We start from the raw sequence: 269,039 nt of genomic DNA, 5'->3' as shown, positions 1-269,039 counted from the left end.
GCCGCCGCGGTGTCACCCTTTGCCCGCAGGTCGCTGCGGGGGCCAGTTCCGCGGCGTGGCCGCACCGTGGTCACGGCTCCGGTGCAGCCGGCGGCCACGGGATGGAGGGTCGCTGGCAGGAGGAGGGTTGCTTGATGCTTCCGCAGCGGCCGGCGGCTCCTGGCCCCCCCACCCTGTGGGTGCAGCCCCCCGCCGCCCTGCTCAGGGGGCCCAGCCAGGGCCGAGCCCCCCACGGGGCCGCTGGCAGCCAGGCCTCCGCAGCCCCCTCCCCGCGCAGGCGTTGCCGACCGCCTGCCGCAGTGGTGCTGGGCACGTCAGACAGGTTTTATGGCTTCTCGGGAGAAACTGCTCGGCAAGAGGCTGAGCAAAAGCATCGACCGTGCCGTGCCCCTCCCCCCTGCGCCGCTGCCTGCCCTTCCCCCGCCGCACCCCGCGCCCCATCCTCGCACGGGCGGGGGCACCCCGGCCCCATGGGCGGCAGCGGGGCCTGGCCCCACCGCCGATGCCCGGGGTAGGGGGGTCCGTGCCCTGTGGGACCCCCATGTGGGGATCGGGGGGGGGGGGGGCTGTGCTTTGTGGGACCCCCGCGTGTGGGGGTGATGGCATCTGGGGGGGGGACCGTACCCAAGGGACCCCCACACGGGGATGCTGGGGGTGATGGTGCCCATGGGACCCCCACGCAGGGATACTGGGGGAGGGGGCCGTGCCCTGCGGGACCCCCGTGCAGGGCTGTCAGGGGTGACGGCGCCCACGGGACCCCCACGCAGGGATGTTGGGGGTGATGGCGCCCACGGGACCCCCACGCAGGGATGTCGGGGGTGATGGTGCCCTAGAGACCCCCATGCAGGGATTCTGGGGGGGCTGCCCCCACCCCAGCCCCCCAGGGCTCTCCCAGGTAAGGCCAAGGGGTCCCGGCGGGGACCCACGGGTGGGTGCTGGGTCCCAGAGCAGCCCTGTCCTTGAGCGGGGGTTGCTTGGTATGCGGGAGCCGCTGCCGGCTTCAAATCCCATCGACTTCCAATGAGCAATGCCATCAATAAAAGCTAATTGATGGCACGGCCGCTCCAAATCAGATTCCCCATCCCCTGAATCGAATTGATGGCTCCGCGCCCCGCAGCCAGCCGCGGCAGAAATTGAATCTATTAAAGGAATAGGCTCCATTAGCCCGTCCCTTCTGTCTCGCAAGCTCCCCGCCTCGGGGCTCCCCCCCACCCGATGCCAGCTCCCCCACTGCCACCCACGCCAGCCGGGACGCTCGGGTGCCAGGACACCCGGCTCCCACCGGGCAAGGGCGTGGGGTGAGGGTGCTGGGTGCCCTCAGCCACGGGTCCGTGGCCCACGGGGCGGCCCCGGGCGCAGTGGGTGGGTGGGAGTTAAACCTTCAGAAATTGGGAAGGAAAAATTTATCACCGGGAAGGGAAAATGATGTGAAACGGTAATAGGCAGCCCTGAGATGAAGAGGGGGATAAAGAGGCGGCGGGTTGTGCCGACAGCCTGGGAGACACCGGCGGCATGGCGGGAGGTGAGGTGGAGGCACGGCGTGGCCGTGTCCGGCCCTGTGCGCCGGCTCGCTGCCAGGACGGGGGACCGTGGGTGCACCGTGGCACCGGGATGAGCCTGGGCGCAGGCCCCCGGCCCCGCGGTGCTTCCGGCAGCGTGTGAGGAAGCTCCTGGCACCGGGTCCCCCAGCCGGCCACGCTGCTGGGGTCCCCTCACCCAGCCGTGCCGGGAGCCGGCACTCCCCGACACCCCTCGCCGCCCCGGGGTGCGGATGAGGTCAGGCACTGCGGCCGTCCTGGGCGCAGCCCCAGGGCACACAGGGTGGGACGTGGGGCCCGGCAGCCCCCCAAGAGGCTGGAAGGGAGGAGCACGGCCCCCCCCAGGGCAGGGGGGCCCGTCCCTGCCCGTCTCCCGTGGGTGCAGGGCAGTGGCTGCAGCCCCCACCCGAGAGCTGCCGAGAGCATCCCGGAGATGGGAAATGGCTCCGTGTCACCATGGAAACGGGGCCACCCGCTCGCCATGCCGAGGGGACACGCCGAGCCGAGGGGACACGCGTGCCGAGCCCCGAGGAGCGCAGCACCGGGCGAGCTGGGCACCGGGTACCACGCACCGGGCAATGGCCACAGGCTCGCAGGCACCCTGGAGCCGCACCACAGAGCCCATCACCCGCCTCGGGCCTGCTCTCGCCTCACCCGGCGGTTGCGGGCACTTGGTGCAATGCCACCCCAGCGCGATGCCACCCCGGTGTGTTGCCACCCCGGTTCGTTGCCCGGCTCTGCGCCGCTGCGCCGGTGCTCAGCGCTGGGTGCGTGGGGCCGGAGCCGGCTGTTCCCCGAGCAGCCGCCTGATGATGCGCATCGTCAAGGTTATAATTTAGCAAAACGCTCAGCAGGGGCTTTGGAGGGAGCCGGCCCGCGCCGGCTAATTAGCCAGAGCCGCACGCACCGAGCCCGCGCCTGCCATAGCAATGAGGGTGCGTGCACCGGGTGTGCCGGCTCACACCGGCGCGGAGCACGCGTGCAGGGGCCGTCGCATCCCGCAGGGCCAGGGCAAGGTGCCGGGTGGGCAACCGCATCTCTGCTGGCCAATTCCCGCTGCCGGGGTCGGAGCAGAGGGCACCGCTGCTTATCTCTGCTGGCCCGGGGCCAGGAGCAGCAGCCGGCGCGGTGGGGAGAGCGCGCGGGAGCGCGGGGCACGCGCTCGCCAGCGCGGGCACCGGTGGGTTTGCGCACCCCGGGGCTACGGGCGGAGGCAGATGCTGCGTGCAGGCATCCCCGCTCCGCGTTGGGGTGTCTGTCCATCCCTGCCGGCGTCCGTCTGCCCGTGCCCCCCGCGCGTGCCGGGGTGCCGGCAGCGGCTCGGCAGGGCTGCTCCCCCCAGCCTGCTGTAATCCTGACGGACAATAATCCGGCTGTGCCGGAGCTGGGATGGGCAGGAGCTGCCCTTGCAGCGGCAGCGCGATTCAGCTGCCGGCTCTGTCGGTGCTGCCTGCACCGGCTGCATACTAAGGGCCTTCGGTGCCGGCTCAGCCGCGCCCCGGGGTCCCTGCGCTGGGACCCTTCCTGGATCCCTGGGGATGGGGCTGGTGGCCCACGGGACACCCAGCCCGCAGCGTGGGATCTGCCCCAGGGCACGTGGGCAGGGTGCGGGCAGGGTGCAGGCAGGGCTCCCACCTGGGTTTTAAGCCTCCTGTCCTCTTGCCCCTCATTAGTTTTAACCGGAGCTGGGTCCGTCCCAGGACTCACAGGCTGGCACCGGCCCCGCTGGGGGAGGAGAGCGGAGCAGTGGCTGGGAGGACTGGGACAGGACTGGGTTGGTGCAAAGGACACGGCGTCACCCCGCAGCGCGCGGCGTCCCCAGGGCAGCCAGACAGTGAGGCTGGGGTGGGTGCCCACCCAGGGCAGCACCTTAAAGGGTGCCCGGAGCAGGTGCTGCGAGGGTCGGCAGCGGGGCTGGATGCCAGGGTTTCACCGCAGCCCTGGCGAGCGGTAGCCATGGGCCTCTGTCCCCTCCGGGCGCAGGTAGGGCTGGGAGGATGCTGGGGGAGGACGGAGGGGTCCCGGCACCGAGGGCTGGAGCTGCAGGCGCGATGCCCGGGCACGGGGCCGATGCGGGTCCCCGGGGGGCTGCAGGGCAGCGGGGACCCCGTGGGCTCCTGCATGGGGGTCCCTCCCCGTGGCCTGGTGCGGGAGCCCTGCCGTGCCTCTGTGCCCGCTCCCCCCGTTCATGGAGCCGCCCCAAGCTCCTTTGATCGTCAGGCTGCTAACGAGCTTCCCTGGCAAAGACCTCGTTTGCCACGCAAGAGCCCCACGCTGCCTGGCCAGCATCTGGCTTCGGTGGGCGCAGGGCTGGTGTGCTCGGCTCCACCGTGGGCAACCTCCTGGGTCCCCGCTGGCCCCAGCCTGGGGACGGGGACAGGGACGGGGACGGGCAGGTGCCAGCGGCTGGCAGGAGCGCGGCGCGGCCGGCCCACGGCCAGAAGCAGGAGCAGCAGGAGGCGGATCGATGCGCTGAATTATTTAGCGAGGGAGCGTGAAGCAGCTGCGACGGCAACACCCTGTGTGGGGGGCACGGGGCCACGCTCACCCCCGGGCACGGGACCCCCCCCACCCAGCCCAGATGGGGCGGCCGGGCACCCGCTGCCGGGCTGCAGGTTCGGTGCACCCACCCCGGGTCCTCTGCCACCCCCTTGGGCGGTGGGTGCCAGCGGCACGGGGCACCCCACTCCCCCCAGCACCTCTCCATGCCCCGCTGGCCGTGCCACGCTGTCCCCGGGCGGTGCCGCCGGCACGGCCTGCTCTGTCCCCAGCCGCGCACCGCTGCAGCAGCATCTAGCCGGCACCACGGGGTTGGCACAGGCCCCACCGGAGCCCGGCGGCTGCGGCCGGCCGAGGGGCCACCCGTTTCACCAGGACCCCCACATCTCAGGGAAGCGCTGAGCCCCGGCCGCCCTCACCCCGCGTCCCCAGCCCCTCTCGCAAGCCTTTTATAAGCGATGCATTATTAAAACTACCCCGCGCCATCGCTCACGGCCGGCGTGACGGCGGGTGCCGCATCAAACCTGATGAATATTTCAGGCCCTGAAATCTCCCGCGCCTGCATGCTTTATCCTGAGCCCCCCCGCCACCCCCGCAATTTATTAGCTCATTTGCTTCCCCGCGCTTCTGTCCGGCACCAAGGGCGCGGCAGAGCAGGGGCACCGCGCGCACCGGCCACCGTGGCTCCAGCCCAGGATGGACGGGGACGGGCTGACGCCGAGAGGCGGGTGGGCAACGCCGGCGCTGGTTGCCCATTCCCAGGGCAGAGCCAGAGCAGCCCCGCGCTGCCAAGCTCGGTGCCAGGCAGGGTGGCTCCCATGGCCCCCGGGACCCCTGCACCCAGCCCTCATTTGGCACCAAGGGCCTGCAGTTCCCCTGGCATCATCACCTGCGGGGTCAGGGCAGGAGCACAGGGACAGCCCTGGGCAGGTCACAGCGTGGACCTGTCCCCATCACCCCCAGCCTGCCCCCCCCCGTGTCACCCCTTCCACCTCTGCCAGCGCTCCCGGTCCCGGCAGCCACGGATGCTCATTGCGGCGGGAGCTACGTACGGCGGGAGCGGGATATTCATGCTGCCTGTCACCCCTCGATCAGATTAACGTCACTTAGGCACCGGTAACGGGCGGCTCGGAGATCTGCCACCGGGGCTGGCAGGGGCTCCGGCACCACCGTCTTGTGCCGGCGCAGCTGCTGGGTCCGACCTGCCACCGCGGGCCAGGTCCCTGCCCAGTCCCACGGGTGCTTCGCCAGCTCCATCACCCCTCGCGCCTCTCCCAGCACCCCCGGGGAGCCACCCCGTGCTCAGACCCCCCCCGGGGCCACGGCACCACGTGCACAGCCGCCGGCGCGGTGACGCACCGGGGAGCCCCTGCGCACACCGACAGCCCCGGCACACGCGCTCCTGCACACACCCGTGGGCGCTCGCTCCCGGGCTGCACGCGGAGCCCCCGGTGCGGGCAGCAACGGCAGAGCCAGCGCGGCCCAGGCGCAGGCAGCGTTCCAGGACGGAACGATGCCGCTGGGGCTGAGCAGGGCTGAGCCCCGGGGATGCTGCGAGGGCGAGTCTGGGGTGCGGGGTCCCTCGGGGGGGCTGGGGTGTGCTTGGGTGCTCCTGCGGCTGCTGGCAGCAGCGGGGCTCAGGTGGGGGTGGTTACGGCTCCTCGTGGCCCAGCCACGCGTGCCATCAGCCCCGTGTTCGGCTCTCTGTCGCTGCTCTGCCCACCGCCGCCGCTGCCTGCCTGGCTCTGACGGGTGCTGGGGGAGCAGCGGGCCGTAGCCCCCACCCCAGCTGGTGCCTGCTGCAGCCCCCGGCCACTGTGCAGGGGACACCAGGGTGGAACGGCCGAGGTGAGCGGAGCGCCAGGCTCCAGGGCCAGCAGGGACGAGGCCAGCAGGGAGCCGAACGCCGGGGCCGGCGGCTGCAGACCCAGCTCCGTGTCCTTGTCCCTTCCCCGGGGAGCTGTGGCTGCCGTGCTGCAGCGGGGCCAGGTGCCAGCGCCTGCTACGCTCACCGTGCCCACGCCGGACGGCTCCATCCCGGCACGGCCCTCGCACCCACTGGTGCATCCTTGCCGTGGCCATGCCGGAGGGGCTGGACCGGGGCCAGCGGGGCTGGGGTTGCCACTGGTGGATGATATTGGAGTGATCTTGAGGCTGGGAGGGAGGAGAGGAGAGGAGAGGAGAGGAGAGGAGAGGAGAGGAGAGGAGAGGAGAGGAGAGGAGAGGAGAGGAGAGGAGAGGAGAGGAGAGGAGAGGAGAGGAGAGGAGAGGAGAGGAGAGGAGCCGGCTGAGTCACCCAGTGCCGGCTGCTGACTCAGGCAGTTCCTGCCAGGTAGCCCCCGCCGCCGGCGCGTGGGCTGCCGGGCCGCGGGACGTGGTGGAGGGGGCAGCTGGGACCCTGGCACCACCTGGCACCCCAGTCCGGCACCCGCGGTGCCACAGGGGTGGTGCAGGGTGACAGCGGCACGCGCGTGGGTGCTGGTCTGTGCCTTGGTGACCTGTTTCTACCTGGGCTCACCCGCCAGCGGCGCAGCCGCATGCCAGGGTGGCGTGGGGGGACCATGGATGCCGGGCCGTGGGAACCATGAGGAGCTGGCTGCCTTCACCTCCCGCCTGGCACCTCTGGGTGCCCACACACCCAGGACTGGTGGGATTTGGCACGGCGGAGCCCGCTGGAGCCAGGTTTCCGGCAAGCAGGCGCCCGGCGCCCAGGGCAGGGACCCTGTGGCTTCCTCCCCGCCGGGCAGCGGGAGCAGCCCCAGCGCCGTGAGCCAGCCCGGGGCTGGCAGACGGAGAGGCCGGGAGCCACGCACGGCTTCATCCGGCAGCTCCGCGAGGAAACTGATTTCCTCCGACAGCCCGGCTCTGCGCCGCCGCCGCCGCCGCCGCCACCCGGCGCAGCTGCCTGCTCGTGGCCGCGGCCCGGCTGCTGGCGGCCGGCTTTGCGTTGGCAATTAACCCTCCTCTGCGATCCCACGGCATCAAGCTCCGCATCAATTAACTCAAGCTGCCGAGGTGCTAATTAACGAATCACCCCCATGTCCATCTGCATAGCGGGGCTCACCTCCAGCCCTCCCCGGTATGAGGCCGCTCTGGCTGGACCTATGGCTTGCCGGGGAGGTGGGCCGGTAGCCGGTGGCATTGCCACCCATCTCCACCTCCCCTGTGCCACATCCCCACCCTGGGTCACGCCGCCGTCACCCCAAGCCCAGCCCCAATCAGCCCCAGGAGGTTCCATGGGACGCTTCCAGCGCTGGAGGTCCCCCCTCTCCCCGGGCGTGGGGAGGTCGGCACCCCGCGCCCTCACCGGGGCGGCGCTCGCCCGGCGCTCCCCAAGACGCTGACGCGGCGCGACCATCCGTGAGGCCTTCATTCAAATTTAAAGACCGACACGGGGATAAAAAAGGAAAAGGGCAGTGAGGAGCAGGGCGGCTGCGAGCCCGCGGGCGTGCGGCGAGCCTCCCCGAGGCGTGCCGGCCGGGCGCGCTCCCCGGCAGGACGGCGGCATGCCCAAGCGCCGGCGCAGGGCTGCACGGGGCTGCCCGATTTGTACGGCTAAGCGCTGCCAGGAGGAGCCGGCAGGAGCCGGGGGCCACTTGGCTCCGTGCAGACATGCCAGCACCGCCGGCTACCAGCTCCCCAACCCGGGTGCCGTGTCCCTGTGGCTTCGACCGCCCACTCTACGTGCCATTAGCATGTTCTTGCCGTGTCCGGCTGGACACATGCCGGCACCTGGCTCCTCCCGGCAGGTCGGGAACCCTGAGCTCAGCGTGTTCGGGGCCGTGTAGGTGTGGCTGGTGAATATTTCATGCCCGCATTCACCGAGCCCTTTCTTGGTTACACTCCTGCCTCCTCCCCGCGCTCTCGCCATGTTTATTTATTTAATGAATTATTTATCGGCTCCCCCTCGCGCTCGGCTGGGCACTGCTCCGCCGCTGCCCCCCCGCTCGCCCCCCCGGCTCCCAGCCCAGCGCGATGATTTATTGAATGCCGGCTCTGCTCTGCGGTTGCGACATGCTGTCACAGGAAGCCGCGGTTAAATATTAACCAGGGCGGGTGAAGCGGGTCCCCTGCCCTGCCGGGCACGCGCGGCCAGCCGGACCCCGAGCCCACCCCGCTCTGGGCACGGTGGCCACCATGGCTAGTGGCCATGGCTGCCCGCTCTGGGTGGCGGGTGAGGGGTTTTGCTCTGGTCCCCCCCTGCTTTGAAGCAGAAACCTGCTGGATCGCGGTGCGATGGGCGGAGAGAGGGTGCGAGGGTGGAGGAGATGGGGGGCGTGGGATTGGGGGGGACCGGGGCTGCTTCGTGGCCCGGCTCTCCTGGCGAGCTCGAGGCCTCTCGTGTCCTCCTGAGAGCGAAGCCACCCGGCTGGCGGTGACCCCGGCTGTCCCCACTGCAGATGCCATCTCCTGCTGTGGTCGGCAAAACCCAGCCAAGCCCCCTCCGCGTGCCGGCTGCCGCAGCCAGGCTCCGTCCCCGAGCCCCGGGGGTGACGCCCGGTGGGTGCCCGCGCCTGGGTGCACACCGTGATGCTCAGGGCCGGTTCGGCCGCCCGCGTCCCTCCGTCCCCGCAGGAGCGCTCGGTGCATCCCGCCGCGGCCCCGCGCATCGGGGTCCCCCCCAGCGAGCACGGCCGCGTGCGGGTGCCGGCGGCGGCGTGCGCGTTGCCACGAGCGGGGGGGTTTCCATGTGGAGGTGTGTGTTGCCATGGGTTTGCCGAGCCAAGGCGTTTCCATGGCGGCAGCGCGGTGCTGCTGGGCCCTTCCAGAGGTGCGCAGCCCCCCGGGATGCCCCAGCACCGGGGTGCACGGGGAGGGAGCAGCCGCCGCTGCCACCGCGCCCCGGCGCCCGGGTGCCCTGGCCCCCTGCGGCCCCTCCTGCCCCCCCAGCACCCCTCCGCCTCCGCCCCCCCGGGCCAGCCAGAGCCCTTTTCCACATCTTGTGTTTTCTTCACTTCACTTCTCCGGATGAATAATTAATAAAGGCTTTTTTGGTCCTCCGGGCCCTTCCGCCGGCCCCCTCCCCCTTCCCGGCAAGGCTTTGGCAGGGGCTTGGCCCCCCCAGTGCCGCCAGCGCGGATGGGGGCTGCGGCACAGCCCTGCCACGGGCACTGCCGGTGCTGGGCCCCCCACGGCGCTGAGTGGGAGCGGGGTGGCCTCGGCAAGACCCTGGCCACCACCGTCCTCATCCCCCTCCGTGGGCCGGGGCAGCACCCGCACGTCCGTAGGGGTTCTGGGGAGCCCGAAACAGGGCCCCAAGGGGGGAGCGGCTCCGCTCCCGCGCCGAGCTCCCCCGGCAGCTTTGGGGAGCCAGGAATCCCTCTTAACCTTGGCATTGGGCAGCAGATGCCCTGAGCCCAGGGCTACGCCGCATCACCTGCCCGGGCCTGGGAGCCACTGTGCCCGGGCAGTGGGGACGCGGGGACACGGCGTTCGGCCCCGCACCGCCCCGGCCACGCTCGCCACTCCGGTGAGATGGCTCCCGGCGGGAGCAGCCAGGGCTGGCTCAGCAAGCCCAGCCGCGGTTTCGATATCCTCCTGGTTTCGTTTGCAAGCTCTTCGGGCTGCCAATTCTCCGGGTCATGTGCGAAGCCGGAGCAGGGGCCGTCGGGACGGTGCCAGCGGCGTGCGCGGGCTCGGGCGCGCTCCCGCGTGGGAGCTCACGGTGAGCTGCGCGTCCCCGCGCCGGCGCGAGCGTGCACACGCGTGTTGGGGCGTGGATCACCTGGCACACGGGACCACCGGGCGGTGCCGCATGGCAGTTGCTAAGGGATCTTGCCAAGGACGGACGGCTGGAGCTGGCGCCCAGCTCAATCCCTTCCCGCGTGGCCGGCGGGGACCGGCACCCGGGGAGCACCCACCGTCCCCGTGGCTGCCGCCGGCACGCTGGGTGCCCCTGCCGCACGGACCCTTGGCAGGGAATGGGGCAGGGGTGTGGGAGGAGGGATTGGGCCCGCGGGTGGGTGCTCGGCCACGTGCAGGCTCCCGGGGCAGGACCGGGCAGGCGGGAGAGCCTGGCACCATGGCTCTGCTCCTCCGGCAACCGGGCTGCCCTGGCACGCTGGCCCCAGCCCGCCTGTGCCGGTGGCAAGTGGCTGGGTGCCCACCCTTCCGAGCGGCTGGGTGCCCACCCTTCCGTGTCCCCGGGGCGGCCAAACCCCTCTGCGAACACGTGTGACCCCCATGGTGCCACCAGCAGCACCGCGAGGACCCTCTGGGGCCCCGAGCCCCCACCCACGGCTCTGCCAGCCACAGGGACCCACGGGGGCCGGTGCCCCAAGCCCCAGTGCTCCCACCCGGGGAGACCCCAATGCCGGTGGGACCCCATCCCAGTGTCCCCACCCGTGGGGGTCCTGGTGAGACCCCGAGCCCGGTGGCACCTGATCCTGGTGGGACCTGGCCCCGGTGCCCCCACCCACGGGGGTCCCGGTGAGACCCCAATGCCAGTGGGACCCGGCCTTGGTGCCCCCACCCATGGGGGTCCCGGTGAGACCCCAATGTCAGTGGGACCCCGTCCCGGTGCCCCCACCCACGGGGGTCCCGGTGAGACCCCGAGCCCGGTGGCACCTGATCCCGGTGGGATCCGATCCCGGTGGGACCCGGCCCCGGCGCCCCCACCCTCAGCCCAAGCCCGGCGCGGCCCCGCTCCCCGCCGCCCGGTGCCGGTACCGGTGCAGGCGGACCCGGAACGGCGGCGGGGGCGCGCGCGGGGGCGCGGCGGCGGCGGGCGCGCGCGGGGCGGAGCTGGGCGGCGGGGGCGCGGGGCGCGGGCGGCTCCGGCTCCGTTCTCCATTCATTGGGATCGCGGCGGGCTCGGCGGCGGCGGCGGCAGGGATGGCTGCTCGGTTACCCGTGCTCCTGCCCCTGCTCCCGTTCCTGCTGCTGTTACCGGGCCGGGGGCTACCGGGGGCCCTGGGCAACCGGCACGCCGTGCACTGGAACAGCTCCAACCTGCAGTGAGTGCGGGGCGGGCGCCGGGCCGCGCGGGGGAGGCCACCGGTACCGGGCACCGGGAGGCGGCGGGGGTGGCCCCGGGGCCGGGGGGGGGGGGGGGGGGGAGCCGGCGGGAAGGACGCGGCGGGGACGCGGCGGGGATCGCGGCGAAGGATGCGCGCGGCGGCGGCGGGGGGGGGGGGGGGGGCGGCACCGGGCCGGGGGCGCGCGCGCGCCGGGACTGCGGGACCCCCCCCGGTACCGGTGTCGGCGCGGCGCCCCCGTGCGGGCGGGGCTGCGGGACCCCCCCCGGTACCGGTGCGCTGCCCCTGGCGGCCCCGCGCACCCCGGGGCCGCGCTGCCGGGCGGGGCGCGGGCACCGGTACCGGCGGGGTCGGGTTCGCCGCTGGAGCGGGGCTCGGCGGCTCCCGCTGCGGGTGGGTCGGGGGCTCCCGGGGGTCGAGCCCTCCCCGCCGGCGCTGACCACCGGGGTGCTGCGGGAAGGGCACGGCCGCGCCTCCCCCCCCCGCCCCCGGTGCGGCGGCCCCGCCGCCAGCCGCGCCCCCCGCCTGTCTGGGTGCGGGAGCGGCACCGGCGGCGCGGCGGGGAGCGGCGGGGGGGGCCCGAGGGGTGCCCGCCGCCCCCCCCCCCCCCCTCCGGTGGCAGCGGGGCCACCCCGGGGCAGCAACCGGGGGCGGCGGGGCCGGGGGGTGCGCGGGGGCGATGGGGGGGCTGCGAGCTGGAGGGGTGGAAGCTGCCGTCACGCCCACGGCCACCGGGAACGGAGCCACCGGTCGCCCCGGGCGATCGGTGGCCACGGCCCCGCGGCACCTCCCTGACACCCTGTGCCGGGCGCTGCGCCCAGCCCTCGCCCAGCCGAGGGGCTGCGTGGGGCGCGTGGCTCCCGCACCCGCGCCTTGGTGGCCACGCCGGAGGGGCGCGGGCCCCCTCCGATGCCGGGCCCCTCCCGGGTCGGGGGGCTACGAGCCCACGGCGGCTCCGTGGACCCCCTCCACGAGGATCGGGGAGCTGCACCCACCGCCATCGCCCGTCTCCCCTTCCCTCGCCGGTGCGAGCGCGCAGGGGTGTGGCGGGGATGGGCGCCCAGCCGGAGCGTCCCCCCCGGGACCCCTCGGTGCCGGGGGTCCCCTGGGCTCCCCCCGCCCTGCGCCCCTTTGTGCGGGGAGGGAGCGTCCCCCCCGCAGCTCCTTCCCCTCCCATTGAGATTGTGTCGCCAGGCGGAAGCCCGGGCCCCATAAATTGTGCGTGTGTGCGACGTGCCGAGGCGCAGCACAATGGCGAGGCGCTCGGTTCGCCTCGCCGCGCTCGGGCATCCCCACTGCACCCCGCTCCTCCGGTCGGACCCCGCTTTCCCGCCGGCCTCGTCCCCACGCCGTGTGACATTGCCGGGCCCTCGGCGGGTGGGACGCTCCCTCGCCCCGCCGTGACCGAGGGGTCGCCTCTCCCCACCCCATCGCCCGCAGCCGTGTGCCGTGACCCGGCGCTGCCCTGACACCTCCCGAGGGACGGGGCGGAGGGGGTGCCGGCGGTGCCCGCGCTGTGCCGAACCGGGGGTGTCGCAGCCAGACACCCGCGCCCGCTGCGCACGCGTCTCTGGCACGGCTGCGAGCGTCCGGCTCAGGGCACGGGTGGCGCGGTGGGGGCGGCTGCGGCAGAGACGTGTCCCAGGGACTCCGGAGCGCGGATATTTATTGTTAGGCAGTGCGGCAGCTCGGCCGCAATTATAGCCGCGCGGCAAAATGTCTGGATTAGATAAATTATGGGGGGAATTAGGCTCCCTGGGCCGCAGCCTGCAAATCCCAGCAACCCCGCTGCAATCAGAGCAATAAACAAGCCCTGCGCGGCCCCGCGGGGCTCTCCGGGGAGGGGGGAGCGCCGGCAGGCTCGGCTGCGGGCCGCTCCTCGGGGGCTGCGCCAGGCCCCCCCGAAATTTATTGCGTCTCTCGCCCCAGGCTCCCCTGCGGCTCCCCTCGGCGGGAGGACGGGGCAAGGGGTGGCCCCGCGGAGCCCACCCGCAGCACCCAGGGTGCCGCCGGTGCCTTGGGGAGCAGGGGGCTGGTGGCAGCTTGTCACCTTTGGGCACGTGGCCGGGGTCCTCCGGTCCCCTGGCCACCGTGGGGGACGGCTGGTGGTGCCGGGGGGCCAGGGAGGGCTACCGAGGGGCAGGGCACCCCTCCTGCAGCGGGTTCGGGGGGCTGATGGCAAAGCCCGTGGGAGGCGCGAAGGTGGGATCCGAGGCTCGGAGCAGCGCCGGGATCGGCTCCTGCTCAGCCAGGCTGTTGGTCTGGCTGCGCTTTCCGTCTGTCCCGATGTCTGTGCAGGTGGCGGCCAGCGAGCCCTTGGGGCGTGGGACGATCCTTGTCCGGTCGCTGCCCTCCGCTCCCGAGTCCTGCCGGGAACAGGCATGGTGCCATGGGGCAAAGGTGCGAGGCGGCCGCGTCCCACCCAGCGCTGGCCTTCGGGGGGGCTGCGTCCCTGGGGTGCCCCACGGTGGGGGCTGGGGGCTCCTAGGGGTGTCCCCAGCCGAGCCGGGCCCTGGCGCGCCGGTGCGTGCGGGATGCCACCTCCCTGCTGGGTGTCCCGGATGCCGAGACGGGGACAGACCCCGTGCATGGGCACCGGCATTGCTACCTCCCCCCCGCCGCCGCTGCAGCCCCCAGGAGCCCCCCAGCGCGGGTCAGGGTGAGCCACGCTGCGCCCCTGGCTCCAGGGTGCTGGTGCCTGAGGCCTCGGGGTGCCCGGTGCCGTGGAGGGGGCAGAGCGGGGTGGCCGTCAGATGGGGGCACACAGGGTGCCGGTGCCCGGCCGAGGCAGGCGGGTCGGAGCCCACCTGTGCGTGGGGAGCATCGCGCGCGGCCCCCCCAGCCGCCGGCGCTGCCGCCACGCTCGCCTCTTCAAGGCGGCTTTTATCTGCCTGACTTTGTGTTCCAGGCGGCGAGAGCTGGAGCTCTCGAGAGCCCTTGTGTGGAGCAGCCGCTCCCGGGGGAGCGTCTCGCGCGGGAGAGGAGCTGCGTCCCCGCTCTGTGCCCGCCGGCGGGGCCTGGGGGTCCCCGGACTCCTGGGTCCTCCGCAGCGGCTGGACCCTGACCCCGGGGCTGTGCCCGGCCGCATCCCTCCATCGCTCCCGCTGGCACCCGTGGGGCTGGGGGTGGTGTCGGCTGCGGTGGAAGGGACCCCCGCACCCCGGCGCGTCCCGGGGGCACCCATCAGGAGGTGCTGCGGGGCGCAGTGCAGTTGTGGCCGATGAGGGGCAGGTCCCCGCTGCGGCGTGTGCCCGGCTGCGGGGCCGGAGGTGGCGAAGGTGATTACACCTCTCGGTGACCCAGCCCCACCAGCTGCGGCATCCCCAGGCGGGCTGGGGGCTCTGCTGCCCCCCACCCCACGGCTGTGCCCCCCAGGCTGGTCCCTGTGGGGCACAGCCCCCCCCCCAGCCACCCATGGGTGCTGGCTGTGGCGCTGGCGGGAGCTGCTGCCCGGGGGCAGAGGGTGCCGTGCCCCGTGAGTCACCGCGCCGGGCGGCACCGAGCCCCGGCAGCGCGGCCGGGGCCTGTGGTGTTCCCGTGGGAGAAGGGGCCGCGGTGTTGGGGTGCGGAGGCCGTCCCGGGGTGCAACAGGGCCGGGGCCACCCGATCCTGCCCAGGCTGGTAATTGAGTCACTGCTTGCAGATTGATGGTTTAATTAAAACCCAATTAGAAACCTCATTGATCTTGTTAGCAAAGCGGGAAGGTACGGGCTTTAGCGGGGATTAAAGGGATCGCCTGGCTGTCGATAGGGACGGGGGGGGTGCGGGGGCACCTGTAGGGTGGTGCTGGGGGTCCCAGGGTGCTCGGGGAGGGCCGTGCCCGTCACCCCGGCATGGGCGTTGCCCCGTGGCATCACGGTCCCTTCGCCCCCCGCCGCGTCCCCGGGGAGCAGCCCCCCGTCTCCCCAGGAGCCCCGATTCCCCGAGCGGGGAGGTTGGCCCCGGGGACGCCATGTGCCGGCGATGCCTTTTACGCCCATACCTCGCGGCTGCGCCAGGCGTGGCGGGGGGGAGAACGGGGTGGGCCGTGCCGTGGCGCCGTGCCACCCGTGCGCGTGGGCTGCGTCGCAGGCGCTGTCTGCCGAGCCAGCGCGCGTGTGCGCGGCCGTCTGGGCGCCGTGACTGTGCAGCGCTGCCTGCGTGGGGAAGGGCTGGCACGGGGGGAGGGGGGGGCATCTCCCCGGCGGCTGAGCGATGGGCACGGGCGGTCGGTCTGTCTATCCATCTGTCCGTCCGTCGGGGTGGATCGGCTGCGGCGATCGATGCGCCTTCACCTCTCGCTGTCGCGTGGGGTGACTGGAAGGGGACCGCGTAAATCAATGGCACTTTTTTTGTTTCCCCGGCTGATCGATGGGCCCCGGACGTGCCGAAAGGGCGAAGCTGCCGGCGCCAAACAAGGGGTCCGGCTGGTCCGGGGTGGGGGGGCCGCCCTGGCCCCCAGCACCGGGGGCACCACGCTGTCACCCGCATCAGGGGATGCCCCGTGTCGCCCCAGTCCTCACCACTCTCACCACCACCACGGGATGCTGAGCCCAGCTCTGGCCCCGCCGCGCTCCAGGCCTTTCCCGCACCGTGGGGATGAGCCTCCACACCACGGGGGTCCGGCCAGGGGTCTGGTCCCCACCATGCCGCCGCCGCCGGGGCCGGGACGTGCTGCAGTGCACCAGGCGTTCCCTAGCAGTACATGAGCGAGCGTGCGGCGCTCAGCCCAGATTTATCGCAGCAGATGGGAGCGGAGCGGCCGCCCAGCTCACCAGTGGCTGCGGCTTGCCAGGTAGCCGGGGTCCCGCCGGTGCGGGGCCGGTGGGCGCCGAGCCCAGCCTGCGCTCGGGACGATTCTGCCAGGGGACATCCATCTGCCCAGCGCCGACAGGCTGCTGGAAGGTACCACTGCCTTGCAAAGCCCTGCTCTAAAAATGCAGTCGTGCAGAAGTGATGCTGCCCGTTCTGCTCCTGTGCTTAACCCTTCGGGCACTGCCGGAGCCCGCCGTGCCCTGCCGGCCGCACCACGGCTGCCGGAGCCCGGGAGGGTCCGTCCTGACCCAGGTCGCCTGTTGCTGGAGCTTCCCGATGGCCGCGGGGTCTGGCAGGGACTGGGCAGCCCGTGCCCGCTCCGGGGTGGGTGTCAGTGAGAAAGGAGGCTCAGGCTCTCGCTCTGGGTGTCTGTTCCCATCCTCCTGCCTGAAAACAGGGCCCGTGGGCTCCCTGCCAGCTCTGCCTGCCCTGGGCTGCCGGATGGTGCCGCAGGCAGAGCTCAGGGTGCTCCGGCGATGGCACTGGGGCTGCCGGGGTTCGGGGGCATCCAGCTGTGTGGGATGTTGCTCTGTGCCCGCGGGGCTGGCGGTCACGGTGCAGGAGCCGAGTGCGGTGGGGACGCAGCATGGTAGCCAAAGCTGCTGCCAGAGTCCCCTGGATGTGGCCTGGGCCATGGTGGCCCCGTGTCTCTGCCCGTTTGGGCCTGGCTCCAGCCCCTCCTGGCTGGCAACGATGCTCTGATACCTGCAAGCTCCCAGCACACGATGGCCAGCGATGCCCATGGGGCTCACCGCCGCGGGGAGCAGGGCTGCCAGCCCCCGCCGCACCGGCTGGGGTCCCCTCTACCTCCCCATTGCGGTGCTGGTGCGGCCCAGTCCAGGGGAGACCTCGGTGCCGCGGGGGGCAGCGCTCATTAGCGAGGCTGTTTACCAGGAGCCACGCTTCCTAACGAGCCGCAGAGCGGGGTCCCGGGGGGCAGGCGCTGTGCCTCGGCACTGGGTGCCGCAGGGGAATGGGGTGGTTACGGCTCCCCGGCACCCCAGGACAGGGTTTCACCCGGCACGGAGGGAGATGGAGCCGGGTGTCGCTCCCGTGGGGTGCAGAGACCCAGGGCCGATCCTGGGGTCTGTGCTTCCTCCGGCCCCTCGCTCCCCCGGCACGGCCACGGCCCGGCCGCAGCGAGCACCGGCTGCCGGTGCCCAGCCCGGTGTGGGGCAGCCGGCTCGGGGTGCGCTGGCGTCCCGGCCCTGCGTCCCGCACGGAGTTAATTGCAATTTTCTCCTCGGGGCCATTTCTTTAATAACAATTCTTCCCCCCCCCCCCCCTTCCCACCACATCAAAGCGGGAAGATGAAAGGTCCCGGCGCCCTGCGGAGCAAGGGTGGCTGCCTCAGCACCTTGCTGGCGGAGGAGTTGCCCGGCGGCTGACGGGTGCCGGGCTGGGCTGGGGAATAGCGGCTGCACGGCGAGGGAGGTGCCGCGTGGGGCTGCGCTCCCTGCCCCACGGGTGACGAGCTCCGCCGTGGGCCCCCCACAGCCCCCGGTGCTGGCGGCAGCCCCGGACGAGGAGGCGGCGGCACTGCTTGGGGTCCCCCCTTTGCTGGTGGATGCCGGGTTCCCCCCCTTTGGTTCTCTCTCCAGCACCCGGCTTCTGGGGTGCTGCGTGCCAGGGTGCCGCGGGCCCTGGCAGGGTGCCGGGGCTCCCCAAACAGCGCCGGGGGCGGTTGGGCAGGGTGGGGCGTCTGCACGCGCGGCCCTGCCCGCTGCCTGCCCGGCCCTGCCAGGGAGACCCGGGAAGCCGGCTGCGCTGCGGGCAGGGCCCCGGGGCGGGGGGGGCTGCTGGGACCCCCCATGGGGCGAGGGGACCCCGAGTGCAGGGGCTCGGGGACACGGGTTTGCCGTGACGGGGACCCCGAGCCGGAGCGACGCAGCGCGGGGGAGCCCGGCCACGCGTGCCAACGCGGTCGACGTCCCCTGGGGAGCCCAACCAGGGTCCCCCTCCCCAATGCAGAAGGGTGCAGGGGCTGCACCGGCGCGGTGCAGGGGGCTGCCACCGCCGCTGCTGAGCCGGCTGGTGGAGCCAGGTCCGGTTGGGGTCTGGTACTGCCGCGGCAGCTCGGTGCAGAGCCAGCGCCTCGCAGCGCCAGCGCGTAATTAATTGGCAGGAGCAGTGGGTCAGCGCGGCGGCGAGGATTACCGCGGCCGGGATTTCCATCGGGCGCGGATTAGGAGCCAGCGGAGCCTCTCCTGAGTGGATCTGAGGGGATTGCTGCTCCTAATCAATGTAAATGAGGCTCCCCCAGGGCCACCCTTTACGGCATTAACGAACTAACGGGATTAGCCGGAGCAGGGTGAGAAATCCTCTCTCTGAGCTGCGGCGCGTGGCGGGGCCGGAGCCATGGTGGGCGACCGCGGTGGGTCGGCCGCAGGCTGCCGGGGCCGGGGAGCGCCGGGACCCTTCCTGCGTCCCGCAGGGTCCTCGGTGCCTTTGGGACCCTGGTGTCCGTCAGCCCCGTGGCCGGGTCAATCTGTCTGTCCTGCTACGTCTATCCCTTCCTCGAGGCTGCCGGCGCGTTGCCGGCAGGACCCAGCAGCGCCGTCTCGTGCACCCACGCTCTCGCAGGCGCCCCACCCGTGCGCGCGGCTTGGCGCCCGTAGCCTCCATCCCCAGCCGCGTCCCCCCTGCCCCAGACCGGCCCGCGCCTCCCGAGACGGTGACGCCGCACCGCGGGTCCCTGGCGCCGATGTTGCGCAGGGCTCCCGGTGCGTTGGGGGGCTCGAGCAGGGGGGAGACCGCTGCCCCCCGGGATCCCTGCTCTGGGCCCTGCCCGTTCTCCAACCTCCAGGTCCCTTTCGAGGAGGGGCCGGCGTTTGGGAAGGCGCAGGGGGTGTCCCTGACCCCCCTTTTTCCCCTTACAGCCTGCGGCGGGAGGGCTACACGGTGCAGGTGAACGTCAACGACTACTTGGACATCTACTGCCCGCACTACAACGCCTCGGTGCCCGAGCACCGGTTGGAGCAGTACGTCCTCTACATGGTGAACGCGGAGGGCTACCGCACCTGCAACACCAGCCAGGGCTTCAAGCGCTGGGAGTGCAACCGGCCCCACGCGCCCCACAGCCCCATCAAGTTCTCGGAGAAGTTCCAGCGCTACAGCGCCTTCTCGTTGGGCTACGAGTTCCGCGCGGGGCAGGAGTACTACTACATCTGTACGTGGGGTGCTGGGGAGGGACCCCCCCAGCCCGGCGGGTCCCCCTGCGCCCCCCAAGTTGGGTGGCTGCAGCCAACCCCCCTCCCCCCCCGGCAAGAGCGGGCACCCTGACCTCGGGGATGGGGGTGTGGGGTGCAAAGGGGGCGTGGGGAGGGTTGGGGGTGCAGGGGGGGTCGTGGTGCAGGGGGGAGGTGGGGGCGTGGGGAAAGGGGGGGTGCGGGGGAGCAGGGTGGGGATGCGGGGGGCGGTGCTGGTGCAGGACGGGGATGCAGGGGTGATGCAGGTGCAAAAGTCAGGGTGCTGATGCAGGATTGGGGTGCTGGTGCAGAATTGGGGTGCTGGGGGTGCTGATGCAGATGTAAAAATTAGGGTGCTGATGCAGTATTGGGGTGCTGGGGGGTGCTGATGCAGGATTGGGGTGCTGGGGGTGCTGATGCAGATGTAAAAATCAGGGTGATGATGCAGGATTGGGGTGCTGGGGGGTACTGATGCAGAATTGGGGTGCTGGTGCAGGAGAGGGGCGCAGGGGAGCAGGGTGGGGATGCGGGGGGCAGTGCTGGTGCAGGATGGGGATGCAGGGGTTGCTGGTGCAGGATTGGGGTGCTGGGGGGTGCTGATGCAGGATTGGGGTGCTGGTGCAGGAGAGGGGTGCAGGGGAGCAGGGTGGGGATGCGGGGGGGCAGTGCTGGTGCAGGATGGGGATGCAGGGGGTGCTGGTGCAGGATTGCGGTGCTGGGGGGTGCTGATGCAGGATTGGGGTGCTGGTGCAGGAGAGGGGTGCAGGGGAGCAGGGTGGGGATGCGGGGGGCAGTGCTGGTGCAGGATGGGGATGCAGGGGGTGCTGGTGCAGGATGGGGATGCAGAGGGTGCTGACACAGATGCAAAAATCAGGGTGCTGCTGCAGGGTGCTGCTGCAGGTGCAGCTTCAGGGTGCGGGATGAGGGTGCTGCTGCATCCCCCCACCCCAGAGCGCACCCAGACCCCAACATGCCCGCACCCACTGAGCAGCCGCTCACCGTGCCTCGGGGTGCCCGGGGCTGGGGTCACCGGCTCCGGAGCCACCCCAGCCCGCTCTTGCCTTGCAGCCACGCCGACGCACAACCACCGCCGGGCCTGCCTGAAGATGAAGGTCTTCGTGTGCTGCGCCTCCAGTAAGTACCCCCCGTGCCCGCCCGGGGGCTGCGGGCGAGCAGGGGGCGGCGTGGCCTGCCGGCGGGTCCCCTGTCCCTCCCGGCTGGGGTTGGGGGGCTGCGGCGCGAGGCGGCCAGGGAGCGTGACCCCCGTCGTCCCCCCCCGTCCCCTCTCTCCCTCTTGCAGCGTCGCACTCCGGGGAGAAGCTGGCGCCCACCCTGCCGCAGTTCACCCTGCGGCCCGAGGTGAAGATCGAGGACCTGGGTGAGTCGGGCAGAGCCCCCGGCCCCGCAACGCCGCGTCCCCCCCGCCGCCGCCCGCGGGGCAGCCCCGGCCGTGGGGTGGGGGTTCGGGGCCACCCCCGGGCCACCCTCACCCTCTCACTTTTCCCCGTAGAAAATTTCAACCCCGAGATGCCCAAGCTGGAGAAGAGCATCAGCGGCACCAGCCCCAAGCGGGAACACTTGCCCTTGGCCGTGGCCGCCGCGCTCTTCCTCATGACGCTGTTGGCCTCCTAGCTCCCGGCGCCGGTGGGGGCCCGGCCGGCGCGGCTCTGCCGAGTGGGGACCCCCCGACCTGCCGCAAGAGCCGTCAGGGAACCGCCGCGGGACCACCCGGCCCCTCCGCGCCGCCACCCCCTTGCCCGGAGAGCCGCCCCGCGGGGCAAGGGGCCGCGGCACGCACCGATCCCGGCTGGGACTCGTCCCCCACCCCGCCGATGGCTGCGGCCACGTCTGCGAGGATGCGGCTCGGCGCTGCCGCGTGCACCGCGCCTTCCGCCGACGCCGTCCCACAGCGCCGAGTCCTGCCCGTAGCCCGCCCAGCGCCCCGTGGCTGGGGGCCGGTGCTGGACTGGGGAGCCCGGTGAGGGCAGGGACCCCCAGGGCCGGGCAGCCTGTACATACCTATATAGAGATCTATACATACTGTACAGAGAGCGACTATATAGATATATCTATACTGTACCATAGGCAGCGGCGCCGGCCCCGGGCTGGCTTGTACATAGTTGAACGTGTTGGATTTTCCTCGTCTTCCGTGAAGACCCGACCTATGCAAACGCACAGACACTTTTTGGGGAAAAAACAAAACAAAACAAAAAAAAACTCGACCTTTTTTTCAAGTGCTTTGGCTGGTGGTTTTCATATTCTGCTCTTAGTCTATAAAAAAAAAAAAAATAATAAAAGGATAAAAAAACCTGACCCCTGTCACAGCAGCGTCCAGTGCTCCCAGTCAGCCGTCGGCCAGCCCTGCCCACCGGCACGGTGGGCTCCGGCCGGGGCGGAGGTGCCCACCTTCACCGTGCCGCCAGCCCCGGGCACGACGGCTCCGGTCGCTTCCGGCGAGGGCACCCCGGGGGGACGCGGGGTGCTCCCCCACCGGCTCTGCTCCCCATTGACCCCCAGGCACGGAGCATCCGGCAGGCACCCGGTGCTGCCCGCAGGACGGCGCGGTGTGGATGGCAGACGGCACCCGCAGGTAAGGGCAGTGCGGGGCCGCGTCCCCGGGGTCCCCGGGGGGGCTGGGGTGCAGCGGCTGGGAGCACCCCCGGGAGCAGTGGGTGCAGGAGAGCCCTCGCCATCCTCACCGGCTGCACGGGGCGAGCGGCCGCCGGCGGGCACCCCCATGTGCTAGGGGGCCCTGGGGAATCCCCATGTCACCCCCACCGGTGCGTCTGGCTCCGCCGGGCATGCCGGCTCCTGCCGGCACGGGGGGGATCTGGCACAGGCCTGTCTGCGCGGCAGCTCCGGCAAGATGGGGGGACGCCCTCGGCTCCCCCCCGGTGCCTCCAGCGAGGCAAGGGGATGCGTGGGGAGGGGGCTGAGCCCAGGGACCCGCTGCCGCTGGGGTCACACCTGGGGGGTGTTGCTGGGGCTGTGGAGGAGTGGGGTGCATCCAGCCCCACGGCTGGCACCCCACAGCCCCGGCGGGTGCAGGGGAGCAGGCTTGCGGGTGCTGACCCTGCACCCCGCTGGGCTGGGGGGGGCCGGGGCCCCCAGGAGGGGGGCAGCCGCTCTCCCCGCGAGGCAGCGTGGGACCGGGTGGGGCTGCGGCCCCTCTCCTGGTGGGGACGGACCTGCTGCGGGTGCAGCCTCGGATGGGGGGTCCCCGCGGCCATGGCAGCGGGGCGGCCACGCTCCCCCCACCCCAGCAGGCGCTGCTGGGCGGTGGCTCGGCGTCCCGCCGGCCCGGGCTTGTCCAGGTGCAGGTAGAGCTGGCGAACCTGTCAGACGGGTCCTCCGAGCGCTCCCGGCAGGCACCGGGCTCCCCGTCTTCCCCCCGCGCTCCCGCAGGCCTGGCCCGCTGTGGGCCCTGCCCTGGACCCCCTTCCCCAGGGACTCGGGGTGCCAACCCCAGGCCGGAGCTGCGTGGCATGGCCAGGGTCCAGCCGGGGCGGCATCACCCAGCGGTGCCGAGGGCCGTATCCTCCCGGACGCTGGCTGACGGGAACCAGCCGCAGCCCCCGTCCTGGTGCATGGCTGTGCCGGCGGCACATGGCGGGGTGGGCTGGGGAGCCTGGTGCAGCCCTGTTGGCCGATGCATTGCAGGGGGGAGCAGGGGACTGAGTCAGCCGCCCTGGCACAGCGTGGCACGGCGAGCACCGCTTGCAAAATCCCTCCTGCTGCTTGCCTCCACCTTGGCACAGCTCCCCGGCGGGTGTGCGGCACCGCCGCCAGCTCGGTGGGAACCGGCCACCCAGCCCTGCTCCGCTCCGTGCCCTCGGGCAGGGCGCAGCTTGGCACACCGGGGCAGCCTGGACCAGCTGGGAGACTCCTGGGGTGCTGGTCCGGGGGATCCCTGCTGCCCCAAGGCGGGGGGAGCCCTTGTTGGGACCCCAGCGCTGGGTCTTGGGTGCCATGAAGGCTTCCACAGCCCGAACAGCAGCTCCGGCGTGCGCCTGGACCGGCCGTGCGGCACGAGACTCGGCATCGCCCCGCAGCAGCATCCGTCCTCCGCGGGCAGGGCTGGGTGCATCCCGCTGTCCGGCCAAACGCGTAAGGGCCTGGCGTGGCCAGCCAGCCTCGGGGACGCGGCTCTGCCCCTGCCACGCGCAGCCTGGCGTCGGGCCGTGCCTACCTGCCGGGCTGCACGCAGCCGGCGCGGAACGTCACCGTGGCCTTTGCTCCCGGCCGCGGAGTGGACGGCTCCTCTTCCTTCTCCGGCCTCGCCGCCGGTGACGTCAGCCCAGGCAGGGGCTGGGGCGCACCTGGGTGTCCTGAGCTGAGAAACCATAAATAGTTTGTCACGAGCTCTGTGGCCTCTGGCCGGCTCCACCTGCCCCGTGCCGCTCTGCCGCGAGTGTTTATGGTGCAAAATGGCTTCACCTTTGTCCTGCTAACCGCAGCCGGCGCAGCAGGAGCCCTGCCTACGCGGGCATCGACCCCGTCCCACAGTCACCCGGGGCGGCCCCAGCGCCGCACGCACGAGGCGGCGTGGCCGTGACCGTGCGCACGTGCGCACCACCGCTGCCGTCCCCGGTGCCGCTGCGGGCGGGTGGGTGCCCATCCTGCGTGGGGCATTGCCCACCCTGATGGCCACCCCGTCCCTGCCATGGCTGGTCCCCCAGTGTCGAGCCCCACGGGGGGGTAACGGGGCACCCTCCAGCCCCAGCTTGTCCCTCGGGCTGTCCCCAGCAGGGGACATGTGCTTGTCCTTCGGGTCCAGCCCCCGGTGGCCGCGGGCCAGGCAGGGCAGTGACGCTGGGACCCGGCCGGGTCCCCGTGGCCTCGCTCCCAGCCCTGTCCCTGCGTGCTGGTGGCCCTGCGCCGGGGCTGGGGACCGCAGCGGAGGGGACGGGGGAGCCCCTCAGCCAGCGGCGCTGGGTACCACATCCCAGTCCCATGGGACGGATCCAGCGTGGTGCTCCAGGGGTCTCGTTGGCTTGCACCGGGCTTTGCCAGGGGCTGCACCCCCCATCGCTGCTCCCTGCCTCGGTTTCCCCAAGGACCCGGCATAGGCGCGCCCCGTCTCTGCCACGGTGGGGGCAATACCGGGGCGATGCCAGGACCCCGGGGAGGGAAGCAGCTGCGGTGCTGACCGGCTTCCACCACCGTCCGGCTGCGCCCGTCCCCGCGGCTCGCACATGCCACGCTCTGGCTCTCTGACCCCGGCGGGCCGTGGCCCCGGGGGGGTTCCCGGGCGGTGCTCCCCTGTACAAGCCACGGCAGCGCCGGCTTCCCGGGAGCAGGAGGCCTCGCACCGTCATTACGGTGCAGGGGATGATGTCAGGCCTGGCCGCAAGGAGGGAGGATGGAAGGGAAGAAGCGGGTCCCCCTCCCGCGGGAGCCGAGGGTGGGGAGAGAGGCTGGGACGCGGGGGGATGCGGGTGGGACGTGGGGCACCCCAACCCCGCGGCCTCGGCCCGGTGGGAGCCCTCGGCTGCCGGAGCCAAGAGCCGCTCTCCGGTTACAGCCGCGGTGCCGGCGCCTGCCCGAGTCCCTCCAGCGTGCCAGGGGAGCGCTCCTCGCACGGCTGCAGCGGCGGGCATGCAACATTACCCACAATCAATGGATCATTATGTAATAAACAAGAGGAAAGTTGTTTTGCAAATGCGGCTGAGTTATCACTTCACAACACGGCGGCGAAGCATCTCTCCGCCGAGCTTAACAAGGATGGATCGGTGTCGGGGGCAGATGGGAGCAGATAGCGAACCGCCGCCGCGTTTCCCCGCCAGGCAGCCGGCAACGCGCCCGCTGCGCCCGCAGCCCCCCGCGCTGGGGGGTGACGGAGGGGGAATTTCACAATACGGAGCAAACGGTGGGGTGGGGGACGCGTGCGGGGTTCGAGCGGTGCTGGCGCCTTGGGAGAGCGGAGCTGATAAGGGCAGGGGGAGGAGGAGGAGGTGGGGGGCTGCCCCTGCCCCCCCCGGCACTGCGGGGGCTGCGGCTCCCCAGGCCCCGCTCGCCCGGGGGCTCCTGATGCCCCCCAGCAGCTCAGGGGTTCCCACGCTGACGGCGGGGCCGGGGCCAGGCCTGCAGGGTGTGTCCCCCCCCCCCAGCCAGACCCCCCCCCCCGCTGCCCGTTGCCCCCCGGCCGGGAGGGGACGGGGACAGCTCGGCCCCTTTACCCCCAGCCCCGGGGGCGGGGGTCACCCCACCTCCCGCGGGGAACAGCCCCCCCCGTGGGTGACCCCTGCCCACGCACCCGCAGGACCACCGCCCTCGCATCCCGCCCCCCCCGCAGGTGGGGACGGGGGGGGGGGAGGAGGCGGCCCCTGCCCGGTCGCGATCGCGCGTGGGGCCCGGCGCTGCCCGGTGTTGTTGTTGTGGCGCGGCCCCGGTGCGCGGGGCGGGGCGGGGGCGGGCGGGGCGGCGGCGGCGGGGCCGTACTTAAGGCGGGGGCCGGGCGCGGGGCCCGCCCGGCGGAGCGCGCCCCGCGGAGCGCATGGAGCGGCGCTGGGGGCCGCTGGCCCTGCTGGGGCTGGGGCTGTGCTGGGCGGCGGCGGCCGAGCGCCACACCGTTTTCTGGAACAGCTCCAACCCCCGGTAGGTGCCCCCCGGGATCCCCCCCCCCCCACCGGGAGCCGGTGGCCCCGAGGGCGCGGACGGTGCCGGGGCTGGGCGCTCCCCGGCGGCCTTTGTCCGGGGCGGGCGGCGGGGAGGGAGCCTCGGCGGGGCTGGGGGGGGGGGGATCCGAGGCCGGGGCTGGGGAAGGAGGCGGCGGGGGGGGGGGGGTTTAACCCCGGCGGGGCCGGTGCCGAGCCCCGGCGGGGCGGTCCCGGGGCGCAGGCGGGGAGCGGCGCGGCCGGTCCAGGTGCGGGCCGGGGGGGGAACCGGGGGGGCCTTTCCGTTCCCAGGGCCGAGCAGGAGCGAGGCCTCTTCCTTCCCCGCGGGGGTGGCGCGGCGCCAGCCCCGGCGCCGGGGCAGAGGGAAGCGTGTTGACAAACACGGGGCTGGCCCCGGCCCCGGCCCCCGCCGCCCGGGCAGGATGTGTCCCGGGGAGGGGGGGGGGTGACCGGGACCGACCCCCCCAACCCCCCGGCTGGGCCCCGGCACCGGCCCCCGGGACGGGCTGGGGCTGGGGGGTGCCCCCATCCCAGGCATCAGCCCCCCCAGGCTGTGACCCCCCCCCAGGCTGCAGGGGTGCCCCCCCGCAAGGCACCAGCCCCCCCAGACCGTAGGGCTGTCCCTCTCGGCTTTAGGGGAGCTCTTCCAGTAGCTATTGGCCCCCCCAGGCTGTAGGGGTGCCCCCCCCGGGCTGTGACCCTCCTGGTTGTAGGGGTGTCCCCCCAAGGCACCAGCCCCCCTTGGCTTTAGGGGTGCCCCCCCAGTAGGCACCAGCCCCCCCAGTAGGTACTAGCTGCCCCAGACTTTAGGGGTGTCCCCCTTGGCTTTAGGGGTGCCCCCCCCCAAGGCACCAGTCCCCCTAGACTGTAGGGGTGCCCCCCAGTACGTACCAGTCCCCCCAGGTTCTAGGGGTGCCCCGTGCCCTGGCTGATCCCCCCCTTGGCTTTAGGGGTGCCCCCCCACCCAGGCACCAAGCCCCCCTGGGCTGTAGAGGTGCCCCATGCCCTGGGCCAAGCTCCCTCTTCACTTTAGGGGTGCCCCCCACTCGGTACCAGCCCCCCAGGCTGTCAGGGTGCCCCTCTTGGCTTTAGGGGTGCCCCCCACTCGGTACCAGCCCCCCAGGCTGTCAGGGTGCCCCTCTTGGCTTTAGGGGTGCCCCCCACTCGGTACCAGCCCCCCAGGCTGTCAGGGTGCCCCTCTTGGCTTTAGGGGTGCCCCCCACTCGGTACCAGCCCCCCAGGCTGTCGGGGTGCCCCAGGCAATGCCCCTCCCGGTTGTAGGGGTGCCCCCCACCCAGGCACCAGGCTGTGGGGGTGTGTGTCCCCCCCAGGAGGGCCGGGTCCCGTGGGGTTTCGAGACCCAGGGCTGACGCCGGTGGGTGGCCGTGCCTTCCCCGGGCCACCGCAGCCCGCGGGGTGAGGGGACCCCATGGAGGCCCCCGGCCGCCTGCCAGGCCGTGTCCCCCCCCCCCCCCGGGTGAGGTGTGGGGAGCAGCAGGCGCTGGAGCCGGGCCGGCTGCCCCACGGGCGAGAGCCGCCGCCGCCGCCTGGCTCCCGGAGCTTTGGGACGGGCAGGGCGCGCGTCCCAGCGGGTCCCCTCCCCGCTCCCTGGCTGCTGGGGTGCGCTCGCCAGCCGGCTGCGGGGGGGCCGATCTGGGGGGGCTTTGCCGCCCGAAGCACTGCTCTTTGCCCGGGGAAGGGGGGACCAAAGGTTGCCTGGCTCGGGCTCCGCGGAGCTGCTGCGGGCAGGAGGCCGCTCTCCCTTGGCCGCCTTAATGGGTGCAGGGGAAGGGGGACCCCCCCAGGCCTCTCCCCGCCGGAGGTGACCCTGCTTCCCCCCTGCCGCAGGCTGCTGTGGAGCGACTACACGGTGGAGGTGCGCCTGAACGACTACCTGGACATCATCTGCCCGCACTACGAGGAGGGGAGCGTGGACCCCCGCGCCATGGAGCGCTACACCCTCTACCTGGTGGAGCCCGAGGAATACCAGGCCTGCAAGCCCCGCTCCAAGGAGCAGATCCGTTGGGAATGCGACAAACCCAGCGCCCTCCACGGCCCCGAGAAGTTTTCGGAGAAATTCCAGCGCTTCACCCCTTTCACGTTGGGGAAGGAGTTCAAGGAGGGGCACAGCTACTACTACATCTGTGAGTGCCCGGGGGTCCCGCTGTGGGGCTGGGGTCCCTGCCGGGCTCCCCCCACCCTAACCTCCATCTTCCCTTGCAGCCAAGCCCATTCACCACCACGGCGAAGCGTGCCTGAAGCTGAAGGTGACGGTGGCTGGCAAAGGCAGTGAGTATCGCCCAGACCCCCCGCGTCCCCCCCGTGCTTCCCGCTTACGGCGTCGGTGCCCGACTCGGCCTTTCCTGAGCTGAGTCACGGCCGGGCCGTGGCCCCCTGCCAGCTCCGGGTGTGGGTGCCTGCGGCTCGGCCGGGAAGGTGCTGGCGGCGGCGGGGGGACGGTTCCTGGTGAAATCTGGCTGCGGGGGGGTCGGGGAGCTGCCCTTTGCCCGCCTGACCCTGCCTTTGCTTTGCAGCCCAGGCACCGCCAGTCCCTGCCTCTACCCAGAAGGGGGGCATCCAGGCAGGTAGGTTGGTGGCCGCAGGCAGGCGGACGGGTCCGGGTGGCCGTGGGGCCGGCGGGAGAGCCGGGCCGAGCCCGGCCGCTCCCCCGGGGGGAATTGGGCAGGAGGGTGGGTGGCAGCCCCTGCGTGGGTGACGCGGTGCCGGCTTGGGGCACGGCACCTCCCTCGGGGATGCTGACGGCTTCTCTCTTTCCCCGCAGACGACGCGGCTGCGCACGTGCTGAGGAGCGTGGGGCAGAACTCGGCGATGAGGGGCAGCAGCCCCTTCACCTTCATCAGCCTCCTCACCTTCATCAGCCTCCTTCTGCCCCTCCTGGTGCCGCAGGGGCTGTGAGCCGCGCCCCCCTGCCCGGACGGACCGAGGCTGGGGACGGAGCCGGGATGCTCGGGACCCCCGCGGTCATCGCGCACACCCCGGAGCGGCCTCCCCCCGCACGCGTCCGGGCGAGGAAAGGATTTGTCAGTATTACAGGGCCGGAGGGCCCGAAGCCGAGCTGAGCAGCCGAAGCCCTCGGGCCACCCCGGCTCCCGGGATGCTCTGGGCAGCCGGAGCCCAGGGCCGGAGGGGCTGCGTGCCCTGGACTGGAGGGGAGCGGGGGGCTGGCACCCCCGCCCCAGGAGCTGAGCTCGCCCACGGACGGCCCTCGGGTCTCTCGCTCTGCTGTGGGCTTGGACTGGGACGCGTCCCGCAGGCAGGGACGCGGCGCTGGCCCCCGTGGCCGGCCGAATGCCACCGGCACTGGCTGCGGCAGCACCCTGGAGCCACGGTCCCTCGGCTCTGGGAGCCTGGACGTGCCGGAGATGCCTGGCGGAGCGGAGCTGTGGGAAACCCCCCCCTCCCCACCGTGCTGCGCCCCTTCCCCATCCTCCATCCCACCCCCCCGGCCCTTCCCCTCCCCTCTGCCCGGTGCCGGAGGGGCACCCCCCAGCAGCACCCGCCGCAGGGTGCCCACCCTGATTTGTACAGCTTTCTAACACGGGACTTTTTATACGTTTGTCTTGAATAAATAACCAAGACCATGGTGAGCGGCTGGGGCTGGGGCGGGGGGTCCCCCACGTCGGGGGGGCTGGGCTCTCCTGGCCTTGGAAGGGGGCTTGGGCCACGCGGGGCGTTTGTGCTGGTTAATTAATTAATTGGCTGGTGTTTGCAGAGGGCTTTGAAGTGGAGAAGTGCCCCAGCGGGGGCTGGCGCTATCGCTTGTTCTTATCTGGGGACACAAAGCCCTCCTGGGGCTGGGGGTTTTCCCCCCCTTTTCCCCCATTCCCTGAACTGGGATGAGTGGGAGCTGGGGAGGGGAGGGGGCCTGGCTGGAGGCTGGGACCCCCGGGGGAGTGGGGGGTCCCTGGGGATTGGGGGGGGGGGATATAGGGATGGGGGAGGTCAGGGTGTTGGGATCACAGGGATGGGGGGGCCCTGAGGTGTGAGACACCCCCACCCCAGGGCTGCAGGGTCCTGGGGAGGGGGGTCCCAGGGAATCGGGATCACAGGGATGGGGGACCCTGGGGATGGGGGATCTGGGGGTGGGGGACCCCGGGGCTGCAGGGTCCTGGGGAGTGGGGGTCCCAAGGAATCAGGATCACAGGGATGTGGGACCCCCAGGGGTGTGGGGTCCTGGGGGGGGGGGGGGGGGTCCTAGGGACATGAGGCCCCTGGAATCTGGGGTTGCAGGGATGGGGGACCCCAGGGGTGCAGGGTCCCAGGGGTGGGGGATCCCGGGGTGCAGAGTCCCGGGGATGGGGTCCCAGGAGTGCAGGGTACCGGGGGTGGGGGATCCCGAGGGTGCAGGGTCTCAGGGGTGCAGGGTCCCGGGGGGGGGGGGATCCCGGGGGTGCAGGGTCCCAGGGGTGCAGGGTCCCGGGGGGGGGATCCCGGGGGTGCAGGGTCTGGGGGTGTGGGACCCCAGGGGTGCAGGGTCCTGGGGCAGGGGTGTCCCAGGGCATTGGGATCACAGGGATATGGGATCTGGGGGTGGGGGACCCCAGGGGTGCAGGGTCCCAGGGGTGGGGGGTCCCGGGGTGCAGGGTCCCGGGGGGGGCGGTCCCGGGGATGGGGGATCCCGGGGGTGCAGGGTCCCGGGGTGCAGGGTCCCGGGGATGGGGGGTCCCGGGGGTGCAGGGTCCCGGGGTGCAGGGTTCTGGGGGGGGCGGTCCCGGGGATGGGGGATCCCGGGGGTGCAGGGTTCCGGGGGGGGCGGTCCCGGGGATGGGGGATCCCGGGGTGCAGGGTCCCGGGGGGGGCGGTCCCGGGGATGGGGGATCCCGGGGGTGCAGGGTCCGGGGGGTGCAGGGTCCCGGGGGGGGCGGTCCCGGGGATGGGGGATCCCGGGGTGCAGGGTCCCGGGGGTGGGCGCTCCCCTGCCCTGCGCACACCGGGCCCGGGTCCCGGCCCGCGGTGCCGGGCGGCTCGGCAGGCTGCCGGTGCCCCCCGGCCCGGTCCCTCCCCGGTAGTGCGTCCCGCCCCGCCCCGCCGCGGGCAGCCCCGCCCCCGGTGCCCGGTGCCGCGGCCCGGCATGGCCCCGCCGCCGCTGCTCGCCGCCGCCTGCCTGGCCTGCACCCTCGCCATGTTCGGGACCGGCCTGTGAGCGGGGGGCGGCGGTGCAGGGGGGCCGGGGGGGGAGGTTTGGGGGCCATGGGGGGTCTGGGGGTGCAGGGGGGGCCGGGGGGGAGGGGTTGGGGGCCATGGGGGGGTCTGGGGGTGCAGGGGGGGCCGGGGGGGAGGTTTGGGGGCCATGGGGGGGTCTGGGGGTGCAGGGGGGGCCATGGGGGGAGGTTTGGGGGTCATGGACGGGTCTGGGGGTGCAATGGGGGCCATGGGGGCTTTGGGGGTGCAGTGGAGGCCATGGGGGGAGGTTTGGGGGTCATGGACGGGTCTGGGGGTGCAATGGGGGCCATGGGGTGTCTGGGGGTGCAGTGGGGGCCATGGGGGGGTCTGGGGGTGCAGTGGGGGCCGTGGGGGGAGGTTTGGGGGCCATGGGGGGTTTAGGGGTGCAGTGGAGGCCATGGGGGGTCTGGGGGTGCAATGGGGGCCATGGGGGGGTCTGAGGGTGCAGTGGGGGCCATGGGGGAGGTTTGGGGGTCATGGAGGGGACTGGGGGTGCCGTGGGGGCCATGGGGGGGTCTGGAGGTGCAGGGGAAGCCATGGGGGGGTTTGGGGTCCATGGGGGGTGTCTGGGGGTGCAATGGGGGCCATAGGGAAGATTTGGGGGTGCAATGGGGGCCATGGGGGGTTTGGGGGTGCAGGGGGGGCCATAGGGAAGGTTTGGGGGTGCAATGAGGGCTGTGGGGCAGGGGGACTGGGGGTGCAGTGGAGGCTATGGGGGGTTTGGGGGTGCAGTGGGGGCCATAGGGGAGGTTTGGGGGTCATGGGAGGGTCTGGGGGGGTGCAATGGGGCAGCTCGGGGGGTGCAATGGGGTCCATTGGGGGCTGGGGGGGGGGGTTGGGTGGCCAAGGGGGAGCAGCCTGGGCCCAGTTCAGGGGGTGCAATGGGAGAGGAATTGAGGGGCACTGGGGGCGGTTTGGGGGGGCTCGGATTGGGGGGTGACGAGGCTGAAGGCAAGGGACGCCGGGGAAGGGGGGGCCTGGGGGTGCGGGGGGCACCGAGGGCCCTGGAGGGGGGTGGGGGGGTGGGAGTATTTCAGGGTGCACATTTTGGGGGGTGCCTGCTGGCTGCAGAGACCGCAGGCCCCCCACCCCGCCGCCCGCTCCCCGCCGCTCTCCTAGGTCCGACCTGCGCCAGATGTTGGTGACCAAGAGCGTGGAGAACATCCAGTTCCTGCCCTTCCTCACCACCGACGTCAAGTACGGCGGGGCCGAGCCCTGGGCGGGAACAGGGGGGTCACAAGCAGTTGGGGGGGGGGTTACATGGCAGGGGGGGAGGGCAGAAGCCCCCCCAGGCCATGGCAGCAAGCGCCGGTGCCGTTTGCCTTGCAGCAACCTGAGCTGGCTGGGCTACGGCTGCCTGAAGCAGGACTGGACGCTGATCGCCGTCAACACCGTCGGGGCGGCCCTGCAGACCCTCTACATCCTGGCGTACCTCTACTACAGCCCCGCAAAGGTGGGGGGCCAGCCTGGGTCGATGGGGGAGACGGGGGGACCCTCGCCCTGACCGTCCCCCTCCTCTCCGCCCCAGCGCCCCGTGCTGCTGCGGAGCCTGCTGCTTCTGGCTGTGCTGGTCGCCGGCTACAGCTACTTCACCCTCCTGATTGCCGACCCGCAGACGCGCCTGGGGCGCCTGGGGCTCTTCTGCAGCGTCTTCACCATCAGCATGTACCTCTCACCACTGGCCGACCTGGTGCGTGGGGCTGGGGGGGGCCGCGGTGGCGGCGCCGGGGCTGCCCAGCCCGGGACCGGCCTGACGCACGTTTCTGCAGGCCAAGATTGTCCGGACCAAGTCGACGCGCTGCCTGTCCTTCCCCCTGACCGTCGCCACCTTCCTGGCCTCCACCAGCTGGACGCTGTACGGCCTGCAGCTCCGCGACCCCTACATCACGGTGGGTTGGGGCGGCGGGTGGCTGAGGGATGCTCTCCTGTCCTGGCTGATCCATCCCATCCCATCCTATCCCATCCCATCCTGTCCCATCCCGTCCCATCCCATCCCATCCCATCCCATCCCATCCCATCCCATCCTATTCTGTTCCATCCCATCCCATCCCATCCCATCCCATTTCCCATCCTGTATGGTCCCGTCCCATCCCATCCCATCCCGTCCCGTCCCGTCCCGTCCCATCCCATCCTATTCCGTTCCATCCCATCCCATCCCATCCCATCCCATTTCCTGTCCTGTCTGGTCCCATCCCATCCCATCCTGTCCCATCTTGTCCTATCCCATCCTTTCCCATCCCATCTCATCTGGTCCCATCCCATCCCATCTCGTCCTATCCCATCCTTTCCTGTCCCATCCCATCCCATCCCATCCCATCCCATCCCATCCCATCTGTCCTGTCCCATCCCATCCTATCCTTTCCCATCCCGTCTGGTCCCATCCCGTTCCATCCCATCCTTTCCTGTCCCATCTCATCCTTTCCCGTCCCATCCCATCCCATCCCATCCCATCCCATCCCATCCCATCCCATCCTGTCCCATCCCATGCCATCCTTTCCTGTCCCATCTGGTCCCATCTGGTCCCATCCCATCCCATCCCATCCCATCCCGTCCCATCCCATCCCATCTGGTCCCATCCCATCCCATCCCACCCCGTCCCATCCCACCCCGCCCCTGCCCCGCGCTGTTCGGCTGAGCGGTTGGCACCGGGCCGGCCCCTGGCCGGCGTCACGCGTGTCACACAGCGGAGCCCGTGACTGGGCTCAGCAAGCCGAGTATCGATTGTAATTAATTAGCTGGTATAAGGCCAATAAATCTCCCCCGGCAACGCGGGGCTGGCGCGGCGGCAGTGGGGGAGGGTAGCTCCGCTCTCCTCCCGCAGGTCCCGAACGTGCCGGGCATCGTCACCAGCGTCGTGCGGTTCTGGCTCTTTTGGCGCTACCCGCCGGGCCAGGACAAGCCCTACAGACCCCTGCACGCCTGAGGGGGCCCCGCCGGCCCCCGGCGCTCGCGGACCCATGAAGGATCCCCCCCATCGCCAGCGCGGGCCTGGGTGACGCCGCAGCGCTGCCGTCCCCCTCGGCCAAGGGCCGCCCGCTCCCGGCAGGACCAGGGCCCCGGGATGGCACCTCCTGCCTCCGCCGCTGTGGCTCGCCCGCGCCGGCGCCCCTCCGGCCCTCGGTCCTTTGGTGACGGTTGGTTTGGTCTCAGCGATGCCTTCGGGGTGCCGGGAGCCCCCCACCCCACCCCCAGGGCACCCCGCCTGTCCCTGGGGACCCCCGGACGGTCTTCCGCGCCCACGGCTCCATCCCAGCGCCGGGCCGGGGCTGCCGGGCAGCCCCGCGGCTCTTTTGTACGCATTGAAGTGCCTTTAATAAATCAGAGACTCTTCCCAGCGCCCGGTTGTTGTCCCCTCCCTCCCGGTGTCCTGGCGGCGGAGGCCAGGGTGGCTCTTGTCCCCACAGCCGCTTTGTCCCCAGGATGCAGCGGGGGGGGTGGGGCTCGTTCTGGCACCCCCTGGGCTCCGGCAAACCGGCCCCCAGCAGCACCCACATTCCGGCAGCGAGGAGGGTGCTGGGCTGGGGGCACCGAAGGCGGCAGCGCTGCCCCGGGGAGGCCGCGCCGACCCCTCGCAGCGGCCTGGGGACGCCGGTCACAGCGGGGAAAAGAAAAAAATCCGTTCTGCAGCCTGGACACGGGGCTTGCTACCCCCCCCCCAGCAGACCAGGAAACTTATAATCGATTAAAATCCTCATTAAACCCACAAGAATCGAGCGTGCGCAAATCAGGCGGCCGTTGGCATCGCCCCAAACCCGATGACCAAATTAACAGTGATCCGGAATGAAGTTCTCAGGCATCAGCAGAGGGAGGGGAGCGCGGTATTCGGGTGAGCAAATGACACCAGAGAGGCTGGAGCCTTGCGAAAAACGACCCCCTCCCAGGATGAGGAGCCCCGGCCCCGCAGCTCCGGCGGCGCGGGCAGGTCCTGCATCCCAGCTGACGCAGGCCGGATTAAGGAAGCGGTGACGAGGACTTTGGCAGAGCCCGTGCTCCGGCTCAGACGCTCGTTTACACCTTGCAACGTGGCCTGGGGAAAAAAAAAAAGAAAAATCAATACGGAGGCGAGCAGCCGGAACGGGGCCGAGACGAGAGCGGTGGCTGGGGGTGAACCGAGCTCCCGCTGCGGCGCGCAGCCCCAGCCGGCGCGGCTGCAGGGCTCGCCCGGCGTGCTCCGTCTTGCTGCCGCGGAGCCGAGGCTCCGCTCGTTCGCACCGGCTGCGCTTGCAGGTGGCTCTGCCCCGGGGGCTCGCCCCGCGGCCGCGCTCACTCCCCCAGCAGCCCCGCTCCCCGCCGCAGCACCGGGGTGCAGCTCCCAGCGCCGGCGAAGGCGCTGCGGGAGGATCGGCCGCCTCGGGAAAGGGCAGCTTTCCCCGCTGACGCACCAGGCAGAAACTTGGCTGCCGAGCGGTCGCGAGCGGCTGGCATGTGCCGCGAGCGGCTGGCGGGAGCGGCCGTGACGTGGCCCCCACGCGCGAGGCCGGAGGCGAGCGGAGCGTCTCCCCGGGGACGCGAGTGCCCGCAGCGGGCACGTGGCCATGCAGGGAGGCTCTGCCGCCATGCTGCTGCCTGCCGAGCTGCCGGAGGGCTGTGAGTAGCCCCTGGATGGCTGTCAGTAGCCCACAGAGCGCTGCTGTCCTTGCCCTGTGCCAAGGCTGCCGGCCCTGCCCCAGAAAGGAGCCGCTTTGCCGAAGCCGGGGTGGTGCCACCCCACAAACAGCCGCGCGCAGGCGAGACCGCGGGAGCTGCCCACCCTGCTCTGAGCTGCCATTGTTGCTCAGGAAACAGCTAATTAGTCGCTCCTGCTAATTAGCCCGAGTCCTCCCTCATGATACCAACTGCTCCTTTTTGCAGAAGGATGCGCAGCCGATAATTAAAAACAAGAAAGTCCTTTGGCTGGTATGCAAAGAAGCTGGGGTGGCTGCCAGGACGGCAGGCCCCGGCATGCGTCACCACCAGCCGCGCAGCTCTTCCAGCCGGGCCGGCAGCGCCGGGTCTCGGGCACCCCCGGACAGAGGGACACCCCCGGACGGGGGCCAGCCAGGACCCACCCCGCCCGCAGCGGGGACGCCTCCGCCGCAGGGCACCCGTTGCCCTTCCTGGAGAAGCCCGGCGCGGTGTTGCCAGCGAAGGTGGGGGCAGAGGAGCGGCAGCTGCAGCCGCCGCGCCGGCAGGAGCGGGGAGCAGCCCCCCGGCGTGGGCTGAGCCGCCCCGGCAGGTCCGGGGGAGACCACAGGCTCTTGGCACTCTGCATTTTAAAGGCTGCGCCGCCTGCTCCACCCAGGCAGCCTCTCTCCTCCTTCCCCTGGAAAGCGGCCAGCGGGGCTGGGATGAGTCTTCTCCAGCTCCCAACCTGACGGCGCCAACCACATCTGAAGGGGCAGCCGGGAACGCGCTCTGCCCGCAGTGCTACCCAGCGCCGCGGGCCTGCGGGGCGAGGCCCCATCCTGTCCTCCCCACCTTGCATCCCTGCCTCTGGAGCCAAGCTCCGAGAAGCTCAGAGAGGGAGAGGCCGGGCTGGGACGGCCCCTGCGGGGTGGCGGGAGCGCTGAGGGGGGACCTGGGCCTGCATGGAGACCCCTCCTCTGCGCAGAGCTCCCCAAACCCCCGCCTCACGCTGGGGAGAGACGAGCGATTTCCCTCCCGGCAGCGCCCCAGGGTCCTCGGCTGCCCCCGGGCAGGGCAGCACCGGCCGGGGGAGCCCCGGCTGGCGGCCCCCTGTCCCCCCGTGCCGCCGGCAACACCGCATGCCTCAGGCAGCCGCCGTCCCTCAGCTTTATTGGCCTCAGAAGCGCAGCCCTCGTCGGCGCAGGTCCGCCCGCGCCGCGCTGATGTCCTCCTGCAGCTCGGCGGCCGCCTCCTCGCAGTCGTTAAAGGTGGCCAAGCGGTAGCCCACGGTGGCCAGGGAGTAGCAGCCGAAGGCCACCAGCAGGTAGACGGGCAGGGGGAGCAGGGCCTGCCGGTACGGGGCCGGCAGCCGCAGCCCCGGCGGCGCCAGCGCCAGCGCGGCCCAGGCCGAGCCCAGCAGGGCGAATCCGCACAGCCACTGCCCCAGCTTGGTCATGGCGGCCTGCGGAGAAAGGAGCCGTGAGAACCGGACCGAACCGGACCGGACCGGACCGGACCGGACCAGACCAGACCGGACCGGACCAGACCGGGCCGACCCGCGCCCCGCACCGGCCGCCCCAACCGGGCCGGGCCCGGCCCCCTCCGGGCCCTCCCGAGCAGGGCCCGGCCCTGAGCCCCTCCGGGCCTTCGCCAACCGGCCCCGGGCCCCGACCCCGACCCCGGCCCCCCCTCGAAGAACCGGTACCGGCCCCCGCCCCCCACCTGGATCGGTCCCGGGCCCAGCGCCCGCTCTGCCCCCCCGTCGCCGGGATGACGTCACAGCAGCGCGCCGCAGCGCGGGGGCCGCTGGGAGCTGTAGTGCGGAGCCGCCTTCTCCCCCGGGCGCATGGCGCATGCGCGGCGGCGGGGCGCCCCCTGCAGGCAGGGCGGAATCCCCGGGCCGGGCCCGGTGCCGCGGGCAGCGCCGGGCTCTGGCGGCCGCCGGGGCCGGGGCCGGGGCCGCAGGAAGCATCTGGTTTCCTCCGCGTCCGGCCGCGCCGGGGGGCCAGCGTGGGAGCAGGCCTGGCCAGCCCTCCCACGGCTCACCGGGCCCGGGCCCTTCCCACGGGCACCCCCCGCCCCGGGGCAGCCCCTGCCCATAGCGGGGAGGGCACGGATGCGCCTTTGTTCCCCTGCCAAGGGCCGGCAGCCTCAGCTGTGCCAGCGCAGGGACTCAGCGGCGACGGAGCTTCGCCCGCGGCGGCTCCCCCACCGGAGCCGCGGGTGCCGGTGCCGCCCCCGCCAGCCACGGGGACCCCCGCAGCCCCCGCCGGCTCGGCCAAGCCCCTGCAGCACCGGAGCCTGCTCCGACCTGCCTGGCTCCACTGGGATTTTCCTCTCTTGCAGGTCCGGGCAGACGAGGCACCGTCAGCACATTTTCCCTGCGAGGCGGCGGGGGTGTCGGCGGCCGCCTCCCGCCCCGGCTGCGCTCCGCCAGCCTGCGCCGAGCCTCCGCTGGCACCGGCGAGGCGGAGAACCCACCCCAGGCTCCGCGGCAGCCCAGCCGAGCGAGCGGGGTCACTCTCAGCCACGCCGGAACGCCACGGTGCGAGGAAACCAGGCCGAGAGCCAGCGGAGGAACCAAACCCGAGGCAGCTGCGGACAAGGAGCTACAAAGAAACGGCTTTATTGGGCGGCTGAGAGCCCCAGTCCGGCCCGGCGGGGACGGGGCTGCCCTGGGACATCAATTCCTCTTCCTGCCTTTGCCGACAGCCTTGGCGGGAGCAGCGACGGGCGCTGCGGACTGGTAGAGGGTGGAGGAGATCTTGTTGATGTAGTAGAGGCCAACCATGGAAAAGATGAGGCTGTGAAGAAAGAAGAGGCTGCTGAGCCGCTGGCAGGCAGGAACACGCCAGGGCTGAACCAACACCTTCCCCTTTGATCCCGCCGCGCTGCGGTGCCTAACGCTGGCCACCCTGGGCGTCCGTGGCCAGCACTGGCACTGCCTGGTGCTCCATTCCCCTCCCAATGGCAAGCATGAGCCACCAGGGTCCCTGGCAGCAACCGCAGCCTGGCTGCGCCAGGGCAGGCTCTGGACTCACCAGGTGGTCACACAGACTCGGTGAATGAGGCCAGAGGCGAAGAGAGCCAGCAAGAGGCAGGTGAGGACTGCAGGGGAAAAACGGGAGAGAGAAAAGATGCAGCCGTGCTGCCCCAACGCATAACCTCAGAGGAGCCGGGGCCAGGGTCCCAGCAGGACAAAGCGGGAAAAGCTCAGGGTGGGCCCTTCCTCTGGGATGAGGCTGGGACCCTTCGGTCCCACGGGCAGCGCACACGGGGCAGGGCCACGCCGCAGCCCCTTCGCAAACCCAGCCCTGCCGCGAGCCGGCGCCCTCGACGCCTTCGCACGAGGCCGTGCTCCCCGTCCTCCCCGCCCCGCGCCCCGCCGCAGCACTTACTCTCGGGGAATATCTTGGCCTGGAAGCCTTTACCAAAGACGAGGTTCTCCAGGTTGTTGAAGGCCTGGTCGGAGGGTTAAGGGACAGAACAGGGACGCCGCAGCCCCGGCCCCGCTCCCCGCGGCCCCAAAGGATACGGTGAGGGAGCAGACGAAGAGCGCGGAGCCCAGCAGCCCGCCCTGGATGGTCAGCCACTCGGTGGAGGCCAGCTGCCGGCTGTACATCTGCATCCCGGCGAAGAGCAGCAGCGACAGCAGCGAGGAGAGAGCCAGGGAGGTGCCCGTGCCTACGGCTGGGGAGGTGGCCTCACCTCAGCACGGGCACCGGGGGGACGGCGAGGCCAAGGCCGCATCCCGGGCCTCGGGCCTGTCCTGCCGCGCCCAGGCCGCGGCCTGCCCCCGGGCCGGGCCCAGGCCTTCCCGCAGGCCCCGGCCTTCCCGCAGGCCCCGGCGCCCCCCCAGGCCCGCCCGGCGCCCCCCCACCGTCCCCGTTACCCATGGTGGCCCCGGGCCGGTCCCGGTGCCGCCGCTCCGCGCAGGCGCACTGCGGCCGCGCCGGGCGCGACACGGCATCAATCGGGGGGGGGGAGAGCAGCGCGCATGCGCGGGCGCCCCCGCCCCTCCCGGCGGACTCGGGCGCCCCCTGGCGGCCGGGCGCGGCGCTGCGGGCCCCGGCGGCTCGGGCGCCCCCTGGCGGCGGGGAGAGGCGCAGCGGGGACGCCGCCGCAGCCCCGGTCCCGGTCCCGGTTCCCCGCTCCCGCCCGCCCGGGCTCCGCCCCGGGCGCCGCTCGCCGAGCCGCGCTGCCGTCCTCAAGGACCCGCCGGGGGGTACCCGGGGGTGCGGCGGGAGCCTCCCGGTGCCGCCACCCCGCCGCCGCCGGGGCGGGTCCCGCCGAGCATGCGCGCCGCCGCCCCCCGCCCTCCCCCCGGCTCCGCCGCTCCCTGCAACAGACCGGGGCGTCCGCGGCCGCCGCTGCTGCTGCCGCCGCGGGGACCGGCGCCGGGAGCGGGCGCGGAGCCATGGCCGAAGGCGAGGACCTGCAGACCTTCACCTCCATCATGGACGCGCTCGTCCGCATCAGCGTGAGCGGCGGCGGCGGCGGCGGCGGCGGCGGGAGGGGGGGGGCACCGCGGGGCGGCCGGGCCGGGCCGGGCTCTCCCGGGACCGGCGTTGCCATGGCAACGCGGCGGGGCCCGGTGGCGGAGGCGGGCGGGATGGCGGGGGTGCCCTTGAGGCCCCGGCGAGGCCTCGGATCCGCGCCCCGACCCACCGGGCCCGGGGCCGCCGGGCGGCGATCACCGGGGAAGGCCGACAGCGGCCCCCCCGCCCCGCCCCGGGTCAGCGCCGGGCCCCGAGCACCGGGAGCAGCGGGAGCTGCCTGCACGCCCCGGGGCGGGGGTCCCGGGCCCCATCCTGGTGCCCAGCCTGGTCCTGGCCCTGGCCCTGGCCCTGGTCCCAGGCCTGGCGCTGGTCCTGGCTCTGGTCCCAGTGCCGGCCCCATCCTGAGCCCAGCCCTGGTCCCCATCCTGGTGCTGGTCCTGGTCCTGATCCTGATCCTGGCCCTGGCCCTGGCCCTGGTGCCGGTCCTGATCCTGGTCCTGGTGCTGGTCTCAGGCCTGATCATGGACTTGGTGCTGATTCTGGCTCTGATCCCAGTGCTGGTCCCAGTCCTGGCCCTGGTGCCAGCCCCGGCCCCAATCCCCATCCCAGTCCCAGCTCTGGTTCCCATCCTGGTGCTGGTCCCAGTGCTGGCCCTGGCCCTGGTGCTGGTCCCAGACCTGATCCTGGTCCTGGTGCTGGTCCTAATCCTGACCCTGATGCTGGTCCTCATCCTGGCCCCAGTCCTGGTCCCCATTCCAGCCCTGGTCCCAGTGTCAGTCGCAATCCCAGCCCTGGTGCCACCCCCAGCCCCAGCCCTGGTCCCCATCCTGGTGCTGGTCCTGTCGTTGGTCCCACTGCCAGTCCCAATCCTGGCCCTGGTGCCAGTCCCAGCCCCAGTCCCCATCCCAGCCCCAGCTCTGGTCCCCATCCTGGTCCTGGTCCTGGCTCTGGTCCCATTACTGGTCCCCATCCTGGCCCTGGTGCTGGTCCCAAGCCTGATCCTGATCCTGGCCCTGGTGCTGGTCCCACTGCTGGTCCCAGTGCTGGTGCTGGTCTTGGCATTGATGCTAGTCCTCATCCTGGCCCCACTCCTGGTCCCCATTCCAGCCCTGGTCCCAGTGCCGCCCCAATCCCCATCCCAGTCCCAGTTCTGGTCCCCAGTGCTGGCCCTGATCCTGGTCCTCGTGCTGGTCCCAGCCCTGATCCGGTCCCGATCCCGGCCCCGGTCCCATCCGCGGCGGTGACGCTCCCCGCTGTCTCCCCAGACCAGCATGAAGAACATGGAGCGGGAGCTGGTCTGCCCGGTGTGCAAGGAGATGTACAAGCAGCCGCTGGCCCTGCCCTGCGCGCACAACGTCTGCCACGTCTGCGCCAGCGAGGTGCTGCTGCAGCACGGCTACCTCTGCTGCGACCCCACCTCCGAGCCCTCCTCGCCCGCCGCCACCCCTGCCACCCGCAGCCCCCGCCTGGGACGCCGGGCCGTCCCCAAGCCCGACCGCCTCGACCGCCTCCTGAAGTCAGGTGGGACGGCCGGAGGGGACGGGGTCCCCCGCGGGAGGGCCGAGCGGCTCTGGGGCGTCGAGCCCCTCCTGACACCCTCCCCGCCTCCCTCCCGCAGGCTTCGGCACCTACCCGGGGCGCAAGCGCGGCACCGTGCACCCCCAGACCGTCAGCTTCCCCTGCCCGGCCTGCCAGCGGGACGTGGACCTGGGCGAGCGGGGCCTGGGCAGCCTCTTCCGCAACCTGACGCTGGAGCGGGTGGTGGAGCGCTACCGCCAGACCATCAACATCAGCGCCGCCATCATGTGCCAGTTCTGCAAGCCCCCGCAGCTGGAGGCCACCAAGGGCTGCACCGAGTGCAAGTCCAGCTTCTGCAACGAGTGTTTCAAGCTCTACCACCCCTGGGGCACCCAGAAAGCCCAGCACGAGCCCACGCCCCCCACCCTCACCTTCCGCCCCAAGGTACGGCCTCCCCGTCGGGGTCTTCCTTCCCCACGCGGGGTTTTGCGGGTGCTGGGGGGGAGCCCCTGGAGGGGGGCAGGCGCGGAGCCCCGCTGAGCTCCCCCGTGCTCTGCGCAGGGGCTGATGTGCCCGGAGCACAAGGAGGAGGTGACTCACTACTGCAAGACCTGCCAGCGGCTGGTGTGCCAGCTCTGCCGCGTGCGACGCACTCACACCAGCCACAAGATCACCCCGGTGCTCAGCGCCTACCAGGCCCTCAGGGTAAGCGCCGCGGGGGCCGCGCTTGGGGCTCAGCGGGGAGGAATCGGGGGCACCGGCGGAGCCCCGGCGCAGATGGGCTGTGCAGGTTGGGGGGCGCGGGGGTTGCCGGCACCTCACCTCACCTCCTTCCCTGCAGGAGAAGCTGACGAAGAGCCTCGCCTACATCCTGAGTAGCCAGGACACGGTGCAGACCCAGATTGCCGAGCTGGAGGAGACGGTGAAGCACACGGAGGTGAGGGCGGAAGGCGCCTGCCTGTCCCCGAGCTGTCCCTAGGCAGGGGTGGCACTGCCAGGCAGGTCCCCTCTCCGCCCCGGGGTGTGCGGCGCGCTGACCCTGCCGTCCTCGGCAGGTGAACGGCTCGCAGGCCAAGGAGGAGGTGTCGCAGCTGATCCAGGGGCTGTGTGCCATGCTGGAGGAGAAGCGGGCGACCCTGCTGCAGGCGATCGAGGAGTGCCAGCAGGAGCGGCTGGCCAGCCTGCACTGCCAGATCCAGGAGCACCAGGCCATGCTGGAGAATTCGGGCATGGTGGGCTACGCCCAGGAGGTGCTGAAGGAGACCGACCACCCCTGCTTCGTCCAGGCTGCCAAGCAGCTGCACAACAGGTACCGGGGCTGCGGGGACCCTGGCGGGCAGGGGGCTGACCCTCGGGTGCCCAAGGACCACCCTGACGTCCCCGCTCTCCTGTGCCGCAGGATCCTCAGGGCCACCGACTCGCTGCAGAGCTTCCGTCCCGCCGCCACGGCCTCTTTCAGCCATTTCCAGCTGGACGTCAGCAGGGAGCTGAAGCTGCTCACCGACCTGGCCTTCATCCGAGGTAAAGGCAGCAGGACCCGGGCACCGGCTGTGCCCCGTGCGGAGGTACAGCCCCTGCGGGCAGAGCGGCTCCCTGCCTGCCTCGGAGCCGGAGCTCAGCCGCGGCCGCGGAGGGCTGCGCTCGGGCGGGTGCTCGCGGATCTGCCGGTCCCCCCCGTCCCCGTCAGGGCCACCCCGGCAGCCCCCAAAGCCATCCCTGCCCCTGCCCTGTGCCGGGGGCAGGACAGGCAGGGCCGCGGTGCCAGGTAAGGGCAGCAGGAGCGCCGGAGGGTGAGTACGGAGCGGAGGCTGCCCCGCTGCAGGGCAGGAGCCGCGTGGCCCTGCCGGACCCGCTGCCAACACTTTTCAGACCTGCTTCTACCTCTCTTTGTTTATAGGCTGCGGCCGCTGCTGAGTCGTCACCGAAGTAACTGAGGCAAGTCACATCCCTGCCCCAGAGCCGGCCCCGCTCTCTCTGTCCCATCCCTCCATCCCCGCTCCCGCCCCGTCCCCACTCCGCTGCCATCCTCCATCCCCGTCCTGCCCGCGGGCGGTGGCTCCGCGCCCCTCTCCATCTGCTGCCGCTCCTCCCGCCCTCTCCTCGCCCCATCTCCGTCCCCTTTGTCACCCCATCTCCGTCCCCTTCCTTGCCCCGTCTCCGTCCCCTTCCTCACCCCATCTCCATCCCCTTCCTTGCCCCATTTCTGTCCCCTTCCTCACCCCGTTTCCATCCCCCTTCTTTGCCCCGTTTCCATCCCCCTTCTTCACCCTGTTTCCATCCCCCTCCTCACCCCATTTCTGTCCCTTCCTTGCCCCATTTCTGTCCCCTTCCTCGCCCCATCTCCGTCCCCTTCTTCACCCCGTTTCCATCCCCCTCCTCGCCCCATCTCCATCCCCTTCCTCGCCCCATTTCCATCCCCCTCCTCACCCCGTTTACATCCCCCTCCTCACCCCGTTTACATCCCCCTCCTTGCCCCATCTCCATTGCCCTCCTCGCCCTATTTCCATCCCCCTCCTCACCCCGTTTCCATCCCCTTCCTCGCCCCATTTCCATCCCCCTCCTCACCCCGTTTACATCCCCCTCCTCGCCCCATCTCCATTGCCCTCCTCGCCCTATTTCCATCCCCCTCCTCACCCCGTTTCCATCCCCCTCCTCGCCCCATCTCCATCCCCTTCCTCGCCCCATTTCCATCCCCCTCCTCACCCCGTTTACATCCCCCTCCTCACCCCGTTTCCATCCCCCTCCTCACCCCGTTTCCATCCCCCTCCTCGCCCCATCTCCATCCCCCTCCTCGCCCTATTTCCATCCCCCTCCTCGCCCCATCTCCATCCCCCTCCTCACCCCATCTCCATCCCCCTCCTCACCCCGTTTCCATCCCCCTCCTCGCCCCATCTCCATCCCCCTCCTCACCCCATCTCCATCCCCCTCCTCACCCCGTTTCCATCCCCCTCCTCGCCCCATCTCCATCCCCCTCCTCGCCCCATCTCCATCCCCCTCCTCGCCCCACTTCCACCCGCCATCCCCTCATCTCTCCGCCCCCGCCTTCCCACCCTGCCTCCCTGCTCTCGCCGTGCTGCCGGCATCTTCACACCACCCCGCCATCCCCATCTCCTCCCCTCCTCCTCTCCTGCTGCCTCCATCCTCTCTCTTTCTCTCTCTCTCTCTCTCTCCTCCCTCCCCGACTTGCACTCAGCCTGTCTGGTCCCTGGAGCCCCACAGCAGCGAGCTCCTCTGTCTCCCCGACTCTTGCTCTCCTCTGGTGCCTACACACGGTCTCCGCAGTCAGATTCCCCTAGACTCCTGCTGGTTGTGCGTCCGTGCGTCCGTCCGGAATGCCCCTTCCCTGCGTCTGGCCGCCTCCCCGCCTGCCGGGGGGGGGGATGCTGCCTGATGCCCGCCGGTGCCTCTCCCCGCAGCGCCCGAGGCCCCCGTCATCGACACGCAGCGCACCTACGCCTACGACCAGATCTTCCTGTGCTGGCGGCTGCCGCAGCACTCGCCGCCCGCCTGGCACTACACGGTGGAGTACCGCAAGACGGACACCAAGGCCAAGGGGCTGAAGCTGTGGCAGCGGCGGGAGGAGGTGCGCGGCACCAGCGCCCTCGTGGAGTACTTGGACACCGACAGCGTCTACGTGCTCCGGGTGAAAGGCTGCAACAAGGCGGGCTTCGGGGAGTACAGCGAGGACATCTACCTGCACACGCCGCCCGCCCCAGGTGAGGGGTGCCGGGGGCTCGGAGCACCGATCCGGAGCACCCTGCCGGCCGTTGGCGCCATCCTTCTCACCTGCTCTCCTCTTTTCCTCCCTGCAGTCCTCAACTTCTTCCTGGACAACCGCTGGGGCTTCAACCGGGACCGGCTGGCCATCAGCAAGGACCAACGCGCCGTGCGCAGCGTCCCCGGCATCCCCATGCTCTTCGCCGCCGAGCGCTTGATGACCAGCTGCCACCTCTCCATCGACCTGGTCATCGGCGACGTGGCCATCACGCAGGGCAAGAGCTACTGGGCCTGCTGCGTGGATCCCAGCTCCTACCTGGTCAAGGTGGGCGTGGGGCTGGAGAGCAAGCTGCAGGAGTGGTTCCAGGTGCCGCAGGACGTGGTGAGCCCCAGGTGAGCGGGGGTTCAGTGGGTTGCGGGGGTTCCTCCGCCTGTTCCTGCCTCCCCGCCGAGCACCGGCTCTGGGGCGCGGAGGGAAGCCCCAGCCTGTCCCCGGCGTGTCCGCACCGGGACTCACCCGTCCCCCCGCCGCAGGTACGACCCCGACAGCGGCCACGACAGCGGGGCGGAGGACACGACGGTGGAGGCGCCCCCGCCCTACGCCTTCCTCACCATCGGCATGGGCAAGATCTTGCTCTCGCACGGGTCGGCGCTCACCTCTCGCGACCCCAATGGCTGCACCGTGCCCTTGCCCCCGCGCATCGGCATCTGCCTGGACTACGAGCAGGGCAAGGTGAGCTTCTACGACGCCGTCTCCTTCCGCGAGCTCTGGGAGTGCGGCGTGGACTGCTCGGGGCCCGTCTGCCCTGCCTTCTGCTTCATCGGAGGGGGTGCCCTGCATCTCCAGGAGCTGGTGGCCAACAAGCAGGAGCGTAAAGTGACCATCGGGGGCTTTGCCAAGCTGGACTGAGCCGTGCCCGTGCTCCCCGCACGCGCGCCGGCTGCGACCCCCGATTGCCCAGCGAGCTCCAGGGCCTGGGGGGCACGCGAGCGAGCGGGGAGCAGAGCACAGCGAGGGCAGCCCCGGCCCTGCTGCCAGCTGGGAGCAGGCCAGGCGTTTGTTTTGTGGGATGGGGGGGGGGATGGGGACAGCTCTGCCGTCCCCTCCTCTCCCCATCCGCCTGCCGCTTTCCCCAGCGTGGCTCGAGGCCGCGGGCAGGGCTGGGCAGAGGGCGCGCGCCGGGTCCTGGCAGAGGGTCAGCCCTAGAGATGGACCGGGGAGGGGGGTGCGAGCGGGACGCGGGGCTGCGCGGGGCGGGGGGCGGCAGGCGGCGGCGGGGGTGACAGCGGGGGGGAGAGGCTGGGTGCTGGCTGGGGTGGGGGAGGCAGCTGGGCTTGGGGAGAGAGGGCGGGGGGAGGCTGGGCTGGAACGAGGTGTGAAGAGTTTTTTAAATACGGCTCATTTTCAATGCGGCTCACCCGGCTGCAGCGCCACGGCCGGGCAAGGCCACCGCGGCCGGGTACGGCCGCCACCGGGTCCATCCCGCGGGCTGCCGGGCTGTGGTCCCGCTCTCCCCTGGGGCCGCAGGGCGCCGCTGGCTGCTCTGCCCTGTCCCCAGGGGAGCCATGTGCTCGGCCAGCCCTGCCTGTGCCCCTGCCTGCACCGGGCACCGGCCCACTTGCTGCCTGCACGTGCTCCGGCAGGACACGCTCGGCCCCCGTTACACCGCTTGGTGCCAAACCGCATGCAGCCAGGGCAGGCTGGAACTGAGGGGTCACGATCCGACCCGGGGCCGCCATCCACCGCGGGGGCCCGTGCCGGCGGTCGCGTGCCGGGATCTGTCCGAGCTGCTGTAGTTTCTCCTGGGTTGTTACATTTGCTGTATTTTCATGGTTTCCTACAATAAACTGCGATGCCAGACTCCTTCAGAGCCGCCCCGCGGCAGAGGGCAGCTGCCCCGCGGGGAGCACCGGCACCGGGGGCTGCGGGGTTCTGGCTGCTCGCCGGGGTGCGGCACCCATGGCCAAGGCCGTGGTGCTGGCCCTGGCGGCGAGGCCACGGGGCAGGGCTGTCCTTCGGGCCATGGCCAGCAGGGGCCAATCCTGCCCAGGGAAGGGCCTGGGGCAGCCGGGGCAGTGCTGACGTGGCCGGTCCCTGCCCACGCTCTGCCCAGCCACGTGGCTGCTGCCGCCGCGTCCCTGGGTGTCGGGGTGCTCCTGGACCGGCTGCCAGCGGGGACCATCTCCCTGCTGGGCCTGGAGAAAAACCCCGATAGCATGAGTGTGGGGGTCCCACGGGGGGGCCGGGCCAGCTCAGGGGGCTGCTGGGTGCTGGGGCATCCCCTTGGGGGGGCTGGACCCCCCCACCCGGGTACCCACGTCCCATGGGGCCCCGGGGAGCGGCATGGCAGGTGGAGGAGCCACGTATGGGGCTGGGCCCCCCCCCCGCGCTGGCTCCCGTCCCCGGGGAACACCAGTCCCTTCCGCTCAGAGCCATTGGGGCTGCGGCGGCTGGGCTGGGCTCCCTGCAAACAGGCGGCTCTTTGTAGGGCCCAGGCGCCTGTTTCGATTCCTGCGGGCCCTGCCCAGGGCTGGCGGGGCGCGGACGCGGACATGGACGCGGACGCGGCCTTGCCCAGCCCCAGGCGGCCGCGGCAGCCCCACGCAGGCACCCCACGGGCCCCTGCCCCTGCCGTGCCGCCGTGCCGCCCCTCAGGCCTGGTTTTAGCTTTGCCCCTTCCTTCTGGCACGCCAAGGTGGGATCCGGCGGAGACCCCCGAAGCCCTCCCTGCGCCGAACCCCCCAGCTCCTGCCCTCATCCCCCCGGGGCGCGCCCCGGCCCAGTGCCTGCCGGGCTGGAAACCCGCTGGGTTTGGCTCTTGCTGTTGGCAGCTCTGGCTATCGGCAAGGCACGCGGAAAACCAAAAGCAGTGGAGACAGCCCCCCCACCCCAGCTGCACCCCCCCACCCCACTGCCAGCCTCGGGCCTTGTGTCCCCTCCTCTCGCCGGGCAGCCCCTCGCCCGCACCCCGCCACGGCCCAGGCACCTCCTGGGGTCCCCGGGCACCCGGTGCGGCCGCGTCCCCCACCCGCAGCGCACGTGCCATGGCCGAGGCGCCCACCAGCCACATGCCGCCGGGCCAGTCGCGGGGCTGGTACCCGGCGAAGCAGCTGGCTCCGTGCCGGAGCTCACAAGGGATTTCTTTGGGGAAGATTTGTTTCCTTGTTCTTCTGCCTTTTCAGTGGTTGCCAAAGCCCTCCCAGCCTCCAGTGCGGGCCCAGCCCAAACTGGGACTGCCGGGGGGCCGCCCCTCGGCTCAGGGCACGGCCGTCCCGAAGGCTCGTGGCCCGGCACGGCCCAGCACATGGCTCCAGGCCAGGCGGGCCAGTCCCGCTTCGGTCCCCGGGGCCACCCCGCTGCCCCTCGGCACGTCCCGCAGCCCTGCCGCTCTCCCCTTCCTCCCGGCAGCCCCCGAAGCCGTTTCGGAGCTCACTTGGGGTTTGGAGGATCCCGAGCCCGGAGCAGGCAGGTGAGGGGAGCGGGACCGGCCGGGCTCGGACACGGCTGCGAGCACACCCGTGATGCACGTCCACCCGTGATGCTCGCCGCGCCGCTTTATGGCCCCGTCGTCACCTTTAAGTTCCGCTTGTGCAGCTGCGGGAAAACCGGTTGTGGCAAATGAGATGATGTTTGCTCACGAGATAGAAACCGAGAGTGCGGGACGGGCGGGCGGGATGTGAGCAAGAGGGATGGCTTCCCGGCAGGACACGGTCACACCCGGGGGGACGCAGGGGACAGGGGCACCGCCCGTGCCCGGCCGACTGTACGTACAATGACAGCAAGTGAGAAACAACCCCAGCGCGAACCCCAGCTCTGCTCGGCCCGAGAAATGAGAGCGGCCCCCCCGCCCCGAGCCGATGCCACCCAGGTGGGTGACGGCCATGCCAGGGATGTCCCGCCACGGAGGCACCCAGCCCCATGGGACATCGGCACCCGGCTGCATCCATCCTTTTATTGGGAAATGCGATAAATATACCACAGCCACAGACCCCGCCACCCCGCTTCCCTGACGAGCCCAGTGCCAACACCCCGTATATATATTTATATAAAATAACACCATAAAAAGAGCAATGGAACCCCCAGGGGCGAGCGAGCCCGGCCCCCCACCCACAGCACAGAGCCGAGCGAGCGCGGGGGCCAGGGGTGCAGGGGACCCTCCCTCCCGCCCCAAATCTTTCTCCAGTTCTGTCATGTGCGTGAATCCAGCCGCTCCAGAACCATCCGGCTCCCGCTGCCCGCGGCGAGGGGCCCGGCAGCACCGGGGGACACGGCCGGGGCTGGTGCTTCTCCCCCGGGAGCGGGGGGCTGCGGCCACCCCATCCCCTCGGCGGCCGCCCTGCGTCCCAGCGCGTCCCTCAGAGGTTGTCGGAGCTGGCGGCAGGGTTGGTGTAGGTGAAGGTGCCGGACCCCGTGCCCTTGCTGTCGGCCACCTGGGGAGGGAGCGGTGGGGGGACGTCAGAGCCGGGCTGGCGAGGGGCCGGGCTGAGCCCCCCTCCTCAGCCCCCACCCGGGGACTGCGGGGGAACCCCCCCACCCTCACCATGGGCACCCCGGTGCTGGGCTCGGCCAAAAAATGCATCCCCCTCTGCACGGTGGGCAGCTGCCCAAGGCCCCCACGAGCACCCCGAGCCCCCACGGGCACCCCGAGCCCCCACGGGCACCCCGCGGTGGCCCAGCTGCTGGCAGAGGAGCCGAAGCAGCCCCGGACGTGTTCTCCTCCTGTGCAACAACTCTGCCCGCCAAGAGCAAAGGTAAATATTTACCCAGGCCCCTGGTATTTGAACAGGGTGAGCTGCTCCCATGGAGCCCAGCAGCTGGATACGGCCCCTGACGGCAGCAGGGGAGCGCAGCGCAGCAGGGGGACGGGGCTGGCCCCCCAAACCCCACGTCACTTGGGGGGAACCGTGCCCTTTGCGTGTGTGGGCAGCTCCCGACGCTGCAGCTCCCGATTCAGAGCTGCTGGTGCAGGATACGGGGTGCGGGATACAGGGATCAGCCCCCCCCCACCCCCGCGCTGCCCCGGCGTCAGCCCCAACCCTGCTCCCCGTCCACGGCAGAAGGATGCCCCGACTCCGGCAGACGCGAGGGTCCGGCTGGGACGCGGCCGAGCCTGGGAAGGGGCAGCACGGGCAGGCAGCGAGTCCCCTGCCCGCTGCCCAGGGCTGGGCAGGGGAAACAGGCGCCCAAGGTCGCAGGGAGCTCCCCGGAGCCGGGCTGGGTCTGCCAGCACCGGCCGCGCACCCAGCGCCGCTGCTCCATCCAGGCATGAAAGTTACGCTCACCTCCAGCCGGGAGGGGACCGGCGTGGGGCGGGCTCCCAGGGCCACCCGTCCCCTGCCCCACCAGCTCCGTTAGCCATTAACCCAGCGGTCAAGGGATCTGCACCGAAGAGCGACGCCGGGCGCGAGCAGCCCCGGGGACGGTGGCACTCGGCTCTCACCTGGCTGTAGGGGTTGGGCTTGCTGTTGGGTGACATGTAGCGCCCGTGGCTCTGGTACGGGGAGTACTCGGCCATGGGGTGGTAGGAGTCCTTCGTGCTGAACAGGTCCAGCTTCCCTTGGCTTCTCCGGCTGCAGGTGGTCTGGGGGGCAGAGGGAAGGGGTCAGGGGCCTGACGGCACGGGGTCGGGGACGGGGACACACCAGCAGAAGGCAGGCGAGGACAGGGATGGGGATGGGGGACTCACCATCAGAAGGCAGTTGAGGATGCTCAGCAGCAGCAGGATACAGACCAGGACCAGCAGAGCAATGGCCCAGTCCGGGACCACAGGCACCGGTGCCGGGGACGTCACCTCCACAGTACCTGAAAGAGGACCAGAGCCGTGTCCGCGCCGTGGGGCAGAGCCGTGGGGCCGACCGGGACAAACAGCCCCGAGAGACCCCCAGGACGGGGCGTGAGGGGATGAGCCCCCCTCTACGGGGTCCAATCAGTCTTCCCAGCGCTGTCCGCCACGGGCACTGGGAAACTCCATCGGCTCTGCTGGCTGCAAGCCCTGAACCTGTCCCACCGCCGCGGCCAGGATGCAGCGACGCTTGCGGAGCCCCCCGGAGCACCCCCACCCTCGCGTCCCCGGCCCGAAGCTCCCGCTCACTCTGGATGCTGGCCAGCTGCAGGTCCATGACGAAGCCGTTCTTATCCAGGCTTTTCCTCAGCTGCTGCTCAGCGGCGTCGCCGGTGACGGTGTCATTGCCATGCTCAAACACGAGGGTGGACTGCACCACCACCGAGCCTTGGCTGCCCGCGAGAGGAGGCGTTAGCGCCCGGATCACCGCGCCCCGCGAGGGGCTCTGTGCCACGCAGCCGGGACATGCCGGCCGCTGGCCCACTCACCTGAAACGGAGCTCACTGCACCCCTTGTAGGTCTGCTGGCCCATGCAGCTCGCGCAGCCAAAGACGGATTGGAACTGGAACAAAGCGTGGGGGTGACGGCCACCTCCCCGGCAGCCACCCCCTCCCTCCCGTCCCCTCCTGCTCCCCCTCACGGGGCCGGCCGCGGCTGCCGAAGCGGCTGGTGGAGCCGATGCTCGGGGCGCTTTCACGGGGAGCCCCGAGGGGAGGCAGCTCCTTCCCAGCACAGACTGGGGCGGCTTCGCTTGCCCGGGGCAACCCGCGGGCAGGGCTGGGACTCACCATGGTCAAGACAGTGTGGCTCAGGCTCCTGTAGTCCTTCGACATGGGGTCACGCAGGCTCTCGTTGAAGCTCCTGTTGAGGATGCGGAAGGACAGCAGGACGCGGAGGAGCAACTGGGCCGTGGCTTTGCTGTGGTTGGGACCACCAGTGCTGCCCAGCGCAGCCGTGGGGGTCTGCCTGGGAGCCGTGCTGCCCTGGGCGGTGACAGAGGTTTTCCACGTGGGGATGACCTGAGCGCTGCTGCTCCCGTTGCCTTTGGTGCCGGTGACGGGGAGCACCACCCCACCACCCGCGGGGGAGGTGGGAACCGCCGAGCTGCCGGCGGTTGTGTTGGTGCCGACGGGGGGGACCCAGTCGCTGCTGTTCGTGGTGGCGTTGGCGCGGGAGACGGCAGTGCTGCTAGGGACGGGCGCTGCGGTGCTGTTGGCTGCGGCGTTGTCTGCGGAGGTGTTGCTGGATTGGACTTTTGTAGTGTTGCCTGCGGTGAGGAAGACTGTGGTGTGGGAGGTTTGAGTGCCGTTGACTCTTGTGTTTTTGGAGATCGTGACGTTTGGAGCGGCGGTCGTAGGGGTGGTGGTTGTCTTGGTGGTTGTCTTGGTGGTTGTCTCTGTGGTGGTCGTCTCCGTGGTGGTTGTGTCAGTCGTGGTTGTCTCCATGGTGGTCGTGTCGGTCGTGGTTGTCTCCATGGTCGTCTCCATGGTGACTCTGTCAGCTGCGGTTGTGTCCGTGATGGTCTCGTTGGCGTCCGTGGCACGTGTACCTAGAGGAAGCACCAGGAGTCGGTGGCTGAGACTGCAGTGGTGCTTTGGGAAGGTTTTTCACATCACGGCTCCTCGGTTGGACACCCCCCGCGCCACAAGGCACCGAGAAGCACCGTGATGTCCAGGCGCCGACCGCTGCCGGCTCCCGCTGCCCACGAGGCCAAGACCTTCGGGAACGCCCCACAACTGGGCCTTGTGCTGGGCACACGCGGCACCACGGAGGGTCCAGGTGGTGCCTCCTGGGTGGCTGGCACCAGCTCCGTGCCCAGCCCTGCGGATCCCCCCTGCTCCTGAGGGGACCCTGCCACGCTGGGGGGCTTGGGGACAGCCCCCCCCCCCCCAGTAAAACCTCCCTTGCTGCATGTCGCTGGGCTGGGAGGGTGGGGTGCCACCCCGGACCCGCACGGCCTGGCTACCGGCCAGCACAGGTGGCTCCTGGGCGGTTTCCCAGTGGGTGCCGCGGGAGCTGGTGGCACTGGAGGAGAGCCCGGGGTCCGGACGGCTCACCGAGACACACCTGCATACCAGCCTGCGAGCCCCGGGCGCAGCCTGCTCCGGCTGGCCCCGGCAGAGCCCGGCTGCCCGATCCTTTCAGACCCGGCTAAGAGGGGTCATGGCCACAGCGAGGTCCCCAGGTCCCGGCTTTGCCGGGGACAACCAGCCCTGGGGTGCTGCACGCCAGGGACCAGACCAGGAGAGATGGCAATGTCTCTGCCGCCGGGGTGCCGAGGGCCACCGGCGCTGGTGTCCCCCGCTCCCCGCTCAGAAAGTAGCCCAGGGGACCCCGCTCCCGTCCCCCTGCCCTGTTACCTCCCCACTCGCCCGGCTCCCAGCCCGGCTCCCTTCGGCTCGGGGTCCCACCGGCCCCAACCCCTCACCTGCGCCCAGCACCAGCAGCAGCAGAAGGGCAGTGAACGCCATGGGGCTCGTCCCGGGGGGTCCCAGCGCCTCTCGGGGCTCTGTGGCGGCTGCTCTCCCGTTAGCCGGCGGCACGCTCTGCGATCCCGGGATCAGGAACTGGCGGCTCGGCAGCGGCGGGAGCTTTATAGAGCACCTGGAGCAGGTGGCGAGGCCCCACCCCGCCGCTCGCCCCGGGGAGGGGGGGTCCCTCCACCCTGCTTGACGCAGGGCACGGGGGTGCCGCCTCGCTGATGGGGCCCCCATGGCATCCTCCCCCCGCGCCGTGGGGGGACGCAGCCTCAGGCGGGGGCACGGGGAAGGGGCAGCGGCTGGGCGTCCCTGGGGAGGGGTGGGGGGGAGCCATGGCCCCCAGGACCTGGTGGGGAGCACGGGGGGACGGAGCCCCCCAGCCCCTCGCTTGGGGGGAGCCTCATCCTCTGGCTCAGCCTGAGGTTAATCATTACCGGCCAGCCACTGCCTCGCCCTACACTCAAATAAACACCGGTGATCCCCCCCCGAAATGCTTACGCAGGTGGGGCCCAGGGCCCCATAAAATCCCAGTACCTCCCAGTAACCTCCCTGCCAGGTCCCAGGGCCCCCCCCGGGCACGAGAGCCCCAGCGGGCGTAAGACCCCCTTCCCACTCAGGACGTGGCCCCTGGCCCAGGCCGATGGCCAGTGCCAAGCCGGATGCCGATGCTCCAGCCCCGAGGTACCCGGTGCCACCCGTGCCAGGGCGCAGAGCCCCCGTCCTCCCCGGTGACACGGGCTCCTGGCACGGCCGGACCACACCGGCCTTTCTGGTCCCTCCCTGCCCCTGCCCTGCGGGAGAGCCCCGATTCCCAGGCAGGGCCCTGGTCCCGGCGAGGGCTTGGCGGGGCCCCCCGGGGCCGGTACCCTGCCCAGCCCTGCGTGGAGCTGAACCGCCAGCCCAGCCACGCCGGGGGGCCCGAGGTGTGGGTGCAAAGGGGGGCGGAGAGGAGGGGACCCCCCTTGTGCTGCAGCAACAGCGGGGCAGGGACGGGCGGCCTGGGCGTCAGCGCTGGTGCGATGGGACCCAGCTGCGCCCCGTCCCCCGATGAGGTCCGCAGCCTTGGTGCCTGCAAGGGGAACGCGGGCAGGGGACGGGCAGGGGACGGGCAGGGGACGGGCAGCCAGGCTCTGGGGGAACACGACCTCCCCGAAGCCCCTCAGCCGTGGGGAAGGGCAGCTCCCGCACAGCGATGCTGCCTCCCACCGCCCTCGCCCGGGTGGCCGCGCCCTCCCGCACCACCGCCGCCTCCTTCTGCCCCCCCGCGGCACGGGACACGCTGCGTGGGGGGCGGCTGAGGGGAAGGAAGGCACCGGGCACGCAGAGCGCCGTCCCCTCGGGGCACCCCCGCTCCCGCGGCCCCCGGGCAGCAGCCCCGGGCCCCACGCGTGTCCGAGGGGGGAGCGGGGGACCCGGGGGGGCCCCGTTCCCGCCACGCCCGGCGGCGCTGGAACTGCGGCGCCCCCTGGCGGCGCGGCGCGACGCAACCCTCGCCCCGCGCCCCAGCTCCGCCGAGCGGCACCGGTACCGGTACCGGGGTCCCGCGGACGCCCCGCGGGGGCGGCAGGAGCCCCACGCCGCCGTGCACACCCCCTCCCCCCCCCCCCCCCCGGAGAGCGGGCGGGACGGGAAGCGCTCGGTACCGATTTCACCTGCCCCGGCCCCGCACAGGTGCGCGCAGCGGCCGCCGTGATGCCCCGCCACCCCCCGCCCCGCTCCCGCTGCGGCCCCGGGGCGGGAACGGGCAGCGGACACCGCTCGCACCGGTACCGGCGGGGCTGCCCCGCGGCCGCCGCGTTGCCCTTTTAAGAGGGGGGCCCGGGGCCGCCGCGCCCATTGTCGCCGCCGCCGCCGCGGGGCGGGGGGGGCCGGGCCGGTGCCGGTGCCGGGCGCTCCGGGGCGGGGCGGGAGGAGGGGGGGGTGCACATTCCGCCGCGTTGCCGGGACAGCCGTCGCCATGGCGACCGGGCACTGCCGCCGGGGCTCGGCGCGCGCCGCGCAGTTCCCACGGAGCGGCCCGAGCGGCGGCGGCTCCGCTCCCTCCGGGGCGGCGGGAGGGACGGGATGCGGTGCAGTGTTGTGCTCTCGCCTACCAATATTGCACTCGTCCCGGCCTCCCGCCGCCACGGGCTCCGCCGGTGGGACCGGCCGAGCACCGGGCTCACCCCCGCGACGAGCACCGGGAGGACGGCGAGGGACGGGACCGGGAGCACCGGGGGAGGGGGGGGGCGCGGGGGGGGGGGGGGCAGCGGGACCCCCCCAGGAACCGGGCGCGCAGGCTAGAAAACACTCAAAACTTTATGGCCAGACTTCGGGCAGGGACCGCAGCAGGCAGCGCGCGGGGCAGGCAGCGCCCGGGGCGGGGCGGGGGGGGGGGCAGCCCCGCCACCCGCGGGGCCCCGCTCGCCCCGCTGCCGGCCGCCCCCGCCGGTACCGGCAGTGCAAAGTCCGGGGGGGGCCGGGAGCGGGGCCCGGCCGGGAGGGGCTGCGGGGCCCGGGGCGCCCCTGGGTGCCGCTGGCGGGGGGGGCCCGGCCCGGGCGCGGCCGCTCACTCGCGTCCCTCCAGCAGGAACCGGCGGAAGGGCTCGAAGTCGGCGGGGATGGTGTCTGCGGGGCGGGAGCGGCGGGGGGGCGTCAGGAACCGGGGGTAGGGGGCAAGCCCCGGTAAAGCGGGAGCCCCCCCAGCCCCCGGGCCGACCCCCGCAGCAGGGCCGAGGGAGGAGATGCTCTGCGAGCTCTCGGTCCCCGCCCCGGTGCGGCGGGGCCCCGGGGGGGGGGGGGGGGGGGGGGGCCGGTGCTCACCGTTGCAGCGGTACTGCAGGTTGGACCAGATGATGTTCTCCTGGGAGAAGCAGAAGACCCCCAGCCGCCCCCCGCGCATGGTGGTGTCGATGATCACCCCGGAGTCGGCCACCAGCTGCGGGCCCTCGTACAGCCGCACCCTGCGGGGGGAAGGGCCCGGGCCGGCCGGTCAGCGGGGCACCGGGACCCACCGGGACCCCACCGGGACCCCACCGGGCATCCCGACCCGGGGCTGGGGTGGGGAGCGGGGGGAGCGGGGGCGCCGGGCCGGGGCAGCCCAGGCTGGGACCGGGGGCATCCCGCCCCGGGGTGGGATGGAGGCACCGGGCCGGGGCCCCCCGCCGGGGCCGGGATGGAGCCCCCCGCGCCGCCCCCGCCCCGGCCCCGCCGCCTTTGTCGGGCGCTTTGCATGTGAAAGGCGCCGGCGGCCGGCGGGGTCGCCATGGCGACGGGACAATGGCCGCGGGGGCCCGGCGGGGCGAACGGGCCCGGCCCGCGGAGCCCCCCCCCGCGGCGGCCGCCCCGACGGGATCCTTAAAGGGGAAACGCGCCCGCGGGCCCACCGGGACAGGACCCCTCCCCACAGCTGGAGCACACCGGGGCTGGAGCCCCCTCCCCACGGCCGGCATCCCCTCCCCGGTGTGGTCCCACCGGGACAGGACCCTCCCCGGGGCCGGTACCCCCTCATTGGTGTGGTCCCACCGGGACAGGACCCCTCCCCACAGCTGGAGCACACCGGGGCTGGAGCCCCCTCCCCACAGCCGGCATCCCCTCCCCAGTGTGGTCCCACCAGGACAGGACCCCTCACCAGGACAGGACCCCTCACCGGGACAGGACCCCTCCCCGGGGCCGGTACCCCCTCGCCGGTGTGGTCCCACTGGGACAGGACCCCTCCCCACAGCTGGAGCACACCGGGGCTGGAGCCCCCTCCCCACAGCCGGCATCCCCTCCCCAGTGTGGTCCCACCAGGACAGGACCCCTCACCGGGACAGGACCCCTCCCCGGGACAGGACCCCTCCCCGGGGCTGGTACCCCCTCACCGGTGTGGTCCCACCGGGACAGGACCCCTCCCCAGGGCTGGACCACACCAGGGCTGGACCCCCTCCCAACGGCCAGCATCCTCCTCACCGTGGTGGCCCCACCGAGGGTGGCCACACCAAGGGGGGCCCCAGTCCCAATGGCCACCCCACCGGTGTGGTCCCACCGGGGCTGGACCCCACCCAACGGCCGCCATCCTCCCCACCAGGGTGGCCCCATCAAAGGGGACCCCCTCCCAGTGGCCAGCATCCTCCCCACCAGGGTAGCCCCATCGAAGGGGACCCCCTCCCAACGGCCAGTATACCCCACCGGTGTCCCACCGGGGCTGGACCTCTCCCCACAGCCGACATCCCTTCACCGCTGTGGTCTCACCGCTGTGGTCCCACCGGGGCTGGACCACCTCCCACCGGCCAGCATCCTCCCCCTACGCCATGGCCAGAGCAGCCCCCAGCCCAGCAGCCCCCGTGGCCACCCTGCGGCCGGCCCCTGCTCACCTGATGTAGCCCACCTGGGGCCTGTGCGCCAGCTGCCAGCGGTAGGACGTCTTGTCCCGCCAGCCCACGTTGCGTGGGTCCTTCCAGAGCAGGCGGACGTGGTCGGGCGTGTGGCCCGTGTGCCACAGCGCGTTGCGCAGGTGCTCGCCAGGGCCCGTCGAGGACTTCACTGCCTGCAGGTGCACGGGGCGTCAGGGGGGACGCGGCCGGGGCGCCCGACCCAGCCCGCGGGGTGGCCAGCACCCACCTTGAGCTGCAGCCCTGGCTCTGCCACGGCGCGGAAGGGGGTGGCCTGCCAGTACGTCTGCTCCGTTTGCTTCCACATCACCACGTAGAAGCTGGCGCTGTCCTGATAGCTGAAGATGAAGCCGGCGTAGTCGTCGTCGGTGACAGTGTTGACGTGGAAGGTACCCTCGAAGTCCACCCCGTTGAAGGCCGTGTAGCCTATGGGCAGGCAAACGCTGCAAGGAGCCCTCTCCCCCGGCGCGGGACCCTGCACCCCGGCTCCCTCAGCCCACCCTTCACCCCTCCGCGGGGCAAAGACCCAGCCCTCACCCCCCAGCGCAGGGGGGCAGGAGCGGGGGGGCTGCCCCACGGGGTCTGCAGGTGGGAGAAGATCCCTTACCAACAGCCAAGCCCGGGTCACTGTTCATGGTCTGCACGATCTCCATGCCCTGGGGGGGGACAGCGGGGTGAGGGGCGTCCCCAGCAGCCCCGGGGACCTCCCGGTCCCCCCTCTGCTCCCACCCCGGCAGCGCAGTCCCCAGAAACACGGGGGGCAGCACCCACACCTGGTTGAGGACAACCCAGTTGGGATCGATCTGGGCGTCCCCCTCGGGGTCGAGGATGACGGTCTGGTAGGCGCGGAAGTCGGTCAGCGTCACCTCGGCGCTTTCGGGACACACGTCCAGCTGGTCCACCACCGTGTCGTTGTCGAAGTCCTCCTCGCACACGTCGCCCACGCCGTTCCCTGCGGACGCGCACGTCGGTCAGGGCCGGGCTGAGCCCGGGCGGCTCTGCCTCCTCCCGCCCGCCCCGCGCTCACCGTCCGAGTCCTTCTGGTTGGGGTTGGGGATGAGGCGGCAGTTGTCTGGGCCAGGCGCCACGTAGTCAGGGATGCCATCGTTGTCGTCGTCGTTGTCACAGTCATCCCCCAGCCCGTCGTTGTCCGAGTCCAGCTGGGAGCTGTTGGGGATCTCGGCGCAGTTGTCCTTGGTGTCCTGATGCCCGTCCCCATCGCTGGGAGCAAGAACGGGGTCAGAGCAGCGCCACAAACCGGGGATCCGGCACCGCATCCCAGCACCCTTGCCAGCCCCCAAAGCCCCATCGTCCCCTCTCCCGGAGCCCCGAGCCGGGCACTCAGCTCTGCCCCCAGGGATGGGATGGGATGGGACGGGGAGGTGACCCCGCAGCAGTGCAGTCCCTACCTGTCCTCGTTGGTGTCACAGATGTCTCCTACCAGGTCGCTGTCCATATCTGTCTGGAGGAGACCGGAGCCCTAGTTCAGCGGACCCCCCGGGGCTGCAGGAGGACCCCCCAACGCCCGCTGGGCAGGGTCCTGCACGCCCCGGGCCCCCCGCGCTGCCTGGCCCCGGCCATACCTGAGTGGGGTTGCTCATTTCAGGACAACTGTCACAAGCGTCCCCGACGCCGTCCTCGTCCCGGTCCGTCTGCAGAGGGTTGGGCACCTTGGGGCAGTTATCCAGCATGTTGGGAATCCCTGCAAGGACAGCGCGGGGTGGATGCCCTTGTCCCCCCAGCCTGGCGTGACAGCAGCCCCACTCTGCGAGCGGCCCCCGGCCCCGGCCCCGTGCGGGCAGGCCGGCCCCGAGAGCCGCTCACCGTCCCCATCGATGTCATTATCGCAAGCGTCCCCCTCGCCGTTGCTGTCCGTGTCCCGCTGGTCGTTATTGGGCACGTTGGGGCAGTTGTCGCAGGCATCCCCGAAGGAGTCGGTGTCCGAGTTCTGCTGGTCCTTGTTGGGGAAAAGCCGGCAGTTGTCCTGCGGGGAAGAGGGCAGGGATGGCCACAGTCCCACACGGGCCAGGGCAGGAGGCCATCTCCTCCAGCACACCGACTGGGACCACCCCAGAGCCTGCTGGTCCCCAGAAGCAGCATCTTGAGGACGTCGGCACCAAGCCAAAGGGAGAAGCCCTTTGCCAAGCACGGCCCCCAGAGCCACAGGCACGTCCCGCCCGCTCAGCACAGCCACCTCCACGTTCTTGATGCCATCGCCGTCGGCATCATCGTCACACTGGTCCCCAATGCCATCGTTGTCGGCATCCTCTTGCCCCGAATTCGGCGTCAGGCGGCAGTTGTCCTGCGGGCACAGGCAGCGTTAACGACGGGGAGGAGACGAGGTCTGAAGCACAGCCCTGCCACGGGCTCCCCGAGCCCCATCCCCCCGTCCCCGAGGACGCTGCCCTCCCTCCGCGGGACACCCACCTGCCTGCAGTGCTTGTTATTGTCGATGCAGGGCAGGGGCTCGTCCGGGTAGCCGTCGAGGTCCGTGTCTTGCCCGCATACGTTGCCGTTACCAGCCCAGCCCACGTTGCACTGAAGAAAGAAGAAATCAGGGGCTGGGAAGCGGGGAAGGGCCCTGGCAGAACCCAGGGCTGCCCGTGCCGATACCCCCTGCGCCCCTCCGCTTCATCATCCCCCGCTCACCGCACAGGATATTTCACCGTTCCTCTCGAACACGCAGAAGCCGTTGATGTCGCAGGGGTTGGAGGTGGGAATGCTGCAGGACCTCTGCAGGACGCAGCCAGACGTTTGATTCCCCACAAAGCCGGACTTGCAGGGACCGCACTTGTAGGAGCCCTGGGAGAGAGAGGGCAGGGGCAGGATTAGGGGAGCAGAGCGGCCCTGGGGGCCAGGCAGGGGAGCGGGGCAGCTCTGCTCACCAGCGTGTTGGTGCAGATGGAGTTGGGGTCGCAGCCCCCGTTGTTCCCATCGTTGCATTCATCAATATCCGTGCAAACCTGCGAGCAGCGCGGGAGAAACCGTCGCAGGCTTTTCCCTGCCCGCATCCCCGCAGCCCGGAGTGCCCACGGGGACCCGGCCGAGTCCTGCGGCACCGCGCTCACCTGCTTGCTGGCCCTGGCGTAGTCAGCCCCCACGCCAGAGACGGTGTTGCCCCGATAACCGCGGGGACAGGGCTCGCAGCGAAAGCCGGGGGCCGTGTTGATGCACTTGGAGCCGGGGAAGCAGGGATTGGCATGAGCGCACTGCAGCACGGGGAGAGAGAAAGGCTTCACCCTCGGGCACGGCATCCCGCACGCCCCAGGGCATCCCGGCGTTCCCGGCTTGAGGATGCACCCGGAGAGGGGAAGCATTGTCCGCCCACGCTGCTGTGGCGGTGCTGGGGCTCAGGCGTCGCCCGCTGACCCGCCCCAGGCGCGTGCCCACCTCGTCGATGTCGGCGCAGTGCGTGCCGTTGCCCTCCAGCCCCGGCGGGCAGGGCCCGCAGCGGTACCCGGGGTACTCGTATGTCTCCATGCAGTCCACGCCGCTGAAGCAGGGGTTGGGGTTGCAACGGGACCGGTGCTCGTGGAAGCCTGAGAAAAGGAGGGCCGGGCAGGGGGTGAGACGGGGCGGCCCTTCGCCCGCTGCGGTGGGAGCAGAGCCCGGCCAGCACTCACCGCAGACCTGGCACTCCATGATGGTGTTGCGGATCAGAGACATCTCCTTCACCTGCGAGGCAGCAGAGCGCGGAGCGTCAGAGGGATGCAGCGGACGGGCTGGCACCCTCCTCTTGGGCAAACCCGGCCCGGGGAGAGCCGATACCACCCCGCCGCCTCACCTGGTCCCTAATGTCTTCCCGCAGGTCGGTCAGGACCTGGTTGAAGAGGGTGAGCTGCGTGACCAGCGCCTTGGTCTGCTCGCCTGCCAGGAGCAGAAAGGACAAGGTCAGCCCCAGGACAGACTGGGGACTGCTTTGCTCCCCGGCACTGAACCAGGAGGCCAAGACAGCCGACGGCCCTTCCTCCTCCTCCTCCCTGGTCCACACAGGACCCCTTCCCACGTAGCATGGCCCGTGCCCTCTGATCCGCCCCATCCTGGGGCCCTGCAGGCTCTCGGGGCACTGGGACAGGCTGCGGGGGGGTTTCTGCCTCCGTGGAGCCCCAAACGTCGCCGTCGCCCTCACGCCAGGGAACGGGGGAAGCAGAGCGGGGACTTACCCAGGATGGACGCCAGCACGCTTGTCACTGCAAGGAGAGAGACGAGCTATTACCCAATGCCGCCATCAAAGCCCCGCGGCGTCACCTTGTGCGGTCGCTCCCGGTCAGCGCGTGCCCGGCGCAGGAGCTCCCACCTGCGCGGGGACGCCTGGACCGGGAGAGGCAGGAGCACCCCTCTGTGCGGCGCGCCGTCACCTCCCGCCCCCGCGTGCCACAGTGCGTAGCACGCGTGGGTGACCCCGTAAGCCCTCCGCGCTGCCCCTGCTCGGCGCGGGGCGTGGACGTGCCGTTACCTGCACTGTGAATGGACTCGTCTCCCTGGAAAGGGCACTCGCTCAGGGCTCCGACGCGGCTCATGGACCCTCCCAGGATCAGCTTCATCGACTCCACGAACCCCTGACGCACGAGGGGAGACGCGGTCAGCCGCGGGAGGCTCTGCCTGTCCCCGAAGGCGCGGAGGGGGAAGGTCTCGGCCCCCCGGGGGGTCCCGGCACTCACCTGCATCCTCTGGTAGGCCTTCTGCCCTGTGCGCACCTCGATGGACTCCACCTCCGCCAGCGGGATCTCCGACAGCTCGGGCAGCCCCACGCTGGAGTCCATCTGCTTGCAGTCGACGTAGAGCTCGACGCTCAGCATGTCCCCGCGCAGCCCGCTCAGGCGCACGATGACGGTGTGGCTCTGCCCGTCCGCCACGTGCGCGTGCTGCAGGTTGACCGAGTGCAGCTTGTTGTCTTCCCGCAGGTAACGCACCAGGACTGCGGGGGAGCGGGAAGGGGCCGTCAGCTCTCGCCCCCCAACACCGGCAGCCCCCAGACCCGCGTCCATCCCGCCGCTCTCCCCAGCGGGCCCCGCGGACGGCAGGAACGCAGTCTCCGTTTCTCGCTGAGCATCACGGCGAGAGCGGGGCCAGCACGGCCCCGCGCAGCGGGCACCCACCTTTGTTGATTTTCCCCACCACGGAGACCTCCAGCCACCTCGTGTTGTCCTTCTTGGAGTAGAGGCCGAAGAGGGTCCCCCCCTGCTTGGGGGGCAGGCGGAAGGTGGAGAGGAGGTAAACGTCGTTAACGGTCAGGAGCTCCATCCGGATCTTGTGCGTTATGCTGGCCATCTGCCGGGCCTCGCTCACCATCAGCAGGTCGATGACTGCGGGAGCCGAGCACCGGGGTCGCATCCTGCCCGACAGCCGTAGCTCCGGCCGCAGGAGCGCGGGGATGCCCGGTGCTGGGCACCGCGGCCCGGCCCGCTGCAAGCCCGGTCAGACCGAGGGGACGGGGCCCGGGGGGGTCCCGGGGAAGCCCCGGGGGCTCCGGGCCCCGCCCAGCCCCGGCCCCGCGCGGTGGCGCTCCAGGACCGGCAGCGCCGCGGCCGCAACCGCCGAGAGCGACCCGCGGAGCCCCCGCCACCGGCGGGACCGGCGGCCCGGGGGGGGTCCGCGGCCCGGAGCCCGTCCGTTTCCCCCGCTCCGCAACCGGGGCTTCCCCGCGGGGGCGACCGAGCAGCCGGGGCGGGCAGGGCCGGGCCAGGCGGCGCGGGGGATGGCGAGCGGAGCGGGGACGCCGCTCGCCTGGGGCTGCGGGGGCAGCGCGGAGCCCCCCCCGGGCCCGGCCCCGGCGGAGCAGCGACCGCGGCCGCCCCGCCAAGGCGCAGCGGGACCGGGAGCCCCTGGAGGGACCCCCCGGCCCCGGGGGCTCCGGGGAAGCACGGAGAGCCCGGTCCCGCCGCCGCTCGGCTGCCCGCCCGCTCCGTGCAGCCGCACCGGGCAGACCGGGAGCAGCCCCGGCTGCGGGGCGAGCCCCAGCCGCGCACCGCGGCCCCGGGAGCCCCCGCTGCCCCGAGCCGGCCCCGGGACCGGCGGCTCCCTGCCCCGAGCTGCCCCGAGCCGGCCCCGGGACCGGCGGCTCCTTGCCCCGAGCTGCCCCGAGCCGGCCCCGGGACCGGCGGCTCCCTGCCCCGAGCTGCCCCCGGGCAGAGCCGGTCCCGGGGAGGTACCGGCGGCCGCGCCGCGCTCCGGGGATGAATGTCCCTCTGTCCCCCGCTGCCAGACCTCCCAGGGCGAGCAGAGCCGCTGTCAGCCGCCCCGGGCCGCGGAGCGGAGCCGGGGAGCGGCACCGAGGAGCGGGACCGGGGAGCGGGACCGGGGGGGTCCAGCCGCCGCCCCCCGGGCTGGCAGCGGGCCGGGCGCCCCGTCGGGGCCGCCGCCCCGGGGCCCGGTCCGGCAGCAGCCTTACCTTGCAAGCCGTGGCGAACGGCGCCGGCGGCGCCCAGCAGGAGCAGCGCCAGCAGCGCGGCCAGCGCCGGGCCCCCCGCGGCCGCCGGTGCCCCCATGCCGCCGGTACCGCCGGTGCGGAGCGGAGCGCGGCGGGGCGGGGTGGTGCGAACGGGGAGGGGCCGGAGCTGCCGGCGAGGAGGAAACAAAGAGCCGTCAATCACGGGAGCGCATCCCGGGGACCCCGGCGGGCGCTCGGGCCACGGCGGCCCGGCCGCAGCCCCACCGGCGGAGCGGGAGCGGGGCGGGCCCGGGGCTGCGGGAGCCCCCCCCAACCCCCGGCCTGGCGCTGCCCGCCCCCGGCGCAGCTCCCGCTGACCAAAATTGAGTCTGGCAGGCACCGGTTCACCGGGAGGTCAGGCAGTCTGGGGCCGCCTCGTTGCCAGCCGCCCCAGCAGCACCGGAGCATCCCAAGCCCCGGGAGAGCCGGGGACCGCCACCGGCAGCCGAGGGCGCGGGGCCGGGCGTGGGGCACCCCCGGGAAAGCGGCCCCGGGGCCGGGCGGTGCTCCCCGGGCAGGCGGAGCCCCCGGGCCGGGCGGGAGCGGAGCCAGCCCGCCTGGAGAGCGCTCATCAGCGCCGGGCCCCGGCCCAAGCCCCGGAGCAGCACGGCGGGCTCAGCCCGGGAGCTCCCTCCCCTCCGCCCCGGGCCGGGGGGGGCCCCACCGGGGCCTCGGGGCGGCGGCCGGCGGGGACCGGTCGGGGATGCGCGGCCGGGCCGCTCCCCGCTGAGCGCCGGCCAAGGCGGGCGGGCGCCGGGGCCCTGTTTACTCCTGTTTCCCCCGGCTCCATAACAACGGGCCCGGCCCCAGCGGCTCGGCGGCCGCCAGCGGCCCCGGGTAACGGCGGGGGGGCCCCGAGCCGCGCACCGGCAGCGCTCCCTCCCCCCGCTGTCAGCGGGCTCCCGGCCCCGGTTTCTTTCCATGGAACCGTGCGGGGCGGAGCGCGGGTCCCGGCCGCAGGGACCCGACCGGTGCCGGCAAGCCCCGGCCCGGGGGCTCGGCTCTGCTCCGCCCGGGCACGGAGCGGCCCCGGGCCGGTGCCGCGGTCGCCGGTGCCCCGCGGGGGGGGGGGGGGGGGGGGGGCGGGCGGAGCCGTCCCGGGTGGTTCCGGGTCGGGCGGGAAGATGGCGGCGCCCATGGAGCTGTTCTGCTGGGCCGGGGGCTGGGGGCTGCCCTCGGTGGACCCCGACTGCTTGGCCGTGCTGGTGAGCGGCGGGGCCGGCGGCGGGAGCGGGACCGGGAGCGGGACCGGTGCGTCCCCCCCGGCCGAGCCCCCGCTGCCGCCGCCGCTCTCCTCCCTTGCAGACCTACGCGCGGTTCACGGGGGCGCCGCTGAAGGTTCACCGGGTCAGCAGCCCCTGGAGGAGCCCCTCCGGTAAGGGCCCCCCCCGGGGCTACCGGCACCGCCCGGCACCCGGGACCCCCCCCCTCCGCACCGGCACCGCCTGCTGCCCCCCGCCCCGCCGCACCCCCGCACCCCGCGGCACCCTTCTGGCCCCACGGCACCCCCCAACCCCACTGCACCCCCCCACGCCACTGCAACCCCCCACCCCATTGCAACCCCCCACCCCATTGCAACCCCCCACCCCATTGCAACCCCCCACCCCATGGCACCCCCAACCCCACGGCACCCCCCGCAACCCCACTGCACCCCCCCACCCCACTGCACCCCCCCCAACCCCACTGCACCCCCCACAACCCCACTGCACCCCCCCACCCCACTGCACCCCCCAACCCCACGGCACCCCCCACCCCACTGCACCCCTCCCCTCACCCCATTGCACCCCACTGCACCCCCCCTCACCCCACTGCACACCCTCCCCCCACCCCCCCCCAGTGCACCCCCCCCAGCCCATGGCACCCCCTGCCCCATTGCACCCCCTTGCCCCGTTGCACCCCTCCCCTCGCCCCATTGTAGCCCATTGCACACGCCCCTGCCCCATTGCACCCCTTCCTTTGCCCCATTGCACCCCATTGCACTCCTTGCCCCATTGCACCCCCCCTCAGCCCACTGCACCCTCCTGCCCCATTGCACCCTCCATCCAATCGCACCCCCACCTCCTTGCATCCCCCAATCCCTCAGCCCATTGCAGCCCTCCCCTCACCGCACTGCACCCCATTGCATCTCTCTTGCCCCATTGCACCCCCTGCCCCATTGCACCCCTCCACCCAATTGCACCCCCACCTCCTTGCATCCCCCCCATTGCACCACTCTCCTCACTGCACTGCACCCTATTGCATCTCTCTTGCCCCATTGCACCCCCTGCCACATTGCACCCTGCCACCCCATTGCACCCCTTCCCTCCACCCCATTGCACCTGCAACCCCCACCCCATTGCACCCCCCCGCCCTATTGCACTCCTTCTCTCCACCCCGTTGCACCCCTCACCATGTTGCACCCCCTGCCCCATTGCACCCCCTGCCCCATTGCACCCCTTCCCTCGCCCCATCGCACCCCCCTGGTCCCGGCACGCTCCCCGTGTCCCATCGCACGCAGCTTTCATCCCCTCACCCACGTCACCGTGCCCCCCCGCCCCACCTTACGCACCCCCCACCCCGCCACGTGCCCCTCTGCCTCCCCCCCCTCACCCCGGCGTGGGGGCCCCTCGCCCCGCCACAGCCCCCCCGCACCCCTCGCCCGCGGCAGGGCGGCACCCCGGGCGCCGCTGCCTGCAGCCGCCCCTCTCCCTGCCCTCAGGCCGCCTGCCTGCGCTGAAGACGTGGGACGAGGGCACCATCTCCAAAACGCAGCAGATCATAACTCACCTCAGGAAGCAGGTAGTGGGGGGCGAGGGGCACCCCCTGACCCGGGCCGGGGGGCACCGGAGCCCCCCTGGGAAGGAGGGGGCTTTGTCACGGTCGCCCAAGAGGCGCGAGCAGGATTTGCCGCTTCCCCGCCGGATCACGCCCGTCGCGTTTGCTCTGCAGAAGTATAACGCCGACTACGACCTCTCGGCTACGCAAGGGGCGGACACGCTGGCCTTCGTGTCCCTGCTGGAGGAGAAACTGCTGCCGGTGCTGGTGAGTCTCCCTCTGGCAACGTCTCGGGGGGAAGGCGGTCTCGCCGAGGACTGGATCGGCTCCGTGGAGCGATGCCGGTGGGCTCGGGTGTGCGCCCGTCTGCCGGGAGAGCGTTGCAGGCAGCGAAATCCCAGGAGCGTGGAGCATCAGGCACAGGGATCGGGGTGCTGGGGGTCTTGCGTGGCAGCGGTGGGTCGTGCAGCCAGGGCTGGGGCCTGGCCTTGACCCTGATGCTCTCTCAGCCCCTCGTGGTCCGTGCCGGACACGCGGTGCCTGCGTGAGCAGCGCCAGGCCCGGGCTCCGCGGCGCCCGCCACGGCGAAAGGCTGCGCCGGCTCCAGCCCCGCCGTGGCCTGGGCACGGACTGTTCCCCGCTGCAGATCCACACCTTCTGGGTGGACGCGAAGAACTACGTGGAGCTCACGCGGAAGTGGTACGCGGAAACCATTCCCTTCCCCCTCAACTTCTTCCTGCCCAACTGCATGCACAAGCAGCACCTGGAGCGGCTGCAGCTTCTGTGGGGAGACGGCTACATGGAGGATGAGGAGAAGCTGGAGAAGGAGGTGAGGGGACGTGGTCTGGGCATGGCAGGTCCTCGGCGGGTGCCCAGAGGGACCCACGCGAGGCCAAAGTCTTAATTGGGGTCCGGGGTTCGCCCTTTCCCGCTCCCCTTAGCGCCGTGGCAGTCAGCCGGGTGGGTGACAACCCTCTCTCCTCCTTCTCCAGCTCTACCGGGATGCTCGGGAATGCCTGACTCTCCTGTCCCAGCGCCTCGGATCCCAGAAGTTTTTCTTCGGAGACTCGTAGGTGGCCGTAAGGGGGAAGGTGCTCTGGGGCCGGAGAGCCCCCCGCACCCAGGCAGGACCGAGACCCCGTGGTCTGCGGGGAAGCCGCAGCCCGCGCACGTCGCCCTGGGGCTTGGACAGGCTGGCAGGGGACAGCGCTGTCCCTGACAGCACGGAGCGATGCGGGCGGCAGGAATTAAGGCTGCGGGAGCTGCCACCAACCCCGGCATCTCTGTCCCCCGTCTGAGGCCTCCCGAGGAGGAGGAGGAGGAGCCGCTTGCCATCCCCTGGGGCGCAGGGTGGCTTCGGGTGGGGACGGCGGGAGGAGGCAGGAGGGACCGTGACCCAGTCGCTGGTCTCTGTGCCCCAGGCCGGCCTCCCTCGACGCCTTCGTCTTCAGCCGCCTGGCGCCGCTCCTGAAGGCGAAGCTGCCCAACGGGAAACTGCAGCAGCACCTGAAGTCCCTGCAGAACCTGTGCAACTATTGCACCTCCATCCTCAGCCTCTACTTCCCCTGGGACGGAGGTGAGATGCATCCCCCCGCCTCGCCCCACGGGCTCAGGGTGCCCTGTCCCCCCTCCACCCCCCGGCTTTGCCCCCCCAGGTGAGCCCCCGGCCAGCGCCCCGCGAGCTGCGGGCACCGACGGCGGCGAGGCCGAGGAGGACCCTCACAAACGGCGCAACCAGCTGCTGTCGGTGCTGGTGGGGCTGGCGGCCATGCTGGGCTACGCCTTCCTGAGCGGCATCGTCTCCATCCAGCGCGGCGGCGCGGGGCCGGCTGGCCGCCAGCCCATCGCTCTGGAGGAGGAGGAAGAGGAGGAGGAGGAGTGAGGAAGAGCTGTGCGACTGTTCCTCCTCTGGTCCCTGGAAGTGACTTTTTTTACGCCGGGAGCCTGGCAGCGGTGCTCCCTGCGGGTGCTCCGCTCTGTGTCCCGCCAGGAATCGCAGCCCTCTCCGCGGGGAGCGCGCCTGCCACGCCAATAAACCTCCCTTCCTCCACCTGCACCTTCTCATCCTCCCAGCAAGCTCAGGGCCCTTCCCAGTTTCCCCAGTTGCGCAGGCTGGAGCGCTGCAGCGGGCACCGATGCGCTGCCCCGTTGCCTGTCCTGCTCTGCCCTGGTACCGCACTCCGCGTCCTCCCCGCGGTTCTGCCCCTCGTCCCCGGCCTCGGGGCTCTCGGGGGATGGGTGCAGGGGAGACCTGTGGGGTTTTTAGGTTCCTCAAAGCCTCTGTGAGCGTCTCGGCCGCATCCCCCATCCTTCCTCCGGCAGCTATGGGGTTGAGCCCTCCATCTGCGGCATCCCTGCCCTCCGGCTGCCAGGCAAAGCGGGTTCTGGGGGGCCGGTATGCCCAGCACCACGCCGCTGCCAGCCCAGCTTCCCCGAGAGCCTGGGCCGGTCCCCAGCCAGCCGCCTGCCGCAGCAGAAACCAGCGGCAAGGGAGGCCCGGGCTCCTCGGCGGGATGCGTCCGCGGCCCGGGAGGGCACAGGCGCTCCCCGCTGCTGGAGGGACACCCGGAGCCCAGCTCCCCGCAGCGGCGCGAGCGGGGCGGCGAGCGGCTGCGCCTGCAGCAGGAATCCCTCCGGCACTGACAGCTCTGTTTGCATTCCTCCGCGCCCGCCAGCAACGGGGAGTTCCTCGCAGCTGGCACTGCCAAAAGCACGTCGCGCGGTGAGCGCGGCTCCGCGAGCGGTGGCCGAGGGCGCGGGGGCTGCGGAGCAGGGCCCGGGGCCGGGGGGGGCTGCCCAGGCACCGTGTACCCCAGCCGCACCACGGTGCTCCCTTGGGACACCCGGAGTGGGGCTCAGCCCCGGGGCTGGCCGCGCGGCCGCGGTTTCCTCTGGCCGCTGCCGGTTTACGAGCGCGCAAATGGAAAAGCGGCGTCTGGCCAGGCTGGCCTGTGTGCCGGCTGCCGGGCGGCACACAGCCCTCGCTTGTTAGGCCGCCGGCTGCCGCTGCCACCGGCATCCTGACACCGCCGCTGCGGGCACCCTCGGGGACCGGTTGTGCCTGGCGTCGCCGGGCTGAGCTCCACGGACACGCGCCCTACGTGTCCCCCCGACACGGCTGCCATGGCCCCCGCATTGTGCCGGGAGCGCGGCCGCGGTGCTGTGCCGGGGCCGGCTGTGGAGCCTCCCCCGCGCTGGCCCAGTTCGAGGGGCCCCACCGGGAGGGCGATGACTCAATGCAGCCCCCCCGTGCCCGCTCCCCCATAACGTCACTCGGGAAGTATGTACCCGACGCTCCCGATTCCCATTAGCTGGGGGGGGGGCTGATGGCTGCTCCGGCAGGAGAAACCGCAGCACGCGGCCGGGAGGAGAAGCCGCGGCTGCTGACGTCTGGGCCCTGCGCTAAATCCCGGCTGTGGGTCCTGGCTGCTGCCGGCCCCGGGTCCCTGCCAGCTTCTGGCCCCTGCCCTGCTCGGGGGATGCTGCAGCGGGCAGAGGGGAGGGAGATGCCGCCCCTGGGGGTGCCAGCTCCCTGCGGCACGGACCCATCCCTGGCAGGGTGCCCCCAGGAGCCTGGGCAGAGGCGGGGTGGGACCCCCTGCCCCAAACCTGCCCCCTCCTCTGGCTCCCGGCGCAGTCCTGCCCGCTGAGCAGGCAGCAAGGGAGGGCAGGGAGGCGCAGGCGAGGTCGTAGAAAACCTGTTTATTTTATGAAAACATCTAGAAAAGAGCAGGCGTTGCAGCCCTCAGATCAAACAGGTCCCCTGGGGGGTCACGGGGCGGCGGGGGCTGTGCCGCAGCCCCAGCCCCGTGCGGGGGCCCCGTCCTCAAGCCCTCTGCCAGCACCGCGCTCCCGGTGCCGGCACCTCCCTCCCCTGCCAGCCGCGGCCGCGCTAGGCTGGCTGCTTCCACAGGAACGTCTGGATGGAGTCACTGGGAGCCGTGGCCTCAATGAAGCCAACCTGTGGGTCGGAGATCCCGAAGGGCACGTCCACGGGGGAGCTGTGGGGATGCGAGAGGGGACGCAGGTCAGAGGGGGCAGCCGGGCTTCGAGCCGGGGTGCAGAGCTGAGCCACTCACCGGTTCAGGACCACCAGGACGACGGCGCCGTCGGGACGCAGGAAAGCCGAGTGCTCGAGGTCACACCGGCGGCACTTCTTGGAGACAGCCAGCCCCACGCGCTGCGAGCCCTCGGGGATGAACTTGCTGCAGGGACAAGCAGGGCCTGAGCCTGGTTGCCCACGATGGCGGCTGGAGCCGGCAGCGGGAGCCGGCCACCCCCGGCCCCCACCCACCTGAAGTGCCCCAGGTGGTAGAACATGGGCTGCTTGTAGAAGACGTCCTTGCTGCTGTCCACGATGACGGGGCTGTCCACGTAGTTCTTGCTCCAGTTGGGGCCCCCCTCCAGGTCCAAGGCCAGGTTCCAGTCGGTCCAGCCCGTCACGTAGTTGTTGAGGTTCTGCGGGGCAGGTGATGGCGCTGAGCCGCGGGCGGGCGTAGGGGGTGGCGGGCGCGTCAGCAGCCCCCACTGAGCCCTACCGTCAGGATGCTGTGGCTGTACTTGCTCCCGCGGTCCCAGCCGCCCAGCACCACCCTGGGCTCCCAGAAGTAGGAGCCGGCGGAGGCCTCCGTGGAGAGAAGGAAATAATCCGGGAAGAGCTGATGGGTGATGGAGAGCGTGAGGTCGATGGGCGCCAGGAAGTCCAGGTACCAGTGGATGCCGATGCCGCTGATGTAGCTGGCGGCCACAGGGTCTTTGAGAACCTGGCAGGAGAAAGGAGTCACCAGTGCCCAGGGCTGGGAGAGCCGCTGTGGGGCCAGGAAAGCTGCCGTGGGGCTGGGAAAGCCGCCGTGGGGCCGGGAGAGCCACCGTGGGGCCGGGAGAGCCGCCGTGGGGGACTCACCACCTGGGCCCAGTAGGGCAGCATCACCCTCTGGTCGTCCAGGATGATGAGCCGGACATGGCGGTGGGAGCTGTTGGCCAGCGCGGGGCCCAGGTCCTGTGCGATGAAGTCCCGCTGGTGCTCGGGGGAGAAGCCCAGGCACTGGAAGGGGTAGAAGACGATCTCGCCGGCTGTGGGCTCGTTCCCTGCCGTCACCGCCCAGAAGGTCAGGTTGTGCTTGGCGTATTCGTCCAGGAACCTGGGCGCGGGGGCAGATGGTGAACGGCCCCATCGCAGCAGCGCCAGCCGCAGCCCCGGGCACGGCGACCCCAGCGCCCACTGCGCTCCCGCAGCCCCTCACCGGATGAAGTACTTGGCCCAGGCCCGGTGGTACTTGTCCCCGGGGCTGCCCTTCAGTGTCCCCCTCCCCGTCATCGCGCCGTTCGTCTTCATCCAGGTCGGGGAGGTCCAGGGGCTGGCGTACAGCGACAGCGGCCGCTTGGCCACTGCCTGGGCTGCCCGGAGGATGGGGATCTGCAGAGAACCAGGATGGCAGTGAGCTCTCTGCGTCTGCCCCAGCACCGGCACGGCAGGCAGCAGGATGAGTCCTCTCCCTCCCCATCCGCAGGAAGGTGCTCCCCTTCCCCGTCCCGTCCCGTCCACGCTGCAGCCCTGGCGCCTCGGGCTCGCCCTGCGGGACTCACCTTCATCCGCGTGTCCTCCTCCGTCAGGTTGAAGTGCTTCAGCCCGAAGTCGCCCTCCACGTCAGCATAGGTGTACAGGCGGACGGAGAAGTCGGTGCTGGCCATGGGGACGCGCACGAGGTTGTACTCGATGCCTGGGGACAGGGTGGGCAGTGATGAGGGGTATTTGGGGGGGTGCAGCCCCTCGGCATGAGTCTCAGCAGCCAGACCCCGAACAGGGGAGGCCGGACAGACCGGCCCCGTCACCCAGCAGCATCGCCATGCTCCGGGCTCACCTTCCTCGGAGAAATAGGAGCGGAGCAGGTGGTTCTGGGCATCCTTGGACAGGGACTGGATGTTGATGGCAGCCGCATCAGTCATGGAGCCACCAAAACCCTTCACCTTCTGGTACCGCTGCGCCGTGTCCAGGGTGAGATGGAAATCTGGGGGGAACAAACATCGTCGCAGCCGCCGCGCAGGGATGGACTCTGCTTGCCGGTGCGCAGGCAGGCGTCCGGCCGCGGCGGGTACCTGGAGTCTTGGCATTGCGCTGGAAGCTCCCCTCGCTGCGCTCCAGCCGCTTGCCGGCCTTGCTGCTCTCGTACTTGATGTAGGTGCCCGGGGCCGGCAGGACCACGGGGTCCAGCGTGTCGCAGTACGTGGCGCTGCAGGCGCACACCAGCGAGCCGTGACCGAAGTCCCTGGCATCGCAGGGACGGCCGCCTGCGGCAGGAGAGACTGGGCAGGCACCGAGGGCTGCGGCAGGAGCCCAGCTCACCCCTTCCACCCACCACGGACACCGAACCCACGGCTTTGCCGCCCCAAACTGCTGACCTCCGCAGCCCTCGGCTCGGGGACACGGTGCCAGCACTTACCTGCTGCCTGCAACGCTGCCTGCGCCAGCAGGAGCCAGCCCAGGACACCGGCGCACCCAGGCCCCATGGCACCTCTGCTGCAGCGCGGCTCCGACAGATGCTGATGGCAAGCACCAGGGCTGGGAGCAGGGCAGCAGATGTCAGCAATCAGCTCCTCCCGCCCCGTCCCAGCCCCGCACGGGGACGGAGACCCAGGCCAGAGACAGCCCCAGCATCCCCCTGCCCGGGAGCCTTGGGGGGCACCAGGACCCCCTGCCAGGGCTAAGCCCCCACTGTCCTGCCCGCTCCCCGCAGCCCCAGCCCAGCCTTCACCTTCCCTCCTGCCCCACCGGTGCCCATGGACGGCTCCGGCCGCATCCCGGCTGCGGGTGCAGCCCCCCGGGCGTGTGCCGCCCCGCGCCCACCGGCCCGGCATTCCCAGCCACCCACGCCAGCTGTACCCGGCAGCTCAGTTCACTCCCATTGCCTCCCTCCCACTCCTTCTCCGTCCTTGCTTGTCCCACAGCTGTGCCATGCCACACCATGCCCCTCCACGCGTCCCCCGAGCCACGGCCGGGAGCTTGACGCTCCCAACCCCATGAGCGTGGCAGCCAGGGCTTGCCCAGCCACAGCAGTTTGGGGCTCGATCCCCCGGCGCAGAGGGGTCCCGCATCTCCCTGCTCTCTGCGGGTGCTCCCACCCTGCCCCGTCCTTCCCGTGATGCCAGGCAAGGAGCTTCTCGACGAGGGCACGGGAGGAGCCACCTCCGCACCTCGGGACCCCGGTGCCAGGCTGCTGCCCCTGGGCAGGGGGAGGCGAGGGTCGGACAGTGCCAGCTCGCTGCTGCAAGACTGTGCGGGATGGGGACCGGGGCCAGGCAGGCTCTCCCGCACGCATCTCTCCCGCAAGCATCACCTCCCGCTCCCTGCCCGGGGGGCGATGCCCAGCGCCACGGGCACGGCCTCAGCATGGTCCTGCTCCCCGGGGCCATCCCCATCCCCACCGGCTGATAAAGCGGCTCCGGACCCGGGGTACTCACCTGCTGCCAGAAAACCCTCTCGCTGCGTCTCTGCGGGGCAGCGGGGCGGCAGGACCTGCTTTCCGGCTGCGCGTGGTAGGAGGTGACGGCGTCTGGCGGAGCAGGAAAGGTGAGTCTGGGAGAGGACAGCTCATGGGACTCTGTGCATGTGAAGAGGAGCCTGGGGAAAATTTTGCAACCTCAACCCCGATGAGAGCTTTCAACACTCACCGCAGCATTTGCAAAGCTCCCCCGAAACCCGGCCCAGTGGCCAGAGGGAAGGCGGGGGTGGGGGGGGAGCGGGATGGCCGCCAGCCCCCCAGGTGCCTCCGTCGCCCCAGACAGGACCCCCTGCAGCCCCCGCACAGCGCTCCCCTTGCAAAGCGCCCCACGAAAGCAGCCCTGTCTCCCCAGTTCACCCCCGGTGAAGGGGCAGGGCCGCCCGTGCCCACCCAGGCGTCCCCACTGGGGTCGCGCGGCTGCTCGGCCTCGAGTCCCACCCGGCAGCGGCTCGGCTTTGCCGCGGGCACGGGCGAGAGCTGTCTGCAGCCAGTGCCGCAGCCACGACCCGTGCCCCACTTGTGGCTGCACCGGCAACTTTCCCGGCGTGGGCAGAGGCGCTGCCGGGGCCACGGGCGACGCCGTGAGCAGTCGGCCGCGGCAGGGACGGCTGCACCTCGCTCCTCGCCGCCCGGCTGAGAAGGCGATGGGCGCAGCGGGGGGCTGCAGGTGCTGCCCGCCGGGGCCCCGCTCACCCCACGGCCGTGCCCCCCACGCCTGAGCCCCACGCCCGCAGCCGGGCTGGGTGGAGCAGGCTGCAGCAGTTTATCATCCGCAAAACAAGTCTGGGCTCCGCGCCTTCTCATTTGGGATCCTTCCTAATTGCAGGCACCTGCCCATCAGGAGAAACAGGAGCAGGGCAGAGCCACGGGAGAGGCGGCATCGGCCCAGCCTGGCCCTGGTGTCCCCCTGATGCCACTCGTGGGTGGCCAGGGAGGCAGCCCCTCGCCCGGGGACCGCTCCTCCCGCTGCGGCCGGAGCAAAGACCCCCCCGGCCCAGGACGCTGGGGGCGATTCCTCCAGCCTCCCCCCGGCCCCTCACGCCCACCGCCGGGGACGTTGCATCCCTCGCTTTCCCCGACAGCTTTTTGGCACGGAGGGAAGGTACCAGCCCTGCGGCAGATGCGTTTCCAGATGGCCGGGGAGCAGGGAGCCCGCCCGGAGGGGCTGTGCCGAAGCATTTCCCTGCACGCGCGTCCCTGAGCACCGCTGAACATCTGGGGCTGTGGGGCTCCGTCCGCGCCCTCCCCGCACGGCAGAGCTTGGAGGGACCTTGAGAAGCGCAGGCAGCCCTGTGGGCCCGCGCTACCCAGGAGCATCGGCAAAAACGCAGGACGGGCAGATGTTCTCCGTGAACAGGGCCGAGATGGAGCCTGGTGCCATCTTCATGCCGCACTCCAAGAAAACAGCTGTTAAATCTCTTTTTTTTTTCCTTTTTCCCCAACATCAGCAACTCCGCAGCTCACACACAAGGGGAGTTTGCCAAGGAGCGCTCTGGCTTTCTCATTCCAGGACTTCAAAGATGCTGGTAACGTTCCCAAAGGCTGGAGCAAGCAAATACTGTAACTGGTATTTAAGGAGAGCAAACAGGACGGCCAGGTAATTGCGGGCTGTCAGCTCGATGTCGGCCACGGCCAGAATAGAGAGGAGTCTGTCCGGAGGCCACACCAGCGGAGGGTGGCTGGGTGCGGCCAGCGGCGTGAGCTCTGGAAGAGATGGCATCGAGCTAATTTGGCTTGCGAGGTTTGGTGGATGGGGACGCCGATATAATTTACGCGGCCTTTTCTACAGTGTCTGCCCTGGTGCAAGAGGACATTTTGATTTAAAACAACAACAACAACAACAAAAAAAGCAGGCTGGGGAAAACCAACGGCACATATGAAATGAATCAAGAGCTGGCGAGCGGCTGAGGCTCCAGCTGCAGCGATAAACAAGGCAGCCACACGCGGGCCACGGGGATGGAGCCCTCCGGGGCACCCCTCGGCCTTCGCCGCCTCTCTGAGGAAAACCGAGCCATTTCCGAGAGCGTAGAGGAAAGACTGACGGGGACGGCACATACCGGAGGGAGCACGTCACGGCTTTACTTGGCGCCCAAGACACACGCGAAGGTTTCAAGGGAGCCACGTGTGGAAGCGTGGTCCAGGAGACGGCGCAGCAGGAGCTTTCGGGGGCTGGGGGGTGCCGGGGAGGGAGGGGGAGGCTGGGAAGCGCCAGCAGCAGCAGCCCGGGCGAGACCCCAGTGTTGGGAGCACACGCAGCCCCTCGTGTCAGGGCAGGACCCCCGGTCCCTGCCGCACCCCCAGCGGCGGGTCAGCACCCGCTTCCACCATTGAAGGATGCTGGAAGGGGTGGGGGAAGAGCTGAGCCCCGGAGACCCCCAGCCACTCAGCGCCGTCCCCAGCACTGCCCTGGCCATCACTGCTGGTGCCACAGGTAGGTCTGGATGGAGTTGGCCGGAGCCACCGTCTCGATGAACCCAACGGCGGGGTCCTGGATCCCGAACGGCACGTCCCAGCCAAACCTGGGGGGCGAGAGGGGCTGAGCAGGTCGGCACGGCCGAGGCCGAGCATCCCCCCGTGTCCCCCCACCCCGACGGCCCCGCTGACCTGTTGAGGACCACCAGGACGAGGGCCCCATCGGGGCGCAGGACGGACACGTGCTCCAGCCGACACGTGAGGCATCTGTGTCTGCTGTGCAGCCCCACGCGCCGGGAGCCCTCGGGGATGAACTTGCTGCAGGGAGAGGAGCGGGAGAGCGATCGTGCCCCTGGTCTCGGGCTGGCGGCAGCACCTGAGCCCCCCCGGCCCCCACCCACCTGAAGTGCCCCAGGTGGTAGAACATGGGCTGCTTGTAGAAGACGTCCTTGCTGCTGTCCACGATGACGGGGCTGTCCACGTAGTTCTTGACCCAGTTGGGGCCCCCCTCCAGGTCCAGGGCCAGGTTCCAGTCGGTCCAGCCGGCCACAAAGTGGTTCAGGACCTGGGCAGGCGGGGAAGGGGCTGAGCGGGGCTGAGCCGGGCCCCCAGCCCCGGGCGGGCAGTGCCGGGGGGCCGTACCGTCAGGATGCTGTGGCTGTAGCGTTCCCCTCGCTCCCAGCAGCCCAGGGACACGGAAAAGAGGGCGAGGAAGCCGCTGCAGGCCTCCGTGTAGAGGAGAAAATGGTCAGGGAAGAGCTTGTGGGTGGCCTCCAGGCTGCAGCTGGCCGGGACGATGCCGTCCAGGTACCAGTGAACCCCCACGCCGGCGACGTAGCGGGCAGCGGTGGCATTGCCCAGGACCTGGGGGGGGCAGAGGAGGTGCCTCACACCAGGGCCGCCAGCGCCCTGAGCCCCGTGGGGATGGACACACGGACCCCACGCGCCAGCGGGGTCTCCGAGGGCCTCCTGCCTCCCCTCTTGTCCCTTCCTCCCTGCAGCCCCCCCCTTCAGCACCTGCACCCCAAGCAGCAAGCCATGAGCAGCACCCCGACTGTCACGGATGAGCGGTTACATCGCTTCAGGAATGCTCATCGGTGATGCCGACGCGGGTCTGGCACCCCGCTGGGTACGGAGCAATGGGTGTGTGGGGGCAGACGTGCCCCTCGGTGGGCTCCTCGCCCCCCGCACGGCCCCCGCCGCTGCCCGGTCCTCCCTCCGCGTCCCCCCCGGGTGCTCCTGCACCACGGCCCTGCCTGGTCCCCGGGTGCTGCCCGTTTGAGGCGAGGGAGGGACGCGCCGCGTCCTCCCCTGCAGCTCCAGCCTCGCTCGAGGCAGGGGCAGGAGCGCGTTTTATTTTCTTTCCTTTTAGTTTCAGGTAATGCCCACAAACAGCTCTTCAGCAGCGCGAAGGGTAAGCCGAAGCAGACAGAACTCTGCCGGGAGAAGGTGCCAGCAGGGCCTCTGCGTGCCGCGCTGCGGGAATCCGGGACACGGATGCCACCTCCTGTCCCTGCTTCAGCCAGGCACACGCGGAGGCGGTTGCTACTGAATTAGCTGGCTCCGGCTCCCTCTCCGGCAGGCTCTGTCTGGGGCTGGGAGCGGCTGCTGGCTTAATTTTCAGCTAAAACCCAAGGCTTGGGTGGGACACGGAGCGGAGGGAGAGGAAGGAGCTGGGCAGGGCGGTGGGCTTTGCTCTTCACCGCTTTGGCCCAGTGCGGGAGGTGGATGCGCTGGTCGTCCAGGACGATGAGGTGGGTGCGGTGGGGGCTGCGGGCCAGCGCGGGGCCCAGGTCACGGATGATGAAGTCCCGCTGCTGCGCGGCGGTGAAGACAACGGTGGGGAACTGGGGGTGCGCAAAGAGCGCCGTGAGGGGCTCGTTCTGCGCCGTCACCGCCCAGAAGGTCACGTTGTTTTTGGCGTATTCGTCCAGGAACCTGGCACAGGGAACGGGGGGCAGCGTCAGCCGCGCCTGCCCGCCCTCTGCCCGCCCCGGCCCCCTGCGGTCCTGGAGCATCCCGGCCCCGGGGGACGGTACTTGATGAAGTAGTTGGCCCAGGTCTTGTGGTACTTGTCCCCCGCCTGCCCCTTCAGCGTGCCCTTCCCGCGGACGTCCCCGTTACTCTTCATCCAGGCTGGGGAGGTCCAGGGGCTGGCGTACAGCGACAGCGGCCGCCTGCTCATGGCCGAGGCTCGGTGCAGGAGGGGGATCTGCGGGAGGGGGCAGAGGGACCGGCTCAGCTCCAGCTGCAGCCCCCCAAAACCACACGGCCCAGCGCGGGAGGAAGAGGAGCACTCGAGGGACCTCCGTGGGGAACGGCAGCCTGCGAGCACCACCCCATGGCATGGCGCCGCGGCTCCGCACCCTGCCAGTGCCAGCCGGGATGCGCCAGGACGTGCAGCAGAGGAGGTGCCAGCTCCCACGGGCGGTCCCCACGCACCCTGCCGCCATGCGTGGGGGGCCTGGTCACGGGGGTGCCGGCACGCGCAGGAGCTCCGGCGGGAGAGGGGTTGCTGTGGGTGCCGATGGCAGTGGCTTCAGCCTCCCACCTTCATCTTCACGTCCTCCTCCGCCAGCCTGAAGTGCTTCAGCTTGTAGTCGTGGGGGATGTCGTCGTAGCTGTAGGGGCGCACGGAGAAGTCGCTGCAAGCCATGGGGAGCCGGATGAGGTTGTACTCAATCCCTGCGGAGCAGGAAAGGCATCAAGCAGCACCGGAGCAGGTGCCCGGGTGATGGGTGTCCCTGCAGCGGGGACGGGCACAGCCCCCTCCGGGGACCCCACGAGCCGCCCCACACTACCGGTGCCCTCATTGCTCACCGCTCTCGGAGAAGTAGGAGCACAGCAGGTTGTCCTGGGCCGGCCGCGACAGCCCCAGGATGTTCAGGGCAGCAGCATCGGAGAGGGACCCGCCGAAGCCCTTCACGTGCTGGTACAGCGCGGAGACGTTGAGCGTCAGCAGCAGCCCTGCGAGGGAGACCCCGGCTCAGCTCGCGGTGCCCGGGGGTCCTGTGCTGGCACCCACTGCCCGCCCAGCCACAGCGGGTACCTGGGGCACGCAGGCTGCGCTGGAAGCTCCCCTCGCTGCGCTCCAGCCGCTTGCCGGCCTTGCTGCTCTCGTACTTGACGTAGGTGCCCGGGGCCGGCAGGACCACGGGGTCCAGCGTGTCGCAGTACGTGGCGTTGCAGACGCACACCATGGCATCGCGGCCGAAGTACTTGGGGCTGCAGGGCCGGGCGCCTGGGGGGGGGGGGGGGGGGGCAGCTGCCGGCTGGGGGCCGCGTCCCTGCCCGACCTCTCCTGCTGCCGCTGCCCCCGCACCCCGTCACCTCCCTGGGCGCCCCCGCTCCGGTGCTGCCCTGGGCTCCCGGCCCTGTCCCCGGGCACCCCGGCGCCCAAGCCACGCTGTCCCATTGCCACCCCTGCCACGACCCCGCGCTCACCTGCAGCCTGGGGCACCGCCTGCAGCAGCAGCGGCAGCAGCCAGCCCAGGACACCGACAGCCCCCATGGCCCCTCTGCGTCCCCCCGGCTCCGGCGCGTCCTGGGGAGCAGAGCCTGCGAGCGGGGGCACCCTCAGCCATGGCAGGCGCAGGAGGGGGTGGAGGGGCAGGCTGTGGTCCCCGGCTGGATCAGCACCGTCTCCTCTGCCCATGCTCCTCCTTTTGCTGCTGGGGAGCTCCTGCCGCACAGTCCGTCCTCCCCCCTGCAAAGACCCTCGCCTTGCAGGAAGGTGAGATGGGTCCATTGCTCCCAGGAGCCCGCAGTCCACCTGCCTCCACTCTGGCTGCTCCCCGACCTGCGCTGCCGCCAGCCCTCCTCCTCCTCCTCCTCCTCCAGCCTCCCCACCTCACCTTTACGGGGAGCTGCTTCGAGACCTCCCTCCGCAGCACACCCTCTCCCACCCCCACAGCTCCTCCTTGCTCTCCTCCCGGCCCGTACCTACCGCTGGTCTTGGACCCGGACCATCGTACGTCTGCTCGCCATGGGGCCAGAGCCGGGGAACAGCCTTCTGCTGCCGTGCAAGGGCATCAGCCCCCGGGGAGGAGAGACGGGGACATTGTGCTGGCAGCTCCGGCTGCGCGAAAGGCCCCACCAGCACAGGGAGATGCGGCTCCGAGAACCCACTGCAATGCCCTGAAAGAAGAGCTGATTTCTTTCTTTCGTCAGGCGGGGTGTGGATGAACCCCTGGAAGCACAGCAGAGCCCGTGGGCAGGCTCATGGCTGCCGTAGGCTCTAACAGCGCCTCGGGTGATTGACCCCTGCCCATCACCCCAGTTCCCCCACTCCCCCCAGGAGCTGCTGTGGCTGCGCACCCAGCGCGGGGAGGGTCCGGGACCCCCAGGCGAGGATGGCAAACCTGGCTGCACACCCCGGCGCAGCCACGCAGGAGCCGGGGCTGCTGCCGTGCCTTGCCCAAGCCTTCTGCATTGCTTGCCCCATGGAAGGCAGCAGCAGTAGCAGCAAGCTGGCGACTGCCCCAGCTCCTGCACGGGCAGGGTTGCGCTCCAGCCCCCAGCGACGGCAGCCAGGGCTGCGCCGTCACATCAGACCCGCGGAGGGGAACCCGCTGACACCAGCCGTGCCAGGAGCAGAGCTCTGCTCCTCTGTCCCTGGTGACGAACCGCTCCGGGAGCGCTCCCTGCTCCTCCGAGCGCAACCCTCCCAGTCCAAAGAGCCAGGGCCGAACCGGGCCGGCTCACCCAGGCACGCAGACACCGCCTGGTCCTGGTCGCGTCGTCCAGGAGGTGCCCGCTGCCGTGGACACACACGCAGGCACCCATCACTGCGGGGATGCCCTCGGCATCTCTCAGCAGGGCTGGTCCAGGGGGACGGAGAGCGGCCAGCTCCCAGCCGCTGCTCCGCCTGCCCAAGAGCCTCGAACGCAGGGGCTCAGAGTTTCCCTCCACAGAGTTAAACGGCTCCGCTCTCCCCCTCTGGCTGGAACCAGGCTTCATGATTAATTTTCTCCTTTTCTGGCATATCAGATGCAGCTGTGGGGCAATTCAATTCCTCAAAGTTCCTCCTACCCTCCAGCGCTGCCCTGCCACGGTCCCACACCTCCGCCTGCCACGTGGGGCCAAGCCACGGGGCGCCCGGGCCAGCTGCCGCCGGGGAAGGGGCAACCGGGGCTGGGCAGCCCCCGGTTACCACTCACGGGGCAAACAGGCACCCGGGGAAGGAAGCTCCTGGCCCCGTGGGTCTCCCACCCCCAGCTGTGACTAACGTGTCAGCCGGCTGCTACACCCAGGCTAATAAGCCCCAATTTTGGGGAGGCGTTAATAGGCCCATCCCTGCTGCCCCACGGTGATCAGCTGCCCCCGGCCCGCTGCCGGCCGCCCGGGATGCCCCGTACACCCTTTCCCTCCCCGTTTCGGGGTCCGGCTCTGCCTGCCCCCCGCCCGGCCGCAGCCCCGCAGCCCCCACAGCTCCTTGGGAGCAAAAACACTGCGGAAGCTGCCGCAGCTCAGCCCTATCAACACCGGCTGATAAGAGCTTCTTGCTGAGCAGGAAGAGTGAGACCCAGGGGAAGGGCAACGCCCCGGCACGGAGCGGCTGGCACGGGAGATGCTGGGCAGCCCCACCAAATCCTCTCAAATCCGCTGCTCCCAGCAGCCGGGGCTTTCTGACGGTGTTCCCAGAGCTGCCCCGCAGCAGGTGGAGGAACCTGGGGGTGAATTTTGTCCCTTAGCCAGGCCAGTGGGGATGGGGACACTGGGAACACGGAGCTGGGGCTGAGCTGCTTTTATGGGGAATCGCGACTCCGAAAACGGTGGTGCCAAAGTGGGAGCTGGGTGCGCAGGGCCTTGATGCGGCATCGCAGCCCTGAGCGTGGGGAGAGCCGGCCCTTGCTGGTGGTCACTGGTTCCAGGCCAGCTGCTGGGGGGGTCCCCATCTTCCCAGCCCCAGCAGCCACCCGCCGGCATGCACCCCAAAATGAGCCAACGCTTTGCACAAGAATTAATGAGCCAAGCCCAACGATGTTGGAGGATTCACCCCCTTTCCCTTTAACCCAGAGCTCGTCGGTCCTTCCAAGCTGAGCAGAGCGCAGGGACGAGGGCAGGGGTCCCGGGATGATTCACTCTCCAGACATCAGCTTTTATTACCAGGGCTGGCAAAATGTTGAAGGCAGCTGGTAAGTAAGAACCTGGGAATGAAGCAGCAGGTGGAGGAGCGATCCTGCACCCGGGCACAGGGGTGCTGGGAGTGGGGCTCGCTATCGCTGTGATCCTGGAGAAATATTTCCCTCTTGTGGACAAACACCAGGAGCGGGACACTCGTGCCCCTCCGCAGAGCCAGCTCTCCCCAGGCCTCGGGCACCCCTGGGTGTTGCGGGGTCCCGGGGCTCCTGCCCCAGCGCAGCGTCTCGGTAGCACGGTGGCACAAGGACGCGCCAGCTTCCCTGCGTGACCCTGTCACCCGCTTACCCACTGCCCTGCGCGCTGCCGGAGCCGGCGCTGGGCCGTGCCCAGCCCACGCAGCGTCGCTGCTGTCAGCCCTGGTGACATCCCCGCGCCCCATCCCGCCTGCTTCAACCCGGCTGACCCGGATCGGCCCAGCGGTCCCAGCCTGCAACCCTGCCCTCCCTGCCCTAAGCCTCCGCTCCACACACCCCTCCGAGCTCCCTCCCTCCGTCCTGGGTGCGCCCGCGCTCCGCACGCGCTCCTGGCCCCGCGCCCGCTTGCTCAAGCTGCCTCGGCTCCGCGGTGGGTGCTGAGTCCTCGGTGCACCCCGAGCCTCCTCGTCGCAGCGGGGACCGCTCTGCCCCGGCCCCGTGGGGGACAGCACCCCCCCTCCCTGCAGAGCCCCAGGAGAAGCTGACCCCCTCCAGAGCTGGCTCGCGCCCCGAGCCCACCACGCTGCGATGCTCCTGGAGCTGGTTCTGCCTCCAGCCCCGACCGCGGGGAGCACCCTGCACCCTGGGCTGGGCCAGACGTGAGCCACGCACCCCCCAGCCCAGCATCGGGCCGCGAGCAGCTCCAGCTTGGCAGGAAAAGCACGGAAAGCTGAAGCTTGGTCACAATCCCTGCCCAGGGCTTCCACCAAGGCGGGGGGGGGGTCCAGGCGCTTCGCCCCCACTCCTGCTCCAGGACCCAGAGCATCTGCGTGCAGGATAAATCCTGAGCTGCCTGCCAGTTCCTAACCCTGCCTGCAAAGGCAGCGGGAGAGCACCTGGGCTCGGCTCAACCCCTGCCAGGCAGCACACGCTTGAAACTGGGAGCGGACTGGTGCCTGGAGCACCTCCCGAGTAGGGTAAGCCCCACTGGGAGCTGGGGGGGAGCGGCAGGGGTGGGCAGGGCGAGCGGCCGCCCCGCGGGGCTCAGGCGCCCTGCGCTGCTCTTGGGACTCCCGTGGGCGCCGCGCCCGGGCGGCACCCAGCCACAATGCCCAGGAGCAGGGGAGGGACCTGGACGTTTCTCTTCCAGCCACAGACACAGAGGCAGCATCAGCATTTAATGTCGGAGCAGCAGAAAACAGCGTTCACAGCCTGTGGGATCTCCACCCTGAGGGGCACCAGTGGCTCCAGTGCTCCTGGCCCTCCTGCGTGTGCGCGGTGCTCCCCGGCCGGGCTTGCTCCTCCAGCTCGCCTGAGCGCTCGGCTTTGCCGTGGCAGAGACAGTGGTGAGCTGCCTCCTCCGTGCTCCCAGCCCCGAGCCTGCGGGCAGCGTGGGGCGGCTCTCCTGGCCCAGTTGGTCCAGCCCCTGGCCAGCTATGGGCATCCCACCCCCGTCACTGCCGCTGCCAGAGGTAGGTCTGGATGGAGCTGGCTGGAGCCACGGCTGCGATGAGGCCGACCGTATCAGCCAGCCCGAAGGTGATGTTCTGCAGGGACCTGGAGGGCAAGGAGCAGCGGGGTCAGACCTGCAGCAGCTCCCAAGCACCAGCGGTGCACAAGGCCCAGCAGGATGAACCACACACGCAGGGTCCCGCGCTCGTGGGCCGGGCTGCATCGCTCACCGGTTCAGAACCACCACCACCACGGCGCCGTCGGGGCGCAGGAAAGCCGTGTACTCCAGGTCCGTCTTCTTGGACTCTTTGGAGGCGACGAGCCCCACACGCTGGGAGCCCTCAGGGATGAACTTACTGCAAGAAGCAACCCCAGGAAGTGAGTCAGACCCCAGAAGAGTGCCTCTCCCGACAAACCTGCCCTGCTCCCCTCCCGACAAGCCGCTACTGCAACCATGGAGCTGGAGCCCGGGCAGCCGAGAGCGTGGCGGGGGGCCCTGACCCACCTGAAGTGCCCCAGGTGGTAGAACATGGGCTGCTTGTAGAAGATGCCTTCGCTGCTGTCCACGATGACGGGGCTGTCCACGTAGTTCTTGACCCAGTTGGGGCCCCCCTCCAGGTTCAGGGCCAGGTTCCAGTCGGTCCAGCCGGCCACAAAGTGGTTCAGGTTCTGCAACGGGACAGCCCAGACGTCTGCCCAAGGAACAGGGTGCCGACGGGAGAGGGAGCGTGCTGGGAGCCCTCTCCAGAGCCCACTGCACAGGGCGACGCGGGGGCCTCACCGTCAAGATGCTGTGGCTGTACTGGTTCCCCCGCTCCCAGCAGCCCAGGATCACGTCCCTCTCCCAGAAACCAGAGCCGGTGCACGCCTCTGTGCCCAGGATGAAGTAGTCGGGGAAAAGCTCATGAGTGGGCACTACCGTGTCCTGTATGGGACCGATGAAGTCCAGGTACCAGTGGATGCCGATGCCATGGACGTAGCGAGCTGCCTCTTCATCCTCCAGGACCTGGCAGGGAGAAAAGTTGGCCACCACCGGGTCCCGTGGGGCAGCGAGCCAGCGCTGCGGGACAGAGCGGCCGTGCCCTCCGCAGGGATGTGCTGCACCAAGCGGGACTGGGGCTCTGCCCCTGCTCGCCGTGCTGGCGGACCACACGCCGCACTCACCACTTTGGCCCAGTGCGGGAGGTGGAGCCGGTTGTCATCCAGGATGATGAGCTGGACATGGCGGTGGGAGCTGTTGGCCAGCGCGGGGCCCAGGTCCCGTGCGATGAAGTCCCGCTGCTGCTCGGCCGTGAAGCCCAGGCACTGGAAGGGGTAGTTGTTGATCAGCCCGGCCATGGGCTCGTTCTCCGCCGTCACTGCCCAAAAGGTCAGGTTGTGCTTGGCGTATTCGTCCAGGAACCTGGGCGCAGGGAAGAGGGGTGAGCCATGGGGTCCCCCCAGTGCCACCGCTGAGGATCCCCTGGGTATCTCCCCCGTCCCCTCGCCCCAGGCGCTCCTTACCGTACAAAATAGTTGGCCCAGGTCTTGTGGTACTTGTCCCCCGCCTGCCCCTTCAGCGTGCCCTTCCCCACGAAGGACTCGCTGGTCTTCATCCAGGCTGGGGAGGTCCAGGGGCTGGCGTACAGCGACAGCGGCCGCTTGGTCATGGCCAAGGCTTGGTGCAGGAGAGGAATCTGCAGGAGGGGGCAGAGGGACGACCTGAGCCGAGCCCCTGCGCCCTCCCCACATCCCGCTCCGCTCCCTCCCACCGCTCGCCTTCAGCTTCGTGTCCTCGTCCGACAGGCTGAAGTGGGTGAGCTCGTAGTCGAAGGGAACGTCGTCGTAGGTGTAGGCGTAGAGGGAGAAGTCGCAGCTGGCCATAGGGAGCCGGACAAGGTTGTACTCCAGCCCTGCCGGGGACAGCGGGGTGGGACGGGCAGAGGTGGGCAGTGGCACAGGAGGTCTCCAAGCCCTGCTGGCGCCGAGGCAGAGGCCCGCAGGGTCCCCGTCGCCCTCCCTCCCGCCTCCCCTGACGTTCTTACCTTCCTCAGAGAAGTAGGAGCGCAGCAGGTGATCCCGGGCCGTTTCTGGCAGGGAAAGGATGTTGATGGCAGCCGCGTCGGTCATGGCCCCACCAAAACCCTTCACCTTCTGGTACCGCTGCGTCGTGTCCACGGTCAGGACGAGATCTGCAGGGAGGGAAGCCGGCGTGACGGCGGGTCGCAGGCAGGGTCCGGCCCGTCTCCGCCGGCCGCGGTGGGTACCTGGGGCACGCAGGCTGCGCTGGAAGCTCCCCTCGCTGCGCTCCAGCCGCTTGCCGGCCTTGCTGCTCTCGTACTTGACGTAGGTGCCCGAGGCCGGCAGGACCACGGGGTCCAGCGTGTCGCAGTACGTGGCGTTGCAGACGCACACCATGGCATCGCGGCCGAAGTACTTGGGGCTGCAGGGCCGGGCGCCTGGGGGGCGGGGGGGGCAGCTGCCGGCTGGGGGCCGCGTCCCTGCCCCAGCTCTCCTGCGCGCCCCGGGGTGCTGCCGCTGCCCCCGCACCCCGTCACCTCCCCGGGCGCCCCGGCTCCGGTGCTGCCCCCGGTTCCCCCCCGCTCACCTGCGGCCCGGGGCAGGGCCGGCAGCAGCAGCAGCAGCGGCGGCAGCAGCCAGCCCAGGGCAGCGGCGGCCCCCATGGCCGCTCCGCCTCCCCCGGGGCACGGGGCCTGCGAGCAGCGGCACCCTCGAAGCCTCCCGTCCCGGTGGCTCCCCGAGCCGGTCCCGGCCGCGCCGCCTGCCCCGGGCCTCCGGTCTCGGCCTTTAAGGGCGCCCGGGCTTCCCGGCCCGCCCACGCCCGGGGCGCCGGTGCAGGCGGGCCCCGGTTGGGCAAGGCAGCAGGCACGGCCCTACCCCCGCGACGGTAACGGAGCCGCTCGGGCACCGGGGGGGCCCCGCACGGGCACCGGGGGGACCCCGCTCGGGCCCCGGTCGCCCCGGGCTGCGGAGCCGCCACCGGGGAGGCAGGCGGCCGGTGTCCCGCCCCGCCGCTCACGTGACCGCTCAGCTGATCCGTTCGCCCCGCCCCTTCCCGCCACCGGGCGAGCACCGAGCACCGAGCACCGAGCACCTTTATTCGGTCTCTAGCGAGGGGCAGCGCGGCTGCGGGCGCTGCGGGACCGGCCCCGCAACGCGTCCCCGGGCGCAGCCGGGCGGGGGGAACCGGGCACGGCCAGCGCGGGGGCCCAGGGACCGGGCACGGCCGGTGCGGGGACAGGCACAGCTGGCATGGGGGACAGGCACGGCCGGCGCAGGGCACAGGCATGGCCGGGGTCGGGGAGAGGCATGGCCGGCGCAGGGCACAGGCATGGCCGTCCTGGGGGACAGGCACAGCTGGCACAGGGGACAGGGCAGGGGACAAGGTATGGCCGTCCCAGGGTACAGGCACAGCCGGTGCAGGGGACAGGCATGGCCAGGGTTGGGGAGAGGTATGGCCAGCGCAGGGGACAGGGCAGGGGACAGGCATGTCCGTCCTGGGGGACAGGCACAGCTGGCTCAGGGGACAGGGTGGGGGACAAGGTATGGCCGTCCCAGGGTACAGGCACAGCCGGTGCAGGGGACAGGCATGGCCAGGGTTGGGGAGAGGTATGGCCAGCGCAGGGGACAGGGCAGGGGACAGGGCAGGGGACAGGCATGTCTGTCCTGGGGGACAGGCACAGCTGGCACAGGGGACAGGGCAGGGGACAGGCATGGCAGTCCCAGGGTGCAGGCATGGCCAGCGCAGGGGACAGGGCAAGGGACAGGCATGGCTGTCCCGGGGGACAGGCACAGCTGGCTCAGGGGACAGGGCAGGGGACAGGCACGGCCAGCGCGGGGAGGAGGATGGGACAGGGCAGGGGACAGGCACGGCCACCCCAGGGTAGAGGCATGGCTGGCACGGGGGCAGGCAGAGCCAGCACTGGGGACGGGGCAGGGGACAGGCACAGCCGTCTCGGCCCCACAGCAGCCACCCCAGGGGACCAGCCCCTCGCCCCGGCCCCGCCTGGGGAGGGGGCCCAGGAGAGGCCCCAGGGCAGCGGCGCAGGGCCCAGCCCCGCCGGGGCAGCAGCAATGTCCGAGCAATGTCCGAGGGCCCTGGCCCGGAGCGGGACCCCCCTCTCCGCAGCGGGGCACCGGGAGGGTCCCCGCAGAGGCCGCGCCGCGGGTGGGGGTGCGTGGTCAGAGGACGCTCTCCTTGCAGGTCCCGCTGAGGCTCCGCGGGCGGCTGCGCTCCAGCCGGCGGGCGGACAGGAGCCGGCGCAGGGACGAGGTAGAGCTCAGGTCCCCGCAGCTCTGCAGGTGGATGCCTTCGTGGGGCCGCTCTGCTCCCGGCCAGGCGCTCCAGGGAACCTGCAACCCCGCGGGGACAGGCTGCAGGCAGGCGGCCGGCGCCCCTGCCCGCGGCACCCCGCGCTCGCCCGCCCTGCGGGACAGCCTGCGTTCCAGGGGCAGCCGGGCGAGCGCGCGGGGCAGGGCAGCAGGGGTGGCAAGGGATGGTGGAGGCGTGCGTCCCACGCATACGCTGTCATTAAGGACGGGCTCATTCCCGTCAGGGCCTCCTGGGCTGCGCAAGGCCTCCAGCGTCCCGTAAGCCGAGGCCGGGACATCCCAGGAACTGCCTCCGGGCTGCAGTGACTCAGGGGCAAAGCCAAAGCCGTTGCGACACACGCCATTTCCCCACTCGCAGCTACGGCGGGGGCCAAAGGGAAGGGGCTGCCGCGCCAAGACGGGCTGGGCGAGGACGGTGCCGCGGGACGGAGGCTCTGCCTGCAGCCCCTGCCTGCAGCCGGAGTGCTGACGCCATGGGGGGCACGGCAGGGGAACGGAGACCCCAGAAGGGCCAGCGTGAAGGTGCTGGTGGGGACTGGAGGGTGGGAGAGGGTGTGGATGGGGCTCCCTCAGAAAGGGGAGCAGCACCGTGGCTGCCGGAGCTCACCTGCTTGTGCCCCTGGGAGCTGTGCCCGGGCACCTCCACGCCGGCTGCCGGGCTGCGCTTGGGTCTCTGCAGGAACCTGGCCACCAGCCCGCGGGTGCCCCGGCAGACCTTGAGGTCCCCCAGGGAGCGGGTCGTCGTCTTCGATAGCTGCTGCGTCACCTTCTTGGAGGGCAGCAGCTTGCTCTTCCCCGCCGAGCCGGCCCGGAGCAGCGGGGGGGAGTCACAGTGCGAACGGCGGAGCAGGCAGGCCTCGGAGCACAGCCCTGCGGAGATGCCACTGTCAGACGCCAGGATGCTGCTCCTGACGGGACCCGTCCCCACGGGGGTCCTGCCTCCCCTCCCCAGGCAGTGGGAACGGTACCACTGTGGGTCTGCATCATCCCAGCCCCAGTGGGGTGAGTCCGATCCCCAAAGGGCCGCAGAAGCACGCCCCCACCCTCCCCACGTCTCTGCATATCCCCGTACGTCCCAGGGCTCTGACCTGTATCCGCAGAGGAGTTGGACATGGTGTCCTCCAGTGCTTTGGTATAAAGTACTTCCCTGAAATCTGCTGGGAGCAGAAAGCGCGTGCTCAGGCTTTGGCAGCACCCCGCGCCGCTGTGCGGCCCCCCCAGCACCAGCCCCGGCAGCACGACCCACCCAGCACCCCCCTTCTCCCAGCCCGGCAGCCCCCGCCGGCTCCCCCCATTCCCCTGGGACAACCGCCCGCCTCGGACCGGCTCCAACCCCGCCAGGCCACGGAGGAACACAGCCAAAACCCGCGGCACCGATCAGACACAGCCGCGCGTCCCCGTGCCGTTGCCACCTACCAGCATCACCGGCCGTCAGGACACCGGGGTCGCTGTGCGACCTCACGAGCAGGCGCTGGCTCAGCCCCGGGGCTGGGGACGAGGGGCAGGAGGTCTCGCTGTTGCGCCGTGGGTGGCAAAGGCGGCCGGCGCCGGGCCCCGTGGGGCAGCCGCCCCCGCGCCCCTGCAGCGAGCTCTTCTCCTTGAGCCGCACCTCGGGGAAGCAGGGCCCGACGCAGCGGGCCAGCCCCTCCAGGCGATTGCAGCTGTGGGTGACGGCTCCCCCCACCAAGATGCCGTCGTGGCTGGGCTCCGCCGTGGAGCAGGAGTAGGAGCGCTCCCCCCGCACCCGGGGCTGGGGCGTCTCCTCGAAGGGCCCCTGCAAGCCCAGCGTGGGGCTGCGCGCGTGGTGGCTGCACTGCACGCAGTCCACGCTCAGGCAGTAGTCCGCGCGGCTGCGCTGGATGGAGCGGAAGAGGACGTAGTCCACGGAGCGCATGGAGCCCTGCAGCTCCAGCAGGCACGAGTCCTCTGAGGGGCTGCTGTCCCCGGGGATGTCCATGATCTCGGACATGATCAGGGACCCGCTGTCCATGGACACTGCAAGGAGCGGAGCGGGCGTGGGTGAAGAGCTGCCGGGAAGGGCTGGTCCCCCCGCAGGCCCTCTCCCGTCCCACCGATGCTGCCAGCCCGAGGCGTGCCGACGGGGCACGCTCACCTTCTCCGCTGAGCACGATGGAGGGGACGCGGTCGCAGGTGCAGGCGTGTGAGCCGTCCGTCAGCTGCGAGTCAAACAGGGTGGCCTGCGGGACGGCGCGGTCAGGGCACAGGCAGAGCAGGGCACAGGCAGAGCCGGGCCCTCCCCTGCCCGCAGCCCCCCGTCTCCCACCTGGCTGTCGCCCCGCAGCCCCATCACGGTCTCGTAGGAGGGGGGGAAGTCGGTCGGGTAGAGGGGCACGGGGCTGTCCATGGAGCCGTTGTAGGTGATACTGCAGAGGCAAGAGCAGAAAAACCACGTTGGGTGGGATGAGCCCTGCTCGGGGGCAAACGGGCCCCCCGCTCCGGCAGCACGGCGGCCCCGCTCCCAGCCAGGCACCTCTGAGCATCGGTCTCGGAGCTGCAGGTGTACTCGGGCGGGTAGTAGGGGGGTGGCGGCACCGGGGGCACGAACTCCTCGAAGTCCATCATACTCTGCAGAAAGGTGTCGGGCGGGGACGTGCATTCCAGCGTCACGGAGCTTGAGCGCTGGGGGACCAGCTGCAGGGAGAGGAGGGAGAGCTGGGACCCCCCTGGGCCCCAGGTGCTGCCCTGGCCCCCTGAGGCCCCCCCAGCTTGGGAGCGCTGCTCCCCAGCCCCCCCAGGGCTGGGACTCACCACATGGACGATGTCAAGGGAGAAGATCTGGATGCAGCACACAACAGCAGAGAGCGTGCAGATGATGGTGGAGAAGACGGTCAAGCCGCAGACGCTGAAGAGGAGATCCTGGGGAGGAGCGGGGTGAGGCGCGGCCGCCCGCAGAGCACGGCAGGGTGCATGGCCGCTCCCCAGGGAGCCCCTTCTCCTCCCGGTCCCCTCGGTCCCCCACCTTGAGTGCCACGCGGATGCTCCGGCAGTCGGGGTTGGGGAACATGGTCAGCATCTCGCTCTCCTGGCTGCAGGAGGCGGGCAGAGGCTCCGAGCGGGCCTGGCAGCAGACACACGAGTCCCTCTCCTGGGGACAAGGAACACCCTGAGGGACCTCGGACACCGTGCTCTCCCCTCGAGAGCCACCGGCGCGTCCTACCACCAGACCCCCGCTCCGCAGCTCCCCGTGTCCCCAGAGCCCCGCGGCCAGGGACGAGCTGCGCTCAGCTGCCGGGGCGCGCGGGGGCACTGCGGCAGCCCCCGGCCAGCCTCACCCTCTCGCAGGCCTCCAGGGACTTCACCAGCTGTGCGTTCTGGCAGGACAGGATGGACCCGGCGAGGCTCAGCATGACGCCCAGCACCGACAGCAACGTGAAGAAGGTGACCTGCAGCGGGGAGGAGAGGGGCTGCCAGGCAGGCAGGGCTGCGGGGCAGGGAGCCGACGCACGCGGCTGCGCGGCCGGCGGCCCGTGGGGCCGCTTGGTGGCCCCGCGCTGCCCTCCCCAGCCTGGCCCCCTCTCTGCGGAGGCGTCCCCTCCCAACACCTACCACCAGCGTGAGCGGCCGCTTCCAGGAGATGATGCCGACGAGCCCAGACAGCGCCAGCTGCGGACGCACAAGCCCGGGGGTGAGGATGGGGAGGGGTCTCTAGCAGGCAGCGGGGCCCAGAGCAGCTCCTGCCCTCGGGCAGAGCCCCCCCGAGCCCCGCGGGCCCCGAGCCGGCCCAGGAGCAGCAGGGCCGGAGGGGCAGCCTCGGTGCCGCAAGCCTGGAGAAACTGCTGATTCAGGGCACTGGGGACTGCGGGCAGCTCCATGGCGGGCAGCGAACCCGGGCCAGGACCTGTGCCACGGGGTCGCTGCGGGGGACCCCGGGCCTGCCAGGCTCCTGCCCTCGCCCCACGCAGGCGGCAGGCAGAGCATCCCGCCGCTGGGCCCGGGAGCGGGGCAGGGCTGCCCGCTCCCCCGCCCTGTCGCCACTGCGGCACCCCACGCACCCTCCCTGCCCGCGGCTGCACAAACCAGCTCAGGGTTTGTCCCGAAGCGTGTCACCTCAACGCGTCCCCCGGGTAGCCCCCCGCACCGCTCCAGGGGTCCCCAACCCTCGCACGGTCACCCCGGGGGAACCCCTGGGATTCTCCCACAATGCACCGCGGCGGCCACAGGCAGAGGGTGGGGGAGCAGCGGGGCTACGCTCCCCTGGGACCGGTGGCAAATTCAGCATCCTGGGAGCCGTAGGGACCCGGCAGAGCAGGCCCGGGCCAGACCCCTCCACGCGCTGCCCCGGCCCCGGACTCACCGAGAAGCCGGCCCAAGACGGGCAGGAGTGCCGGATCTTGGCAGAGGGCGTGATGGTGGCCGCCACCAGGCTGAAGGTGACGATCAGGACGCCCAGGATGACTTGGATGAAGCCCAGCACCAGCAGGATCTGCAGCCAGGTCCGCTGGACGCGGAGGTGGGTGAGGCTGCGAGAGGTCCGGCCGGTCAGCGAGCGGCTGGAGTCGCTGGGGGAGGGCATGGCTGCCCCGGGCGGCGAGCGGGGCCGGCCGGCCCCGGAGCCCCGGCGGCACCGAGCCAGGACGGGGCCGGCCCGGGGGAAGCAGGAACGGAGGCTCTGCGGGAACGGGCCGGGCTCCACCTTTCGCCTCCCGGAGGATGCTGGCGGCGGCTCTTCCCTGCCCCCCGGGACGGGGAGCCCCCCCAGGGACCCCCGGCAGCTCCGCGGGGCGTCCTGGGAGCAGAACCCGCCTCACCGGTACCTCGGCATCGCGGCCGGCGAGCCGGCCTACAGCTCCCGGCCGGGGGCAGAGCGCGGCCCCGGGGCGTCCTCCTCTCTCGCCGTGCCTGGAGCGCCGGGCCGCCGCCGGGCGTTCATGCCGCCCTGCGCAGGCCGAGAGCCGCCGCCCGGGCCGCCGGCCCCCGGGGCAGCGCCGGGAGGCGGGAGCCGCGGGCGGGGGCCCGGCCGCCGCCCAGGAGCATCGTCCGCGGGCGGCGGGCGCAGGGGCCGGGGCGGTCCCGCTGCCGCAGGCGCCCCCGGGGCGGGCCGGCTACCGGCGGCTACCGCTTACTCGCCGCCCCGCGCCCCCCAGCCCCGGCCCCGGGCGGGGACGCCCGGCCGGGGGGGACGCCGAGCATCGCCCCCGGCGGCGGCCTCCGGGATCCCCGGCTCCGCCCGGGGGCCGGTGCGGCGGGGCCGCAGCCCGGGGGCCGCGGTTGCGGCAGGAGGCGGGCGGCGGAGCGGGCGCGGCCGAGGCGCAGGGCGGCTCCGGGGAGGCTCCCGCCGCCGCCGCCCGCAGCCCGGGGCCGGCCCCGGGGCCGCCCCTACGCGGCACGCCGGGAGCTGTAGTCCGGCCCGCCCCACCGGGAGGCCCCGGCCCCGCCGCTCCCTCCCGCTCCCGTCTGCAAGGCACGGAGGCGGCGGAGGCACGGAGTGAAACTTCATTTATTCCTTAAATAAAACCTGGAGGCGGCTCGGCAACGCAGGAGGGGCCGCGGCCGGTGCACGGAGCACCGCCGGCATCGGCCCCGCGGGACCGGGGAGAGCCGCGGCCGCTGGCCCCCGCAGATGAAGGCACGAACCCTCTCGGCAGCCCAGGAGCAGCAGGGACAAACCCGGGAGCGTGGGAGAGGAGATGGGGCAAAGCAGAAGTTATGAGACCCCGTCCCAGTGACGCCGGGCCCGGGGGTGGCCGAGGACACTGGCCCGCGGGAGGGGGGGACAGCAGGGGCTAGGGGGGACGCAGGGCAGGCGCTGGGCTCAGTCCCCGAGAGCTGGCACTGGCCCCAGGGCAGCAGAGAACAAGCAGGGAGAAGCTGCTCACCCGCTTGCCGGAGGTGAGGAGGGAGCCACGGAGGGACCAGGAGCCCTGCTGGGCGCCTGCCCCGGCCCCACTCTCCTCCTCCCTGCGCCTGGAGCGGGCTCAGCCCAGGAAAGGAGAGCGGGAGAGGACGGGGAAGGGAGCGGAGGGGGGGCTGCTCCGAGCACAGGGCCCTGGGGCCAGAGCCAGCCTCAGCCCACAGGAGCGAGCCGGCGACCGTTTTCTTGGCAGAGAATCGGGCCCTGCATCAAAGGGAAGGTGGGCAAAAACGTGCGGGGAAGAGCTGGCCCCTGCCTGCCCTGGGGCTGGGCGCAGGGGGAGCCCCCCTCCGCGCCCCCAGGGCACATAAGTGGCATCACCAGGTGGGGAAAGTGGAGAGCCCTGGTCAGGACGGGGAGGGCGAGCGGCCGCTTGAGTCCCCATCACGCGTCTGGAGGAGGCTCCTGGTGCTGGAAGGGAGGGCGATGACGGGCGCAGGGCTTGGCCACAGCACCTCCCATCCCGCTCCTGCCCCAGTCCGCTGAGGGAAGGGGGACCAGCACAAACCAGAACAGCCTCCATCCGTGAGGAAAGGGGTTAGAGCAGCAGACGGTTCAGGCACCAGCGATTCCAAGCTGGGATGAGGCAGCCTCTGACAGCTGATGCAGACACACGGGGATCCAGTGAAAGTGCAACTTGGATTTCCTCTTCCTTAGAAAGAGCCCACGTGCGATGAGAAGCCGGGGCCCCCGCCCGGCTAGGGCGCCCGGAAGGCATTGGTGGCGGCACCCGCGGCAGCGTTGGCTGCTGCGGTGCGCACCGCCTGGTTGGAGAAGACCCCGGCGGCAAACTCCTCCTGCGCTTTCTGGAAGCTGGCGCCCGTCCGGCGGTACAGAGAGTGGATCTGATGGAGAGCGGCAGGCTCGGGGTCAGCGCACCGGCCCCATTCGGGCCCCCAATGAACAGAGCTGGGCCCCCCACGCCTGCCAAAAGCCACCCTCATCCCCCCAAAGGGGCGCGCTGGCCCCAAGGTTCGATCCAAACTCACCTTTTTCAGCATAATGATGCCCAGCACAGCCACTGCTGTGAAGAACAAGGACACCAGGATCATCATCACAGCCACGGCCGTGTTCGTCCGCAGCGCTATCAGGCTCAATATCCAGCCGCTGCAAAACAAGAGGCCGTTACCCACAGGTTCCCTCTTCCCCACCCGCCTCCCCCCACTCCGGGGTACTCTGGGTCAGCACAACGCGCACCTGAACCCCCAGTTTGGGATGCCAATCGCCTGCAGCACGTACATCACGTTCTGGGCAAAGAAGACGAAGAAGAAGACAAAGAAGTTGAACGAACTGTCGCTCCTGGGAGAAAGAGACAGGCGAGGTCAGGCCACAGAAAACAACTCTCAAACCTTCCTCGGAGCAGGGGACGCAAGGAGGACGCGCAGGCCCTGGAGGTGCAGCCACAGCTTAAGGGACTTAAAAGCAAGGAGAAGTCCGAGGAAGAGGCACGAGGCGCTGCAGGGATCTCCAACAGCAAGGCCCACGGGAAAGCACCACCCTGTGCCCTCCTTAGAAGAGCTCCATCCAAAGCAAGATCTGCTCCTCAGCCAGCAGCTCGGCGCAGCATCGCCACATCCCAAAGGCCACAAAAGAAGCTGGGACACCATCAGTGCCGCGCTCGGGGCAAGGGCCTCTTCTACCGAGCAGCCCGGCCTCCCCAGCCTCAAGCACCGGCCTTGCAGCCATCCCACCCCGCTGCTTTGCCGACCTAGGAGCTCAAGCAGATCATAGAATCATAGAATCGTTAAGGTTGGAAAAGAGCCTTAAGATCATTGAGTCCAACCATTAACCTATCACTGCCAAGGCCACCACTAAACCATGTCCCCGAGCACCACATCTATCCGTTCTTTAAATCCCTCCAGGGATGAAGACTCAACCACTTCCCTAGGCAGCCTGTTGCAATGCTTGACCACCCTTTTGGTGAAGAATTTTTTCCTATTATCCAACCTAAATCTCCCCTGGCGCAGCCTGAGGCCGTTTCCTCTCATCCTATCACTCGTTACTAGGGAGAAGAGACCGACCCCCACCTCACTACAGCCTCCTTTCAGGCAGTTGTAGAGAGCAACCTGATATACCCACCTGAAAGCTTTGTACATCGGCCTATACCAGCAGACAAAGGAGCAGGGCGTGTAGAGGAGAGCCCAGAGAATGGAGAGGCCGAACCCAGAACCGGACGAGGGATCCACACAGAACCAGGCCAGTGAGGACAAGAAGTTCAGGAAGAGAGCAATGGTGCTGGCTGAGAGAGAGGACGTCGGTCAGGCAAGGCCAGCAAGGCTCCCCCCTCCCCGCACCAAGGGCTCAGCCCCCCAGAGCCCGGCACCGCGGGTTGATCGCAGCTTCGCTGGGGCAGCAGGGCTCGCAGGCACGCAGGACGCTTGGTCCTCTACCTCCTCGCAGGATCTGCCCTTCGCTTTGCCCCCGGGACTCACCCATCCAGAGGTAATACATGGTAGTCACGGTCTTCTGGAAGTCGGCAGGGATCTCCACGGGGATGTCCTGGTAGAAGCAAGGCTTCACCGGGCAGAAGGACGGCAGCGGGGGCCAGTTGTTCAGCCTCGCTGGGGAGAGAAGGAGGCGAGAAGGAGAGAGGGGCCGTGCCCGCGCAGGGGGGCCGGGGGCAGGTGGCCGCCAGCCCCCCATCGCCCCGCAGGCCACTCACTCGCGGCGTTGCCGAGGGCCGCGTTCCGCAGCTCCCTCTCCCGCCGGTCCAGCTCCTCCGCCTTCCGGTTCAGCTCCTCCTGCCGCTTCAGCAGCTCAGCCGTGGCAGCTGCCGCCGAGGCCTGCGGGGAGGGAAGGCAGCCCTGGGCCTCCCGCCGCCGCCTTCTCCCCCGGCCCGGTCGGCGGCGGGCGGGCGGCTGCCTCCCCCCCGCGGTACCTGCGTGCCGTAGGAGCCGTAGTTCCGGGGCTCCGTGGGGCTGGCCTTCCGCGGGGGCTGCGCGGCCGCCTGCGGCGGGGCCATACCGGGGGCCGGCAGGGGCGGCGGGGCCGCCGAGGGGGCCTGGTACGGCGGCGGCGGCTGCAGGGAGAGGAGCGGGGCGGTGAGGCGCCGCTGGCCGCGGGAAGGCCCCGACCGCCGGGACGCGGCCCACCCCCGCCCGCCCGCCTCACCGCGCTGCTCTCGAAGGGGTTGTAGGCGTCCAGCGCCGGGCGCTCGGGGCCGGGCCGGGGCTGCAGCGCCGCGGGGTCCTGCGGGAGACACGGCCGGGGTCAGGCGGGGGCCGGGCCGGGGCCGCCGCGCCTGCCCCGGGCGGGACGCACCTGGAAGGGGTTGTCGGGGAGCACCGCGGGGCCGCCGCGCTGGGCCATGGCCGGGCCGGGACCGCGGGGACCGGGAGCGGGGCCGCCGCCGCCTCCGCCGCCTCAGCCGCCGTCGCCCCGCCCCGCCCGCCGCCGATTGGTCGCTGACCAGTGACGTCACCGACACCGCCCGCCGCTCAGGGGAGTCCCACTGCAGGGGGGCTCTGCGCACGCGCGGGGCGGGGCGGGGCCGGGCGGAGGCGAGCACGTGACGCGGCCACGTGGCCGAGAGTCACGTGCGGGCGCATTGCTCCCCCCCCTCCCCCGGCGCAGGGCCCGCCGGGAGCGCGTCACCATGGCAACGCCGGGCCGAGCCTGGGCCTCTCCGCCGCCCGGGCCCCACCGCGGCCCCCCGGGCTCCCGGTGTCCGCCCCGGCGCCGGGCCCCCACGTCCCCATGGGTCCTCCATCTCCCCCCGGATCCCCCGTGCCCCCCCCGGGTCCCGGGTTCCCCGCCCAGGGCCGGCTCCGTTCAGCCAGGCCTACCACGACAGCAGGCCCCTCCTGCGGGTCCCCCCCGAGGCCTCACGTCCAGGCCCCTCGGCGGGGCTCCCGCCTCCCGCGGTGCTGTTCGCCTCCGGCCCGCGCAGCACCGAGCCCGCAGCAGCCTCCGTGGAAGTCAAACCGTCAGGGCAGAATTCATGGCACAAGCGGCAGCTTAGGGAATTTAACTTCTGTGTCTCCTGGACCAGTTGTTTATAGGGATCCCTGACGCCATCACCTGCACCGACACCCCCTCCCCATACCTGCCCCTGGTTCCCGTCCCGGCTCTCAGTGCTTAGCAGTGGCTGCACCACTCTGCTAAAAATATTCCTTAGCCTCTGAACACAGACTTAAAGTTACGCACAAATCCCTGAGCTCCCACTTCAACCCAGACAGCCGGCACCTGCTCTCCGCTGGGAAGGTAAAAGCTGTGAATCCAGGTTTTGGACACCGGTGCGCGTTATTTTATTTTAAGTCTGAGACAGACGGCGGGTATCATTTGGTCAAGAATTCTCCTCCAGGCTCAGCCGGGGGCTGGCAGGGCCTGGTCTTCCCCTGCACGCGCCGCCTGGCTGTGGCACCGCGGGAGGCGGGTGAAAGCTTCCAGCCCAAGCTCTAAGTTAGGATCACAAGCTGAAGAAGACGACTCAATGTCACCCCTCCCGAGACTCCCCCGTGCTAACACCAGGTGAAGCCGGACTTTCCCTTCATCCCTCCGCGCGAGCACGGCCTGCCAGAGCCGGGACGTGGTCTGCCACAGACAGATGGTGCCACAGCAGAGCGATAAGCTCCTGCAGAACAGGCGCGGGGCTGCTCCGTTACCGACACCGCCCCGGCGAGACTCTCCCAGACGCGCTGGCAAAGCATCTACGCAGAGCTGCCATCAGGTCTGAAGCCTCCCCAGCGATTCCCAAGGAAAGCCCAAGCCAAGGTACAGCCTCGCTGCAGAGCTGGGGAGAGCCAAAAAGGCGCGGAGACGCTGGGGCACGCGTTTGACAGCCGAGCGTGGGCACCTGGCCACCCCTTTGCCAACAGCCATCGCCAGCAGCCAGCGCTCCACCCCGTCCGGGGAGCCAGAGGTTGCTCGGGGAAAGCAAACACGTATCTTGATGCACCCACCGTCCTCTCCGTACCCCCCTCAATACCGGGCACAAGGAAGGCACCGGCCTGCGTTTTGCTGCCCCCCACACCAGAATCGGCTCCGGTCCAGCAGCTCCAAAAGCAGTGCAAGCTCAGCGTCCGAGCTTAGGAGTGGTGCAGGTGGACGGAGCTGGCCTCCTTACTGGAGTTTCCCGGACCACGCAGCACCTTTCATCCTGCAAGGGGATGCGCCTTCCTTCCCTCCGCAGGGCACAGCACGCAGCCGCTGCACGCCAGGAGCACGCCCGGCCAGCGGAAGAGCCCCGAGAGGGGCTGCTGCCGATCCAAACCCAGACCAGGTGGTTTATTCACTTCATATTTATTTTTCACAAAGACTGTACAAAATTCTTATAAAATTCTGGTGTGGGGATGGGCTATGACATTGATCCAAAAAATAATTCCCATGCAGTCCCACCAGTTTCATAACTTACAAGGAAACAGATAAGCTACAGCGAGCTGCGAGTCCTGGAGTATTTACAGCGAGGAGGGCGGAGAGAACAGGAGACAACGCGACACAGGAACAGAGGTATGTACAATATGGACACACAGGGCCCCTCGCCTCACGGTAACGGCGGCGGCAGCAGCAGGAGGCTGGGCCTGTGGTGCTCAGAGGCCGATATAGAATATGGGCTATTTACAGTATCTCACATATTAACAGCTTTACAAATGTGTCCAGGGAGTTCTTCTCATGTATATAAAAAAAAAAAAAAAAAAAGCACCAAGTGTCTGAATAGAAATCACACGGGCCTCCACGGGGGCTAGAATCTGAGGGCAGGCTGGCACCTGTGGCGTCACCGGCTGATGTCTCTGCTAGAGTCCCACATTTTTGTGCTCGGCTCCATCTCCAACATGTCAAAGAAGGGGTGCTTGAGGGCTTCGGCCAGGGTGATGCGCTTGGACGGCTCGTACTCCAGCATGCTCTCGATGAGGTCGAAAAGGCGGTGATGGTCCTCAGCCTCAGAGGTCAGGTAGCGCTGGGGAGATGGAGGGGAGAGGTTGGGGCCGAGGACGCTGCGCCCTGTCCCGTCGCGGTACACTCACTGGGCTGAAGGGCTAAGCTGGGGGAAGACTGGTTTGTTCAGACCCTCGCTCATCCTAGACCTGAACTCTGGGCCGCTTTACCAAGCGCGGAACTGCCGAGTTCCCCCTCCCGCCCCCACCATCTTTCCCAGGCACTTCCTGAGGTCTCCATGCCCTCCTCCTCCACTTCAGATTAAGCTCAGGTTGACGCAGTCTTCCCAGTTTATGTCTGGGACAGCCAAGGCTCCTTCGGGAAGAACTGGTCTGACCCTTGCGGTGGCCCAGCCTTGCCCACAGGAAGAATCTTCACAACTGGGGCAGGCACTATAAGACTCTGCAATGAGAAAAGGATAAAGCGACCGGATTCTCCTGCCCACCCCACCTTACCCGCAGCGGCTTGCAGTTTTCCCTAACATAGCGGCCAGCAGAGGTGTTCTCGTCCCAGTCCAGGCGGCCATGGTAGAAATATTTCTGTTTCCTGTCAGAGCAAGAGGTGGGAACAGGTTACACCCAGGCACAAAACGTCCTGCAGCAACAGCAACGCGCCAGCCCCGGCAGCACACGCGACGCGGGACGCCGCGGCAGCATGGACAACTGGCTCAGCAGGCAGCTTCAAAGCTCGATCCCTCAGAGAGAACCGCTATACGGGAAGCAGGAGAGAGCTGGCAAGCCTGCGGCGCCCAGCTGGCCTCGCTCACCTCGTCTTCCGGATCATCCGAGAAGGAATTGGACCCAAGATCCTCTCCATCATGGCGAGGTGCTCCCGGTTGTCATGTGTCTGAGAGAGAGAGAAATGTAAAGGGAAGGCATGGAACAGATTCCAGTCGTTCCACCTCCAGCCCTGGGTGTTCCCCAGTTCAGAACCCATTGCTGGGCAACGCCTCGGTCGTCTCTACAAGACTGCAGTGATGGAGGGAACCCCATCAGTCCCAGAGGCTCCTGGCTGTACTGGGAAACAGCCAGCGTCCTCTTTCATCGGTTGTGAGGTAGCCATACAGCGTACAGTTCTCACCTGAAACAGGGTGAAACCCACATAATACTCAAAGATGATGCAGCCAATGCTCCACACATCACAGGGCTGGCTCCAGCCAAGCTCTAAAAAACAATGTTTTTTAAATAAAAGATCCAGTTACAGCCTAAGCTTCCAAATCCCTCTCCCTTTTAAAAACAAACAACTGGAAAACCAATTCCCATTCCAGCCAGGCTCCTGATGTGCCAGTGGCAATATACTGCCCAGCCGGCAGCAATGCCAAAACACCAACTTGTAAGTTGTTGACTCTCCCAGAAAACAGAGAGTAGAGCACGTTAAATAAAGCATTTCTCATCTCCCGGGGTGAACCCAGGACAGCTACTGAATGATGTGGAGGCAAAATGCTCCTCAATCCAGCACGCAGCACCCAGCGCCCTTGAGGCGAACGCCCGCCTCTGCGGAAAGACCAAGCGGTACCTACCCAGAATGACTTCTGGGGCCCGGTAATGCCGGGTAGAGACAATCGTGCTGTGATGCTCGTGATCAAACGTGGCGCTGCCGAAGTCCACCACTCTGATGGCTGTGCTCTTCACGCTCCGCTCATCCCGCTTCTTCGTGAGGGAGAAGGGTATCAGTTACTCGGGAGTTTCAAGACTTAGCCCCTTCCTTACGCAGCCGAGGCTTCGCCACGGGAGGGGAAGGCTTCGGAGGCTACGTTAGCACCGGCACAGCCCCAAACGAACTCTCACCATCCCGCAGGTAAGCCTGCGGTCCCTATGGCTTACTTATAGACTAGACGGGCCATTCACGCAGGATATAGGCCCTGAACAAGCACATGAACGTTGTTGGTCAACCCTGGGGCCGTGTTCCGACTCCTCCCACCCGCTGATAAGGTCAGGGATACCAAGAACCCAAGAGCAGACCTCGAACACAAGGCAGCGCCGTTACCTTTTCCAGGTTATAGGAGAGTTCGTAGTCAGAGTTCACGAAGAGGATGTTCTCCGGCTTGAGGTCAGTGTGAGTGAGTTTATTGTCATGCAGAACTGAGGAAGCAAACAAGAGTCGGGGTGATGGAACGGAAGCAAAGCGAGGCTCGAACATCATTAATTCAGTTTGCCCACACTGGCACCAGTTTAGCCCACATTTAGAATTGGGTGTGAACAGTCAGGCTAGTCTAGGCCAAGACGCTTTGGCAGAAGGACAAAGATTTATGGTATCGATCACCAGAATGCGTATGTGGATGCTGAAGTGCCCTGAGCTACTGCCAACCCACACGCACCAGAAAACATCGCAACAGGAACAGAAAAAGGATTCGTTCCAAGCACACGTTCACCGCTGGGGGGGCGGGAAGGCTCAGTCTCACAACTGGCGCAGCGGCACCGCAGCAAAAACTCGCTGCTTTGGGCCACCGGTCGCAGAAGTGGCAGGGACGCTGGGAGCGTCACAGCTCTGCAGCTCAGGCAAGGACCAGTGGAGAGAAGAGCAGTGAATACTTACATTTCACGGCCTGGCACACCTGGTAGGCCATGTGCCGTACTTGGTGGATGGGGTAAGGCAGATAGTTGTTGTCCTTCAGGAAATCAAAGGTGCTGAGCCCCAGCAGTTCGAAGGAGATGCACATGTGGCCGTGGTAGTCAAACCAGTCAAACATCCTGACACAAAGACTGAGAGAAAAATTCTGATTCGGGACAGATCTGCACGCACCACTCGGCTGTTAACCCTGCGCCAGGCTCCTCCTTTCCTTCTTCAGTCCGTATCCCATAGCAAGCCAACACGCCTCCCAAAACGAGACAAATTCAGTCACACGACATCAAGCACCTCTCTCATCCCATCCCTGCGACTGAGCTAAGGCAATGCTCGCCCTTCCATTTTAACACCGAGAGCACACTCACTTCGTGTTCTCCGGATCCTTCTCGTTGATTTTCTCCAGCACGTTGATTTCCAGTCGAGCAGCCTCTTTGTATTTCTCTACGTTTTTAATGATTTTGAGAGCAACACGTGCACCACCCCTGAGGAGATACAGGAAGAAAGCGCAAGATCACCCCTGAGCTGGGTCAGCGAGCCTGCGCCCTGCAAAAAGGGCTCTCTGATCCAGCCTTATCCTGCGAGTTGTGTAGCGCAGCCTTCCAAACCCTCGCTCAAGCCAGAAGACGGCTGTTATTAAGGGGCGTCTGCCCAAGCAGTGCCTTTTCCCTGCCTACAAACAGCCCCGAGGCTCCCCCCGACCCCTCTCCAACACGTGGGCGACCCAAGAGGGCGAGTGCCCAGACCAGCAGAGGAATACTGGAAACCAAGAGACTCATTTGCACCCCCAGGCTCCCACGTTAAGCACGAAAGGCTCCGTCGCCAGCTGCGGTCTCTCTTTTTTTCCCCTCACCGCCACGTCCCTCCCTGTCCCGGGAGCAGACGTACCTCCGGTGATCGATGCACTGCACCACTCTGCCGAACGTGCCTTCCCCTAAGGTGCTAATAATCTCATCTGGGAGGGAGAGAAAGAGAGGAAAGCAGATGAGAGAGTGAGCACGACCTGGATGCAGCGCATACACAAGGCAGAGGAGAATGCATTGCAACACCTAACCTGCACACAGCTTGAGAGACCGGAGCAGCGGAAGGCTGACACCGGCTGCACAAGGCAACTTGCCCTAGTTCCCTGGCACTTCAGTAACAATACAAAATATAAACGTAGCTTTAACAAAAGGGGAAGGAAAAGGAGAGGGTTTCTCTTTAATAAACAATGAAAATAAAATGAAACAGAAAGATAAGACAGATCTGCGACTGCGATGGGAGCTTAACTAGAGAGCTAAATTATGTTACGATTTGGCTGTACATCTTTCTTGTAGCCAGTCGCCGACGCGATAGATCAGATGCCCCTCGTCGTCGTCCTCCACACTCTTGGCCCTTCTGCTGCTCTGTCGACTCCGCTGCTGGCCCAGGCAGACAGGGAATTCATCATTCACCAATCAGATTTTCAAACCAGCGCAGCAGCCAGCGTCACGCATTGGTTGGTTTGGAAATTCACATGGTTGTTTGAGGAGGGGTTGCAGGAGGAGATTCCCAGCCAATTCATACGGCACAGAGGAATATATAACGATAGGGATATTGCAAGGGAACATGTCAAGATACAACACACTAGCTCAGAAAAGAAAAAAACAGTTTGCTTTTCGTTGTAGCAAAAAAAAAAAAAAAAAAAGAAAAAAAAAAGAAAAAAAGAACCTACAAACAGCCCCACCCGAACCAGTGTGAGAGCAGAGACGGTCAGAACAAGGGCTAGCGGAGGGGCAGTGGAAGGGGCCAGCTGCTCTCGCTCCTAGGGGGGCTCGGAGAGGAACGGCACTGGCCTTCGGGTCCTGGATAAGGCCAAGAGAGCACGCCGAAGCACAACTCTGCAGCCGGGCGCTCAGTGGCCGCGGGGAGAGGCTCACTTGGGCCCCACGGCGGCCGCTGAGGAAAGGCAGCAGAAGGCAGGCGCTGGGAAGTCCTGCACAAGCAAAGGGCCAGGCTGCCCCACACAGGCGCTCCCCATCCCATTCCAACAACCACCCACATAGCTTCCCCCAGCCCCCACACTCAGAAAAAGATGAATTCAGAGATTTCAGAAGCAACTCTCGGTACAACGATCCATCCAAAACCAGAGAGAATTTATGAGTGACTGTCTGGGGGAAGATGTGACACTTCTTCCTAGGCCCTCCCGCAAAGAAGCTGATCCTGGAAGGACTAACTTCCAGGAGAGAAGCAGAGGCCCAACAGGGAACAGGGACAGCCTGGGATGAGGCAGATAAGAGGTTTACGCCAGAAGAGAAAATTCCTGCCTTCAGTTCTTCAGCTAAGTATCCCCACACCTGGGAGCAACGGGCCAGCAGACTTGGGACCCGACTCCAGCCCACAATCCCATCCCTGGACACACAGCCAGAACAGACCAGACAACACTGAGAGCTCCACACACAGAGCAGAGAACGCGTCTGGGGTCTAACAGAAGTGGAAGGTGAACAGCAGAACAGACAAGAAGAGAAAGCCAGGGACACTGCTGGGAAGAGCCTGCGATGGTTGCTGCCTCCACCTGAATTGACCGGTCCACAAGCTCTACTCCTTTGCAAAGCCCCTCGCACGACACCCCACGTCAGCTGGGCCCACCCGGGATCCTGCTCTGACGCAGGACCTAACCCTCAGAGACGGGGGGGCTTCCTGCCACAGACCACAGGCCCCGAGCAGGGACCGCGGGGACCGAGCCGCCTGTCGCAGGCAGAGCGAGCTCTCTGGGACCAGGATCAGCTGAACGTTTTGTTTGCTGGACAAACCTCGCACAAAAGCCTGCTTGGCTGGGGTTCCTGACAGCTCTTAACGAGCATCACCGAACAAAAGCAGCGCTCTGCAGGGATAAAGGAGCTGAGGACTGCGGCACCACCCCGGGGGACACGCCAGCCTCGCAAGGCACGCCTGTCCTCCTCCCACCTCTGAGCGGGCCACGCTAAGAGAGGGTCTGAGCCGCCTGCGCCCAGCTGGCACGGGGCAGCCACTGCCGAGGCGCATCAGGATGGTGGACAAGAACTGCTGCCTGCACCAAAGGCTTTCTACGCATTTCTCAAGCTGAGTCCGAGAGAGCGTTAGAAAGTGAGTTTTCTACTTACCCAGCTCGCCACCTGGGAGAGAAAGGTTACAGGGGAGGCCCAGCACAGCAGGATACTCACCGATGAGGAGCGACTAAAGGACCGGCTGCGGCGCCGCCTCCGCCTGTGCTTACGCCGGCTGCTTTTGCAGCTCCGGTAGCTGCCCTCGCGGTCCCGGGAGCGTCGGTACTCGTAGGAATGACGGTACTCGGGTTCATAGTAGGCTTCCCCTCGCTCGCGGCTGTAATCGTTCCGCCGGTAGCTGTCACAGTAACGCCGGTCATAGGCCCTCCTGTCTGCTGAGTGGTCGTCGTAGCTGGGGAGGAGAAGCAAACCGAGGGGATTCAGTTACGAACACCACCCGGGAAGTTACAGCTCCCGGCACAGGAGAGAAGAGGGCTCAGGCCACCCAGGAGCCGGGCTGACCACAGCTGCCTCCAGCCGAGCTGGAGAAACGCCGCGGGGCTCAGGGGCCCACCCCGTCTTCGCAGACTCACCTCCTGGATCGGACGTGGTAACTGTCTTCCCGACGGTGCCGACGGTCACGCTCGCTGCTGCTCGATCGCGACCGTGTCCGCCGTCTCTTGTGTTTGCGACTTCTGTAGCGCTCGTGATAGCTGCCTCGGCTGCTGCGCTCCGACGAGCGGTACCTTCTAGAGTGAGGCATCTACAGGGACAAGAGACGGCGATGACTTTGTGAGGCAGCCGCCAGGGAGAGAAACCAGCGCAGATCGTCTGTGGCCAAGGAGTCGCTAGGGCAGGGAGGGGGCAGGCAATCGGCAGCGTGTCCGAGCGTGCAGGGGGGATTTGAGAGGGAGGGGCTGAACTTCTGAGAGACCCCAGAACCCCATACGAGAGGGGATGCGATCACCCGCACGGGCTGTGCTCGCTGCGGTGCTCTTTTCCAGGTTACTTTCCCCCCTTCACGCCCACCTCTGCTGGCCACAGCTCCAGGAGCAGCATTTGCACCTTCAGGGGCTTCCACCTTCTTTCTTTAAGCTAACGGGCTCCCCAGGAAGGCGAGAAGCACCCCCAAGGAAAACCGAAGGGGAAACGAAGCTTGGGATATCACCGGCGCTTGGCCCAAAGTCCTTGCACACCACTACTGGAGACACCTAAGGGGCAGCTCCTGGAGAGGTCTCTGGTTTATGGCCCAGCAAGCGACATCTACGCTTCCCACTGCAAGCGGGGAGGGCCCTACAGCACCCGGGGAGCAAACCCCCCCTTTCCACATCAAGGAAGCCTTGCAGACCCTACCTCAGAGGGTGGGAGCGCTCCCCTCCACCTCTCCAGTGGGACGGGAGAGCCAAGAGCGAAGGAAAACCCCCCCCGTAAGATGGCAGCCCGGGTCCCAGCCCCGAAGCGCTGATTTGTGGGATCCCACTCCCATCGCCAGACCCCACTCCACAACTCTCCGACGTTCCCCGCACGTATTTCGGTTCCGAAGCGTCAAGCGCCTCAATCCGCCTCGTCTCCACCGGCCAGGAGCTGGAGCTCCCTTTGTCCACAGACCCCCCACCCGCGATTTCCCCCCCCTAAAGCTACGCTCGCACCCCTGGCTGCCTTCTTACACCGACGTTACAGGCAGGGCTGCCGAGAGGCACAACCGCCCCCGGTGCTGCCGTGACCGGGGGGGGGGGGCACCGGCTCGTTACAACCCGAGCGAGCCTCTCCCTCCGGAGCACGGCCGGGCTCCGCTCACGGTGCCCCCCGCCCCGGCGGCCCCGCAGCCGGCTCTCGCTGCGCCCAGGGCGGGCACCGCCGCCGGTCTTTAATTAAAGGCAGCGTGCGAAGGCGAGGCCGGCGGCCCGCCAGGGCCGGGCACCCTCGTTACGAGCACCGGGGCGTTTCGCAGCAGCTCTGGAACCGGTTTGGGGACGATGATGGCGGCCGCGCTCCCTGCCCTGCTCCGCTGCCGCCGGGCGGGGCCGCGCCGAGCGCCAAAAGCGGAAGCACCGGGGCCCGGCCGCGGAGCGAGGGGATGGGCCCGGACACCGGGAGGGGCGGCGGGAAGGGGCGGCGGGGGGGCAACCTCCCGCCCCCGGTGCCCCAGGGCCCGGCCGCGGCCTCCTCGGCCCATCCGGCCCCGCCACCGCCCCTCCCCCTTCCCCGGGAACGCCGCGGCCCCGCGAGGAGCCGCCGGCCTGGGGCTGCCCCGCAGGGACCCGCGCCGCCCCCGCCAGCCACGGAGGCCGCGGCCTGGCCTGGCCTGGCCTACCCCCGCCCCGCCCCGCCGCCCCCCGCCGCGCCGCACCGTCCTCGCAGCCAGCCCGGTGCGCTTGTCCCACAGGAAATCCGTGATGGCGGCCGTGGGCCCCCGGGAATCCCGGGCCCCGCTCCAGCTGCTCCGGCTCCGCCGCTCGCTGCCGCCGCGCCCCGCCGCGCCGCCGATCCGGGTCCCCACCAGGCCGCGCGCAGCTCGCCGCGGCGCCGCGCACGCACACACGCACGCTGTGCGTCACCACGGCGCGGCGCACGCCCCGCCCCGCTCGCAGCGGCGGCGGGGCGGGGCCCAGCGGCGGGGCGCGGCGGCGGCCGTCGCCCTCGGAGCCCCGCCCACCCCGCCCCGCCCCGCCCCGCCCGCCGCGGGGTCCCGCGCCGCCGCCGCCGCCGCCGCCGCCGCCGCCGCCGCCGCCCGGGCCTCGCTGCTCGGCGCGCCGCCGCTCCGGTGCCGCCGGCGCCTCCCCGCTGGCGGCGGGGCCCGGCCGCCGCGCCCGCGCCAGGGCGTGCGCAACAGGCGGGCGGCGGCGGAGCTGCGGGCGGCGGCGAGGGAGAGCGGCCGGTGACCGAGCGGCCGGGGGCGGCGAGCGAGCGCCCGCCCGGGGCCGGGCATGAGCGGCGGGGCGGCGGGCAGGGCGCCCGGGCAAGGGCGTTTGAAGGAAACGTGAGGCGCGGCGGCGGCGGCGGCGGCGGCGGCATGGACGCGGCGCCGGGCCGGAGCCCCGAGCCGCGGGAGAAGCCGCCGGTGCTGGACGGGGAGGCGGCGGGGGCACCCGCGGGGGCGGCGGGCGCGGCCCCGGCCTCGCCGGCGGCGGCGGAGCAGATCGTGGCGGAGGGCGAGGCGGCGGCGGCGGCGGCGGCGGGCACGTTCGTGCAGCGGCAGCTCGGGGCCATGCTGCAGCCCGCCGTGAACAAGTTCTCGCTGCGCATGTTCGGCAGCCACCGGGCCGTGGAGATCGAGCGGCAGCGGGTGAAGTCGGCCGGCGCCTGGATCATCCACCCCTACAGCGACTTCAGGTGGGACCCGGGACCCCGGTGCCGCCGCCGCGGCCCGGCCCCGCCGCTGTCCGCGGTGCTGAGCGCGGCGCCGCCGCCCGCCCCGGCCCGGCCCGGTCCCCGCCGCCGGCCACCGGCGGGGCAACAAGTGAGGGGCGCCGGGGCTCCGCAGCGGGGCGGGGGGACGCGGCTTCCCGACGCAACCGGGAAGCCCCTTCCCTGCCCCGGCCCCTTCCCCAGCCGCCCCCACCGGGAGCACGGGCAACTTTCTTCTGCCTCAGCCCCCGAGCCCCGCACCCCCGGGCCCTCGGGGCTCCCTCGGGGCTCCCTCGGGGCCCCCGCGGAGCCGGGGCCAGCCCAGCCCAGCCCGGGACCCCCGCTGCCCGTCGGGGCCCCTCGCAGAGCTTCCCCCCCTTCCGCGTCCGGTGCGGAGCCGCGGGGGCCCCGGGCCCCGGGAGCTGCCCGCGGAGCCTGCCCGGCACCGGCTGCGTCGCCGCAGCCCGGGGAAGCTGCTGGAGGAGGGCAGGGCACCCAGCGAGGAGCCGGGCCTGGCTCAGGGTGTCACTGGGATCACAGGGAGAGCTCAGGGACGGATGATGTGGGAGGAACTGGGTGTCACGGGGATGTTGAGTCATATAGGGTGGGCTCTCTCTACGGGGGATGAAGCTGCCAGGCAGTCATCTCCCGCAGCAAGCTGTGACACGGCCGATGTCCCCGGCCCGGCAAGGCACCCTGGAGCGGGGCCGGCACCCACCGCGGCTTGCCAGCACCTGTAGCCGGCTCCCCTCGCTGCCAGGCCCCAGCCTCCCGCGCGTCCCAGCTCCCCCGCGCCGCTCCGGCGCAACACCGAGGGCTGCGAGCCCTTAGAGCCCGGGGAAGCCCCCCAGAGTTTGCGAGCCTGAGCTTGGCAGGGGCGGCTGGCGCAGCCGGCGCCCTGCGCTGAAGGTGACACGAAGCGAGCTGGCAGGTGGACAGCCGGCGGGATTACGCCAGTGTTTATCACATTATGGGGATACACAAAGGCCACCGGGATCAGGGCCCCGCACGTTCGGCCTGCAAAGGAGTAAAGGACAGGGCCTGCCCTAAAGAGCTTAAGCCTAAACCTGAAGCGAGAGCTGCCAGTGGGCTCAGGCGGCGGCGGGGGGCAGGCGGTGGGGGTGCAGGAGGCGATTCCTCGGCCAGGTCAGGCCCCTTCGGCCTTGGCTGGCTTCTCCTCGCCTGCCCCGGCAAACCTTGGCCGTGGGCAAGGAGGTGTTAATTTGTGCGCGGCTCCTCGCCCCGGCGGAGCTCCCCGGGGCTCCCTGCCAGGCTCCGGTGCTCTCTTGCCGAAGGAGCCTCACGTGGTGCCGCGACTTCTCCTCCCTCCTCTTCCCCGCCACCTGCAGAGAGCCCGGTGCCTCTGCCCCACCGAGGACGCAGGGCATGAAACACCCACAGGCTTCTCGTCACGTGCCGAAGCCGGTTTGGATCCACGAGGCGCTGAGGTGCCCTGGGGTCGCCTTTGGAGATTCGGGTCCATACCCACAACCAGGGCCGGGGCTAACGGGGGCACCCGAAGGTGGGAGCTGGGCTGGCTTTTCCAGGCGCCCATAAAGACTTGGAGTGGGGAGGCTGGGAGCCCCCCGGGCTGCTGCAGGAGCCGTCACCGGCCGCCTGAAGAAAGGCGTTACCTGCATTTGTGTGAAGATCGAAAACATCCCAGCCGCATTTGCATGTGAATGGGGATGCTGAATTTCATGGCATAACCCAACGCTAACCGACTGCTGCCTCGTGTCTCTTGGCTTTTCTTCCGAAGCCTCTAAGCTTTTCCACTCTCATAAAAAGGAGGTGGATTAAGGTCCCCTGCAGGCCCTGGGCTGTGGAGCTCCCGCCCCGAGCTCGCGAGCAGCCCCTTTGGGGCTGGGCCTGTTCTGCCCACCTTCCCCGTGGCCACGGCACTTTGTCCTTGCTCGGATGCCTCCTGGCTCGCCCGTGCCACGATCCCGACCGCCTCCCTGGCCCCCGACTCCCTCGGCCGCCCCGGGAGCTCGGCGCTCCCTTTGCATAACCAGCAAAGCTTATTCTAAATCCTGCTAAGCCTGGGTGGCGGCAGGGAGCCGGCGGATGACGGGGAGCTCCGGGGAGCAAAGCCCGCGTCCTCCCCGAGTTTTCCACAGGGCCGATGTCAAGTTTGGGGCAGGGGCTTACATGCGCAAGCACTGCTGTGCCACGAGGAGCGACAGCCGAGCTTCCCCGAGCTACAGCCCTGCGATCCTCCGCACGCAGGGCGATGTTTGCTCCCCCAGACCCTTGGCCCCGCTCTGCCTCAAGAGCCGGTGCAGAATTGCTCCTCTCCGCGCATGTATGCTTGCGTGCGTCCCAGCCAAGCAGAAGGGTCTTAGTCATGCGTGTGGGCAGGCACATGTGCCTGCGCCCCGAGCGCCGGTCACTCCACGTTGTCTTGGACTCTAACTTTGATCCTGGGTTTGTTTGCTGACTGCCTGTCCCCTGCCTCTCCCTGCTTCTCCCTGCCCCGCTCCGTCCCCCGCGCTCCCTCCCTGCAGGTTTTACTGGGACCTCATCATGCTGCTCCTGATGGTGGGCAATTTGATCATCCTGCCAGTGGGCATCACCTTCTTCAAGGATGAGAACACCCCTCCTTGGATCGTTTTCAACGTGCTTTCGGACACTTTCTTCTTGGCTGACCTGGTGCTGAACTTCCGGACAGGCATCGTGGTGGAGGACAACACGGAGATCATCCTTGACCCTCACACCATCAAAATGAAGTACTTAAAGAGCTGGTTCCTGGTCGACTTCATCTCCTCCATCCCAGTTGACTACATCTTCCTCATCGTTGACCTGGAGACCCAGGTGGATTCTGATGTCTACAAGACAGCCCGGGCCCTGCGCATCGTCCGCTTCACCAAGATCCTCAGCCTGCTGCGCCTGCTGCGCCTCTCGCGCCTCATCCGCTACATCCACCAGTGGGAGGAGGTGAGAACCCCTCGGGGCTCCAAGGGCCCTGGTCAGGGTCCCGGGCCAGGTCGGGGATCCCTGGCTGTGGGGTACGGCTGGCTGGAGGGCAGGGGCTCAGAGGGCTGCTCTGGGAAAAGCGTTTCTCTGTGGCTCCACTCCTGCCTCTTCCCCAGATCTTCCATATGACGTACGACCTGGCCAGTGCTGTGGTGAGGATCTTCAACCTCATCGGCATGATGCTGCTGCTGTGTCACTGGGACGGCTGCCTCCAGTTCCTGGTGCCCATGCTGCAAGATTTCCCTGAGGATTGCTGGGTCTCCATCAACCGCATGGTGGTGAGTGCCCCGGGCAGGGGCGATACCGGCCGCGCATCTGCCTCAGGGGGCGAGGAGAGGATGTGGTTACCCATCTCGTACTCCAAGGCTGGAGCTGCCTGGATCCACGTGCTGCCGAGCAGCGCCTCTCTGGTCATAGCCCTGCAACGGCAGGGAGATGGGGTAGAGGGAATCTCTGCATCACCTTCCCGTCTCAGCCCACCTTGGCTGCTGCTGGAGTCGGAGCAGCCAGGGGAATCCCTCGTGCCCTGCCGGGAGGGAACAGGGCAGTGGGGCTCCTGCCTCTTCCCTCGAGCAGGAGCTGGCGCAGGCTCGGGGCTTTGCACGGTCCCCAGTGCCTCCTCCCGGAGCAGAGCTCTGCCCTTTGGGCTTGGACACGTCAGAAACCTTTTCCTCGCTGGGGCTTTGGACTCCCTGGCTCTGGGGAGGGGGGACCGGAGGGTTCAGCCCAGCGGGTCCCTCCGGCAGACCCCCCAGCACTGCTGTTCCCTCGTCTGCAGAACGACTCCTGGGGGAAGCAGTACTCGCACGCCCTGTTCAAGGCCATGAGCCACATGCTCTGCATTGGCTACGGCCAGCAGGCACCCGAGGGCATGACCGACGTCTGGCTCACGATGCTGAGCATGATCGTGGGGGCCACCTGCTACGCCATGTTCATCGGCCACGCCACCGCCCTCATCCAGTCGCTGGACTCATCCCGGCGCCAGTACCAGGAGAAGGTCAGCAGGGTGGGGTAGTGAGTGCCTGGGTACTGGGGGAGGACGCCCTGGCACCAGTGGGTCCAGCTCCAAAACCTGCTCAGCACGGGCTGCCCTGCCCGGCGGGTTCCTGCCCTGATCTCTGCCCTTGCCACTCAACCGGAGGGTGCGGGACTGGGGTCAGGCTGCCCGCGTGGCCAGAGACGCCCCGTTCGTGATGCTGGGGTTCACCCTAGCACAGTGAGGCCACCACCCTCACCTCTGCCCTGTGGCCCTCTGCACCCTGAGCGCACGGGGAACCTGTCCTCTGCCCCCGAGGTGGCCTTTGGGAGGGGGCCCTGGAGCAGGGGTGGCTGGATCCCAGCTCCGGCAGCAGCTCCTTCTCACCACCAAGGAGAGGGAAAGCGTTGGCCGGCAGCGCCGCCGGCCTCTGGTGCGGTGCAGCTTGTGTCAGCGCAGCCCCGTGTGGCTCTGCCTTGTCCCCACAGTACAAGCAAGTGGAGCAGTACATGTCATTCCACAAGCTGCCTGGGGACACGCGCCAGAGGATCCACGAGTACTACGAGCACCGCTACCAGGGCAAGATGTTCGACGAGGAGAACATCCTGGGGGAGCTCAGTGAGCCGCTCAAAGAGGTACGGGCAGGCAACCCCAGTGCTGGTGACTTGGGGAGGGGGGCTGGGGTCAGGCTCGGCGATGTTGCCGCTGACCTGCTCCTCACCCCACAGGAGATCATCAACTTCAACTGCCGCAACCTGGTGGCCAACATGCCCCTCTTTGCCAATGCGGACCCCAACTTTGTGACAGCCATGTTGACCAAGCTGCGCTTTGAGGTCTTCCAGCCCGGGGACTTCATAATCCGGGAGGGCACCGTGGGCAAAAAGATGTACTTCATCCAGCACGGGGTGGTCAGCATCCTCACCAAGGGCAACAAGGAGACAAAGCTGTCTGATGGCTCCTACTTTGGGGGTGAGGCTGGGCTGGGGGAGCTGGAGAGCAGAGGGGAGCAAGAGCTGCCGGGGGGCAGGGGCCAGGGCATCCCGGATGTTTCTGCCTGCTGCACCCTCTGCCCATCCCCTTTGCCCAGTGCCAACGGCTTGGCATCACCTCACGCCGGGCTCTGGGGCCCCGAAGTCCACCCCTCTTGTTCTTACGGGGTACCTTGTTCAGCAGATTGAATCAGAGGGACCGGCAGTCAGAGCCCCCAGTTCTGGCTGCCTGGGGCAGAGGGGGCAGCCACCCACCCCGCCTCTGGCCGGAGAGGAGGGTGGCTTGGTGCAGAGCACCTGAGCCAGTTGATAGGCTACGAGCACGGGTTTGGGAGAGAAGCAGGCCAGGCGACCACAGCAGCCGTGCCCAGGGGTGTCTCCATGGCCCGGGGAGGGAGGAAAAGGCTGTGCCTGGCCGAGGGCACGGCCGTGGCTGTCCCGGCTCCCGGGTCTGTCCCTCCTCCTGAGTCGTGCTCTGTTTCCGTGCGCGGTGTGGGAGTAGCGGGCAGCCCTGTCCCCGCCTCCGGCTGCCGTTATCAGGGGAGGCTGTTGGGAAGGGGATGGATGGCTGTGTCATCCTGACACCCAAACCTCTCTCCCTGCAGAAATCTGCCTGCTGACGCGGGGCAGGCGGACTGCCAGCGTGCGAGCCGACACCTACTGCCGCCTCTACTCCTTGTCGGTGGATAATTTCAATGAGGTGCTGGAGGAGTATCCCATGATGCGCAGGGCCTTTGAGACGGTGGCCATGGACCGGCTGGACCGCATAGGTGAGGAACAGCCCCCGGGCCCAGCATGGGGGCTGCTCCCCCTCTGCACCTGCTCCCCGGGGCCATGGCACCCCAGCCCCATGGGTGACGGCATCGCGGACCCCATGGGTGATGGCATCACAGACCCCGTGGATCGCGGCACCCCAGCCCCATGGGTCCCCAGCAATGAGGATGAGAAGGAGCACAGGGAAGGAGCCTGCCTCCAGGATCCTTCTCTCCTCCCAGGCAAGATACAGGCAACGCCATAGGACAGGCTTCCCAGGGAGGCTGTCACCCCCCCACCCCATATTTGCACTGTCTGGCGTTGGCCGGCTGCTCGTCCTCACCGTCCCCTCACCTGCGGAGGACGAGCAGGACCACAGACCCCAGCCTGGAGCCTTTGGAGCCAGGACTCCCCTGTTTTGTCCCTGCTTCTCCCTCTGCCCCAGCCCGGACCCTCCCCAGGGTCTTGCTTCCCTTCGGCACACCGGTGGGGTTTTACCGTCCCTTCCCTGCTGCCACCCTGCCCTCCCCAGTGTCCCTGAGAGCCAGCGCTCCCAGGATCGGTGACACTGCTGCCTCCAACCCAGGGAAGAAGAACTCCATCTTGCTCCGCAAGCGAGCCGAGCACAGCGCAGGGCCCATGAACAACGAGATGATCCAGCAGATCATGAAGCACGACCAGGACATGGCCCACAACATCCAGGACCTGCAGCAGATGGCGATGGGCCGGGAGCTGAGCGGCAAGCCGGTGATCTGGGAGCCGCTGGTGCACGCGCCCCTGCAGACAGCCGCCGCCACCACCAACGTGGCCATTGCCTTGACTCACCAGCACAGCCTGCAGGCTCACATCTTCCTGCCGCCCTCCTCCATCTCCAGCCCGCTCTCACCTGAGGCCACCCTGCTCACCAAGCAGGTGCGCAGGTCCCAGCCCAGCCTGGGGGGCTCCCGGCCCTCCTCCGTGAGCTCCCCGTCAGGGGCGCAGTCCCACCTCCAGACGCCCGCCGCCGGTTCGCCTTCCTCCCCCATGGTCCAGTCCCAGGCGCCCCTGGAGAGCGGGGCCCAGAGACCAAGCCACGGGGCGCAGCCCCTGCCGCGCGCAGCGCAGAAGGGGGAGCTGCCGACGGCGGCCAAGCAGCCCCCGGCCGGCTCCCAGCCCCAGCTCTCCAAGTCCCGGGGCGCCTCGGTCTCCACCTCGCTGCTGCAGCAGGCGGCGGGGGCTCCATCCCCCAGCTCAGAGCAGGCGCTGCCGGCGGGGAGAACGCTCCACTACAGTCTGTCCCGAGCCACCGGCTCCCACATTTCTCTTCTGATGCATCCCCAGCAGCTGGTGAAGCACAGGAGCATCCAAGGCCTGCCTGTGGGGCGGCTCACCCAGGACGTCCGGCTCCTCTCCGCCTCCCAGCCCTCCCTTCCCAATAAAGTGGCCCAGCAAGCCGATGGGAGCTCCTTGCAGCAGGGCAGGAAATCCGCAGGGAACCTGGCCCGCAGATCCTCTCCCTCGGTAGCCGGACTCCTCGCCAAGCCATGTTCGGGGATTCCAGGCCAGCCGGCACACCCGCAGCAGATGCCTTCAGGATCGCTGGCTCAACCCAGCCGCTCTGTGGCGGGAGCATCCACCCCGCAGTCCCCGGTCTCCGCGTCCAGGCAGGCAGCAGGTCCCTCCCGCAAGGGCTCCGTGGCCTTCAGCCCCGAGGTGGAAACGGGGAAGCCCAAACTCCCGTCCAACATGTGAGCCCCCGGCGGCAGCCGTGCACAGGCAGGAGGGACCCGGGCACCCCAGTGGCACCCGTGGCAGGAGAGCAGAGGCGGCAGGAGAGGCAGAGCGCCTGGTGAAGGCCCCCAGCCCCGGCTGCGTCGGAGGGAAGACAAGGTGAGAGGCAGCGCCTGGGGACGTGGACTGGCTGCTCCGAGCACGGGGGCACAGCAGGGACGGGTGTGGGGTAAGCCCAGAGCTGGCCCGGCTGGATGAGGAGGGGGCTCTGCTGACTGCCCCAAGGCGGGGACCCTGCCTGGGCTCTCCCCTCCTTGCTCCATCGCCATCCCTCCTGAGTCCTGCCCTCCTGGAGGCAGCAGGATGGGTCAGAGCCCTTGTCCATACCCCGGCCTCCCTGGGGAGCCCGGCTTCCCGCAACCACTCCTTGGGGGCCGGGCCCCGCCACGCTCTGCCCTCGTGCCCCACGGCCTCTCTTCGGGGCCAGGCCGGCGCTGTCGGCTCCTCCAGGCTCATCCTCTTGCAGCAGCAGCCACCACATGCCCACCTTGATCCCCGGGAAGCTCTGCCCAGCGCCTTTGCTTTTTGGGAGAGGAGGGAGAGGCAGCCCCCCGGGGCCCACTGCCAAGGGCTGAGCGAGGGGGCTGGAGCCCATGGCGGGGTCTCCCCGGGCAGGCAGAGCACGGGTACCCAGGGCCAGCGGGGGCCAGGTCCCCCCTCCCTGAGGCCCTGGCGGGTCCCTTGGGGCACCGTGCCAGGACCTGGGGGTCCCGGGCAGGGTCCCCCTGCTGTGACGAGTGCCAAGCGGTGGAGCTGGGGGCAGGTGGGTCTCCTACGGAGCAGCCCCCGGGTGCCTCTCCCCAGCTTGGGGGAGCTTCTTGCCTGTGAGGTGCTGGGTCCCGCGGGGCTGGGATGTGCTGCTGGGCAGGGCTCTGCCCTCACACCCGGGTGCTGCGGCCTGGACCCTCGCCACGCTCTGGCAAGGGGGGCAGCCCGGGGGGGACCCGGCTGCCCGCGGCTCCTGGGAGGCTGCTCAGCCCGGGCTCTGCTCCCCGCCCTGCCCTGCGCTGCGGTCCCATTTCCAGACTGCCTGGAGACGCCGGTCACCAGCGCCGCAGCGAGCGAAAGGGTGTCACGAAGAGATGCCAGCCCCGGGCAGCGCCTGGGTGACGTGCAGGGCCGTGGGGCTGCCTCCCCTTGCCCTCCTGGGTCTCCGTGCGGGAGGGCAGGGGCCCGGGGTCCCCGCGGCCCACCCACATCGCCCCTCCAGAGCCAGTAGTCAGCAATGTGTGTTCGAGTCGTGGCTCTGCTGAGAAGCTGAGCTCTGCTTACAGTGTCGCTTTGGGCCAACCGTGTTATCAGTCCTGGTTAGAGTAGTGTCCCCTCCCGCCGCCGCCGCGCTGCGCAAGCTGCTTCCCACTACTGGAGTCAGGAACCATGGCTTGTAGTCGTGCTCTGGGGCTTGGCTGCCGCCGAGCAGGGCCCGCCGGACCCCCGGTGCAGCGGGCGAGGGTCTTGTTCCATGCGGTACTTCTCAAAGTGAGGTCTTCAGTTCTCCCCCCCCCTTGTGTTTTGGGATGTCGGGAGCAGTCCGGACCGCAGCGCTGCTCGGGGAGCCCAGCCTTGCGGGGCACAGCAGCCCGGCAGGAATCCCGTCAGCGCGTCCGTTGGAGGGGATGTCCAGCACTGCCTTTTTTTCACGGACTTCGACTCCCCTTCCCCACCCACCCCCGCATCCCACTCCATCCCCATGGTCGGTGTCTCCCCGGCAGCCCCTCGGGAAGGGGTCTGCAGCCGGGTCCGCGTAGTCAGACATTCCCGGGCTGTGTTTACACTGCGTGATGTAGATGTTTTAGCGGTCATCCTAGGTGTCCCCCGCAGAGCACGCGGGCCGGCCCAGACGACACCGAGCACGGCTCCGCTTCTGCCGGCTGCGCCGCTGGTGCACCCTCCCCACGCCGCAGCCCCACACCAGGAGCCAGAGCCACCCTGCGCTCCCGTCACCGCCGCGGCGGATCCCTGCCGGGAGCCACGTCAGCTCGTGGCCCCAGCGCCCCGTCCCAGCAGGGAGGCGAGGGGGGCGGCTGGAGGGGCCGGGGGCGCGGGCCGTGCGCACACGTGTCTCTGCGGCGTGCGTGGGCGCAAGTCTAGCCACCAAAGACCATGATCCTTCACTCTTGCACTCACGGCAGTCGATGTACAGAGCTTGTAGTTTTCATATCGCAGAGAATTTAAAAGCGTTTTTTTATTTTTGGTCGTTGTACATAATGGATTTAAATAATAAAGAGAGATTCTGAGCTGGTCTGGGGGAGCCTCCTTCGGCGCTGCCCGCCGGCACCCCCGGCGCCCTGCCCGCGAGGACTGGACGGGGTGCGGGGGACGCTGCCGTCCCCCTCCTATTTAAAAGCCGGATCCGATCCCGGCCCTCCCCGGAGCCGGGAGCAGCCGGGGGGCCCTCGGGTGCCCGGCGAGGGGCCTCTCCGCAGCCCCGCGGCCCCGGGGAGCGCAGTGGGAGCCCGAAGGCAACAGGACCCCTCCCGCTGCCCCCGTCCCTTTAGGCCCCGGGGAGATTAATGTTTAATCTTTGCTTATTTTCCTCTTCCATATCCCTTCTGTTTATTAACCCGGGGGGAGGTGGAGGTTTGATACCGCCTGATTGCAGCGCAGACTCCAGGCATTAACTAGATTAAATGAAGGTCACGCAGCGCAAGATGGGCTGGGGTGCCCGAGCCACAGCAGCCGGGGCGTTTGCAGTGCGCGGCCCCATGCGGCGCTGCCAGCGCAGCCGGGACGGGTCTGGGGGCACCGCTTTGCTCCGACTGCACCCCTCCTCGGCAGCTCCTGCCTCCGCACCCCGCCGCAGCACCCTCAGCACGGCACAGGACGGGAGCACGGGCCGGCACCCCGCCATGCCCTGCCGGCTCTCCCCACGGCAGCCCCGCTGCGGGGCTGCGTCACCGGGACCAGGACGCTGCTGGCGGCCCCACCATCAGCAAGAATTAGGCTCTGTGACACACGATGAGATCAGAGCTGATTAGTGGTTTCTTTCTAATTTGATTATTTCAGATTACACCGAAGCCGGCCTGATTAAGGCTGCGCGTAGGCTAACGGTCCCCTGCCCCAGCACCCTGCTGCGGGGCTGGGCTGCGCTGCCAGCACCCGGGCCTGGCTCTGCCTGGCCGGCGAGCCGCTCTGCAGAGCGCGCCGAGGCTGCTGGAAGCGAAAAAGAGCATTTTGTTGAAAATACAATTCCAGCACGTCCCATGCCCGGCCACCGTTTACCCAGGGCAGCTGCTCGGGCAGCCGACGCCGCTGGGGCTGGGGAGGGGGCGAAGGGACCCGCTGGCTCCCCGGGGCGAGGCGGTGCCCTGTGGGGTTGCCCCCAGCCCGGCCACGGCCCCCGGCTGCGGAGCGGGGGGGCTCTGCCCCAAGCCCCCGCCTTCCCCACTGCGGCTGTGGCGGGTGGGGGTTTAGCCGGCCAACAAGGCCGGGGTTGATTAAACCGGGGTCAGCCGAGATGAGAGGATTAGGGCGGGTAAGCGGGACGTCGCCAATGAGCAAAGGGGGCCCGTGAGGGAGCTGCAGGGCCGCCGGCGGCCCCGGGGGCACCGTGCGGGAAGGGCGGCACTCGCCCACCTGGCGAGTCCTCGGCCCAGCTGGGAGCCAACCCTGCTCCTCCCGCCCGGTACTGGGATTCATCGAATCATAGAATCGTTAAGGTTGGAAAGGACCTCTGAGATCATCGAGTCCAACCGTGAACCCAACTGCCTGATCCCCCTCTGAACCATGTCCCTAAGCACCACATCCACACGTCTTTTGAACACTTCCAGGGACTGTGATTGCACCCCTGCCTGGGCAGCCTGGGCCAGGGCCTGGCAGCCCTTTGGGGGAAGAAGTTTTTCCCAATACCCACCCCAACCCTGCCCTGGTGCAGCTCGAGGCCGTTCCCTCTCGTCCCATCGCTTGTTCCTGGGGAGCAGAGACCGACCCCCCCGGCTCCAGCCTCCTTTCAGGCCGTTGCAGAGAGCGATGAGGGCTCCCCTCAGCCTCCTCTTCTCCAGGCTGAGCCCCCCCAGCCCCCCCAGCCGCTCCTCCCCAGCCTTGTGCTCCAGCCCCTGCCCCAGCCTCGCTGCCCTGCTCTGGCCACGCTCCAGCCCCTCCATGGCCGCCTTGGGGTGCGGGGCCCAGCGCTGAGCACAGCATTCGAGGGGCGGCCTCCCCAGTGCCCAGCACAGGGGCACCATCACCTCCCTGCTCCTGCTGGCCACACCGTTCCTGACACAAGCCAGGGTGCCACTGGCCCTCTTGGCCACCTGGGCACCCTGCTGGCTCATGTCCAGCGGCTGCCGACCAGCACCCCCAGGCCCTTTCCCGCCGGGCAGCTCCCAGCCGCTCTCCCCACGCCTGCAGCGGTGCCTGGGGTTGCTGTGCCCCCAGGGCAGGACCCGGCCCTGAGCCTGGCTGCCCCTCACCCGGTGGCCTGGGCCCATCGACCCGGCCTGGCCAGGGCCCTCTGCAGAGCCTCCCTCCCTCAGCAGATCAGCGCTCCCACCCGACTGCGTGCCCTCTGCAAACCGACTGAGGGTGCCCTCCATCCCCCCGTCCAGGTCATCGATAAAGACGTTGAACAGGACCGGCCCCAGCACTGAGCCCTGGGGAGCAGCACTGGTGACCGGCCGCCAACCGGGTTTGACTCCGTTCACCACCACTCTCTGCGCTCGGCCATCCAGCCCGTTTTTTACGCTGCGGAGAGCGTGCTTATTCAAGCCGTGAGCGGCCAGTTTCTCCAGGAGAATGCTGTGGGAAACTGCCAAAGGCCTTGCTAAAGCCCAGACACCCACAGCCTTCCCCTCGTCCACTGAGGGGGTCACCCTGCCACAGGAGATCAGGTTGGTCAAGCAGGGTTCATTGATTGATTGGTTCATTCATTGGTTCAATGTCTTCATCGACACAGCGGCATCGCGTGCACCCTCAGCAAGTTTGCAGTGACGCCAGGCTGAGGGGCGGGATGGCGTCCAGGGGAGCTGGGCAGGCTGGGGAGGAGGGCCCGTGGGCCCCTCGTGGCGTTCAACAAGGCCAAGGGCAGGGTCCTGCAGCCGGGTGGGGGCAGCCCCCGGTGTCAGCAGGGGATGGAGGGGTGGAGAGCAGCCCTGAGGAGGGGGACTGGGGGTGCCGACGGACGAAAAGCTGGCCGTGAGCCGGCCACGTGCGCCGGCAGCCCAGAAAGGCAACGGGGTCCTGGGCTGCCTCCCCCGCGGCGTGGGCAGCGGGGCGAGGGGGGGGATTCCGCCCCTCTGCCCCGCTCGGGGGAGACCCCCTGGAGCCCCGCGTCCAGCTCGGGGGTCCTCAGCACGGGAAGGACGTGGAGCTGTGGGAGCGGGGCCAGGGGAGGCCGCAGAAGCGATGGGAGGGTGGCCCGGCTCTGCTGGGGGGACGGGCTGAGAGCTGGGGGGGCTCGGCCTGGGGAGGAGGGGGCTGCGGGGAGGCCTCACTGCGGCCTCACCGTGCTTAAGGGGGCTTGTGAGAGCTGGGGGCGGGCTTGTTAGCAGGGCCTGTAGCGACAGGACAGGGGGGATGGTTTTTAACTAAAAGAGGGGAGATTCAGGCTGGATCTAAGGAAGAAATGTGTTCCGCTGCGGGTGGCGAGACACCGGCCCAGGTTGCCCGGAGCAGGGTGGATGCCCCGTCCCTGGGCGCATCCAAGGCCCGGCTGGACGGGGCTGTGAGCAGCCCGGTCTGGGTGACGCTGTCCCTGCCCACGGCGGGGATGGACGGGGGCCTTCAAAGCTCCCTTCCACCCCAAAGCCTTCTGCGATTCCGTGAGCTTCCCTCCATGAACCCGCGCTGGCTGGGCCCGATCCCCTGGCTGTCCCGCACGGCCCCGTGATGGCGCTCAGCATCTGCTCCGCGACCCTCCCCGGCCCCGGGGGCGGGCTGACCGCCCCCCACCCCCTGACCGCCCCCACCCCCTGACCGCCCCCCGCATCCCCCTGACCGCCCCCACCCCCTGACCGCCCCCATCCCCTGACCGCCCCCCGCATCCCCCTGACCGCCCCCCGCATCCCCCTGACCGCCCCCCACCCCCTGACCGCCCCCCGCATCCCCCTGACCGCCCCCCCACCCCCTGACCGCCCCCAACCCCTGACCGACCCCCGCATCCCCCTGACCGCCCCCCACCCCCTGACCGCCCCCATCCCCTGACCGCCCCCCCACCCCCTGACCGCCCCCCGCATCCCCCTGACCGCCCCCATCCCCTGACCGACCCCCGCATCCCCCTGACCGCCCCCATCCCCTGACCGCCCCCCCACCCCCTGACCGCCCCCACCCCCTGACCGCCCCCCGCATCCCCCTGACCGCCCCCATCCCCTGACCGCCCCCCCCACCCCCTGACCGCCCCCATCCCCTGACCGACCCCCGCATCCCCCTGACCGCCCCCCGCACCCCCTTTCCACCCCTTCCTGTAGCCGGGCGGCACACGTTCCCGCCTGCACGCAAAGGTGTGCGGTGCTCCCCGCCCCGCACCGGCACCCCCGGCACCTCCCGCACCCCCCGCACCTCCGGCACCCCGCACCCCGCTCCCCGCCCCGGGCCGCTCCGCGCCCCCGCGCCCGGCCCGGGCACTCGCTCCATTCTCTCCCTCCACCAATCAGCCGTCTCGGTCCCGCCCCCCCCGCGCTCCTACTGGCTCAGCCTCCTTGGGCTCATCCTCACACGATGGAGCGGGCCAATGGGCGCGGGCGCAGGCGCCGGCCGGCGCCTGGCTCCGCCCCTCGCGCGGGGCACGCCGGGAGTTGTAGTCGGGCGGCGGGGACGCGCCGGCCCCCCCCCGCGGGTCCGGACTACGCGTCCCGGCGAGCCCCGCGGCCGGGCGGGGCGGGGCGGGGCGGGGCGGGGCGCCCCAAGAGGCCGCCGGCGGCGGGTCCGGGCCGCGCTCTCGGTCACCATGAGCGGCAGCGGGGCCAAGGCGGCGGCCGAGCGGGAGGAGTTCGTGAGCTTCTTCCCGCAGATCGTCCGCGACCTGACGGAGGGCGGCCTCGGGCACCCGGAGGTGGGCGACGCCGTGGCCCGGCTGAAGGAGGTGAGGGGGGCCCGGGGGTCGGGGGCGGGGGGGCGGCGGGCCCGGGGCTCCCCCGCTGCCCGCTCCTCTCCGCCCGCAGGTGCTGGAGTACAACGCGCCGGGCGGGAAGTGCAACCGCGGGCTGACGGTGCTGGCCGCCTTCAGGGAGCTGGCGAGCCCCGGGCAGCGGGACCCGGAGAGCCTCCGCTGCGCCCTGGCCGTGGGCTGGTGCATCGAGCTGGTGAGGGCCGGGGCGGGGGGCGGACGGGGCCCCCGGGGACCCCCGCCCCCCTAACGCAGCCTCTCGCAGTTCCAAGCCTTTTTCCTGGTGGCGGACGACATCATGGACGCCTCCCTCACCCGCCGGGGGCAGCTCTGCTGGTACAAGAAGGTGAGAAGGGTCGGGGGGACCCCGGCCGCGGGGGGGCCTGCGGGGCCAAGGACTTTCCTGACCCCTCCCTGCCCGCCTGCTGCAGGAGGGGGTCGGTCTGGATGCCATCAACGACGCCTTCCTCCTCGAGTCCTCCGTCTACCGGCTGCTGAAGAAATACTGCGGGGAGCGCCCCTACTACCTGCACCTGCTGGAGCTTTTCTTGCAGGTGAGCCCGGCCCCGGCACCCCCCTCCCGCGGATTCGCCGCGGGCCTGGGCCGTGCCGGGGCGTTGGAGGGCGCGCGGGTCTCGGCCTGTCCCTTCGGCTCCCGGGCATCCCGCCAGACGCGCGCCCGCCCTCCTGGCTTGGAGAGGAGCCGAAACGGAGCTTGGGTTTGGGGTTTGCACTGTGCCGCGGGGGCGTCCCTGGGGCACTGCGTGAATGAGGCTGGTGAGACGCTGGCCCAGGTTGCCCAGAGAGGTGGGAGATGCCCCGTCCCCGGAAACATTCAAGGCCCGGCTGGACGGGGCTCTGAGCAACCTGATCTGGGTGACGATGGCCCTGCCAGTTGCAGGGGGGATGGGCTGGATGACCTTTAAAGGTCCCTTCCATCCCAAAGCGTTCTGTGATTCTGTGAATAAATCCTTTCTTTCCTCCGCAGACTGCCTACCAGACCGAGCTCGGGCAGATGCTGGACCTCATCACCGCTCCTGTTTCCCAGGTGGATTTGAATCGCTTCAGCGAGCAGAGGTAAAGAGACGGAAGGGGACAGAGGCGCCGGCCCAGCTGTGTCAGGGTGGCTCTGCTCGCAGTCCCTTCCAGACTGTGCGAGAGATCCAGCTGCTGGCTGAAACGCTGCCGTCGCCTGCCAGGCTCTGGGGAGCAAATCTTGCTGGCGCTATCAGAGCTCGGGAGCTGGTTTGGAGGGAGATGCTGCTTTTCTCCTGCTGGTCCTGATCTGTGGAGCCCTGGCGGGAGGGGAAGGCCCGGGCTTTGCCGCTGAGCGTGGTTCCTCTGCCGCAGGTACAAGGCAATCGTTAAATACAAGACGGCGTTCTACTCCTTCTACCTGCCCGTGGCCGCTGCCATGTACATGGTGAGTTTTGTGGAGGTATCGGGAGGGGCCTCGCCCTTGGTGCGAGGCTGCCGAGGAGGGCAGGGGGGCTGGGAGATGGGAGAAGTAAGGATGGAAGGCAGGTGCTGGAAGGCTTTATTCCTTTTTCCCCCCCTCTTAGACTGGTATCGACAGTAAGGAGGAGCACGACAACGCTAAAGCGATCTTGCTGGAGATGGGCGAATTCTTTCAGATCCAGGTAGGAGGTGGCTCCCTGCCCCTCGGTGCTGGTACGGTGCCGGGTGCGGTGCTCAGGTGTTGCCATCGCCGCGCAGGATGATTACCTGGACTGCTTTGGGGACCCGGAGCTGACGGGGAAGGTGGGCACTGATATCCAGGACAACAAGTGCAGCTGGCTGGTGGTGGAGTCCCTGCGTCGGGTGACGCCGGAGCAGCGGCAGATCCTGGAGGTAACGGCGCCCAGCTGGCACAACTCCCCGCCGACGGGGCCGAGGTGGCACGGACTCCCTCCCCGAGGACGCGGTGCGGAGGGAGCGTAGCGCCGTAACGCACACCTGAAAAGCCACGTGCCGCCCTGCTCGGCCGCGCCGTGCCGCTGCCTGGCCGGGAGCAGGGCCGGTGGTTGTGAGCGGCGTAAGATGGCAGCAGGCAGAGCCAGAGCTGACTCCTGCCGCGCTTTGAACTGGCAGCGGCCGTAAGCTGGACCTCGGCCTGACTTGTTCTGGTGTTTTCTCAGGAGAACTATGGCCGTAAGGAGCCCGAGAAGGTGGCGAAGGTGAAGGAGCTCTATGAGGCTCTGGGCATGAGGGCTGCCTTTCAGGAGTACGAGGAGAGCAGCTATCGGCGCCTGCAGGAACTGATCGGAAAGCACGCCGCCCGCCTCCCCAGGGAGATCTTTCTCGGCCTGGCTCAGAAGATTTACAAGCGGCAGAAGTGATGGCGGGCCTGGCCCCGGACTGCTTCGTCTTGCCGAAGGCGGCCTGGTGGCCCTCGCCCCCCGGGCCGTGGCTGCCGGGGGCTGCTCGCTGCCGCGGGAGGGGGCTGTGGGGGGCGGCGGGGGCCCGCAGCCCCTGCCTGCCTTTGTCTCAATAAACATAAGTTATTGCGGGTGCCGGGCTGCCTGCTGGGGCCGGGCCGGGCCGGGGGGCGGCGGCACCGCGGGGGCTTTTTCGGATGGGGGGGGACGGACCGGGGCCCCGCCCCCGCCGTCTGCGGGGCGGGGCCGGGGCGGGGCCGGGCTCCTCCCTCCCGCCCGCCGCATTCGCCGCCGCAGCGCGACGAGGTGAGCGGGGGGCTCGGGGGGAGCGGGGGGCTCCGGGGAAGCGGGGGGCTCCGGGCGGCGGGGAGGGGCAGGGGCGGCTGCACCCCCGCACCCCCGCAGCCGCTGGATGCTCGGGGCCGGGGCTGAGCTGCGCGGCCGCCGCCCGTGGGTGCCCGGGGCCGGGCGCGGGCTGCAGCCGCTGCCGGGGCTGCGGCGGTGCCCGGGGGTCTCCTCCTCGCCGCCCGTGCCCCCTCCCTGGGCCGGGAGCTGGGGTTTCCAAGGGCGTTTTCTCCTTGACGGCGTCTCCGGGATGCTCCCGGCCGCCGAGAGCCGGCGGAGGGGCTCAGCCCTGCTGCTGCGGGCGCCTGGACCGGCCAGAGCCTCCTCGGGCCGTGCTCCGGGGATCAGCCACCGGCTGCAGCCCGGCCCCAGCCCCGCGGGGAGCCCCTCTCTGCTGGGTGCGTTCCCGTCTCCGAACCCCCAGCCCCTCACGCCGCTCCCCGGCCGCCGGCCCTTCCCTGCTCGGTGGCTGCCGCAAGGTCACCACCCTCCCTCTCGCCGCGTTCGTTCCTCTCCGGGTTTGCGCTGCCGCGGTCTCGCCCGCCGACTGAAAGGGCGTTTGCTGTTTGCAGGGAGCTGGATGGTCTGAAGAGAGGAGCTGGGGGGCTCTGCGAGGAGCCCCGGCACTCCCAGCGAGGCAGCATCATGCTGGCTCCGAAGAAAGGCCTGCTCTGCAACCTCAACCACATCCATCTGCAGCACATCTCCCTGGGGCTGCACCTCTCCCGGCACCCGGAGCTCCAGGAGACCTCTGCCTCCATGGGCGGAGGAGACCAGACCGGCTGCAGCGACTGCCCAGAGAACTGTGAGCAAGTGGATGCCAATTCCAACAATCCCTCCCTGAAATGCCGGTGCTGCGAGTCCCACGCTCCGCAGCCGGCGACGTTGGGTCTCCAGAACCAGGCAGCTCAAGAGGATTTCCCCTGCCTGCATGCCGGGGAGGAGGTGGCTTCCCCTTGTGACCCCCCTTGTGATCTGGCTTCCTCCTCCTCCTCCTCCTCCTCTGTCAGTAGCTGCTCTGATTTCAGCTTGGATGACTCCCCGGTCTCCGTCTACTACAAGGGGTTCTCCAGAGAAGAGTCCCAATCCCCTGAAAATCAGCCCAACGTCATTCCCACAGAAGATGCTGGGGACGGCCAGGCGTTGGCTGACCAGAGCGGGACGCGTGATGGCAGAGATGCCAACCTCAACCCGCCGGTGCCCCAGAGATCGGACGCCCTGGCCGGAGAGAGCCCGGACAGCCTCTGCAGCAGCACCTCGCTGGACTCCCAGTGCGACGAGCCCTCTCCCAGTGCGGCGGTGCAGGAGACCACCAGCACCTGCGCCAACCTAGACCCTAACTGCAACTCCCTCCCCAACCCCGACGCCGCGCCTCCGGCACCGCCTGCGCCGGGATGGTGGGATCCCGGTCTGAGTGGCGCTCCTGAGCCGCGGCCCCGGGCTGGCAGCGTCCCCCCGCCCGTGCCCCCCCGGCCCCGGAGACGACTGCAGGTTCTCAACGCGCACAGAGCAGAGCAGCCGCTCCTGCCCGCGCAGCCGGCGGAGCCGGAGCCCGGCTCGGGTGACCTCTGCAGAGATGCGGGCAAGAAGACCATCACCTCCTTCCACGAGCTCGCCCAGAAGAGGAAGAGGAACGCCGCTGGGCCTGCTCTCGCCCAGGCCAGGCCTGACCGGAGCGACTGGCTGATCGTATTCTCACCTGACACAGAGCTGCCGCCCTCCAGTGAGCTCCTCTCCAGCGCCGTGGGCCCGGAGCCGGCCTGGCCCCAGCTCCAGCACGACCGGCCGGCGAAACCGCCCAGCTCCAGGCAGAGAGAGGTGACCACATTCAAGGAGCTGCGGTACCGCAGTGCCTCCAACAAGCCCAAGGGCCAGCCAGCCAGCGAGCGGGCAGAGCTGGTGGCATCTCAGCACCCATCTGCACCCCTCGCGATGGCCGTAGGCGGCGATGGCTCAGGCTGGATGCCACCCGCGCCTCTGGGTGGACACTTGCTGGCGCCTATGGAAAGCCACCAGCCGAAGAGGAGGAGATCCCGGCCGGGGCTGCAGCCCATCGCGGAGGGGCAGCCGGGGGACGCAGAGGAAGGGGGGCTGCCGGCGCGAAGCTGCCTCCCAGGAGAGAAGGGGCCGGGCTCCGGTTGTGATAAAGACGCCCTGGTTCGGAGGCTCGGGGGAGCTGGTGGGGGCCCCTGGGCGCCAGGGACGGTGGAGAGAGGAGACGAGAGCTGCAAGGAGGGTAAGAGCAGCCTGGGGCTGCGGGGCTCGGCCGGGCGGCCGCGGCGGAGGCCCCCGTCGTGTGGCCCGCGGCCGGGGGTCTCCGAGCCCCTCTGGGCCGGGCAGGGCCGCGGGGGCCCCCCTCGCCTGCGGGGGGGCCGGGGCCGCGTCCCCCGGGGCCGCCTGGGGCCGGGGCGGCCCCGCCGAGGCGGCACCTCCGCACCCCGCCCTGCCGCGGGCTCCCTCCGGGCCCGTCCTCCGCGGGGCCAGGCCCTGGGCGGGCGGCGGGGCCCAGCCCGCCCCGCTCCGCCCGCCGCCCTTCGCCCCGCCGCGGCCTCCGGCTCCATGGGCGAGCGCGACCCGGCTGCCCCCGGCCGCGGCCCCGGCGCCGCCCGCGGTGAGTGGGGCCGGGCGGCGGAGCGGGCTCCGGGCGGCGAGCGCGGCCTGGGCCTCCCGCGGCAGCAGCGCTCGGGCCCGGCCCCGCTTCCCGCGGGGCCCCGCTTCCCCCCGGGCCCCGCCTGAGCCCGCCGCCCCCTCTCTCCAGCCAGGCCCTCGCCGTCCGCCGCTGGAGCCGCCGCGGGCGCAGCCCGGCCCGGCGGGGGGAGCACGGAGGGAGCCCGCCGCCCCCGGGGAGAGCAGAAGAAAGGTAACGGCCCCGCGGGGCCGGCCCCGCCGCCGCGCTCGGGGCTGAAGGGCCGCGGAGCCGGGGCGGTTCCCCCTCCGGAGCCTCGGCCCGGTCCGTCCCGTCCCCGCCGAGCGGGGCTGCGGGAGGTGGCGGGGGTGGGGACCCCCGGGCCGGGCAGGGCCGGGCAGGGGCAGGCAGAGGGTGCTGCGGAGCCGGGGAACGGGGGTGGGGCAGCCTCCGCATCTCGGAGCCGCCTTGCGGGTCCCCGGCCCCTTGGAAACCGCGGGTCCTGCATCCCTGCACCCGCGAGGTTCCCATGGCAACGGCCGGGGATGCTCCGTCATCCTGGGCCTTCCTGGCGCCTGCCCGCTCCTCCCCGGCTCCTCCAGGCCTTGGCGGCCGGGGCCGGTGCGATGCCAGCCAGCCGCACGCTGCTGATGGGCTGAGTGCCGCAGTGGGGATCGGGTGCCGTGCTGACGCCTTCCTTCCCGGTGTCCGACAGCCCTGCTGATCGCCGTCAGCACCGCCGTGGATAAGATTATCGCCCACTTCAGCACCGCGCGGAACCTGGTGCAGAAGGTGAGGGTCTGGCCCGAGGCTCCGGCCGGGCTGGGGTGGGCAGGAGTGAGGGCAGGCTGTGCAGGCTTCGGGCAGGAGGGACTTCGGGAGCTCCAGGGGCAGGATCCCACCATCCCTCTCTGCAGGCGCAGGGTTAGGTGCTGCTGTTCCCCTCCCTCTCCTCTCTTTGTGCCTCCCTGCTTCAGGCCCAGCTGGGAGACAGCCGGCTCAACCCAGATGTGGGTTACCTGCTGCTGCACACCCTCTGCCCTGCGCTCTATGCCTTGGTGGAGGACGGGCTGAAGCCATTCCAGAAGGATGTTATCACAGGCCAGAGGAAAAATTCACCCTGGAGCGTGGTGGAAGCCTCCGTGAAGACAGGTTGGTGTGAGGAACGTGCTCCTGGAGATGCTGAGAGCAGCATCTCGCGGTGCCTGGAGCCCTTTTCCAGCCCGGGCTGGGGGAGGCTGTGCCCTCGCAGCAGTGACTGTGTCGTGTATTCCGCAGGCCCCAACACCCGCTCTCTCCACTCGCTGTGCTGGCACGTGGCCGGGCTGGCCCCTCTCAACAGCACCAGACAGAAGTTTCATGCCTTTATCCTCGGCCTTCTGAAGTGAGTGCTGGCCCTTGGTGGCCCAGGCTGGCCTTGCCGCGATGGCAGGGTGGAGCAGAGTCCCAGGAGCGCTCACCTGGGTTCCCTCTGTCTTGTTTAGCATTAAGCAGCTGGAGCTGTGGATCTCTCACCTACAGAAGAGCCCAGGTAAGGACACGGTGCCCAGAAGCTCCCCACCCAAGTCCTCTCCTACGTGCCAGGCTGGTAATCCCATACCTGCTCCACCCACAATGCTTGGCTGGGGTTTCCGTAGCGGACAGGGGCATCGTTTTCCGTGGCTGTTGTACTGGATGCGGGCAGTCGGGCAGACAATTTGTCATTTGGGCCTGCTAGGATGGGGCAGCCGGCCCTGGGCGGGATGTGTGGGCAAGGGCAGGGCATTTTGCAGCTGTCCAGCGCCGTCCGTATCTCCTAGGTGTAATCTCCGTGCTGTATTCACCCGCGGCCTTCTTTGCCCTGAGTCAAGGCCCTCTTCCCCACCTCGCTGAGGAACTGCTGCTGCTCATCCAGCCCCTTTCCGTGCTGACTTTCCACCTCGACCTGCTCTTTGAACACCACCACCTCTCCGTGGATGTGAGACCCCTGTCCCGTCGGCTGGAGTCACCCCTGGCTCCTGCCCATCGTGCCGCTCAGGCTCGGGGGGCTGCGCAGCCTTCTCTGGAGGGCCGCGGCGGTGCTGCGGGGGCAAGCCTGGACGAGGAGCTCCCCCCCGATACCCTGGGGAGGGCAGCCGGTGCGGAGGGCAGCACGAGGTCCCAGTCCCAGGCAGCCGGGCACGGGCTGGTCCCCGGCCCCCAGGTGGGGGCTGCCCTGCAGCAGACCTTCCAGCACGTGCTGCGGTGGGGCGACCAGCTCAGCCGCACTCTCCTGGGAGCTGACAGCCCCCCAGAGACCCACGGGCCCGAGGCAGGCCCTCGGGATGACGGGGCTGGCCTCAGTGGCTGGTGGGGCCAGCTGAGCCAGGCCTCCAGGATTTACGCTGCTCCTAGCAAGGAAAAGTTCCCCTTCATCTGGTGGACAAAGCTGCGGACGGCTGCGGGGGATTCCAGCCCCGGCCAGGCTGCACGACCCCACGTATCCGTGAATGAGCCAAGAGGCACGGAGCTGCAGCTCCTTCAGACCAAAGCTGTCCCCGACCTCTGCGGTCCAGAGCCCAGCAGCAGTGCTGACACCTCTGGGACCTCTTCTCCTGAAGACCTCATCTTGCCTGCTGGAGCTGGAGCAGCCGCCCCGCCAGGTGATGCTGCTGCTGGAGAGAAACTCCTGGCTGCTTCCCCAGAGCCAGATGCGAATAGGAACCGGGCAGCCCCTTCCCAGCCAGAGGCTGGTGGTCCTGGTCCTGACAAGGGCAGCTGGCTGGGCCGCCTCTTCGGAGCCACCAGCCCCTCTGCCAGGAGCTTCCCTCCCAGTCCTGACGCCGTCTCAGCTAGGTCCAGGTAAGCCCCGGCTCAGGCAGGCAGGGCGGGGGAAGCGGCATGGCCTGGGGAAGGGGTTTTTCTCCCAGGCGGTGTACGGAGAGTGGCCCATGGGGCTCGCCGGCCTCACGGGGTGTCTTGTGCTGCCTGTTATCCGGGTTGTGCTCCCGGGGCTGTTGGGCCGTGCCGGGGGATCGGCACGTGTCCCAGGTGCTGCTGCCATCACATTGCCTCAGTCCTTGAGAGCAGCAGGAGCTCGCTTGGTGGTGCTTGGTAGAGCCCTCGGCAGCTCCCGGATCGCCACAATAGTTTTCTGAGCAGGATGGGTGGGAAAAGGCTTCCCAGACAAGCTCATGGCTTCCTTTGCTTTGTGGCAGGAGACCCTCTAGCTGGCTGTCCCCCAGCGCCCGAGTCCTGGCTGTGGTGGTGAAGGGGCTGGCGTCCGAGAAGACCCGTGATGAAGAACAGCCAGAGAGGGGCACGTCGGACGTGCCCCAGCCCCACAGGTGATGCAGGGTGCTGGAAAACGTCCTGTTTGGGGCTGGAAAGCTGATGGATTTTTTTTGGGGGGATGGAAGCAGGGGCTGTTGCCAGGCATAGCCTGGATATCCCACACGCCTTTCCAGGGAAGGGCTTACACCGCTCCTTGTTGCTACCTTGCGCCTTGACTGCTCCCTGGGGAGTCCCCTCCTCTCCTGCTGAGCGCTGGGTGAACCTGTCTGCCTAGCCGTGACCAGTTGGTTTTCCCAGACCTTTTTTTTTGGGGGGGATTGTTAACATTTTTCTTTCTCTTGTGTGCTTTCTGAAGTCTTAACAGCTTGTTGGGGCAACTATGTATGTGGCACCTCTGCCCACATTGTGGCAGGTCAGAAAAGCTGTAGTGCTCCGTCTGTGCTTGCGCAGTGTCTGGCCAAGCGAGCACGGAGGGCGAGCGGCCGTCCCACAGCACGCTCGGCCGTCTCCCTCCTCCCCAGCCCTCGCTGGCCCTGCCCTAGAGCTCTGCTCCACGTCTGCACAAGCGCTGCTCCCGCGCTGCTGCTCCCGCTCCCAGGGGCTGCTTGGCCGGGCGCTTTTGTGATGTGGCTTCTCGATCGAGTCCATCGTCGGATGGCGTCTCTGCCTGGGGAGGGCGGGTGGCTCCACACGAGCGTCAGAACCTGTGGGAGCTTCTCTCAGCGGTACCCGGGGTCCCTGGGGAGACGGACCCCCGATGGCGTTTGTTGTGCAGGGCAGTTCGGGCGCTGTGCGACCACACGGGCACCGCCGAGGGGCACCTGAGCTTCCAGAAAGGGGACGTCCTCCAGCTGCTCTCCACCGTGGATGAAGACTGGATCCGCTGCTGCCATGGAAACAGCACTGGCCTAGTTCCTGTCGGCTACACATCCCTAATTTTGTGAGGAGGCGGAGGAGACCTGAGGAAGCAGCTGAAGCAGTGCCACCTCCGGGAAGGGCTGTCTCCTGCCACGGCTTCACCACCTTCGGGGCTTCACCACCTTCAGGGCTGGCAGTTCTGCAGGGGACCCTGTCCTGGCGCCCGTCACCGCCGCTCGTTCACAAGACGTCACCGTCTGCCGTGGGCGCGTCCCACGAGCCGCTGCTGTGCGTGTCCCTGCAGATCTGCTGGCGCTTCGCCGTGGCCCCTCTTTGGGACCTGCTCTCGGTCGTGTTTCCTCAGCGCTGCCCACGCCTGTGCCAGGAGAGGGAAGGACCCTGTCCCTGAGCGGTGCTCACAGTCCTCTATTTCGTCTCTGTGCCGTCGTGTCCTGCCACCGCTGCCACCTCCACGTGCCCTGCTTTGCCCTGTGGCCGGGGCTGGTGGCCTGGGCCACCAATGCGCAGTCCCAGCACTCTGTAAATAATTGTAACCACAGGAATGCGTGTATTCCAGGGGGAAAAAGCTGGAAATAAAGATTGTGACTCACGTGTCCGCGTGTGTGACTGGATCATTGCAGGGGGCTGGAAACGGCCACGTGGCCCATCCCTACGCGGCGCTGGGGCTTCGCTGAGTAAATGCTCTTGCAGGCAAAGCCAGCGTGGGCCGGGGCCGCGCCGGTGCTCGGTGTACCAACGGCAGGCCTCAGCCAGAGCCCCGTACGGCATCGCGCCCTGGCAGAAAGCGCCGTCTCTGCCACGGCGTAGGATGAGGCGGCTGCAGACTTCCAGAGCCAGCGAGAACCCCGGCGAAGCGTGCGTCGCTTCGGCCGGCCGCTAACAGCCCCATGAGATGGACGCTGCACCGCAGTGGTAAAGGTAGATGTTGGTTGGTTGATTTATGAAATTAAACTCATCTTTTGACTGAGTCACAGGGTTCCAGTAGGGGCTGGATGGCGCTTAATTTTTTCAAATTTTTCTCATTGCTTGTGATTTCATAGCAGACTACTTCCATCTTGCACTGGGCTCCCCAGTAGGAGAGAGATGTGGCCGTACTGGAGAGCGTCCAGCAAAGGGCCACAAGGCGATGGCCACTTGCCGTAGGGGCAACTCCTGGGCTCTTGCATCTGGCCCAAGAGCCACGTTGCTGCCTTCCAACTTCCACTGTTTCAGTGGCAAAGCCTCTGTGTTCTGCTTCGAGGGTGAAGCCGCTCTCTTCTCATTCTGCTCTCATTTTCCTTTCTCTCTCTGGAATCTTTACTCTCAGACAAGGGACGCTCTCTCTTAATTGGAATGTTATTTGCCTTGCCTTAAGTAGGTTTGATTGAATTCCACAGCTGCCTCTGGACTTTAAAATGGGGTCAAAGCAGCAGGAGATGAATCCAGGTACTTTTTCAACTTTTTTTTTAAATAAAAAAAGCACTCCCATGCTTGGCACGGTCTCTAGTTTAAAAGACAGATGTACGGGTCAAGCATGGCATTTTGATGACCACAGAGAGTCAGGCCACGGCATGGAAAAAAGAAAAATGAAGTTACATTAAAGGCGGGTCCTCGATAAGGTATTTCATTCGTTTCATTCGTCTGAGGTGGCTCTGGCCCAACGCTCGTGGTGTAAGCGCACCACCGCTGAGACGCGGCACCGACGGCGACGGTCTGGTGTCTGCGGGCGGCCCCGTCTCCAGGGTTCACGCTCCGGGAACGGGCGCTGAACGCGTAGACGTAACGGTTTGCGCCCTGACCCGCCGTTACGTACGACCACGGTTACGCAGCCTCTGCCTACCCAACAGTGAACGTCCGTCTCTGTACGCACGCTGCCGTCATCCCTCCTGCCAAGGCCTGACCAGAAGAACCATCGGCACCAAACGATATCCTCGTGGCACACCACCAGGCAACCGGATATTCGAAAGAGATGGGGTGACAACCCCCGTAGGAGAGGCTGGAAGAAAGCCAGAACACGACAGGAGCGGCTGAGACAGAGGCCAGAGAGGAAAACCAAAGACAGGCCAAAGAAAACCCCACAAGTCAGCGATAGGAAAAGATTTTCCATTTAATACTAGACTCTCTCAGGATTGAGATGCAGGCTTTTTATGCAATTACATCCAATGTTAAAATTGGTAATACATAATTTACAAAGATTAACATCAAAACAATGATCTATTTAGATATGCTTTGTAAAAAGGAAATATATTAGCAGCATTTATTTTCAGCAATCACACAGCCTACACCCATGCAGACTAAGAGTTCATAGCTATTTGCAATAATGTAGTGCTTCCTGGTCTTAAAACAGCGATCCTGGTGACACACCGGTCTTCTCGTTATTATAAAATAACCGAAAAATAAAAAAAGTCATTAATTTCTACACCAGTAAGAAAAAACAATTCTTTGCACTTACCTAACATTTGATTGTCTAAAAAACATTTTGTTTAGTCTTTCAACAAAAGAAAGATAAAATGACAGAGCTAGTGTCTCGCTTCTGTACGCACTTTATTTTTTAAAAACTTTTTAGTGTTTAACACCATTTGAGACAATGATTTCTGTTTTAAACTAAATGAGACAACTCAAGATTTTGGACATGCGATATTCCTACTACACGCACGAGTATTTTATACTCAGGGTTCCTGGTACTGTACAGTGCTTCTCTACAGTAAGAAAATATTCCAAACTATTTTCTTATTTCTTTTTTTTTTTTAATAAAATATTTTTTCTCAAAGGGTTTTTTCCTTTCTTTTTTTTTTTTTTTTTCTTTTTAAATCAACACATAAAAGTTAATGGAATGAGTCATGTTCCACTAAGAGTAAAATAATTATAATAATAACAAGAATGTACATTAGGACAAGCTTGGTCCATTAAAAAGGAACATGTAACTACTGTATTGCTTTACATCCACGCAGCAGATATATACAACTTGGCACATTAAAAACTGGTTTTCTTATAAGAACATCTAAAACAGGACTGTATATGCATATGTACGTCTGAAGGACAAAAAAGCAAAGCCATTTTAAAGGGGCAGCGTACGCCGCCCACCCCCGCCCTTTGCCACAGCCTGGCCCCGGCCCGGCGACCGCGGCTCCGCACGCCGGGAAGGTCGTCGGGCCCGGCGCGGGGAGTCCCGCCGCGGCACTGCTTCCTTACGGCAATCGCAATTTCGTGCGGCGAGCGATGGGTGCCTCGGCCATTGCTTTCGGGAATACTACTTCTCGTCGGGGCAGAGAGAGAGGGCGGTGCGAGATACACTGTCTCTTAATTTAAGAGACGGACATTTTAAGCTGTACAACCAGAACACAAGAATAGTGTTAGCAGTTGATATATTCTACAGTTCACAACAAATACTCGCTCTGAATACTGCTTGACGGTTCATGTAGTGAAGGTTTCCTTTTTTTTTTTTCCTTTTTCTTTTTCTTTTAACAGATTTTAATTTGCACAACACACTAGACACACGAGAACCACAGCTTATCAAAAAAACCAACAGCAATGGTGTTGTCAGGATTTGACTTGCTTTATAAAATTTCTCTGCAGAAAAAAGTGAAAAAAAATCACACCCCGCTCCCTCCCCCCTCTACGACGCAGAACAAGTGCCTCAACCAGCCAACTCCTGCTTTGCTCCGAGGTGACTCTGGAAGTTTCTCCTTGTCACAGACCAAAGGTACATGTGTGCACCGGCCGTTCCACGGTGAACCTTTCGCACGTTCGGGTACGCTTCTCTCTTCTTGGAACTTGTGCAAATCAGAGGCCACAACTTTAGGGCAGCCTTTAATTTTTAAGCCACTGGGCCTTCACCCTCCCATCTGGATTTCATTCACTGGTATGGGCCGTGGTGGTGCCAACAGTATCTTGTACAATCACAGGTTAATTGGTGAACATGGGGAATATTCTCATCAGAGTAAGTCAGTCCTTATCCTTACCTCCCCGGTTTTTTGTGTTTGTTTGTTGTTTTTTTTTTGTTTTTTTTTTTTTTTTTTTTTTTAATTTTTATTTTTCCTCTGAGTGGGAATATCAAGCAAAAATAAATTAAATTTGACCATCCTGGACAATAACCACGAGGTTTTTCTCAGTACCTAACATCAATACAAGGCACGCCCAACAACACACACACCATAAGAGCACTGCAGAGCAGGGCAGGGCAACCTGCCAACCCAGACATCTAAGTGCTAACTGTTTGTATATTTGTCAGTTTGCTGCTGCCCTCTTTTCCTTGGCTGGTGCAGAGGAAGGTGGGCTCCTGCCCTCAGTCCTCAGCAGACCTTGTAGCAGGCTCCAGACCACAGCTTCCAAGCTTCCTCTGGTGGCATCACTTCCTGAAGCTGCTCTCCGGGATGGTGAGAGTGCGTCGCCTCAGTTTTCTTCCTGATCCTTCCTCCAGCAAGTAAGTGACATCGATAGCTGCAACAGACCACAGGCTTTTGGTCAAGAAGGGGACACGAGTAACAGTTGTCCTATTTCCCCACTCACAGTTCTCTCAAGGATGTTTCCACCCATAGTGGTACTCAAAACTCCACTGGACAAGGTGCTGAGCAACCTGATTTAAGTTTGAAGTTAGCCCTGCTTTGAGGCACGTTTGGACCAGAGGACCTCCACAGATCCTTCCAACCCAAACTACTGTCCATCGTTATTTTTCCATTAACTCCCAGAACACAAAAGAGACTGGACAGGGCTCATCCTAGGCTTTAACTTGAAAACAGAGACGTACTTAACCAGTGCTACCGGTGCACCCGCCTTCTACAGCTCGGACAATACCTACAGAAGTTACTTAGAACCCAGTGGAAAGCTCATTAAAGGTCAAAAGAGACTTTCCAAATGCTCTGCAGTCTTTCTTTGCACGTCTGTTAAGTTTCTCAGTTGTAAAGATGGAACGACGGGGGGGAATTTGTCTGCAGGAAATTTGCGTGGTTACTAAAAATATTACCCCACACACCGTGTCAGTCGTTAAGAAATTTAATTTGGAATTAGTGGCAACTGCTACTGTTGCAAAAGAAAACATTACTGCAAAGAAAACTGATTATATTAATAAGGTCCACTAGCAATACATTCAGACGAAAGCATTTATTTTATCAATGCGGTCTGCAGCAAACTAAAACCAAACCTATAGAAGAAATGCTATCGTGTAGCCATAGCATAAAATCTCACCATTTTTCCCTGGGATTTTCTCTAAGAGGTTTAGCAGGATTTGATTAAGTCTTTCTCTCTGCATATGCCGCCTTTCCTCTGGAGTGCACAGCTGCCTTGTGTCGGAATTGCTTTCTTCCACCTTTTTATCCGTTTCACAGGTCTCGCTAGAGACTGCCTCTTTTTCTGGCTCCTCTAGGCTAGGCATCTCACTTGAAGTTTGATCTTGGTTTCCTAATACATCCTCAATAAGTGGAAGAGAATCTTCTTCTTGGTTTAAGTCTTTAATCTGTGGTTTTGAGCGATCTGTTTTCCAGGACGATCTAGCAGGAAAAGAAGGGTTTAAATACCACAGTTTTTCAGACACTCACCTGAAAGGCCAATTACTAGTGAGTCAAGGACTTCTCAGCAGGTAGGGGCCTTTCTGGAATCTCAGTCACTTGACTTAATACATGCATTCAAACCCACTGCTTACAATCTACGGGAGGCTACGTTCCTGTAACCTTGTTTGCATAACGTCAAATGCAGTCTTTTAAAAACAAATTGCTTTTTTATTTCGATTTGTCAAGGTTTTTATCTTCCAAAAGAGTTGAGCTCAGCACTTACTGATGTTTTTCTGCAGCAGTCACAGCTCTTGATGGGTATTTTTAAAGTCTCTAACAGAACCGAGAGAGCGCATTGGCCCTGGCTCTTCTTCGAATGCAAACACGGGCGGTCCGCTCAGGGACCCGATCGCCCTTTGCGCAGGAAGGCTGGGTGCTCTTGTCCCGGGCTCTGCCATCTCCCACATGCAGCTGCTTCTGCTAACCTTCAAAATGGCTTCTGTACTCTTCCTTACATACATTATTAAGGAACACTAAGGCTGCTCCTATATTCTATTCCTCCTCACTCGTTCCCGTTTATCTCTTTGAAAGTTTAGAGGATTGCTTTAAATAATTTAAATTTATTATTTCCATAGCACCCACGGGAAATAGGTAGGAAAAAGAGTGGACACTTGACAAACAAACAGGATTATCTCATCTCTTCTCGATGAACAATCTGGTAGGTAAGACTCACCTGCCTCCATTTCTCTTGTAGTTGTCTGGTACATAATGAGGCTACAACAACAACAAAGATTATGGTTAATACTAAATAAAATTCACGGTGGAAGAAAGTGCTGTTCTATCTAATATTCTGGAAGTACCAACACAGGACTCGCCTATCTGACACTTTGGAAATGCCAGTGCATGGCTGGCATAGCTCATACATCAGACAAATTCAAAGGAGAAGGCATAATCATGTAATAAGGATAAATTAGAGCCAGATTTATTATCTGATTCTTCATATCTTCTAAATAAATTTCAAGCCATAGACCATCACGACAAAAATCATCTTTGCTTTCTGCACAGCAGAAGTTTGGTACCACTTCTAAACTTACTACAAGAACCTCTCTGCTTCCAGGAAGAAAAGATTTGCAAAAGATTTGCAAAAGATTTGCCAGATCGGATACCTCTGCGCTCAGAGACAAAGTAGCGCTGTGTAGGAGGACGTGCACAAAGAAGAGCTGCTACGTCCATGGAGCAGGGGAAACTGAGACAGTGAAAGGAACAGGTATTCAGATGGAGGACGTTAAGGGAAACTGTACTTCATGATTCTGCTGCCTATCTGTCTGCTGTTTTTTTGATAAAACATCCATTTTCAGTGATAATTATATATAAAGCAAGCAGTATGTCATTTGATAGAGCAAGGAAATGGAAATAGGAAAATACTGCTTTTCTGTATCGGGAATCACTATGCAAAGGTACTGCTGAAAACCATTTTTTAAGGAAGTTTATTAAAACATGGAGTAATTACACCGAAGGAAAGAAAGCCTGACACAGACAGGCTGACAAACTCACACTGGACTCTATGTTGTGTGATTCTCTGAAACGTATAGAATTATTTTACAGTTGCAGAATTGCAACCAAAAAGTGAATTTTAAGATTTCCTTCACTCAGGAGTGGCTTAAATGAAATTAGCACCTAGATTTCAGTCAGAAATCACAATCTCTAAACTTATACATCCAACGACCATTCGTTCAACATCTGTTTGCCTTTGAAATGCATATTCTCTGTCTACAGTCAATTTTTCTTTCCAAGCTTTCTTTCTAGCCAACTTTTCATCCAGACTGTGTATGCTTATGTGTAGGCTTCCGTCGGTTTACCAAGCTTCATTCATAAACAGAGCGCCAAGGGCTTTCCAAAAATATGTCCAGCCTTCTAGGAAAAAGTAAGGAAGCTTAGAGAAGAAACACTTACTGAAAAGTCTCTTTTGGGTGTGAGTTTCTTGGGGAAGTGGTCAAAGGCATAGGGCTTGGTGCAGACAGGATAACGATTGCGGTGGATCTTGTAGAAGAGATGAGCTGATTTATCAAGGCGGTAATCACAAATATATACATCCTGCTCCTTCACGCCTTTTGGCCTCCCTGCAGTTTCAAAACGAAGCACATAGAAAAAAATGTTAATCAGACTCAAGAGGAAACACATGGTATACCAGAACAAGAACAAGCCATACGTCGTGTCAGGGAAGCAGGGGGCTGTCAGAGCTGTTCAGTGGGACGGCAGGCATTCTTATTCGTTCTCGATTCAGAATCATAATAGCGGACACATTCCTAGTCCAATTTAAGAGGAAAACCTGTATACTCTATCCAAATAGTACCCAAACTTTTACAAAAGCTATGATCAGCTGCCATCACCTTCTCTTCTTTGCCCATGACATTCCCACCCTGCTGCTGTCTCTTCAGTGCTGGCCCTCTTAAAACAGAGATCACCGTCCCAGGGCTAACGCAATAGTGCTTCCTCAGCTCTGACGCCCTGTGAACGCTGGCTACTGCCTTTTTCCAGCAGTAACTACTTTAGCATGCTTCCCAAATTATTAGAAAGGTGTATTATATTTAATTTCTCATCCCGTTACGTTTCCTTACCTTTGCAGTAGGTGTACAGGTCAAGAACGCAGCACGTTCCCACCACAGCTTCTAAGGGGATAATTTCATACAATGGCACCCGGAAGAGCTCATTGTGATAAAACTTTCGAGAAGGGGAATGATGTGTTTCATGTGGACGGAAATAATGATGACCAAATGCAAACCGCTCCTCTCTGTTTGAAGGTGTAAAGGTAAGAGAAAGAGAGAAACAGAAGGAGGGAAAAAAAAAAAAAAAAAAAGACTATTTCTACAAGCCCATGATACAACTTTACTTAACGCCCTCCACTTAATTTTGAATTCTCTATCTTGCACTTTTGCAATGACTGTGATGAAAAGTGAAGTCGCAGGAATATTACACATTCAACTTTATCCCCTTCGGTAAGTGGAAATACTTCTAGCGTGATTTTTATGAACGCAGCAGGCTTGCTGTGCTGCTGTCTACGGGGCGTACGATTTAATCACGTTACAGTGGCTTAGCAAGTTGGCGATTGCTGGCTGGGCCAGTTCAGCGCCCAGTGCGTATTCTCAGCCTATTCCAACACCGAGGGAAGTGCGTCAACTTGTATCTCTTATCCCTTGCTTAAACCTCCAACCTTACACGTTTTTACTTTGCAGCTGAGGAGCACAAGCAGAGGCGAGTGGGAAATCATCAAGCCTTGGTAACTGAACCATGTTCAGTCCTGCATTTTTAAGCTACGACAAGACTTCCACAAAATTACTGGGTTTTGACAGGTAGGTATACGGAATGTCTCAAATTCAAAAGATGCCTTGAACATACTTCTCATTTTTCCAGAGTTTTTCAATGCGGAAAATATCGAGTTTCTCCCTGTTGATGTGGGACAGCAGCCGATACGACTGCCGGACAGGGTGTCCATCTGGAGTTCTCCGGCTGTCTCTCATCAGGTATACACAATCACCTGGCAACAGGCACAAAATACACCCCTGTAAAGAACTTTTCATGAGTCCAGCACACCAAAAACAGAGGAGTAAAGGGTTTCATTAAAACTAACGTGACAGAGCTACCTAATGTTGAATTGTAAAGAGCGACGCAAAACCAATGCAGAACCCACAGAAGGAGGAAAGGTCACCTTGAGCGTTTTTACAAAAGCTTTATGGCAAGAACTAAACAAAACTTGACTGGTATGACCAGAGTGAAAACAGTAACACGTCATGAATCACGATAAATTATGACAGACCGCAGATATGTAAAAAATAAGTTTTGATTAGGAAAATGTGAAGAAATTTGTGATAGCTGCAATGTTTAAAGAATAAGTCTTTAAGATTTAAGAGAGAAGATACTTAGAGAGATTATTATTAAGAAAATAAATCACTGACTGAGAAGCCCCAAGCCTTTGAATATTCCAGCAGAACTCAAATAAGATGGCATAGCTCAGGAAAGGTAAACCGAATTCAAAAAGGGCTGAACGGAACGACATTCCTGGCAACTGAAAAAGCCTTTCCTCGGTGCAACCCCTAAACAGGTCCCTAAACTTCTATTTATTCATTTCATCCTATGAGCGAATTAACTCTTCAATTTCTCTGCTCTGATCTGTGAAATGGGTTCGCCCCCCAGACTCAACGGCCATTCTAACTGGTACCCTGCCCCTTTCTTTGTGACCGTGACTATCATTTCATAGGGTGAAAAGACACTGCTCCACTGAAAAAGCCTTGCTCCTTTAGGGAAAAAGCTTTCATCAGTAATGTTCGCAAAGAACCTGAAGAGTCTCAGAGGGAGAACATTTGGGAAACTCAAAGTATTACTGAAAATATCGTTGGATACATAGTACTTAAAAATCAATTCCATCTTTTCTGTTATTTATCTTGCAATGAACAAAAACCTGGGAGGTCCCAAGTCATAAAAACTTAAGAAAAACTACCCTGGGTAAGATCAAAGGTCACGTAGCATAATGGTCTAGCTAGAAAAGTGGGCAGTAGTAGATGCTTAGGAGGAAAAAGCACAGGAATAAGGCATGCATAGGAAAAGCCTTCCTGTGGTATCTCCTCCAGGCTTCCTTTAATCTCTGTTTTACAGACTTTTAGAGCTGGAGGCTATAGCTGGACCACTCCGCATAAATAGGCAGGGATTAATCCTTCCTCCAAGCATTTGCCTGATCTTTTTGGAACCATTTTTCCTCTTGACCTCTCCAACTTCCCATTGCAATGCTTTCCATAGTTTGGTTATGTTTTTGTGAAAAAAAAAAACAAAAACAAAACCAAAACCCAAACTTCCTGTTGTTTCAGTACGTTGCCTGCTAACTTCAGTGTTTGTTCCTGAATTTCTACACTGTTGCACTGTCCTATGCCACTCGTGATTTCACAGACCTTTATCTTATCACCCTCCAAATCATCTGCATAGACTCTGTTCACGGCAACGATGTCTCATATCTGATTATCCTTGCCATCGCGCTGGTTTTTACAAGTAGCAAGATACTCTTGTTGAGATGGGATGACAAGAACAGCACGCAAGGGAGACACGCCGTAAGATTACAGAACGGCACAATTACTTTTTCTATTTTGTTCATCATAATTCCTAACATTCAGTTTGCCTTTCTGACTCATGCCGAGCATTCCTCTTATGTTTCCATTAAATTGCAACGACTCCTGGATTTTTTTCCCTAAGTACATACCTGGTTTTGTGTCTGTGCAGTTATGGCTGTTTTCCTTCCACGTGTGTTACCGTTATTTAATTAATTAGGAGGTTCAGTCTCTGTTACTTCCACAGCTTAGTAAAAAGATGCTAGGGAACCACTAAGAACAGAGTGGTTCACAAACGCCTCAGTTTTGCTCCCCCTTAGCTTGTAGCCAAATTCAGGATTAAAGTGAAGGATGTGTAATTATATTTTCATAAATATCATCTGATTTATCAATCTCGTATAAATTTAAAAGATGCTCCTAAGGACTCCTCATACGCAAAAACCGCGTTAAGGTTATATGTTGTCACCTGTCACTGCAACAGCGGAGTACAATATACTGCCCCATGAAAGAAATCCTCTGATTTAAAACCGAGGTGAGATGGGCCACAAGGGCATTGACAGCTGCCTGCAGCCAGGAAGCCAGCTTTTAAAACTTCTGGTATACCAGGATCGCTATTAAACAAATAGAAGCTGTAGTTGTAGGAAGGAGAGACAGAGTTTTATTCTAGCTTGATTAAGTAAAAAATGGACTGAAGACAGAATGACATAGGCTTGCACGTAAGACAGCAGAGTGCAAGCTCTTTGCTGGTGATTAGCCTGCACTCACTCACAGCATTAGCTCTTCTTACTCGCTGAACTAAAGCTGGGATAATAACTTCTTCATTTTACTAAGTCAAGGATTACTTTTAAGGAACCCACCTCCACAATTTTTTTAAAAGACGTGTAGAGAAAAAAAGTAAGGTACATGCTGAGAGCAGCTGCTGGCCGCGAGCAGAATGTAAAGAAAACCACTTATTTTTGGCTCTTATTTTAAATTAGCTACTTTCAACTCTTCTTCCCTACCTCTTCAGTGAGAATAAAGCAACTCTAGTATTACCTAGTACTTATTGTACCTGACTAAAAAAGGAGTATTCAGAAAGAAACGTACACGGATACTCTCTTGCCCTAAGGATCAGGAAGCTTGATTTCAATTCAAGTTTATCCACATATTACTAACTACTGAAATAGCTTCCCCTCCGTCTCGAAAAGGGAGTTCATAGTTCTGTGTTTTCAAGGAAGAGATGTTGCTGGTGCGTCAGAGATAACGACATACGACGCTTTCTGGCTGTGTGGGTTTTCCAAGATCCATTCTGACTTCTGTTTATCGACTCGCATCTGAGGTAGAACTCCTTGTTCACTCGGCAGGATGGGACAGACCAATTATCAGATCTATTTGCATAATCTCCTGGGTTTACGTATTAGGTCATTTTTGCAGAGGAAGCACGTCTGTCGTATATTACTCCACAACCTCAAGTAGAATCGTCAAGAAATTAAAAAACAAGTCCTCTAACCAGAGACCGACGGACCCTCGCTCACTGAGAGGGATTTGTTCACATTTGTTCCAACTCACACAGTTGGAACCTTTTCAGCCTTGTTCCTCAAAAACATGAGTTCTCAAGCTTGGAACTGGAAGACAAACTAATTCAACGTACAGACACGGCTCCCCAGCCGTGGACCAACTGACAAAGGCAGGCAATGGTCTCAAAAGCACTTGCAGTCTTTATCGCCAGATCAGCCTCTTTCTAAGGCACAACACACAGGAAAAATGTAATAGTCTACGCACATAGTGACTGTAGGGCTGGAGGTCACTATGGTCTCTTTTGCCTTGGAATCTGTAAATTACATGACCTTTTAGAAACCAGAGGGAGTAAAAACTTTCTTCTACCATCTCCAAGATGCCTTACATGCCTGTGCGCCACAGCACAACAATTCTTCTATAGGCAGGTGGTGTGCCTCCGAACTTTTGGTGGAGAACTTGAGACCAGCACTGAATCCACAGATTTCCCCTTTTTCTACTGTAGCTGTGCATTCCTGTCCAGCCCCTTCTGGGTGCACGCCTTGCTTAACCTATTCCTGTAACTGCAGAGGCGTTTGGTGCCTACCAGTGGCAGTTTGGTCTCCTTTGTCTTCTGCCAATGGTACATGGAGTTTAGCCACGTAAGGGCTAACGCTTCTCTAATTAAAGTCACCAAGATCAGATCAGAGGTATGTGAGTGAAATATAATGTGTCACGATAAGAATTACCTTAATGCTATGAATGACTGGAACATGCCACTAAACCCAGCTAAAACATAATCCATTTTAACAGAAAACATAAAAGCAAGTACCGATACAACCCTAGAAAGTGAGTTACTCTCCAGCAAGGAACCCAGCTAAAAACAAGACATGAGAAAACCAAACGGCTGAACTCTAGACAGGACAGACAATGCAGGGCAACAATGAAAAAGGAAGACTGAACGCAAATTCTAGAATCCTGCAGAGGGGATAAAGAATACACTGTTCTTTGACCTTTTTTTTTTTAATTCTCCACTTTCCTGAAGACTCTCCCATTCCCCTCTAGCAAACATACCAACTGGTTTTACTCATTCAAGAGCAGTTCTCTTAATAATTATATAGGCTTCTTTCTAACCTTGTATGTATCTGTAGGATGAAATAAAAAAAAAAAAAATCAGTGAACTGAATTATGTGGCTGTGTAGCTGCCTCTGAAAGACCGAGGGCTTTGAAGCAATGGGCAGAAAGATACACTTCATGGAACAAACAAGCAATACGTTGGATGTTTTAATGCCCATTCTACAGTAAAATACTGAAGGACTAATAGCCTTCTTTGCCTGTACTTCTAAATGTTAACTACCAGAAGCTGGCTCAGCATCTTCCTTCTCTGGCCAGGAGGAGAGCCCTATCTGTGCTAAAGGTAATTAATGTTTCTTCATCAACCAGCCAGAGTGAGAACTCTTACTATGTGTCACTCCCATAACAGCAAAGAGCCCAGCTTTCTACTTGTAAAAAGATAAAAGCATTTCAAACAGGGTGATGCCAGAAATCTCTGCACACTCTTATCTGATGGAAATCACAGCAGCCACCAGAGTTAGCACATACCTTGGCGCAGCAGCAGATCATCCCGTAATAAGCATATATAATAAACACAGCCAGGCTGGGCATAATGGGGACGAGGGATCATGGGAACCTCCTGGATGAAAAAAGAAAAAAGGAAGAAAATTCTGAGATGCCCACCATAATCAGTGCAAAAATGGGGCCGATATCCTTTTGGAAATCTGCAGAAGTGGATGGAGAAGAATTGACACTTAACGTGATTAAACCCACACCAAGGAAGCTACGCTATAAAGTGAGAATCCCACACTGGCCTTGGCAATCTCAATAAATATAAATGCAAGAGCTGCTTTAGTTTATAACTGCAGTAATGAAGAGGAGACTTCTTTTTTTACCCTGTTCACAGATCGAGGTTCGCACTGCTCACACAAGTAGTGTTCAACATCAGAATTCACACCCATACAGTCACAGTGCTGCCAGACCTAGAAAATCAGATACAACCCAGTTAGAAATTCCTGCGATAGATTTTATTTACAAATTGCATTTTCTCAAAAATATTAAGGAAAGCAAGAAAACAAGCTTCCCAAAGGAAAGTAAAGATTTTCTTTGAACTATGTCACACTATGTCAGCAGACAGACAAGATCCCCGTGCAACTGTGTGCGTAAAAGCCCAAAATTGTTGAAAATAATTCTGCTCGCCTAAAGACAGGAGTTGCTGGCAGTTTCAGAAAAGTGCTAGCTCCTCTATATAGAAATGCAAGTTGCATTTCCTCTGTGAAAACAGAATCTCTCAATTCTTTTGGAGAGGAAATAAAGGTCTGAAGAGGGAATTAATGCTACTAGCTACATGGAAACCGCTGGTAAAAGTTCCACTGGTTAGGGAGAACAGAAAAAGAGCACCAGGCTCCATTTTGTGCTCCCCCTGCCTCACCATGCACTTTTCACACTGGATCATGAGTCCTTCATCTTTGTAAAGGCCACAAATGCAACGGATCACATCCTCGTCCTTCTCGTGCCCATTTTCTTTTTCACAGACCGATGTCTCGCTGCTGTCAGCTTCACTTGCTGTTTCTCCCACAATTTCATCAATTTGGGCAGATGCCTCATGGCGAGCATTATAATACGCTTTCCGTAGCCGGCACACATCACGCCCAGTTGGAGATTTTCTGCCATAATATTTCTGAATAAAAACAAAATGAAGAAACGCATTTTTTTCCCCAGGTTCCCTGCTTTTGGTGCATTCCTCCTGTCGCACGCACCCTTAAAGGTGTCTTCGCTAAAGCTGCACCCACCAATGTGGTACACACCCATCCATCTACCTCCTTATTTCGAACAGCAGGTCCGGGTATCTTACGTATGACACCGAAGAACAAGGTACCTCTTCCAAAAGGTACTGAAATTTCTTTAGGTTAGCTATTCATGAATGTTCTTGACCTTCTATTTGTCTGACCTAAGGCAACCAAAGAGCACTAAGAGTAAGCTGGAGCACATGAATGGCTATCAACGCCTGCTCATCAGAAACGGAACATCACAAGTTCTCTTTCTCTAAGATATTTTTCTTCTTTTATGACTCTAAGTCAGCAAGAGCATCAGACTAGGGTATATCCCCACGGTCTATGCGATAGCTTGAAGGCTGGAGAGAGCCTCACCTCTGCATTCCGGAAGACTTTCAGCATGTCCCCGTCAAAAGCTTCCACAGTTTTATAATAGCCAGTCAAGATCTGTTTCTCAATTGTGGCAAGGTCCAACGGGTCAGAGATCTTTTCATAATAGTCTGCGTTTCTAAAATGGCAAAGTACGAACGATGTCATTTGCACTAGCATTTCAAAGCTGTGCAAATCCATTATAGAAAACTAGGGGATGCTCTGAGAAGCAAGTGCTTACTTTTTCTTTGGGGGTAGGTTCAGGAGGGGAGCCGCAAGAGCCTGCCTGGAGGAATCTGTAACAGGAACGCACAGTTTAGCAACATTTACTTGAGTAAACCTTACAAAACCAAGTAACTAACAACATTCAATCTAGGTTAAAAAAAGGCTCTTCTACTATCCGAGGCACAGGGAGTTGAAACGCTTTTGCATTTCTAGAAGTCGGTTGCTGTAATCGGACTACGTGTATCAAAATGGAGGACAGTTTCCTTGCAATTCTGTCAATTGTACCATTTTGCTGAACTACTGAAAAATCAGTTTAAAAGGGTAGCAACATCTGCAGATTCTGGTGGCAGAGGAAGGGGTTGAGGATAAAGCAAAGTGGTTACTGGTAGCAGGAGAAAGGAAAAAAAAAACAAACAAACCAACAAAAAAGGAAGGTTATTTAACACCCTGAAATAAACTGATTTTTTTCTAGTATTGTCTATTCAGAGTCCATTGTTCCACAGGCTGAAAAAGTCTCCATGGAGATTTTTTTAGGAGTGCCACCTTCACCTTTATAGGATATGATGCTATCACATATTTCCTTGAAGATTTGTGCTAGGCGGGCAGCACGAGCCACTTCAATATTCTCTTCAGCTGCAGCCAAGCGTCGTGTTCTCACAGAGCGGGAGGTCTGAAGGGCTGAAAACTGGGTCATGAAGACATCTGAAAGAGGGCAAAAAAGAATAATTATATCTAAACAAAAAATGAGTTAAAGATCAAATTACAGCATCTTTTCTGATCCAGCAACTCCACCACCAATTATGAAAATTAACATGTTTGCTAAGCTACTATAACAGTAAAAGGCTTCAGTTTCATATTCCCAAGTCGGCTCTCACTGCTTATAGCTCATCTAAATGGTTAAGCTGGTTATCAAAGCGTTTTACGTTGCTGGAGCAAATACAGCATGTCATTGAATTCACCCCAAATACTCGACTTCCCAACTTTCACGTACCTGGCAGCGGGGACCAAATCCTGCATGTCTGTGAAGATTATGGGCCTACAAATACAGTGCTATTTTTGGAGCAGGATTAATACATTTTTTCTGATAGTCGTATTTTGCCCCATTCCCATAACTGACTGCATGCCAAAAAGCTTTGCTCTCTAAAGGCCTGAAATCCATCGAATTATGAGGATAAATGACAATTTTCGAAGTCAGCGCAACTGTTTCTGATCTAGGGATACAGAAAGCAGAAAACAGCCCTTCTCTGTAAGGGTCAATCATGGAAAATATTAAATATCCTCCTCTGACCAGGACTTGGGAGACATCAGAGCTGCTGGAGGAACACAAACGAATCCAGCAACCAGGCAAATGGTTTATATAGTACAATCTTCTCATTCTTAAGAAAATAGCATTAAGTGTTTCAGAGGAAATGGCAGAATCCTATAATGCAAAAAAATACAGTGAAGAGTTTCTGTCTTACCCTGCTATGTAAAGATGGGGCATATATACACAAACACATATATAGGTATTGTTATCCGTACAGCATTCCCTGTATGTATTACAAAAGGTGTATGGATCTTGTAGTAACTCTACATTTGATTTATACACAGAGCTTACTTAAACCCTCACCGGGCATGTCATATAGGTTCTCAAAGTAGCAACCTGAGGAACCTCAGGTGTTGGCCTCACCAGATTTAATGTTGCCGTCATCCCGACACATTCCGTTCCAGCGGCTGTACAGCGATGTGGTGTGGATATTGTCGCTGACATGCTTCACCTCCTCTTGTTTTTGTCGAATCTTTTCCCAGTTTCGTACCAAAAATACATGGTGTTTTAGCACAAAATTCCTACAGAAGTTAGAAAAGCATTCAAGAATCACCTTCTTACTGTAAAATTAATTCCTCAATGTGGGGAAAAAGACAGATATTCTGAGGTACGCTTCTGATGTCAGTGGAGAGGAACTCCACCCTAGCTGGTTAAAGGAGAATTAAGAACTGCTTACTCAGACATTTCACGATGCCCTATCTTATAGAAAAAAACAATTTCTGCATTTGCACAACACTCCATTTCTGAGGAAAAACCCACTGAAGTAATTCCTTACCTTTCTCTGTTAGACATGGGCTTCATCTGCAGCTGTGGTGTCAGTCTTGTTGGTGCGTTCACGCTTTCACTGGGCTCCTCTGGCATGTGGCCCCTCTGGAAAACAGATCATTCTGATAGACAGGAAAAACCGTGCCAAGAACTTAGCAAAGCAGCAAAAGCAGTTCCTGAGACAGAACCTGGAGTATTTCCCTGTAGCATTTCTCTGAAGTTTAATACATACAAATACACAGTTTTGCGGTCTGATGGCACAAACTGATTTCCTATTAACCTTTACCCATGCAAAAAGCTGTCTTTACTACTTACTCTCTTCTTTAGTTTGTGCTTTGACTTCCTTTTCTCTTTCGACCGCCCAGGCCTTCTGTGGCTGCTCACAGGCTGATTGTTTTTGCTTGAAAGTCCATTCATTCGCTGACTTTTACCCCCAATTATTCCTCTGCATTTGTCAAAACCACATTTGCAGAGTTGCTTTGGAAAACAAAAAAAAGAGAAATTATTTTAAATAAACCCCAAAACATTTAGATTATCGCTCAATATTATAAAGAACCTGTTCTGTCAAATACAACAGAATCGGTTTTGTTAATCGACCTTCAGCTTTACAGAACTGTTTGTCCTTGGTGAGTTTTTTCAAGGTCTTGCACTGGGATCCTTACCTGCTTTTCAACATTAAATGAATGAAAATTGTAGTCATAAGTCAATTCAGTACCAGCAGGCATGTCTTTAAGCGCATACAATCCAATCCGGTAAACACCATTAACAGACCTGCAGGGAAAATACAGTAAAATATTCCCAATAATTAAAAAGAAAATTGTCTTTATCCACATAGTGGAAGTGTTAGAGACAGGAAACAACACTTCTGCTGTGCCCTGGATTACGCCTGTTCCTTCTTTGTACTGTTCTCTTGTTTATCTCTTACTTTGAAAGCCAAAAAAGTGAATGCCGTATTTACAACAAGTAGGAAGTTGTGCTTCAAATAGAGAAGCTACAAACTATATTGACTATCGCGGCAGATCTACTTAACAACCGCCAAGATTCAGGCCCTCACCCTAAATCAAAAGCTTACCCTGAACATCATACCTCATTTCACAACATGCACTAAACATAATTGCCTCTCCAATTCTTTTACTTACTTTTTGTGTTGCATTTTAAAATCTAAAACTTGATTACTATTGCTTAAATCCACTAGAATTATCTGAGAATCACAAGCTACTCTGCTGTACCACCACCACAGCTGATTCCTATTACGACCATCTGCTATTTCACTGTAAGTTATTCATTACAAATTTCTCAGAAGTGCTTCCTACTAGACTGGCACTGGATTTCTTCTGATAACACAGTACTGATACGACAAAGGGTGTGCCGCAATCAGACTACTTCCCTTGTTTGCCTGCTTTAAAAAAAAAAATATTTGAATTGCTAGAAGGAAAGAACATATACACATAGATTATTCTATGGCATTACCTAGGCTTCAAAATTTGTAGCAGGTTAACAGGATGACAAACAACAATGTTGGATTTGCCTTGCCAGAAAACTTGGATCCTGTCTCCAAAACGTCCAAAGCTTGAAAACTTTACATTACTTCTCTCGTGCAATGCATGATAGTAAATATTATTTACACTGTTCAGCTTGATTCCCCTCCTTATTTTTAGATCAGATTCTCTTAGACGATCTGGTTATCTATATCTTAGTCACTGCTATACCAGTCTTCCAGTAAACAGAATATATTTTTCTTACCATTTCTGCATCTCACAGTTAGGATTACAGCTGTGGTTGATAAAACGAGCCTCATTGCCCATACGATAACTATCTATCACCATTCCACTGTCTAAATTCAGGCAGTAATGATCACTGTGATTATGGTACTGTTCAATCATCCGGTTCCTAGGAAGCAACACAGGAAAGTTATTTGTGATTCTGTTTGTTGCTGCAAAGCAAACAGGGAGTAACATAGTAATAGCGCATTCAAGAATTCTGAGAGAGGGTTTTGAAGAAAAAGCAATTATAATCTTTTGTATTTTATAGAACCGTACACCTAGAGACGGAGGAAAACCATTATTATACCTATTTTTATAAGTCAAGGCCATTGACAGAGCTTGGATTAGAATTTAGAAATTTGCTCTTCTGGAATGCTCCCTTTTGGGTTCTGCAGATTATTTGTATACATTTCATGTTGATAACCTGTGTATGGAAGAGAAAATGCAAGTATACATTCTTCGGTGTGTATATGTATGCATGTGTACAACAATCAGCCTCTCCCTTTCATTATCTGGGACTGGACACGATTTCTGCAATTACATCCATGGATTACAGCTACCTCTTTTTAGCAAGAGAGCAACAGTCACAAGAGTCAGTTGTGTTAGCAGTTATCTCTGTATGAGAAGATTGCATTTGTCTTCCGACGGGGCTTTAAGAGTAGCAAGCATGTCCCTCCAATCTCAATTATCCTACGATGCTACGTAGTTAACAAGACCGCAATTTCTTTCTTTCATTGGTTATTAATGCTCCTACGTGTCCTTTTTTCTTCATACCTATCTGCAAAAGCTCGTTTCCCTTCCTGCCCCATTCTGCCCCTCAGTTCCACCGTGCACAGTTCAAATCCTGCACAGCGCTCGTAATGACACCAAATTCCCATTCACCCCTGGCATTTGGCACGTACAGAGCAGGTCTGGCAGGTGATGCATTCCAAACACTGATCGTTCCTCTCTGTTTGCTTGTGAAAAACTTGGTTGATCAAAAAAGCTGAATTCTAAGCCTTCCTTCTGGCGGCTGATGACCAGAAAAGCATTCTTTTTTCCCCTTACTCTCCCCTTTGTTTCTGTCTAAGGATTTCCCAGCAATGATAATAGATGCTAAAGTCATTTATTGAGCCTTCCACGCTTAAGCAGCAAATAAATATTTCTACCTGAATTCTTGCTCACTAACAACTTCTCCCAGATATTCAATGATAAACTGTCCTGCTTTCAGGGGTTCTTTGGTACGAATACCCCATCCTTTCTCCTCAGCCCGGAACCTTTCCAGGCACTGCACCCATTCATGCCTCTGTATCCGCTGATTACAACACTGTTCACCACAAGGGCAGGTGTTTGGTGAACACTCCGCAAAGATCATCCTAAAACAAAAAAACAGAGAAGTTAAAGGAAGGTGAATAGCATACTTTTAGATATCTCATACTGGGGGGGGGGAGAAAAAATTCCTCTGTTGAACATTAAACAACTAAAATGCTTCTTGTTTTCAAGGTATAATTCACACAAAGATTGACAGCCTGGCTCTCACTGCTATTCGAAGAGCAAAATGGAGCTTTTAATGGGCTCTTCCCCTGAGAAAGAGGTGGAGAAGCACAGTGCAGCAGAAAGTTACTCTGTATGCTCTGTAACCATACTTTTATTACTGGGGTGCATCCAGCACGACGCTTAAGATATTATTAGATAACGTGAAATAGTACCTTTATTGAAATTATCTTATCATAATCACTTAACCTCTTCCTAACCTGTTAAGACAGTCCTCCACACAGCCCTTTCCGTTGTCATCATCTGGTTTCTTACAATTGCAGGTTGTGGCCTCATAGCCAGAAAGAGGCTTGACATCCACATACACATCTGGAGAAAAAAAACAAAACAAAAAAACAAACCCAAACAGGGAAAAGAATTCTTTCCAGGTGAAAAAACAGAACTATTTATCTACATATTTTCATTCCAATTACATAAAGCAAAAAAAGAAGGTGGAATTGTCTTTGGTAGGGTGAAGAGCATGACAGAAAGAAGCGTCATGTGAAAATTCCACAGTTAACACATTTTAGTAATAAGATTGTACTTACTAGAACGGATTTTTTTATAAAGTGGGACATCTGGCTTTTTATACAACTAAAAGGAAGAGAAAGAAAATTTTAATACATTGCACTAAGTGCATCTGTTATTCAAAAGAATCATGAAAATTATGTTCTGTACATAAATAAGAGTTCTGTAATCATTACTAGAAAATACATCTGCATTCTCTTCTTTAGGCTCAGACTACATTAGCAAATAGGTCAAAAAAAAGTACCTGAATAAGTAGAACTTAGGCTTAATGAGCAGTTTTTCTAACATGTTGTTTATTCTTCCCATACTATCTGAACAGAGCAATATGGATAACAGATATCACGAGGACAGACTATTCTGAACAACGCTGTTCTTTTCGATAGTGAAAAGAAGAATAATTATGTACATCTACTTTGGAGAAAGCATCTTTGCTGGAATTACCATGTGCTGACACTTAAAAAAGTGAAAAAGAAAAATTAATGTGCTTATCAAAACTGTGAGTACAGGTAGGAGCCAAGAGAAATGCAGATTCATCTTCTAATTAGAGAAACTTCCTCTGCAGATGGAGATGATTGGAGGGAAAAGGGATGCTTAGATCACATTTCATAACTTCATTTATATTGCATCCTTTCAAACAAGCTTTAAGGAATAATTTCAAATTATTACATATTTCACACACGTTTACTGCATTCAGTAACATATATAGCAGATAGGCACTGTACAAACTACACAACCGGTGTGCAAACAAACCTACTCTGTAAGGGTTTTCAATATTCTAGGTAGATACGGAAAATGTCAAGGAAATAGATCACACGCATTTATTATTTATGCAACTTTGGATAGATAAGATAGGCAAATGTAAGTAATCTTCACTACATGGCAAGAAACTATCCTCAGCTGAAACATCAACAGCGATCGTTACTTTAAGGTTAGATTTTGGTGGTATTACAAAGAGTAGTTGGAGCTACAACCACCTGGGAATTTCTCTTGCTCATTTACACGCTGAAGTTACATGTCTGAGAGCGCCTTCTTGCAGCAGAGCTGGGGACAGATTTACCCTCCAGCCTTAAATCCTGTGTTAAATCACTTGGTGGAAACTTCTCAGGGAAAAAAATATTCCTATTTTTAGGTTTGCACATATTTAAAGCTCTTTAAAAAGAATGCGACTGTTAAACAGTTTCTCTTCTTTCCTCAGTATGAAAATGTCAGCTTGCAAGTGAAAAATAAATTCCACTCTGCTGGGATTGATCCAAGAAAAATAAGGCCTGAAATTTCTCAGCGCTGTTGGCAGTACATCTGAATTCTCCTGAGGCATGTCTAAAACAAGATCATTGCAGAAAGCAGGCACACTACCAAAATAAAAGTCTGCAGCAAAATTAATGACTTTTTTCAGCAGAAACCCATAGGATTGCTATTTTGCAAGAAATGGAATAATGGAAATTATTCACATTAAATACATATGCAAATCCTTTTTTTCCTCATACAGTGGCAGCAATAAGAATATTCATCAACATACAGGATCCATAAACACAGCTTTCATGTAAGAATCCTGCTATTTTCTTTCTAAGACTTCTGATCATAATCTTGGCAACCAGTAACTTTTTATCTTGTACCTGATTGTGTTTCCACTGCCAGAGGATGTCGTAAGGCAGCTGGAAGTCAATTCTCTTTTGTCTGAGATACTTTCCTGAAACAAAAAGGTTTGTAAGTCACACACGCTCATATTCACATATCCCCAAGAGGAAAAAGGGCTGCTCCTAGGCCCGCCGCCAAATTCTGACAGGGCCTCTTGACGGCTGAAAGTCGAAAAGGCAGAAAAGCAGAATCCTCCCAGAACATTTTGTTTGTTAGTGGCAAGCCCAGGGAAGAGCCCTCTGCGATGCTATCTTTTGCATTCTACTCTGTCGTCGTAGTCAGGTTTAAACCCTTATCGACAGGGAGGAAAGCTGCTGCCTAAGGTACGAGATGGTGGCAAGGGGAGCTGCCTTCTGCTCGGGTGACGGAACCTTACGGGCGCTATTGAACTCCAACAGCCACAGTTAAACGCTTCGAAGCCGCGCCAGGAACCCTGCAGGTGTTCAGCCGGGAGATGTCACCGAGCGTGAGCTGCCGAAGGGACGACAGCAAATAACCGACAAAACGGGACACAGCTCTGTGCCTTACAGCAAACACCAGCAGCTTCGGGGCAGGAATCTCAGAGTTGACTTTCTCCTGAGCTTTTCTGCATGCACATAAATACGATGATTTCGCACAGAGAACAAATATGCATTAGAAAAAATCTGTATGCACAATTCATGCAAGATGGTAAACCACAATATTGTACTCAAAGAAACTGAATTAGTTTTGAAAATAGTATCCAAGCCTGTTCCTACGACCTTTACCAGAAAAGACTTAAGAATGAATTCGGACTTGGCAAACACATTGCTACATGTTTCGGAAAGACTTCCAGATGATCTGTATTTTCAGCAATAACTGAAACTCATTTTAGACAGGAGTTACTCCTTTCATTGTAGATTTTGTCTCTATGTTAAAATTTACTGTCAGCCCTAAGCTCTTCCCAAAAGAAGGGAACTGACCCATTACATACTTCGGTAACTAAGACCTGCGGTCTGACACAAGCGCCAAGTTAGTTCTAGCCAGGATTAAAACGTCCTCTTATCATTTTGTTGGAATACTGTGTCACACAATGGCAGCGAGAAGAGTGACTAAGGATGAGGCGTCACTCCCGCGTCTGATTTTCCCAGCTTTTCTAAATGGTAACAAGTGCCTTTACGTTCCTCCCGCAACAGTCTGTGGTTTCACGTAACTTCACACGCATACCCTCACCACTGGAAAACCGAAATTGTAATGTTTTCCTTACAATTTACTCCTCAATTACTTTTCATTTTCAATGCTTTATTCATCCACAGCAGGTTCCAGGAAAGAGATAAATCTGCTGGGAATTTGCTTTCACTTCTATGACCTCAGCGGGTGAAACAAAAGGCTCTTTCAGGTGCCCTGGCACCGTGCCTGGAGCGCACGGAAGGTCCCTCCAGCCCTCGTCAAGTGGGCACCAGTGCAGTCATCTGGCCTAAGCCTCGTAGTTCTGCTCTGCAGTTAAACCACCGTCCCGCTACCTGACACAGAGCAATCGAAGCAGCTTTATCTTCAATGCAGGAGCTCGTTTGTGTCTGCTAACACAAACAAACGTGGGGTCGGGGCCTCGTGAACAGAAAAGAGAACAGGATTGTGGCACTGTAGCCTGAACCTGAGCATCCCGACAGATGGTTTGGTCATGCAACAGAGTTACATGACCCAATTCAAAAAGGAATTGAGAAAGGTCATGTTTTTGAGAATTTAAATTAACACCTTCGGTTCTGAAACCTGGTTTGCAGTTTCTGATTCACACAGATCTGTCAAACTCGTCACCTGCTATTACCTCTCTGTGAAAGTCAAAGTTGTGTATGGAGCAAAGAAGTTCGGTTAAAGAAGACAAACGAATTAAACGTTTGCATTTGATGGGACAAATATCCCTACGGAATGAACAATGTGGAATGTCCCAAACTCTCTTTGCATGACAGTACCTGAAGTACTATCACAGCATTTTAAAAGTTGAAACAATTACCTGAAAAATAAATCAATCTTGGTTTGTTCTGGGAAACGACACGAGCTGCAAAAACATTAGTCTGGGAGCTCACGGCCAACCCCTCCGGGCCGTCCAGTCCACGGGACTGGTCTGGTGAACAGCATCCTGGAACTCCACGAGCTCTAAATGCTCATGCTAGCCTTAGGTCATGGCTTCTTTCTGCAGAAGGCAAAGAGAAGCCCTAAACCTCATTTCTGTTCTACCTGAGACCTGAAAACAGGGATGAAATAAAAACTCACTTTTCTCCATGCTTAAAGACAGGCATCATTAAGTGCATGGGGACATGGGGGAATTTATTATTGCACGCTTCGCTTTTGAGATTTAACAAGCGGTCAGAATTGTCTCTGGTTATTCTACTGGAATATTAGTTTGAAAAGGGAGACTACTGTACTGCATTTAAGCAGAAGTATTAATGGCAGTTAAAGCAGGTTTTAAACTAGACTGGTATTTTCTTATGGTAAACAAAAAATGAGAAGAAAGTTCACGTAGCAAAAAAAAAAGCCTCTCTTGAGTAAACCTTTTGCACTGAAGAACACAGACAGATGAGGATGACCTTTGGCAAAGTTCATATGCTGAAAGACATGAGTAACCTGGCATGGTGACAAAATAAAAAAAGGAAAAAGGGAGAGAGGCAGAGAGATTGTGAAGTCCAAACGCACTACTTCCATGTCACCTAAGGGTGATACGTGTTTCCCAACAACTAAAACACACATGAAGTACCCACCAACGTGAATAGGGGCTGGAAACAATCCATGCTCGTGCTCTCCAGGAGTGTACTCGAGCTTTTCTTTCTTTAATTGTATGAGGCGGCTCTTCGGACTGTGGACAAAGCAACAGAAAAAAAAATCAGAATGAGGAACACCTGTCATTTGCAAAAAACACATTTTGTTTTAATCAAGGCACGAATACCTACAACATCACGCAAGAGAATACGAACAGAAATGGCCAAAACAATTGATTTCCAGGTTGCTTGCCAAATACACTTATCACATCCATTTCAAAACTCGTGATTTGATTTTTCTCTGTAACTACTATTGAGGCTACGCCTAATGGGACACCATCAACTTTAAATTCCTAGTATGTGGTATATAAGTAATAACTAAGATTACAAAAATAAAAGATCAACAACTCATATCCGATGTTGTTTGCTTAGCTATTTGACATGTTACACACGTACAGTGCCTGCCCTCCTAATTTGCTAAGAGCAAACGTTCATGTGCTACTCCTTTAGAAGGCTGTTCATCCAGAAAAGCAGGAGAAGAACGGAAACCAGAGTTAAAAAGCAACGAGACGCCCCTTTTACAGAAGGAAAAAATAGGAATATGAAATAAGAATGGGTGTACGGGTCAGGCAGATGTCAAACTACCTAACACAGTAACCTGTCTTTGATAAACATTTCCTTTTGGCTACTGGCAAAGCATGGAAAGAAAAAACTGATGTGGTTATATTTAGTACTGCAGCCCTGCAACATTCAGAGGAGACGTCTAAATGTTAAATATAGCAAAGATTAAAATTGTATTGAAGCCTATTAAAGTTTGTACTGAAGTTTTTTTAAGGGGTTTATTAATAACCGGACACACACCTGAAAGCTGACTCAATAAAAAAGTGATATTGTTTAACCGGTGAATGGAAAATGCACGTTAAAAACAAATTTTGAGATACAGATATCAACAACCGAAAATAATTACTGAAGAACTGAAACAGAACTGATGGATTGCAGTAACTTGTGGTTCACATACTCTTCTAACACTTTCTGGATTTCTGGTACTTACTTCACAAGTATAACAAGTTACTAAATTTTAGTGAAATAAAAGCTAAGGCATACTGCTGAAACGAGGGCTCTGTTGAGCAAACGCTGTACATGCTCTTCGTTAAACAACTCTCCTTTGAATAGAGCCACATGGCAGGGCTCTAGTTCTTACGATACTTAATGTACACAGGTGGCCACAGAGCCATCCCAACCAAAAAGCAGTAACGTTCTCTCAAACGATAAAGGTTATGCTTTTTAAACAATATGACCCTGTTTACTGATGGCAGGAATTAATTTCCTTTGCTTTGGCAAAGAGACAGCTCCTTTGCCCACCAGGCAAAAATGATATCCTAGAGAGGATTAAAAAACCAAAAAGCACAACCCCCCAAAACCCCCCAAAAAACCCCCCAAGCTCCAACTCACGTCTTCTGTCCTTTCGCGTTGTGCTGCACTGAATCGCTAAGACTTGCAAAGAAAGGCCATAAACGAACTACTTACAAGACCTGGAAAGCAAGTTCTTATCAAGAGGAAAAGGAAAGGTATTTTGAAAAGGCAAAGTGTGAACCTCCATTTCCAAGAGGCAAGCAAATCCTTAACCCAGAGGCAGCGAAAAAAGGAAAAACATTCAGTAGAAAGGTGACTTAATTCAAGCCAAATGTGCACCCTTTCACACCCACGTATTCAGTGTAAAGGAAGCCAACGGAAAAATAAATTACGGTAAATAAACTGCAAGGAGGAAACCAGCGTGGAAAGGAAATGCAGAAGGCAATTACTGAAAAACACAAAATATAACATGAATTTCTTCAGGCCCTGCAGACACACCAGTCTTAGACCTCGTCACAAAGAAAACGGGAAAGCACCTACTCTGTTTTCCTTTCAAACACAGCGCTGAAGTATTGTTAGAGACGTGTAAAAAATCGTTAGGGCAAAACAGTAAGCTGAACAACGGCCATCCATAATTATTCATGAAAAAGGGAATATACTAAAATAATCAAGTATAAACAATACACACAGTTTTATAAATACCATGCAAAAAAAAGCGCCTCATGAATTAAAAAAGGCCTCTCTACACGATCAAGAAAAGGTCTGTATTAACAGGCCCACATATTCCCACTAGGAAGATAATGAGCTATTTTAGGCAGGCAATAAAGGTTTTAGTTTTGTGTTTAGCTGCTATCTTTATGAGCAGACCGCTCCCTTTCCCTTTGCCGAGGCATGCCGATAGCCTCGCAGCAGCTTAAATTCGGTGTCAGGGCCTGAGTGCCACCAACACGCCTTTACGACCCCGGGCAGCCTCACGGGGGGCTTCCCCCCACCCCTCCTGCCCGCGGCCTCGCAGACCCGTTTACGCTCAGCCCTGGACATTCGGTCCCTGCCTGGAATTGTGGGTGCCCCCACCTCCAGCTCAGCCACGGGAGCTGTGGATCTGGTGGCTGAGCCATGTGCTGGCTTCCTGGCTTGGCCCTGGACCTGCCTGGCAACCCTGGCCTGTGTGCGACCCCGGCTGCCATCACTAGACCTGGCCCTGACCTGCAGATCCACCTCCCCACTTAACCTCGGCCTGTGTCCGACCCCGGTTACCATCACTAGACCTGACCCTGACCTGCAGATCCACCTCCCCACTTAACCGTGGCCTGCCTCGTCACCACAGACTGCTCTGGCAATCCCGACTCTTGGCTGACGCTGGGGACCACCGACCGGTCCGTCCGACTCGCCTCACTCGGGGCTGTGGGACTGACAACAGGCTTCCTTTGCTACTGCTCGGATTGCATTCTGTTCGTGTCATTTTTTAACGAAGCTGGAATACTAGCTAGCTACACCTCGCTACAGATGGCGCAGGTCGCAGGAATTCCCAGGACTAAACCGACTGTCCTTGCGGTCTCCTCGGATCAGCCGACTCTGCGCTGCTATCAAGGACAAATACCCGCTCGTTTTCATACCGTGCTCCTTAAGACGTTTCCCTCAATAAGCAGATAGAATGATTGTTGCGGTTGAAAACCAAAAGACCTCTCCAGAAAGCCAGGACCACTCCCTCCCCCTTTCAAGCAAGCCCGTTAGAATAGGGTGAGACCTCGGCAATAATCGCAGAGAAATGATACCTTCTAGCGTTTCAGGTTAGCGTACTTTCAACAGTAACCCGGAGGAGTACATTTCTGATCGCTTGACAGACTGAAACATAAGCCTGGCTCCATAAGAAATGCTTCCCCTCTCTATAATCTGCTGCCTAAAGTTGTTTGGTTCAGTTTCTGTGGGGACAAATTTAAAACACCCATTTTGTAAACAGTCCACTTACCAACAACAGACTAACCCAGCCTGTCTTTGCGAGCTCCCAATAACAGAGCGATGGCGAAGTGATTTTTTTTTTGCTGAAGATGAGAACACTTTGTACCATTCTGCAAAGGCTGAATGTCAGGCTTAGTCTCAGAACATCAGTGTAAAGTCTCAGGCAAATTAAGAACGGAACAAAGACCAGAACCACAGCCGTCCTTCCCGTACCTCTGTTTCTCTCCATCCCTCTCCTTCCTTTCTTTCTGATGCTGTTCCGTTTCTGTTCCCCCTCGCCAGCTTCTGGGGTCTTCTCCCTACACTCTTACCATGTTGGCTGGGCCTAGTTCTCTGTGGACTGCACAATTACATTTTTGAGGCGTGAAGCCCAATCTTCTCTCCGAGACCATAGTCTGACAAACATTTTAAGTCAGTATAAGCTGGCTTTGATGCTCCCCAGCTTCTGCTGGCGTAACTGTTGGTATGCCTGCAGGGTTAACTGCACCAGGAAGCCTAGATTTCACCTGAATCGCTATCCCTGCCTGGGTGGGACACGATGGGACAAAGGAAGGGACAGCACAGGGAGAGGAACAAACCGCAAAGGTGAGGAGAAAGTAAAACTGATTCTTTTAGTGCAATCTTAGCTTATGCTAACTTAAAGCATTTGCTGAACTGCAATCTTAGACCGTCATTTTAATTCAGCTGGCTGATTTTTCAATAGGTTTGCTTCTAAAATGTTCAATTACCTACGCTGAGTCACCCTGCAGCGCCACAAACTCTACCATCAGCAAAACGGAGGCACTAGGAGCAGCGCGCCTACGCCGCGCCCCAGAAGAGCAACGGGCCTGCACTGAACGACGCCGTCTGCGCGACCGCAGCCTCTGACCGGCTGTGGACACCCAGCGACGGGCGAGACGCAATTCAGTGCTGATCGCAGCCAATTCTATAGATTACACTTTTGCAATGAGGACTCGTGTTTGTTATTACTGATACAAATCATACATTAAAATAGTCTATTTCCCTAAACAATATACAACATTTCGATTAATTAATAATTTACTGATTATTATTACATTTCTTCGGCGAACTAGATTTTGTGCTCCTCTAGGAAAGCCACTGCTGGGTAAATAGATAACGACTCCTGTACAAAATCTTCCTTTGTTCTCAAAGCTGCAGTCTTGTGCAACCAGACGCTGAACTTCTCTTCTGCAAAAGATCTGTGTAATTCTTCCAGCGGGAGCTGAGGATTCTGGAAAACTTGTGGAGGTTAACGTCAGATCAGCTAAAGCTGTCTATAAAATTACATTTGGAAATTGAGGTAGAACTGAGACTGACTTCAGAAACCATTCCTTTCATTCTTAGTGCACTTGCAAGGAATCAAAGGCTGAGCTTGCTTCACTGTGTTTTATTAAAGTTTCTAGATCAAGGTGGGCTGGAATGAAATCCTGTTGAGGCAAGTTGCACAATTCAAGGGGCTGCAGAGAAATAACGCAGGCTTCTCTCTTTGAGCAGTAGACTAAAACTGGCAAGGACACGACAAACATTTTCTGTGCTGTTGTTTAGCAGTCGGATGTGACTGATCTGGAGAGAGGCTGTAAATTGCACCAGTAAACCTCAGGAAAACTTTCACTACTTCCTATGTTCTAACGACGTGTAGGAAGTATTTAAGAAAGATCCAACAGAGTAGGAAACTGGTTTTTAAGGCAGTGTCTGCAATCGAACACCGCAAACAGAAATACAGAAAAACGGTGAGCACACCACCCGCTAACAGAGAATGCAGAGGCTGTTTTCACGGCGACAGTGATAACGCTTAACTGTACCATCACTAGAGGGTGCCGTGCGATTACAGAGCTGCATTTTTGTTCTCAACTAAGATCATGTTTTCATACTCGTACAGCAGGAAGTTATATAAATAACAGGATAACAACACGAACTTCTGCTCTCCTCTTGCACTGACATATGTCTGACTGCACAGAACTGGAACAGCAAGTTACATCAGCAGAAAATTTAATTATAAAAAAGTTACTATTGTTCTGCTGACTTAGTCTGCTGAACCAATTTAGTAAAGAAGAGACCCAGGGCCAGCATGAAGGAATAGTGGGATCAGCCCTTCAAGCTGCACCTTGCCGTAAGACAAGACACCGAAATCAAGGCGGCCACAGCTGTGTCCTTGCCCAGCTATGCGTTTCCATGCCTCGTTTCAGTGGCAGCGTTCAAACAACCATGCAGAGAGGCAGTTCAGATCGCGTAGGCAGCGTTTGCTTCCTTGGGAAGGTAAGCTTTCCTCAGTGTTCTTAAGCAGCTCATCACAAACATCGGTATCAGTGCAAGGGAAGAACTCTGCACGTGGAGCAAGAGGCAAAGGGGGAGGCCAAGTCAGACGTGTTTAAGCTTCCAGGGAGCTGCAACAAACTGTGATGGGAGAGGGAGGGTCGTGAGTAGAGCTCAGCTTTGTCATGGCCTTCTCCAGGGTGGTGAACGTGATTCCATCATCATCCACAATGCCTACAAACCTTGACTTTCCCCTTCTGTATTCATACAATTTTTCAAATGACATGTTTGCTTACTGCCTATGAAATAAAGGTCCACCCTTGGCTGACTTGGTCTGGCAACGTAACTAATATTTTATAATAAAGAAAAAGAGAAGATTCTCTCAGGTCCCCTCCTAAGGCAACAGACCTAATTTTTACAATAGAATATTTGAACGTTGCATGACTGTGTATCAGTGAGAGAACATCCAAATGCTGAAAACTTTAGCACATCTGCTTTCCAACTATTAGCAATGCAAGCAGTCTCACTTTGGTCAGACCTATATCTTTGTTACTTCCTTAGAGCCTTGATCCTTTCAACGATGCCTTCATTCTACTATGGAAAGAGAAGATGCCAGGAGCAGCTCATACGCTATACTAGCGGTCTCCCAGTGGTCTCTGTAACATTTTTACGCGGTCTACAACATAATGAGAAGGTGCCCAGTTTTCCCTCTTTTTAATCTGCCAGATCACATTATAAGACAAGTGCAAATTCTTGACTTCAACACATTTGTTCAAATGGCTGCAGAAAACTGCGTAACTACAAATGGAAGCAGAAGCGGGCCGGTTATCAGAAACAGGAGATGTCCGCTTTCCAATGTACGCTAGGTTTTGAGCCAACCAGTGAAAAAAATAAAATAATGCTGGATTTTTACTCTAAACATCTCATGGAAAGTGAAGGAGATGAACCTCACTTAACTGTGAAATGAACAGAGTGCATATCTGACATTCTTTCACGCAAGAGATGACCAATCGTCATCATTCAGTCAACAAAAACAGAAAACTCAGGGCCCCTTTTATGCAGACACTGTCCTCAGTACCTGAACACCTCAAGCTCTCCCAGCACTTTTACTGCCGTGCTCGTTAAGACTGTCGAACGAAGCTCTCTTACCTTCTTCAAGGTCGATACTCAGAAACACTTTCAGACTGGTGGAGGCTGCTTTCTGACTGGGGTTACATTTTAAGTCTTCACTGGGTCAGACTCTGATAATTATCATGCATGTAATTTTTCACAGGCTTGAATTAAGTTGATGGTTTTATTTCAGCTATTCATTAGTAGCAGCTCTTTATGGCTCTAGTTGAAAGGAGATAGTTTCCACTGGAATATCAGACAGCAGCTTTTCACTGGGATTACTTACTCTGTTGTTTTGTACACATCAGAGTAGAGCCCTGCCTTCTGGTACTTCTTCTTTGGAGGTCGAGGCGCTTTTTTCTCACGCTGGGCTAGAGAAGGCAAAGGCTGTTCAGTGTTCTCAGATTCATGCGGTTTCCCAAGGGCATCATGCGGACTCGGAGGTTCAGCTACTGTCTCAGAAAAACTGGAAGGAAAAGTAAAGATTAAAAATTATCTTATCATATTTCTTACCATAAAGATTATCTCGCCACATAATGATATTCCTCTCCATAATCTGGTCAGCAGAAAAAAAAAAAGTCCATGTTTCTGAACTACGAGAGGTCTCAGCTATTTAAAAAAATGCAATTCCATGATCACGATCAAGTGGTGGTTAAGCATAATCATAAGAAATGTACGATCTTTTTATATTAATGTTATTATTAATTATTACAAAAAGAATGTTGTTTGTACTGCTAATGTTTATCACTGGAGCCTCAGTTGAGTAATTCAGAAGGTGGCTTATGCTATCTGCTCTTGTACTGTAAAAATACTATGTGGCAGACCTTGTCTTAATCTTCAGGAGAGCCATACAATGCACCCTTCGAACATGCGGTCCCAGCAACATTCTGTGAATCTAAATGCCTACAGTACAGTATTCCTTTCTGAAACACAAACGGACGGTTATTTTTCAGAACTATTCTGAAAACACACGAAGGAAGACTTCTGGAGGACTTTGATCTGTTTGCATTGATGGCTTTGGGGATAAGCATGTGAAGATTAGACCAGAGACAGATTTCTGGTGTGGCCCTTCACTAGCCCGTGACTGCACAGGTGCACACCTGAACTCCTCCTTGCTGCTTTGGTTTTACTCTTTCTTTGCTGTATATCAACTGATCTCACCTGACATTCTGTGTCGCTTTTAAGTATTTGTTTGTAATGCATCTGAGTCACACTCTTTAAGATTCCCACGGCACACGGAGCTCTTGCAGTTCCTTATTCCATGCATGATGAAGGAACAATCTTTGCTATGATATCTCATCAGTAAACCTGTTACCAACTCATTAAAAGTATTCTTCACCAGGACAATCATAAAACTTGCTTCACTTGAGACAGAAGCACAACACCAGCAGTTTTAGATTACCTGAGATTCCGTCCCATTTTGGGGTGTCTTCAGTAACAGAGGAAGACCCCGTGCATGCTTAAAACTGACATGTTCGCTCCCTCTAAACTGAACTCTGATAAAACCCAATGTAACAAGCAGAGCTCATTAGAGCAGGACTCCTTCATGGCCTGAAATGCTACAAAATCAACAATGACTATACCGAGGGTACAAAATTGTAAGGGAATTACCTCTTATTGCTCTCCTGTTCATCTTCTGGTAAAGACTTTTGTCGCTTCCTGGCCTGCTCCTCTGCAAGCCACCTCTTTCTCTTCCAGCCTTTTCGGTGATCTGTATTCAAGTTCACGCTTTGCACTACAGCTTCAATCACATCAGTGATGGTATCAGGTCCAAGGTGTAAGGGACTGCTGCTTTCTTCTCTTTTATCTAACTCCTGACTGACCAGTCGAGCCGCCTGGAAAGCCTGCATTGAAACAACAGCCTGCATCGGGTATTTGCGGGGCCTACCTGGCCTGCGCTTCACAAAATTATTCCCTGTCCGTGACTGCCTTTGCAGCTTTTTGGCTTTCAGAATTTTATTGACGTGGTCAAGATTTTTTTTTGTTGCCAAGATCTTGTTATAATTGCACATTTTCCTAGCTTGTCGCTGCATGGCTTCAACCACACTTCTCTTGAGATGATGTGGGGAATAGGTGTTTGGTAGTCTGTCTGACAGAAGCGAGATACTATCGCTGCAGGAGCTGCTGGGAATTGCTGGAGCTATGAGGCTGTCCTGTTTCCCCAGACCTCTCTCCCTGTTGTGGTTTCGAGCAGGACTAGCTGAGGGTGGAACAGACACATTTGCAATGACTGCTTCTAAGGTTTTGTCCAAAGTAGCCTGGCCTTCGTGTTGTGCCATGCGCTGCAGCAAGCTATCCACCGAATCATCAACAGCCGTTGCCAGCCTCGCTCCCCGCGAAGGTACTCCGATCACTGCAAGACAAACACACACACACATACTGAAACAGACCTGAGATGCAATCAAATGAGGCTGCAATTAAAATACGATAGTTGGATAGGCTGACAGCCTTTTATACCCTCCAATTGCCCAGGACGTTCAACGACAAGACACCAATTTCTGTAACACGAGTTCTAATGGGAAAGGGACCTCACGACGCAAGTAAGTGGAAAGTCTACATTTTATATCATCAGTTTTAACATACAATTATTTTCTCTGTATTCACACGCAGTCCCCCACTTCGAATAGCAAAGAGGAATGAGGGCCTTCATTCCCTACGTAGGTACAGTCCAGAACTCTTCTCAAGTTTCTTTCTATTCAACACGAAAAGTAAGAAACCCTCTGTGCACAGAAAAATTAAACACTGATAAAAAACATGAGCAGCACCTGAAATGTTTTTAAACTAATTTTTCGTAGTTTGGAAGGACTGAAACAACTTTTTCACTGCTCTTGCAGTTTCTTTATCAAAAAGACCAACATAATGATGACAGAACTGATGGCAATAAAGAACAGGCTCGGATAAAGGTAAATCATATCTGGACAAAAGAGAAAGGCTAATTTACACAGGAAGTAAAGTTAGACCTCACTTTTTAAACAAACTGTTATATGCTTTAGAGCTGCAGACTGGTATTTGAAAAAGAGAATTTCCAGGTCAACCATATAGATTATGCTGTATTAAAAAGGGATTTGTTCCAAACTAAGAGCTTCCCAAAGCTGCCCTGCTGGTTCTTAGTGATAACATTTAATCAGAAGAAACCCTGTTCTTTCTGGAATAAAATAGATGCTGTCTTCTCATAAATATATCACAATTGCACATTAGCATTTACAAAACGTTACTGTAACTGCGGCCAATTATTTAGATTGGATCTACTTGAACTAGGGGGTCCTAGGCTGTAGACTGAAGAGCACATGCTAGGGTAAAGGTAACTGTTAAAGGGAAGACAACAAAATGTTTTTATGAAAGGGTTTCTGCCATTTGACAGGAGGGAGATCGTGCATTAGCTGACAAAGACATAGCACAAACAGTTTAAAATAAATATTTTCTAGTCCTAGTGCTCAGTAGTCCAAGCGTGGTACTCTGGAGAAATGTATTCCTCATTAAGATTCCAAAGTCATGCATCTGCAAGTGCAAATGAAAACGTGCTTCAGAGAGCGCACAATTTAAAGGAGGAAGAATCAGCATAACAAGTTCCCAAAATCCTCCTACGAACAACGTTCTCCCTACAGGGAACGGAGAAACACACTTGTCAGGTCGCTGCTGTAAGCCTAACTGTAATCACCCGGAAAACCCAGCAACCCGAACAACTTTGAAAGAACTGGAAGGATTTACACTTTCAGCTTTCAATTTTAGATGAAATAATAGAGATAAATTGTTCTTTGTTTTTTTGTGGTCTTTAAATACACATCGGGATGGAGCTGAGGGTTCCTCGCAGAAACGCCATCTGTTAAGCACAGCGAGCTCTGTGAACAGCTGCCCCATCCACCGATAACCAAACTATACAACACAAGACATTTGGACACAAAGTCTAATGGATGTCCTTGAACCAGGGTTTCTGTTTGGAAACTGATCCAAAAGGATGGGAGAACTGAAGGCGATGATCCCCAAAACAGCTGCAGGCCTGGTCAGGCTCGCTCGCAGCCCTTGGTAACAAAGCAGCTCCCTGACAAACGCACTGAAATCCCACATGCATTCCAGATCTATGGAAAATATAACAAAGACTGGTCCTTTCAGCTGCATCATCAGTTCAATGACTTTGAAGTTGATAAACTTGTGATTCATTTCATTCTTATGCTCTCCTGCACAAAATATGCCTGAACTTTTAACACCTTCCTATACACAGGCTGCCACCGATTGCAGTTGCCCCTTCAAAATGAGTAAGTAAATGAAAGTTAACAAGACAGAGAGGAAAAAGAGAGAACACTTCACTGCAGATGACTTTCTTTAGCATACGCTGAATAAAGCATCTGTTGCAAATAGCTGTTTAAAGGGAGGAGGAAATAGCACTTTTGGCACATTCTTCCTATATGGAAATCGTAACTAGTTCTGTAAGTACCGATCCTAAGGATGTTTACTACAACTCTGCAATCAACTTTGGTGCCTAAGAACGTTTGAATTCTGCTCACAGGAGTTCTTTCTACAACTGGGCTTCTTACAAAATTGGGCAACATTACCAGATGTTTGTGTGTTCAATCATAGGTAAGCCCACCTCCCATCTTCCTCGGAGGTACTGCAAACAGGGTGTGTTTTTACTACGTGGCTGTCAACTCGGCGGGCATATGCAGGAAATGAACATTTTCGGATCTTCCCTCTGACAATTTGGTCAATGGATTTGACAGGTTTTCAGGTGTGAAAATGTGACAGCCAGCCACATGCATGCATTCGCACACCGTGGGGCTGCACAAGTCTGACCTCCTTACAAAGGCAAGCTCAAACCACTTCAGAAGTACTTTTCCCTTCCTCAAGAAGTGAGCAAAGATGGACTTCCTCAAGCAGCAACCTGCACAGTACGTCACCCCGCGGCTGAGAAAGCCAGCGTATCAATATCCTGTGGCATACATTTGCTCAACTTCATGATGACTTTGTGCATCTGAGACTTGGTCCTCATTTGACAGAACTGATGAGAATGCTACCGGAGCTCCCACGGCTTTCCCTACTTCCATCTCTCTCCTACTATCATTTTTGACCTGCCTAGGGTGATTCACAACTGTATCATTAGTGACAACTGGGATGAGCTGCTTGTCATCCTCCATCACCTTAGCGGGATTCTCACGTGCTACGAAGAAAACACAACGGCGCACCCCGTCTCGATCCTAACAGTTATCTACCCAAGGGCAGAAAACTGTCTGCCTTCAGAACAGCACAGAAGTCAAGCTCTTCCCCATGCAGGAATGAATCTATTCATCTAATTCATTGATTAACTGTAGCATCACAGGTCTTGCTAGCATTAAAGCATTGAGCTTCATGAAGACCTGGTGAGGAACCAAATTCCATTCTGCCCTAGCTATGCTGCTGCTTCTATAAGTGCCAGCTCAAGTTCCCTATTCTGTAACCCCATTTGCAGCACTCACATCCTAAAACGTAAGTGGAAAAACTCAGTATCACCATGACCGTATTGCTGCTGTTGAAGTTCCCATAGCGCCACTGTCTCAGGTGTCTGTAGTAGCGTAAGTCTTAGTATAGCAGTGGTCCCGAAAACAAGGCCACCAGATACTACTTGCCTGTAGAAGATGTGCTCTCCGATGTTGATCTCTTTCTGGAAGGGCTGCAATTTGTGCTCTCTGACTGCCTCTGGGAAGGTTTGTCCTGTGTTGGCAAAGTGCCTGAAAAGCAGATCAGGGAAGAGAAAAGCACAAAAAAAAATCATTTCAGTCTGGCAGCACCAATACGACACACTGTAGATGCTAAATAGTCAAACTAAGATTACTCTTTCTTAGCTTTAGGAATGCTTGCTTGCTGTGATGCACGTAGGTGGAGGAGGACGGAAACGGACCATCAAGCAGGAGTTTCTCACAGACTAACGGCATAGGTAGGACAGTAAACAAGCCATGAGAAAAAGCCACTTAATATCATCAGAGTATTAGCTTTTATGTAAAAAAAGAAAACAACCCCCCATATTCCTACTTTCAAATGACTCCTCGATTTTCACAGAACAGCTGAGTTTGGACAGGACCTCTGCAGATAGCCTAGACCAACCACTCTGCTCAAACCAGGGGCAACTACGGCAGGCTGCTCAGGGCCACCACGTTCAGCTGGGTTTTCAACATCTCCAACGATGGAGACTCCACAGCCCACAGTTCCATCACCCTGACAGTAAGACACTTGTTTCTTCTGTACGAACAGAATTTCCTGTACTTCAGCGTATGCCCGTTGCCTCCTGCCCTGTCACCGGGCACCACGGAGAACAGTGCGGCTCCTTCTTCTTTACTCCCTCCCATCAGGCACATCTACACGTCGGTAAGATCTCCCTGGCGCATTCTCTTCTCCAGGCTGAGCGATCCCAGCTGTCCCAGTCTCTCCCTGTAAGGCAGATGCTCCAATCCCTTAGTCATCGTGGCTTTTCACTGGACTCGCTGCAGTATGTCCATGTCCTTCTTGTACTGGGGAGCCCAGAACTGGACACAGCACTCCAGATGTGGTCTCACCAGGGCTGAGTAGAGGGGAACAATCATCACCCTTGACCTGCTGGCAATGCTCTTCCTAATGCATCCCAAGACACTAAGAGTCTTCCCAGCCCATTCCGCCAGCCAGGGACGGTCCCTCGGAGCAGCGGGATCATCCTCTGTAGCCACCACTCCTCCCAGCTGCACCATCTGCGAGCTGGCTGAGGGCGCACTGTGTCCCACCCGTGAAGAGGGACCCCGTATGGATCCCTGGGGTACGCCGCGGGAGACCGGCCTCCAGCTGGCCTTCGCGTTGCTGATGGCAGCCCGCTGCGCCTGGCAGGCCAGCTGGTTTTCAATCCACCTCGCTTTGTAAAAGCATTTCTCTCTCGCTCCTCAGGCAGAACTGCTTCATGTAAGACACTATAACCTGCAGGCAGCTGAAAAGCTAGGAAAAAAAATTCTTAAGTACTTCTTTAGATTTGTCTCTTGCTATGTTAACTTCTCCTTTTTAAGATCCTGTCACCAAAAAAAAAATATTTCTGCTTCAGTCAGCCATGTCAAATATGTAAAAACCCCAGGGTCTAAACCAATGAGAGAGATGATTATCCACACACAAACGAGTAAAATGCATTATTGGATTTCAGGCACCTGCAAAACATGTTTCACTATATGTTCTGAATGCACAGGGCTTGGTATTACAAAAAAATCATTAGATATTGGCTTATCACTGCAAGATGTCATCAGGCAGCGGCAATCGCAATTACCATTACTTCAGTTAAAAACAATTTTTAAAAAGCTCCAGAAATCTCACAACTATTGAAAGGTTAAGGGACAAAACTGGTCATGGCATCTGATAACATGAGGAAAGACCTATTCCTGTTCCTACTTACACATATTTTCTTACTGTAACTTGTTGTATTTCCCTAAAACTTGAACTTTTAGAGAATCCCAATTACTCTTGAACATAAAGGTTGTGGGATTTGTCACCATTTCATAGAAAAAAGCTGCATATTGCAATTATGAAAGTGCTGAGATATTAAAAATTCAGACACTAGTATAAAAACCTAGGTAAACAAAAACGCCTGTGGCAGCGCGCAACGAGAATATGCGCATCATGAAAAGCTCTAGAAGGTAAAAGCTAGAATGCGTACTTAAAAACACTTTCATTCTTTCCCTTCGAAATATGGTTCGTGATAAATTACCTCAGCGTTGCCTGTTCAGTTCTGATCTCTTTCCTTACCAACAGACTCCAAAGAAACGAGAGAGCGGGCCACCGACGTTATGCTCTAAATGAAGGCCCCAAATCAGCGCCCATGCAAACGACCGTTTGCTTCGATGCGTGAACAGAGATCCTCAGGGGTGAGGCAATGGGAGAATCCAGGAATGCACCAAGCTGATTCACCTGAAATCTTTAGGAAAATCTCCTTTGAGATCCTGTCTTGCCTCAAAGTTTCGATTTTTTTTTTTTACTAGAGGTGTTAGGAGCTCATGGTGTAATATCTAAGATGCGTTCGACTGACAGAGGAAATAAACAGCATCACTCTTCCCAATATTCTAACTTCTTGACACAGCAGAGGAATAATTTTCATTTTCCTTAATTCTTCTCAACACGGGCACAATCATAAGGCTGCTGGACATTGTCCCAAGTTGCAAATCATATTCCTGGTATAGATTTTCTGACTTTCCTGCATGGCATCCTGCTGGAGAGGTGGTGCCGGGGGGGTCTTAAAGAGGGCTTCTGTACCGCCTGTTCCTGCACCACGCAGGTAAAAAGGAAGCTGCAGCGGAGCTGTGCACACGGTTGCTTAAAATTAGAAAGAGCAGTCAGCTGTTCTTTTATTCCATAATGAATTTTTCTACTAAGAAACTACAAGATGCATTGATTTCACAAAGCGTAGATTAACACAAATACCCTGGCACCTCAGAGGAAAAAAAAAAAAAAAAAAAGAAGTATACAGCAGGAATAATTGTTCAAAGCAGGAATAGGCTGTAAGCAAGAAAAAAAAAGGCGAGAGGAATGCGGAGGGCCGCTCGGACGGCAAAGCCGTTTGCAACCGTGCTCGCTGACAGACGGCGCCCGTAGCCCGGGGGCCGCCTGGCAGGGACTGAGCGCTCGCCTCCTCCGCGGGGGCGGCAGCTGCCCGCCGGCAGGTTTCCCGCCCGCGCTCCCGCCGGCCCCTTCGCGGCCCCCGCCTCCCCCCGCCGCGGGCAGCGCCCGGGACCGCGCCGGGCGGCGCGGGGCCTCCCCGCTCCCGCGGCCGGCAGGGGGCGCCGCCGCCCGCCGCCGCCCCGCGCGAGGGCAGGGCCCGGGGCCGCGGCCGTCGCCGCCGGGGCAGGACGCGCTGCAGCGGCCCGAAGCAGGCGCGGAGAGGCAGAGGCATCGCCCCGGAGCACGACTGGAGCCGCAACCCCGGCTTCGATTCGGTGGAAGGAAGGCAGGAAAGACTCCTCCACTGCGCTGATCCCCACCGAAGGGCAGCGAGGCTGGGGCAGGGGCTGGAGCACAAGGCTGGGGAGGGGCGGCTGGGGGAGCTGGGGGGGCTCAGCCTGGAGAAGAGGAGGCTGAGGGGAGCCCTCATCGCTCTCTGCAACGGCCTGAAAGGGGGCTGGAGCCGGGGGGGTCGGTCTCTGCTCCCCAGGAACAAGCGATGGGACGAGAGGGAACGGCCTCGAGCTGCGCCAGGGCAGGTTTGGGTTGGGTATTAGGGAACATTCCTTCCCCCAAAGGGCTGCCAGGCCCTGGCCCAGGCTGCCCAGGGCAGGGGCTGAGTCCCCACCCCTCGGGGTATTTAAAAGACGGGTAGATGTGGTTCTCGAGGACATGGTGCAGTGGTGGACTTGGCAGTGCTGGGTTAACAGTTGGACTCGATGGTCTTAAAGGTCTTTTCCAACCTTAACGATTCTATGATTCTATGAATGGCCGATGGTTTTCTTGCCCTTTCCTTCCAGGCACTGTGAGCAGCACACTGAGACCAGCTGATGATAAGCTATCGGTTGTTTGAAATAACTCATGGTGTGAAGCGGCAGAAGCTTCCTAAGGACCACCGTGAACCTCAGATGAACAGGTAACAGCATCCTACAGAAATCTTAAAATGTTAGAGCCGCACGACACACTGTCGTGAAGTTTACGCCCTGTCGGTATTAAACAACAAGCCTACAGCGTATAACTTCAATCTAAACTTCATCTTCTGGGAAACACAGACCTTCACTAGAGTCCTGTTCACCAAAACACGCACATGCCTAACACAACTCGGATGCAGGCGATCTCTAAAAATATCTAGCATCAGCTAATATCATAGAAAGACTCTGTCAGTTAACTCAACTAGGCAAGGTTTACACTCAAAAGTCGATGGAAAGGAAGCCTATTTTCCATATGGGATACCTTGAAATAAAATATCATGAATATCCCCTCCGGATCACACAGAACAATTTCAGAAGGCATTCCCCGACGCTGGTCTCTGACTACTCGTTTTAACTGCTCCCATTCTCTCCATCACGCACCTAAATCGCATCTGCTTTAATAAATAAACAATCTTTGATGCACCCGAGTTTTCTCCTCCATCTGTGCTATTTCCTGAAGTGCACAAAAACGTCCAAGTCTTTCATGGTAATAGTTTCAGAATCACAATTCAGCAAAAAACCAAAACACAACAAGCACAACACGCAACTTGACACTGATCTTCCAAAAAAAGAAAAAAGCCAGCCTTTTGACTTCGCTGGGGCTTTTTACTAGCTGCAGTTTTAGGTTTTCTGACACATTGCACGCGCACGACGCGGGGCATTAGGAGCCCCTTGTGAACGAGATGAACGCCGAGCTGCGAGCCAGCCTCGCCGTACGCCCAGCTGGTTTCCATTGCAGGGAACACACTTACTGGGAGCGATACACGGCACGGAACCAGCCCAACGTACCATGTGAGGGAGAGTGATTCAGAGCCTTCACGAGCAGGTTTCAGCTTAAAACACCTCTGCTTTTTCTCTTAATTTGGTTGTTCCTCATAAAAACCCAAGTCAGATCATTCACCGTAATGGAAATCCTCAGGAAATTCCCAGAACTGCACGAGCTACCACAACCAATTCTTCACTCCTCAGAGCCAAATTTAACCCTTTGAGTGACCTAGCACTTTGAATTTTTCTTTCCATCGCTGCAGGAGAAGCAATCTCACGGCTTTATTGCTTTCTCCTGACTCCCCCCTTCCCTGAGTAGTTTTAGTAACGTGAAATAGTATGAAGACATATGAACTTGTAAAAAAATCCACTGCCAACTGCCCTTAAAATAAAGCAGCAAAACATAAAATCCCCAAATGCCAAAATGAAGCAAAGAGAAAAAACCCTTCCATACATATGCAGTCAGAGCAGGGAGGTGGCAGGAGGCATCGGAACGGGAGTATCAGGAGAAAAGGAGGAAGATGAGAGTGAGGAACGTGAGGAGGTATTAGCCCTTACTGGCTGCTTGCTTGGCTCGTGGTCTGCGAAACATCAGCCACAGTTGGGCAAATGATTTAAATTTCACGGGAGGGTGTAGGCAAGTGTTGGAGGGAGGGAGGAGAAGCTATGTGTCCAGAGGAGGGCAACGAAGTTGGTGAAGGGGCTGGAGCACAAGTCTTATGAGGAGCGGCTGAGGGAGCTGGGGGTGTTTAGTCTGGAGAAGAGGAGGCTGAGGGGAGCCCTCATCGCTCTCTACAACTGCCTGAAAGGAGGCTGTAGTGAGGTGGGGGTCGGTCTCTTCTCTCTAGTAACGAGCGATAGGACGAGAGGGAACAGCCTCAAGCTGCGCCAGGGCAGGTTTGGGTTGGATATTAGGAAAAACTTCTTCACCAAAAGGGTGGTCAGGCTCTGGCCCAGGCTGCCCAGGGCAGTGGTTGAGTCTCCATCCCTGGAGGGATTTAAAGAACGGATAGATGTGGTGCTCGAGGACATGGTATAGATGGACTTGGCAGTGATAGGTTAACGGTTGGACTCGATGATCTTAAGGGTCTTTTCCAACCTTGACGATTCTATGATTCTATCAGACCTCCTTCACACATCGGACGTAAGCAAGAAAGAGGACGAGCCGCCCTTTTGTCTTTTGCAGGGTATCTGTGTTATGTGGTCTCACCAACCGTGGCAATTAAGACAGAAGGGGATAAAATGCGAAAACGATTCCCGCAAACATCTATAGTAATCAAGTACAGCACGAAGTGACACTTAAGCCAGTAGGGAAAGTGATGTATAATATAGTTTCTTCAAGTCCTAAATTTCACATTAGCTTTTTTTTTTCCTTAATATTATGCAAAGGACAAAGTTCACCGTTTCAGAGAGGTCTTTTCCTTAAGCAGCAACCCTCTGACAGCACCACTGCGATTTTCTGTGTATACAGTCTCAGCTAGTTCTGTTTCGGTTCTGCTTGAGGCTACGGAAGAGGAGTTTCCCAGCTATGAATAAAGCAGTCATTACGAGGTTTGGTCTTAGGCATTCCCAGCATCACTTAGCAACTGCTCTGAGGTACTGCTAGAGGCTCCAAATCAGGGATGCAAAGCTACACTGTCGTAGCGATTATCAAAGTAACTAAAATGGAGCTACAAAAGAAAAAGGAAACATTTTCTGAAACGGAAATGTTATTCGCAATAGTAGTACCAACAGCTAGTCTAAATCCAACCAACCAAACTTCAAAACAGAAACATGGCTCTTAAAGTATCAAAAATCACGAGAAATTTGAACTTGATTCTCCAGAAAGTTAGAAGTGTAAGGAAAAAGACCTTTTCATGAGAAAGCATCCTTAGCATAACTTTATATACTGCTGTAACAAAGCAAGAAAAATCTGGTTGGAAGAGGTACTTACACAATCCCATAAGCAGCTCTGGAGGAGACACCATGTCGGTCTGTACCAAACGCTGCAGGGAACAGCGCTTTAACAGAACGGAGACACCCAAGAGCGAAAGGAAGAGTGGGACTGAAATTCAACACCGCAAGATTCCTACGAAGCCAAAGCTATACTTGCCCTGCTTCTCTAGCACATGTTTGGTACAAGATAAAACAGCGAGACTCGTAGGAAAGTACGCGCGATTAGAGCTCCCTTACCTGACAGCGGCTGTAGCGCCTTTTCGATAGAAGGCAACGGTTCCTTTCTGAGAGGGCGATTGAGCGAGTTGTCTTGCGCACTGAAGAGTCCAGGGCTGTCAGTTAATTTTTTACGTCCGTTGGTGCTGGTAGAGTTTGTGACTCTGCAGCTGCCTATTGCACTTGTGAAAAGATTTGTGTGTTCATCGTTGCTGGCTGGCTCAGAGCTGGGAGTAAATCCCCCCAGGGACAGACCCGGGGAGTTTTCTGAACAGTCTATCTGTAGCGGTGTCTGCAGCCCCAGCGCCAACGAATTGGACTCCGAAGGCTCCCTCCTGACCCACTGTTCGTCTCTGCTTAGCAAACTCTTTGAAGGTGACAGGTGGGGACAAGACATGTGACATCTGTGTTTCTCTTTATGTTTGTACCTCTCACCAACAGCCTCCTTCCCAAATCTGTAGCGCTTCAAGGACTCCAGAACTGTTCTAGAAGAGCTATTAGCCGTTATAGTGTCCATGGAAACCTGCGGCTGTTCAGAAGAACGATGTTCTCTGTGTTTATGGCGATGTCTATGCTTATGTTCGAGCATCCAGCCGTAAGCCATTTCAGGTGGAACGCTGGGGTACGTGCTCATTGACAAGAGCGGAGTCCTACTTGTCGTGAGGAAAGCCTCCTGGCGTAAAAGTTTATGCTTCTTCTTGTGGTATTTGGTGGGATTGAGAAGCAAATGGCCCGTATGCATGTAGGAAGGTGGTGGCAGGGGGGTGGTGAAAGAAGGAGAAGGTGGAGGAGGATAAAGAGTGGGAGGGTACCTTCCGTAATAACCTAAGCCTATGGGAGCGGCGGCAAGGGGAGAGGGAGAATAAGGCATGCCGTAGGAGGGATAGAAGCCCGTACTGGAGAGAGGAAAGCTGAGACTATGCATGAAGGGCATTTCTGCCATAGCCTCCCGCATTTTTGGAGGCCTGCCTCTCTTCTTCTTTAAATCGGGTTTTCTAATGTAGTGCAAAGGATCTAAAGGAAAAGTAGGGTGGGTATAGAAACTATTGAAATTTATCCTAAAAATGGTAGGCAGTAAATCTCGGGGTATAAAATGGTGACTTCTGTGGGTTATTCTAATTTCACTTAATCGACTTATTAATTCTTCTAACTCGGCGAGGAAATCTGGGTCCTGCCTACCTCGAAGCTGAGGATACTTCTTTTTCCTTTTTCGCTTCTGTCTCTTCATTTTGTCGTAACTAAGGTAATCATGACTGCGGCGCTTACATTTGTGTTTATGCTTTTCTTTTAGATTACTTAAAACGGTGGAAGTTTCGGGTGGAATAAGGGAAACATGGTCAAACGAATGCCTTTTCTTCTTCTGCCCACAAAACTTCTCCGCTCGATCTGAAGTACTGTTATTATCTGTTCCTATCCCACTGTCGCTGGGAATCGTCTCATCGCTGTGAGACTCGCTTACGGGGGAAGGAGTGGCTTCTTTCAGCGATGTCAGCTCGCTCAAGTGAGAAGGAGAGTTTGGCAACAATGTAGGTGGAGATAATCTCCTCCTTCCCTTAGCAGCTTTTTTCATCGCAAGCGTCTGAACAACACTTCCTTGCCTGGAGTGTATGTGTAAATACGGCACCGAGCTGGGCTCAATAAATCCCGCATCGCTGCTGACAGGGCTCTGTCCCCCGCTCACTGCAGATGACTGGGAGCAAACCGGAGACGGAAGAATCTCGGAATTATTAGCTGTCGAAGGCAGCAAATGGGGAAGTACTTGTCCTAGTGACGTCCCAGGAGCTTGTTGAGCAGACTTCTCAAGAACTGTCAAACTGGCAGAACTGCTAGTTAAAATACCATTCAGGACAGCTTTAGGTTTCCTTCCTCTCCTTTTTCCTATATAAATTGTTCCTTTCTTGCTGACGTTTATTTGCTGGCCTAATTTTGAACCAAATGTGGCAGCAAGAGTTGACACTGTATTGTGGAGTTTAGATTGCACTTTCCCTTTGTTATTTGGTTCCACTGTACTAGACAGAATCTGATTCAGAAGTTTCTTTCGCTTCAGAGTTTTCATTTTATTTATTTTTCGAATAATTGTTTTCATTAACTGTCCATTATTTCTCTTGGCAACTTTTCTGTCTGAGTCTACTTCCAAATCAGTCATGCTACAAATATTGGGTTTTTGGACTTCTTCTGGCCCTCGGAGCTGGTCCTTTCTCTCAAAAAAGTCCCCACTTTGATGTTGATCGTTTTCAGACTCTATCTTGCTCGAATTATCTGTTCCAACAAAAGGTGCCACAGAAAGAATAGGTGGCTTCATTTTGATCGATGACCTGATCTGTCTTTTAGGCCTCCCTCTCTTTTTAGGAAAAGGTTGTCCTGATAAGCTCTGTTTTAGGGAGGGAATTTCCACTTCAGGCTGCAAAATGGGAGGTTCTTGCTCTTCTTTTGACTGCACTGAGAAGACTTTTGATGCTGGGATCTTTAGAGTTCTTTTGGGGGGACCTTCGAGCTCTGGCATCTCCTTGGATTTAGGTCTTCCTCGTTTGGGTTTATACATGTCAGGTAAGAAGTCCTCTGACATACACAAGCTAGAGGGTTGTTTGTGAGCGCTGTAGAACTTTTGAGTTTGCTTGTCAGTCTCGGCTAACAGGGCAAGAGGCTGTCCGTTAGCTTCATTCAGTTTTGGCAACTGATGTTTGACAAATTCATGCTCCACAAATGAAGATGATCCTATGTTTTTCAAGAATTTGGCCTGCTCCAAATTACCACTTGATAGTGCACTGTACGAAATGTTTTTAAAAAGCTCTGACCTTTCTAGTTCCAGACCCTTCGGAGATCGACATGTGTTTCTTGACACCACTTTAGTCCATCGTGGTTTCCTTCCTTTTCTTTTCTTTAAAGGTTTTGATTGCTGAGTAGTGCTCAGATTTTTTGCCCCTTGGCAGGATTTATCCGATGCAGCTATTGCACCAATCTTTAGGAACTGCTTGCTACTAAACAAGCTCGTAAAACTGACTACTGAGGGGGTGACAGTAGCGTGAATGCTTGTTTCAGCTGCCAAAATAGGCTTCTTCCCTGTAGAAGGACTAGTTCTTGAAGTTTCTACATAACTAGCTTTTGAATCATTTAAATCTTTATCGGCACCTTTAAAATCAGTGCTCAGAGTATGGTTCAACGCTCTGTTTATATTCAGAAGTGTACTGTCAGAAGAAAACTGAGTTTTGCCAATCTGATCTGAAATACCTTCTAAGAGATCTGCTGTGGAACTTAAGTGCAATGAGTTCGATGCTAACTGTGACGATGTTGTTGAGAGGCTCCTGTTTAAGGTGGTAACAGACACTGTGGGTGAAGGCGATGGGAGATTTCCCTCTCCTACTGCACTGAACGGGGACTTTGCGTCGGAAGCACCTCCTGTTCTGAAGTCTGGTGAAGTGCAATATACCGGAGGCTGTTTTTCATGCTTAGATGTTTCATAAATCCCTTTTTCACTGGTGGAGTAACCATCCTGTGGAACGCAGATTCCTTCATTAAACATCTCTTTGCCTACATCAGCAATTTCTTTCCGAATTGAAAATTTTTCCAAGATACTTTCTTTATTCTGTCTCATAATATGCTTCTCAAATGTTTTGCTAGTAGTATTTTCCTTCAGTAAATCTGTAGTCTCATGGCTTTCAAGGCTACTGAGGTTTGAATTGCAAGGAAGCTTAAAGGGCTCCGAGGCAGGCATAAGAGAGTCTGCTTTCAGAGTTCCAGAGTCCTTGTTAACCAAACCAACCGGACTGCTGATTCCTGTTGGCTTCTTTCCAGAGTCCTTGCTAACCAATCCCACCGGACTGCTAATTCCTGGCATCTTCCTCCCAGAGTCCTTGTTAACCGGTCCCACTGGGCTGCCAGTCCCTGGTGTCTTCCTTCCCGAGTCTTTGTTACTCAGAACTGTCGTATTGCCGCTCCCTGGCATCCTTCTCCCAGAATCCTTGTTAACCAATCCTGGAGGACTATTTACTCCCAAAAACTTCTTCCCAGCATCTTTGTTAATCAATCCCGCCGGAGTGCCAATCCCTACTGGCTTCTTGACAGACTCCTTATTAGTCAAGCCAGTTGGAGTGCCGATACCTGGAAGTTTCCTCCCAACATCTTTGCTGATTAATCCAACTGCAGAGCTGGTCACTGGCTGTTTCTTTCCAGAGTTATTGTTAACTAACCCAGTCGGAGTGCTGATGCCTGGTGGCCTCTTTCCAGAGTCCTTGTTCACCAATCCAATTAATGGGCCAATCCCTTGTGGCTTCTTCCCAGAGTCCTTGTTAACCAATATGGCTGCACTACCAATCCCTAATGGTTTCTTCCCTGAGTCCTTGTTAACCAATCCAACAGCAATACCAGATCCTGGCAATTTCTTTACTAAATCTTTATTAACTAACCCACTTGCAGTTATGGTTCCTGGTAGCTTCTTCCCCGAGTCTTTAACCAAACCAGACGCAATTCCATTTCCAGGCTTCTTCTGCTTTGTTTTGGAAGACTTTGAAGGAGGACAAGTTGCAATAAGCTGAGCCAATTTTTCTGTTACAGTTGTTGCTCCGTTAATTTGTGTTCTATCCTTTAAGTCAGAATTATGGCTACTGATAAGAGTCGGAGGAGATGACTTTATATAATCTGTCATTTCAGAGTGCAAGGGGGTAACTTTCTTAGATAAAGGATTTGTTTCTACTTGTATACCTTCTTCCACATGTAATTCAACTGTTGCAACTTCTCCAGCTTTCTTGTACGACTTTGAAGGGTCCTGGAAGTCAATAAAAAAATAATCTTTAGGAACAGAGCACAAAGACTCTCTCTGAGTAACACAGTATCTTTTTATGTTGAGATGATTAACACCTGCTTTTGATAACAGGGCAACTAGATAAACACACACTTCATGATCCTGTTAATTTTAAAGCAAGTATGTTTCAGTGGACATCTTGAGGCTTTTCTGATGTTAAGGAAACACAAACTCACTCCCAGTCCTCAAATGCAAATCATTTAATCTGTCCCCCAATTACAAATAGTCTCCAAAAATACTGTTAATGTTTATTAAAAAAAACACATGAACGATAAGGTACTGGGCTAACTATTTATAGTGAGATGGCACCTGAAGACCTCACATGCTACTGAGAAGCAGCTGAGCACTGCACGGGCAGGTGTTGTGCAAACCTGTCCGTGCACGGCTCTGTCACTGTTTCTCAGTGTTCTCCCACGATACCCCCAGCTGCTCCAGTAACACGTTTTCCTCACAGCAGACTGCTGATAGTACTAGAAGAAGTCAAATTATTCTGTTGTTTGTATGGGGCGGGGACAGCCCCCACCCCCCCCATGGAGTAAATGAAACTTGCAAAGTTACTTTCTGTTCTGACCTAACCAAATTTGAAATTTATTCTGTAAAGGTTAAAAAACAAAACAAAAAACCCATTGCAATACCCATTACCTCAAGAAATCTTATTAGGAACATCTCAATAAATTAATCTTTTATTTTGGAAGGACGTTCTTCGTTACATGCAGCGCCCAGTACATCTCTGAAATGCATGGGATCCATTCACCGCAAGCAGGGGCTAAGAACAGAAGACCGATCCCTTAGGAGATAACTACATATACACACAATTTGAAAACCTGCTGGGATCTACTATCTCAAACATCAAATGAAGAGTGAAAGGCATCAATGCCACACCTATTCATCCCTCGGCAATAAAAACGAATAAGACAATTGCATGGTACTTACTGTACTTGATTACAGCCAGCATTAGATTGATCACGTTCATGGCTGGCCAATATCTAATCATGCTGAAGAAAGATACAGCCTGGATTCCTTTGAAATCATTTGATAAACGGCAAACTTTGGCACTGATCACGAGCGAAGTATTTGTTCAGTAAGCTACACCAGCATGACAAACAGAAGACTGCAAGCTGGATTCAGTTTGACAGTTTCCTCGAGATGGGAGGTAGTGGCTGGGGTAATTGCTGCCTGACCCGTCAGAGCCGCTGCCGCGCGTGAACAGGCACTCCAAATCCTAGGCCGCTGCCTTTCTGCCGGGATGGAGCAAGAGGCGTGTTTCCTTCTGCCCACATACAGGCCTGGCACTTACACGGAAACTACTGAGTCAGCACGGCACACGACACAACTCCAAACATGGCACCCAACCACTTCAGCCGACACGCTTGGACTTACCTGGGTTGCATGAGCGTGCTAGAGATCTTAACTAAATAGTATCAAAGCGGTCTTTCTGACCAACCTGCGCGACTGCCTTCATAGAGTTACATCCTCTTTTCTATGGTCTTAAAGTTTGACAAGAACTTTGGAACTACATTTTAAATCTTCTTTGTTCAGGGGACTTAGGACACATTTGAAAAATTCACCTAAACACTGAGCTGGGAATTCAACTCTTCCTTCCCGTGGTTGTTACGCCGCCTGTGTATACACTCTCTCCCCGGTATAGCCTGCTACCCCACTAGCTAGCTTCTGCTGTACTCTTATACTCCACCCTTTCCGGGTATCGAATGCCTCTTGTCAGGTTACACCTTCTCCTACCCTCAGAGAGCTTGGAAGTTTTATTAGATATTGAAATAAAATAAATAAATAAGAAAACCCTTCCAAAGCGAAGCTTTGATCTAAATAAGATGCCAGGATTTGGCAAACATGACTTTAGCATCAGACAAAGATTCTTTGAAAGCTGAAGGCATTCGCCCTGGAAAGTTTCTTTCTCATCTAGGGTGAGTGAATTTTCCAAGCACGCTGAAAATGATTTCAAGGAACGTGAAAAACGAAACAAGAAACTTCTGTTGAGTTGATAGATAAGAAGTCCAAAAAAGTTTGTAATTTTTTCAGCATTTTTAAAAACAAAAATTTTATATGGGAAATTATTTTCTTTTTCTTCCATAAAGCCACTTAATAACCAGTATGATTAACAGAAACAGTTTATTTTGGGGGGGGGTGGTTGTGGTGTGGGTTTTTTCAAGGAAAAAACTTCAGCTGATAACAGTTAATAGAGACATCTTGATCAAAATATCTAACCTTCCTCAAAGAAGGTTGTGCTAATCCAGCTGCTGCAGTAGCTGCAAAAACATTAAGAAAAAAAACCAACCCCAAGAAGCATAGAGTCACAGTTCCTTCTTGCAATTCTGTATTATTAAAAAATTCAAATTTTCTGCTAAAGTGAATGCTATGTAAAAGTCTGTTATGTCTGTTAAAGTATTGCCATCGCTGAGGAGTATCATACAGGAAGAATAAGACTATTGTAAACAGATGATAAAAATTAAACTTCAGTAGTGCACAGCCATGAACTTCAGGAATAACAAGGACATTTTCTGTATGGAGGGCAACAATGGAAGAATTTGAATACACTGGTCATACACTGAGGAAATCAAGTAAATCTCAGCTCACGCCAGCATCAGTACAACTCCACCAGCACCAGTCACAGCGTGAGTGGGGGTACACACCAACTGCAAGTGTTTTTAGGGAAGTTATCTAAAAGGCAGTGCGAACAGAGCACCCCGTATGTCTCAGACTAGCCTTGATCACGGCCTGTTTCTTTACTAGGTCCACATGAAAATCCTCGACGTACCAGAAGCTAAATTTCACTAGCTGTTACGATCACTGCCCTACCGGCCCAAATGTGCTTCCAGAAAGTAACCAAGATTTCTCAAGAGAAGTGGTATGTCACCGATCAAAGTTCTCCTTTTGGGGGAGGGTGGCCACGAGCATCGGTTGGGGTCGGATGTCTCCAAACCTGCTGCAGTAGTAGCACAAAACCCACCAGTCGTATCGGTTACTGGTTTTAAAGCTGTGGTGTAAAAGAGCCTGTGGTCTATGGAGAATAGTTTGGCACTTAGCCCAGCTTTTCTGTGGCAGCTGCAATCTCATGTAAATTATGCCGGAGCGTCACATTTCAGGAACTTCCCCCCAACTTAGCCACCCTCATACTCACAAAACACACAGCCGGGAGGCGGGGAGCAGCCATGATAGGTCCTACTGCACTGGAGACAAAAAAAGGTGCCTCGCTTTCCTGAAGTAACGTCTATTGCGCAAACATTCGCTCCATCAGATGGGAAAGAGAGCGCTGAAGTCCAAAGCACGTTACAGAGTGCTTTCAGTGAGTCCAGCACCGCAAAGCTTCAACGGCCAGCGTGGCCACGCTCACACGCGGCTCTACAAACGCCCGTCCAGTCTCTTGTTGTCTTTTTGCTGCTGCTGCTGGAAGCTGGCCTTATGTGCAGGGCATTCAGCGTCTCGCTTTTGCGGTTCCATGGAGTAGAGCGCCCTACTTCACTGACTTCAACAAAGGCAGAGTTTTATAGCAGAGGGAGCGTAAGGTCAGATTTTCATGCAGAGTTTTATGAGGACTACGAACAAATCCCTCACAAAACCCCCTACCATCTCGCAGGTGTTTCACCCGCCTCACTCACCCTGCGTGCCTGCAAACAAGCACGTACTTCAAGCGTCTTCACCGATGCCTTTATGTTGCAATGCAAGTTGACAGTGCCACGCAAAAGCCTAAACCAGTTTCTCTTGGATTACACGCGTTTTCAGTCAAGAGTTCTAGACCTGTTCTACGTTACTCTGGCTGTCAGATGGTAGGCTTACTCTAGGTGCAAAGCCGTTAAAAAGGTCTAGATTACATTACATTAAAAATCATTTTGTGCTTTAAAAACGAAAGCGTTTATTCCTGTGCAATCTTTAACTACAGCTGTCTGGCTCAAAACTCTATCCAACAAAAGAATAGCCCAAAGCAATTACATAAAACATGTAAGTTTTCATAAAATTGTTATTATTGTTAATTTTGCACTGAGCTGAATTTAAAATTTTAAATCTCTTATGTGGATGTACAGTGTCTAGACTTGCATCATCAATTTGAAGAATAAAAATTCCAGGTTATTTTGATATAAACTACTAACAGGTTATAATCAATCATTCCAGAATCATCACAGGCACCAACAGCAAAAAAATTGCTTTACTGCTAAAAAAGGCATTCATTGTTACACTACAGCATGATTTCAGGGTTTATTATTACTCGATTATTATTTACTGTTATTATCATTGGCACTTATTCGCAAAAAGCTGAAGCGTAGATAATCTTTCACAAGAACAAGGATCCCTCCTATCAAGTCTGGTGTAAAATTCACACTTCTCACACTAGAACCAAATTAGGAAACACAAGATAGTCTCAGCTTCCAAAAGCCAAAAATGTTAGAAGAAAACAGATAGTTAATGAAAATTTTGTTTGTTAATTCTCTTGAAAACTACCAACAAGCAATAAGGATTTTTAGATGTACACACACGTTTTATTTAGCTGTTGCACTTCTGGCCAACGCACGGGCTATAATTCAAATAAGCATTCTGAAGATTCATAGAAATTGCTTGTGTAGTTGTGGCATCGATATATTCTACACAAATTCCCCAAATAATGGGTGAAAGTGTGTTTGCTGTTTATTTTTCACCACCAAGACTTTTTAGTCTGTTCTAAAAGCAAGTTTTAGCTAACTACCAGGAAAAAAACAAATTATCTAAGTAGTCAAAGACAAAAACTTATGTCCCAGACCCTGCAGAAAATATTCTTAAGCTACTCAAAAGCAAAAAAAAATGCTTCTTTAGCTTTGCTACTTCTTTGCTTGAAAATTTTCAGTTAGTGGCTGTGATTTCATCAGCAAACTTTCCTGTAGAGCTTTCCTCATAACCAAGGGCAATAGAAAGAACTACAGAATACTGCACTCAGCAGTTTTACAAAGAAGTAAGGAGATGGAGCAAAAGCGCGTGTTCCAACTCGCTTCACTCTTTTACCATGACTATTTTAGAATTACGACAGGCTGTTCTGATCACTTCTTGCCTTCCTATTTTCTAAAACTTTGGTAAGGCAACTTTGCTGTGTCGCTGGCTACATTTACCTCGCATGCATAGGGAAACCATTCATACACCTCCCGTGCCAAAACTAACAGAAGCAAAATCTGTATTTACGTCGAAGGCTCGGGTTTTCAGGCTTAGCAAAGGTACGCTAGCCGTATAGCAATGTCCATCTGTCACAGGACACTTTTCTGAAAGAAAGAAACCCAAGTTTCACATTCAGTGTCAAAAAGCAAATTGAATACTGTTTTGCTATTACAGTAACTTCTAATTTTGTTTCTCTTCACACCTGGGAATCTTGGCCACGTCTAGGCCTCTCATTTCTGTTCTACGATTCTCTCTTCAGAAGACTATTAGCTTTTTTGTCTACACATTTCTGGAGGACAGGTTGTAAACATACAATTTACCCACGTCACCTAACCCACTCATCTTTCAGAATGGAGAGACTACCATAACTGAGGGCACTGCCCAAGTTTTAAGAGTCCTTTCAGCAGTAAGCTTGCGAAAGCGGCATAGCTGTCATAGTAGGAAAATACTTCGCACTCCCACCTATTTCAATTTTCACACTGATATTCCCAGGAGAAGATATTCACTACTTCTCTTTGTGTCTTAGTGGTTAACTAAGTATACTGCAAGTCCTACATTTCCATTCAAATTCTTTGTTCCTTCTTTAAAAGTACAGAGAGTTCAGTTTCACAGCTCAAAGTATTGCCACACCTTGCTCCGAATTGGTCATATATTCTCTCCCCCCCCACCCCCCCCATCAAAAGGAAAGATTAAGGGATCACTTTCATTTTCTGAAGTGTAATCTGCAGTGCTAAAACTTGCTTTATTTCATTGCAGTAAGAAAAAAGAATCCCTCAGGTATCAAATTCAGAACATGCAATGGTTTTAAACTGTGTTTACAATTTGTGTCTAGAAAGACAAATTTAATCACACTTGCTAGAAATCAGTAGGATGCTGTAAACCGTCATTTCTAACAATGCCAGAACGGCAGCAGGGAACATACAGAGTTAAACAATTTGAAAACCATTTGAGATCGAGCAAGCAGAGTATCTAAAGTGAATCATCATTAGTCAGGGATTTGAAACTATTTTAAGTAATGCGAATTTAATGCAACAGAACTGCGCTTCTCTACACTACGTGTTTAGGTTGTTCACCAGCCAAGGAGCAGGAGTAACTCCACTTAGAATAGCTGGAATTACAAAGTGATATGGTATCAATGATATCATATATAATAGCCATAACATTTAATAATATTGGTAATATTTGTTCCCCAACTTTCTAATTTCCATTGGAAATATGATGGATGTCTTGAAGAAAAACCTAGTATATAAACAAAGATGTCAAGGATGAAGAATCCATGCTGTCACCATCCGAGTTTAAATATTAATTATTCTCCCCAGTAAAAATTCCCAGGGCACGACCTCTTGATGCAATGGGAAAGTTTCCATATTTAATGGCTCTCTTTGCCAGTAAGAGATTTTCAGTTCCAAGCACCATCTCAGTGCAGACATCAAGAGAGATCAATGACTGGATATTCCAGATCGGCCCAGTACTCAACTCATCGCAATATAGTCTTGTTAAAGAAAGAAAAAAAAAAAAAAGGAAGAAAAAAAGAAAGTCATCAGTATAACGACAAATTGTGATCTACTCTTTCAAATTTTTTCAGGATGAAGTTAGAGACATCATTAGAAATAATAAGCTTGTTCTGAAATGGAAGAATATAAAATAAAGGCCATAGCCAAAGTTTGAAGTTACGTAATGTACGACTTGAGAATTTCTTGTTCGATAGGCTGATGAGAAACACCTTTCTGTTTGTAACGGAGGAAAAAACCCCAATGTGGTTGCATGGTAGAGCCTGGAAAAAGTCATTTTAGTCATTGCCCGCAACAAACAGCACACTTTTTCTTTCAGGGCATATTTTACGATTTCTCTTTGAAGATCCTCTTCCTCAAGGAAAAATTAAGTCTGGGTATGCCAGGGGAAAGGAAAAGGTTTGGGTATGGCAGACAGACATCGTCTCAGTACAAGATAAAGGAATTTTCCTTCCCTTTGGATAGGCTCTACCTTATGAGATATGCCAGGACAGATTTATGCAGGTAGCCTTACGGATAGGACACAGGCTAGAGAAATGAAAAACCTTCAGCCTTGGGAACCTTTGAAACAGGAGCCCCGTGACCAGACAACCCATCCGACGGAAGGGCTCTAACTTCCAGGGACTTGTATTCCCTTGCTGAACTGCCTGGCGTTGCAAAGTTGAACAAGGCTCCATAAGGAACGCGCGAGGAAACCGGGAGAGATAAATGTGCACTCATAAGGAAACAAGGTGCAAGAAAAACGGGAGCGCAGGGGAAAACTTCAGCTTTGCACCTGTAGGCAGGTACTAAAAGGAGACAGCTTACGGAGGGTATATTCTAACGTTCTATTAGCCAGCAAAACTTTTATGTATATTGGAAAAAAAGAGCATACTGTAACAAAACACTTCTAAAATGTAGCATCTATGCAGCTACATTTATAATTCTTGCCATTTATCCTATTTTCCCTATCTTATTGCTGCTCTTACTTGTTACATCATGCAGATCATAAAAACAAGACATCCTCAAGGCAGGACTATCTCCTTACATTCGGAAAATACCTGGCACATCTCTCAAGCCACTGCATTTATACGCAGTTTATCATCGGGCTGTTTTCTAACATATCTGGAAAAGTATTTTTTACTTTTCAGACGCTGCTTGATACGTCCATTGCAGAGTGTCAGTGAAGACACACAGCAACAACAATAGTTCTAACAGGTAAGGAAAAAAATATAAATCCAAAGACTAGAGACAAGCACAGCAAATACTCAGCCCCATTTAAATAGAGACAGGACCCCCCCGCTTTCTTCTACGCAAGAGACTAAAAATTACGCTGTTACTTTTCAGAAATTTACCTCTGATGTTCGCTTCAAGTTAACATGGGAATTACCTTTCACTACTGTTAAAAAAAACAGCGTTGGCAAGCTGTGAAAGAGCAAAAGCATTTTTTCCTGTCGATGGAAATTAAATCAAACCATTTCTAACTTCAGAATCTTCAATATCAGGGGTTACATGGAAAAACAGTTAGTAGAACATGATCGGGCAGAGATGCCAGAAACTTCTCAATACAGTTTAAATTTACCATGACTGGCAAAACATTCCATAAACACACGACTCACTTGTTTTGAAGGACAGTGCTCGTTCTTCTCATCTGTCATCTTCCCACTCTTCGGTGCCCTTCTCGGTTGCTTGATGCTGGTTTTTATAGCAGGCCGGCACACATAATTCTCAAGGTTCTTGGGAGGCTTTTTCGTTCGCTTTGCTTGAAGACCAATCTTCAGTTTCAAGTTTCCCTCGGAAAAGTTTGTTTCTTTCACTGAAAACTGTTGCTGTGCATCAGTCAGAGTCTCATTCTTCCCATTCTCGGTACCGTTCCCCTCCCGATTCTTCTTCTTACCGTCGTCTTCTTCCTTGGTGCAACTTTCTAGCTCTACTTCTCCTTTTCCCACCAATGTGCCAATGTTTACTACAGAGGGGCTTTTCCCAGAAAACCCTTCAGAATCAGAACCCAAGCCTAACATAGCAGTATTCCGAGGGTCCATCACAGGCGGAATATATGCCTTCGGGTAATTTTAGGGAAGATTTAGAGAGATATGTTCCACAGAAGATCTGTTCTACTACTGGCAGCCAGCATCTTTTACCCTGAAGAAGAAAAAGAAAGACAGAAGTAAACTTCCATTTTCTAGCAGAAATGAAATGAATATTACAAACAATTAGAAAGCAAACAATTATATCTCAGACAAGCAAAATTACACAGCTGATGTTTCAAAACACCAACCCTTCCTGTAACCTACTATGAAAAGACAATTTATCTGTAAAACCACTTTTAGACGATAGGTGAAAATCAAAAGTATGTGACTACTATAATATAATTTCCAGTTCATCCACCGGACACTTCAAATGATGGTTAAGGCTTTTAATATTGATCATCAAAATAACTTTTCGTATTTAAAAGCAGAGCCCAGCTACTCCTAGTACTGCCACTCTTAGTCTGGACCCACTGAAATAGTTGCATCTAAGCAATGATGCAGCTAATGAAACATATCATAAAGCATCCAAAATCCAGAGACAATCAGATTTTAATCATCTGAGCCACAAGGAAAGTTGAGCTTAACCCAAATATGCATTGGTTTCCAAACAGGCCACAAAATCCGCCTTTTAGTTGAGGACTTCCACAATTCAGGAAGAAGGATGGAAGAACAGAAAAAAACCCCAAACCAATCCAAACCATCAAACCACCCCACCAAATACATTCACACACTAATTTGTACTTCCTGGAGCGTGGGACCAGAAAAGTCCATGCTTCTACAATCAGAGACACCGTTATGTAGATATAATTAACCTATTTATCATAAGATATTAGAGGGAACTTTGTCATCTTAACTGCCTTAAGAACTAAAGCAAAAGTTGATTCGAATCAACTTGCTAATGCAAGGGTTTCCAATCCCTGGCTGGCACGCTACTTGTGTGTAGACTACAGAGCACGGTCTCCCGTGCTCGCACGCAGACCACCACAGAGCCATAAGCTGCTGTTTCCCCCATCGCCAAAGAACAACCAAAATCGGTGTACCCCATTGTATTTTTACCTATGGAAACAAAAATAATCACAGAAAGAATCTGCAGAAGATACAAATATGGTGTATCGGTAACTACCAAGGAGGACAAATCACACATTACAAAGGAGAAGCTAAACATACGCATTTCAATATGATATTTAATCAGATATTTGGAGTATGATGTAAGAGAATCATAGAATCGTTAAGGTTGGAAAAGACCCTTAAGATCATCGAGTCCAACTGTTAACCCAGCACTGCCAAGGCCACCACTGCACCATGTCCCTAAGCACCACATCTATCCGTCCTCCAAATCCCTCCAGGGATGGAGACTCAGCCCCTGCCCTGGGCAGCCTGTGCCAGGCCCTGACAGCCCTTTCGGTGAAGAAGTTTTTCCTAATATCCAACCTAAACCTGCCCTGGCGCAGCTTGAGGCCGTTCCCTCTCGTCCCATCGCTTGTTCCTGGGGAGCAGAGACCGACCCCCCCGACTCCAGCCTCCTTTCAGGCAGCTGTAGAGAGCGATGAGGGCTCCCCTCAGCCTCCTCTTCTCCAGGCTGAGCCCCCCCAGCTCCCCCAGCCGCTCCTCATAAGACTTGTGCTCCAGCCCCTTCACCAACTTTGTTGCCCTTCTCTGGACACGCAAAAAGAGAAACGACACAAGTAGTGTTTACAGAAGCGGGGACCTGAAAATCAGCAACCCTCAAAAAGACTCTGTGCATAGAGTGAACTGGAACTCCTGGTGAAACGGGACAGCCACAAGGACATACACAATCCCTGTAGTGTCCTGAGAAATGATCAGGTCTTTTTGACACTGCTCTGGCCACACGTCGTCCACATGGCCATCTACCCCCCGGGTATGGCACACCGAACCGCTCCAGATCAAACCCTACTGAGCCCTAACAGCACCGCGGGAGAGAAGTTCTCCTTTCTCAAGTTCCAGGAGCCACCACAGAACAATGCAGGTGGGGATGTATTTGTTTTAGGGGCATTCTAAGCAGAAAGCGTTTCAATATCTCAATCATTTAAATATCTTAATCATTTTTGAAAATGAAATATGGCAGAAGCAGGTCTGAAAAAAATAACAACGTCCTGAAAAGAGCATCGCAGGAACTAACCCAGCATGGTTTTCTGTTCTTATCTTCTATACAGTTATTGACGCTAAATTGTAAGGAATGCTGTGAAAAGATTTCAACGGTTTCAGTGACTTCAAAATGAGTTTCAATGGTTTCAAAAAGGTTTCAATGAGCTCAGCAATTACCGATGACATTTGGCCTCCTGGCAGGTCAGCACATGCATGCTCGAGCCCATCAGCACACGGCAGGTCCCAAAGCCATATGCCTCTTGTCCAGACAGTAATTAGAAAACCAGCAGTGAGGAGGTGGTATTCCGAGGTGGCTCAGCAAACACAAGCGCGGTACAAAAAGGGGGAAGGATAAGGAATGTGAAAGGCGATACTGGGAGAACACTACGGCAACTGGAGTGGACACAGGTTGGAAGTCGGATGCCAGGATTAGGGGGGACAGAAGAAATGCTGCTGAGAACACAAAATGCAAATCATCAGAGAGCTAGGCTTCACTGTCTGCCTTCTCAGAGAAAACAAACTTACTTTCACATGTTCCGTGCACATTATTGAAAGGGATTTCTATCTGCAGCTATGACTTTTCAACTAAGAACATCCTGAAGAATCAAAACCGGTATTATTACTCAGAAGACCAGAGGTAATTAGACAAAAATCTCCATTTTACAACTAGAAAAAATGGGTAGAGCAGTGTGACACAGGGGGCTAGAAAGCAAGTCAGTGACAGGTCCTAATTCAAAGCCCAGTGTTCAGTCCGTTAGGGCTACACCAGTCACCGAAAAAGGGCTTTTTCCTACATGCCGATGCACAAAGGAAAACTGGCCAGCACTAAAATAATTCTAAGCTAATGCATGAGTTTTTATTATTCAAGTTCGAGAGAGAATCCTACAGGCCATCATGCAACTCTCAAGTCTACGTTCACACAAATGTTTCCTTCTCTAGTGACTATGGTCCAGAACAGCTACAACACTTCAGTCATTTTCTTACAATTAAAATTAATTAATAATAAGCTTATAAACCTGAAACCAAATTAAATTGAAACGGCACCATCTATACTGCTGTATTGGGCTCCATATTTACTTAATAGCAAGACTTTCAGTAAGTAATTACACTCATACACTGGCCTTAGGAACTGCAAGACCAAGACAAAGTGCACATGGAGAATTAAAGAACAACTGTGCTAAAACCTTATTCTGCGATAACACAGAACCAGTAACTATCCTAGAAACAAAGTCACAAAATTGATGGCTTTCATAAACACGTAGCAGGTCATTTTACTTATCCATTAACTCCTCTCTACGTAGACAACAAAAATGCTAATCCTGGACCTAATCATCATTTTGCCTCGATCACTGTAATCTGCTTCTCCCTGACTCTCCAATTACCCCACTCTAATTCACAGAAAATGTGTCTGCCAGTTTGATCATTTTTATAACCGTGAACTGATTAGATCTCATCTCTTTGAATCCCAAGAATGCTTTTTCTTCCCTACCTCATCAAGTTCAAGCTTCCCATCATTGTCTTCAAGGCGTGCATAACCGTACCTTGGTTCTTCACTTGTTCCCACTCCTTAGTGCTTTCTGTTTCACCACTGACAACTATTATATGTGCTCTTGTTTTCTTTCTTCCCCTTTTTTTACGTAACACCGCTGCTTTCCCTGTGCTACTCTTCACACTTCACATGCCCTGCCTGCACTGGTCTACGGGATCCGCACCATTCTTCTTGCAGGTTGTGCCTTAAAATCTCCTTGTGGATGTCAATCCAAATGAGCAGCCAAATGACAACACCCATCGTTCGGAGGCAGCTGTAAAAGCTTGCATGAATTTACCCTGAAAACTCCAACAATTTGGTACTTTCAAGACCTAAAACTACCATATTTACCCGTGTGATACAAGGTACATATCTTGTGTCTTCGGTTTCCACATTTCTTCTGTTAATTTGCAAGTCTTGTTTTTAATTATACTGTAGGCTTCTTCAGGTAAGAAAAATGGACTGCGGACTTGCGAAGTACCCGCTTCGATGATGCTGATCCCCGAGAGAGATCTTTGCATGTTTCCATTACAAGAACCTTTACAAGAAAAGCACTCTATCCATCTGGTGTGCCCAGTAAGAGTCACGGGAAATTAAAGCAGTGGAGCCTGATTGCCCATGCCCACAATTAAGTATTTTCTAAGCTTGCACACTGTCACCTAACCACACTGCTTCATAACTTCCAAGACTAGAAAGTACCGCTACGATCCAGCAGCACGGCTTTCTACACCAGGCCAAAAGCTCTGCTCAGCATTTCCTATCCCACTGCTCACATTTTGCAGACCCACAGCAGGTCTTTCCAAAGCAACATCAACATTTTGTATTTAAAGACTTTTCTTTGATGAAAGAGACTGCCATTTCCCTGGGGACTCTATTCCAAGACCTAATCCACATTTTACAACAACTTTTATGCATGGGATCTTAGGCTAACGTAAATTTTGCTAGATTAAGAACCATCTAGTATCAAATCTCTACACGGCCTTACAAATTACGATCAAGACATGTCCTAACCAGCTCCCTAAGAAGCAAAACACATCAAACTTCCAGTCTCTCATCCAGTAGGTTCTGCAGATCTCAAATCCCTCCTGTAACCGTTCATTCCCCAAAAAGATGAACTAGGAAGCATTTTAACACCTGTTTTAACATGTGCTACTTAGAACTAAGTGGTGTTCATCCATGCTTTTTCTAATGCCATACACAGTTTTAATACCTATTATTTGTTCTTATTCCCCTGTTGCCATATATCCAAAGCCCTTTTTGCCCATCATCTGCTAACATTTCTATTCTTCTGATCCCCTGCTTTTCCAGAAAAAAAAAAAACAACCAAGGGTTGACTTCTGCTGTCAGCTCCTAGATACGTTTCCCCCCTGCCCTCTTAGCAATATTAAATGAGTTTTTTTTCCCTCTGTCCAATTTACTAAGTCATCTTTATTTCTGCTACTGCTTTTGTTGACAAAAACATATTGTGATTTTATATTTGGAAGGTGAGTATTTCTCTTTTGGTTCTTGCCATTGCTTCAGCTCCAGGGGACATTAAAAAAATTCAGCTGAGTGTCTGAAATCCCAGAATATTACCAGTAACCCTCTAGCCTCCCACAATCCCTTTTCCTATTCCTCGTCTTATTTCTTCTGCTACGGAAGACAGCTACTACACTCAGCGGTTCTTTCTCAAAAAGAGAATAAAACGTGTCATAAAAACCCCACTGCATTTCTCCACATCACATATCCTGAGCAGCAACACGGACCACTGGAGGTCACTGAAATAGAAATTCAAGGACCTTGGATTACCTACGCGAGTATTTTTTAAATGTTTAGAGATGGAGACACTTGTCAGAAATAAAGTTACTGTTTGTGTTACGTGAGGTGACAAATACAATATTTTACAAATAGAATCTGTTAGACGTGTTTTTGACAGCCATAAAATAACAGAGTACCGGTCTCGCCAAGAAGAATATTCTACAGAAGTGTTGGTGGCAAAGACGGTACGGGCCATGCGCTGGGAGAGCAAAGGGTAGCAGCGCACTTATTTTGTAGGAAGAAACGCGGAGGGCAGACACGATGACACTTTGCAAGCGTGCTCCAGTGGGAAGAAAACTTTGTAAGCGGATAGAATGTTTCTTCTGATATCTCAACCTTACTTTTTCTGATATCATACCTTAACTGAAAAGTCTGGAAACACGAGACTGAATTTTGACTTATCTGATAATTTTGTTGTTTCACTACTCATATGCAAATTCATATGGAATTGCTAAACGCTGCATAACAAAACCCATATTTGATCAGACCAAATGCTCATTTAGCCTTATGCTCTTAGTCCCAACATTAGCCAATACCGATTGCCTAGGGAAAAGTATAAAAAAACCCCAACGTATGTACGCTGTGGTAATTCCACTGAAATATTCTCCCAGCCTCTACATTTGTGATTCAGGAACTTCCTGAGAGGTGTGTCTCTATGTCTAATGCCTTTCAGTGGATTTTTCTGAAAAAAAACCCCTGTTATTTATACCCACCCAGTAAAAGATAATGTCAGGGGCATAGTAAACCAGTATTTCACCTTTAAATCCTGACGTAACGTGCAGACAACGCCTTTGGCTATGCCAAAAATACCCCGGTGCTGGGATGGCCACACACGCCATATGAGCCGTGCTGCACAACAGGTAATGCCGTGATACAGAAAATGAGGAACAAATACAGATTTTGCTTTCACGGAATAATCACATTAGATCTGCATATCAGATTTTTTTTTTTTCTTTTTCAAAGCTGTGAGATGAAACACATGACCTCACTGGAGTGGAAGAAATGTGTCCACAATGGCAAAAGTCGACCTCTTGCCAATGGCAGCACAAATTAAAAATTTTTTTTTTAAAAAGTCAACAATCAATTTCACAACAATAAGTATTTAAAAATAACTGTGATTCAGTAACTATATGTGCTATTCCCATTTTTCTCTTGACAACTGCATTATAATTTATGTCAATAAGCCTGTCTCTTGCACCAAGTGTTTAATGTGTTTTTCGTATCCTCAAGACAGTTTAAACTTCTGAAAACAACTGAAAACTCCTGCTTCTTTTTGTAAATTGTGACTCAAATTATTTTACTGATCATTATCACTCAAAACTAAGTGCTTTTTACATGACTGCTGACTGCCTGTAGCAATCAAATGTAACTAAAGTCCAAAAAGAAGTTGCAATAATTTTGTCTTTAAAACCAAGATGTACCTAGACCCCCTCAAAGTAAAAAAAAAACAAACCAAAAAACCCTGTCTTATACTCTTATACAGTTTGGAAAAGCTACTGAAGCTTTCTTTTTCAAGTAAGAATGCTTCTTAAGAACTCAAGTAGGCAGACAGATGATGATTTTAGAGCCTATCTCTACCCATATGTTCAACCAGCTGCTAGAACTTCCCCGTTCACGCAGAGGCAGAAGCACCAGGGCTGGTCTCAAGGTCCTCAAGGATGACCATGTGCAACACAAGCCTTTCAGGATTCACCCAAAAAAACCCGCAAACTCCCACATTCTTGGAAAACATTGCAGGTGGCAAGCCACACTAATGCAAGGAAAACAATCAAAATAAACAACGAAAGATACAAAGAAGGTACAGTGCTCCTGCAAATGAAAACTAGGTATATTTAAATGTATGAAGGTGAACTCACGGGTCTTTACCACGCATCCATCCCGCAGTCCCTGCTCCCCAGACCTCTCCTAACAAGACTGGAAAGCGTAAGAACCCAGTATCTCAAGTTTCCCTTACTGGTTCCTGACAACACACAACTACCAGGAGAGCGAATGCGTGTCCTGAGGCCATCTGATGGAAACCCACACTCCAAGTCCTTTCTCGTTCTCTGCTAGGTAATTAACAGGGTGAAGGAACCACAAACCAAGGGTGAAAAAGAGAAGTTAGAAAGTCAGGAGACTATCTAATAGAAAGAAAAGGACAGCAACACATTTTGGCTTCTGATCTGAGAGGTGGGTAAGGCTAAGATACATGAGGCTCAACCATCAAATCCCAAATTACCAACCATAAAACTAAAAGGGGATTAAAAATCCAATAAAAGCAAAATTTCAGAAGTGTGAGTTTGGGGAGGAGGATTGCAAGCAGAAAAGTCTACAAGCCACTGACTTAAACTGGCCAATATCCCAACAAGCAGGGGAAAAAAAAGGTAACCTGCCAGGGAGACCCCCGCCTCCCTCAGCGCGGCACCGCGGGCCCCTGCCCCACCGCTCCTGCGCGGGGGAGGGACCCCGCTCTTCCCGCCCTACGGCAAAATTAAAGTTTCGGGGAACCCCCCCCCCGGAAACTTCCCGGGAGGCGCCGCGGGCCCCTGCGCGGCGGGGGCTCCCCGGGGCCGGGACACCCGCGCCCCCCGCCGCCGCCCGCTGTCAGGTGATAGCCCGCCCCCCCGCCGCGGGCCCGACACAACGCATGAGCGCGGCTGTCAGCCTCCCTCCACCCCCGCAGGGCCCGGGCCCGGCTGCGGGCGTCCCGCCGGCACACGGCCCCCGGGCGGGCACCGCTCCTGTCAGCGGGACCCCCCCCCGCCCGCCCCGGGCCCCGCCGGCGGGGATCCCCCGCCTCCCTCCCCGGCGCGGGCCCGGCTGTCAGGGATCCCCCGCCCCCTCCCGGCGCGGGCCCGGCTGTCAGGGATCCCCCGCCCCGCCTCACGCAAGGGCCCTGCGGGGTCCCCGGCTCCGCTCCGGGCGCGGGCCCCGCCGGGGCCTCCCCCCCGCCTCCCGCGCCCGCCCGCCGCCGCCGGGAATCCCCCGCCGCCGCCCCGGCGAGCCCCGCCGCCGGGGATGCCCCGCGCCCGCCAGCGGGGCCCGGGGCGGCGCGGCGGGGATGCGGGGCAGGGCGCGCCTCGGCGCCGGTGCGGGGCGGGGCGGCCCCCGCGGCGGCTCCCCGGCCGGGCTCCCCTCCCCCCGGGCTCCGGGCCTGAGGCGGTCCCAGTCCCCGCCCGCCGCCCGCTCGCTCGCTCGCCCGCCCGCTCCTCACCGTGTCAGCGACAACGCGGCCGGGGCCGAGGACGGGCTCCTCCGCGCCGCATCTTCCCGGCCGCCCGCGCGGACGGGGCCAGGGCGGGACCCGGACCGACCGGCCGCCGCTTCGGCCCTCGCTCCGAGCCGAGGCAGCGAAACCAAAATGGCGGCGGCTCCTGCTCCACCGCGAGCGAGCGCCCGGCGCCCCGCCTGCCCCGCGCCCGGCCCCGCCCCCGCGTGGCCCCGCCCCCCGCGTGGCCCCGCCCCCGCCGCCAGGCCGCCGTTAGCCCGGCGGTGGGCGGGGCCCGCGCCGCCCGTCCCCGCGCGGCACCCGTAGCGGCCGCGCGCCAGCCGCGGCCTCCGGCGCGGCGGATCCTGTCAGCGGGGCGGGCCCGCCGCCGGCGGTGAGTGCGGGGCAGCGGCCGCGGCCCGCGGGTTCGGCCGCTCGGGCAGCAGCCGTGCGGAGGTCGGGCCCGCGCGGGGCGGCGGCGTGGGGGGAGGCTGCGGGCGGCGGCCGGGGCCCGCTCCGGCAGCCAGGCCGCGGGAGGAGGGGGGCAGCGCGGCGGCGGGGGTGCGGGCGCAGCCTCTGGCCTGGCGGGAGGCGGGAGTGGCGGAGCGGCTGGCTGCCTTGAGTTCCCCTTCGCGCGTTTTGCGGGCAGAACCGCAGCTTTCCCGGTGCTCTCCGGCCGCCGCCATTTCTGGAGCCGGTTGAACCGTGCCGTGGGTGCCCCTCTTCCCTCAGGCCTGTGCCCGTCCGGAAAAAGAGACCGACGGAGGACGCGGGAAGGAAAACCGGGGAGGAGGCGGGGGGAGCGGGGCCCTGACACAGCGGTGGGCTTGCAGGCAGCGGCCGTCCAGAGACGGCGACGCCCCGGTTCGCCCAGAGCTGCTTCCATCTTCTGCTCCTGTGTTTCTGGCGCTTGAACCTGAAGCCAGCACTAAATCTGTAGGCAGTAAATCTGTAGGCAGTAGGCAGTAAATATGTAGGCAGCAAGCAACCAGAAATTTGTTTTTAATTTAGCCTGGAGAGGTGATAGGTTAGGATTACTTAATGATGCCCGCAAATAAAACTTGCAGGGTTCTTTGCGTAATTTTTACTAGCAAATTATATTCTGATGTAGAAAGACCACAAGCAGACAAGTATTTTTTCTGTCATGGAACAGTATGCTGACTTGGACAGTTCTTTACCTTGATGCAGGTACAAATCAGCACGTGGCCGCAGTTTTAACCTGCTCTCCTGCTAAAGCTCCTCTCCCACGGACAGACAGACCCTAGAGAAGAGCCCCTGCGACTCGGCTTAAGGTAGTCATTCAAGAATTCTGTCATAATGCTGGGGGTGCCCAAAATAAACAGAAATTTTCAGGTTCTCGTGACTCCTTAATTTTACTCGTTGTGTTTGAGAAAACAGCTTTCCCATCTCTACTTTCTTTACTGTTAAACCTGTGATTTGCAGCAAATGCGATACATTCTCCCACGAAACTGGATTTCTCCTTCCTCTCCTGCTGTACATGCTGGGATGGCAAAGTAAAATGACTAAACCAGCCTCCACAGGCTGATGTCTTCACTTACTCTTGAAGTAGGAAAACTGGAGCTTGTTTTCAAGTATGTATTGTGCATTGATTGTTAGATGAAAGAATGTAAACCATCTTTACAAAATTAACATCCTTCAGCGTGGAGTTATTTTCTCACTCGATGCAGTAACAGTTGTAAATGCCATTCTGTGTGGTAATATCATCTTTGTCTTGCTCAGCATTAACGCTGCGGTTAACCACCGATCCCACCAAGACAGCTCTTCCTCCTAAGGAATTACCAGGTAATTATCTCGCTTTGAATGCGTTGTGTCACGTATCGCAACCAAGAGTTCTTGGAGCATCTTTGTTAGGTATTGTCGTTATTTTCTTCTAAGAAAGGGGTATGAAGAAGGCCTTGAATGCCGGCAGAGATGACAGATTTAATTCATTTACTTACCTTTTTGCCTCCGTTTTTGCATCACAATTGCTCAAGTATTTTCTTTTGGGTTCTTTCTCCTGTTGTAATCGAAGATGGCTGAGCAGTAGATACTAATGTATGATTACGATGAAGCCGGAAACACTCAAGCACCTTCAGTCTCTGCATTATTCCAGTTTCCTCAAAATAATCACTGGGCAGCCCTTGCTCTTACATCTAAAAGCTGCAGTCAAAATAGATGCCCTTTCCCAATAAAAGAATCTCTCCTCCTCATGAGATGAATGAAATATCTTTACTTATAAAGTAAGGGTTTTTTTCTAAATGTCTCTCTGAAAAAACAGCAACATAATTAATGGAATATTTTTTTATGAGGCAAATGATGCTGCTTACCAGTAGTCAACTGTATCGCTGCAGAGCATTCTGACAGTTTGTCTGGATTATCTGTGTGCCGAGACTTTAAGCTCTTTGGGCAGGAACGATTGTCTTGCAACGTAAGATACATTAAACATAATAAAAAACTAAAAAATCCACTTCTGTCTCTGCAGAAAAAATGCTGAGAAGTCTGAAAGGACTTGTCTGCCATCCTCTCAAGGTAAGTCCTGTCACGGCGTGGTGCTGCTTCCAGTATTTCAGCTGTCCTGTGACCTGGAATGACAATTTACAACTGTAAAAAGTGAGATTCTTCTTACGTTCGTCATCTAAAAACTTGGCGTCTCCTATAAGCTGGCTGTGTAAACTCCCATTGTGGGCAAAGGAAAGAGAGACCGCTCATGTGTGTTCCTCCTCCATTTCTCTCTGCTGGCTGGAGGGAGAGAACATGCAAGCAAGCCTGGATAGCTGGCTTAAGTAAGACATTTGTTAGAAGACTAAAGTTGAGCATTCTAAAATGTCCAGAATGCTGAAATTCTACATCTTCAGTGCAAGTGTTTCTCAGAAAACAGAGGATCTACTTGCTCTGCGCTGCTGGAGAGTAGAATGGAAGAAGCCCTTTGTGCAGAACAGAGCCACCAGCCTTTCACAATGCCTGCGTTGCTGCTGGGAAGGTAATTTTGCCAAAGTTGGCTCAGTGCTTCAGGTGGGTGTAGTGATATTGGCTCTGCCACAACACCACCACAGCAGCACTACGTTATCAGTAAAGCTTCCTTCTACTACAAACAGAAAATGAATTAACGTTGCGTATCTGGAATGACTTCCTAGCGGTAAAGAATTTCAGCTGTTTTGTTTGCTGTTGTCTTTTAAATGCTTTTTCCCTCGTCCATAGTGAAATGCAGCCATTGAAGAGGGTGGCTGTATAACTACTTGTTTCCAGAGACGAGATTCTGGTTGTGCAGTACTGTACTTATGATGGCAGCCTTTACGAAATAAACAGTCTTTTCCAGAGACTAAGATATGTGGAATCGTGTAGGAACAGCTCCACCTTATGGCACATGACTTTGTGATTAATCTCCCTGTACCACGTGATGGTTTGCTGCCATTTCAGGGATCTGAGTTAGATTACTCTGTCCTTTGGCAGATGGAAACTTACTATAAAATCCACTCTACAAGCAGAAACCGCATTAAAAGATGATGTGAAAACGTGAGAACCTTACGTACACGTTAGGATTTACGATGCAGAGCTCTACAGTGAGCCAGAAGGGTGTACGTGTACGTATCTGGCATCCTGCGTGAAGCCAAGGGGATCAGTGCTAAGCCACTCTCTTCTGTTCGGGAGGAGGCACCAAGTGGCATGTTGCTACTATAAAGTCAGAGTATGTAATGCATTAGCAGTGGTATGCTAGGTCACTCAAAGGTATTCTTGTAGCCTGTTAAAAATGCAGATGCACTTGTGCATGAATTTTGTAAACGGAAACGCAGTGATTCCTAAAATGCAAGCCCGTATCTCTCAAATTCAGGATAACTGTGAGTACTGTTGTATTCACTACTCTAGCAGCTTGCCTTGATTTTGTAGCCCTTCAAAGAGTTAGGAAGGATTTCATCTCTCCAGGTACTTAGAAGCTGCTTCTAGAGCCCAGTACAAGCTGCAGTCCACAGAGGAAAAGTTCCAAAGCACTACGAGGCTAGGTGGCGATTTTGAGGAAGACATACCATGCTAAGGCTCAGAGAAGTGATGTTCTAAACCGGTATCCTTCCAGGAGAAAGATGTAGTAATTTAAAGATGAGATAAGTTCTGTTGATGGAAAAATAGAAATTCTATGTGTTTGGCTGCAGAGGACTGGACTTCAAGACCTGTCCCTGTCACGCTTGCGTCCTGGCTTACTGTGCTGTCTTCTACTCCCTTCATGGGACTGGCTTTTGTACCACAGAGAATCCAACTCCTGCTGTTCTGAGATTGCGCTTTTAAAAAAGCGGTATTGCTAATCTTGGCTTGACTAAGTATCATTCAACTAAAGTCTTGAGCTGAGGCTAGACACACATAAAAACTGAACACTGTCAGAGCAAGAAGTTAAAGCCTTGCTTCATTTTCATGCACTGTTACGCCGGTCAGGGACGAGGATTTGTGTGGTACCCAGAGAAGGGATCTCCGCAGAGCAGTCAGCTTGCCTTTTCTACGGGAGCAAAGCTCACAGCCCCAAGACGTTCACTTGAGATTTTAGGAGGAGGGAATGTGGGACGCTCAAAGAAAATGAGCGGGACTATGATTTCAGGCTAGAAGTGACCCAGGGCCGACATTTTCTAGGTGAATAGGTGACAAGTTGCTTGCTCTAGTTAGTCATATACTAAATTAGCATCTTAGTGCCTTGCTCTAGGCTGTAAATTAAGTCACTTCTGTGGACTTAAAACCAGACATAGCCAAATAAGACATCCTAACTGGTCGTTTGGATTTGAGGAGGAAAAGAACATTGTGGGAACAAGAGAAGGTGGTGGTAAAATGTGATGACAGAAGTGAATGTTTAGTGATCTTCCATATTGACACTGCAGTAGTTTGTTCTGTAGGTATCTAGTGTTGAGTAGAAACCGGTTTAATTCCTTCCCTAAAAGAAGAGCACTGAAATGCTGATTCAGGAGTCCATTCCGTATTTCACATGGGATGTGGGCTAATCCGACATTACGCTTTCTTCTGAGCCCTTGTGGCTTTCAAATGACCCTCCGAGGAAAACTGGGATGACAGCAGAATTGCATCATGCCATGGAGAACTGAAACAGCTGTTCCCGTCTCTAAACTTTAGTTTATGGCTACTCTCATCTATGCAGGCAGACAAAATAGGAAACTACTCGTTCTGTTTACAGCGGAGCCTGCAACTGTTCCAGTCAGTAATATGAAGGGTGGCTTTCAGTTTTGCTTGCTTTGGTCACAGCCTCCGTTTGGAGTATACTTTTTTTTTTTTTTTTTTTAATTCATTGACAAATGCTCATATTTTCTTTCACCGTAACATAATAAAATGCTTGTCCTTCTGCTACTCACTTTCTTGCCTATTTTGGCTAGGCTTTACAGGCATGCTTCAGCAGTCTGTCTACGGAAAAAAGAATTAATCAGCTTAGCTGGCTGTTTCAGTTTCTCAGCCGCGTCTGTATTATAATGAAAGAGTCTGTATGCAGGGACACAGTTAGGAAAATCAGTGCAGGGACTGTAATTATAAATATCAAATAGTGGGCAGCACTGCACTAATCCCTCAATAATTGAGGTGATTATGGATTACTAGACAGCTTGAATTTTCAAGGTACTAGCTACTATTCATCAGCGTAGGCAGAAACGTTGTGGGAACTTCGCAGCACTAAGACCTTCACGGCTGTACTTGGGCTCTGAAGCAATCTCGAAGGGGATAACTCTTCCAGGTACAGGGCTGGGCTCTCTAGATGACTTAAGTGAACGGAAATGGTTTAGAAGCAGGCATCTAAACGTGAAATATGGTTCTAAAGCATGTGGTTTTTCATGATGAATTTACATTCTGATGATGAATTTTTATTCTAATTGCAGAGAATTCCATTCTGTATTGCATGCTACCTTGACCCGATCACAATGCGCATGCAGCGAGCGCACAAAACAAACTGCTACCTGGATTTTTTACCGGTAATCTTTGACTGCTGAGAAGTTTGTTGTCCGTTTGCCTTTTTCTTTCCTTAGTTGGACCACGGGTATGCCCTCCATACAGCGGCCAAGGATTGCTTAAGTTCCGTTGTCAGCCAGGATGTCCAAACACTGGCAGAAAGACCAAGAGCAGTTTTCTACACCAGCGAGAACGACCCGGTGAGTTACTGCCACAATTGTTCTCGTCAGACAGCAAGCGCCCGAATTCCATTGGTCTGTCTATGGATGCGCTGGAGCCAGGAGCGCTTTCTGGGATTGTGTTGTTCTCGTAAACGTAAAGGAAGGGAGGACCCAGGCGTAAGGAGAGGCGCCTGGACCACGGTCCCCAGCCCAAAGGAAAACAGGCCGCAGCTCTGCAGTGCACCTGCCCGGGTTTAAACAAGGCAGGGCTGGTCCTCTGCCTGAGAGCTCCTGGGAACAAGTATTGATTCCTTCTCTGTAGCTGCGTAGATGAGATAGGCTGTGTGTTGTAGAAGCTCTGATGTGGCTTAGCGTGTCATCAGACACCATTAATTTCAACTCCAGGGTTATTCTTCCCTGACTAACCTCCCCAGATTGGCTATGAAGGGGGATAAAAAACACACCCCAGATGACCTCAGCACAGCACAGCTCTCCAGCATCATCATTCCAGCCTCACGCTCTCCGTCTCGAGCACAAAATGAAGTGGAATAAATGAATGGAATAAGCCTTTGAGGTGCTTTTCTGCTGCCTCTGTAATTGGAGTCTTTCAATACCGATTCCTCTGGGGTCTCTATGGAAACAGCAGCATGCAGATGATCTTACTCACGTGATGCGAGTGTCTCTATAGATTGCACAGAAGAGTCCAGATGGCAAGGATTGTCCCCACTGTCCTGTGCCTACCATTTACGTTGCCAGGCAACAGGCTTTGGCATTCTGACTTCACGTGCCTGATGTTTGGCGACAACCGCCATTGCTTATTAATTTATCCGATCAGCGTTCCTCAGGCTTGCTGTACTGCAGATCGCGTATTGCAGCAGAGAGGCTCTGCTGGCTCGCTTCGTCAGCAAACCCGATAGCTCTGACTGCACCCGTACTTCTGCACCATAAAGTCCCATTAAAAATGAATTAAGAAGACCAGATGAAAACTAAATTTTTAATAAGACTTAGCTTTTATATACCTATTAGCAAAACTCAAAGTGACTAAACATGAGGATAAAGATACTGACCCACTTTACAGATGTAGGAGCTGAAGAGTGAAGGAATTTGCCCAAGGTTACGCAGCAAGTCAGTGATGAAACTGAGAATGAAAATGGTCTCTGGAGTACCGCTCTCCTGTTCGAGTCCGTAGGTAACACCTCCGTGCAGAAACACAGGTGCTGTTCGGCTGCGTCCAACACGTGCAGGAACACTCTAGGGAATCCAGCCCAGAGTTTGAGATACAGCTCCGCAGGGAAAAAGACTGAAGTCTCTCTTAGTAGTTCTCCTCTTTAGTCTGTCTCCAAGTAACATCTTACAGCAGAGGAGCTATTGACTAGCCAGGTTTTTTTAATTTTCTTCCTGTTGCTAAGATTGACTGACCAGTAAACACCAGATTGGCAACCGAAGCAGCTTAGAGAACAGTTTGCTGAAGTTACCAAATGGTTTCTTCATATAAATAGTTTGGCAAACCTGTGGGTACCTCGAATCCTGCAGCTGTACCAAGGTAAACCGTACACTCCAGGACGCATTGACCTGTCCTCAGCAGGGGTAGAGTTACCGTGGGCTTTTCGGAGTGGAGCAGGGCGGGCAGAAGGTAAGAGAACCGGCATGTTGCATGCTGGAAGACTGAAAATCTGGTCTGAAGAAAGGGAGAGAGACTAACATGCAGCAAGAATCCTGGGGCTAGAGAATTCATGGGTCTGCAGCAGTTGCGCGCGAAGAGTCCATCAAGGAGCTGGGAAAAGCAAAAGATTAATGGCAAAAGCAGGCAGTAGTCAGACCTGTAGGTGCAGCTGCTCACAGGGTTTCACGTGAGGAACCCAGCAGGCAGCCAGGTCAGGGGAGCAGTGCTCATCACAGCCTTTTTTTCCCCCATCCATTCATTCTGGTCGAAGCGTTTGTCAGCCAGATGGCACAGGTGAGCGACCAAGCCCACACCAGTATTGTCTCCTCTGTTCTGGGCCTCAGTAAATTAAGCCTTAGGTCTACACCAAAGCTAATAAGGAACACAAGGAAGGTCTGGATCAGCCCCCAAATCTGCTAAAGCTGGCAGAAATAATGCCTGCTGCTTTTTCTTTCTGAACAGTAAATTAAACTACTTTACCTGGATCATTATTATGCAAAATAAAGACAACAAGGAAGTTGCTAGGTTCTGATTCCATCTCAACCAAAATGGAAGCAAGAGATTGGCATGCACAAGAATACAGAGGAGGATTTTTTGACTTTACATCCATGGAAAAGTGCAGAAAGTGCAGAGCAGGACATGATATAAGCTCTCAAGCTTGGCATAAAGCTGCTAAAAAAGGCAGGCAAAGCTTGGCACAAAAGTTGCTAAAAGTCACGCAGGAAGTACTGCAGAATTGTGTGTGTGTGTGTGTGTGTGTGTGTGTGTGTATACTGTCCTAATTACACAAGACACAAAACCTGATGACTAGGCCAAGAGTAAACAAATAAGTGCTTTGCAAGTATTGCATGGTGGGAAAATGGAATAATCAAGGGAAAAAACCAAGGACGTGTAACAAGGCATGAAACGGGTATTAAATTTTCAGATAGCAGTAACAACCGCTTCTTAGAGCGCACAATCAGAGATCTTACAGTAGTCACTGTAAATAAATGCAGAATGATGCAAGTCTGCGGAGGAATACAACTGACCACTTATGTCACAACAAGGGACTTGAAATCAGTGCCTCAGAACACAGACCAAAACCAGAGCTCTCCAGCAACCAGTACTAGTTAAAAAGGCACATGGCGTATTAGGAATCACTATTGAGAGACATTAAAGAACAAATCAGAAAACAAAATTTTGTTGCAAACTTAAAGTAAATTTGAATCTATCAGATAACCCAAAAGGGGATCATGTTACTGTTCAGGTATTGTGGCGACCAGAAGTACAAGTGGGCTAATAAAAGATTAGGTAAATTCATGAAGCATAAGGCCACTGGTGCCCACAAAACACAGTGGTTCATATCTGAGCTCAAGGAATCCCTTCGTTGTTTATTGCCAGGTAGGATATCCTTTCTTTAGACTCCTCCTAAGCATCTGCCAGTACTGTCCTGATGCTACAATTCCTGCTTTATTTTAATATGCTCGCTCTTCTGACTCTCCGTAAGTAGATACTCGCTTTGATTCAGTGTTCCCTCCCTGTATCCAGAAAAAAGGTGTCAGATTTTGCCGAGTGTTACAGTTTGCGTTTTGCCTTCCCAGGCCAACCACGCCGACCACCACGAGGGTCGCCATTACAGCATTCCACTTGAGGAGGTGAAAGCCGTGTTTCCGCATGGCCTGCCCTCTCGCTTCCAGCAGCAGGTACTTTGTCTTAGAGCAGATTTGTAGGGAGTGGACGGTACGTGGGAAGAACCAGATCCATTGTGTAACTACAATGCTTTCCTGTTGGAATAAGAGAGAGTGACGTGCTGCAAGAATGCAATTATTCCTGGTCCTTACTGTTATTTTCTACATCTAAAAGATATCAGTCAGCCTAACCAGAACAGCGGCAGAACAGCGTGAGGATTCCACCTTAGGCAACATTCTATCCAATATTTTTCATCTCTAACTTCTGAGTACATAATAAATTACAGAAATATTTTCCACAGTTACATTTCTGTATGAAACAGGCTGTCTCATGAAGTAAGTTTATATCAGCAACAAAAAAATCTTCTTGATTTCTGTTGTGAGACGGATCATGCTGTGACTGGGTCGGGCTTTGTAAGCAGCTAACGTAGACTGCCCGCTTGAGTTTAGGAACAGATTTCTTGTCTGTGAGTTAGTAATTCCAGGTGGTTGACTTCCGATTCGTTGACAGGCCGGTTGGCCTCCCCTCCATCTCTGGGAAGGTGATGGAACAGCTAATCCTGGAAACCATTTCCAGGCACGCAAAGGAGAAGAAAGTCAGCAGGAGCAGTCAGCATGGCTTCGCCAAGGGGGAGTCACGCTTGACCAAGCTGATAGACTCCTGGGGTGATACGAGTGGCCTGGGAGATGAGGGGAGAGCTGCACGGTACCAGTCGTGTCGGGAACAGCGCCTGGCTTCCCATTCATGTTCTCTTCCTTTTCTCAGATTAAGACCTTCAATGAAGCCTGCTTGATGGTGCGAAAACCAGCTCTAGAACTTTTCGCTTACCTGAAGAGCTCCAACTTTGCCCACCCAGCTGTCAGATACGTGATCTGTATCTTTTTATCACTTACTGGATGGTAGAATGCAAATTAAATGCAAGCAGGTGAGTTTACACCGATGAGGGTGATGTTTTGATCCTGTGCGGACCACTGTGGTTTAGCCTTCAGGAGGTGGTTCTACCACGTCCGTTGTCAGCAAAGCTAGTCCAAGAAGTTCATGAACCCGGTATGCTTTTATTTTAAGCCAGATTTGGCTCATGGCACAGATCCACAAACAGGGCTGTTAGCACAACTAAGGGAATGGGAATCATCAGCTCTGATACAGTGGGGTGGGAGGACATGGAGAGAAGGAGCTCTTTAGGCCAGGGTTGCTGCTGAACAAAAGCACGATGGAACGCCATCCCTGCTTTTACGACCTTTGAACTTCCTTTATGCCTTTTGCAAAAGAATTACCATCAAGTATAAACTGAAGTGCTTTTTTTGGAGACTTTCCTTGACAGCCTGTGTTGGAGATGGTGAGAGAGGAACGGGGAAGACCATGACTCTGTGTCACGTAGTTCACTACTGTGCAAGGCAAGGCTGGCTGGTGCTGCACGTCCCAGACGGTAAGAACACCGATGTGCTCTTACTCCATCAAATACCCGCTGCTCCGGAAGATGCTCCTTCCAGGGCAAGGTGTAGGGTAGGCCACAGCAAATTAGCTTTGGTTTTTCCATGGTGGAGAAGGCTTATAAAGCCCAACCCCCCAAAATAAAGTAGAACATAATTAGCTATTTTCACATGCTCTCGCATGCTTATAGTCAGTCTTTTTTCCCCCACTGTTACGAGTAGGACAGGAGACATACTGTGTGTGACCTCCTGCTCCCGAGGGAGAGTCTCGTCCATTAACGATGGCGGACTTCTCTTACCAGCGTAGGTATAAGGATAAGGGATACAAATGCACACCCCACCACCCAACTCGTACAACTATTTTGACTTAAAAAAAAAAAAAAGCACCTGTTTTCTTTTGCTTACAGCTCATCTCTGGGTGAAAAATTGCAGGGAGCTTATGCGGTCTTCCTATAAGAAAGAACGGCTTGATCAGCCTTTGCAAGCATCTTTCTGGCTCAAGAACTTCAAAACCTCAAATGAGCGCTTCCTAAAAGAGGTTTGTAGAGCCTGGCAAGTTGTTTTGGGTAGCTGCTAGGAACCACCCACAGGATCATCTCTCGGGGACTGCACGTGCGCGTGCTTCCTGGCAGCGAGCACCTTGACGCGAATTTGAGATTTACTCATTTGCCAGAAACGCTTCATGTGTTAACGCATGCACTCACATTGCGCGCAAACCCACAAACCCTACCCTTCACTGGAATTCAATTTTGGTAGAAAAAGAAGTACTTTAAATCCTTGCTGTGAGATGGCTATTCGCGATGAATCCCAGGTTCTGTGCTAGTCTTTAACGCTGGCAACAGACCAGGGAATCCTGCCATCCAGAATTGCCAAGCTGCCTTTGCACAACTTAGTTCCCAGTTTAATCGTAATTCTCTTACTGCAGATAAAAACACAAAAAAAATATGTGTGGGGCAAACGAGAAAGCACGGAAGAGGGCAGACCGCTGGGTGAAGTGGTGGAGCAGGTAAGGAACAAGTGCTGCTGGCTTTGTCTCACCTTTTATTAGAAGACCCCATCATTGTGTGTGTGGAACAAATTGCTTCTAAACAATCTTACAAACACCAGTTCTAGGAAATGGAAGGCATTTCCCTATCAAGAAGGCGGCTACGCAAAACGTTGTGGAAGATGTAAAGGAAGCTGCACAGAGAACTTGGGTAGAGGCAAAAATTAGAATTTGAAAGTTCCTACTTTGATGCTCAGTACCTTAGACCAGATTGCTCCTTTGAAAGGAACGGACGGGCTGGCGTTTTATCGTCCTTCCCCCTTAGAAAGGGCAGACAGTGCCCAAAGTTGCCAGCATTCTATATTAACAAGAAAACCAACCTGAGTTATGTGCTTCTTCCTACTTCAAGGGTTTAGCTCGCGTGAGAAACGCCAGTGATGCTGTAGGGGTTGTGCTGAAAGAGATAAAGCAGCAATGTCGTCTTGGCTCATTCCGACTTCTTGTGGCAGTGGACGGTGTCAACGCGCTCTGGGGAAGGACTACGTTAAAGAAGGAAGACAAAAGCCCGGTAAGAAGTGATCTGCTCTGATGATGTTTCTGCATTCCTCCTGCGAGGGAGAGCAGGGGAGGGCGTTTTGTGCCTTTTTAAGTTCTATAGTAATCCCTGAAAGATTTGGCTTTGCTAGCTTGGAGGAAAAAATTAATGCAAAAATGCAAAATTCATATGGTGTTTAGACTGGTTTTACTGATAAAAGTTCACTCAATAAGAAAAATGCATATACGTCTTGTTACGGTAGGAAGGTTGGGACATTTCTCTGTGTAACATTACCAAGGCTGAATGCTACAGTGCTAAGTCAAAGCAAAGAAAAAAATGCACCTAAACGATGCAAATGATCCTTCCAGGCTAACTTGAAGTAGGGGAGGGGAATTTCTGTCTCAGATAAAAACTGCTGGCAAAAAACGTGATAGCTACAATCCTCACCAGGTTTCTCCAGAGGAGCTGACGCTCGTGTACAATCTAAGGAAGATGGTGATGAATGACTGGGTGAGTTTGGTCTGTCCCTCTGGGTGTGTTATTCTCAGCAATTAAAACTCTGCGCCGATAAGCAGAGAGCTACAAACCTGACCTCGCGCTGTTCCTTCAGCAGAGGTGCGACTGTTGAGGGTTAGCATCTCGTCGGTGTTTCTGACATCACCCAAAGAGCGTAAGCACAGGTCGAATATGTTACAACGCTTTCCCTGATTACCGTGCCAAACTCCAGTTTGCGACTCGTGCTTCCCAAGCTAGAGGTAGTTAATAGCCCTTAATGACACTTTGGTTTATGATCTTTTTGAACTAATGAGAACTTTCAGTTCCTAAAAAAAACCCTGTTAAACTTTTTGCTATAGGAGGTCCGCTCCTTCTGCTTCTTTTCCAGTCCCCTGGGTGCTAAATATCTCCAACAGGTGGCTGTCAGGTTTGGAAGCGTACAGAAAAGTCCTTTTTAAAGCAGTTCAGTTGTTTCAACTGAAAGCCATTTATAGGTGAGAACAACACGTTTCAGTGCCAGCACTGGAAGCACCAGCTGCGTGTTCCCTGTGCTGCACGTGTGCATGGAGTCGCCAGGGTTAATGCAGTCAGGGACATTTATTATATAGAATTTTGGAATTGAAGTAGCCATAAGATCACAGAAGAAAATAGCACAGTTGTTTAGAATGGATATTTCACAAATACTATGTTTGCAGCTAAAGGGTTTCTAATCTACTTTTCCTGTAGAATGGAGGTGCTGTTGTGACGACCCTCAGCCAGACCGGCTCTCTCTTCAAATCCAGTTCTGCCTACCTGCCCCAGGAGCTGCTGGGAAAGGTGAGTGCCCCTTCCCTCCCCCCCCCCCCCCCCCCGCACTGGGAAACAGACACAAATCCTGGTTTGGGCACTGGGTGCAGTTGGGGGTGGCAGACTTTGCTTTATAGAAGGTTGGAAAGGACCTCTGAGATCATCGAGTCCAACCGTGAACCTGACTGCCTGGTCCCCCTCTAAGCCATGTCCCTAAGCACCACATCCACACGTCTTTTGAACACTTCCAGGGACTGTGATTGCACCCCTGCCCTGGGCAGCCTGGGCCAGGGCCTGGCAGCCCTTTCCGGGAAGAAATTTTCCCTAATACCCAACCCAACCCTGCCCTGGCGCAGCTTGAGGCCGTTCCCTCTCGTCCCATCGCTTGTTCCTGGGGAGCAGAGACCGACCCCCCCGGCTCCAGCCTCCTTTCAGGCCGTTGCAGAGAGCGATGAGGGCTCCCCTCAGCCTCCTCTTCTCCAGGCTGAGCCCCCCCAGCTCCCCCAGCCGCTCCTCCCCAGCCTTGTGCTCCAGCCCCTGCCCCAGCCTCGCTGCCCGGCTCTGGCCACGCTCCAGCCCCTCCATGGCCGCCTTGGGGTGCGGGGCCCAGCGCTGAGCACAGCATTCGAGGGGCGGCCTCCCCAGTGCCCAGCACAGGGGCACCATCCCTGCCCTGCTCCTGCTGGCCACACCGTTCCTGACACAAGCCAGGGTGCCACTGGCCCTCTTGGCCACCTGGGCACACTGCTGTGCATCCTTATTCTCCTTGGAAGTAACTGCCCGAGCTCGCAGGCGCCCAGCGGTGCCCTGGCCCAGCCCGCAGGGCCGGGGGCGGCCTGGCCACGGCCCCTCACCCCCGCTGTCCTCCCCAGGAGGGCTTCGACGCCCTGGACCCCTTCGTCCCCATCCCGGTCCCCAACTACAGCCCGCGGGAGTTCGAGAGCTGCTACCACTACTACCTCGATCGCAAGTGGCTGCAGCACGAGAAAGGTCAGCTCCGGGGACCGGCGGTCCCGGGGGTCCCGGGGCGGGGGTGCCCCCCGGAGCCCGCGGCCTCACCGCCCCTTCTGTCTTGCAGCGCGCACGGAGGACGGCAAGGAGGAGCTGCGCTTCCTCAGCGGCTCCAACCCGCGGCAGCTGGAGCGCCTGGCGGCGCCCCTGTAGCGCAATAAAGGCCGGAGCGGCGGCGGCTCCTTCCCGGTGTCGGTGTCGGTGTCTCGGGGCGGGAGGGTGGGGCGGGAGGCGGGGCCCCCGCCGCTGAGGCGTTCCCGCCGCTGAGGCGTTCCCGCCGCTGAGGCGTTCCCGCCGCTGAGGCGTTCCCGCCGCTGAGGCGTTCCCGCCGCTGAGGCGTTCCCGCCGCTGAGGCGTTCCCGCCGCTGAGGCGTTCCCCGGGGGCGGGACGAGCGTGCGCGCTGCGGGGCGCGGGCGCGATGGCGGCGGCGGGGGAGGCGGTAACGCTGCAGCTGGGGCACTACGCGGGCTGCGTGGGCGCCCACTGGTGGGGGCTGCAGGTGCGGGGCCGGGGGCCGGGAGCGGGGCGGGGGCCGGGGCGCAGGGCGCAGCTCTGACCCGCTCCCCCCCCGCAGGCCGCCGCGCTGCGCAGCCCCGCCGAGGCCGCCGAGCTCCGCGCCGCCGCGCTGCTCCGTCCCGAGCGGGCGGCGGGCGGCCGGGAGACGCAGACACCGCGGCTGGTGGCGCTGGAGCTGAAAGGTACCGCGGGGCGGGCGGGCGAAGGGCGGCCCCGCCGTGACCGGTACCGCGGGGCGGGCGGGCGAGGGCCGGCCCCGCCGTGACCGGTCTCTCTCGCAGGCGGCGTGGGCGCGCTGAGGCCCGGCGGCGCGGGCGCGGAGGCGCCGGTGGCCTGGTGAGTGCGGGGCGGAGCGGGGCGGGGGCGGCGCGGGGCCCCCGCCGGCAGCTGCCGCCGCTCTGTGTTGCAGGGACGGGGCGGTGGCCGCCTACCTGGAGGGCGCCTCGGCCGGGGGCTCCGCGCCGCGGGACGGCGGGCACCGGACGGTGAGGGCGGGCGAGTGGCGGGGGTGGGGTTGGGCCAGCCCGCGGGCGAGCGCTTGCCCGGGCCCCGCCGGCTGCATCGCGGGTTCGTTTCCCTCGTGGCGTTTGGGTCGATCGCTCAGGCGTGGAGGGATGAGGCCAAGCGTGGCCTGACTGCGCGCCGCGCTCTTCCCGTAGGACGACGCGTCCTCGGCCGGAACGGGAGGCTCCGGCACCGCCGCGCAAGGTCTGTGCATCACCTGGGTGGTTTGTCCGCTTCGCGCGGTCCCAATGGCTTTGGTTTACTTGCTGGCATCAAAGAGTTCCAGAAAGGTGGAACAAGCCCTGTGACCGCAGGCTGATGTGGACAACGCATCAGTGAACAAGCACGAGGGGAGGAGGAGAACCATGGGATAAGATTTCTTTGCTTACCCAAGGATGGGTCAAGGAGCAGCAAATAGGTTAAGAAACGGAATGAGAGAAAAAGCCTGCTTTGTTTTCTTTATTCAAGGGGGTGTTCAGAGTTGAAAACTCCTTCGCTCTTCACGCCTGTCTCGTTCCAGGCACCTCTCCTGCCCCTTCGCGCCTCGCTCTTTCCCAGGAGGTTCACTCGGGCAGCAGCGTGCAGGTCTGGTCCGATTACCTCAACGTGCGCTTGCATCCCAAGAGCGTCTATGTCATCCATCAGTACATGCACGATGGGTATGGCCTCGAGCTTTGGTTCAGGATCTCTTGTCCGGAACAGGATCTTAGTTTTGCCTTCAAGGAAAAATGAAGGGCTAGAATAAGCTTTTTTCCCTAGGGACTGTGGTTGTCTAGAAGCCTTTGGACAAGGTGAAAGTCTCCTGCAGGATCCTGTTTGCGTAGAGGAGTTGGAAGATCGGTTGCACTTCTACGTTGAAGAGTGTGATTATCTGCAGGTCTGACAGCTTTGTCCAAACTCCCTTTTCTTTCAAGAAACTTTCTGTTCAAGCTTAAGTAGAATCTCAGATGCTGCCATCATCTTACACAGGGATTTCAAGTCCTCTGTGACCTACACAATGGCTTCTCTGGAGTAGGGGCCAAGGTGACAGAACTGCTCTACGATGAGTATTCAGGAAAAGGAATCCTGACCTGGGGCCTGACTCCGGTCACAAGTAACGAGGGAGTAAGTGAGCAATGGGAAAAACCAGGAACAGGTGACGCTTTTGCGCCCAGTCCGGATGAGGCCCTTTCTTGTTTGCATCTCTCGGATTCTAATGGTTGGACTTTCTTCCCCCCAGGATTTTCAGAAGAATTTTTACAGACTGATGAACACAGCCCTCGGAATCGTCCGTCTCTCCAGTCACAGCTCACTCTTTTGCCCCCTGTCACTCAGTGGGAGCCTAGGAATCAAGCCCCAACCTCCCGTTACGTTTCCATACATAAACTACGACGTACGTACCGTCTGGCGGTTTACCTGGGAACGTCACCTCCCTTGGCTGGCTTTCAGCTTTTGCAGATTTGCCACTCTCAAAGCGGTTTCTGCAGCTGCGTAGTTTTAGCCATGTTTTTTCATGATGGTATTCCACTAAGCAGAAAAGATTTATTCCCGCCCCCCCCCGCTTTTTCACTGTTACCGGGGACTTAACTGCCAACTTTTCATTCCCTTAAAAATACGAACACGTTTCCTTTTTTGCAGTCTTTCAGTTGGTGTACTGCCTTCACTTTCAGCACGGAAAAAAATGCTTTACCGCATTATTCACGTGCGGAGGATGTGACTCCAGCCCGGTCTGAGCACTGAGACGCTGCTGCTAAGAAAGCTGGCAACAGATCGTTTGTTAGCAAACAGCTGACTGGCTTATCCAAAACCTGGAATAACCATTAAACACAACCTATATAAAAGCACAACTTACACTATGCTAAATATACAAAAATCAGTTGAGGAACAGATGAATTTAACTCTCCTGTACCTCTTCCATTTGTCTCCCTCCACAGGCGTCGCTTAACTACCACAGTAGCGCAATTCTGGCAGCGGCGCTCGATACCCTCACTGCTCCGTACCGGCTCTCCTCCTCGCGGGGCTCGATGATGCACCTTGCTGAAACCCTGAACTTCTCTGGGAGAAAGGTAAGGGCAGAGAGAACGGCAGCTTCTAATCCTTCCAGCTCTGCCTGTTTCACTTCATGCCCATATGGGACACGGGCAGCGCGTTCTAGATTGCGATTGTCCCCCCCTCTCTGACTCGCAGGTTGTGGCTGCGTGGGCTTCGGTTCCCTTTCCTGCCCTACGTGGCTGCTCACTCCCCGATATTTTATGCGCCTACCAGCAGGACGTGCCCTGGAAGCTTCTGTCTTCATGTAGGGAGCAAAAGGTCAGCTGCTGTTTTGCTCAGTCTGTTGTGCTACGAGGAATTTGCAAAGAAAGTCACATCAGGTAATCAGCATTTGAACTGCGCTTTTCCCTTCGCAGCTCTGGCGCTCAACAGCAATGATTTCTTACAGAAGTCTCCTATTAGGAGTGTCAGCTGAATGGAGGGGGGGAGGGGGAAAAGCCTAGGCATCTAGCCAGTTACACACTACCAACTTTATAGCAAAACAGCTAAAAAGCAGCTGAGACACCGACATTTTCAGTCCAGTCCCCTGGAAAACCATGACTTGGTTTTCTCTGCAGCAGCTGTCCAGGAAAGCAGCCCGCTTCTCCACTCCACGCCTGTGACAGCGCCGAGCAGATTCTGCAGCATTACCTGCACACCGCCTTTCCTGGGGCGTTCAGGTTGGCAACAGTCTTTTTGCTTTTATTTTAGAACAGGGAACTGGAAACTGGAGGTAGAGCGCGTTTGGGGTAACTTTATTCGCCTCCTCCCTTCCAGCACGTCCCACCTGCTCGCGCAGCCATGTGCTACCCTGCCGCCGTACCCCCAGTTTTTTTCTCCTCTTCTGAGCAGACAAGGCTTCCTCCTGGACAAACCTCCCAGTTACTCCTCAGCAGGTAACAAATGCTCCTTCAACTTGGCAACAGAAAGAGATCATGTGGGGGCAGGAGGGTCTAACAGAGGTAAGAGAGAATTATTTAAAAAAAAAAAAAATTGGAATGTTTGTAGGGCAAAAATTATGACTGTTGAGCAACTTATTCTACACTGAGTTCAACTGAAGCAACTGCTTGTAAAGCAGAATAGGGCAGGGAAACAAACTTTGAGTGATATTTAAAGAAAGATGTTTTTCCCAGCAGCTGTTGAAAGCATCCCTGTGCTAGCAGCTCTGCAGTCCTCACCGGCGCTGCGCACGCTCCTCTACAGCTTATACAGGGACCTACAGAAGCTGAACACGCGGCGCTGGGCCAGCTTCTTCTCTGCTGGAGTTGAAGAAGGCGATTTCCAGGAGGCCTTAGAGGAGCTAAGAACTCTGTCACAGTGCTACGAAACAGGGTTTGAAGCAGAGGGATCTGAAGATGAAGCAGATTCAGAGTAACTCCTCTTTATTACTAGAGAGTGCAGAAGTAAGAATATCATTTAAGATCACTTTCAAAATAAAGGGAAGGGCTTTAAAGATGGCCCAACTGCTCCTCTTTTCATTTCAGCAAAATCCTGTCACAAAGGCTGGCTGAAGTTGTGTTGTAAAGGAGGAAAACTGCTTTTTTGGGGCTGTTTTTGCTTGTTTTGTGTTTGTGTTTCATTTTTGTTTAACTTGGCAAAGTGAATTCGCTCTGCCTGTTAGAGTAAGACCACACAATAAATACAGAATTCCGATTGTAACTTTCTCACGTACAATCAACACAAGGGGAAAACTTACAAAAAAAAAAAATCGTGTGTGTGTTCCACATGAAACCAGACGTATTATGGTACAATATTTACATGGTCTTTTCAAAGGCCGGTGGCCCAGTCTTCACCACAGACCGAGGTCAGTGTCCACAAGCATCGCTTCTGTCAGGTCACGGAGGTTCTAGAGGATGTCACCACCCTAACGACTTTCTTCATTCCTTCCGTTCGATACGGATTGAGAAGTGCAGCTTGTCAGGAGTGTAGCAGAAAGTGAACAACAAAAAAGGTGCTGTCTTAAGTACCCGTGCAAATATTTTTCCTTGATCCACAGCACCTGTCTAGCAGCAAACAACTCTCCTGGAAATTCAGTAGCTTATCAAGCCAGAAAAACCTTAGTCATCAGGTTCTTCCTCAGAAAGCAGAAGATCTTTATCTGACAGCTGGTCTGTGTTACTGGTACTAGTTGCATCCTCCTCATCTTCCGAGCTCCCGTCGCAGGATGTGTGAAACAGCTTCATCAGTTCTCTGAACCTGTGGGATACCTGAAGAACAGGGGAGATCCAAGGTGACCAGTCATGTAAGAGGTGGTACGAAATGGCAATTTCTTATTACAAAGTTCAGGGTGTTTGTGCTTTTACATTAAAAAAACCACAATCACATTTTATGCAAGATTCAATCAGAAAGGGAAGGAGAAAGGGAAGAGCTCTGGGTTGTTGGGTTTTCTTTGGAAGAGCGCTTACATTCTGCGGACTTGCAGGTAAAAGCTGGGAGTTTGGGAAGATTCCTAGGCAGCGATGTGGGGGGGGTTAAGAAACAAAATCCGACAGGTCCCTTGCGTTTAAGTCGAAGGCCGAAGACCCAAGTAGCAGGCACTAAAACAATTCTGGTACCAAATACAAGGCCAGAGTAGCAATGGCAACGTGAGAAAGGCCACAGCAGTTGCGATTTTTGGCTCCACCAGAACAGATCAGAGCTTGTTTTGGTTTTTTTATTTGCAATTAGGATTAGTTTTCTCTGATGCAGCAGCAAGTTAAAGTTCAGTTTGGGAGGCTGCTGTGACAGCAAACCTCCATCTTCCTTTCCCTTTCCCCATTCGCCATAGCAGATGCAAGCGTTTCCGCGCCAACCCCTCACCTCGCTAGCAGTCTTGTTGCCCAGTTTCTGCGAGATGGCCTGGAAGGTTTCCAGATGGGCTCCTTTCTCCTGACAGGTGGTAAGGATGACTCTGTCGGCCTCCCTGCAAGGGGGTACAATAGCTATGAAAGCCGCCAAAACCAAGCGCCGACGTGCTGCAGCCAGCGCGAGCCCGAGAGGCCTCTTCCCGGGTGAGGACAGCAATCTTGGAGCAAGTCCCACGGGCTTGCTCCTTGCCTACTACCACCGTCACCAATCACAAGATGCACCTCGGAGCAGGGCTGCATTTAGCCTATTTTTAAGCTTTTTGAAAGAGAAAAAATATTCTTTCCTAGCCTGAAGTACTAAAACAATTACACTGCCACGAGCAGACAGCATTTCTCATGGGACCAAGGTGGCAGCTATGACGGACTGTGGTTAAAGGAAACAAGGCAGGAATATTCAAAGGGAAGGGGCAGAAGACATTGGAAGATGAGAATACAAAATGAAAATGAAGGATACTTGGTAATACGAAAGCCAAAGCCCAGTACTGAATGCACGAAGGATGCAAGACGCGGCTCAGGCAGACGTACCTGGTCCAGAGGACAACCTTCTCCCCCGTCGAGCTGACTTTGCTGTTCTTGGCACACACGGTTGCTTCTGTGACTCGCTGCTGTTGCTGCTCCTCTTCCTTTTGCCCCAGGGAGGCAGCAGCCACTCGGTATTCTAGCTGCTCAGAATACTGACGCACCTGGAAGCAGTTGTTTGCATTTGACTTTGATCTGCTCTCAGGAGGATTTCCAGTGCAGCCCGTATCATCTGCTTCCAAACCGCGGTTATTGGGGGACTGGGAGCTGCAGCTCTTACCCAGTGCTGGTTTTCTACCCGGTGTTACCCAGCCCTGCTTTGCTTCAGGTTTTCCTTCCAGAGGCAAAGGCGGCCCCTCAAATTCTTTCACACCTAATTTTGGAGCATGACCAAAGGCAGCGAGCTTATCTGAGGAATCGGAATGAAGCCCTTCAGTCTGACACGAACTCTTTCCAGACGAGGAGCCGGGTCCCGTTAAACCTTTTACTGTAGCAGACCGAGCAGACGGCAGCAGATCTCTGCTCAGCCCAAGGGAAGCGTCTGCACTTCCTTGCCGTTGCTGGTTTAGTCCCTCACCTCCCCCAGCGCAAGGGCAGTCTTTGGTTTCTTGAGGTAGTTTTAGAGGAGCTTTTTGCAGCTGTGCCCCCCTGGGGCCAGGGCCAGCAGAGTCACTGTCCTTCGCAGTATTCACAGCAGCACTGGCCCCTTCTTGGACCCGGTTATCGGGCAGCGCAGCTTTCTCAGAAGCTGTGTGTCTGCTGGAGACAATCTTTACTTCCAGGTGAGATCCTGATAAGAAACCCAAACAAGTTCAGACTAGCTGTTAGTAAGAACAACTTCTGGAGGCTTTATTCATTTACTTTTTAAGAGATTTTTTTTTTTATTCTAGAGCATAACGCTGTAAATAAGAACACAGTTTGGGAGCAGCTTGGTAATTCTATCTGCAGTTTACCCATCCTGTACCTCCAAGCAGTCACCTTGCTTCACCACTGTGGGTTACTGCAATCAGCTGCTCTGCGAAGAAGTGATGAACACATGGAAAAGCATCGCCCAGACCAAAATTCTCAATTCACTGCTGCTCTTGGCACCCCATTTACAAACCAGTACAAACGAGACATCAGTTGCATTACATTTAAAGCGCTGTATTTAACCGGCGCATCAGCTCCAACAGTAGGATTAACCGAGACGTGGTTACTGGAAGGAGGAGATCTCTTTTGGGTTGTTTATCCTGCAATAATCATGTCTCCCCTTGTCTGTACCAGACTGAAGGAGAACCAAGTAACACGAAGGAGATCATTTAAAGGGAGATTAGAGGGGTGGTGATTTTGAATTGCTGGGCTGAAATGAAAACTGGAAAAAACACCAGTATCATGGATTGGTAGTACTGGGAACCAAATAAGTATGCTAGCAAGAGAAGCTTAAATGGACCAATCATTCTGAAAAGGGGAGAATATTTCTCTAGTCAGGAAAGCTTTTTTTCAAAGGACACGCTCTGGATAGAGGCATGTTTAGAGCACCCAGAGTGGATGAACACAAGGAAAAAAAATGAAAAGAGATTATCAGAAGTTCTCTTGACCTCAATAAATTTGCATTAGAAAGTCCTATACCTATTTTCACGTGTGTGAACCAGTTTGGAGAGGAGCGATACGCCTGTCTGTACACCAGACTCACATACCTGAAGCCAGAGAGTCCACTCTCCTAGGCAGGGTTTTTGTTCTGCTCTGGACATCCTCTCCCTCATCTCTGTTCTCCAGGCTTTCTTCTGCAGGTTCCTTAGACATTCCAGAATCCTTCCCTTCAGGCCGAGGACTTGATTCTTGTTGAACAAGGCTCGCAGTCAGCTCTTGAGAATCTCTATTTTTATAAAATTTGTTTTCACACACCTGCAAATCAACACATAGGCACACAATCACAGATGTGGTATATCGATCCAAACCTAACACCTCGGCCTTTGCTTCCAAAGCGTTCCTTGACCCTAACAAAGGCTTCGGTCTGGCAATACATTTGCATTCCGAAAGCTGAATCTTTTTTATTAGGATGAACAGGCACGGTTCTTTTCACACAGTGGCCACACAAGCATCTTCCACTAAAAAAAGCTTATTCTTAACTCAAACAAATATCAGAATTAACACTGTTCAGCATAGCAAGGAGGGGCAGTAGAAAGTGAGCAGGAGATAGACAGGGGAAGGCCAGGTCGTGCAGTCAGAGCTCTGAAGAGGGAGACGCCACGGTCATCTTTCGATTTACTTTCTTCCTCAACACGTTATTTTGGAGACATGAGGCCCGAGGCTGGACAGATCATCGCAACAGGGGGACTCTTGGCAGGACTCTACTTTCCACTCACCACTCCAATGACTTGGCCTATCAACTAACCTTACTACTACAATGGCTGCAGGTCCTCCTTTTGCTTTTCTTTAGCTTGAGATCGCTACTCCCTTCATGGCAGGAACATGAACATTCCTTCATCCCATCTACCCACTCGACCTCCTGGAAACAGACATACTCCAGCTGACAAACGTGCATGGTACACAAAGATGACAGTCAGGGGAAGGTTCACCCTCGCGGGAGCCAGGACGGGCCGAGCGGCTCCCTGCGCACGCTCGGGGAACTAAAGCGATTACGCCGCTAGCAAGCAAAGCACAATGGAAACATTTCAATCCCCTTTCTTCAAATCTCTTTAGGCTGTTGTCATGTCTCTCTAAGACACATTTATCCTCACGGGCATGCGTTTGTTCAGAGTCCAGATATGCAGCCTAGTGAGATCTCCCAGGCCTACCTTGTCGTTGTTCTGGCCTCCAATCTCTTTCCGCTTCTTATTTTTTGAGGCTGCATGAATCTTGGGCGGTTCATCCTCCTCTTCTACATCTGGCAGAGACACCTCTTCAAACCCATCGAACTAAAAAAAAAAAACCACACAAAAACTCCTCTATTGTGATAGCTCTTCAGCAGACCAAACTTCATGTACCCCATGAACTTCTGAATATCAAGGTCAGTTCCAGGACATCACAAGTTCAATTATGTCACAAAAGACATAAATGCCATAAAAAAAATTGTAAAGTTTGCTTCAGTCTACCAACAGCTATCCCAGCCTGCTGCTTCCCTCACTCTTGGAAACGCAGCCTCAATTTGAGTCCTTCAAGCTCAAACAAGTCTACTATCTCTGCTTTTATCTTTTCTGGTCTTGGGGAAAAGATTACTACACCTCATATTCCTTCTCTTCCGTCCAGTTGATCTCCTCAAAATCTCCCATGCGGCTGGCTGAGGGCCGTAAGTGATCAAAGAAAATGGAGAACTCATCCTGCAAGTGGTCATGTCCTTTCAACAGTTGCCACATTTGGGTCTTCAGCTGAAAGAGAGCAAGCCAGAGACAATGAGTGTTTCATTCCATGTCGTCACATTCTCCTCAGAAGGATTTCTCAAAGCAAGTGGAACATCAAGGCTTATTAGACCTCCAACATGGAAGTTTATGCTTGCATTGGTACTACTTCATGAATATTTTGAGATTATTCCACATCCAGCTGTCAAATTAGCATAGAAACATCCCTCCAAAATTCTAGGCAGACTCTGTAGGAGGCACTAAGCTAAAATTTCACCTGCAAGATGATAAAAGCAAGGTGGAGGTAGGAGAGGAGACTCACACAAGCCAGTTAATTGTAAAGCCTCTTGAAGAGGCAGCTTCAATTCTCCACCGCACCCCCCCGAGGGAGATGGCACTTGCTGAAGTCTCGTGGTCGCAAAGAGCAGCACTGGGAGCAGGGAAGCAGGCCGGCTAACTGCGCTCTCGGGGGCTCTGAGCGAAGGAGGTACCTGGATGCCCGATTACCTCTGCAATCTCCTGGGGGAGGCAGTCTGCACAACTCTGCAGCACTTTGATGATCTTTTGATGGTGGGCAGGATTTTCAGCAAAACAAATCTCCAGCTGCCTGAGGAACTTCCGGCTTTTTTCAAATGCTTGCTGCTCTTCAAACTGACCAAAAGAAAAAGATTCACCCCTCACGTTCAGCAATATATTTCCAAGCATCTCTAGTTGGCTTAAAGCAAGCTATAAAATGCCCATCTTGCTCTTTGCTTTCCATTTGTACTGACACCCATTGCAAAACTGGGAAGAGGTGGAGGAAGAGAAACAGAACTTTGTATAATCAACGTGAGCTATAAAGTTTTGCTTTGACCATATGCATGCAAGATAGGAAAATCCAGAACGAATGTAACGGGTGAAAACCTCTACCTTACAAAGTGGAAGGCTGGTTTGTGAGACAAGGGAACCATTCCACTTGCTGCATCTGCACGTTGTCTCTGCAGTCAGGTTCTGCAATGTGACTGGGAAAGGCCGATTCTCCACAGTAATATTTAGTATGAGACTTAAAACAAACACTAGACTTTTCAATTCTGATTAATAAAACAGCAAGGTAAGCAAATGATTTACCAGCTGTTGACCTTTCTTGCCCTAGGAAGAGCTCCTTATTCTTTCACTCCCACAAGCATTCCCATTGTCTGCTTAAAATCCGGTCTCCTCCTTTTATTCTACCTACCAGTCCACACTCCAAAGCTTGTTCTGGTAAAAGAAAGGCGGCAAAATCTGTGAGCAACTGTGGCCAGTCATGCAACAGTTTCTGCAAAGTGGAATAGAGATCCACAGCTGTTCGCTTGTCCGTGCTAATCTCAAACTCATAGATAACGCGAAGAAAGTCTTCATACTTTCCAGGAACATGCTGCAAGGCTTCACGCACCTGGAAAGAGCAACAGACCCTTACAGGACTCCGTAACAGCCAGGAAGAAAATGAGTTAATTTAGAAATCTTTGATCTCTTGCTACTCAGAATTTACACAGTGCTTCCAGTTTTGTTGAGCCAACCAAGTCTCTTCCTTAAAGATAAATTTGAACTGCTAACAAGAAAGATGGGACCAAATCCGAGACTATGAAATGCTGAAACGAAGAGGCCCGGTGTTGCGGACTGACTGCAGCCAGCAGCCACTCGCTCACTCCCCACCTCCCCCAGACGGGACAGGGCAGGGAAGAGGAAGAGCAAAAGCAAGAAGACTCATAGATCGAGACAGAGACCACTTAAGAAGTGACGGACCACCACGTGGGGTGCTATGAAGAAAGATAACTCCATCGCCACCAGATCCAGTACACCCAGTTAGAACTGGCAGTTGTGTGGCTCAGCCGTGAGCCATGTTAGAGGACTCAAAGCGTCTGACGTTCCTGTGTCTGGGTTCCACACTGGCCTGGCTTACCCTGGTTAGATAGGCTTGTGCAAACGCCAGATCCTTCTGCTCCCGCAGGGGATCTCTCTCCAGGATGTCTTCATCGTACAAGAGCAGCAGCTTAGATGTATCTTTGCTAGCACGAGCCCGTCCCCTCTTATTTCTGGTTCTGTGGGAGCTCCTGTTCTTCCCAGGGGCTTTCATGTTTTCTCCTGTGAAGAAGCACACAGCAAGTTGTACAGGAATTTTCCACATGTTCCCTGGGCTGGCAGACAACTACTCTCCTAGACCAATATTGCAACAGAGAAGTAGGTTTTCAGAGCTAGTGATGAGTTAACTGTTTACGCTCTCCTGTAAGTGTATGAGCAATAGCCTTTTCATTAGTCAGGCTGGCTAACATATTTTAAATTGGCTATTTTCATAGCATCTGACAGGAAAAATCTCTGGATATAGCAACAAACCCATCCTAGCCGTTACTCAGCTAGCGATCTACCAATAAATACATCTACTGCATACCAGGGGCAGAAAAATCATAGCAGGTGAACAGAGATGCAATAGGAGCATCAGGGCCGGCCGTAACGCTGGCAAATCATCCTTTGAGCTTATTACTTACATGAACAGAGTTAACATCACAGATAAATAACCGGTGTCACATAATAGCGAATGCAATGGTGTACCAAGAGTTGCTACATCGAGACTGTAATGTCTTTAGATTAGGAATCTGTTGGTCTAACGGGCTGAGGTCCACCTCCTCAAAGTTCACTGCTCAAATTCATCCACCGCTTGCTATATTCTGTTAAGGTATTATTTTGTTTCATTTCTTTTTCCCTAACATGACCTTATAATGCAAAGTTCAATTTAGCAAAGGTTTGACTATTTAATATTGTTCTTATCGAGGTACTGGGTATTAGCTGACACAAACCACAGATCTTGTGTCTGCAAATTTTCGAAACATAAATGCATTAGAATGGACTAAAGACACTCGGCTCCAATGCACAAGGGCTTCTATGGTAAAAACTGTTTTTACAAGATTGTGACTGTGTTGCAAAATTTAATTTCCAGATGGAATGCATCTCTAAGCCCAGATACGCTACGTGAAATCAAACCCAGTGACCGTTTCCCCATGGTTTTGCTTTTAATGCAGAGAGCAGCTCTGTTTCCCCACGCCCTGTGTCGAAAGAAGCCCACGGGACTCACCTGCTGGCATTCTGTGGGCTTCCACCTGCGGGGCCGCCTTTGTCAACGGGAAGGCGGATTTCGGTTCCTCTGATGTGTCTCCACATATTTCATCGTCTTTCTGTAAACTCTCTATTCCTTCCCCTTCCTCCTCCTCCTCTTCCTCAGGCTCAGAGTTCTCTTCCTGGGAATTCTCTTCTTCAGAATCTCCTTCTTGGCTTAAACGTCTCTCTGTTGCAAGCCAAGTAAGTTTTTCCATTGTCTCCTTAGAAAGCAACAACAAAAACTCCTCACATTGTTTTCTTTTAGTGTTTGTTTTAATGGCATGCAGCAACTAGCTCACTCCGTCACAGCTCTAACAGCCAATTTCACAGATCGACATCTGACCAACTAGAGGATTCTACTGAAGGCACAGAATTCAACGACAACCAGAACTGCCTATTTTTGTATTGCACGCAAAATTAAATTTCAGAATCTGCCACTTATAAAAGCCTTAAGATAGACGGGATGCCTTAATGATCCTCTCAGTTCTTAAAGGCTTGCTGGAATTGTGACCGGGAAAATAATTTTCACTTCAAGTACTTCTTACTAAAGAACAGCCTCGGTTGAGGCAGTCCTTACAACTCCGCAGAATTTAAATCTGCGTATTTGCAAGACATTCCTTTAGCTTGGACTTAAAATCTGCTCAGAAAAACATGGTGTCCAACTTCTCGGTAAAACAGCCCAATACCGTGCTATTATACAGTTAACAGTCCAGCTTTCCAACTGGAGTCAAATTGTGATTTGCCCTGACCCCACTAGGGTGCTTCAGGACACCGATATTTGTCATTAGCAAGTTTTTTTAAGTTCTGTTTGCTTTTACCTGAAGTTCTGGCACTGAAAGAATAGATTCTTCTGAGGCTGATGACATTTCTTCATCCTCATCTTGTGTAAAATCATCAAAGTCATCTTCTTCCTCCTCTTCTTGTCCTTCTCTCTCTCCTCCAGCTTCAGGGCCAGCTGGTGTCCCAACAGACTGGCCATCTATACTGGATGAATCCTCTGGTCTTCCTAGTGGACTACTAAATTCTGCCTCAACATCTGCTGTATACGAAAGATTCTTTGGAGACTCACTGCTTACTTGTGGTCCAGCAACAACACCCGCATCCATCTGCTGTTCACCGTGGGGAGATGACTGCAAAGCCCGTCGTTCTTCTTCTCCCTTCTCGTCACATGAAGTATGTTCCTTTTTAATTTCTTTCAGGTCATTCGAACATGAACACGCAGCCTCCATGTTCAGCTCCTGGCCAAGATCCAGCATGAATTCCTCCTTCACATCAGCACATACAAGATCCCTCTTCCGTACTGGATTTCCTTCCTTGGTAGCATCATTTGAATCTTCAGGCTCAATTTTCACCGTTTCATCTGGATCTTCTAAGTGAGGCAAAAGCTCCACAGACAATGGCTCTGAAGCGTTCTCGTCTCCTTCTACCACCGTCCAGCTACAGCAGTCACTCTTATTTACGTTTTCCTGACCGCCGTTATTTGAAGTGGCAGGATTTGTACTACGCTCCTCCTTGGGGGAGACCGCGGGGCATGAAACGTACAGCTCTGGGGGTTCAACCTTGGGCTCCACTGCGGGATAGGTGTTTTTGTTGTTTCCAGCAGGGCAGGAAGGCACCAGATTCAGCTGTTCTTCATTTTCACCAACGGATGATGCAGAAAGACCAACAGGGTTAGGAGAGACGATCAACGAAGGGATTGAAGAAGTCACTAGAGGCTGATTTAAGGGACACGGGAAAGTGGATGGATTTACCAATAAGGTTGTAACTGGAATAGCCTGAGTGCCTCTACCAACTGTTGTATTTATGGGCTGAATCATATTGCAACCATTGCCTATATTAACCACTTTCACTGTGGTAGCAGGAACAGTAAGGATGACAGGAGATGGCTGAATCAAGGGTGAAGTCTTCATCGGCGGGGCAGATTTTGTCCCTTTTTTCTTTTGGTAGCCCTTGCGAACACAAGGTTTGCGTATTTTTGCTCCGGCCAAAGCTGGCAACATCAGTTTTGGCTGAAAAGTTACTGGATTTGAGGACACTAGAGCTGGTGCTACAGCAGCTGAGAAAGCTTGTCTGGAGTCCGAATGCGAAGTGGAGAGCACGTTCTGAAATTCCAAGCCATCCCCACTTCCTACCACCGCTGGAACGTTCAAAGGCTGCACTCCCGGCACCGTCTGCATAACTGTAGCTGGCTGGATAAGCCGAGGAATCTGAACCATAACCTTGCTGGGAGGAGCTTCTGACTGGGACAACTTCACAGTTTTCTGGATGTTAATAGCGTTGGAATTGGGCTGCAGACAAGGACTCGGTCGAATGAGGACAGGCTTCAGAGCCGAAGACCTCTGCCTCCTCCATGCTCTCCTAGAGAATCGATTGGCAAGGGGCTTTAAGGTCAGTACTAGTCCCTTTGGCATGAGTAGAGGGTATTTTTCATCATATTCTGTGTCTGAAGTTTCCTTTCCTGTCCCCAAAAAGACAGATTCTGCATCAGGTGAACCTGGCATCTCCCTGGCATCTTCTGCTAATTGCTTCAGCTCCCCCTGAATGGAGGGCAAGCTTGCCTAAAGGGAACAAGAGTTTATTAGTCCAGTCCGTAGGCCATTCCTCTATTACCGCCTTCAAACAGCAGCACAGAAGGCGACAGCCAGCAACTTGCTTCTAAAAGTAAAGTGGGTTTTATTTACTTTATACTACTGTATATTACTTTATATTTACTGTATATTACTTTATATTCACGAGTTTTACTTCAAAGCCTTCAAAAGAATCCAAGAGCCTGAAAGAAACAACAGAACTGAATTGCTTTATAAAGCTTCCTTTAGTAAATACAAGATTTTGTGGGAAGGAAGCGTCACTGGCACAACGAAATACAATAGGCAATTAAGAAACTGGATTTCATGGCATCCGAGTCTAATTCTTTCCTCAGACACAGTCGTCCCTGACTGACTCGCAGGCATGGGCACTGTGCCTCCAACTTTGTTTTCCTTGTGCAAAGAATCTCAGAGAAAGAATCCTTGCAAAGCATGAGACATTTGGGTATAACAAAAATCACAGCCACGCTGCAGGTGAAAATAACCTTAAAAAACCCCACCCCAACCCCCCAGATTGCCTCCTTCCTCTTCGAAGGTGAGGTTTTAACGGGGAAGAACACGCCGTCTCATGGCTGTAATACAGCGGGAAAGATGGCAACACTGCTAACCATAAGGCAAGGGTAAGACTATGTTGATTAACAATTAACAAAGCCAAATAACAAAATCAACACATCAAACCAGAGCCATCAGAAATACACCCACGTAGCAAAACAAGGACGTGACAACAAACGCTGTATGTCCCCGATAACTTCAATCACGTGCTGCAGCTGGGCAGGCGAGCACCCAGAGCAGTGTCTAATACTTTCAATATTCCAGTTCTGTTCAATATCTTTATCGATGACCTGGAGGAGGGGATGGAGGGCACCCTCAGTCGGTTTGCAGAGGGCACCCAGTCGGGCGGGAGCGCTGATCTGCTGAGGGAGGGAGGCTCTGCAGAGGGCCCTGGCCAGGCCGGGGCAATGGCCCAGGCCCCAGGGTGAGGGGCAGCCAGGCTGAGGGCCAGGTCCTGCCCTGGGGGCACAGCAACCCCAGGCACCGCTGCAGGCGTGGGGAGAGCGGCTGGGAGCTGCCCGGCGGGAAGGGGCCTGGGGGTGCTGGTCGGCAGCCGCTGGACATGAGCCAGCAGGGTGCCCAGGTGGCCAAGAGGGCCAGTGGCACCCTGGCTTGTGTCAGGAATGGTGTGGCCAGCAGGAGCAGGGCAGGGATGGTGCCCCTGTGCTGGGCACTGGTGAGGCCGCCCCTCGAATGCTGTGCTCAGCGCTGGGCCCCGCACCCCAAGGCGGCCATGGAGGGGCTGGAGCGTGGCCAGAGCAGGGCAGCGAGGCTGGGGCAGGGGCTGGAGCACAAGGCTGGGGAGGAGCGGCTGGGGGAGCTGGGGGGGCTCAGCCTGGAGAAGAGGAGGCTGAGGGGAGCCCTCATCGCTCTCTGCAACGGCCTGAAAGGAGGCTGGAGCCGGGGGGGTCGGTCTCTGCTCCCCAGGAACAAGCGATGGGACGAGAGGGAACGGCCTCAAGCTGCGCCAGGGCAGGGTTGGGTTGGGTATCAGGGAACATTCCTTCCCCCAAAGGGCTGTCAGGGCCTGGCCCAGGCTGCCCAGGGCAGGGGCTGAGTCCCCACCCCTGGGGGTATTTAAAAGCCGGGGAGATGTGGTGCTTGGGGACATGGGTTAGTGGTGGCCTTGGCAGTGCTGGGTTAATGGTTGGACTTGATGATCTTAAAGGTCTTTTCCAACCCAAATGATTCTGTGATTCTGCTTCAGTTTGCTAAGTACTACTGTTCTTGCTATGTTTACTAGGTAGACTCAGGCTCCCATGCAATACAACCAGACTACCTTTTGACTTCAGAGCTGTAGGCTAAGCAAACAACTTACTCTGGACCTAGGCTACAAAGAAAAAGAAAAACACCACGAACAACGCCCCCAATCAACCAACCAACAACAAAAACCTGTTACGCTGGATGAAGAATAACAGAAACTACCTTTAGCCAAAATGGCAGGCGATGTTCTTCTCTCTCCACAGGTGGCTTCCACTCATTAGGCTGGATTTCCTCACAGCACTTGAACAGAATGGGCAACTGTTTTGTCTTTTTGTAGTACTACGTGGGGACAGGAGAGAATGCAAGACAAGATGACTGTGGTCACACCACCTGCCCAGTAACTGCTGGGATGCAGGATAAGGACTGTGCTCTGTAAAAGTGTTCATGTGAATTAAGCAATTCTCATCATTACTACTTTAATAAGGTGCTACCCACAGAAATATTAAAAAAAAAAGAATAATAAGGGCTGAACAAGAGCTCGCTGCTCTCTTGGTTTCTCTCAAAAGCAAGCATGAAGTTCTAGCAGCTGTGCAGGTGTACTTGCTTTAAGCGTTTCTGGTTCTTATTCTCTCTTCGGCAGTGGCCCTCAGCTTATGGGACAGGATGCTGGGCCAGCTGGGCCTTCAGCCTGACTGGAGACAGCGCTTCTGTTAAGCTTCACTACTCAAAGTTTATTTCTATGAATTTGTCAGGATTACTGAAGCCAGAGTTGTACTAGGACTGTCTGCAAGTGCTGGGCTCTAAAGAGTCAAAATAGTAATATAAGTACTTGCAAAGTACGGAGGCTAAGGTCTTTTTGAAGAAATCCTCAATGCTAACAAAAGGATGACTTTTTTTTTAAGAAAGTGTCAGCACATATACGAAAAGGTCCTTGGAACAAACAGCACATCTCTTCTCGTGTAAGAAACACCAACCAGACAGACAAATCTGAAAAACACCAAACCATGATCTGAACGCATCACTTACTCTGATGATGTTATCAGGGGCTCGATTCATATTGAGATTCTTGATTCGTACTGTAAGCTGGTGGGCAGTTTTTGTGGGCAAGAGATACTTGCTGATCAAAGGCTTTGGAAATTCGGTCCCTTCGAAATGTTTCAAACCTAAAGCTAATAAACTGAAGGAAGGAGGGAGAAAAGGAAAAAAAAGTCTTTAAGACAGTACAGCAGATTGCTATTTGGATGTGCTGTTGCACAATACACAGACATCCCGAAATTTTGCGCCCTAGAAATTCTCCTTAACACAGAACTCTCATTTGTATGCTTTTTTTTCAATAATGCTAGGCACCTACTTGTCCTCCGCCTTGGTGAAGATAATCTTGTCCCGGGGAGGGTTTGCTTTCAAGGAACATATTGGCAGTAACTCTGGATACATAAAGACTCTCCTTGTTGCCAAAATCCATGCCACTTGCTTTGGCAAACATGGAAATTCATTGGCTGTGAAAAGAATTAACAGGTAAGGACAGATGTATACATGGACAAATAATGTTTTTCACAACTGACTTCTTGAAAACATCGTTTCTTTTGCTCCCTTCACTACAAAAAGAGCGAGCCTTTCTCCCTGGTTTTTAGAATGTGCGTCTTTCCTAGCGTTGGCCCTTAAGCACATTACTTTCCCCTTCCATCTTTTCTTTTGCTCTATAATGAAAAAGCACTTGTAAAAACCTCTCTTTACTTCACATGAGTTCACTCTCTAGGTAGCAGAAAAATCACAATCCAAATATTCGAAACCAACAGTTTGGAGCTTTTTTTAACTAAAATACTCCAACAAAGGGAATATTTCCTTGATGTGCGTTAACCAACGCATTTGGAACAATTACTTCCAGTTTCCCAGTTTCTTGATGGACTTCTGCAGCTCAAAACATCATCTGCAGAACGATAAGCGGCAGGATTATGATCTCAAAAGTCAACAGCTCATTTTACACGCTTTACTGTGTTGCAAGTTTAAGAAGCAAAAAAGCAGTCAATGAAGTGGATGGTTTTATCTAAAAATACCTCACAAAATTAAAAAAAAAAAATAAAAATTTCATTCCAAACAGCAGCCTGAACCATATCTCATCTGGAGGGTGCACAGCATGAAGTCACTCACACCGTAAATGCTTTCCCACCTCTTCTCTCTCAAATACTCACCGCTCTTCTTCACGGCTTTGCGAGGGCTCCAGTCAACTTGGACTTGGGCGTGAAAATCTTCAATGAGCTGCAGTGCTCCCTTCAAGTTACACGGCTGGAACATCGTCTGAAACTTCGGAGTGAATGACTGACGAAGGAGCGTAGAGCTTCGAGCAAAGTTACCGAGCTCGCTCTGCAAAGTCAAACACGGAGCAAGATGAAAGAACGTGCCTTCAAACGGAAGGTAAAGCACAAATACACGTAACGAAAAAAAAAAAACCAGCTGGTGAAGTGACAGGCATAAAAAAGTAGTATTACAGGCAGGTCTTATTTTTGAGCATTACAAATCTAGGAACAGAGGAATTTTTTCTTCTTCTTTTTTTTTTTCTTTAATTCCCCCACTTTCCAGAACCTTTCAAGGTCACAGACTGTTCAGTAACGACAGCAGCTGTATTTTTTTGAACTTTGTTTTCAGTATTTCCAAGAAAATAATAAAAAAATACAAAGAGATGCCAATTCAAAGCACTGTTATTAGTCAGCACAATGTGAATCATTTCTCTAAGTGCTGAGCATGTTCACAGTAGGCTAACAACATCGTTCCCTTATTGAGTGGTAGTCCCGCTCAATTTAATGGGATCAATTAAATAAATTAAGCTCTCTAAATATCTCCGGTGACCAGCAACCACTAAAATTCATGTAGCTCTGATTTTAGATGTATCCTTACCAAAAACATCCTGGTAGTACTGGCCTCTGAACTTAAAGCAGGGTTGGAACTTGCAAGAAGATGGATTTGAGTCAGAAGCTGAACATGCTTGAAGAATAAAATCAGACAAATGGGTTTATTTCAGTTTATCAGAAATCCAAGAAACTGGAAAGTACAAGTACAGAGGCACAAGAAATATCCCTGAGCACCCCAAAAATCACATTCTGACTTAAAAAAAAAAAACAAACAAAAACCAAAAACTTTTAAGCAACAGAAAACTGAGGGGAAACTTTAATACCCACTGGCAGGGAGTTTATTACACAGATTTTGAACACATCATCTTAGGGCAGGCATTTTGAACACCTCAATTAAGTCTAAGGGCAGCTTCCTAGCTTTTGTGCCAAAGTCTCATACCGGAATGATCAATACAGAAAGGATATTTTTTTCTAATTAAATACTTCAGTATTTCTTCAGAAACAATGGCTTCAGCTATCAGAACTCCCCGTATGCACACAAACACCAGACATCTTGCTTTGCAGCTGAAAAATGAAGGTTGTTTACTCTACACATGTAACACAAGACCTGTGTCTTTAGCTTGTGTTTGAGGGGTCTGTGTCCTTTCCTCGCTGCCGCAGACCACGACATGACACCGAGGTACGCAGAATAATCATAGAATCACAGAATCGTTAAGGTTGGAAAAGACCCTTAAGATCATTGAGTCCAACCGTTAACCTATCGCTGCCAAGGCCACCACTAAACCATGTCCCCAAGCACCACGTCTATCCGTTCTTTAAATCCCTCCAGGGATGGAGACTCAGCCCCTGCCCTGGGCAGCCTGTTCCAATGCTTGACCACCCTTTCGGTGAAGAAGTTTTTCCTAATATCCAACCTAAACCTGCCTTGGCGCAGCTTGAGGCCGTTCCCTCTCGTCCTATCGCTCGTTACTAGAGAGGAGAGACTGACAATAATAAACAACTACTCAGCAAGACTTGTATTGAGTTCGCACAAAACCAGTGCGTTTTGTCCTCGTGAGATCAAGCTGACGCTAAGTTTCAGGTTTTGAGAAGTCGTCCTCTTCAACTTTGTGTGGACATGGAAAAAAAAAATTTGCTAAGTACAGCTTCTCATCTATGCTGCTGACAGCTTTTATAATGTTCGAACTGAATTTCTACACAGTTTTGTGTGGTGGGAGGAGTAAAAAAAGAATCCAAACTACATCAAGAGTAATATTCTCAGAGAGTAATAAAGAAGTTAGTGAAAACGGAGGATTTTGACAGAATACAGTCAGAATTCAAACATGGCCAAGGCAGCGATCGCACATGAGAACAATACAGAAGCCAAGAAATAAGCTCTACTTTGCGCCTTCCATTCAAATTGTCTTCCAGTGTGGACTCAGGCCTGTAAATATCACCCATTAAAGCCCTAGCTTCAAATGTAGCTTTTTCAATTAATTTCTTTAAGGAAGCACACCAAAGTGCTCGCTGTACCCCTGCCTTTCCCACCCCCTGCGGCACACACCAAATATTCATTAGGTCGGACCAGATAACATTTTATTACCTGCTGCATTTGCTGCTGGAGCCTCTTTCTTTGCATGCTGTCCAGAACAAGGCTCTGGAGAGGCTTCTCGTTTTGAGGCTTTGACTTTTCTGTCTCTTGTGGTGGCTTGATCGAGGACTTTTTCATTCTCAACTGCTCAAGTTGTTCCTTCACCGTCCGGTGTTGTTCGTTCAGTAAATTGGCCAGAGGCTCTTCAAATCTGTTTGAGATCAGGCAGACCAGACTATAATAAGCATATGATTTAATGAACATTCACATTTATTGAGAATATTTTACTCTGTATGTGGGATGCACAGTTTAAGAACTATCATCCCTGTACTACTCAACACTTTAGACAGTATACTTCAACTTGAAAAAACAGAGTTATTTAAACAGCTGGGTTATAAATAACTCTTCTCATCTACCACAGCACTGCTGCAGCTCTGGGACGGAATGCTTCCACTGCTTATTCCAAGGACAGTTACCAGTCTTGCCCACCATTCCCAGTCATATCCCACGTGTGCTCCACTCAAGTGCTCAGATACTCTCAACAGCAGCCAGGATCTAAGATAATCCAAAATACATTAGAACCAATCCTATTTAACTTAGATCAGCAGGCAAGGTCTGAACCCAAGGTATTATGGGCGGCATTTTACCACGAGGGTCTCCAGAAAGATCACACACTGACCCAAATGCTGTTACTTTAAAAAAAAAATAAAAATTAAGTATTATCTAGTTTACGCAGAGTGCTCTAGTAGACATCTGCTGATACTATCATAAGAGCTACTCCGGTAGCAGAAAAGAGGATGTACATATTACCATCCTTTCAAAAACAGCTTCAGTTATCTCCTGCCTTATGATAGATTTTTATTTATTTTAGCTACACCAGTTAATATCCTGATTTCTGCTTGTTATCAGCTTCACTTCTGTAACAGGCCTGAAGCCAGCTGTAAGTAAAGTTGTTCCATGATGCTTCTAATGCAAGGTATCGTAAAAAATAATAAACCTAGCAAATGGATATTTTGCCCGAAAACAACTTTAAGAATCCTGTATACAGATAAAAAAAACCCTGTCCACCAACGAAAAATGAATACAACCAGCCATTATCAAAGACAAATGCAAGCAAATAATAAGAGAGAGCATAAAGTTTCCCTGCTTTTAGTCTGTAGCTGGTTTAAGACTTGCTGCACTCCACCCTGGTACTGCTCATCCCAGAGGGAGCATGGAGGAACCCCAGCCTTCATTTTAGCTCCTTTCCCAAACAGATACAGCTTGGTCTTGAGCTGATCTGCCCCATTAACAAGGAGACACCATTCACACCGCACTTTCTGTAACCGGTTAAGCAGAGCGGTATTATTACCTAGAAAGAAATGCTTTAGACCCTTTCCTCTTCAAGGCACTGTTTCCAGTATAACCCACACCAAAAATCATCAGAAGCCAATTTCCAAACTTCACAGTCATTTCAGACCTAGGCCTCAGCTATCTTATGCAGTCTTTTCCCTTACAAAAGGCCACCATTAGATCCAAGCTATTTACTTAAAAGCTAAGGTGACCCACTTGGTCAAACCAGCTCCTCAGGTGTTTCTGGTCATCAAAATAACGTAAGGGCCATAAGTGAACCTCACCCCTCCCCTTAACAATAATTAAAAAAAAGGGCAAGACCACTATAATTTTTCTGAAATTATTTCAGAACAGTGCACCCACCACCACAGCGTAAAGCGCAAGATTTAAGAGAGCTAGAGCGGCTGTCGCTTTGAGGTTGGGATCTTCTTTGCACAGGCCTTACATAGCTTCGATCACATATGCAGCAACACCCCAGCATCCCCTGTTTCTCTACCCATCGCTGCCAAGTACCCTCGCCAGTCATGCAACATCCCGCTCCACTAACTACCGTGAGTTTAACAGCTGAAGTAAGTGACTTAGCAGGTAGCGAAGCAATTTTTTCAGAAGAATTAGTCTAATAAAGGAGGGATATGCAGATGGAATTGAGAAATGAACACAATTTAAATACCCAGGGACAGGATATATAGCACGGAGATCAAAGAAGCAGGAACAGAATCCTCCACTAGCGATGGTGGCCTGTTGGAAAACATCACCGTTCTGAAAGGCCTCGGCTGTTTTCGGCTATCATACAGAGCAGCCAGCACCAATCTTTCAGTGCAGGCATTCTCGCTGTCTCTTTCTGAACAGTTACATCTGCGTTGTTGTCATCTTCTTCAGATGCATCACAATCAGTAAAGGCGGCAGACAGAAAAAAGAGGGTCAAGTGTTCGATCTCACAAATAAAAAGGGCTCAGAGCTTTCAAAACAGTGGCCCGTGCTGAAAAGGCGTTCTCTCTTTGGTGGATGGCCTAGTACAGCCGCAGGTAACCACAGGCTTTTTATCATAACAGAGCTGTTATTTTTTTAGTTTTACGACCATAACCAAATGATCCTACCTCAGCGCTTGTGGAGTATTAAAATTTGGCCGTGATTCTGTAACGTTATCTTCATCTTCTGGACCTTCATCTTCCATGTTTGAGAAACCCATCTCGTCCTGAAACTGACAGCAAACGCGTAGCGCCCGTCAGGACCGGAAAGCTCAAGCCGTGCCTTTACCACCAACTGCCGTTAGCTAACAAAGCTCACGATGATCCTCTTAGCATAGGCATTCATCTCTGCAGGGACTTATGGAAGTTCCTATAGACGTTCCTTCCCAAAGCTAAAAATGACACTTTTACGGTAGGGCCCTTTGCACGCAGTCAGCGCTAAGCATCTTGCAGAGATCGCCCTGTTCGGGCTTTAGGGACTTCACGTCACATCTGAGCAAGATCTCTTCTTCAGTGCTATACCCAATTTATCACTTACTGTCTCAAACAGCTCCTCCATCAGTTCATTCACTTCCTTTTCTGCAAGTAAAATTAAAAAGAAGTATGAAGATCCCTTTTCCAAGAAACACTTAGCAATCCTATCAAGTCATTTAAGGAATCTCTCTTTCAAAGGGAAACCCTCCTCTTGCAAAGAGAGGACCAAGAAGGAAAGGCCCCTGATATTATATCCCTTTTTAATGCTGGGCCCCAAAAAACTTCAGCTGAGACTGTTTTGATTAAAAAATGTCATATAAAAACTAATTTTCAGAATTAAATTTAAAGCTATGTTAACCTGTAATAAGACCTAAACCAGGTGTGCTTTATTGAGAAGATGAAAAGTGGTATGTTTATAAAATCAACTCCAAGACTGTAAGGACTTGGAGAAAATTTAATTACACTAAAGTCATAAGGCAAACGTTCAATTCTGAATTGGCTGAAGCTTTATGGAAGACTGCACCACCACATCGGTATTATTCTTCAGTCCCTGCTACGGAGTAAAGCTGCATCTGGCAGCACAGCAGCTCTGGCTGGATCCTTTTATGTATTCACAGAAAGCCAGCTTTGCACAGAGAAGCTGTTCAAGTCAGTATGCAGGGGTTTTTTTTAATTAGCCTACACTGCAAAATCTTTGCAACAAAACACTCGCTTTTCAAAATGAATTACTAATCTAATGAGAAAGGAGGCGGGATTCTCAAAGGACATACTGGTAATTCTCACAGCGCGATCATTTCTGAAGTCTTCTGTATCCGGTTCATCCAGATCTTCCAGGAAGTTGTACTCAGGGTCATCATCATCATCTGCTTCATCTAGTAAGAAGCATGTTTTGAAACGTCATTACCCTGCCCCAAGACCAATCGGTAGCCAGGAGCAGAAGCACTTTGTTACTGCCTGACCTGGCACAGAGAGGGCTAGGATTGCTGCTTGAAATTAACTGTACGTTCCTTTTTATGGAAGCCATATCGAGCCCATCCTCTTTTCAACCTGAGCTACTAGGATCCTTCTTTGTGGCCATTCCCATTTAGAAAAGCTGGATTTATTCTCTGTGACCTGAGTTTCAGCCAAATTTAGAAAGAGTCAAGTAGTATCATTTCAATTTGTGTTTTATATTCAACTTGCACGACTGTAAGCAACCAGTAAATTCAGGACAAAAGGAAGTCAAGCCCCAAAGCTTGTTCTTGTTTCTTCTCGAAGAAAGAAATAGTTGTTCCTACCAGAACAAGTCGTGTCCCTCACAAGGACCATGGCACACTCAGACAGATTCAGGTGTATCGATGCTGCCAGCTTCATGACACAGCACGACGGATTAAGGGCTGAAACACCTAACTTTCGTTTATGGTTGCCAGTTACTGCACTGCTGGCTAGTAAATATTTACAAGTGAGACACCTGAAGTTTAAAAACCCTCACAAACGTCCGTGGAGAGGATGAGGAAAGCTGATGGCATGCAAAACACAGGCACATTACTAAATAAGGTAATGGCTGCAGCCAAGAACAACATGTATAAATAGAAAGAAAAAGCTCCAGGCTTTCAACGTAACCCCCAATTCCAGTGAACACCACCACCACGTCTGTCACGTACCTTCATTCTCCACATCGTCGTTCATGAGTCCTCCAAGCCACCTTTTCCATTCTTCATCATCTGCGGTATTGGGATCGTACATATCAGGCGTGATGTCTGGGGCTCGCAGCTCAGCCTCCAGCTGACCGAGGGGAACATCCTTCAGAGGTCTCTTAGATCGGGTTCGGAAGGCGATGAGGCTGTCTTCCAGAGACTGAAAGGTGAGGGAAAAGCGCAACGGAATTACGTCGTCTCCGCTTTTCTCAGTTTCTCCAGCAGCAGGGTTTTCAGCCCAGCCAAAAAAATCCAATACCAAAAATATTAGATTCCTGCCACAAAGAATCATTTACTTCAGTAGTCTGAGAAAGCTCAACTTTCATTACTCTCGCTATTAAACTGTTATTGTTTAGAAATGTATTATTGTTCATTTATCTCATGCTAAACTCTTATCTGTTACCGAGGAAGCAATCTCCGCTTGCAATATTTGATTATTTCACACACGTTTTACTGTTTGCCCTCTTCACTACCTGAAATGAATCTCGAGCAGCAGCGCAGGATGGTTTCTTCACGACTCCTCACCCCTGCGCAGTAACGCAGACCAGTAATATTTTTCTCATTATTAATATGAAAGAGTGGTTCTCCATACAACCAGCCTTCCTCAGGTGTTAATACCCTACTTGCCCCCCGTATCTTTCAGAAGGAAAACTATTTTCATTAGTTATGTAAATGTCATAGAATTACATTTCACAGTCAAAACAATGGCAGTGAGAGACTTAGGAGAATAGAAAGTGTAGTTACGATACAAGAAACTACAAGTATGCAGCACTAACAACACTTCACTAACAGCTACCTCTATTCCCTCCCAGAGCTAGCGCCCTACACACTACGGAGATTCAACCTATGATTTAAAGTTAGAAAAGGAGAGCAGAACACAGCCAACGCAGTATCAGAGACCACCAGAAAGCCACCTCCTTTCTAACCGATTTTACTCAAACAAAATGCACGCTATTGCAGCATCCCCCAAACGCTACCTGGTAAGAATCCATGCATACGGGGCTCGAAGCCAGTTCTTCATCCACTGCGTGCAGCTTCTCCATGAACGTGCTGTCTTTGTTTTGCTTCGGTTTAGGAGGCGGCGGAGGTCCCATGGGAACTACTTCAGCACTAATATGTCTAACAACAGGTGTAGTAACCTTCTCCATCTAATTAAAAAGGCCTTTGTGTCAAAAGGTTTTATTTAGAACATAAATTTCCAAGGACAGAATAAGTCTCTTTTTCTGTTTGACCGGAGTCTAGCACAATCGAAATGGGAGAAACGCTTCACAGAAAGAAATGGATTCTCCATATTACACTCACTTTGATTTCCAGACAGTACAAATAAATTTACTGTTAAAAAGACTTGCAGGAAAGGAGATGTTTGGAAGATCGGAGTATCAGTCTCAACATTACTAGAGCTGATAAACCTGAACGCTAGTAATTGTGGCACCCTCCCAACCCTCCCCAAAACAAACCCATGGCGAGCAGAACGTGGAAATATCAATACATTATTGCTCTTTCTCCGATTCCAGTGTCAGTGGTCCGTTCTCACGGTCGCTTTCTCATTCTTGTCTGTCGATACTCAGCTCTTATCGCACTGCGCATACTGCTTCTACTGATTTGACAGAGCATACAGCCACCACAAATACCTTTATGCTTTTACCGAAATCAATTTCTCCTCCTAAGCCAAGCACAGAAAGCAATTCTCCTGCACTCCTCTCAAAAATAATCAGAAAAATAATCATTATCTGAAGAAGAGCCGATTGTTTCCATTGCCAGGGCTTTTTTAAGTCCTCGTGTTTATGTTAGGCTAAGCTCTTTCTGCAAGGGTTGCACTTCACTGCTTACGCAGGAATCATTGCAGTGGGATGCCAAACCCGCACAGCATTTGCAACGTCACCACAACTTTAAGCAGTAATAGGTATTTTTGCTTTTGCATTAATAATTTAGGAATAACGACTGAAAGTTGTTTCTAAAGAAAGCAAAATCTCTCTTGCAAGTTTACCTCGCAGAGCGTGCCTCCCTCTTCATCAGATGATCGCCTTGTCCTAGAGCGTTTTGCTCCCCGAGGGGAAGAAGCAGTGCTCTCCACATCACTTTCCAGTAAGCTCTGCAGTGCCAGAGATGCAAAATGCAATCAAACAATCATGCCACAAACACTGCTTCAACTAATATTCCAAAGACTCTTTTTTAGCCAAATGAATAATACAGCATTGAAGAAAGATTACTAGAAGGCCTGGGACAGCTTGCAAGTTTTCACATGTTAAAATAAAGAGAGGGTTCTACTGCCTCAAACACGCAGCCAACCCCATGCTGAACAGAACAGATCTTTGTACGAGTTGTATTTACCTCTTCCGCAGTCTCATCCTCATCCTCATCGTCAGGCTGATATTCTTCATCAGATGAATCATCTTCCTCAAGAGGAATGTCCACAAATTGAGGAGGCTGCAACAGAACATAAGAAAGGTGACAACTTTTTACAGGCTCATCTTGCCTGTGCGCTACCAGATCAAAGATTTCTAACTGAAGAAATACCCTGAAGCTCAGAAAGGAAGGAGAGTACTGAAAAAGGCTGAAGAAACCAAAGAAGTTACTAAAGTAAGATTGGTAAAGCAAAGTAAGTGGTTCAAAAAGGTGCAAGAACGGGCACAAATGATTTAGTATTTATATAATGGAAACACTGCATGAGCAGACGCTGTCGCAAAGACACATTTCTAGTACGTGAACGGCCTGCCACACTGCTGAAGCCTGCCTACACCTTGATAACAAATCTTTTGGAGCAGAGCTCAGGAAAAAAAATTGAGATCTAGGCCATATTTCCAGGCAGTCCTAAAATGCATAAAGCAGCCCCAGAGAGGAGCGCCTGGCAGCACGAGGCCTGGGCAGTGGCGTTCACCGTCAGGAGACTCATCCAGGTGGAGGCTGCTGCAGTACCACCATGGGAAGCCGGACCACCCAGAAGGAAAGACCACTCCCTACGGCACGTCATCACCTCACCATGTTCCGTCTTCCCCTGCAGGCAGCTCTTTCGGGCCCTCTGTGTACCTGCTGCTACATTACCGGCTCTGTCCTGCCTTGCACACCGTGTTTCCAATGCTCCCAGTAACGAATACTCCCAACATGCTAGAGACGAGGCTGCTCCACCCCTCCAGAAGAGTCCTTGCTCAGCAGGGTGCCTCTAGCATGGTCTCCAATTTCCCAGCAGCAGTTCACTTACCTTCACCTCATTCGCCTTCTTAATCGGAGAAATATTCCATGTCGGAATCACCTAAAGAGAGCAAACACACATTAACTGTCTCTGAAAAGCACGGTGTTGCACAGCTTAGGCAACCTATTAAACCAAATGAGCACTGGAGCTTGAGGCCTTGTTCTCCAAAGCAGCCAAGTAACAACAGACCTCAAACAAACGCTTTCTAAACCGCCCGCGTGCTCTCTACAGGCAACAACTTTGGTATAATGGCTATAACGAACACCGTCAATTCACTGCATTTTCTAACTCTGACCTGGTTTCTGATTCTGCTCATCTAAAATGAAGTCTTTTTTACATTGTTTTAGCTTATTTTTTCCATTTTAAGAATAAATCACATAAAAACACACTTTACACTTCTTTTAGAAGACCCAACAACCAAAACCATTTGGGTAGGGGGAGGGGGCAACAGTAAGACCAGGTGACGTACTTACCACTCCTTTCTCCACAACTTCCTTCAGTTTGGAACGAGTCATTTTGGGCTCCTGGAAGTTTAAAACGAGACAACAGCAACCTATTCAGCTATTTTCTTTAACTACAAACTTCTCCCCAGCAGCTCTTCACTACAAGACTTTCTTTTTTTAAATTCATTACCTTTTAGACATGATCAGAGCGACATCAAAAATAACCCCTCATAATTCTGTTTCATAATTTACACTCATACACAGACACCACTCACTTCATCCAGGTGGCAAATCTGGTAAAGAAATGTAAATTATGGTACTACCTATTCTACCTGTTCTCTCCGTATCACATCACGGACCGAGAAGATAGACTGGCCAAGGTATGATGCATTTGGGTCAACTGAAAAACCAAACTGAAAAAGCTTTTTACTTACAAACAAAGGTATATCTTCTGTCTCACTGATGGCTGCTTTCATCATGGCAACCACGTGCTCGTTTGTGATCACTTCCTACAGGAACACACAAAAAAGTATCCTTTACATTCTGTTTGTTAAAAAGAAACAGACTTAAGGTTAAAATAAACTAGTTGGAAACACAATGGAGAAATATTCAGTGTACAACATACTTTGTAATTATACTATAATAAAAAAGATCGTTCAGTAATCTGACAAAAAAATATAAAGTAAGCAGAGCAGTGATAAAAGCATTTGCACTATGTTCTCTGTGAATGCTCTACGGAATAAATTTCCAGTAGAAGGAAAGGAAATAGTCAACACAAAAGCCCACACCAGTTTCCCTTCCCTCGTGTCGCATAACCAGTAAAATGTGCCGATCCCAGCCGCAAGAGAAATGCTGCTATGAAGCTGCAACAGAAAACTTAAATCCTTAAGCACTCACAGGCTTCCAACACAGTAAGGGATGAATTCCCTAGAGGAAATATGTAATAATCTACTCTTTGAAATGTTATGCTACATCATTTCAGAAAACACTGTATATATTTAAAAGAAATAGGGGAAGGCAGAAGAGACCCAGTATCCGTGACTACATTTTCTGAATGCCACCAGAAGGCTCCAGGTGACTGCGAGACATTTACAGCCCTTCCACAGGGCCATGGGAGAGAGAAAGGCATTAATTTATGGCACTTGCATGGGATCAGCCAGGGAATCTGCCCGAAAGAATCACGGCAGTCTCCAGTCTGTTTGCCACAGGGATGGCAAAAAGAGAAAATATCTGAGATCCCCTGGATTGGAACAACACCAGCTGCGGGGACGGAAAAGAAAAAAAGAAAAAAAAAACCAAAAAAACTATTGTTCTCCAGACCCTGCCTATGGGATAAACTGAAATCTATACCTAATATAGGTGTAGAATTAGAGTTTCACTACACAGCTGTGACAGCACAGATACTCTTCTTGCAGTTCCTTTCTAACTGGAAGTTGTGTGATGGACTAAAAGGTCAGTTGGGGTCATTAACTAAGAGTAATGCACTTCTGTCAGCACCATTAGAATTCCATCAGGACTTTATCATGAAACAGCTGACTCAAAACAAGAAACATTGAGTTCACAGCCTACACCTCCTCACCTGGAACCAGAAGCGTGCATTTTAGTTCGATTACTCCTGCAACTGCTGTTACGGTACAGTACAACAGACCCATTTGCCATTGTAAATGAATGGAAGTCAGGGATCGATACCTACTAACACAGCCGGGCCCAGGTAACTTGTACGTACACCGCAATTCTCTCTTTATAGCTTTTTATAGGAGAGATTAGGACGTGGGTGCCTACCAAGTCTTCCTTGTTCATGAAATCATGTGCTACTATTAGTACTATACTCAAGTCTAGACTGCCCTTTCTTAAAAAGCCGGGCACTTCTCCGTTCCCTCCGCACTCACATGCAGGATGTTTCGCACGTTGACAACGGTCAGGTTATGTTGTTTAGCTCCATCTTCTAAGGTGCGATCAAGGGTATCGTCTAACTTGATGTCACAAGACAAAGATCCCTCCTCTTCTTGACTTTTCCCTTCTCTTTTCCGTTTGGTTGCCTTCCTCCTCCTCTTCCTTCTCTCAATATCCTCTCCGTCTTGCTCCTCTGAAAATTAATAAAAATGGAATCTAAAAATTCAGATACTTCACATCCAGCACATTCTGACAGTAGGGGTTTAAAAAAAAAAAAAAGCTAGAATTCTGCACATGCTGAAGTGGCAGCAGCTTTCCAACAGCTGATAAGGAGATCACGCAAATGGAAATGGCCATTAGAACTAGAAAGAGCCTTCTGAATAATGGATTCCAATTCTGCAGGACCTGAGCGAGTCACATTAGTCAAGCAAATACAGGTTACGCATTTGCCTTCTCTACCAGATTGATTTTATAGAATGGGCTCAGCAGCCTTTTTACGCCTTTTCCAGAAGGAGGTGTTTGAAGTATGCCATCACGATTAAAACAGTCGCAAAACTCCAGGGACCACACAGCACCAGCAGATTCCAGTTTCCGGGACTTAAAGTATTTCCCAAGCAGCGCTGTTTTGCTGACTCAGGGAAATGAAGGAATCATAACTTCCTCTAAAGGAAAGCAGTGGTTTTAGGAATCGAAAGTTGCAGAGATCAGCTCCAGCAAGTTTCACCTGTAGTTTATTTAGCCACTGAACTACGGAGCACAGGATGAAAACTTAAAAAAAACATTGCACCTGAACAGCCCCTGCCATGGTGTACCCAATTCCGGAGTTCTGCGTCTACTGCGTCAGATCCCAGGTCTGTTCCTTGCACAAAGCTTACCTAGGGGAATAAACAGCCCCAAATCCTCATTTTCCTCATCAGTCTGCTGGGGCCACTCACCAGCTCTGGTGTTCTTCAGTGGCTTCATCACGGTAGGATTTCTAACAGCCAGCTGCAAAGAACTCCTCCCTGGGGACTCCTGCACTGCAGACTGGTTTTCAGTCAGATACGGATCCCTCTGCGCATTCACTTCCACCTCTGTGTACAGCTTAGGCGTTCTCCCTGTAAACAACACACACTAAGCTGCAGTCGCACAGACCCAGCTGAGGCTGCTGCAATTACAAAAGCTTACCGTGACCCATTCCAATCCGTTAAATCAACCGCACGAGTCTAACCCAGCCTGTGAAAGCTATCCAGATACAGGGAACGCTGCAGCAGCAGCCCCATCCCGCCGGGAACAAATCCAGGCGACGAGATCCCCACCTCCAGCTGCTTCAGTCTTGCTCCCTCCACTATCGGTTTTGCACAGCTACGCTCAAAACCATTCCTGCCATTGCAAAAACCTGATGATGTTGCACTCCCTGTTGTATAAATGCAACTGCAACAGCAGAAATCAACAGCTAGGGGCAGGCACTCCTTCACCAGACGCGTTATTCACAGCTGGAACAGCGCAGTTGTCGGCAACCTTAGGATGCAGCTTCACGGCCACCTTGGGCCGGTTTAAAACCACGCTGCTGCTGCTGGGGTGGCTCCCTGCCCTTCCCGCTCCTGTTCTGTCCCAGAAGTTACACAGGCCTAGAAAACGGCTGTGAACTGACCCCTGTTCCACTGCCCGTCCTCCCGACACAAAATCAGCTTTCAGTCACATCAGTGAATTAATCACAGCAGCACGAGAGTCAGAGACAACGCTTCTCACAAGGGAACGAAGCAGCACCGGCCCTTTTCGCTGCAGCCTGCAGTTAGACAGGCTTACAATGATTATTAAAAACAGCTGAAACCTGAAGTTTCATGAACACCTTAAGCAAGTATGGAAACACATTGACACCCGATAGACCCGCTCCCCGGCACGGCACCAGCTGCTGCTCTGGGCTGGCACAGCTATTTCATAGAATCACAGAATCGTTAAGGTTGGAAAAGGCCCTTAAGACCATCGAGTCCAACTGTTAACCTATCACTGCCAAGGCCACCACTAAACCATGTCCCCAAGCACCACATCTCCCCGGCTTTTAAATACCCCCAGGGGTGGGGACTCAGCCCCTGCCCTGGGCAGCCTGGGCCAGGGCCTGACAGCCCTTTGGGGGAAGGAATGTTCCCTAATACCCAACCCAACCCTGCCCTGGCGCAGCTTGAGGCCGTTCCCTCTCGTCCCAGCGCTTGTTCCTGGGGAGCAGAGACCGACCCCCCTGGCTCCAGCCTCCTTTCAGGCCGTTGCAGAGAGTGATGAGGGCTCCCCTCAGCCTCCTCTTCTCCAGGCTGAGCCCCCCCAGCTCCCCCAGCCGCCCCTCCCCAGCCTTGTGCTCCAGCCCCTGCCCCAGCCTCGCTGCCCTGCTCTGGCCACGCTCCAGCCCCTCCATGGCCGCCTTGGGGTGCGGGGCCCAGCGCTGAGCACAGCATTCGAGGGGCGGCCTCACCAGTGCAGTATTTGTGTAGCTGCGCAGAAAATCAGATCAGGGGTTGATCCAGATGGAGAGGAAAAAACACCCCCACCCCCATGTTTCCCACCCCCCCCCCCCCCTTTTTTTGCCAGATCAATTCTCCGATCTCATTGAGCTCAAAGATGTACGCCAGGGAAGGAGAAAAAGAATAGGACGGGCAATTTGGGGAAGGAGGGAACAACTACTTATTTCAGTAGACTTAAAGATGACCGGAGATACAAAACGAGCATCACTTTGATCGTGAGCATCTCTCGTCTCCCTCACCAGCTCGCACATCCCACCTTCACCGAGTGCACCTCCGAGCAAACAAAGTTCACCTGGGCTTTTTACACAAACTTCCAAAATACCTACATCCCACAGCAAATTTGTAACTTTACCTTAACACAAGCTCTACTCGCATCGGCGCCTGCAAAGGATCACAGCAGAGCCCCACACGAGTGCCCCTCTGGACGGCTTTTCTGAATGCTTGAAAGAATTATCTTGAGGATGAAGTAAAACTCTGAAAACCACTATTTCTGGAAGCAGCGGCTTGCACTTCTGCCAGTCTCACAACTCACCAGCCAAACACTTGGTTTTTAAAAACTAAATGCAAGGTGACTGTTTCAAATCAAAGCCTGGATTTACAAAGCCTCGTCTAAAGCTTAGCTGAAAGTAACATAGCCTGCACCATGTAAAACCTGTGAAATGGGTCCATGAACGTGGCTGCTAAGACCGATCGCTACCGCGGTCCATAGAAGATTAAACACAGGGGCAAGACCGGGAAAACGCGTGCGAGTTTGTAAAACCAGGCATTTTAGGTTGGACATCTGGAACAAAAGCAGCTTGTAAAGCGCTTTGTGCTCGGCAGCGCTGGAGGCGAGCGGCTTAAGGTCTCTGTTAGTTTCCTAATGTTTTAGGGGAGGAAAGCCCCCAGGCTTTGAGGACGGGATGCCTGCTAACCCGCAACGCTTCAGAGAAAGAAAACCACCGCAAAGCCTCATCACCCGAAGGAGCAGCTTCGCACGAACAGGCCGATGAAGGCCTCCCTTCGCTGCCCGCGGCGGGGTCCCCGGGGCACCGAGGCCAGAGCAGCAGCGGGGCGGGGGAGCCGCCGGACGCCCCGGCCCCGGCAGGGGCAGCGCACAGCGTTACCTTCCGCCACGGCTTCGGGGCTCCGGAGGCCCTCGGGGTGGAGGGCGGCAGCGCAGGCCTCCTTCGCGCCCGGCGCGTCCTGGCCGGAGCCCGAGGCCGCCCTGGCGGGGGGCCGCTTCCCGCCCTTCAGCGCAGCCTCCCCGGGGCCCCTCCACACGCCCGGGCCGGGGGCGGGCGGCCCAGCCGCTCGGGCCGCCGGTTTGGCGGAGGAGCCGCCATCGGCAGCGCCCGCCGAGGAGGAGCCGCCGGCGCCGGGCAGCTCCCCGTCCTCCCGCGGGCTCTGCGGCCCCGCCGCCGCCGCTCTCCTCTTCTTGCAGGGCAGCATCTTCAGCGAGAGCGACATCCCGGCGCCCACCTAGAAGACAGGAAAGCGGCTGGCCGCGGCGCCCCGCCGCCCGGGCCCGGGCCCCGCCGCCCCGTCCCGTCCCGCTCCTCTCGGCAGGAAGCGGAAGCGCCGCGGGGGCCGCCCGCCGCGCAGGCGCCGCGCCGCCACGTTGGCCGGGCGCCGGGCGAGCCGCCGCCATGTTGGCGGCGCCGAGGCCGCCAGCCCCGCCGTGACGACGCGGGGCGGCGGGGGCGGCCGCCGCCATCTTTGCTGGGCGACGCCGCCGCGCGCCGCGCCCGCTGCCTCGCTCCGGTCGCCCCCCGCCGCCGCCTCGCAGGGGCTTCCCGTGGGGGAGGGAGGGCCTGCCCGGTACTGCCGCCCGCGCTCCCCGGCGGAGCCCGTCGGCCCCGCTGCCGGCCCCTCGCGGCGGGAGCGGGGTCACCGGCCCCGCCAGCCCACGCACACGCCCCGCCGCTCCGCCGCCCCCCGGCTCCTGGCCCGGGAGGCGCGGCCGCAGCCCCGACACTTGCCGAGTCACCGCCGGGCGGCCGCGGGGCGGGGCCGGCCGCCGGCTGCCGCGGGAGGGGCGGGCCGGGCCGCCGGGCGGGGCCTGCGCCGCGTCGGGACCAGTCGGCAGCTCCTGCATCCCGGGCTGCGAGCATCCTCCGGGCGGGGGCCGGCACCGCGGCGCCTCCGCACCGGGCTCCGCATCCCGGCTGCCCCGGCCTAAGCTGGGCCATGGCGGAGATCACCAGCGTCCACCCCGGCTTCGGTGAGTGGGGCCGGGCGGCGCGGGGGGCCCCCTCCTCCGCCCCGGGAGCGCCGAGGCGAGGCCCCGCGCGGCGCCCGCCGCCCCCGAGGCCGGGCCCCGCTCGCTGCGCGGGTCCGAGCCGCGCCGGCCCCGTCCCCCCCCCCCGCCCCCGCGGGCCGGTCGTCCTTCCCCCGCCCCCGGCCAACACCCTCCGCTCGCCGCCGGCGGCTGGGGCGGTGCCAGCGTTCGCCCCCGCCGAGGGGGGCAGCGGGGCCCGGGCCCGCGGGGCGCAGGTGCGCGGCCGGGCCGGGGCGGGCGGGCGGCCCCCGCCGCATGACGTGATGTCTGTGCCGGGCCGCGCCGCGCCCCGGCCTTTGTTCGCGCCTCCCCGGGGGCCGGGGCGGCTGCGGCACCGGCACCGGCGGCCCGCCCAGGCGGGGCCCGCGGCGGCGGCCCGGCAGCCGGGAGAGGGGCCCTGAGGGGGCGCGGCGGGGCCTCCGGGCCGGGGCGCGGGGCCGTCGGCGGGCCCGCGGGGCGGGGGGCACAGCCGCGCCCCGCCGGAGCCGGGAGCCGGTCCCCGAGCCCTCGGTGGCGATGGGGAAACTACAAACCCTGCTAAATCATCCGAGGTGAAGCGGCCCGAAGCCCAGCCCGTGTGGCCGCCGTCCAGCCAGGGCGATGGCACGGCTCCCCGGGCTGCCGGCGAAATAATTCTCCTGAGTTGGTACTCGCTAATTTTTCAGGTGCCTTTTTTTGTAGTCCGGTGGGCGACGAGGCCTGGTACGGCAGCGCTGGGTTTGTGTCGGTGGGGTTTCTCCAGTCCTGAAGATTCAAATCGCTGCCTCTTTCTGTCCTCCAGCCACTGACCTTCCCCTCAGACCAGAAGGCCCCATAGTTAAAGCACGGTTATTACATTTCCTTTAAAATCTGAAGCATTTGGTAATAATTTTCCATGCTATATAATTTATCTAACGTACAATGTATCTCTTTAGCTTTTACGTTCTGCGTTTCCTGGAATCCAAGAGCCACGCGTTGTTGTAATTTAACCATTGGCCACCATTAGCTAGTAGGGTATAATTAGCAAACATCAGTTTTAAAAGGGAGTTTGCAATGATCTTTCATTAATTGAAAAATAATTCCATATCCCCAAAAGCTGGGTTTGTTTCAGTTAAATCAGCATCACATCAGAACAAAGATTTCTCCTGCAAAGTTTGAATAAAAAAGCCCAGTTCTGCTCTTTTTGAGAGAGGAGACAGGCTGCAGTGCCATTTAAAATGGACATGCAAAGCACTTTGCAATGCACAAAGTTGCAGAAGCTTAACTAAAATTGTTTTTAGGCAGCTTTACATCAGTGTAGTTGACAACCGTAAGGAATTACGGAGGCAGGATTAAGGAATGTATGGAGTGATTACCTAAGTAGGAGTCTTCAGCCAGGAAAAGAGGAGCCGCACAGAGCAGGGAACGATCGCTCCCTGTTTCTTCTGATGCAAGAAGGGGCATCAAGTGAAACGAGGTGGGGCAGGCTCAAAATGAAAGCCCTTGTTTTGTCATGCCGCGTAATTAAGCTGAGGAACTCTTTGCCACAGAACATTTATGGGAGCCAAATTTCAGAGTTAAGATTTTTCGATGGCAGAAAGATCACAAAGGCTTATTTGATGCTTTCTAGTGTGACTGCTGGGTGCTGCTTCTAAAATTGTCTGTCAGATCTGCGGGAAATGAAGGTACAAGAGCTGATTCTGTGAAGACACAATAGAAACAAAACACACACAAAAAATGAGATCAGAATAAGAAAGGAGTTTCACCATTTGTCCTTTTTTGCATATCCACTGAGGCTTTTAATATCTGTATATGGCTGAATTGTATTCAAATTAGCCAAGACCAATTGTATTCAATTAATTCAAGACCACTCGCCTCATGTCAAAGGGGGAACGTTAAGTAACAGTGTTGGGTTTCAGGGGTGTTTTGTTAATATTATGAATTCTTGCTTTAGTTAATTCAATCCAAGGCTATACCGGCAGTGGGGCCTGAGACAGATTTATCTGTGGAGCCGGTCACCGTTGCAAAAGACTTCCACCTTCAGTCGGGGAAGACTTCTGTCTAACCAAAAGTGATTTTGTTATTTTTGCAAAAAAGGAGACGTATTCTCTTGAAAATCACAGATTTCCCTGAGCCTATCAGATATTCAGGTTATAGTCTGGCAGCCTTGTCCTCTTGCCTGTTAACCTCAACAGCTAATAATGTGGAAAGAACAGAGAAAATACAAAATTAGGGTGCTCTCTATAGCTTCAAGTATGAGGTTGGAAGATTATTTTCTCCTCTTTGTGGTACAGAACGAAGACACGCGTACCTTTTGTACTAGCTGTTCCGTTTAGCTATTGCTGTGATTGTCACGACAATGATTTTTGGTTTTCCCTTTTCCTATGGAAGCAGTTTGTACAATTTGTAAAGAAAGAGACATGGGGCTAGAGGGCTTTTTCATTTGCTCGCTTCCAAAAAAAAAAAAAAAAATCGCTTTAATGATGATTAAACCAGTAATACAATAATGAGTTCTAAGAAGAACCTGGCTCTACCTCCCCTATAACCTCCCACTAAGAAATCGAAGACAGCAAAAAGATCTCTCCCTTTTCCTTCCCTTTTAAGACTGAACAAACCCTGCTCTTTTGGTCTCTCCTCATCTTCCATCTGCTCTCCACCCTCCATCCGCTCCAACTTTTTAATCATCTTGGTGGCCCTTGACTGGAATTGCCCGAGTGTGTCGATGTAGTATACTGGGGAGCTCAACACTGCTGGTTTCGTTCTGTGGCTTGGTAATACTTCTCCAAAGTCAACTGTTATAAATGGAAAATAACTAGCATGGTTGCTAAAAATGAATGTGGTGCTTTTTTATTCTGGCTTGTCGTTACTGAAGAACACTGTCAACATGAGCTCTAGAAAATATCTAATAATCCCTAAATCCAAATACAGGATTTGCTGTCCGTTGTTTTTGGACATAGGATTTTCATGTGAAGAGGAGTCTTGGTGGTAGCGGTGGGGTGGACAGACGCTGTCAGTAGCTCCCAGCTCCTCAAAACCTGTAAGAGCATCAGTAGCAATACTGGGATGAAAAAGCAGAGGAGCGGTTACGGAGAGCAACCTCGGCTTTCGGGTGGGACACAGAGAGGGACCCGCGTGATCGTCTCCTTAGTGCTCAGCGTACTTGCCCAGGGGAGGTTGTGGGAACGGTCAGCGCCGTCACTGGGGGGAAGCAGCCCACCAGCGCGACCCAGATCCTTGTCGTGTTACACGGACATGCAGCGGCCCTTCTTTCCCTTGGGCATCGTAGGTCAGGGCCATATTCACGCTCACCAGAAAAAAATAATTGCCATCTATCCAAACAACACCTCTCTGTCTTTTTTGTGTGTACCATGGGCCCCATCTCTGTCGTAAGGGGCTCAGGCAAAACGATCGACCATTTCAGGCCAAAGTGATTTTTTTAAACATTGTTAATAAAGGAGAACTCCAGATCCAGTGTTATGGCCATATTTATTACTCCCTTCCTGTTGTTAAAATAGAATTGTGTAATGTTTCTGAACAGGGCATTAAAAAAAAAAAAAAAAAGTCCCTCCTGCAAATCCAGAAGCCATATTCCTGTGGAGATGCTGGTAATGCGGGAGCTTGATTTGGCAAGATAGGGCAATCAACCGTTTGAAATTCTTGGCACGTGAAAGCATGCGTTAGTAGTGTCAAATGTTTCCCACGTAGGAAAATATTAATTAAAGGAAGTGATTTTTTTTATTCTGGGGAAGCTTTGATACCAGGATTATTGAATTAAGAGCAACATAATAGTACCGAATAGATCTCCATCCAGAGGTGCTTGGCCCCGTGGGGGCACGGCCACCGCAAAGGTACAAGCTCGTTCCTGACTGCCTTGTCTTCTCCGCAGATGTCTCTCCAGTTGTGGCAGGCCTCATTGGTGCTACTGTCCTTGTGGTTTCTGTCTCAGTAACAGTTTTTGTGTGGACATGCTGTCACCAGCAAGCAGAAAAGAAGCACAAAACCCCACCGTATAAATTCATTCACATGTTGAAAGGCATCAGTATCTATCCGGAGACCTTGAGTAACAAGAAGAAAATTAACCGAATCCGGAGAGACAAGAATGGCACTCCTAAGGAGACTGGAAGGGGGAACCTCTTGGTGGATGCTGCTGAATCTGGTTTAATAGGCTCCGAGAAGGCTCCAGATGGGCCAAATGCAGCCCCCCACGTCGACCAGCTCCCAATAAAAGTAGATTATGGAGATGAACTAAGTCCAGATCAAAGCCTCACTCCAGGAGGAAGTAAAACCTCCTCCCCATCCTCTCCAGGGGACGATGTCATGTTGGGTGAACTGACTTTCTCGGTGGACTACAACTTCCCTAAAAAAGCGCTGGTAGTTACCATTCAGGAGGCTCACGGGCTGCCAGTGATGGATGAGCACACTCAGAGCTCTGACCCGTACATCAAGATGACAATTCTTCCAGATAAAAGGCATCGAGTGAAGACTCGTGTACTTCGCAAGACGCTGGACCCGGTCTTTGATGAAACCTTCACCTTCTATGGGATCCCATACAGCCAGCTCCAGGATTTGGTGCTTCACTTCCTCGTGTTGAGCTTTGATCGCTTTTCTCGAGATGATGTTATTGGAGAGGTCATGGTGCCCCTTGCAGGGGTGGATCCAAGCACCGGAAAGGTTCAGCTGACCAGGGAGATCCTCAAAAGGAACATACAAGTAAGTCACTTCACGTAGTGTGACACAAGGCTCCTTGCATTGTATTTGATCCAGGAGCCTCCGTGGTCAGGAATACTGCAAATCCTTAGTCATGAAACCCATTTTTCCGCAGATAGCTATTATTGGTATTGTAAGGCTGTGCTCTTTTGGTTAGGCAGCTCTGTGCTGTGTGGTTATGGCGATTTGATAAGGCAGAGTTGCTATTGAGGCATAGAAATGATGAATGCAGTAACTGATGATGCCAAGAAAAAAGGCAAAGTCCCCATCTCCAAGTAGAAGAGCTGATGTGATGACGGGACGTTCGTCAGTGCCCGGCCTTCCTGCCCGTAAGGTGGCAGGGGGGGTTAGATAAGGGTGCTCTGAATAAGTTTTATACGGATTCCGAGTAACAACATATTCTGTTCTGCAAAGACAAACCTCACTTAGGGTGATTCGCCTGCTCTGCCCATTTTAGACACCTATGCTTGTAATTGTCTCCATCTGAATTTGTTACTGCGAGCCCTAAGTAAGTGGGAATACATCAATGCAGCGGAGTCTGACGTGATTCCTCTTGCCCTGGAGCAGATCTCTAAATCAGCTCAGATGAATCCCACCCTAGATGACTCTGTTTTTTTCTCACTTGAGAACAAAGTGTGTCTAAGATGGTTTTGTCAAATGTAGACATCTAAGATTTAGGTGAAATGAATCCCACTCTTAGTGTCTACTGCTGTGAACTAGACAGACGAGCAATCCATGTAAGATATGAAGGCTTACATTAGGGAAGAGGTCTTCTGTCCTCAGAAAATACACTGTGCTCAAGTCGGAGGATGAGGTGGTACTCAAGATTTTTATTTTCTTGCTTAGTTTACTTCTGTGACCCATCCTCCAGGTTCAACAGAAAATGGCATTTGGGCTCACTTATTGCCTTAACGTGTTGGAAATTGTTGCTGGGCTCTATAAAATACTTCATCACGTCCTAGAGTGGCAGAATTTTACTTGAAAAGTTTTTTCTACTATATGGGGCATGTAACATTAGTTATGTAAAGGATACTCCATGGCAATGACCCAAACCAAACCAAACGAATCCCACCAAAACCGGAGTCCTGGTGATTACTTTGTTTTTCTTAGGTTCTTGGGATGCTTCACATTATGATCAAACGAGTGACTGGTTTAGGTTCTTTTAACAGTTTTCTTTTCAGTGCGTTGACCACGTCTCTTAGAAGTAATAGATTAAAAATAGAGGAAAAAGGTCACGCTAAATAAAAATAGATTTAATCAAGGATGCAAGTTATTTAACATTTATTAGTAATCGGAAATAGATTTACCTTAGTGTCAGGTGTGCATTCTTGAGAATCTGCATAGTTACGCAACGTCAAAACAGCCATTACTGAACAAAGTTTTCAATGTCAGGAGGTTTCAAAATCTGGAATACAGAATCGCATTTAAACCCCAGTAAATTACTGCACTGATCCAAGCCAGTGAAGGTGTACATCCCATCCTAATGAACATTCCCAATCATTTCGAGCAATCTAACAATGCAAATTACTTTGTAGTAACTGCATTAAATTACTTCAGACCAAAAGAACCTCAAACCCTAACAACATCCACCCCCCCCCCCTCCCCAATACCCTCTCTGGCCGTTGTATTCTGGTGTATCCAACGAGCCAAAGTTCTCCACATTCCCCTTCTGGGGCCAGGAACTTGCTCATGTACTTGCTCTCCTCCCAAAATTTTGCATGAGCACGAACAGGCTTCATTCCTTGCATTTGGAAAACTTGTCTTAAAATTAAACACACGGGAACTGCTCAAATTAAAAGAAAGCACCAAAATTATAATGAACATTTTCCGTGTTTATGTTTACACGCACAATTCTTCCCTGCTAAACTGAGCAACAGCAGTTGAAACAACCTCACCTCTTGGGCAATCACCAGAGCATTCAGTGTGACATTTAGTGCTTTACCAGTTTGAAGTGAGAAAAATTCCTTCATTGGGGGACCCCCAGCACCCTTTGCTCTGCAGGGTTAACAGTACCGGCCACCGATGGGGCAGGAGGAGGGCAGGGTGCTGCCAGGCCAAACTGTCAGCGGGAAGCTGTCGGAGCTGTTGCAGCAGCTCTGCTATCACTGACACCACACGATTTCATACCCTTTGCTAACGCTGTTTGCCTTCATAGCAAATACATTTAATCTCAATTAGTGCCATCTCAATGAAAGTTAATGACCACCATCTGGAAACCAAACCTAATTATTTTAATATATTACTCTTCGTAAGGATGTACAGCAAGTTTAACCAAGTAGATCTGCTTTTATCTTCATCCTTTACCTTTGCAGACTAAACTGATGGTAGAACTGTCAAAGCACACCTAAAGAGCTTGAGGTGCTTGGCCATCAAAGCTCCACCAAAAGTCCATGAAACTTAAGCTCCCGAAACCCACAGGCGCCTCTGGTAGCAGACTCAGAAGGCAGCCAGAGCTGCTCTTCTCTTGGACGGTGCCCACCAGGTTTGCCCTGAGGGGGACGCAGAACCCCAGCGGAGCGGCTGTAGGGATGCTCGCTGTGCTCAACAGGCGTAGGGTGAACAGCAGAGGAGGATTTACATTACGCCACTCGCTCCTTCTCCCCGAGGCTCCACCTGCCTGAGGCACCTAAAATGACCTGCAGCTGATTTTCCAACTTTCTAGGCATTTAGCACAGGGAAAGGAAATTCTGGTGATCTCCAATATTTGCCCCTTTTTATGAGACCCTCTTGTCCTAATAAGTTCTTTTTGTTTCTTTTTCACAGAAATGCATTAGCAGAGGGGAGCTGCAGGTCTCCTTGTCCTACCAGCCTGTGGCGCAGAGAATGACTGTCGTGGTGCTGAAAGCCAGACATTTGCCAAAGATGGACATCACTGGCCTCTCAGGTAGAAGCTATTTTCTCCAGCTCTAAATGTGTATTAAAAAATCTCCAAGTTCACTTTCAGATCTGTTCACCTCTCTTATCTGAACATTTTCTTTGTCTGCATGCTTTTCCTCAAACACTTTCTGAGGGCGATGGATCACCACGAGCGATCCATCACTCACCAACAGATGGTTATACAAACAAGACCAAATCCCTCCTACTGCGAGACCAACGGTTGCATCTTTCTGGCATCACCTGGTCTGTTTATGAAGACAGCATTTTCCAAATTGAGCAGATCTCCACGTGGCTTTTGGCCAGACGGTGCAGGCTCTGTGCTGCCGTGCCGCTGTCACCCATCATTGCCCTGAGCAGCATTTTTTCCGCGGCACAACCGCTGCTTGCTACGTCTACCTCAAACCCTGCTCCTGGAAGAGGAGGGTAGAAGAGAGCGAGCATAAAAAAGAGGAGGGACAGGCTCAGAATAGAGAGGAGTAAATTCATATGATGTTAGAAACAATTTTTTCTTTTTTGTTGTTTTTTCTGTTTTTTTTGTTCTGTTATTTGAAGAGAGGAGCAGAGCAGCTGTTCTGGCTTTCCTGTTTCACAGTCACAGATTCTCAGACTCCTGAATCCCCTTAGCAAAGTTTTCTTCAGGATTACAGGAAAATGGTTGGAATCACCTTGAGAGTCAACAATAGCCTGGCTTATACCAGATTTACTCCTGTCTTTGCAGCTTTCTCCTGTATGCCTCAGAAAGAATGCAGACTGGGCTTAGTTCTCTATCGTAGGCCTTAAATTTTACTCTTTCTTAAAAAAAAAAAAAGCTTTCCATGTGTGGTCTGCAGCTACAGGATAAATTTTTTAGTAACTCTTCTTCTGCCTGCTGAATCTGGCAAGGCTAACGTCATTTCTTTATAGGATCTTTATATTATGCATAAGGTCATCATTTCAGCTGGATAAAAAAAGTGAAAATGAGCCAGTGTCAGCTGGGCAGGTGACTTCCAGCTTCAAAACTTGTGTTACATGAAAAAAAAGCACTGTGTGCCTGGTGTCTTCATTTTAGCCCTAAACAAGCATCTGCACGAAGAGTGAGCTGACCGATAAAATAACAAAGCGAGGCTGATGGCAAAGGCTTTGTTTCAAACTTTCTTCTTTTTCAGTACCTTCCACTATAAATGTTTTCTAGCTGCAGATTATTAAAACCATTCTGACACTTTGTTGGGCCATTTCCTGAAATAGGGTAACAATATTTGTTGTTGTAGACGACAGTGAAAAGTCAAAGTTTTGGCCAGTTGGGCACCGACCTCACCAAAAAGCTCCCCGTTGGGTATTTCTAGGATGAATTACCGCAATTCACGTGTGACTTGCTTCCCTCCAATCCCCGTGCGATGTTGAAACTCATAAAGAACTTGCACTGCCACCATCAGCGGGTTGCTCTGCAAGGAGACGATACGCCGGCAGTCCCCGCTCCTGGGGGAGCTGCAGCGAGTAGCCTGGATTCACCCCGTTTACTTGAGCTGGCTCCAGTTCAGCACGCTAAACCCTGTCCGTTACTTCCAGGAGCACTACTGGGCTGTGTTATTAGTTTATTTCTCTCTCTTTTCCAGCAGATCCGTACGTTAAGGTGAACGTTTATTACGGAAGAAAGCGCATAGCAAAAAAGAAGACTCACGTGAAGAAGTGCACTTTGAATCCCGTCTTCAACGAATCCTTCATTTACGATATCCCTGTCGATCTCCTTCCTGACATCAGCATTGAATTTCTAGTTATTGATTTCGACCGTACCACAAAAAACGAAGTGGTGGGACGGCTGATTTTGGGAGCGCACAGCATCACCGCAGGTGGCGTGGAACACTGGCGAGAGGTGTGTGAGAATCCTAGAAAGCCAGTTGCCAAGTGGCACAGCCTGAGCGAATACTAGCAGAGGTTGCGGCAGCAACAGCCGACTCGTAGAACAGACTTAAACCTTGTTTTAGCTGTAGAACTAAACTTTCGTAAGAAGCAGCAGCTGATTGGTTCTCTAGTGATGTGATTTTGCAGGGCACTAAAATTCTAAAGAGCATTAAGTGGAAAAAAAAAAAGATACCACGAATATATATAACAGTGTAATCACGCTATTGCATGCCTAATACAAACTGAAATTAGTATAACTACCAATATCAAGTTGCAGATTTTAATACAATTATCTGTCACTATGGAAGTTGTGTTTGTGCCGAACTGTCTTTGCTGGTATTCACCGAGATTGGCCTGTCTTTATTAGGCTTCTCCCAAAGTTTCTGAATTCTGCTGTTTAACCTCTAGTTTCTTGTTAGTTTGCCTGCCCATTGGTTCTTGCAGTTCTGTTCTTTGCTGGTTTGGGAGTACCAACCGCATTTCCATAGGAAGGTGGGTTAGAATTCTGCACTAGCGCAAAAGGAAAATACAGGGGAAAATGGCACTTTCCTTCAGAGAAGAAATAATTCTGTTGCAAGGTACTGAAATACTTGCTGTTGCCACGTACTTGTTGTGGAGCTATATGGTCACAACATCAAACATTTGTATCTAAAATTCAGACACCAACAAACTGATGAGGTCCTTTTGCCACATGGAAGTTAGCACAGGCGCGATCTCACGGACTATCAGAACCGGGGAAACTCCGCTCCATTTCATTTAAGCCTGTCTGTGCATGAAGGGCCCACGAAAAAACCAAAAAACTGATGTGTCATTGATCGGTAAGGAAACTTTTGCTGATTCTTTTAAACATCAAATGTGAAATTCTACCTGATTGCTGAGTTCTGTTATAAAGGCATAACGTATCTGAGATGGGAAAATACCTTGGGGGAAGAGGTTTTAAGTGAAAAAATCGCAAAGCTTCTCTTCATTCATACTTGAGTCAATTCGCATTAGCTATGATCTTGTAGTTACCCGACAGCTAGCTCTCAAAAATGAGTAAACACAGGGCAAAGCCTGTCACTACAAAACGTGTCAAGCGCTTCAAGAAGTTAATTTTCAGAGTTTCAGGGCAGCTTGAGTTAGTTCTTAAATCGTGAATGACTTCTGAGACTTAGGATATGCTTACCGTCACCTCTGAAGTGTAAAAACGTTACTTGCCAAGTGTGACCTGTAGCACTTCAGGCTATTAACCCTGAATAGCCAGTAGTTTTGAACAGAAGTTCATAAAGTTCCACGAATAGAAGTGAAGTTTGGAAGTAGCCGCGTTAGATCTCACGGTGAACACACGAGCCTACGAGCTGGTTTTGTGCGAGACAGTAGCGTCCTCGCAAGGAACTCGATTTGGCTTCTTACTACATTCAAGCCAGGAAAGATCTAAGGATGACAACTGGCAGCAAGTAATTGATTGTCAACATCGTTGGTAAACTGAGTGGAAATAGTTACAACAGGCTGTAGAAATTCAAATTATTTCCGAACTCTCCAATGGAAATCTGAAACAGAACTGAGCTTGCACATAGGAGACCGCGAATTTTCAGTGAACATTTAGTTGCTTCCAGGTAGCCAGTCTGTTCTGTGCCCTGTGGACTGTAAATAATGTATTATAATTACAAAAATTTAAGATCATTTAACTACTTCCAGGACTTGACTACTGAATTTTAGAGCCCTGTGGGAAAAATGATCCTTTCCACCTTTGTACTAATGAAAGTAGAATAATTGGGCAAGTCTTACTCGGTTTCCTCTCCAGCCACCAGGTAAAGCAGCAGCTGCTGGGAGGGCTCTTCGTGCAAACAGTCAGCACTTTGTTAGTTGGCAATACTTTGGCATCTCTTCCTAAGAAATTATTTTTGGAAAGCTGAATTTTCTCACTCGTAGCTAGTTACTCACTGAAACTTCCTTCCAGGCAGAGTCTTTTTAGCAACAGAAGTCGCACTGAAGCCGAAGCTCGCTGTTTCTCAGCCTTGCGTGGCAGACAGAAGCGTGGACTTCCGTTCCTGCTTCATCGATCCCGATTACGAGGCTTCTGCCTGAGGTTGTAGCAGATTTTATCTTTGTCTTAAATGCTTTCTAGCTCCTGCTCCATTAGTGGCTGCCAGCCACCAACCAGAGAACGAGGTCTCCCTTGGAAATTGGTGTAGATCTGTTTCAATCCTAGTTTTTTGCACTAAGCAATTGTGTTGCTGAAGTTTAGCAACTGTCACGACTTTTCCTCGGAACATGCTTTCCAACACCGCTCCAGACATCTGAATAGGACGTACTAAGAACAACCACCAAGTTCCCTTTTTTCCCCTTCGGTGTGAAAAGCATGCTTAAGCCTAGATGATCTCCTTATGATTCCTTTAGTTGAAAAGGAAAGATGAACTTCTTGTCAAGGAAACATGCTCAGGGTAAATAGACTTAGGCTAGCGGGCAGATAGGAGTAGTTCCAACACTCTTCTGGAATAATAGGAAACTGAAGATGTGCAGATATATATTTTTTAAAATGTAAAAGAGACAGTAAGAGACAGCGGACTCACTGTAAAATCTCCCAGGTGTGGTTATTCTTTACCTTGTGTCTTCTATTGTAAAATTAACTTGGACAGTTACAACTTTGTGTGAAAAAAGAAAAAAGGCAAAAAACCTAACTCAACATGTGTGAAACTGCATAATGCTATAAGCTAATCTACATTATGTAATGCTATCTTGTATGTTGAATTTGTTAACGCACATTGAGCGTGCAAATAAAAATTAAATCACTTTAGCTGCTGACTGTGCCATGTTTGACCGCAGGCAACACGTGCGTGACTATACTGAATACTTTAAGAATTTGTTTCTAAAACCACGCGTTTCTGCTCTGACGATTCACAGGAAAAGAACACACAAAATAAATCACAAAGAAATAAAGGGATGTAACAGCATCCTGGCAAATTAAGTGGAACACTATTACTTAAACATTAGCGCACACAAAAACTCTCAGTCACCTACACAGCCTGGTACATGGGTATAATTTGGCATAAAGGGATACTTATTAGCTAAGTTGAATCCAAGTGAAAAAAGAGGACATGAGACGGGCAGAAAAAGCAGCAGTTTGACTCTAACATTTGTAATTTAGAGTCACTCCTGGATTCCTGGTCAAAACTGAATTCTCCGGGAACGCTTTTGTCCACCTCGCTGTGTGCAGGATACGACAGTCTCTCCTGAAGTACAGCGATCTGGCTTCTGTGACTTGTTTTTCTGCAGCTCCCCATCAGCGCTGCACAGAACAATATTGCTGGGCACAAAGCCACCGCTTTAGAAAATGCCAAATAGCCGAGCGCAGCGAGCCGTGTTTCCCCAGCAACACGGGCTGCAGCGAGCACTTCAATGCCGTACTTCACTCTTCTCGATGGCTTCCCATGCAGCAAAGGCCCGGGCTCCAGAGGTGTTTTGGGTGTCTCAATACTTACAATGAACTTCACGTGAGCTTCAGGTCTCATCTCCAAGGAACCTGGCAGTTTCGGTCCAGGGTTTACAAAAAAGATGGCCTAATGCCCCAGAAAAGGAACGTGGCCAGCGCTGCAGCTCTTCACACACAACTCTGCACCGGAGGTCGGGGTATCGCCAGCCGTCCGGCCTTCCACACCGCGTGTAAAGCGCGCTCTTTGGAGCACCTTTGCACGCCCTCTCTGATACAAATACCCCACAGTTAACATTAAAAACCGACTCTCTCAACTTCACTCTGGGACAAAGATGAAAGTGATCCAACCGCAACGGACGCTGTGCCCATTGCCAGGCTCGCCAGCGGCGTTCCCAGCTCTTGTAGTGACAGTGAGGAAGGAGTTACTGAGGCGCTCGAGATGTTTAATTAGCTGGACCCGACTCCTGCTCTGGCGATTCAGTTCCACCGCATCGCTCACCAGGGGCAGTTGCTGAAGCTGTTGAACGCACAAAACCATCAGAAGCCGCTGAGATGCTGCAGGTAGTGAGCCACGTGACGGGCACACATCTGAATTCAGTGTCCGATGACTCGGGACACAGTGGTTTATTGAACACCTATGCTTACCGTTAATTACATCGTTCTCTGCACTGCGATTGATTGCAGTGTTTCACCGCTTTCAATTATTTATCATGGTAATAACCGCAGTTGTTAGAGCAGTTGGCTAAAACTGCTCAGCCAAAGCGCACAGTCACTGATTATTTTCTACTCATTGTGCAAGATGTGAAAGAAAATCTCTCTTCATCCTTCTCTGCTTGGCTTCTGCCTCTAATGCTGCATGCCTTTAATAGAACGTCCTGTTTCAGGTTCTTACACCATTCAGCTGAAACAGAAACAAAAGAATTTGCATGAGAAAAAGAAAAAAAGCAAACAGAATGGGCTTGACAAACCATGAAAAGAGAAATGGTTTTGTGGAGAGCATGGAATCTCGGCTCCGACTCTCTTCCCACCTTCCTTGGGTCTGGGTGCTGGTGCCATTTAACTCAGCAGGATTCTGCGTTGCTTTCAGCACGAGGTCTTTCCTCCTCCGACAGCTTCTGCCTCACCTAATTCCCCGTAGGAGCGAGTCGTGTTGCCACGGCAATGCGATTCACTTTTGATGGCGGATGCCGGGGCAGGGCTCTTGCGGTATTTCCTTTGAGCAGGCAGAGGCAGGAACGGCTCCATCTCCTTTCCGAGCCCGCAGCCCACGGGATTGCTCTACGAGGGAAGAAGCTGCCATCAGACAGGTACCTCCGAAGGGCTTCGGAGCGCCCTTGTTTCACCCTCGTTAAAGTGCAACAACTGGGTCTCGAGCATTCAACGAGCCACTCCATCCCGTCACGCCGTCACTGTCGAAACTCAAAAAGTCTTTCCGATAACTTGTTAAAGCCAAGCTCGTCCCTCTCGGAGCCTACAGCACCAAAAGCCACCCTGCCTGCACGCCGCAGGTCTGTAACCCAGCACCTGCCTGGACGTCTGCGGTGCTGCGTCTGGGCTCCTGGTTTCACTGCTGTGGTACAGAACGTACGCAATTCCTGGGGAGATACGCTCTCTATTGGGCCAAATAGGAAACAGGACAGGAAAGGAAAAACACAGCAAGAAATAAGTAGAACATAAGGAAGTGGCAGACAAGGCAATGCCAAGGGAAAAAAAAACAAACCCACAAACCCCAAAAAAGCCTCAAATCCCCCCAAACCCCAAACGACCCCCCCTTACCTCTGCTATATTGCACAACAGTTCTGCCCTTCTCCCCAACGTGGAAGGGCCTGTATAGACAATTTTTAGACTCTACATCAACGCAGAACCTGTTGAATCACATACATCAGTGCATTAATTCACCTGGTTCTGAAATGAGACATCTCAAAGGACTCGATAGCCACTTACGGACATCCCATTATCACTGAGGAAAAGCAGCCAGCTGTTGGAAAAAAAAATACTAGGAATGTCCCCAAAAGAAATGAGAGCATGGGGAGGACGTTACCCTCCCCACGCTGCCGAAGGGAGGCTGCAGGGAGGCACGGGGACGCTGAGCAGGTTTGGGCTGAGAAGGACGTGGTGGGCTCCCAGTCACAGGGATTTCAGCTGGGACAGGGGAGGGGCTGGACCCATCTGCACCCCGAAAAGAATAAAAACCACAGGCAAAATTATTTGGGGAACTTTCAGTTCACATAATTTTGACTTTTTAAAAATTTAAACACGCAATGCAACTTATCCCAGGCAGCTCACCATCTGGATTTTTGGTCCTGCACAGAATGTTAATACACATTAAAATTCAGGCTTCAGGTTACATCCAGAATGCCAAGATGTAAAAGCTGCTCCGGTTCCTCCCTGCTAATGAATTGAACAAGACAAACAGGAGTTCAGCAAAGCAAAATTTAGCAAATCTCAAGTGTCTCACAGTATTACGCTGTTAAAAGAAGGAATTAGAACACCGAGCTCTATGTAGTAAAATCTTCTTATAATTAAAAGAAATATGTATGTCATACCTTAGGTGCGTGTGTCATACCTGAGGCGTGTGTGTCATACCTGAGGTGTCATACCTTTAGGCCTCTGAAAGGAACACCAGGAGCGTAGGCAGGAAAAAAAATCAACGTGTTACCACACAAAGCCTGAGCACAAAGCCTGAGCTGATGCTCTCAAGTCAATTTTTTTCTTACAACAATATAGCAGTAACAGGTCTGGTGGGGGAAAAAAACAAAGTTTGGGAATGGTGGGGAAAAAAGTATGAAAGGATTGAATAGGAAAGATGCCCTTACACAAGAGCTGCACAGCCCAGGCAGAAAAATCCAACAGTAGGCCTGCAGAGAGTATCACCTACTCATGTTGGGCGCTGTCAGAGAGAATCAGTGTCTTGGCCACCACCAATCTATAGAATTCTTTTTTTAACTGTTATTACCGATATTCTCTGCAGAGAATACCTCTATTTCCAAATAACTCCAACATCGTGGTCACACAGTGACTCTAGAGGAGAACTATTCCATCTTTTCCTATCTTGTCTTCAAAGCGCTGTACTCTATTATTTGTCATAGAGAAGAGGGAAAAAAACAAACAAAAAACCTAAACCAGAAAGCAAACAAGATAAAAAGATGAAAGCAAATTCACCCAAGTGCTCCTTGAGATCTCATGGCAATATTGATTTTACTAGTTCACGCTTATCGGTGAGACCACGTTTAAGCACAGGCTTATCTTTAGGCCATGTAATAAGCTTTGTATTTTTCCCTTTCCATCCTTTCCTAGTCACCCTACGGTAACGTTTCTCGATACTGAGTTTTGGTAATGTTTTCAGAGGAGTTTTTTTCTGTATTTCTAGGGTTTATTTCTTCGTATAGCATTCAAACGACATGCAGGATTTAAAGCTGATTATCAGTAAAGAAAGCATTTGTCAGAATTAACCTTTCCCTCCCGGTTAGCGAGGCTTCGTTCTTCCCCTGCAGGCCCTCTCGTGGTTGAGCTGTTAATTTGAGTCAGAGGCTTTTTGTGCGTCTTCTGTCAATTTAACACACAGCCTCGCGGGAAGAAATGACCTCCGCCTCTGCCAAGAGGAACGTTCCAGATTCGCTCATTTGCTGTGGCAAAGCAGAAACCAGAGGACAGCCGCCTCGCGCTGGAGACCAAGGGACAGCTCAGGAGCGCTCCTCTGAAGTCGTCTAAGTTTACTCGCAACCAGGTTGATCCAGGTGTAAAACAGCACGTCAGCGAGCTGCCCGTGACCCAGATACTTGACTTCATCACCTGCTTTCTCTGTGGTATTTTGTTTCACTCCTCCAGTCTTGTGACACAAGTGTTGCTGCTTTAATTCAGCAGGAATCTGGGCATTTTTTTAAAGTTCTCAGTTACATGTAATTAACCTCCACGCATCTTAAATTTTACCAGTTTGGCCCTTTTCTAAACAATTTCTTGTTATCTTAGGAAAAGACTGACCTTTATTAACAGCAAGGAGGCGTTCTAGTTTTGCATTCCTGTAATAAAATCACGCAAAGTAGATCTGTATCAGCACCACAGAATACACGAAAGATTTTCTTAGTACACTCGAAGCGGACAGTAAACAGCAAAATTTGCTCAGCTGCACACACACGTCGACTACGACAGCATTAGACCCTTCTTAGCTGAGATTTCTTCGTTCCTGGTGATGGATACGCTGTTCGTGAGCAGATCTCGGTAATTACAACCTTAAGCACCTTCGAGGCTGGCCTCGGGGAGATGAAATACTGAAGAGCTCTCTCTTCCCGTACATTTGGCACCTGTGTGAACTCTCAGAGACCCAGGCCACCAGTATGCAATGGTACCGACTTCTTTGATCCATATGGCAGTTTTTATTTAAAGTCTCCATTACGGTAAGCTTTTATATAAAACCCCCACTGCTGTAACTATTTAGATGACAGATAAATGGCACTTGACAACAACGCTGGAGAAAGAATTGCAAGAATGCAGTGGTGGGAATGTTTTCATTCCATGGATTTGTTCATGCCCTTTAAGAAAGGGGTCACCACTGGAACAGCTGAAACAGCTTCTAAATTTCTAGGCAGAAGCCCATAAACCAAGCTCTTAGTCACTGGCTTCTAACAAGACAATTAGAGGTTTTCCCCTAATTCGTCTCTAGATCTTACCACAGTACCTACATAGGAATTTTTAGCATGAATATCCGCAAAGTAAT

The 269,039-nt window shown here is 57.7% G+C and overlaps 22 protein-coding genes across 44 annotated transcripts; 11 read left to right on the top strand and 11 right to left on the bottom strand.

Moving 5' to 3' along the window:
• Positions 1 to 10,871: 10,871 nt before the first annotated feature.
• LOC309600391 (ephrin-A3-like) lies at positions 10,872 to 20,628 on the top strand (the record flags this gene model as incomplete). The annotated part of the gene is made up of 5 exons (XM_082332722.1): positions 10,872 to 10,993; positions 18,688 to 18,977; positions 20,065 to 20,130; positions 20,297 to 20,374; positions 20,507 to 20,628. 5 exons carry the CDS (start codon positions 10,872 to 10,874, stop codon positions 20,626 to 20,628), a joined length of 678 nt encoding a protein of 225 aa, XP_082188848.1.
• Positions 20,629 to 25,477: 4,849 nt separating this feature from the next.
• EFNA1 (ephrin A1) lies at positions 25,478 to 29,217 on the top strand. The gene is made up of 5 exons (XM_082333359.1): positions 25,478 to 25,593; positions 27,462 to 27,757; positions 27,837 to 27,902; positions 28,148 to 28,198; positions 28,396 to 29,217. Exons 1-5 carry the CDS (start codon positions 25,493 to 25,495, stop codon positions 28,527 to 28,529), a joined length of 648 nt encoding a protein of 215 aa, XP_082189485.1. The 5' UTR covers positions 25,478 to 25,492; the 3' UTR covers positions 28,530 to 29,217.
• Positions 29,218 to 30,687: 1,470 nt separating this feature from the next.
• SLC50A1 (solute carrier family 50 member 1) lies at positions 30,688 to 34,044 on the top strand. Of its 2 annotated transcripts, none has more exons than XM_082333322.1 (6): positions 30,688 to 30,773; positions 31,917 to 31,994; positions 32,127 to 32,250; positions 32,413 to 32,487; positions 32,567 to 32,686; positions 33,619 to 34,044. In XM_082333322.1, exons 1-6 carry the CDS (start codon positions 30,706 to 30,708, stop codon positions 33,718 to 33,720), a joined length of 567 nt encoding a protein of 188 aa, XP_082189448.1. In that variant the 5' UTR covers positions 30,688 to 30,705; the 3' UTR covers positions 33,721 to 34,044. The 2 variants fall into 2 exon arrangements, with proteins under 2 accessions (XP_082189448.1, XP_082189447.1); XM_082333321.1 differs by having other exon boundaries at positions 32,326 to 32,487.
• Positions 34,045 to 36,553: 2,509 nt separating this feature from the next.
• On the bottom strand, positions 36,554 to 37,191 carry DPM3 (dolichyl-phosphate mannosyltransferase subunit 3, regulatory). The gene is made up of 2 exons (XM_082333015.1): positions 37,125 to 37,191; positions 36,554 to 36,864 (listed from the first exon to the last, which is right to left on the bottom strand). The coding sequence occupies exon 2, from the start codon at positions 36,856 to 36,858 to the stop codon at positions 36,580 to 36,582; it is 279 nt and encodes a 92-aa protein (XP_082189141.1). The 5' UTR covers positions 36,859 to 36,864; positions 37,125 to 37,191; the 3' UTR covers positions 36,554 to 36,579.
• An 821-nt stretch (positions 37,192 to 38,012) lies between these two features.
• Positions 38,013 to 39,385, bottom strand: KRTCAP2 (keratinocyte associated protein 2). The gene is made up of 5 exons (XM_082333239.1): positions 39,295 to 39,385; positions 38,938 to 39,092; positions 38,801 to 38,864; positions 38,444 to 38,510; positions 38,013 to 38,206 (listed from the first exon to the last, which is right to left on the bottom strand). Exons 1-5 carry the CDS (start codon positions 39,296 to 39,298, stop codon positions 38,086 to 38,088), a joined length of 411 nt encoding a protein of 136 aa, XP_082189365.1. The 5' UTR covers positions 39,299 to 39,385; the 3' UTR covers positions 38,013 to 38,085.
• A 392-nt stretch (positions 39,386 to 39,777) lies between these two features.
• Positions 39,778 to 46,148, top strand: TRIM46 (tripartite motif containing 46). Its single transcript, XM_082333310.1, has 10 exons — positions 39,778 to 39,882; positions 41,167 to 41,422; positions 41,520 to 41,863; positions 41,981 to 42,124; positions 42,261 to 42,356; positions 42,475 to 42,728; positions 42,819 to 42,940; positions 44,836 to 45,135; positions 45,232 to 45,529; positions 45,671 to 46,148. The coding sequence occupies exons 1-10, from the start codon at positions 39,820 to 39,822 to the stop codon at positions 46,044 to 46,046; spliced, it is 2,253 nt and encodes a 750-aa protein (XP_082189436.1). The 5' UTR covers positions 39,778 to 39,819; the 3' UTR covers positions 46,047 to 46,148.
• Positions 46,149 to 55,777: 9,629 nt separating this feature from the next.
• Positions 55,778 to 63,103, bottom strand: THBS3 (thrombospondin 3; the record flags this gene model as incomplete). Its single annotated transcript, XM_082333025.1, has 22 exons — positions 55,778 to 56,066; positions 56,262 to 56,401; positions 57,794 to 57,966; positions 58,041 to 58,237; positions 58,419 to 58,467; positions 58,585 to 58,763; positions 58,839 to 59,032; positions 59,221 to 59,273; positions 59,395 to 59,513; positions 59,636 to 59,795; positions 60,006 to 60,113; positions 60,239 to 60,349; positions 60,461 to 60,613; positions 60,697 to 60,774; positions 60,880 to 61,020; positions 61,202 to 61,350; positions 61,435 to 61,486; positions 61,596 to 61,678; positions 61,975 to 62,001; positions 62,268 to 62,370; positions 62,473 to 62,729; positions 62,911 to 63,103. 22 exons carry the CDS (start codon positions 63,101 to 63,103, stop codon positions 56,008 to 56,010), a joined length of 2,778 nt encoding a protein of 925 aa, XP_082189151.1. The 3' UTR covers positions 55,778 to 56,007.
• Positions 63,104 to 65,362: 2,259 nt separating this feature from the next.
• Positions 65,363 to 69,018, top strand: MTX1 (metaxin 1). Its single transcript, XM_082333129.1, has 8 exons — positions 65,363 to 65,446; positions 65,547 to 65,616; positions 66,940 to 67,019; positions 67,170 to 67,262; positions 67,642 to 67,824; positions 67,988 to 68,064; positions 68,417 to 68,571; positions 68,651 to 69,018. The coding sequence occupies exons 1-8, from the start codon at positions 65,366 to 65,368 to the stop codon at positions 68,875 to 68,877; spliced, it is 966 nt and encodes a 321-aa protein (XP_082189255.1). The 5' UTR covers positions 65,363 to 65,365; the 3' UTR covers positions 68,878 to 69,018.
• A 1,869-nt stretch (positions 69,019 to 70,887) lies between these two features.
• LOC309600633 (lysosomal acid glucosylceramidase-like) lies at positions 70,888 to 73,502 on the bottom strand (the record flags this gene model as incomplete). Its single annotated transcript, XM_082333082.1, has 10 exons — positions 70,888 to 70,996; positions 71,075 to 71,200; positions 71,290 to 71,453; positions 71,534 to 71,758; positions 71,899 to 72,136; positions 72,239 to 72,411; positions 72,582 to 72,715; positions 72,857 to 73,003; positions 73,092 to 73,283; positions 73,436 to 73,502. The coding sequence occupies 10 exons, from the start codon at positions 73,500 to 73,502 to the stop codon at positions 70,888 to 70,890; spliced, it is 1,575 nt and encodes a 524-aa protein (XP_082189208.1).
• Positions 73,503 to 76,907: 3,405 nt separating this feature from the next.
• Positions 76,908 to 80,875, bottom strand: LOC309600399 (lysosomal acid glucosylceramidase-like; the record flags this gene model as incomplete). Its single annotated transcript, XM_082332735.1, has 10 exons — positions 76,908 to 77,013; positions 77,099 to 77,224; positions 77,308 to 77,471; positions 77,549 to 77,770; positions 78,610 to 78,844; positions 78,946 to 79,118; positions 79,458 to 79,591; positions 79,727 to 79,873; positions 79,956 to 80,131; positions 80,853 to 80,875. The coding sequence occupies 10 exons, from the start codon at positions 80,873 to 80,875 to the stop codon at positions 76,908 to 76,910; spliced, it is 1,506 nt and encodes a 501-aa protein (XP_082188861.1).
• A 3,478-nt stretch (positions 80,876 to 84,353) lies between these two features.
• Positions 84,354 to 87,414, bottom strand: LOC309600632 (lysosomal acid glucosylceramidase-like). The gene is made up of 10 exons (XM_082333081.1): positions 87,224 to 87,414; positions 86,883 to 87,074; positions 86,661 to 86,807; positions 86,395 to 86,528; positions 86,140 to 86,312; positions 85,801 to 86,038; positions 85,418 to 85,642; positions 85,142 to 85,305; positions 84,867 to 84,992; positions 84,354 to 84,741 (listed from the first exon to the last, which is right to left on the bottom strand). Exons 1-10 carry the CDS (start codon positions 87,297 to 87,299, stop codon positions 84,639 to 84,641), a joined length of 1,578 nt encoding a protein of 525 aa, XP_082189207.1. The 5' UTR covers positions 87,300 to 87,414; the 3' UTR covers positions 84,354 to 84,638.
• Positions 87,415 to 87,840: 426 nt separating this feature from the next.
• Positions 87,841 to 93,979, bottom strand: ENTREP3 (endosomal transmembrane epsin interactor 3). 5 transcript variants are annotated; one of them, XM_082333077.1, is made up of 12 exons: positions 93,284 to 93,979; positions 92,536 to 92,592; positions 92,262 to 92,372; positions 91,949 to 92,074; positions 91,738 to 91,845; positions 91,460 to 91,641; positions 91,253 to 91,352; positions 91,082 to 91,166; positions 90,385 to 90,963; positions 90,057 to 90,125; positions 89,576 to 89,838; positions 87,841 to 88,989 (listed from the first exon to the last, which is right to left on the bottom strand). In XM_082333077.1, exons 1-12 carry the CDS (start codon positions 93,500 to 93,502, stop codon positions 88,819 to 88,821), a joined length of 2,070 nt encoding a protein of 689 aa, XP_082189203.1. In that variant the 5' UTR covers positions 93,503 to 93,979; the 3' UTR covers positions 87,841 to 88,818. The 5 variants fall into 5 exon arrangements, 4 of the variants coding, with proteins under 4 accessions (XP_082189203.1, XP_082189204.1, XP_082189205.1 ...); XM_082333078.1 differs by having other exon boundaries at positions 91,460 to 91,620; XM_082333079.1 differs by having other exon boundaries at positions 90,057 to 90,122; positions 91,460 to 91,620.
• A 346-nt stretch (positions 93,980 to 94,325) lies between these two features.
• SCAMP3 (secretory carrier membrane protein 3) lies at positions 94,326 to 98,217 on the bottom strand. Its single transcript, XM_082333036.1, has 9 exons — positions 98,102 to 98,217; positions 97,952 to 98,029; positions 97,719 to 97,859; positions 97,503 to 97,623; positions 97,273 to 97,401; positions 96,920 to 97,079; positions 96,038 to 96,139; positions 95,830 to 95,947; positions 94,326 to 95,685 (listed from the first exon to the last, which is right to left on the bottom strand). The coding sequence occupies exons 1-9, from the start codon at positions 98,147 to 98,149 to the stop codon at positions 95,539 to 95,541; spliced, it is 1,044 nt and encodes a 347-aa protein (XP_082189162.1). The 5' UTR covers positions 98,150 to 98,217; the 3' UTR covers positions 94,326 to 95,538.
• A 1,619-nt stretch (positions 98,218 to 99,836) lies between these two features.
• Positions 99,837 to 119,309, top strand: HCN3 (hyperpolarization activated cyclic nucleotide gated potassium channel 3; the record flags this gene model as incomplete). Of its 2 annotated transcripts, none has more annotated exons than XM_082333003.1 (8): positions 99,837 to 100,288; positions 112,116 to 112,545; positions 112,701 to 112,862; positions 113,363 to 113,581; positions 114,049 to 114,195; positions 114,289 to 114,529; positions 115,155 to 115,319; positions 115,889 to 119,309. In XM_082333003.1, the coding sequence occupies 7 exons, from the start codon at positions 112,135 to 112,137 to the stop codon at positions 117,031 to 117,033; spliced, it is 2,490 nt and encodes an 829-aa protein (XP_082189129.1). In that variant the 3' UTR covers positions 117,034 to 119,309. The 2 variants fall into 2 exon arrangements, with proteins under 2 accessions (XP_082189129.1, XP_082189128.1); XM_082333002.1 differs by lacking the exon at positions 99,837 to 100,288 and adding an exon at positions 109,274 to 109,593.
• CLK2 (CDC like kinase 2) lies at positions 100,280 to 108,782 on the bottom strand. Of its 2 annotated transcripts, none has more exons than XM_082333004.1 (13): positions 108,611 to 108,782; positions 106,854 to 107,023; positions 106,438 to 106,672; positions 104,580 to 104,676; positions 104,165 to 104,231; positions 103,645 to 103,761; positions 103,250 to 103,416; positions 102,701 to 102,795; positions 102,234 to 102,363; positions 101,795 to 101,877; positions 101,481 to 101,560; positions 101,170 to 101,260; positions 100,280 to 100,736 (listed from the first exon to the last, which is right to left on the bottom strand). In XM_082333004.1, the coding sequence occupies exons 2-13, from the start codon at positions 107,021 to 107,023 to the stop codon at positions 100,554 to 100,556; spliced, it is 1,515 nt and encodes a 504-aa protein (XP_082189130.1). In that variant the 5' UTR covers positions 108,611 to 108,782; the 3' UTR covers positions 100,280 to 100,553. The 2 variants fall into 2 exon arrangements, with proteins under 2 accessions (XP_082189130.1, XP_082189131.1); XM_082333005.1 differs by having other exon boundaries at positions 104,580 to 104,673.
• A 4,598-nt stretch (positions 119,310 to 123,907) lies between the features above and the next one.
• On the top strand, positions 123,908 to 126,645 carry FDPS (farnesyl diphosphate synthase). Its single transcript, XM_082333012.1, has 9 exons — positions 123,908 to 124,090; positions 124,170 to 124,310; positions 124,380 to 124,460; positions 124,546 to 124,668; positions 125,103 to 125,191; positions 125,465 to 125,537; positions 125,677 to 125,754; positions 125,831 to 125,965; positions 126,253 to 126,645. Exons 1-9 carry the CDS (start codon positions 123,956 to 123,958, stop codon positions 126,451 to 126,453), a joined length of 1,056 nt encoding a protein of 351 aa, XP_082189138.1. The 5' UTR covers positions 123,908 to 123,955; the 3' UTR covers positions 126,454 to 126,645.
• A 131-nt stretch (positions 126,646 to 126,776) lies between these two features.
• On the top strand, positions 126,777 to 134,153 carry RUSC1 (RUN and SH3 domain containing 1). The gene is made up of 10 exons (XM_082333235.1): positions 126,777 to 126,798; positions 127,410 to 129,073; positions 129,596 to 129,697; positions 130,179 to 130,255; positions 130,441 to 130,615; positions 130,742 to 130,847; positions 130,948 to 130,994; positions 131,263 to 132,283; positions 132,640 to 132,768; positions 133,491 to 134,153. Exons 2-10 carry the CDS (start codon positions 127,483 to 127,485, stop codon positions 133,657 to 133,659), a joined length of 3,417 nt encoding a protein of 1,138 aa, XP_082189361.1. The 5' UTR covers positions 126,777 to 126,798; positions 127,410 to 127,482; the 3' UTR covers positions 133,660 to 134,153.
• Positions 134,154 to 135,655: 1,502 nt separating this feature from the next.
• Positions 135,656 to 200,722, bottom strand: ASH1L (ASH1 like histone lysine methyltransferase). Of its 4 annotated transcripts, XM_082333203.1 has the most exons (28): positions 200,536 to 200,722; positions 191,501 to 192,023; positions 178,482 to 183,222; positions 171,540 to 171,641; positions 167,554 to 168,295; positions 166,229 to 166,408; positions 159,271 to 159,365; positions 156,535 to 156,608; positions 154,942 to 154,987; positions 154,615 to 154,723; positions 154,030 to 154,236; positions 152,862 to 153,008; positions 151,781 to 151,889; positions 151,434 to 151,595; positions 151,129 to 151,223; positions 150,717 to 150,874; positions 149,597 to 149,749; positions 149,064 to 149,118; positions 148,829 to 148,961; positions 148,111 to 148,359; positions 147,575 to 147,661; positions 147,228 to 147,318; positions 142,456 to 142,594; positions 141,678 to 141,850; positions 141,013 to 141,179; positions 139,793 to 139,833; positions 138,758 to 139,059; positions 135,656 to 138,013 (listed from the first exon to the last, which is right to left on the bottom strand). In XM_082333203.1, the coding sequence occupies exons 2-28, from the start codon at positions 191,921 to 191,923 to the stop codon at positions 137,922 to 137,924; spliced, it is 9,072 nt and encodes a 3,023-aa protein (XP_082189329.1). In that variant the 5' UTR covers positions 191,924 to 192,023; positions 200,536 to 200,722; the 3' UTR covers positions 135,656 to 137,921. The 4 variants fall into 4 exon arrangements, with proteins under 4 accessions (XP_082189329.1, XP_082189330.1, XP_082189331.1 ...); XM_082333204.1 differs by lacking the exons at positions 191,501 to 192,023; positions 200,536 to 200,722 and adding an exon at positions 186,395 to 188,342; XM_082333205.1 differs by lacking the exons at positions 191,501 to 192,023; positions 200,536 to 200,722 and adding an exon at positions 184,192 to 185,333.
• Positions 200,723 to 200,816: 94 nt separating this feature from the next.
• DAP3 (death associated protein 3) lies at positions 200,817 to 215,472 on the top strand. Of its 2 annotated transcripts, XM_082333171.1 has the most exons (15): positions 200,817 to 200,923; positions 201,718 to 201,821; positions 202,270 to 202,332; positions 203,012 to 203,058; positions 206,529 to 206,651; positions 209,856 to 209,957; positions 210,709 to 210,817; positions 211,277 to 211,369; positions 211,781 to 211,911; positions 212,299 to 212,379; positions 212,768 to 212,926; positions 213,344 to 213,403; positions 214,115 to 214,204; positions 215,047 to 215,164; positions 215,253 to 215,383. In XM_082333171.1, the coding sequence occupies exons 4-15, from the start codon at positions 203,017 to 203,019 to the stop codon at positions 215,336 to 215,338; spliced, it is 1,194 nt and encodes a 397-aa protein (XP_082189297.1). In that variant the 5' UTR covers positions 200,817 to 200,923; positions 201,718 to 201,821; positions 202,270 to 202,332; positions 203,012 to 203,016; the 3' UTR covers positions 215,339 to 215,383. The 2 variants fall into 2 exon arrangements, with proteins under 2 accessions (XP_082189297.1, XP_082189298.1); XM_082333172.1 differs by lacking the exon at positions 215,047 to 215,164 and having other exon boundaries at positions 215,253 to 215,472.
• A 132-nt stretch (positions 215,473 to 215,604) lies between these two features.
• Positions 215,605 to 219,591, top strand: MSTO1 (misato mitochondrial distribution and morphology regulator 1; the record flags this gene model as incomplete). Of its 5 annotated transcripts, none has more annotated exons than XM_082333165.1 (14): positions 215,605 to 215,685; positions 215,761 to 215,884; positions 215,984 to 216,038; positions 216,112 to 216,187; positions 216,362 to 216,410; positions 216,727 to 216,865; positions 216,966 to 217,083; positions 217,176 to 217,310; positions 217,426 to 217,578; positions 218,120 to 218,251; positions 218,373 to 218,557; positions 218,798 to 218,896; positions 218,994 to 219,112; positions 219,353 to 219,591. In XM_082333165.1, the coding sequence occupies 14 exons, from the start codon at positions 215,605 to 215,607 to the stop codon at positions 219,589 to 219,591; spliced, it is 1,704 nt and encodes a 567-aa protein (XP_082189291.1). The 5 variants fall into 5 exon arrangements, with proteins under 5 accessions (XP_082189291.1, XP_082189290.1, XP_082189289.1 ...); XM_082333164.1 differs by having other exon boundaries at positions 219,350 to 219,591; XM_082333163.1 differs by having other exon boundaries at positions 218,795 to 218,896.
• An 80-nt stretch (positions 219,592 to 219,671) lies between these two features.
• Positions 219,672 to 250,959, bottom strand: LOC309600677 (GON-4-like protein). Of its 7 annotated transcripts, none has more exons than XM_082333156.1 (31): positions 250,340 to 250,959; positions 247,614 to 247,835; positions 246,735 to 246,931; positions 245,280 to 245,354; positions 244,876 to 244,926; positions 244,412 to 244,462; positions 243,544 to 243,639; positions 243,200 to 243,304; positions 242,190 to 242,360; positions 241,180 to 241,372; positions 240,307 to 240,408; positions 239,601 to 239,641; positions 239,192 to 239,295; positions 236,775 to 236,973; positions 235,239 to 235,325; positions 234,536 to 234,707; positions 233,698 to 233,842; positions 233,373 to 233,523; positions 232,569 to 232,685; positions 228,825 to 230,564; positions 227,984 to 228,227; positions 226,817 to 226,998; positions 226,112 to 226,309; positions 225,406 to 225,549; positions 224,785 to 224,928; positions 224,359 to 224,478; positions 223,956 to 224,069; positions 223,258 to 223,465; positions 221,588 to 222,371; positions 221,016 to 221,118; positions 219,672 to 220,423 (listed from the first exon to the last, which is right to left on the bottom strand). In XM_082333156.1, the coding sequence occupies exons 1-31, from the start codon at positions 250,680 to 250,682 to the stop codon at positions 220,274 to 220,276; spliced, it is 6,753 nt and encodes a 2,250-aa protein (XP_082189282.1). In that variant the 5' UTR covers positions 250,683 to 250,959; the 3' UTR covers positions 219,672 to 220,273. The 7 variants fall into 7 exon arrangements, 6 of the variants coding, with proteins under 6 accessions (XP_082189282.1, XP_082189284.1, XP_082189283.1 ...); XM_082333157.1 differs by having other exon boundaries at positions 219,675 to 220,423; positions 247,674 to 247,835; positions 250,340 to 250,956; XM_082333159.1 differs by lacking the exon at positions 250,340 to 250,959 and adding an exon at positions 249,586 to 250,320 and having other exon boundaries at positions 219,675 to 220,423.
• Positions 250,960 to 251,308: 349 nt separating this feature from the next.
• SYT11 (synaptotagmin 11) lies at positions 251,309 to 263,611 on the top strand. Of its 2 annotated transcripts, none has more exons than XM_082333170.1 (4): positions 251,309 to 251,436; positions 255,338 to 256,161; positions 258,922 to 259,042; positions 260,631 to 263,611. In XM_082333170.1, exons 1-4 carry the CDS (start codon positions 251,403 to 251,405, stop codon positions 260,939 to 260,941), a joined length of 1,290 nt encoding a protein of 429 aa, XP_082189296.1. In that variant the 5' UTR covers positions 251,309 to 251,402; the 3' UTR covers positions 260,942 to 263,611. The 2 variants fall into 2 exon arrangements, with proteins under 2 accessions (XP_082189296.1, XP_082189295.1); XM_082333169.1 differs by having other exon boundaries at positions 260,628 to 263,611.
• Positions 263,612 to 269,039: the final 5,428 nt, after the last annotated feature.

The sequence above is a fragment of the Platalea leucorodia genome, assembly GCF_965183815.1.
Source record: "Platalea leucorodia genome assembly, chromosome: 24".
NCBI classification, from domain to species: Eukaryota; Metazoa; Chordata; class Aves; order Pelecaniformes; family Threskiornithidae; genus Platalea; species Platalea leucorodia.
The sequence above is the reverse complement of the archived record's forward strand: the minus strand, read 5'-3'. Positions and strand labels throughout refer to the sequence as shown.

Coding starts and splice junctions, on each gene's coding strand:
- SYT11 (XM_082333169.1), top strand. CDS start 251,403: ATGGCGGAGATCACCAGCGTCCACCCCGGCTTCG. Junction 256,162..258,921: donor TCCTCAAAAGGAACATACAA/GTAAGTCACTTC, acceptor TCTTTTTCACAG/AAATGCATTAGCAGAGGGGA. Junction 259,043..260,627: donor GGACATCACTGGCCTCTCAG/GTAGAAGCTATT, acceptor TCTCTTTTCCAG/CAGATCCGTACGTTAAGGTG.
- CLK2 (XM_082333004.1), bottom strand. CDS start 107,023: ATGCCTCACTCTAGAAGGTACCGCTCGTCGGAGCGCAGCAGCCGAGGC. Junction 101,878..102,233: donor GGCCCCAGAAGTCATTCTGG/GTAGGTACCGCT, acceptor ATTGTTTTTTAG/AGCTTGGCTGGAGCCAGCCC. Junction 101,561..101,794: donor TGGGTTTCACCCTGTTTCAG/GTGAGAACTGTA, acceptor TCTCTCTCTCAG/ACACATGACAACCGGGAGCA.
- ENTREP3 (XM_082333077.1), bottom strand. CDS start 93,502: ATGCCCTCCCCCAGCGACTCCAGCCGCTCGCTGACCGGCCGGACCTCT. Junction 92,373..92,535: donor AGCGGCCGCTCACGCTGGTG/GTAGGTGTTGGG, acceptor TCCCCGCTGCAG/GTCACCTTCTTCACGTTGCT. Junction 91,846..91,948: donor GCATCCGCGTGGCACTCAAG/GTGGGGGACCGA, acceptor GCTCCTCCCCAG/GATCTCCTCTTCAGCGTCTG.
- SLC50A1 (XM_082333321.1), top strand. CDS start 30,706: ATGGCCCCGCCGCCGCTGCTCGCCGCCGCCTGCCTGGCCTGCACCCTC. Junction 30,774..31,916: donor GCCATGTTCGGGACCGGCCT/GTGAGCGGGGGG, acceptor CCGCTCTCCTAG/GTCCGACCTGCGCCAGATGT. Junction 32,488..32,566: donor TCTCACCACTGGCCGACCTG/GTGCGTGGGGCT, acceptor ACGTTTCTGCAG/GCCAAGATTGTCCGGACCAA.
- DAP3 (XM_082333171.1), top strand. CDS start 203,017: ATGCTGAGAAGTCTGAAAGGACTTGTCTGCCATCCTCTCAAG. Junction 211,912..212,298: donor ATGAGCGCTTCCTAAAAGAG/GTTTGTAGAGCC, acceptor CTCTTACTGCAG/ATAAAAACACAAAAAAAATA. Junction 215,165..215,252: donor GTGGCTGCAGCACGAGAAAG/GTCAGCTCCGGG, acceptor TCTGTCTTGCAG/CGCGCACGGAGGACGGCAAG.
- SCAMP3 (XM_082333036.1), bottom strand. CDS start 98,149: ATGGCCCAGCGCGGCGGCCCCGCGGTGCTCCCCGACAACCCCTTCCAG. Junction 96,140..96,919: donor CCGATGTACAAAGCTTTCAG/GTGGGTATATCA, acceptor TCTTTCTCCCAG/GAGCGACAGTTCGTTCAACT. Junction 95,686..95,829: donor GCATCATTATGCTGAAAAAG/GTGAGTTTGGAT, acceptor GCTCTCCATCAG/ATCCACTCTCTGTACCGCCG.
- ASH1L (XM_082333203.1), bottom strand. CDS start 191,923: ATGGACCCTCGGAATACTGCTATGTTAGGCTTGGGTTCTGATTCTGAA. Junction 149,750..150,716: donor TGACGGCAACATTAAATCTG/GTGAGGCCAACA, acceptor GCCCTCTTTCAG/ATGTCTTCATGACCCAGTTT. Junction 141,851..142,455: donor AAACTCTGGAAAAATGAGAA/GTATGTTCAAGG, acceptor ACCTTCAAACAG/AGAGGAGCGGTTTGCATTTG.
- LOC309600632 (XM_082333081.1), bottom strand. CDS start 87,299: ATGGGGGCCGCCGCTGCCCTGGGCTGGCTGCTGCCGCCGCTGCTGCTG. Junction 87,075..87,223: donor GGCCCTGCCCCGGGCCGCAG/GTGAGCGGGGGG, acceptor CCCGCCCCCCAG/GCGCCCGGCCCTGCAGCCCC. Junction 85,643..85,800: donor TCCCGCACTGGGCCAAAGTG/GTGAGTGCGGCG, acceptor TCTCCCTGCCAG/GTCCTGGAGGATGAAGAGGC.
- DPM3 (XM_082333015.1), bottom strand. CDS start 36,858: ATGACCAAGCTGGGGCAGTGGCTGTGCGGATTCGCCCTGCTGGGCTCG.
- RUSC1 (XM_082333235.1), top strand. CDS start 127,483: ATGCTGGCTCCGAAGAAAGGCCTGCTCTGCAACCTCAACCACATCCAT. Junction 129,698..130,178: donor CCGGGGAGAGCAGAAGAAAG/GTAACGGCCCCG, acceptor GGTGTCCGACAG/CCCTGCTGATCGCCGTCAGC. Junction 130,256..130,440: donor CGCGGAACCTGGTGCAGAAG/GTGAGGGTCTGG, acceptor TCCCTGCTTCAG/GCCCAGCTGGGAGACAGCCG.
- FDPS (XM_082333012.1), top strand. CDS start 123,956: ATGAGCGGCAGCGGGGCCAAGGCGGCGGCCGAGCGGGAGGAGTTCGTG. Junction 124,311..124,379: donor TGGGCTGGTGCATCGAGCTG/GTGAGGGCCGGG, acceptor AGCCTCTCGCAG/TTCCAAGCCTTTTTCCTGGT. Junction 125,966..126,252: donor AGCAGCGGCAGATCCTGGAG/GTAACGGCGCCC, acceptor GTGTTTTCTCAG/GAGAACTATGGCCGTAAGGA.
- TRIM46 (XM_082333310.1), top strand. CDS start 39,820: ATGGCCGAAGGCGAGGACCTGCAGACCTTCACCTCCATCATGGACGCG. Junction 41,864..41,980: donor CCCTCACCTTCCGCCCCAAG/GTACGGCCTCCC, acceptor TGCTCTGCGCAG/GGGCTGATGTGCCCGGAGCA. Junction 42,357..42,474: donor AGACGGTGAAGCACACGGAG/GTGAGGGCGGAA, acceptor CGTCCTCGGCAG/GTGAACGGCTCGCAGGCCAA.
- KRTCAP2 (XM_082333239.1), bottom strand. Junction 38,511..38,800: donor GGCCAAGATATTCCCCGAGA/GTAAGTGCTGCG, acceptor TTTCCCCTGCAG/TCCTCACCTGCCTCTTGCTG. Junction 38,207..38,443: donor CGAGTCTGTGTGACCACCTG/GTGAGTCCAGAG, acceptor CTTTCTTCACAG/CCTCATCTTTTCCATGGTTG.
- EFNA1 (XM_082333359.1), top strand. CDS start 25,493: ATGGAGCGGCGCTGGGGGCCGCTGGCCCTGCTGGGGCTGGGGCTGTGC. Junction 25,594..27,461: donor TGGAACAGCTCCAACCCCCG/GTAGGTGCCCCC, acceptor CCCCTGCCGCAG/GCTGCTGTGGAGCGACTACA. Junction 27,903..28,147: donor GACGGTGGCTGGCAAAGGCA/GTGAGTATCGCC, acceptor TTTGCTTTGCAG/CCCAGGCACCGCCAGTCCCT.
- MTX1 (XM_082333129.1), top strand. CDS start 65,366: ATGGCGGCGCCCATGGAGCTGTTCTGCTGGGCCGGGGGCTGGGGGCTG. Junction 67,263..67,641: donor AGAAACTGCTGCCGGTGCTG/GTGAGTCTCCCT, acceptor TCCCCGCTGCAG/ATCCACACCTTCTGGGTGGA. Junction 67,825..67,987: donor AGGAGAAGCTGGAGAAGGAG/GTGAGGGGACGT, acceptor CTCCTTCTCCAG/CTCTACCGGGATGCTCGGGA.
- LOC309600677 (XM_082333156.1), bottom strand. CDS start 250,682: ATGTCGCTCTCGCTGAAGATGCTGCCCTGCAAGAAGAGGAGAGCGGCG. Junction 235,326..236,774: donor TCCAGCAGCAAATGCAGCAG/GTAATAAAATGT, acceptor TTATTCTTCAAG/CATGTTCAGCTTCTGACTCA. Junction 228,228..228,824: donor TTTCAGTGCCAGAACTTCAG/GTAAAAGCAAAC, acceptor TTGCTTTCTAAG/GAGACAATGGAAAAACTTAC.